Below are 288,358 nucleotides of genomic sequence, written 5' to 3'. Positions count from 1 at the left end.
GTCCTTCTCTCACAGTGCCTCAATGGCTTCGTCTTCACTGCGAGTTCTGCCACCAGAAAATATGCTAATGAGGAACTCATTAGCATAAGTCGCAATCTCATTAGCATATTTTCAGCTGTTTCTTTTTGCTTAAAAAGAAGCAGTGCGGATGGGGGGTTTTGTGCAAAAACCCCTCGCGCAAAAAGTAACAGCAGAAAATATGCTAATGAGATTGTGACTTATGCGAATTAGTCTCTCATTAGCATATTTTCTGCCAGAAGAACTGTGAAGTGAAGTGAAGACGTAGCCAAAGTTACTAACCTTGGGTATGTCTACACTACCCTCCTAGTTCGAACTAGGAGGGTAATGTAGGCATATCGCACTTGCAAATGAAGCCCGGGATTTGAATTTCCCGGGCTTCATTTGCATAAGCAGGGAGCCGCCATTTTTAAAACCCCGCTGGTTCGAACCCCGTGCAGCGCGGCTACACGGGGCACAAACTAGGTAGTTCGAACTAGGAAGCCTAGTTCGAACTACCACTACTCCTCATTTCATGAGGAGTAACAGTAGTTCGAACTAGGAAGCCTAGTTCGAACTACCTAGTTCGTGCCCCGTGTAGCCGCGCTGCACGGGGTTCGAACGAGCGGGATTTTAAAAATGGCGGCTCCCCGCTTATGCAAATGAAGCCCGGGAAATTCAAATCCCGGGCTTCATTTGCAAGTGCGGTATGCCTACATTACCCCGCTAGTTCGAACTAGCAGGGTAGTGTAGACATACCCCTTGATAGGAAGGAAGGAGCTGCTCCCTACAGATGTGAGTATCAGAGATCAGGAAGCTATACGAGCAAGACCTCATTCCTCTGCCTCTTTTTGGATGGCATGATACATACTGCAAGCATGTCAGACAATACCAAAAAACCACTGAGTTACGTAGCTTGGGTTCATGGTCAAATCTCTGCTAATCTCTAAGGTGCCACGGGACTCCTCATTGTTTCTGGAACACAGTCAGCCCTGCAGTAGGAGGACACAATGCTATTGAAGCCATGGAGAAGCACCTGTTCACACTACTGCTTACTTGGCCCTTCATTTTCTCTGACTATTCTCCTTTGAAGAATGGATGTGTTAATTCCAAGGCAATAAACTATCAATCCTATTCACATTGGCACTGTTTACATGATGATTATTTAAATGAGAGTCCCTATATGAGATTAAATCCCCACCGTGCCAGACACGAAACATATCCATAGTATGAGATAGTTCCTGACTCCAATCTAATTAGACATGACAGGAAGAATATATGGAGAAAGGAAGTATCATTACCCTCAGTTTACAGATGGGGCACTTAGTCAGAGAGAGACTAAATATCTTGCCAAAAGTTAGATCAAAGCTTGCATCAGAACTGGGAATTGAGCCAATATCTCATTAGTCTCAGGCCAGGGTCCTAACCACAAGCCCAGCCCTGGGTGGTGGGTGAAAGCCCAGCTGGGGAAGTCAAGCCCCAACCCCACCCTACCCTTGAAGCCAAGCCCCACCCACTGCCAGTTCAATGCTTCTTGGGCATGTGGAGGGCTGGAGCTGCCATGCTGTGGCTCTGGCCCAGTCCTCCTCCGCAGCTAGGGAAAGCCGGGCTGCCATGCCATGGCCCCAGTACTCCCCGGAAGCCAGGAGACAGCCCCAGTTTTCCCTGTGACAGCCTCAGCCTGTGGCAGTTGGGCATGTAGGCAGTTTTGGGAAGGTTGTGTCTTCCTTTGCCTACATAACTGACCGCCATAGGTGTGCGCACGGGGTGTGCCGGGTGTGCCCAGGCACACCCTAATGTCTTGGGCCAGCTAGCGGCTGCTGGAGGAAGAGAGGGATTTGTGATGGAGCACCGCAGACCCTCACTTTAAATTCCGCGCAGCCATCAACAGGGCACTGTGGGGCAGAGAGCGCATGCGCGGCGTGCTCAAACACTGCACAAGAGGTAAGAGGGGAGACGCCAGGGCATGGCATGATGTCACGGCCCAGGACTTTCAAACCAGAAGGAGCTGGGACCTGACTACAAACGCTGGCCGGCCCAAGCCATTTTTGCGCCCCGGGCCCAGCCGCACCTCCCTTTGTGCACCCGGGGGCATCCCCGCCTAGCCTGGCAGCACTGCACGGCCTCCTGAGGCACCTCCCCCCGGCCCAGCAGCACCGTTCAGCCCCCCCCCGAGGCGCCCCAGGGACGCCCCTGCCCGGCCCGTCAGCACCACACGGCCCCTCCTGAGGCGCCCCGGGGATGCCCCTGTCTAGCCTGGCAGCACCGCGCTGCCCCCCCTGAAGCATCCCGGAGGTGCCCCCACCCGGCCCGGCAGCACTGCGCGGCGCCCTGGGGGCACCCGGTTAGGGCCTGGCTGCCTATAGCTTGGACCAGCTCTGACTCCAGCCCCAGGAATCGGAAAGCAGAAGCCGAAGGTAAGGGAGGGAAGGAGAGGGGAGGGGAAGGGGGAAAAATAAAAGGAAGGGGTGAGAGAGGAAGGGGCTTATGCTGAGGGGAAGGGGCAGGTCAGGAGAAGAAAGGGGAAAGCACCAAGGGACAGGGTAGAGGAGAGGCAAATGTCAGGGGGCCAAGTGGAGACAATGAGGAAAAGGGCTGGAGGGGAGGTGTCAGTGAGAGGGGGGACAGGGTAATGCTGGGAAAGGAGAGAGATGGGGCATTGGTGGTTAGAGGGGAGAGAAGGAGGTGCTGGGAGGCTTGAAAGGAGGGGAGGGCATGAGAAAGGTGGGGATGGAGTAAAGCATGTGTGAGGGCACAGGGGCATGAGGGGAACGGGGGCAGAGGGTGGTGAGGGGGTGGGCATCAGAGAAAAAGAGGGCAAAGGGGGTAAGGGCAGTGAGGGAAGGGGGAGGCACCAGGAGGGTGCAGGGGTAAGGGAAGGTGCAGGTGCAGGGATTTCTGGGGTGAAGCAGAAGGGCAGACACCTTCAGGGGAGGAACCCGCACCAGAGAAGAGAAGCAGGGCAGGTGTGAAGAGGGAGGTGTTAGAAGAGGGGATGAGGAGGGGTAGCTCACATGATCAGAGTGGGGCTACTGGAGGAGTGGGTACAGGGGGAGTGAAGGGCTGGTGGAGGGGGGCAAGTCGCAGGAGGGCTAAGGGCAGCAAAAAGGGCAGGAGTCAGGACAGCAGAGGAGGGTGAGGGGTTGGGGGGCAGCAGGCACCAGGGGAGCTGATGGAGCAAGGGGAGGAGACATGGCAGCAGAGGGAAAAGGTAGAGGTTTGAGATATTTATTAATAACTTGGGTGCCACAGTGACACATGCAAACAAGCCACGTGAACTCAGTACTGGTGCACAACACAAAATTCACTCTGCTCATGGGAGAAAACTCTTAGAAGGAACACTTCCCCCAGTCCCTCCGTCCCCGAGTTAATATCACACACATCGGGGTAATGCAACTGCAGGATAGTTGCATGAGAGGAGTTTTGGGGGGGGGAAACTAATCCCTATTGATAGGATGGTGGAAAAAGTCCTTGGGGGGGGGGTCACATGACACCTTTTACTTCTGGACATGTGTCCATCTTGCCAGGAGAGTATTACCTCTAGAGGTGTGGCCAATGGGGATCATTGGGTGTGATTAACAGGGTCAGGGGTGTGGCTAATGGGGGTCAAAGTACATTTTAAAAAAATTCTTTGGGTGCACACCATAATGAAATGTCCTGGGCATGCCTATGCTGACCACCTATGAGCCTAGCCTTCCTCTTGGATGCCTCTGTGTTTAAGGCAGAGCAGTTGGAGTCAAGCAATTTGGGTCCCAGTCCCATCTCTTGCACAGACTTTGTGTGCAACCTTCAGCAAGTCACTTAATTTCCCTATGCCTCAATTCCCATGCTGTAAAATGGGAATAATTAATACTTCCCAGCCTCCCAAGGCTAAAAGTCAGTAATATTTGCAGGTGCTTTGGGATCTTTGAGTGGCAGCTGATGTCTACGTGCAACATACAGTTACTACCCCTTTTGACCCAAGCAACAAGCCAATATTGAGATCTTGTGGGTCCTTTCTGTTAGGAGAAGAAACCGATATCAGGTATTTGGCTGATTAAATCCTGTTTATTTACAAAGAATGTTCATACAATTCTGTTCCCCTGAACACAGCAGGAAGCCATTTCTTTGCTTAAAGTTCTAAGCCAACTATCTCTCAACCTAGAAAGTTTTTTTTTTTTTTTTTTTTTTTTTTTTTTTCTCTCTCTCTCTCTCTCTCTCTCTCTCTCTCCAAAGTTACCAGAGCTTTATATTGCTGTCTACTTCGTTTTTGGATGTACTGCTCAGCCTGCTGCTACTACTAACAGACACATATAGTTCCATCGAACACCACCTAACAAAAACAGTCTGCACACATTGCCGCTTTTGCAGATTCAGACTAACACGGCTACCCCTCTGATACAGGCAGTCCCCGGGTTACGTACAAGATAGGGACTGTAGGTTTCTTCTTAAGTTGAATTTGTATGTAAGTCAGAACTGGTACATATTGTAGGGGAAACTCTAGGCAAACATTTTTCCAGAGCTCAGTTTTATTCTCCCACGCCTCACTTCCCTCAGTCCTTTATTCTCAAGCTGAGGTGTCTGCTGAGAAAAACCACTCCGTGTCTCCCAGGTCTGCTGGGGGGGCACTAGCTTAGCGTCTCCCTGGTCTGCTGGGGGGAAGCAGCTAGTGCGGGGTTGCCTCACCCCGTTTGTAAGTAGGGATCTGATGTAAGTCGGATCCATGTAACCCGGGGACTGCCTGTACTTGACACATAGCTCAGCTTCTGACTCATCTCAGATGAGGCCTTCCGTGTGTTTTGGGAAGTGACTCCTCTTGCATCAGCTAGGGTATTCCCCAAAAAGCTTAACTGCTCTTACACTTATCCCATGTGAAGAGCATGTATCATGCCCACCAGTGAGATTCACTCACCTTCCATCACAGTATTTATTAATTTAGCCATTTGTAAAACAATATGGCTACAGATATTCTGCCCAATGTTTAGCTTTGTTTGACATTGTGGCACATATGACATACACCATGTAAAGTTGAGGGCTTCTGCATCTAGCTAACACATCACATGAATATACAAATAAATACAAAATCCTCATCCTACCTCCACATGGGATGTCAGAATACATGGAATCCCCATAAAACATAGTTTATCTTTGTTGCTTAAGACCATGTTCAAAGGAAGCATGCTCAGGTATAATTAGATTGGGGAGGCTTCATGACATGTTAACTCAAAGGCCTATCAACTAACCAAATAGTCAATGTAAAATGCATCGACTATTTGATTAGTCATTTGCTCAATATTTAACATCCCTACTCTAGGGCCTGTATGCCCAGTTCCTGTTTCCTACACACTCAAGCAAGCTCAGTCTCAGTGTCTACTCTGGAGAAATATGGCAAATGACTGGACTAGATTTCCTAAAAAATGGTTTTTAGCTAGCCTATTTATATTCCCCACTAGGGATGTGAAGTTTTAACTGGTTGACCAGACAGGGCCGAAGCAGTTCCCCCCTCCCGGCTGTAACAGCCCCCTGCCCTTGCTTGCCCTTCTTTAGTCAATTAACTAGCTAAGTAGTATGTTTAACCAGTTAGCCACTTAAATGGGATTTTACATCTTATTGCCCACCTCTAGTAGCAGTGATGTATGATAGAACAACATTAGCTTTACATATATCCTTTTACTCTTTACATATATCCTTTTACAAATTTTATTTGCAATGTTCTTTATACCTTTCATTTAGGATCTTGATTCACTTTAGAATTAGACCCTATGATCTAGGATACCAAAGAAGAGGCAGAAGTTTGAACATTGTTAAATTACACAATTAGATACTCTGTTGTCTTTAGATCTTATATTCTGGAGGAGTACAGGCAGTCCCCAGGTTACGTACAAGATAGGGACTGTAGGTTTGTTCTTAAGTTGAATTTGTATGTAAGTTGGAACTGGTACATATTGTAGGGGAAACTCTAGCAAAACATTTCTCCAGAGCTCAGTTTTATTCTCCCACACCTCACTTCCCTCAGTCCTTTATTCTCAAGCTGAGGTGTCTGCTGAGAAAAGCTGCTCCGCGTCTCCCTGGTCTGTTGGGGAGGGGGCGCTAGCTTCGCGTCTCCCTGGTCTGCTGGGGGGAAGCAGCTAGTGTGGGGTTGCCTCACCCCGTTTGTAAGTAGGGATCCGATGTAAGTCGGATCTATGTAACCCGGGGACTGCCTGTATTAAGTAGCTTAAACATTGGGAAATTAACTGGACATCTTGTGACTAAGTTTACACTAAGGCACCATTTCAGATTTTGGCAGGGAGGGGGCAACCTGTGCATGCCATGATGGATGGGGAGAGAGAGTGAAAACATGGGGGGGTGGGCTGAGGACAGAGGCTTCAGCAGTGTTACTAAGCATGCTCAGTACAAGACAAGCACCAAATGGGAATGGAGGAACCAACACCATCCTCCCTCCCCTCCACATGCATCATCTCTATCCAGGGGCTACTTAGGGTACGTCTAGACTACATGCCTCTGGCGACAGAGGCATGTAGATTAGGCTACCCGACAGAGTAAAATGAAGCGGCGATTTAAATAATCGCCGCTTCATTTAAATTTACAAGGCTGCCGCGTTGAGCCGACAAACAGCTGATCAGCTGTTTGTCGGCTCAGCGTGATAGTCTGGACGCTCCCCTGCCGACATCAAAGGGAGTTGTCGACAACCCAGGTATGCCTCATCCCAGGAGGCATACCTGGGTTGTCGACAACTCCCTTTGATGTCGGCAGGGGAGCGTCCAGACTATCGCGCTGAGCCGACAAACAGCTGATCAGCTGTTTGTCGGCTCAACGTGGCAGCCATGTAAATTTAAATGAAGCGGCGATTATTTAAATCGCCGCTTCATTTTACTCTGTCGGGTAGCCTAATCTACATGCCTCTGTCGCCAGAGGCATGTAGTCTAGATGTACCCTAAGACACTGAAAGATTCTACTCTCTTTGGGGGGGCGGGAGGCAGACAACTTAGCAGTTAGCTGATAGGAGCACTGTATCTAATTCCTATCTAAAAGAAAGAAAATTAAATATTAGACCCACTCAGCTGTAACACTAACATATGCTGACATCTTGTGGCAAGTCTCTTAAGGGACACTGGTTAGCCTTAAAAATAATGTATATTCTTACTTTCTAACTAACTCTGTGGCAAGAGAGACCTTCCCCCTCTCCCCCCATCAGGACTCCTGGGCTCTATCTCAGCTCTGGAAGGGGAGTGGGGTTTTAGTTCATTACAGCAAGGGGGCAGATACATTTCAGTTCTGTGTAAGAACATCAGAATGACCATACTGGATCAGACCAAAAGTCCTCATAGTCTTCAAGGAGAGGTTAAAGCGACTGGGACTTTTCAGTTTAGAAAAGAGGAGACTGAGGAGGGATATGAAAGACATATATAAAATCATGAGTAGTGTGGAGAGGGCGGATAAAGAAAAGTTCTTCATTAGTTCCCATAATAGAAGAACTAGAGGACACCAAATGAAATAAATGAGTAGCAGGTTTAAAACTAATAAAAGAAAGTTCTTCTTCACACAGCGTGTAGTCAGCTTGTGGAACTCCTTGCCAGAGGAGGCTGTGAAGGCTAGGACTATAACAGAGTTTAAAGAAAAGCTAGATAATTTCATGAAGGTTAGGTCCATAAAAGGCTATTAGCCAGGGGATAGAATTGGTGTCCCTGGCCTCTGTTTGTCAGAGGCTGGAGTGGGATGGCAGGAGACAAATCACTTGATCACTGTCTTCGGTCCACCATCTCTGGGGCACCTGGTGCTGGCCACTGTCGGCAGACAAGATACTGGGCTAGATGGACCTTTGGTCTGACCCAGTATGGCCGTTCTTATGTTCTTATGTTCCAACAGTGGCCAGTGCCAGGTGCTTCAGAAGGAACAAACAGAAGAGTCAATCATCATGATCCATCCCATCACCCATTCCCAGCTTCTGGCAAACAGAAGCTCAGGACACCATCCCTGCTCATTCTGGCTAGTATCCATTGATGGACCTATCCTCCTTGAACTTACTTTGTTTTTACTGGAACCCTGTTAGGTAATCTCTCCTCATATGGAAGCTGTTCCTTACCTCTAATAATTTCTGTTGCCCTTTCTGTACCTTTTCCAAATACAATATATCTTTTTAAAAATGGTTTGACCAGATCTGCATACAGTATTCAAGATGTGGGCATACAATGACATTCTGTAGAGGCAATCTGGTATTTTGTCTCATTATCTGTTTCTTTCCTATGACTCCCAAGATTCTGTTAGCTGTTACCACTCAAGAAAGAGATCTTAGAATCCATTGTGGAAAGCTCCCTGAAAACATCTGCTCAATGTGCAATGCAGTCTAAAAACTAAAAAGCTGTTTTATATCTATAGTTAGGATTATATTTTTCATGGCATTACTTTGCACATATCAACACTGAAGTCCATCTGCCTCTGTGCTGCCCAATCACCCAATTTTATGAAATCCTTTTGTAGTTCTTTGCTGTCTGATTTGGATTAGTCCCCGATCACCCCCTCTTCAAGAACATTTGTAAGTTTAACACAGTAATCCAAATGCAAATTCCAGCAGCACCACATTCATTCCTACTCTTCCCCTCTCCCCCAGTCCTTTAAGTGGAGTACCCAACAATGTTTACATGATAATCTAACAATCCTTCAATTGCTTAAATGCCCAGCTTTTTGTTCTTCTGAATCACGCTGCCTTCCTCTTTTTATAACAAACTCCCTGCCCCAAAGGCAAAGCTGCAAGCAGGTCAAACTCTCTAGCATTTAAGAACTGACTCTGGAGGCAGGGCATGCAGCTTTAAGCAGATCTCATGTATGAAATCCAGGGGGATCAAACTTGGGAGGGGAGGCTACTACTCTCCCAAGCCCCACATAAATGGCACACTTGGTCCACACTAGAAGATAAGTTTGAATTAAGATACGGAACTGCATAGCTGGAGTCAAAGTATCCTGACTAGAATTTTGGCACCGTCTACACAGCAGGAGGGTGACAGGAGCACAATCTCCCTTCGACTTCCCTTACTCCTCATAGAAGCAGGACTACCAGCATTTATGGGAGCACCCTCTCAGTTCAAATTAGCGTGTCTTCACTAGACCCACTAATCAAATCCCAGAGGATTGGCTGCGGCAGCTTTGATCTTCTCTGTAGTGTAGACATGGCCATGTCTGAGCAAGGTGAATAGGAATAATCTGGAGTCTTATTTGCAATAGTACCACCAATGTGCTGAACATTTTCCAGCCCGCAGAGACACTGTCCCAAAGTACCCTCAGTGTGAGCCTTTCTGCACATAAAGACAGACAAGAGGTTATGGGAACAACATGTGGAATTTTCCTTACAATCAACAGAACAGTTATTATCTGACCTATGTTACTGTCAGCACGATAGGCTATTAGATGAAAACCCAGCTGCCTACAGTATGAAATAAAAAGCTCGTTTACATGTATTTGAAACAAAAACAAAGGAGCATTTTCAAGTAGCAACTGAACCTCAAGCAATCCTTCCTTGACCCCATCTAGCTCAGTGTCTAAACTCCCTTTGGAGTAGGGCTTTATAGACAGCCAGCTCCCATAGTGCTTTGCAGCAGAGAAAAAATAATAATAAAAGCAATTACTGTCTAGCATCTGGCACAGATGCTGAGACACCCCTCACCCCCACCCTCCTCAGTACACAGTAATGCCTCAGTAGTTTTGCCACGTTTCTGTTAAAACACAAGTGATTTATGACAAGGAGTCTTTAACTCTGGAACACTGCTGGTCTTATTAGCTCCTCCTCTGCATTCCCTCCCTCTCTACAGAGTAAAAAAATAGTTTCCAGTAGGTAACCCTGGATAGAACAGTCACACAGATGCATATATTCTGTAATAAACAGACACAAAGATTACACCTCCAAAAATTAACTGCCCCCTCTTTAGGAGTGCCCGTCCTAGGGATGTAATACTATAGTTGATTAACCGATTAACCGATAAGCAAAAGCTTATAGGTTAACGCTACAGACAACACACATTTCTCCCCCTCCCCGCCAGTAAATTTTTTTTAGCAGGCTGGCCAGCAGCCCGGCTCAGTCCTGGCTTGCAACAGGTCTGGGACCTACCCCTGCTGTGGCTCTGCATTTAAAGCAGTGGTCACCAACCAATAGATCAGGATCTATGGGTAGATCTTGGAGTCTCTGACAGGTGATCTTGACTGGTTTGTCCTAAATGCTATCAAGTGCTGGCACGTGAGCTGCCCCTCCCCCCACTGCTGCGCAACTTCTGCCCTTTGCCTTGAAGCTACCTCCTCCAACCCCTCATAGAATCATAGAATAATAGGACTGGAAGGGACCTCGAGAGGTCATCGAGTCCAGCCCCCCGCCCTCAAGGCAGGACCAAGCTCCGTCTACACCATCCCTGACAGATGTCTATCTAACCTGTTCTTAAATATCTCCAGAGAGGGAGATTCCACCACCTCCCTTGGCAATTTATTCCAATATTTGACCACCCTGACAGTTAGGAATTTTTTCCTAATGTCCAATCTAAACCTCCCCTGCTGCACTTTAAGCCCATTACTCCTTGTCCTGTCCTCAGAAACCAAGAGGAACAAATTTTCTCCTTCCTCCTTGTGACACCCTTTTAGATATTTGAAAACCGCTATCATGTCCCCCCTTAATCTTCTTTTTTCCAAACAAAACAAGCCCAGTTCATGAAGCCTGGCTTCATAGGTCATGTTCTCTAAACCTTTAATCATTCTTGTCGCTCTTCTCTGTACCCTTTCCAATTTCTCCACATCTTTCTTGAAATGTGGCACCCAGAACTGGACACAGTACTCCAGCTGAGGCCTAACTAGTGCAGAGTAGAGCGGCAGAATGACTTCACGAGTTTTGCTTACAACACACCTGTTGATACAACCTAGAATCATATTTGCTTTTTTTGCAACAGCATCACACTGTTGACTCATATTCAACTTGTGGTCCACTATGACCCCTAGATTCCTTTCCGCCATGCTCCTTCCTAGACAGTCGCTTCCCATCTTGTATGTATGGAACTGATTGTTCCTTCCTAAGTGGAGCACTTTGCATTTCTCTTTATTAAACCTCAGCCTGTTTACCTCTGACCATTTCTCTAACTTGCTAAGGTCATTTTGAATTATGTCCCTATCCTCCAAAGAAGTTGCAACCCCACCCAGTTTGGTATCATCTGCAAACTTAATAAGCGTACTCTCTATCCCAATATCTACATCATTGATGAAGATATTGAACAGTACAGGTCCCAAAACAGACCCTTGAGGAACTCCACTTGTTATCCCTTTCCAGCAGGATTTAGCACCGTTAACAACAACTCTCTGACTACGGTTATCCAGCCAATTATGCACCCACCTTATCGTGGCCCTATCTAAGTTATATTTGCCTAGTTTATCAATAAGAATATCATGCGAGACCGTATCAAATGCCTTACTAAAGTCTAGGTATATGACATCCACCGCTTCTCCCTTATCCACAAGGCTCGTTATCCTATCAAAGAAAGCTATCAGATTAGTTTGGCATGACTTGTTCTTCACAAACCCATGCTGGCTATTCCCTATCACTTTATTACCTTCCAAATGTTTGCATATGATTTCCTTAATTACCTGCTCCGTTATCTTCCCTGGGACAGACGTTAAACTGACCGGTCTGTAGTTTCCTGGGTTGTTCTTATTCCCCTTTTTATAGATGGGCACAATATTTGCCCTTTTCCAGTCTTCTGGAATCTCCCCTGTCTGCCATGATTTTTCAAAGATCATAGCTAAAGGCTCAGATACCTCCTCTATCAGCTCCTTGAGTATCCTGGGATGCATTTCATCAGGACCTGGTGACTTGCTGACATCTAACTTTCCTAAGTGATTTTTAACTTCTTCTTTGTGTATCCTATCTTCTAAACTTACCCTCTCTCTGCTTGTATTCACTACGTTAGGCACACCTCCAGACTTCTCGGTGAAGACCGAAACAAAGAAGTCATTGAGCATCTCCACCATTTCCAAGTTCCCTGTTACTGCTTCTTCCTCCTCACTAAGCAGTGGGCCTACCCTGTCCTTGGTCTTCCTCTTGCTTTTAATGTATTTATAAAAGGTCTTCTTGTTTCCCTTTATGCCTATAGCTAGTTTGATCTCATTTTGTGCCTTTGCCTTTCTAATCTTGCCCCTGCATTCCCGTGTTGCTTGCCTATATTCATCCTTTGTTAGTTGTCCTAGTTTCCATTTTTTATAGGACTCCTTTTTTATTTTGAGATCATGCAAGATCTCCTTGTTAAGCCAAGCTGGTCTTTTGCCATATTTTCTATCTTTCCTACACAGCGGAATTGTTTGCTTTTGGGCCCTTAACAACGTCCCTTTGAAATACTTCCAACTCTCCTCAGTTGTTTTTCCCTTCAGTCTTGCTTCCCATGGGACCTTACCTACAAGTTCTCTGAGCTTATCAAAATCTGCCTTCCTGAAATCCATTACCTCAATTGTGCTGGTCTCCCTTCTACCTTTCCTTAAGATCATGAACTCTATTATTTCGTGATCACTGTCCCCTATACTGTCTTCCACTTTCAAGTTCTCAACTAGTTCCTCCCTATTTGTTAAAATCAAATCCAGAACAGCTTCTCCTCTGGTAGCTTTTTCAACCTTCTGAAACAGAAAGTTGTCTCCAATGCAGTCCAGAAACTTATTGGATAGCCTGTGCCTCGCTGTGTTAGTTTCCCAACATATGTCTGGATAGTTGAAGTCCCCCATCACCACCAAATCTTGGGCTTTGGATAGTTTTGTTAATTGTTTAAAAAAGGCCTCATCCACCTCTTCCACCTGGCTAGGTGGCCTGTAGTAGACTCCTAGCATGACATCACCTTCATTTTTTGCCCCTTTTAGCTTAACCCAGAGACTCTCTACACAGCTATCTCCTACGTTCATCTCCACTTCAGTCCAAGTGTGTACATTTTTAATATACAAGGCAACCCCTCCTCCCTTTTTTCCCTGTCTGTCCTTCCTGAGCAAGCCGTACCCTTCCATACCAACATTCCAATCATGCGTCCCATCCCACCAGGTTTCTGTAATACCAATGATATCATAGTTGTATTTATTGGTTAGCAATTCCAGTTCTTCCTGCTTATTACCCATACTTCTCGCATTTGTATATAGGCATCTAAGATACTGATTTGATCTTGCCTCCCTGTTGTGCCCTGACCCTCCTTTCTCCTTGCCATTATAGGCCGTAGTCCCCCCCATTTCCAACCCATCTCCCAGTCCCGCACATTCAGCACTTACCTGTGGGCTTTGCTCACCTGCCCCCGTCGAACCTAGTTTAAAGCCCTCCTCACAAGGTTAGCCAGTCTGTGTCCAAACAAGGCCTTCCCGCTCCTGGAAAGGTGAACTCCATCTCTGGTAGCCTCCTGCTTGCTGTGCAGAATAGGGGAGAAGAGGGGCGCTGATGTCAAGGTGCCCCCTCTTGCACCGTCTATTCTATCTCCACAGAGCAGAGTGAGGGGGCACCACAGGACTTGGGAGGGAGTTTGCTGGCTGCCTTTGGGAGTGGTGCTGGGGCAGGGCAAGGATGAGTCTGCCTTTGTCCCACTGCGCCACCACCCAGGAGCCACCTGAGGTAAACAGGGCCCAGTCAGAGCCCACATCCTGAAACCCTACCCCAGTCATGAACTCCCTTCTGCACCCCAAGCCCCTACCATAGCCTCAAGCACCCCTGCATCCAAACAGCCTCCCAAAGCCTGCACCTAGAAACCCTTCCAGCACCCCAACTGCCTGCCCTACGCTCTGCTCAGAGCCCCTCTCACACTCCAAATCCCTTAACCCAAGACCAGATCCTACACCCCAACCTGCTGCCCCTGCCTGATGAAAGTGAGGGAGGGAGGATGGAGTGAGCAGGGATGGGGTCTCAGAGAAAGGGCACAAAGGAGGCGGGGCAAGGGTATTTGTGTTTGAGGTAGATCTCGGCTTGCACTTACATTCAAAAAGTGATCTTGCGCTTAAAAAGGTTGGAGACCACTGATTTAAAGTGTATTATGAGCTGGGCAGGCAGACAGCCCAGCTCAGTTCCAGCTTGAACTGGGTCCGGGAGCTCAGACCCCTTCCCCCCAGACAAGGACTGCTGCTACCCTGCCCTGCTGTCTCTTTAACAAGGCAACAGCACAGGGTGACCGGCCACAGGTCTGTGAGGGGAGCTGGTTTTAAAACTGGCTCCTCTCACAGACCAGATGCTGCCTCTGATAAAGAGGCAGCAGCACAGAGTGGCAGGGGAGTCCTTGGAAGTGGGGCTGGCACGCACTGGCTGCTGTCCCCGCCTCCAGAGACTATAGACTAGTCAACTAACCAATAAGAATTCATGAGATTACTTGACTATTCAATTAACTGATATTTAACATCCCTAGCCTGTCCCACTCTTCTGAACAAAATGTTTATAATTTTGTCCTCTTCATCTCACAAAAAGGTCCCTAGTCCCTGTATTTCTATGTTATTAAAAGGTGTAGCCCTACTTTTCTTCCAAGACTTCCCTAGTTATAACCTTCACGTGTTGACTGTATTTTTTAGAAATAAGGGATGGGAATCCTTTTCACAGCCCCATCCATACAAAGCTTCACTATCTCACCATATACAAGTCACACTGACTGTATAGCACAGAGAGATGCAGTGGTGTTTGTGTGATTTTCCATACGGATCAGGAGCAAGCCCAAAACAGAAGTAAGTTCTGCTAATTCCATACCCATGACTTAGCTTTCAACACACAGTTGAGCTTTTGGCTCCATCTGCTGACTGAAAGTTCCAAGACAGGTAATAAACAGCTACTGCAAAATGAAGTGGAGAAAGCAACTGAGGATTGTTTTTCTACTCAACTGAACTAAAAATCAAAGCCAGTAACTAAGTTGAAATACAAATAAAAGTATTTGTTCCACTTTGGACACTTCTAACATGTTCAAGATGTTGTGCAATTATTTATCTGATTGAGTTAGACATTTTTTAAAGTAGATTGATTTTTTAAGCACTATGTAAAATTATGAAAATAACCAATCTGTATTTCCAGTGCTCATAACAGCCAGGACTAAATGACAATGTCATAATCAATACTCACAAAGCTGCCACCAGAGGGGCAAAAGAGATGGAGACTTGTATCACTTTCCCTCTAGTTGGTCCATTGCTTACACTCTGAGTGTTATATTTTTGCTTTCTGCTATTAACCTTGACCTTTTCCCCACTGTTCTGTATGCTGCATGTGTCATTCTAGAACCTTAATATTACACGTCCTAATTTTTTGCCCTTTGTAGTATAAATTCCATTGATTTCCTGTTAAAAACAAGTTAGTATTCATGTTCAGAATAAGTAGGATTTTAAGGGTCCAGGCACAAATCTGCATACTATGCACAACCAAGACTCCTGCAGAAGTCAGTGGGGGTATGTCTACACTACAAAGTTAATTTGAACTAACAGACGTTAGTTCGAACTAACTTTGATAGGCGCTACACATACAAACTGCTAGTTCGAACTTAATTCGAACTACCGGAGCGCTTAATTCGAACTAGGTAAACCTCATTCTACGAGGACTAATGCCTAGTTCACATTAAGCAGTTCGAATTAAGGGCTGTGTAGCCACTTAATTCGAATTAGTGGGAGGCTAGCCCTCCCCAGCTTTCCCTGGTGGCCACTCTGGGCACCACCAGGGAAACTCGTCTGCCCCCCTCTTGGCCCCGGAGCCCTTAAAGGGGCACGGGCTGGCTACGGTGCCCATGCCAGATGCAAGCCTGCCAGCACCCAGCCAGCAGACCCTGCACCTGGCATGGCACGAACCAGCTACCCGCTGCCACCCAGCCCTCCGCCTCTTCCCGGGACCAGGCTGACAGCTCCCAGGAGCCTACCTGGGTCCGCAAGAGGCGGGCGCCCACCAGGTCTACTGCGGAGATTGTGGACCTCATCCACGACATCCGCAGTAGGCACAGGAAAGTGGCCGTCTAGGGCAGGATAGCTGCCAGCATGGCCACCCAGGATCAGGTTTGCATGAAAATCAAGGTGGTCCAGTGAGACCCCCGACCCTGAGCCCTGAGCTTACAATGGCCGTCCTGGGTCAGACCAAAGGTCCATCTAGCCCAATAGCCTGTCTGCCGACAGCGGCCAACACTAAGTACTCTGGAGGGGATGGACCGAAACAATGACCAAGTCACTTGTCTCGTGCCATCCATCTCCAGCCTTCCACAAACAGAGGGCAGGGACACCATTTCTACCCCCTGGCTAATAGCACTTCATGGACCCAACCTCCATGACTTTATCTCACTTCTCTTTAAATTCTGTTATAGTTCTAGCCTTCACAGCCTCCTGCAGCAAGGAGTTCACAGGTTGACTATTTGCTTTGTGAAGAAGAACTTTCTCTTATTAGTTTGAAGCCTGCTACCCATTCATTTCATTTGGGCTATGTCTAGACTGCAAGCCGCTTTTTCGTAAGAGAGCACCCAGGCAGTCTGGATGCTCTCTTTCAAAAAACCCCTGTTTGCATTCTAGAACGCCTTTTTTCCAAAGAGCACTTTCGAAAAAAGGCGTTCTTCCTCGTGAAATTAGGTTTACTGCCGTCGAAAGAAAAGCCGCGTTCTTTCAATTTAATTTCGAAAGAACGCGGCTACAGTCTAGACTACTTTTTTCGAAAAAACCCCTGAGTCTGGACACAGCCTTGGTGTCCTCCAGGCCTTCTATTATGCGAACTAATGAAGAACTTTTCTTTATGCACCCTTTCCACACCACTCATGCTTTTATAGACCTCTATCGTATCCCCCCTAGGTCTCCTCTTTTCTAAGCTGAAAAGTCCCAGTCTCTTTAGCCTCTCTTCATATGGGACCTGTTCTAAACCCTTGATCATTTTAGTTGCCCCCCCCACCCTCTCTCTTCCCCTCTCCCACCTCCTTTTCCCAGTCTCCCCGAGTTTTGTTCACTAAAGAGAGTTTCTATTTTTGAACACACATGTCCTTTATTTTGTACATCAGGAAGGGGGGCTAGGGACGGGTAAGTGGAAGGAGGTGAGGGAGGAATGGGGTACGAGCCCCTGATGGGGAGGACTGGGATGGCTCTGCGGGCTCCTCGGGGTGGAAGCTCTCCTGCAGCCCCCCGACTGACCCCCCTCCCTGGATGGCAGCCTGCGGCAAGTGCAGTTGGGCTGATGGCCTAGTGCTGTGATGTGCTGAGCGTGGGCACTCAGGGCACTCCAAGCCAGGACTGCTTTGCTGTCCCTCATCGAGTTAGACAAGCAAGCAGGGAACCCCTGAGAACTGTCTGTCCGGGGTGGGGGTTGGGTCCCTTTAAGCAGAGCCCTCGGCTAGCCTGAGACATTTCTGAGTCCTAACCTGATGCCCTGCCACCACTGCTTCCGGCCATCCTTAACCCTGGTTCAGGGTCCACTCAATGTGGACATGCTAGTTCGAATTAGCAAAATGCTAATTCGAACTAGTTTTAAGGTCTAGATGCACTAGTTCGAATTAGCTTAGTTCGAATTCACTAATTCGAATTAAGTTAGTTCGAATTAGTGCTGTAGTGTAGACATACCCTAGATGTTTTCTGTGTGCAAAGGACAGTGGTTTGGCTTGTTGTTGCCTACACAACATCTTCCTTCACATTTGCACAGCACTGGGCATGCAGTCAGCACTCAAAGAATATATTCAGCTTTTTTTAAAAATTCACGTACCATACATGATGTCGTGGAACCCCCAGCATCAATGGAGCCAGGCAAAGGCTAGGGAGCCCAAGCCCTAGCCAAGAAACCCCCACATCAGCAGGGCCGCATGGTCAGGGAGTTCCAGCCTCAGCTGGGGAACCTCTGGCTGCAGCTGGGCTGCCCCACCCAGGAACTCAGAAGCAGTGGCTGGGATGACCAGGCAGTCAGGCAGCCTCTGCCGGGGATCCTCCAGCTGAATTGCGGCTGGTGGAGGCAGCAATCTGGAATCCCCAGCAGCAGTAGGGCAGCCCTAGCAGCGGAGTGGGCGGGCGGCCCTGGCTGGAGAACTTCCTAGTGGCAGCAGGGCCAGCGATGACTGGGTGGCCCCAGCCAGCAACCCTGGAGAGCACCCTGCGGCAGCAGGACTGGCAAAGTCCAAGTGGTCCCCGCAGGGAACCCTGGGAGATCCTGGGTCAGTGGGTGGGGAGCAGGGTGAGGCAGCCAGCAGGAGAGCACTGATCTTCCCTGGTCCAGCAAACTCCCTGATTCGGGACAGCTCAGGTCCTGAGGGTGCCAGACCAAGGAGGACCAGCCTGTACTGCACAATAAAATGTGCATCTCTACACCATGCTGTCAAACATTTATATGCAGAAAACAAAACTCAGAATTTGGCATCTATAACAGAATTTTGAAAATACTCTGTGCGGGTCCCTTCACATCAATCTAAATTACTTGATACAATTAATTTTTATGATATTACCCATCCTGTTGTGACGATATACACATGGCCTCTTGCTCCCCTCTGCTCCCAACGGCAGGGAGGCTCAGGCTGTAAATACTCTTCCCCCCCCGCTGCTCCTGGGGGTTGGGCAGTACATCCTCTTCCCTCCCTGCTGCTCCAGGGATGATGGGGCACGTGTGCACACATTCCTCCCCTCCCCCTGGTAGGAGGACTCATGGCCAGCCTTCCCTCCTCATAGTGGGGACAGGGCCTCAGTGGAGGGGGTGGAGCTGGGGGCCTGCCTTCCCCTAGAAACTTCTCAAGTCTTCTCAAATGTTCTCTGTGACAGATGGCGTGATGGACACCTCTCCTTTTATAAGAGTATAGTTTTCCATCAGGCCAACAGAAGACAACATTAAGAGGATTCCAGCTACACATAGTCATTTCTGGCTAATATGGGGGAGAAAACACTCTAGTGAATAATTGTGCCTTGCTAGGGGGATAAATTGATTCATTTTATTTATTTATTTTTACATCTTCTATACTTAAAATGTTAGGATGTGATAAGAAAAACTCAAAATACCCATGTGTTTTACTTTGAGAGCTCTTACGCGTAATTTTCTTTGCACTTTTTAAATGACTTTATTTGTAAAACAGTGGTGATCTAAATGTGGCTAAATTGGTCTCTGCTGTAGAGTGGACTATGGCATAAGTTAAGTATGCTTGTGGAATATGTCAAGTGAGCATAAATGCTAAGACACTGAATTGATGGAAGCAAGGAAGAGGTAAAGAAACTTGTCAGTTGTATATTTTTCCTCTATAAGAACCATCTTGAAGAACATTTCTACCACACCTAAGATTCCAGAAAATGAAACAGGAGGATTTTTTTGTTTGTTCTCTTTAAAAAAAACCCCACAAGAATATCCATTATATTAGCACCTGTGAATATTATAAAGATTGTAACAGCATATGGCTGCTATCACTCAAAACTAGGGACACTACAGTTATGACTATTAAAGGAGGAACAATAGAAGCAGAGAGAGAACAACTTCACCAAGGAAAAAAAAAAATCAGACTACCCCTCCCCCAACAAAACCATGGGAGTCAAACTGTATTATGACTTTGTTCCCCTAAGCAACAGAGGAGTGGGGAGGAGAATGAACTTTGATGTTTTCTAGTGTCACTCTAGCTGTTACTACCATCTTGCTGCAGCTCCCTCCCCAGTCTTTTATTGATGTATGGGATGTATCCTCTGCATGGGAGGCTCTCCAACCTCTTGACCAGCTTCTCTTTTAAATAAAAGGAAACAAGATGGGTTAGTTTACTTTCCTTGTTCCCAAACTTGTGTGGCGGTCCTGTCAAAACCATTTATAGCACAAGCTTAGTAACTTAAATATAGCACAGACTGTCTTTTATTAAGGCTTTCAGATCTGCTATTATTCCTAAGTGAATAAATGCATGGTGAAGTCAAACTTTTGTGCTAGACTCTAGGATCAAACTTGCAATACAATGCTTAGTTTTCATAAAATAACATCTGACTGACACACAACTCACTATAAAACATTGATTTATAGGAACGTTAGGTCCTGCTTCTCCTAGACTCTCCATTGTGCCACATGGCTCCATTTATTGGGCAGACTAAGAGGTGAACTATGATTTACTTTTTGAAGGGACTGTCAGTCATGGATTATACATGGCTTTGCTTATATTACTAGGCAATCCTGCACCCCTAAGTGCTATTGACATCTATAAGTGCTATTGACCACACCTTCCAGCATTTTGTCCCTTATCTCCAAACCCAACAATCACCATTATGTATCTTTCTATCAGATATATATTCACCTTATAAGGAAGACTTCATCATCATTCTTACTCATTCACAGCTGACTGATAGTCATCCTAACCCTTTATCCTTAATAATGTACATTGTGAGCCAGAATAAGGTTCTTTAGTCCTGATCACTTCCATAAATAACCAAAATCTTAATGTTGCCTTTGCAAGATCCATGTACAACATTTTTATATGCTTTGTTACTACTTAGTTGTCTTGGTTTATACATTTTTGACTACAGATAGTAGGAAATCTGTCCTGGGCAAACTGAGAAAGGAATTTTTCAAAGAGTGAAGAGCATGGCATTGACTATCACTGGCCTACCTCACCAGAAACTGTATTACAAGGTCCAAGAAGGGAGACTTATTAATCAGCACCATGAAAGCTTAGCAGTGATCATCGCTTGTGCATGTTTAATAGTATGTCCATCAATTTCCAAAAGGCATGAAGGATTTAGAAGCACCAGTTCTGAAGGAAAGTATATCAGAAACCTCCATTGTTCAAGTGGCTATAAACAGATGGAATATATGAATGAATCACTTGGACATAGCTACTAATAAAAGCTCTTGTAAGGTTCAAGTTAGGCTAATCTTTTTTAATGCATTGATAGTTTTAACTGAACATGAACATTTCTTAATACAAGATGTATTTTAATGTAAATAAACATCAAATTATAGAAGGATAACAGTTTTAGAATGGCAAACCAAGATCTGTACACACTGATTGGTGTCTCAATCTCAATACTGATCACATTCTTGAAAACTGTCTATGATCGTCATACATTCAAGAGATTTTTACATACAAAGTATAAGCTAATCCTTGACATATTTAGCAGCAGAACATCCAGTTTATCAAACCTTTATGGTTAGAGGTCTTTTTATAATTGCAAAAAAGGAATAGAAAAATTTTACCATTCTTGATGCTTTCATGATGGGAGCCAGATTTCTTGAAATGACAATCATTAGTGTTCACAGCAAGAGATTCACTCTGATATGTACAACACCAAGTGAGATAAAATGCCAAATACAAAACTGCGTGCAGTTATATAAAAGAGTAATGTTTACTATTAAAATGTGCGTAAGTTACACATTAAACTTTGGCTGAGACCTTCAGTTTAACAGATGTCTACATATAAGCTCTTGTCAAGAAGTTTAACTTAAAGCAGACAGTACGTAATTGGTTGAATGTAGCCTCACCTCTTCACTTCCGAATAGTCACAAGAGATTAGAAAATTCAGAGTCATGATTTACCGTCTTCTGATCCATTATAATTTAAACACCTAAACATAACTAAGTTTAGAAGCGCAAGTCCTCTAAAACATACAGGAGTGGATACTGTTTGCTTTGAGGGTAGGGTGTTCATAGCACATGGTTCAAATGCATCGGCTAGTTGACCCAAGTGATGTGTTACAAGATGGCTTTAGAAAGACAGAATAGTTTTATGAATGATATCAATGCACTCTCTGATTTCATCCTCCTTGATCACAAGAGGGGGTGCCAGCCTGATGATGTCACCATGCGTGGGTTTAGCGAGAAGTCCATTATCACGAAGCCGCAGACACACTTTCCAGGCATCATAGTCTAAAGTTAAAAAAAAAAAAAAAATAGCTACAATATATTAAGTGTCACCATGTTTTTCTGCAGTGTGTGGTACCAAACCATAGCCTCTTTGCTGTCTGTCAGAAATTAGATTACATATACAGTGTTCTTTATCTTAAACAGAGTGCCCACTTATGAACTGCTCCTGAGGTAAATGTTAGCAATGCATATAAGGGACAGTACCATATCCATATTTCGTCTTTAGCACAGATTTTCTGGTATTTGCTGCTGAGAACTTGACACAGAAATCAGAACTATATTTATTCTGAACTATATTGGCTAGATATAAAACAGAGCATCCAAAAGTTCTGTCCTCCACAAAACACATATACCTTACTCTGATGAGAGTAAACCTTTGACTTCTTCCCAATCTCTGTAATTTTTAAGTGCCCAGATACTAAATTCTAAATATAAATCAAGTGGAGAATGTGAGAGGAGGAAGGTTGAGTGGAGTTTACAAATAAGGTGCACACAATATACCTAAATCAGTGCATAATATCTTAAAACTGACAAGATGATAACAGCATTTCTCATCAGCAGTACTTTGCCACAGAAAGCTACAGGACCAGAACCATCAGAACAAATAAATAAGACTATATGACAGAACTACTCTGTATTCTGCAATGTCTTTTAAGCTGCTTTCAAGTGCAATTCAAGGTGTTAATCCCTGGGGACTGATTTTTTTAGTGGTCATTTCTTTCCCTCCCACTATCTTGTTCTACTCATTTGTGATGCTTTATGCTAGCTAGTAGAAAGTTTAGACTTGAGATTAGACGAAGGTTTCTAACCATTAGAGGAGTGAGGTTCTGGAACGGCCTTCCAAGGGAAGTAGTGGGGGCAAAAGATCTATCTGGTTTCAAGATTAAACTAGATGGGTTTATGAAGGGGATGGTTTGATGAGATAACATTATTCTGGTAACTAATTGACCATTCGTTATAAGTGGTAAATAGGTCAATGGAGGGATGATAGGAGTTACTATAGAGAACTTTCTGGGTGTCTGGCTGGTGAGTCTTGCCCACATGCTCAGGGTTTAGCTGATCGCCATATTTGGGGTCAGGAAGGAATTTTCCTCCAGGGTAGATTAGAAGAGGCCCTGGAGGTTTTTCGCCTTCCTCTGTAGCATGGGGTACAGATCACAGCTGGAGGATTCTCTGCATCTTGGGGTCTTCAAAGTATTTGAAGGCTTCAATATCTGAGATATAGGTGAGAGGATTATTCTAGGAGGGGGTGGGTGAGATTCTGTGGCCTGCACTGTGCAGGGGGTCAGACTAGATGATCATAATGGTCCCTTCTGACCTTAAAGTCTATGAGTCTATGTCTTTATTCCAGGACTGACAATTTGAGGGTACAGCAGCAATGCATGCCAATAGAGTATCTTCAACTCTAGAAGCTATTCCCTCTCCGCGTGGTTGGGATGGACATTCTGGGCACAATGCAAAAGACATCTCTATCTGTTCTACCCAATTTTGTCTGGGGAGGGTGTTTATTGACAGTGATAAAAATGTGTGAAGTCTGTTGCCAGCATTGGTTTGATAGGTTAGCATCTGTCATATGTGGGAATTTACAACAGTAGATGTGACTTGAACTAACCAATTTTTTATGCTTGAAATTACACACACTAGAAAGGAAAAGTATGTCTTGTAAAACATTCATTTGGGTGTACACACTTCCTCTAGAGAGTAAGATGAGTTAGCCAGGTTTTGAAATTCAAGGTGCTGTCATTAACTCATCCCACCGTTCCCATAGTATCTGCAAGTCAAGTTAAAACACCAAAGGCTTTGCAACTGGTTAGTTTTCTTACCTTTAGTTTCACGGATAACAATAGCATTTAGTAACCCTTTGCCTCTTACACAGGTTACAATATCTGATGGAGTCTTCATGAGTTCACGTCTTAAGAGATTGCCCATGGCTTCTGCATTTTCATTCAAGGCTTCTTCTTCAATCACCTAAAAAGAAATAGAAGCTGAAGATAATTGAAGGGCTTTTTGGTTGTTTCAGTCTCTCTGCTAATATGCAATACACCATACTGGCATGTATAAACATGAAATATAGCACCCAGTACAGCACTTAGTGTTGGGGTACCAAAAAAACATGTCTACAAGAAAAGTCATGGTGGAGGCTGATCATACAAGCTGACTATTATACATTTGAGGTCTAAACTCTGCCTTCTTTTGCTGGTTATTTTCATTTTTTTAAACTACATAGAAGCAGATGGTCACTCTTCGAAGACAATACTTTAGAAAAAGTTTCATGAGTTTGTGGGTAACTTCCATTAAATAATAATTAAAACATGGATTCCTTGACATGATATTGTAACAGAATCTGTTTTGAACTGAGACAACAGATATCTGATTAAACCAACTATAATCATAGTATGTAGAAGGATGTTAGTCTATCATAAAATAAGAAAAAAATATTTTTGTATCAAAAATGGCATAGCATAAGAGTATGTTGTTTTAATTCCATATAATGTCACTGAAATATTTGATCTTCCACTAGACAAAGCTCATACATAAAATGTTAATCATCCTCAATTTTTTTATATTGGAATATTTAAGAATTTTAAAGCAGTAAAATTAAGAGAGTAGAGGATAAATTTCTAGCAATTATTTCAGCAGGTGTTTTGCAACAGTCAATATATACAAATTATTGCAAGCTATCATAATTTTCCCATTACTATCAAAATCTAGAATTTAAATGGAGAGCATTACTAGACATTCAATTTATTTAGTAAACTTTAAAATCATTATTCTCTATTGTTCATACACATCATCTTTTGCTAAAGTGTACCATTTAAACTAAAGCGATTTTCTCCTCTATCAAATTTAACGTCTCTACATACCTCAAGTGCTGCCATAGCCACTCGACAAGCTAATGGATTTCCTCCATATGTAGATCCATGTTCACCTGGCTTAATGGTCAGCATAATTTCATCATCACACAGTACCGCTGATACCTAAAAATTAGGAATGTCCACCAAGTTATTTGCATATATGTAAATGATCAAAATAATTTTAATCTTCGGTACCTAGAAATTGGTAGTTTTCAGTACGCATAGTATGTAACAAACCTCCACGTCCCTGTATAGATTTCACATCCACAAATCTGTGCACAGAAGAGGCTGTTTAGCAGTCACATGGCACAATATAACTAAGATTGGAAGGGTTAGATTTATATCAGTAAATATTAGTAAGCTTTAATTTCACTGTGCATACACACACTGATGAAACAATATTTTCAGCAATACTTGAAATACCCAGATAGGTAAAGAAAGAAAACCTCAGATTAAGAACTCAGTTTGCTTTAAGGAAATTTACTTGTTTATTTTGACATGATGTTGGTAATTTGAGTTTTAATAGTTATAACACTTTAATTTTATGAATCAATGTCTGTCATTAAAATAATTGTCTAATCCCCCATTGTCTGTTCCCCCTATAATTTCCTGCAACTGTGTAAATTTAAAAATAAAAAGATAAAAACTGAAAAAACTTAAAAACATTGAAATTATTTTAAAAAAATCAAATTCTGCTAAGCTAAGTCTAAATATAACCTACTTAAACACACAGATTCTGTATAACATCTTAGCAGATATGAGAGGCCTTTTGCATTATTTAGCACTGGGGGGATTTTAATATTAAGTATTGTGATTAATAACATTCACAAAGCTCCTGTCAACAATAATGCTCAATTACTAGTTGTCGCTTTCGTACTCAGGAATTTCATCACATTAGAACCATTTAAGCCAGTTCACATGAGCATTCTAGACAACTGAAGCAAGATGAAGACTAATGCTCACTCATAAACCAATCTTTAACACAAGCCATTTTATTGTGTGAGAGAGAATTGTCTTCAGCTTTCCATGTTCATCAGCTCAGCACAGGGGCAGCAATGAAATAGAATGATCGGTAGGTACTCTGACATACCAAGGACTCCTGCCCTTAACATTTGATAGTTACAGTTGTTCCTGCTTGTTAGGATATTGTTCAGTGAGACACAAGTGACATACTGCAGTATTTTGAATGCCAGAACACAATATCTTAGATCATCATAAGACCTAAGATAGTTCAGACCGTTTATATTAATTTGGAAGTCAACACTCCTAAGAACAAGTTTCAGAGATTGACTTGGGAGATAACAATAGTGCTTATTATACTAACAGTTAGACTAGCAACTAACAAATTTGTTTATTTCATTAATTTCACCTGTATTTCTAGCAACTTACTAAGGGTATGTGGTTGAAAGTGCCTCATAATTCTGGAAGTTGTTATTCCTATTTGTACATCGCCCTTCCCAAGAATCTCACACATCAGACCAATTTTACATTCAATGTGTCACATTACAGTCACTCCAATATCAATGGTTAATTTAAACTTAAACAATATTTTGCTACTTACAGGATATAAGCCACCAGAAAGGGCCTTTCCAAGCAGCACCAAGTCAGGTCTCACATTTTCATGGTCAACAGCCAGCATTTTTCCAGTTCTAGCTAAGCCAGTCTGTATTTCATCAGCAATAAACAGAACCTTTAAAAAATTTAATGAGTGACAGTTAACTCAGATACTGAATTAAGATTTAGACATACTGATCTTTCAGAAAGTTAACAAAAAACACAGTGTTCCTTAATACATGAAATACCTTCCAGTACCACTTTTTTCCCCTCCCCAAACTCCTGAAAACCTATTGTTTTCATGATCTACTGATGGTAGTAAGTGGTAGATGGTAGTAAGTGTTCCGCATATCATATAGTCATTTTAACATTATGACTTCTTTGGGGACAGACAAGAATTCTATTCTATTTTTCGCACATTCCACATTATTATAACATTGCATACATCTGAAGTTCTATACAAAAAAGTTTGACAAAGGGTCATATTTTCAAAAGCCCTCATCATTGGCCTAATTCTACTCTCACCGAAATAAATTCAGTGACTACAATGGAAGCAGAAGCAGACTAATGCTGAGCACTTTTTACAGCCCTCAGTAGCTAAGTCTATTGGTCTTGTAAAAAAATAGACTAAATACACTACAATCTTAGGTTGCATCTTAGAATAAAGTAAGCTATAGTCACACTGACAAATGGCAAAGGCCCATTTTTAGACATAATTTCAGTAGCACAGTAGTAAATGAGTTAACTTTACTAATTACAGTTCCAGCATGAACAGGATGCTACTGCTTCTCCAGTATTAGAAAAAGGCTCACCTACAGTGCTTGAATCATGAGAATAAGAATGCCATATACAAAAAGTTTTTAAAAACAAGCAGCTCCAACAATTGAATAAAAGTAGTAATAAGTGAAAAGAAGTAAGTTGCTTAAAAGAAGTGGCCCAGGCATGGGGGAGGAAGAGGGTAGTATTCTATGTAATGTCTTGTTTGAAAATAAGTTCTTTGGTGAATATGAAGGGAACATATGCTCCTTAGGAAGGGGAAGAAGATGACAGCCTAAGAAGAGAGAAGCACTGTCTGGAGGAAATAATTGTATACTGTGTATGAAAGTCTAATTACTGGCATTATATTTGTTCTTGCTTTAAAATAGAGAGATTATGAAGCAGATACTCCATTCTGAAGAAGCTGCACTGTCTGGATTTCAGTACAAAATAGCTGAATAGGGGTAACAAAATAACCACTGTCAGAGAGAAGACACTAACAGAGGCATGTGAAATATAATATTAATTAAGTGCTTTACAGGGGCCTAACATAGTACTAACTAAGCACTATTTTTTTTAACCACACTCCTCTGGAGGAAACCAGAATTTCATGAGCATCCTGATTACAAATAATCTTGTCTGGAAGGCAGGATTTTACAATGGCAGCAGTTGTCTCACTGACGGGATAAAGAGAGAACTCCACTAATTTGAGAGTGCATCTACTTACACCAGTGATTAGCCTATTCTATTACATTTATAGTCATGAGTAGCTTGCACTAGTGCCAGTGTACTTGTCAGCTGCATTATTTGAAACCTGTCCACTGCATAGAGAATTAGGAGGTTTGTCTGTGGCACCAAGAGACTGAACACAGCTTCTGGCTAGCTACTATTATTCTCCAAGTATGTTTGTCTAAGCACAGAATTAATTACAGAAAAGACAAACTAAAATGTTTTACACTTCCATTTAATCTTGAACTACTGTTAATACCATGACACACTAGATTTCACCCAGACACATCATGTTAGAGGTAGCCCATACGTGTAATTCCCATCACTGTGAAATGTAGGAAGTTAATAATTAGATAACGTACCATTGAGAAACAAAAGAACTACATATTAACTACTACTGCTGCCCCAAAATACTGTAATGGCTTGTCATGAAGGATCTGAAAAATGCACTGTAGTTAGTCTCCTTATTTATATTGAAAGAAAACAAATGGTTTAATAATACACAAAGGCCTCACCACTGCATTTTTTACTTAAATGTATCAATTATTTGCCAGGGTCTCATGGGCCAAGATTTTGGAGGTACTCAACTTTGGTAGGATGTATTTTCAAGTATGTAACTAAAATGGATTACTCACATCGTGTTTTGTGCAGAGCTCTCGCACTCCTGTTAGATAACCTTCATCAGGGACAACCACACCTGCTTCACCTTGAATTGGTTCAACCATGAAAGCTGCTATATTTGGATCCTGCAGTGCACGCTATGAAGAACATATGCATTTAAAGGAGGAAAAAGCCCATTTACTTTCCATAAAGAGATTTAATAATGGAAATTCAGGGATTCATCTAAGTAACAGAACTTAAATCTAGCTCCAAATTTCTACCTTAGATAAGCATGTTGGATCACATTAACTTATTCACATGAAAGGCTACACTTTAGATTTCAGTCTGCAATACATAAGCATGCATCACCATATACCTTGAAAAGTTAGTCTGTTTGCATGCATAAAACATCAGAAGCCTTAAAAGCAGTTGGACACTCAGACAGGTGGCTTATCAAATCAATTAAATGTATCAACTTCATTAACCCCTTGTGAGAATTCTTGAAGAAAAAAAAGCAATTGAACAAGAGTAGCCCCCGGATCTCCTTACAAGAATTGAGCCATGCAAGTGCAGTTTTCTTATTCCAGAGCAGGGTCTGCAGACATGTCAATGCACATTCAAGCCTTAATAGTCAAGGAAATTTAGGGCACGTCTACACTACAGGGTAAGAATCGAAGTAAGATACACAAAAAAGTTGAAATAGCTTAATTCAGCTTTTGGTGCTGTTTACATAGCAGGAAGTTAAAGGAAAAATACTTCTCTTCCCTTACTCCTTATGAAATGAGGGTTACAGAAGTCAAAGTAAGAAGTCCACCATTCAAAATTATTTTGAAATAATGGCTTGCTGTGTAGACGTGCACTTTGTTATTTCAAAATAGTGTCAGTTATTCTGAAATAACATGGCTGTGTAGATGTACCCTCAGAGACTAAGCATTCGGAGACAGGTTTTGCTACAGCTTTCCCAGTAAGTTTCCCCCCAAAAGAGTAGAGACAAGGTTAAAACTGGCTAGATTTGTCAACATTTAGGAGACATTTTCTTAAGCAAAGAACTAAAAGATTCCCAATATGAGATGCTGGTATATTGGCCACCCAGAAAGAGATAATCAGAGACAGTCTTAGGGGCCACCGACAGAGCCAGTCGTAGGGGCGGGCCGCATTTCGGACCAAACTCCCGAATCCTCCACCCAGGTTTCCCTGGTTACTCCTCAACCCCCACCCTACCCCATTTTTTTCTGCTTGACAAAATTTTGTCTGGTATTTTTTTTTAAACTATCTGGCAACCCTATAGGCAAGTCGGACTGTCACCCAGGGCCACCAATTGGTTAGGACCAGCCCTGATTGATCGGAGTCTCCCATTAATAAGACAACCAATGTATGTTTATTATCAGGCACATAGGTATGGATTTAAGTCACAGGCCACAGCTCAAAGAACCTTGAAAGCCTGAATGAAGTTGACTGACAGCAAATAAATACAGAAACTTCCACCATGAAGGTTGATATCCTGATCCAATTTTGAATAATCTTATCCTCAAAAGCAACTAAAAATACGGTGAAACCTTTGTTCCTGTAAGAATAAATTGTGTAGAGTCTCAAACCAGTTCTTAAAAAAAACCCACATCTCTATCACACAATCTCCACCTTCTCTACAAGTCATTAGCATATCTGTTGGCACAGAGAGCAAACTAACTTCTCTCCCCGTTAAGTGTTGTCTCTAGAGATCATCATGGCTTAAGTATATGAGAAAGGGAGATGGCAGAGTTTGCACCCCCACGGAGCTTTACTTGTGCTATGGCAACGTGGAAGCTTTCAGTCTCTAAGATTACTAATCCAACACCCTTTTAGCACTGAAATGCACTTATTTATTTGGGGTAACAATCACAGTTTAAGTTTTGAGGTTACATGAGCTTTCAAGCTAAGCAAAGCCAAGCCCAGTCAGTAGCTTGATGATAAACCTCCCAAGAAAACCGAGGCTGTTGCAAGAAGTGGTACTGGCACTTCAGTGAAGTAAAGAACCAGCCCAGAATAGTTTTAGGGGACATTGGCTATTGCAGGTAGCAGAATTATCCCATTGGGTTCTAAAATAAAAACTTGCAAAAAACTCTAACAAGTACAGGCAATCCCTGGGTTACGCGGATCTGACTTATGTCGGATCCGTACTTACGAACGGGACTTTTCTCGCCCCGGAGGACGCGGGCGGCAGGACCACCCAGACGCGCCGCGGTCCCGCCGCCCGCGTCCTCCGGGGCGAGAAAAGCTGCTCCGCGTCTCCCTGGTCTGCTGGGGGGGATCCCCCCAGCAGACCAGGGAGACGCGGAGCAAAGCCGCAGAGGACCCGGGCGGGGGGACCGCGGCACGTCTCGGTCCCGCCGCTCGTGTCTCCCTGGTCTACTGGGGGGGGGGGGGCGCAGCTAGTGCACCCCCCCCCCCCAGCAGACTAGGCTTTTCTCGGGACGTCTGTGGTAGAGCAGCTGGGGCGCTGCTGGTTTGTTAAGGACAAACCTACAGTCCCTATCTTGTACGTAACCGGGGACTGCCTGTACAGAGAACTATATTTTGCAGTCAAACATTTTTTCCAATAATAAGCCATGTTCACTTTCTTTGCATTAATTTAATTTGCATTAATTAATTTACTGTACCTACAAGGAGAAATTAAGAAAACAGAGGAAAATATTGTGAAATACCTCAAGAGCTGGAAGATCGTTGTATGGAATTACTTCAAAGCCTGGCATAAATGGTCCAAACCCATCATAACTAGTTGGATCTGTAGAGCTAGAGACTGCAGCCATTGTTCTACCCCAGAAGTTTCCAGCTAGAAAGAAGGGGAGGGAAAACAGATATTGAACACTTAAAAAGGCATTCAACTGTAGCACTTAGCTGACAGAACTATTAAATTTTCAACTATGAAATTATTAGAATTGTGTAAAGTACATCCGTCAGCATTGGTGATCAGACAGCAACCAGAATGTAAGCTGTTTGATTTTTATTTTTTAAATGAGTTATTTATCAGCTGAGTCACTCTGCTAATTTATGCGTTAAACACACAAAGCCTATTTTTCTCCCCATTGCTATATGAGGCACAAGAAAACAAACAAAAAAACCCAGGCCACATCACCCACCAAAATCACATAAGGAAACAGACTATTCAGGAGAAAATTGTGCCATAACACAAGTACTGGCAAGTAAACAAAATCTGGAAAAGGTTAAAAGATGGTTAATAATCTGAGCTATTACAAATAACTAGCAAATATAAACTGGTTGTCCTTCTGAATATTTTAAGTGGATGGTAGCCTTTAACATGGAAGCATGGTAAGAGACAGGAGTTAAACAGACCACACTGACAATAAACAGAAGTGAAATACTAGTAGTGTCTCTGCCCACATTAAGAGGAACACAGGACAAATTAATTAGTGAAGTGTCAGATTTTTTAAAATAAATGTTAATATTTAAAGGTGTTCAGCAACACAGGTAAAGAATGAAGTTATAAGGTCAAGTTCTTCAGTCTACAGTCTTGTTGTGGCAGGAAAGATCAAGTAAATAATAATCCATTTTTATAAAAATCAGATTTTTGTATTTTTCTTCTAAAAATAAATCCATTTAAATCATGGCAATCTATGGTAAGGCCTAAACTTACTAGAAACTATCCATTTCACTTCTTAGGTATGCTGAATAAATTGAGTCCTCAAATGTTAATGAGTTAAAGAGGATGCTGTTTTTTAAATTACACATAAAATATTGGGAGGAGAACATCGTTTAACTTTTACAGTTAACCTAAGTTTTATAAGTGCCACATATTGCTTTAAAACATATTATCAGTCAGTCTCTACAAAGAAGGAAAGGCTGGCTTTTACAATTTTCCCCTCAACATAAACACTTTACATTTTCTGATGTACGGAACAGTTTTTGCCATAATTACTTGTGGTTTCAATTTAGCCAAGCAGGCCAGACAGAATATTTTCTTCGTCCATGCTAGTTCATTCAAAGTAAAGAAATCAATTAGGATTTGAAAAGAGCAAGAAAACTTGTTTTCCTCTTCTAATCTATAAATCAAAAATCAGGTAGGAGTGGACAAGATCTACTAATTCTAAGAACTTGAAGGACATGGTGCAAGATGTACAAAGGTAATTATGCACTTCATTGCCTAACCTTGCGGGATTTTCAAAAAGCACCAAAGCAAGTGAGAAACCTAATTCCCATTAATTTACTGAGAGTTAGACATCTAACTTGTTTTGGGTCACCCTAGACCAGGACTACTCAACTTTTGAAGCCTCGAGGGCTGCAATGACTCACAGCACATGCCGAGGGCCGCAATTTAAGTGTGGTTGCATTTGCATGCAAATATATATGCAAATAGCTTCGTTCACACTGATGGGCACGAATACAAAGCACTATGGATAGTGCTCTTTAGTTTACTAAAACAGTATTAAAATGTTTTAATAAACCTATTTTTTTATGTACCCAGCACAGGTATAGTTTTATTTAACTAATAAAACACCATTTCAAAATGCTGATGTTAAATATTAGTTGCATTCTGATTTCCATCCAATGCAGATTGAAAGAAAGTCACTTAAAATAAAAAGCGCTTCATTCACCATTTTCTAATGTAATCGTGCTTGTAAAATTAATAATCTGAATAAATGTTAAGGTGTATAATTGCTTAAATAAGTGTACAAATATAATGTATCCTTCTAATTAGAAAAAAGTAGTACAGGCTAAAACTCTCTTAATCAGGATTCTCTAGTCTGGAAACATCCATGGTCCAGCATGTATGTTGCAAGACAAGAGTCCCAGTGGAGGACTAATATTAAGGATCCCTGCGAGACCGGCAGGGCAGTGGGCTGCCTGCAGGGAGCTGACGGCGGGGCCGTCCAGTGCATGGCAGTGGGGCTGCCCAGAGGGGATGGGAGATCCAATGCTGGGAACCCTGGCATGTGTGCAGTTGCTCATGGAGCCCAAGCGTGATGTGCATGGCTGCCCAGGAACCCTCAACACACGGGGCTGCATAGAACCCCAGCACTGGCCTGCCCAGCAGAGCCAGAGCAGCAATGGCTGCCCAGTGGGTCAGCAGGGCAGCGGGGCTAGCAGGAGGTGGTGAGATGGCTGGGAGGCCAGCAGCCAGGCCAGGGGGACCAGTGGCAGGGGTCCAAAAATTATCTCCCCTGGTCCAGCAAAATCCCTCATCCAGGACCAGTCAGGTCCTGACAATGCTGGACCAGGAAGGTCCAACCTGTACCAAACGCAGTGTGAAGAGTATAACTGGTTTCAACATATTTTTAACAGTCATACCAACAAATGAGAATGAACTTTTCTTTATGAAATATGAAACAAGATTAAAATAGATTATTTACATCAAGGTTTCTTTCCTAATGTTTTAAATAGTATTAAAAAAAAAACAGTTTAAAAAACAGTGCACTCTTAAAGGGTGCAAAGGGGCCATAAAAATCAGTGAATCTAGTCAGCTGAGGACCATGAGGGAAATCCCCAGATGCTGTAGTGCTCATAAAGCCAGCCTCTCTTCTGGTCCCCTGCACAAGGAGCACAGACAGAATCACCCCTATGCTGCAACAACACTTGACTGCTGAAAACCCAATAGTACCTCTGGGCTCTTAGAGCAGCCATGTCACTATAGTGAGCCATACATACATGATCTTTGTAAGCTTGGTTACTACAAACTTACTCATCTAGGATCAAAACATCACACAATAAAACAAATTTAAACTGGTACAACATGCCACAGTTTTCCTACTCATCATATCATCCTAATGCTCTGCTCTCAGCTCCCTTATCCAGCACAAAAATCCACCTTAAGTTCTCTGCTCTGATGTTCAAAACCCACAACAGGATTGGCCCTAGCTAGCTGCAGATTGGCTCTACAATCCCTCCTCAAAACATACCTCTCCAAAGAGAGAGATTATTTTTATTTTAGATAATTTACAGATACCGAGTTATTATGGCCATGGAGAACTGTAGAATATTTCCATCATAATGGGAAAATATTTGTTAAACAGCATTATTTAAGTCAAGAGTGAGGAACCTCAGGTCCATGGGCCAGATGTGGACCCCAGCTTGCCTGGATCTGGCCCCCAAACATTGGGAAGCCGAATCTGATGCTCCGGCCCTCCCGCTGCCCCACCACAAGACTGGAGCACACAAAATCTACTAGGTTGCCCCTTCCCCCCCAGGCTCTGGTGTGGGAAGGGAATGTAAGGAGTGTCTTTCTCCTTCTTAGAGGCCATATCAGTGTGAGGAGTTTTTTTGTTTGTATGTTTGCTCTCACTTGTTTGCGGCCCCCAACTGATTTACTGTGGGTCAGTGGATCCCAATCCAACAATTGTTGGTTCCCCATCCCCAATTTAAATACTGCAAATTAAAAATATATTTTAATAAGTTGTTTACAATTTCCATGCCCTCTGGTATATGCACATCTGACTGTCTCTTCAGAGGACAATGTATTACTCAACTCCAGACTTGAAACAGCATTAATAAAACTTACTTGCATTCAATTAGGCTATAAAAGCATAACTACTGATTAGAGCTGGGCGAATAACAGATTTTTCGGTTCACTGGCAATTCTGAAAAAATAAAAAAAATGTTTGTTTTGGGTCAAATAAAACGTTTCCTTCAACCGAAATAAAATGTTTTCTTTAGATTCCAAGAATTTGTCACGCTGGGGTTTTTTTTGGTGGGGATAGGGGGAGGGAAGGATAAACAACATTAAAGGAAATTCTGAAATGAAAAGTAGTTTAGAAATTGCTTTTATTTTTCCTGGCTTTTTAAAGGTTTTTTGACTAAACAACTTGATGAAATATATATAACTCTGCAAAATGTTTGCTACTGAATCCACACTTTTCACCCCAAAAAAGTTGTGCAAAATATTTCACCCATCTCTATTAATGATTTAAGCGTTTATGATTTAATCACTACATGCATCAAATGCCAGAAGTAGTCTTGAAAACTGCAGTAGTATAAATCAGTTTTAAAAACTAAAAGATAAATATATAACAAAATCACTGCCTAACATTTTAACAGTTTTAAAACAGTGTTCCGTGACCAAAGGGAGCCAAAGTTAAGTCATTGTAGCTATATAGAAATGAGTATTTTTAAGTTATGTATGCACTTTTCTGAATTACAAGTAACTTGTCTCTGTTATGCTTATAGAATACATTATGCAATAGAAGGTAACATCAGGAAATTCAAGCTCCCAATATTAACTCAAGGTTCCTATAATAGCCACTACATGATTAAGGCTACAATGCAGATTTATCATAGAAATAGCAACTCCTACCACATCAGGTATGAAAGCCTTACATAGAAGTGGGAACTGCTAAGATGATTAGGCTGCCATTCAGAAGTCTGTGTTTAGCGGCCATTTGAGAAACCTCTAATTTGCTGGCAGCTGCATGAAGATGACAGAGAGACTTTGGAAAGGGTAAGCAGCAAATATGGTTTTCACATTAACATATCTGCAATGATGTCCAAGGCAGTGACGTAGCCTCATAAGAGGCTGACAGCCTCCCAGTGAAAACTACTGCTAACCATGCAGCTGATTTTAGAAAAGTAAGGTGTTAGTGAGAGAGAGTACCATGTTAGTATGTTTCAGCGAAAACAATAAGAAGTCCACTGGTACTATAAAGACTAACAAATATACTGGGGTACTAGAACATAAGCCTTCATGAGTTACAACTCACTTCCTCAGATGCTGAAGAGAAAATAAAGAAAAAAGAAAGATACAAAGAAGGGAGTATGTTATCAGTGATAATTAATCAGTGTATGTATCTTCAATAATACGGAAAGGAAAATGGAAGACTCTCTACCTTCCAGGACCTGAGTTCATAGTTCTTTTGCCCCTGCAATAGATGACATTGCGTCAAAAGTACCTAATGACAAAACGGGGAATTATATTCACTGTTTTGTTGATACAGGCAGTATCAACTTTTGCCAAGAAAACATTATCCTGACCTCTGAATAGAAGGCAAGGAAAAATTAATTTTCAATCCCTGCTTTTAAAAAGTATTTCTATGAACATGTTATCTCTATAAAATGTTTTTTTTAAAAAAACCCTGATAATCAGTTGGTATCTGAGACATTTGCAGATATTAAAGCTTAATCTATTCCACAACAATCTACACTGAACCCATTTCAGAAGGTAGCTGGCCCTCTGACAGGCACCATAAGGGGGAAATGAGACAAATCAGGTTCACTTGTGACTAATTAACTCACTGAGAGGCTGTTAATTAGGAGGGAAGCACCTTGGCATGATAAAAAGAAATCTACACCCAATGCAGGGAGCTAGGAGAACAGGGGCTGCTAGGACAGGAACAGTTCCCAGAGTGCTGGAAAAGAAAGCTCCTATAGAGAATGCTTCTGGGAGAAAAGAGGTTGAGGGGGCTCATTAGCAAAGGGATAATGCTACAGGATGGAAGAGTTTCCAGAAGGGAAGGACTAGCTCTCAGAGAAAGCTGGCTCCCTTGAACCATTTCAACATGCAACAACAGAAGCCCTAGATTAAAGGAATTACAGGCAGTCCCCGGGTTACGTACAAGATAGGGACTATAGGTTTGTTCTTAAGTTGAATTTGTATGTAAGTCGGAACTGGCTTCAGATTCAGCCGCTGCTGCTGAAACTGACCAGGGGCTGACTACAGGAAGCTGGAGGCAGAATTGCTCCGCCCCCAGCTTCCTGGAATCAGCCACTGATCAGTTTCAACAGCGGCTGAATCTCGAGCCTGGGACAGAACAGCTGGGCTGCCAGGTATGTCCCTGCAGGACCAACCCGGCAGCACCCCAGCTGCTCTACCCCAGGGTCCACAACAAAAGCCTGGTCTGCTGGGGGGGGAGGAGCGCACTAGCTGCCCTAACCCTAACCCCTCCGCCTCCCCGGCTTTGCTCCGGGTGTCCCTGGTCTGCAGGGAACCGTCTCCAGCAGACCAGGGACACCGGGAGCAAAGCCGCAGCGGCGGCGGAGTCCCGCGCCTCTGAGGCTTTGCCAGAGCAAAGCCTCAGAGGCGCGGGACCTCTCTGCCTCCCCGGCTTTGCTCCAGGTGTCCCTGATCTGCTGGAGACGGTCCCCAGCAGACCAGGGGCACCCGGAGCAGCTTTTCTCGCCCCAGAGGTCAAGGTGACGGGACCGCTGCGCTCTGGGCGGTCCCGCTGCCTGCGAGCTCCGGGGCGAGAAAGCCCCGTTCATAAGTGCGGATCCGACGTAAGTCAGATCCGCGTAACTCGGGGACTGCCTGTATATGCTGTCCTTGAGGTTCAGTTGCTGTGGAAAACCCTGACCAAAAGAAGGGGAACCCTTCCCAGCTAGTACCAAGGAGCCCTTGACTCTAGAAGAGGATTTGGGTAATGGAGTCCTTGCAGATATGGGCCCTTGAACATAACTGGGGTAGACAGTCTACAGTTGATTTAGCCCCTCTTCCCTCCAGGTAGAGATGCTGAGAAATGTTCTGCCTTTGGGGATGAATAAACAAGATCCCTGAAGGGTACTGTCCAATATATAAGCTTCAGTGGATTTATTAAAACCCTCCTTCGGGGACACAGAGGCACTGAACTGCCAGGGACATTCAGGAATGAACGCCAGTATTAAAACCAAATTCATGAAAGGAAGAGATTGGGATTTAAAAGATACTGTGATATAATGATCATACCCTAGAAGAATATAGTGTTTTAGCCTACACTTGCGGTACTATTATGACGAGGAATCTTCTCTCCCAGAGAATAAGCTCTTGTGATGTTAACTTCACATACCTGCAAAAATAATCTTTGCTTTGTATTTTGGAATTCCTTTCACGGTATATGCCCATTTGCGAGCCAGTTTACAGGCAGTTTCTCCTGCTTCCACGCCTAAAATAAAGAAAGAGTCACATATGTGCAATCTGGCCACTTGTAATTTCTGGTCCTTTATAAGAACAAGTCTCATACATATGGGCAAAACAGAGATGGAAGTAAATACTTTACCTGTGTTCATTGGAAGAACTTTGCTGTAGTTAAACATTTTAGTGATATACTCTTCATACTCCCCAAGTACATCATTGTAGAATGCCCTAGAGGTAAGGGCCAATTTCTCAGCTTGAGATTTCAGAGCTTCTACAACCTTTGGGTGACAGTGGCCTTGATTCACAGCACTGTAAGCACTCAAGAAATCAAAATATTTTCTGCCTTCTACATCCCACACATAAATACCTAGAAAAATTTAGATTAGAACATGAGAAAAACAAGGCCATAGGTAAACAATAATAATACAAGCTACCACTATAAAACAAAATGACCTGGAGTCTAGTATGTATGGTATGCTGGCAATTCCTTAAAACACAAATGCATGGTACATCTAGCCACAGAATGGGTGGCAAAATATTGCAGCACATCACCAGTACCCCAAGCAATTCTCAAGTGCAGAATAGAGTTCCATAACAGAGCTGTTGCTCTGTGAAGTTAGATAGGATCACATGAGTACTCATTTCTGCTCATATCCCACATTCCCCCTTGTTGGAGTCCTGGAAAGACAGGGAGGATCAACCTTGGGAGAGGAGTTAAGAGTAAGAATAATGGGCTTCTGCAATTTACTTGCTTAGAACCAGAGCTGACAGCTTTCATGTAAATTAGCAAAATGTGTTTGGCATGGGTAAGCAAACTGATCACCCCATCATCTTAGCAGAATAACAGCTTAATACAGTGCACAAATAACACTTTTGAACCTATGAACCAGAGAAATCAATATAGGAAGACCTTGAAACAAGATTAAAGAGATGAACAACTTTAAAACAATAACAGTACAGTTGACTTCACAAATGGTACCAGTATATAAACATCATCATATAGATCTAACATACTTCATCATGTTTATTATTAAATTGAGACTCTGTATATCAATATGATAATTGAAGATAACTTAAGGCTGCTGTAAATTCTGTTTCTTAAAGGTGAAGAAAAATGTCCATGCAACATCTTCCTAGCAGTTTTTTGCTCCTCCACATGCCACAACCCAATTAAAAACATCCACTTTCAAACACAAATTGATTCTGTTGCTTCTCCATACATATATTTGACACAGAATCATTTCAAACCCTTTTAGAAATTATGGGAATAATAAAGAACAGCTGAGTGATCAATTTGATCAACCATGAGTATGTATAAAGAGGTTATTGATTTTTTTGTTATTTTTAAATTACAAGTGAGCTGACAAGAGCTATTCTATTTCACTATAGTGTTTAAATACAATGACTATTTATAGTAGTTAGTTTGTCTAGTTTCCTTATTCAGTATCACATGTTGTTACAATGCTATATACTCAAAGCATTCATGGGAAGACAAAAAGAGACTTGTATTCATGTGTTGACAAAAAAGACAGTTATGATAATCTGTGATTAGCTGGAACTAACCTAAAATACTACAAATCTGTTACATAGTTTGAAATCTTAGCCCCTTAATAATTAGAAATCATGAGCAAGAGCTAGAAAATACACCATTGCACATATTTGTTAGACAAAAGGAGTAGAAAAAACATTTAAGGTTCAGGAAACAGCTATAAGGAAACGAGTTTTCACCTTCAGCTAAAGAAACTCTTTACTTAATAAATGAGTCATTCAAATAAGTCACATTCTATCTCAGTTAAGGATGTGAAATTCTAAGCAAGGGTTTTTAAAAAAAATAAAAGACTGAAAGATGTGATTTTCAAAAGTATCTAAGTGAATGGCACACAAACCTCACAGTCACTGGGACTTTTCTCCTAAATCAGTAAAAAAAAAAAAATCCCATCCTAAATACCAGCTAGGCAGTGCCAAATCAACTGCCACTGCAGCTGGTTTGGACTTCACAGCAAGATTCAGTCTAGATTTTAAGCAATTATAATGGAGACTGAAATAACAGATCACATATGTAACTACTGATCAATAAAGGTTTAGATCAAGGGTGTGGAACCTAAGGCCCAGGGGCCGGATGCATCCCCCGGCTTGCCTGGCTCTGGCATGGAGCTTCCCGTTGCATTGGGGAGCCCATATTGGTGAGGGGTGACTTGTTTATTTGTTTCTCACTTGTGTGTAGTACCTGCCTAATTTTTCTATGCATCAATGGCCCCCAACCCAAAAAAGATTCTCCACCCCTGATTTAGATCCTCAGATTGAATCAAATCAATCTGTTTTATTATAAGTCATTAGTTGCACAATCGCTTATGTTAGCAGCAGAGGGACTGTCTACATAAACACTTAGGCTACGTCTACACTGGCATGATTTTCCGAAAATGCTTTTAACGGAAAAGTTTTCCGTTAAAAGCATTTTCGGAAAAGCACGTCTAGATTGGCAGGATGCTTTTCCGCAAAAGCACTTTTTGCGGAAAAGCGTTTGTGGCCAATCTAGACGCGGTTTTCCGCAAAAAAGCCCCGATCGCCTTTTTCACGATCAGGGCTTTTTTGCGGAAAACAGTACTATGCTGTCTACACTGGCCCTTTTGCGCAAAAGTCTTTCAGAAAAAGACTTTTGCCCGAACGGGAGCAACACAGTTTTTCCGGAAAAGCACTGATGATTTTAACATGAGATCGTCAGTGCTTTTCTGGAAATTCAAGCGGCCAGTGTAGACAGCTGGCAAGTTTTTCCGCAAAAGCAGATGATTTTGCAGAAAAACTTGCCAGTCTAGACACAGCCTTAGTTTGTGGCAAGCTGGGGTGTAAATCTACTCTGCATTGTGCACTAACTGCCCATGCGGACTCTGCTGCTACACACTAAGGGTGTGTCTAGACTACAGGGTTTTGTCGACAAAAGTGGACTTTTGTGGACAAAACTATACCTGCGTCTACACTGCTGCTGAGTTCTGTCGACATAACATCGACAGAACTCAGCAGTTTTGTCGACGGCTGTAAACCTCATTCTATGAGGAATAACGCCTTTTGTTGACAGAGTTCTGTCAACAGAAGGCGTTATTGCATCTACACTGTTCTTTGCGTCTACATTGTCATGTCGACAAAGTGGCTTGCTTTGTCAACAGAACTGGCTGTAGTCTATATGCTCTTTGTCGACAGACGCTTTGTCGACAGTATCTGTCGACAAAACTTCTGTCGACAAAAGGCTGTAGTCTAGACATACTCTAAGTTCCATAGAATGATACAATCTACCCCAATTTTAAGGGGCAGTAGCAGGAAACACATGTTCAACTAGTGCATGGCAGTCTAGTGCTGGGTAGATTTACACTTGCTGCAAACTAAGCATTTGTATAGACAAGTAAGTGTTTGTACAGACAAATCGTAGCTTTCATTAGCTATACTGGATGCAAACAAATTATACTCCAACCTTCAACAAGTTTTTAAAATCCTGAACATTCCCTAATAAGTTTTGAAACATCACACTTTCTTATGTAGCATAAAAGGCAAATCAAGATACAGTACCTTTTCCTTTTTCTAAAGCAACAGGTAGGGGATGATAGTTGTGTGCACCATATTTAGCTTCACGTTCAAATATATACTCAGATGACAGAGGTCCCTGGATTTTTTTTTTAGTTGCAACAGATGTAGAAGCACTCACTGAAGCATGAGCACCACGACGCAGAACAGCAATGGCCTGTGTGTGGGCTAGTTTGGAAAACATTCTTGATTTCAGGTATTTTGTTAGAGATCTGGAAAGAGAAAATTAACATTCAGAGCCAACATACTCTACATATGAAGGAAATCATTGTAGGAATTTATGTGCCTATTCCTCTGGGATTATAGTATTTACAATGCTTTTGCAATTCATCTAAGAAAGTTTATACTAGGTATCAAGGAATGCAATACTCACATCAAATACTAGATAAAACAGGTTTTCTGCTTTCATTTACTATAGCTCAGCAGCCTTAATAGAAAGTTAATGTCTATGATGAAGCTTTTGTGCATAGGCAAAGATTTAAAGTACCCCCTTTCAGTGTACTCTGCACCACCCTGGCCCTAACTGTGGGACTGGGACCTTGGTTTCTGTGCCATTCCAAAGCAGTTGACTTGAAATTCTGCAGCAGCTTCAGAGAAATTACGAATTATTGCTTTTTCATGAACATGGAAAACAAAACAATCAGCATAATTTCAACTACACCAATATTTTCATTATATTGTATTAATAATAGCATTTAATAAGATAACAATAGAAAATATATTAGGGCTGTCGATTAATCACTGTAAACACATGCAATTACCTCAAATTGATCATGATTAATCGCACTATTAAATATAAATTGAAATGTATTAAATATTTTGGATGTTTTTCTACATTTTCAAATATATTTATATTTATATCCAGTACAACATAAAAGGTAAAGTGGATGCTATACACTTTACATTTTTATTTTTGATTACAAATATTGTACTGTAAAAATAATAAAAAGACAGTATTTTTCAACTCACCTCATACTAGTACTGTAGTGCAAACACTTTACCATGAATGTATAACAAAAGTACATTTTTGTTACATAACTGCACTCAAAAACAAAACAATATAAAACTTCAGAGCTGACAAGTCCACTCAGTCCTACTTCTTGTTTGGCCAATCACTAAGGCAAACAAGTTTGTTTACATTTACAGAAGATACTACTGCCTGATTCTTATTAACAACGTCACACATTGTCACATGGCATTTTTGTGAACAGGCATTTTTGTGACACCTTTTTAGCCAGCATTGCAAAGGTATTATGTATCAGATATATTAAACAGTCGTATGCCCCTTCATGTTTCAGCCACCATTCCAGAAGACATGCTTCCATGCTGATGATGCTCATTAAGAAGGTAACGTGTTCATTAAATTTATGACAACTCCTTGGAGTAGAATTATGTACTTTTTTACTCTCCTTCTGTAATATACATTGTATTATAGCAGTCTTGGATGTTGACTTAGTAGTACATGTTCATTTTAAGAACATTTTTACTGCAGATTTGACAAAACAGAAAAAAGGCACCAAAGTGGGATTTCTAAAAGTAGCTACGGCACTTGACCCAAGATTTAAGAATCTGAACTAACTTTCAAAATCTCAGAGGGAAGAGACGTGGAACATACTTTCCTCATTGAAGTGTTGCTCTTTTATGACTTCTAAAACTATAGAACTTTTAGAGGGGACTCAGAAGATGAAAACAAGCATCATTCCACTCTACTTTGAACCATTATCAAGCAAAACGAGTCATCAGCATGGACACGTTTCCTCTGGAATGGTGGCTGAAGCATAAAGAGATCTATGAATCTTTAGCAAATTTGGCACATAAATATTTTGTGGCACCAGCTACAAAAGTGCCATGCCAAAAGCTTGTTCTCACTTTCAGGTAACATTATGAAGAAGAAGCAGGCAGCATTAGCTCCTGCAAATTGTAACCAACTTTATTTGTCTGAGCGGCTGGCTGAACAAGTGATTGAACAAGAAGTAGAACAGAGTGGACTTATAGGTGTTAAAGTTTTACATTGTTTTATTTCAGTTTTCTTTACATAATTCTACATTTGTAAGTTCACCTGTCATGATAGAGATGCACTACGATACTTCTATGTGGTGAACTGAAAAATACTATTTCAATGCAAATATTTGTAATAAAAAATATAAAAAGAGAACAATTGATTTTATATTCAGAGGCTATGTCTACACTATGGGGTATCCCGGAAAAACTCCGCCACATCCAGGGAACCTGTCTGCTCTTCTGCTTTTTTTTGCGAAATAGCAAATGCACTTTTTTGGAAGCCCTGTCTTCCTCCTCCCACGAAGAAGAAGGGCTCTTCCAAAAGAGAGGTTTTTTCCTGAAATTTGGCCCAGTGGAGACGGAAAAGCCTCTTCTGAAAAAACTATTGGGGCTTTTTCTGATAAAGCCCCATAGCATAGACATAGCCAGAGTTACAATTGAAATTAATATATTTGAAAATGTAGAAACCATCCAAAATATTTAAATAGATGTTATTATATTATTGTTTAACAGCATAATTAATTGTGTGATTTAACAGCATAATTAATTGTGATTTAATCACAATTATTTTAATCCCACAATTAATTGCTATTAATTTTTAATCGATTGACAGTCCATCTACTATATATTTTAGAGAGTTTGTCTGTTTGTTCAAGAACTCCTCCTAAACAGTAAAAGCTATGACCACCAAATTCAGTATATAACTACCTCTTATCGTAACTTAAAGCTATATGGTGGTTTGGTTTGTGCCAGGAAAATGAGATGTGCCCGGAATGGGATTGCTGCTCATAATATAATACAGAAAAGAGAAAGAAGTACCAGGCACGAGAAAGGGGCTGGCTGGGAATGTCTCCGCTCCCGTTCAGAACTGCCCCAACCACAATCTCCCATTCCCCAGGGCTACGTCTAGACTGGCCCCTAATTCCGGAAAAGTCATGCAAAGCAGGTAAGTCAGAATAGGGAAATCCGCGGGGGATTTAAATATCCCCCGTGGGATTTAAATAAACATGTCCGCCACTTTTTTTCCGGCTTGGGGAAAAGCCGGAAAAAAGCGTCTAGACTGGCGCGATTGTCCGGAATAAAGCCCTTTTCCGGAGGATCTCTTATTCCTACTTTTCAATGAAATGGAAAACAAGACTACTCTGAGAACACAAGAAACCTCTCCTAAAACAGAATGGCTGTGTCTACATTGGCAAGATTTAGTGCAAAAGCAGTTGCTTTTGAGCAAAATCTTGCCACCTGTCTACACTGGCCGCGAGTATTTGTGCAAGAACACTGACGTTCTACTGGATGAAATCAGTGTTTCTTGTGCAAATACTCTGACACTCCCGCTCAGGGATAAGTCCTCTTGTGCAAGTGTTCTTGCACAAGAGGCCAGTGTAGACAGGTAACATCAATTTCTTGCGCAAGAAAGCCCAATGGCTAAAATGGCCATCAGAGCTTTCTTGCGCAAGAGAGCGTCTACACTGGCATGGATGCTTTTCACAAAAGCAAATCTTTTTCGCAAAGGCACATGCCAGTATAGACGCTCTCTTACTCAAATATTCTAACGCAAAAACTCTTGCGTTTAGAGTATTTGCGCTAAATCTTGCCAGTCTAGACAAAGCCAATATGTTTAGAAATACAAGCCACTCCTTTGACAGCTTTTGCAGGGGAGAAGGAGGAACCTTGAGGAGAATGTAATTTTCCATCTTAACAGCATGATTATAAAATTAAATAGATGGAAAGTGTCATTGTGCCAGATAATGAATATGCAGAACATGTTTATGCAAAACAGAACGATCTTTCTAAAATAACAATTAATTCATGTTAGAACCTGAACCTTGTGATGCTAACATTAGACAGAGGATAACAGGACAATGTCAGGGTAGAGTTCACTTATACAACCAGTTTTACAGAAATTTCCAGGGCATTTCTTATGTTTTCTATGCTTTTAGAGGGGACAGATTTTCTGTGTTTTCCAAAAGAGAACATAACCATTGTATAATTTCAACAGGACAGCAGCATGTTACTATTTTTTCATTCAAGTTCTGAAACATCTGAAAAAGAGTACAGCTGAATATTCCTAGATTCACTTTGTGTAGATTCTATCACATAATAACCAGAGAGAAAGAACAGTTAGCATAAAAAATAGGATGTGATTTGGGAAAAAAATCAGGAGTTCGTTATTTAGTTTTGTGGTGTAGGGATGGAAGAGTTTAATCAGTTAACCTAGGGCCCTGGGAGCACGGGCAGCCCCAGCAGCCCAGGAAGCAGTTAACTGTGTATTTTATTGGTTACACAGTTAATATTTTTTTAAAATGTTTACATCTCTACTGCGATGCAGCTATAGTCTCTTATAAACAATAGAAATTAAATACATAGGATAATTTAAGGTATGTAGACACTATACAAGGCAAAGAAGTTTAAGAACTTACCTACTTAAATTCTATGATGAGTGTCTTGGCAAAGTCCAATTAATAATTTCAGACTTCTCTTTTGCAACAAAGTTTAACAGTCTAGTTTTCTACAGCTTTTTCTCACAAGTTGAAGAGAACCAGCACTTACAAATGTCAACTACAGGAGACTAAGATTCTTCTGTTATTGGGTTGGGGAACCACAGGCCCGGGGGCCAGATGCAGCCCGCCAGCTTGCCTGAATCTGGCCCCTGAGACTCAGCATTGGGGAGGCTGTGCTGGCGCTCCAGCTTCCCATCCACCCACCTGTAGGGCAGGAGCACACAAAATCTACTAGCCTGGGCCTCGATAGGCTCTAGTGTGCAAGGGAAACGTGGGAAGTGTCTTTCTCCTTCTCAGTCTGGAGCTTCTCACTTTGCTTCTCACCTGTGTGTAGCCTCTGACTGATTTTTCTGTGGGTCAGCAGCCCCTGACCCAAAAAAGGTTCCCCAGCCCTGTACTATTACTACAAAGTATTGCTGGATAGAACAAAAGAACCAAGCATTATTTTAAGTCAGTAAAACTGGTACAGGAGTCACATTTCATGTTAAAACGAAAGGAAAAACTATGTAGCGCTTTAAAGACTAACAAGATGGTTTAATAGGTGATAAGCTTTCGTGGGCCAGACCCACTTCTTCAGATCATATTCCAGAAGAGAATTGGCATGACTGCCAGTTCTCTTCCAGAATATGACCTGAGGAAGTGGGTCTGGCCCACGAAAGCTTATCACCTATTAAACCATCTTGTTAGTCTTTAAAGCGCTACATAGTTTTTCCTTTTGTTTTAGCAAGATCAGACTAACACAGCTACCTCTCTATTACTATTTCATGTTAAAGTTATAATTAACTATAAAATGGGTAATTAACTTTCTTTTAAAAGTTACAGAATAGAACCTCTCTTTTTTAACAGATTTCCATGTGAAGCTTTCAGCTTCCTCATTTGGGCAAAGTTATCAGAATTAATGTTTAAGATCAATTGAAATTTTTTAAAAATTCTTTCCATTGCACAATAAGCTGCTGAGATATTCTTCCTTTTACATTTGCTATTTTTATTTGATATTACAGATCAGAAACTGCCTGAGTTTGTAGAAAGCCAATAGTTATAAGGCATGAACTGCTCCATTAATTTAATTGGGGCCTAACTCAGATCTCAATGAACAAGGACTGAAACACAAAGATTCTTACTCAGCAGAGTGATTCAATTAACAAAAGCTGCAATTCCCCTTCCAATGTGCATTCATCAACCTGGACCTAAACTCTGAGACACGGGACCCTGGTTTCTGTGCTTTCCAAAGCAACAGACTAAAATTATGAAGTATCTGCAGAGAATTAAGAATTTTTTGCTTTTTAATGAACATGAAGATAAAACAATTACAGCCTCTTCCTGACTTACGAACCAAGCAATTGGTTGTAACTCCGTTTGTTTGTAAGCTGGACCCCATAGAGTTACACGCAACCGCGCCGTTTGCAAGTGCGGACTGCGTTCGTAACTTGGGGTCCGCCATTTATAATAGCTTCGGTCGTAGCTGCGAACAGTCGAAAGTCGACCATTCGCAACTCAGGGACCAACTGTAGTCCACTATTCTCATATATATTGCTATTGAATTCAGTTTCATTCTTTCCCAAGATTTTTTATATTTAACACAACTGCACTGCAGAAGGTGTCATGGGAGGAGCATCAAATTAACCATAAAACTAAAAAGGCTATAGCCTTTAGCCAGTGTTTCTCTAAGCGGGCTATAAGCCCACTTTGAGAAAGCTGCTAACAAACCTCTTCGGTTTACATAAACAAAGATTCTGCAGCCACGGAGCCTCGTGGCTCCCAATGGCTGCAGTTTGCCATTTGCAGCCAAGAAGAGCCACAGGAAGCAGTGGCCCAAGCCATACCTTTACCCATTTGCTAGTACAGCCAATGATAGCCACGAGGCTTCATGGCTACAGAGTCTTTACATGAACAAACTGTAGTGATCCGTTAGCTTAGGCCTTCTTCCTTTTATTTAGGCCTTACTGAGCAAGCAGGGGGCGTGGTCAGGCCACGAGGAAGGGAAGGAAGCGAACTTGGTCATGTAGCCCTGATAGATGACTCCTGCCAACAAGAAAGGTAAAGCTGCTTCCTGTGCTTTGGAAGGAGCTCAGCTGGCAGCCAGCCAGCAGCCCATTGCTTCTATTCCCTCTGGCCAGCGTCTCCTTGCACTGGCAGGAATGCCAATAGGGTGTGGGAGAGAGAGGTGTCAAGGAGGGTAGCTACCACAGAATTTGGCAATTTAAAGGGGCCTCGCTGCTACTGCTACCTCAGTAAAGGCAGCATCTCGAGGCCTGGGCTCTTTAAATCACCACTGGAGCCCTAGGTGGCACAGTATGGGTATCACAGGAAGACTGGCTGAGGAAAACTAGACCCAGCCCTGCACTTTTGCTTGAGGCCCTGCCCCTTCTGAGGGCATGGAACCTGTGTGAGGTTTCACACCCTAGGTAGCACATTCCAACAGGTAGGAGATTTAGCACATTCCTATAAGGAGCAGTTATACCAGTAGCACTTACTGATATACACAATTGTAGGAGCACTTTTCATCCCTTTTTAACCTCCTATAAAAGGTAGTCAGCAGAAACTTATACCAAGTGAGGGCATGGCAAAGGGCAGTGGCTTCAGCAGAGTTACTGAACGTGCTCAATAAACCCTAAGTAGCCAAAATCTGGTTACTACAGTAACTTATGCCTGCCATGGATGTAGGCATTGTCCTCACATGCCCCCCACTCCACCCCACCCCTCTAGTTCACCTCACTCCTGATATAACCAGACCTCTGCTTAAATGAGAAAGGAGAGAAAGAGGCTTCCATGAGGCTGGCATTCAGCTCCAGGATGCTGCTTCCGAGATCTTCATGCCTGTAGCTATCTTCTGTGTATGCTGGGTCACATTACTGGGCAACTGGTTGGTGCCTTTGGGGGCCAGATGTTCGAGGGAAAAGGCAAAACTAGAGTCGTAGGGTGGGAAGTTTGCACAGAACCTGCAGAAGTATTGTCCCTCCCATGAAAGAAACAAATTCCCACACATTTGTAGGAAAAACAAAACAAAACATTACATTCTGGATACCAGTACTTTAACTTTTATAGTACCTTCATTGAAGGGCATCAGATTTATGATGCACTGTGTTCAATATCAAAGGAGTAGCCGTGTTAATGTGAATCTGCAAAAGCGACGAGGAGTCCTGTGGCACCTTATAGACTAACCGAAATGTTGGAGCATAAGCTTTGTGGGCAAAGACCCACTTCATCAGATGCATGTAGTGGAAATTTCCAGAGGCAGGTATAAATATGCAGGCCAGAATCAGTCTAGAGATGACAAGATGGATCCAATCAGGGAGGATGATCCACGAGGATGATCCTCATTCCACGAGGAGTAACGGTAGTTCGAACTAGGAAGCCTAGTTCGAACTACCTAGTTCGTGCCGCGTGTAGCCGCGCAGCACAGGGTTCGAACGAGCGGGGATTTAAAAATGGCGGAGCCCCGCTTATGCAAATGAAGCCCGGGAAATTCAAATCCCGGGCTTCATTTGCAAGTGCGGTATGCCTACATTACCCTCCTAGTTCGAACTAGGAGGGTAGTGTAGACATACCCTGAGTTAGAGTTATTATGGTGCCGTGTATAGTTGCTGTGTTCAATATTATATTGAACTGTACTAAAAATAAAAATCCAATTTTTTTATTTGATGCATATTCTTCTACTGGGATGCACAAGCAACCAAGATCTTTCCTTATTCTCAAACTAGTTCAACAGGTTAATGCATCTTTGTACTTTAAAGGAGCTACAAAAGCACTAGAGGAAGCTCCACACACACTGTTATAGGTTTTCCCCTCTCCTCTCTCTCAAAGATGTTAAATCCACCTCTTAGCAGGCTATGGTAGAAAGATTGGCTGAATCGGCTCAGACAGGGTTCTGTGCATGTGTATGTCTCTAGAAGTTTATTCCATCATAAAAAAACCTCACCTTTGCTTAGAGTTTCATTCCAAAAACTTAAAGCTAAATAAGCTTGAAGTTCATCCTCATTTTTCTGCATCAACTCTAACTTCTTTCCCATACGGAAATAAATGTTGGGTAAGCATGCAATGAGTTTGATTGAAAAAGGGAATGTGAACACAAACGTTAATTCCAGTTGGCACCTTCATGGCTTTACTGACTTAGAAGAACAGATTTTGCATAAGAATAGATTTTGGTCCCTTCTGCTATTTCACACCTGGATAAGGAGAATCTTATTCACTTTCTTCCCCTAATCTCTGTACACTTCAGGGGAAAAAACAAGTAATGTCTGCTTGATCCTTCATTCTACACCAGCCTTTCTTAAACATCAGACCTGAGGGGTGTCACTACAGCAGCCTTGGTTGGACTGTTCTTCTGAAAGATCCCTTAATGGTTCCGGTTTTCAATGAAGTCTTTTTGTTCAAGACTTTGTTCTTTTTGTTTGGTTAATGTTTGTACGCTAATTTTAAAGAGCTGCTAACTTTTTCTTACAGAAAGCTTAAAATAAATGCCTCCCAGACTGCAATAAGAGTTGAGATAGGATCCCCACCCCTGATGTCCGGAGGGCTCGCCTTGATCCTGCACGCAGGCCCTGGCTCTCCACTACAAGGGCCCAAGACTCACAGGACCAATCCAGGCAAGCCAGGGCTTGATCCAGCCTGCAGGCTCTGCCTAGCAGGGAGGAGGAAGACTACCCCTTGCTGGCATCACCCTGTAGCTGCCATTGGGTGAATCATGAGAAATAAGAGCAATGGGGGGGGACAATGCCAGCTGCAGTGCACAGAACTCCAGACCCCACATCCCCACCCTACTCCTGCACTCTCCTTCCCACCCAGACCCCTCACCCCAGTGGGTTGCCAGGTGTCTGGTCTTCTACCGGACAGTCCGGTATTTGCACTATCTGTCCGGTAGAAAAATTCAGAAAATATCGGACATGTGCAATGTCCGGTATTTTGTGAATTTCCGGCAAGGCGCCAGAGGGAAGCCTGGCGGGGGAGAAACTGGGAGGCGGAGCGCAATTGGCTTTGGGAGTCCTGTGGTTGCACGCAAAAGCCGGGTGGGGCAGGGGCGGAGGCGGGGGCCGGGACTCCCAGACACCCCTTCCCGCCCGGCTTTTGAACGGCACCAGAGGCTCCCAGGGCCAATCGCGGCCCGCCTCCCAGCTGGGAGCCTGTTTGCGAGCAGAAGCTGGGAGGGGAAAGTGGCTCCCAGCCCCGCCCCCACCCAGCTTCTGCTGGCAAGTAAAGGGAGCACCTGCTGGGGGCACGGCCGGAAGGACTCCAGCTGCGGCCAGTGGCTGCACTCCCTCCCCTCGCCAGGTCTGATTTTTCTGTGGGCCAGTGTCCCCCAACCAGAAAAAGGTTCCCCAGCCTTTGGGTACATGGTGTACAGGCCATAAGTCCATGGTTTTGGAGAAATACCTATAGCAGGTAGGGCCATACCTACTATATGCCAAACACACAGCTGCATAGGGCATCATGAAATTTGGGGTACCAAATTGCTCCAAATGTCATGGTGCCCATGCAGCTGGGTGCAGCATATTGGGCTCTGGCCCCTTGTTGTGCACAGGGCACACAGACACCCCCCCCCCAAGCTAAGCCCAGCTCCCTCTCACAAAGTATCAGCGATCGGTGCAATCATGACTCAGAGATCTCAAGAGGAGAAGGGGGCAGCCACGCAGCCAGAGAGAAGCAGTGGTTTCCCCTTCAAAGCATCACTTCTCTCCGGCCGACTACATGGCTGCCCTCTGTTCCTCCTGAGTCCTTCCGCCCACGCTAGTACTGCTTGCCGTCACCCGCACCTCCTAACTGTTCCCCTTAGCTTAGGCTGTAGGTGAGCTTCCCTCCCTTGCTTCTACCTAGGGTTGCCAACAGTGTTCCCCCTAATTTATGTCCATATGCAGAATGAATTTTGTTATGTGCACCAATATGAAGATGGTGTGCAACACCATCTCCATGTTGTTGCACATAACAGATATTAATAGCAGACAAATGGAGGCAGTTCATGTTTCAGAGTTGATTGAGGATGCCCACAGACTCACACAAACCTGTTTATACTCTAGTTTGTATTTGAAAGAATTTTCATAAGAACATAAGCTTAGATCCTGCTGCACAATTTTACAACAAGGGGTGCATTTTGCAGCAATAAAATCCTATTTTTTATTATTCAAAGAAACTGGTACTATATGTTTAGCTCTTTAAAAACAATCAATATTTTATTTTCAAATAAGAGATTATCTAGAATTTCTCAATTCTAGGCGTATCTTATCAGTCATTGACACTGCTGTTAAATATTAGCATTTTGTGTTAGCTTTTCAAAACACACATCATATAAAGATATTTACAAATAGAACAGGCAAAGAGATGACTGAAATGCAACTTAATTGCATCAGTCAAAATTATATCTGCTTTAACTACTCAAATGTGACTGGTCCGTGACTGCCAGGCCCCTCAACACACCTCCCTAGTAGTGTAGCCAGTATTACTGAGGGCATGGCTACATTTGGAAAATTTTCAGGATGGCTATTTCAAAAAGTTTCCAAGAATGGACAAGCCCCTAAGTAAAGAGGAGTAGTGAATTTTAGCTGTACATCTTATCTATTAAAAGACTACCTTTTGGCCAGTATGGGTTTCCTCTTTTACTTTTCTTTAAAGAAGGAAAATGTAATCAGAAACACTAAAACTGATTTGAAAGTTGTAGGTTTTTTTAAAAAGTCCTCCTTAGAAACCCAGAAAATGGAGTGGCAACAACCATTTGTGCCCTGCCCTGCACGAGTATAATAATGGAGTGATGCCAGCTCTGCCACATAACGTGATAAGTAATGGCAAGGACTTTTCAAGAAAACCTGTTCTTTTTAGCTAAGATGAAGGGCTGCACATGGGAAAGACATTGAAATCTCTGTATGCACTCAAGATTAAGAGAGAAAGAAAAAGCTATTGCAGTTATGAGGGGAGAGGACAAATATGCTGGAAATTACTCAGAAAAGAGAAAAATCAAAAGAAAACAAGAACTTGGCACGAGCTCTAGGAGGGAGAAAAACTGAGTTATGCCAAGGACACATTAAACATAATTATTGGGCAAATGCACTTGAAGAGAACAGAGAGCAGTCATGGATGAAGATAGAAGAAAGACTGCAGAAAACGTTTAAAGAACTTCACCCAGTTACAAAGAATGCTCATGAAGGAGCATTGCTGGAGTCCTCACACACGAATTCAACTATTGTTCAAAGGCCCATATTAAAGCACCAAAAAAATCCCAAGTTGTAGGTCTATTTCTTTACATGAGAGTTAATATAAATGCAAAGAAATCAGTGAAAATGTTTTGGTTCTATAAAGACTCAGACTATACAAATCAAAGTGATGGGTTACAAGGCACAAGCTTTCAGGAGGAACAGCTACAGATGCTTATGTATTATTTAAATCTCTCCCCAAAAAAGACATTTACTTAACAAAAAATTACATCATCCCTGAATCAGGCTCAGGAACATACCATAATCAAAGTGACCCAATAAGTCTGCTTGTGAGAGCAAACATCCCAATAGTCTCTTCTCTGCCAAGAGTTATCAAAGACAAGCTAAAACTAGGACACTGAAAATGTAAACAGCAGGGGAGGTTAATGCTACACAGTCAAGGATTGGTTATAGTGTCTCTCTAAATGACATTTGGGTTCTCGCCTTCATTCAATTTCTATTAGGCCAGAATGTCAAACACATGGCCCAACTAATGTATTTATGTAATCCACTGAACAGATTCAGAGTATGTAGAATTTATGCTTTGATTTTGCAAGGAAATCAAGTTTTCAGCCTTCATTTTTAAAAAGAAAATCTTCCAAATGTAAGTGATGCCCTGCCTAGTTTACAGACAGCTTCAGACAATGACTCAGAACAGTGGAATTTCCCTCCCCTGACCAATCTCACTGGGACATTAATGCTAAAATTTAGGGGTGACATTTCAATGTCATGAAATGTCAATATTACCTACTGAACGGCTGACCATTTTAGCTATCAGACTTGGGAAGAGCCCGAGCATGAAGCTCACGGAATAAGGTGAGCTAGGACTTGCTGTTGGGAACATGCAGAGGAAGAACTAACTGAGACAGCAAAACAGGGAAGCAAGAAACAGAGGAGGAGGGAAGGAAAAAAAAGAAAGGAAAAAAGAAAGGCAGAAGGGCCCCGGCAGTAAAGGTTTCAGAGCACCCAAGTGAGAGAGGAGCCTGCATCCACCTGGCTGTCAGGGAGACCCGCTCCGAGTCGCGCCTGGACTCGGGTGCTTGGAGGTTTTACCCTGGCCGGGAGGAGAAGGGGGCGATTCCTGGGAAGAGGGGACCAGCCCTGCAGAGGCGACCACAGCAGCACAAACAGCCGCGCTCCTCAGCCAAGCCGAGACTGGCCCTTGCGCATCCTCATGGGACGCGCCCAGCCCCGCGGAGCCGGATGTGCGTGCAGGAGGCGGCGCAGCCCGGGCCCGGCACTGCCACGCGAGCGCGGCGGGGGCTGCTGTCAGGCCACGACTGCCACCGAATCCCCGTGGGCTCCGGGTTCGGCCCCCGGCCAGGCTGCGGCGTGGCCTCCCGCGGGCTGGGACACGTCGGCGCGCCGGGCACTGCCGGCCGGCGCCCCCAGCCCCGCACTCACCCCGCTGCCTGCGCGATGCTGCGTCTTCGCACGGAGCCCAGAAGAAAGAGGCGGAGGCTTCGCACACGGCAACTGTCACAACTCTAGCCCCCAGCACGTCACACCGCCGGTAGGGGCACGCGCCGCCAGCGACACGCCCATTGGCTACCTCGGCCACGCGTCGCCAATCCCTGCCCGACCCAACCGCCCTCCCGCACAGGCTCGCTCCCGATTGGCTACCGGCTTTGGGCTCCTGTGGGTTCTGTCCATTTCCCCGTCTGCTACTGCTCCTCTCACCTTGTAAGTGCTCTGCCGAGCTCGCTGCTCCCTCCCTTTGCCCGGGACTCACCTTTCCCCAGCGCCCCTCCCTCCCAGTCCCAGATTCACTCCACTTCTCCCTAGGCCTTAATTCTGCCCCCTCCCTCTCCCGTGCCCGCTTTTCTTCCTGGGCCTTACTACCCCCCCCCCCAGCTTCCTCTTTCCTGCCTCAGTTCCCTTCCCAGCGCCCCGTTTTCTTCACCGCCCCTCACCACCAATTCCTCTTTCCCAGACCCGCCACCCTACGCAACGTCTCTGTCCTTACATCAGCCTTACACGATGCTGCTTGGCCCCGAACTGGCACACACAGGCTGCTTTGGCGAGTGTGTCTCTTCAACTCAACTGCAGGATGGGCAGCACGTGGTGAGAGAGATTATCAGTGATCCACCCCATGGGATCGGAGACTGGAGAGACTGCACTCCAGATTATTTTCAAATTACTATTTATACATGGCCATCATTCGGCACATAAAAAAATACTATGCCAGCTCCAAGGCTTTTGCAATCTACTTTTAGATGTGATGCAGCTCAGCTCAGTTATCCACTCCTTTCAAATGCATGATTATTTTTTCCATATTATACGCTCTTTAGTCAGTAGACATGAGTGAGAGTTCGTTAATTAGGCCTTGTGTATGGATATTTGGAGTTTTGTGCGCTTGAGGGAATTTTTAGGGTATTTATAGACCCTTTTACATGCGGTTTAAGTGTTTATGTGAATGATTCAGGCAGCTTCAGATAGAAACCGGATCTGGAAAGTTTTGTTCTCAAAGACAACATTTTGAGAACGTTATGAAAAACTGAAAAAGGCCTATTGGAATGGAAGACAAACACCTACACACTTCAGCTATACTGAACTTAAGCTGCTGCTCTCTGTGATTTTTGTCATATTCTACATACTTAGACATCTTCTACACATTTTGCTACTAGTCAGTGTTCATTATTTTACTCAAAACAGAAGTTAGACTTCTAGGAAGGTGTCATAATCAGGAGTGCTGACCAGCACCTGGTGGCTAAGGGTTAACTCAGGTGCCTAGCAAGGTGTCAGGTGGTCAGCCAATAACAATGCAGGTATGACTTGCAAACTGGAAAAGAGGAGTTTTTTTCTCTCTTTTTTGTTTGAGATGCAGAGCAGTTTCTCCCAGTTATTGAGGGATATGGGAGATGCTTCTCTCTCCAAGAACAGACTTCTTAAAATGTGTAAGTAGGGAAAAGTTTAGCTAGTCTGTCAGGATTTATTGTTTCCCTTGTTTGGGGGTTTGGAAATAATGTCTGAGTTGGCTAAGTGGGTTTTTTTTCTCTTTTGTAACTAAGCCTTTAGCCCAGCGACTTTCCCTGAGTATATCAATGGTGGCTCTTTTCATCTAGTCAATTTACTATGCTTGCAACTGTAGTTTTGTTTTGATAATAAAAGTTTGTTTATTTTTTCTAATTAACCATTATTGGTTGATTGTTGTGACCTTAGTTACAAGGGCAGAGTCCATTGTTATCTGTGGATTCCTCCTGGTTTTCCCAATTTCAAGTAAAACAGAGGTTGGGGCAGAGGGAGAATTTTACCTTAGGGATCTCTTCCTTGATTTTCTTGCAATTACTTCGGTGGTGGCAGCGGTCCCCCAAAATCTGGATATTAGGATTTTGTGGGGGGAAATGTTTGTACCAGTGCCTATAGAGGCAAGGTTTTGGAGTGCTCTTGCGGGCCCCCAACTTCTGCATTCTTGTGCCAGAGTGGGGAACAGCCTGGACAGAAGGTAACTACCAGGATTACTCTTCTTTCCATTTTTTTCAAGAAGAGTACATTTGCTTTTCCTTAATCTTTTGCTAATTTTTACCTGTGGTTTTTCAAAAAATATTTCAGTGGTTCAGTAAGTTTGCTATTGAATTCCCTTTCTAACGTGAATTGTGGTATATTTACATGTAGAGTATATTGACTGTAAGCCTTCTTCCACACTGACTGAGTGGTAGATTATTCTCTCTATTATGGAATTAGGCCAGCAGAAGACATTCTTGGAAGATGCTTCCTTTGTGAGGTCAGATGAGGAGAGGCTGAGCCACAGATAGCCCTGAGCACTCCCCATACTATTGCCACTACCCGTGGATGTGAAAGAGACTTTGTTTTCTAGGTCATGGTGAGATGCCACCTCCAAGACCTTGTCCACTAGCAGGAAGGATTGTCAGAAAGAGGAACCAAAATGAAGATTGTGAGGCTCTATATGCCCCACTCTCAGTGCAGTCTTCAGCATAGAGGAAGGAGGGAGAGGGGAAGAACATACCTCTGAACTCTGACTATTCTTTTCTGTTGTAATTGTATCCAGAGACTATGGACAACCAAGTGTAAGAAAAGTCCTCCTGCTATTATAACTTATGTCTGCAGCTAGGGAGAAACCTCAGAACATGTATACTCTCAGAACATGGAGAGATGCCAACTGGTGAAAGTCAATTTTGCTATTGTACTCCAATAATCCAGTGCCAACCATAGCTGAGCCAGAACAATTGGGACCTTAATGAAGAAAAATATTTTACTGTTTTAATAGAAGCATCCCCACTGGTCAAGATTCTTTTTTTCAGATAATGAAAATAAATAATGTGCTGCCGAAATGTAATTGGAGGCCCACCAAAATGTCATCTGACTTTATCACCTCTTTGGCAAGAAATGGTGTCAGTAGAGAAATGGATTCTCTTTGGTTTTTGAGGATGTCACACCATCTCCTCTACCAAAGAGGAAGATATGTAGGGGAGATATGTGGCTTCCTATGGCAGGTGTTAAAGAGTAAAAAAAGGGAGCTGTGTACCGTCACTCCCAGTACTGGCTTTTATATCTCCCAAACTGCCAAGTCCCAAAAGTGTGTCAAAATCCAACATGAATGACACCAGTGTATTCAGGCAGGAAGCTGTGAAAGTCACTCTTTTGGTGTAAATAACACTATAAGTTCAGGCTCATGGTTTTTATTTCTGGTGTACATTTTCAGCAGATAAATATGGAAAATAGGTAACTTTGGGACTAAAATTAGTGATATCTTCATAATGAGGGATAGTTAAGAGGTATTCTTCCTTAGCAAGCTCTCGTCTTGGGCTAAGGAGGAAGGCACTGATAGGGAGGAAGATATAATAGCCACTGGCCTTCAATGACCTTGTGCTTCACTGTGTTAAATTTCATCCATAGACAGCATTTTATAACCAGAAAAATCTTGAAATTCATTGTAGAATTGTGAGGTAAACTTGATAAATGTGCTAATCTTATTCTGAACAGAAAGACTGGGGAAACTGCTGAGAGTAATTACTTTTATCTTCTCATTATCAGAAAAACAAAGTCTAAACAGTGATCTTTTATTGGGGCCTCTTGTTTTTGCCCATAAACTGTCCTTGACAGGTCTGTTGATGTTGGAGAGCAGTACATTTTTCCCTAGAGAAAAAAAGATATACAGAGTTGGCAGTACAGTGAATTTGCATATCTTCCACAACAGAATTCTGCATTTGAAAACATTTCTGAATGTTGTCATAGCCTCTTACTACATTGTTCAAACTTGGCTGTCAGAGAGCACAGGACCATACCCTCAGAGAAACACTTTTCAGTGTACAGTCAGCATTCTGCGGAATGAGCGAGAATATACCACAGGAGACATTATTCTTAATAAATATACATATTTTGAGTTCAGTTCTCCTAATATTTCTTTGCTTTATGTCCTAATGCTGCAAAATGGAGAATGCCCTTGTCTGCCATGGAAATAAATGGGAATTAAGGGCTTTTAGTGCTTCAAGATTAGGCCTTTAGTTGTACATAGTTCATAAGCACATCAGCTGACAAGCACATAAGCAGAAATACTGTGCTAAGTAAAATTCCTACCACAATTCTTGAAGCAGTTATGTTTCAGGGGGCAATGAAAGTAGTTTCTTTCTAGTTTAATCTATGTTCCTAGGTAATTCACTTAAAAAAATAAAGTGACCTGAAAAACAAGGAATGACACATGTACCCTCGTCAATTGTTTACATTTAACAGTTCAAATTCAGCCTCTCAAATTCAGCCTGATATAAGCTTGCACCAGATCTTGCAATCCTTGCACAAGTAAACTCCCAATGAGATCAGTACCTGCAAAATTGGAACTGATGTTTAGACCTTTGGCATTTTATTGCCTCATTAGATATGTTATCTTATCAGCTTATTAGAGTCACACTAAGTATGCCTTTATCCTCGCTAGAACTGCTTCCAACTCACACAACTAAGGTATTGAACTCTACAGTCTATCCAGATTTTGTAGAACGAGACTCTTATTTAACTTAAGCAACATCAGTCTTGCACCAGCCTTTAGATTCTATGCTTCTGAAGGACATTTCTAATTGTTTTGGATTGAGTCGTGCATTTTTCAGACGAAGTGGGAAAATGTGAAAAGGAAAAGAACTGGCACACAAGAACAAGTGCCATATGTTGTGTTCCAAGAAAGTAGAACTTTGAAAAATAAAGTGTGACAGTTAAAACCAACCAAAACTAACTTTAACTTATGGCCTGAATCTTGGAGTGGGTCAAACTATCCTTTGTCATGATACCATACTATCCAGATAATTGACATTATGGGTCTGCCTGCAGTAAAATCCATGTTGAAGCAAAACTCCCAGAAAGACAGTGGGTGCTTGCCAGCAAAAAAGGTTGCAGGCCTAAATAGCTGGTTTAAAAAAAAAAAGATACAAAAAGTAGCAATATCACAATGGGAAAAAGGCATGAGTTTTTGGGGGGAAAGGGTGGTTGTTTTTTTTACTTTTTCGCAATGTAAATCCTGAAATAAGAAAATATATTTTGCTCATATGCTCAAATACAAATATAATATGGAATGTACATATGATTATTTAGTAAATGTATTTTAAAAACTGATATGAATGTTTTAGATCTAAAACCAAGGAAACACAAGCAGGAAATAATTCATAGTTGGAGTCTAGTTGTTTGATATCTGGGTAAGAAAGCCTCACGAGCTATCCACATGTATCCATAACACTTGCGATCTCTGGAATGTAACTTAATTCCTTTCCCAATTTTTTTGTGCAGTATTTATAATCAAAGAACAGAAAATATCCATTTACCATTTTTCCTCTTGTGCACCACCATGTCTTTAATTTTGAAAGTTTGGTTGTGAAGTGTCCGATAAATTACTGTACTTTTTGAAACTTTGTCAGTTACACATTAATAATTTTCCCTGATTTAAAAAACAAGTGAAGTTTAATTTACACAAGCTATTTTAGTTTCTATAAAAGAGTGGTGGGCAAATGGCGGGCAAATGGCAGCCTGAAGGCCACAGGCAGCCCTTTGGGGTTCTGTGTGTGGTCTACAAGACGTTGGCTGTGTCTACACTGCACCCCTTTTCTGGAAAAGGGATGCAGATGAGACAAGTCGGAATTGCAAATGCAGCGGGGGATTTAAATATCCCCCGCTTCATTTGTATAAACATGGCTGCCGCTTTTTTCTGGCTCGGGGCTTTGCTGGAGAAAAGCGCCAGTCTAGACGAGATCTTTCGGAAAATAAAGCCTTTTCCGAAAGGTCCCTTATTCCTGATTTTAAGAGGAATAAGGAACCTTTCGGAAAAGGCTTTATTTTCTGAAAGATCCCGTCTAGACTGGCACTTTTCTCCGGCAAAGCCCCGAGCTGGAAAAAAGTGGCAGCCATGTTTATACAAATGAAGCGGGGGATATTTAAATCCCCCGCTGCATTTGCAATTCCGACTTGTCTCATCTGCATCCCTTTTCCGGAAAAGGGGTGCAGTGTAAACAAAATGGCTGTGTCTACTTTTGCCCATGCACAGGGTTGTCAGATTCTGCTGATTTTTGTCAATGTAGTTTTTTTTCTACTGGTATTACAAAAGTGATATGCTCTTAAAGCAAGGACGTGTGAAGTGTATGCACACAACATTGTGAGAGCTGTGTACTCCCTCTGCATCCAATCAAAATAATACAGTAAACTTCCGATAATCCGGCACCTTTAGGACCCAGGGGGTGCCGGATTATCAGATATGCCGGACTATCAGATGGGGGGGCTATGAGGGGTCTGGAGTGGGGTGGGAGGGGATGCCACCCCAGACCCCTCATAGCCCCCCCTTACAATAGTCTGGCTCTGCCCCAGGCGTCCCTGATTCAGCTGCTGCTGGTCAGTTTCAGCAGCAGCTGAATCGGGGATGCCTGCAATAGAGCAGCTGGGGTGCTGCCAGGTTGGTCCCGCAGCGCCGAGGGGCGGCGCTACGGCACCAACCCAGCAGCACTCCAGCTGCTCTTGGGGATGCCTGGGACAGAGCAGCTGGGGTACTGCCCGGTTGGTCCCGTAGCGCTGCCCCTGAGCTGCGGGACCAACCCGGCAGCACCCCAGCTGCTCCTGGGGACGCCTGGGGCCGAGTAGCTGGAGTGCTGCCGGGTTGGTCCCGCAGCGCCAAAGGATGGCGCTGCGGGACCAACCCGGCAGGACCCCAGCTGCTCAGCCCCAGGGGTCCCCGATTCAGCCGCTGCTGAAACAGATCAGCGGCTGATTCCAGGAAGCCCGGGGCAGAGCTGCTCTGCCTGGGGCTTCCTGGAATCAGCAGCTGATCTGTTTCAGCAGCGGCTGACTTGGGGACACCTGGGGCAGAACAGCTGGGGTCCTGCCGGGTTGGTCCCGCAGTACCGAGGGGCGGCGCTACGAGACCAACCCCGCAGCACCCGAGCTGCTCTGCCCCAGGTGTCCAGATTCAGCCTGTTGGTGAAACTGACGCTGCTGGTCAGTTTCAGCAGCGGCTGAATCCCGACGCCTGGGGCAAAGCAGCTGGAGTGCTGCCGGGTTGGTCCCGCAGCGCTGCCCCTAGGCACTGCGGGACCAACCTGGCAGCACCCCAGCTGCTCTGCCCCAGGGGTCCCCAAGTCAGCCGCTGCTGAAACAGATCAGCGGCTGATTCCAGGAAGCCCGGGGCAGAGCTCTGCTTTGCTCCCCGTCCCCCTGGTCTGCAGACCAGGGGGACGGTGAGCAAAGCGGCGGAACACGCGGGCAGCGGCTGAATCTGGACGCCAATTCCGACTTACATACAGATTCAACTTAAGAACAAACCTACAGTCCCTATCTTGTACGTAACCCGGGGACTGCCTGTATATCAATCTGAGGGAACAAGTTATTCATGCAGTTTCGCTAGAGGAATGATGCTCACTGAAGTCATTGGGTATAAGGAATGTGGAAAGACTACAGAATTAAGCTGCACTAGTGGTAGATGTCTCATTCCATAAAGACAGCCCTCACAAAACAATTTCTATCATGGACTTTGACACAGTGTCCTACAGCAATAAGACACCACAAGCTCAGTCTACTTTAGATGGTTAATTCTTGGTGGTATTTCTTTTTCCGGATTATCTCAGACTCTGTCATGGACCCTATTTAAATATAATTTACATTGGACCAGGATGGGATCCCGGAGTCACATTTGTTAGTACTCTGATCCACAAAAAGTTCCACTGATTTCATTGGTTACAGAGTAAGGTACTGAGTAGTTGCTCTGATCAGGCTCTCATTGAAGTCAGTGGCAAAACTCTCATTGATTTCATTGGGGCAGGATCAAGCTCAATGTGAAGGAATCACAATCTCAAATTTCAAATAAATATAATTTTATTTAATTATTTAAAATTCCTAAAAGATTACATCATTTCAAGAGCGATGAGGAGTCCTATGGCACCTTATAGACTAACAGATTTATTGGAGCAATAGCTTTTGTGGGCAAAGACACACTTCGTTAGATGCATGCATGAAGTGGGTCTTTGCCCGTGAAAGCTTATGCTCCAATAAATGTATTAGTCCATAAGGTGCCACAGGACTCCTCATCGCTTTTGCAGATTCAGACTAACATGGCTACTCCTCTGATACTAGGTCATTGCAGGTGCTCCATTATAGTGATAAGCAATTATAAATATGTGGATTGATAAATCTCAAGGCTTTCTGTTTTTCGAGAGGTTCCACAAATTAAGTGTGTAATTATCAGCAGGATCTGAATGAATGCTTCCATTACAGTGAGCTGGAATGGCAGAGAAACTCCAGCTGTCTATGTAAATATAGTGTGCCTCTGCTTTGCTTAGATGTGTTAGATATTCAGCTGATGGAATAGTGTTTTGCTCATTGTAATCAACTTGGCTGGTGTTGGTTACAAACAGTGTTAGTGCTAATTGCGATGTCTGTAATTATTGTGGGAATACTCAAAAAGAAAGTCTGTACTTAACCTGGCACAAAGGAGAGAGACACTATCAGTGACCAGAGCCCTGGTGGTTAAACTGGGAAGAGTAGGACTCTAAGGGTACGTCTAGACTACATGCCTCTGTCGCCAGAGGCATGTAGATTAGGCTACCCGACAGAGTAAAATGAAGCGGCGATTTAAATAATCGCCGCTTCATTTAAATTTACATGGCTGCCGCGTTGAGCCGACAAACAGCTGATCAGCTGTTTGTCGGCTCAAAGCGGCAGCCATGTAAATTTAAATGAAGCGGCGATTATTTAAATCGCCGCTTCATTTTACTCTGTCGGGTAGCCTAATCTACATGCCTCTGGCGACAGAGGCATGTAGTCTAGACGTACCCTAAGGCTACATCTACACTGCAGGGTTTTTGCGCAAGAAGTCTTGCGGAAGAGTGCTTGTGCAAAAATTTCTCGTGCAAAAGCATGTCCACACCGCAAAGTGCATTGCTTTTGCGATGAACTTTGCGCAAGAAAGTGTCCACACTGCATGGATGCTCTTGCGCACGAAAGCTCTGATGGCCATTTGCAGAATGGCCATCAGAGCACCTGTGTTTTTTCAGATAGGCTCCTGCGCAAGAAACCCTGTGGAGTATACACATATGCCTTTTTGCTCAAGAGCTGTAGCGTAAAAAGGAGTTGTGCCTCGTAGAAGGAGGTATAGCTACACCACAAAAAGCCCTCTCTTCTGTCATTTGACTGTAGATTTTCTTGCTCAAAAACACACTTGAGGTGTGGACGCTCTGCGGGTTTTTGTACAAAAATGTCCAGTTTTGCGCAAAAACCTTATAGTGTAGACGTAGCCATCGTCAGCAAGCTACATGCCCTTCAGGTGTGAGCTCTAAGACTGGTTCAACCTGTTTTTCCCCACTACTTCAATGATAGAGCTAAAAACAGGCTCCGTAAGGAGTCTCTTTTGTTATTTAAATTTACTCCAGTGCATGCTAAAATTTCTTATGAGTGTACTATGCTTTGGGCCAAGAGCTGAAATCACTAAGTTTGGCCCAGAACCAAATCCACCACAAGCCATCAGAAACAGTGAGCGGATGGTGACTCAGAGCCAACATGTGGGTGGCAGAGAGATGCGACCAGTGGTCAACAAAAGTGGTGGCATGATGAGCAGCCAGCAGGGTAGTGATGCAGAGGCCTAATGAGCAGTCAGCAGGTTGGCAGCAGAGAGGTGAGCTGATTGGCCAGCAGGGCAATGGCAAAGAGCAGTGAGCAGGCAGATGGCAAGTGACCAGCGGAATGAGTAAGATGCCTTTTACCAACTGACTCAGGATGGGAGGTAAATTCTGTGGCTACAACTCTGAACTCTGTGTCTGCCCTGACCAAGGGTAGCAACTGCGAGTGAAGTGCAGAGAAGGGTTGGGCTTGTGAAGGGGACATTTACATTGCTGGACTTAAAACCTGAGAGAAAAAGGACATTGACCAACCTACTTGGGTGGGACTTTTACTCATGGTTTTGTTTATGAACTCTGTAGTGTTTTCCCAAATTAATGCCAGGTTGCTTCCCTCCCTTTTTACTCAAAGTTTCTTTTCTGCACTCACACTCTGTGCTTGCAAGTAGGGAAACATTGCCTATCAGAGGTGCCTGGGGGGGGGGGATTTCCCAGGTTATTGGGTGGAGGCTCGAGCCAGTTCTATTTTGGATGGATGAAGAGTAATCCCTACATACTGAACTCAACCCTAGCTGATGCTGGCTCTACCTGGCCGAAGGGTTATATAATAACTTTGCTTGTGCATCCCAAAATTCTCTTTATGTCCTTAGGCGTTTAAGGTACACAAGTATTACAGAATCAGGCAAGTTTCCTTCCATTGAATTTGCAGAATTTTTTCCATTCCATTATTCACTGAAATCAGAATTCTACTTTCTGAGTCTTCTGCAGGACAGTATAACACACATTTTGCTGCAGCATCTGAGTCACTATGTAAAGGCATCACATCATAACATAATGGATACAAGCTGTAGTTCATGGATTAGATTTCTCCTGCTCAAATTCAGATAGAGTTTTCTAACCATCCTCCAAATGACAAATCCCCAAAATCATTGCTGTCTGGACACATTTGGGATAGATGACATGTTAGAAATTCCATTTGAAGTGACTGACCCTTGGAATAGATATCTCTTAGTACAAACCACATTACAAGATAAAACCTGAGCTTTAGTTAATATTTACCCCTCAATTAGTTTGAGGCTGCTTGCTTTTCAAAGATTTTTGGAGATATTGTATCAGCATGTCACTCTAGCATAGGGGTAGGCAATAGACAGACCATGGGACCAAATCCAGACTAAGGATGTTAAAGACTAGTTGACTATCCGATAAGCAATTGCTTTTTGGATAGTCGACTAGCTGCTTCCTTCTGTCCCTTGCTGCCTCTATTAGATAGCGGCAGCAAAGGGAGGAAAGAAGGGGGTACTTCAAAGCTGCAGCACTGCACGGAGCTGACTCCGGGCTCCATGTGGCACTGTCCCTTTGAAACACCAGTGCAGAGCTTGCCCCAGGCTCCATGTGGCAGTGCCCCTTTGAAACACTGCGGCAGTGTTTCAAAGGGGTAGCACCGCACCGAGCCTACGGTCAGCATCCCTAATCCAGACCATCAGACACTTGAATGGACTGTAAAGTCCTATTTATTTGTTTATTTATTTATTATTATTATTACTGTTATTGCAGTGTGAAAAATAATTCTCTGCAACCTTGACCTTGACTCTACCTGACCAAGAAATTTGGACCATGACAAAAAATAATTGACTACCCCTGCTCTAGCATCACTATAAGAAAATATAGTGGATAACTGAAAAATTAAGTAAAATCACTGCATTCTTTTCTATATGCATTGCTGAATGTCTGAACGTATATTAAATGTTTTTATTCCTGCTTTATTGATGCCTGATTTCTGGATCTGTCATAAATGAGACAAAAACTATCATTTTATTCCTGTTCCTTAGTAGTTTATTCTTTAATATACATAAAATTCTCCTTTGCAGAGTGACTAATGTAAAACATGGAATAATAAGCATTTTAAAATGCAGTATTCAATGTATTTTGTTTATAGATAGTTTTATCATAAGGCAAAGTAGTAAAAGTTCCTCTCTGTAAATTTCTAGCATGATCCACACAAACTATCATATTCCCTTCTGGCAGTACATTACTAAAGACATATTGACAAACTGCAGAGTTCAGAGAAAATCAACAATGTGTTCCTATGTGACGGACCGGGCGGGGTCTGGACACAGCTGAGGGCATCCACTCAGGGCGAATTGCTCAAATTCGGGGCTCCTTACAGCCCCCAGACTGGTGACCTTTCCAAACAGGCCACAAACCAGTCCCACAGAGCGCTTCAGCAGCCTGCCTGAAGCCTCACGAGCAAAACCCTTCTGACACCCCAGCAGTATCCATGCCCCAGATGGCCCTGGGCCTCATACACAGGTGCGGGGTTTAGAATCCGATCTCACCTTCCCTGAACAAGTTCTGTCCGGTTCCAAGCAACCAGCTACAGATCCCTGGTCAATTTACCCTCTGGACTTTACCCACAAATCATGCTGAGCCAATCCTTTAGAATCTAACATCTAAAGGTTTATTGCTACGAGAAAGAAAAGCATGAGAGTGAGGTTGTTAAAGGATAATACATTACATGCATCGAATCTCCCAGTTCTCGATGCAGGCTCTAGCAGAGATGTTATAGCTACTGGCTTAGAAGTCCTTGTGGCACATCCTAGGTTAGGATGGGTCCACAGTTCTTTCCGGCTCTTCGATCCCTGCACAGCTGCCTCTGGGATGAAGTGCTGAGCTAAGTACCAAGATGGAGTCGACCACATGGCATATTTATACTTCCTTCCTGGTCTCTTCTTGGCTGCAGCAGGTCACCAGGCCAGCAGTCTATCCCTGTGTTCCCTGCTGGCAGCCCTTAGGTATCAGCCCTCATTCTTGAGGTGTGTCCTTGTCCTATTGAGTGCCATTGTCCCACATAGCCTCGCTAATTAGCATGTCCATAGGCCAAACTTTGCCCAATGCTCAAGCACATTGAGAGACTTCCAGTCTCCATACAGATTACAGATTCCTAACTCCACACACAGACATAATACAGATATATGAAGAGCAGATACAGAATCAGAAGAAAGTAAGCTTTTGTTTGACCCCTCACATGGCCCCCTTTGTACCACTTTTGGGGCAAATACTGCCCCATGGGTGCAGCAGTGACCCGGCTGCTCCCCTCGTAATCCAATAACGTGACATCATATTTACCAAGAATTAATTAAAAGAGCTGAATATGTATTGTCTGACTCAGTTACAACTAAAAGGGGACTTAAATTTACCAATAGCTAAATTATGGTAACACCCAGTGGTGCTGATAGCCTTCACCAGGCCCTGGGCAAGATGGGGAGGAGGGCAGCTCTGCACTTCTGGAGGGGGCACAGCCTCAGGCAGAAAGGGCAGCCAGCCCTGAGAGCCACTCAGAACGGACTGTATGGAGCTCCAGGTTCTTTCTAATGTCTGCAGTTGTACATAGAGAGAGGTTTGAATCAGCTGTGTTCTAGCAAGAATGAATTCTAAGGGTGAGATATGTGTAAGCGAAAATAAAACTTTTTATGCTTTTTTCTGCGTGGAATCATATTCTTTCACTGATATCTACTGCATATTTGAGAGCATTTGTCTGTCTGTGAGTCTGTCTGTTTATTCAAGAATTCTTAAACAGTAAGGCTGCGTCTAGACTGGCAAGTTTTCCACAAAAGCAGCCACTTTTGTGAAAATACTTGCCAGCTGTCTACACTGGCCGCTTGAATTTGCGCAAGAACACTGATGATCTAATGTAAGATTGTCAGTGTTTTTCCGCAAATACTATGCTGCTCCCATTCGGGCAAAAGACCTTTTCCGGAAATGCTTTTGCACAAAAGGGCCAGTATAGCTAGCTGAAAACTGTTTTGCGCAAAAAAGCCCCGATGGTGAAAATGGCGAATGGGGCTTTCTTGCGCAAAACCGCGTCTAGATTAGCATAGACGCTTTTCCACAAAAAGTGCTTTTGCGGAAAAGTGTCCGTGCCAATCTAGACACTCTTTTCCGCAAATGCTTCTAACAGAAAAACTTTTCCGTTAAAAGCATTTGCAGAAAATCATGCCAGTCTAGACGTAGCCTAAGGATGTGTCTAGACTACACCCCTCTGTCAGCAGAGGGATGTAAATGAAGCACTTCGAAAGTGCAAATGAAGCTGGGATTTAAATATCCCATGCTTCATTTGCATAATCTCATAATGGCGCTCTTTCGAAAAAGCGCCCCGTTTTCGAAAGAAACATGTCTAGACTGCGGTTTCAGTTTCAAAATAGCACTTTTTTGAAAAAGCACCATTACGTGATTATGCAAATGAAACACGGGATATTTAAATCCCGGCTTCATTAGCACTTTCGAAGTGCTTCATTTACATCCCTCTGCCGACAGAGGGATGTAGTCTAGACATAGCCTAAGAGCTAGAACCACCAAATTTGATATGCAGCAAGGTAAGGGTTTCATTGTGCCAGGAAAATGGGATGTGCCTGGAATGGGATTGCTTCTCAGAAAACCAGGCAGGGGAAAGGGGTTGGCCTGGGGCATCTCCCCATCCATGACTTCCTGAGCCCCAAGCCTCCCACCCTGCAGGCACCATTGGTGCGGGGGCTGAAGTGCACCCCTCCCATTTAGACAAGAACATTGCTGGCTGTTCCCCTTCATCAGGGAGTGAGAGGAAAGATCACAGTTTGCTGCATTCCTCACTCTGGCTGGGGAGCATAATGTGCAGATGAATTTGAACCTACTCCAGCCAAGGCCTGAAAATTCCTGAATATTGCAAGGACTTTTTTGCATCTGCTGACAAAAGAATGGATAATAGAGACTTATGCCCAGAATAAATGAGTGGATGCAAAATGAAATCATTAGAGTTTCAGATTTTTAGTTCTCCCTCTTGTGATCTTTCCCTTCTCATAGAAAAGCATTTACCCATACTAGGACTTACATGTTGCAATTCGGAGAATCATGTTGCCTGCCTAACTTCTTAGTGCCAAGAAATCTTAGGAATAACAATGGAATCTGTAAAGTCTGAGTTAGGTGCCTAAGTTCCCTATACAATGAATGGGGAGAGAGCGATACCTAAGAATAAAAGCCACAAAAGCCAGCACACTAGGTACTTCTGACCTAAGATAACCAATGGGAGACTATGATTGTTCTCGGGGCACCCAGGACTTTTGAATCACTTTATCCTCTGCCTCCAATGAGAGGATGTCTTTCCTATGGCAGACAGGAATCTTCTCTCTAACACCAGCAATTACGCAAGCACTCTCTTCTGGTCTGAGCCAGGCTCAAATCCTTGAGTCCCTTGAATCATTCAACTGAAGTATCAAGTAGGATATTAAGGACTAGTAGACTATCTGATGGGCAAATACTTATCAGATAGTCGACTAGTTGCTTCCCCCCTCCCCCTTTGCTGCCTCTATCAGATAGAGGCAGCAAGAGGTGAGGAAGAGGAGGGTGCTTCGAAGTGGCAGTGCCTCATGGAACCCAGGTCCTAGGCTCTATTTGGTGCTGCCACTTTGAAATGTCGTGGCAGCATTTCAAAGGGGCAGCACCGCACAGCTGATCCTGAGCTCCATGCAGCGTTGCCGCTTTGAAACACCGCCACAGTGTTTCAAAGGGGCAGCGCTGCCCTATCAACTAATCAAAGTCAATGCAAAAATGCATTGACTATTCAATTAGTGAATTAAACGATACTTAACATCCTTAGTGTCAAGCCCCTGTTACTGGCTACTTATAGAAATTGCAGATTTGCTGCACCCTAAGATGCAGTGTACCACCAGTTTGCCAGTTTTACCTTACACCATTGCTCCTGTAAACAGCACAGCATGTGTTAGCACTTACAATAAAAATGGTTTTAGAAAGAATAATGTAACTAGAAACAAAAAACAAATAGTTATAATACAAAACAAAATCATAAACTTGGTTCAGCACTTTTCAGTAGTTACCTTTCCTAGATAATAGCAGATTTTCCCCCCTCGAAGTTCAGTCTTTTAGAGAACTTCTGGTTTCTCAGGTATCAGGATTCAAGTGTTCAGGACAGCACCGCTGCTCCACAAGGGGTTTTCCTCAGTGAATGGGTACAGAGTGTTTCTTCTCTGTGTTATACTTCAGTTCACAGATAAGGTGAACCCATGTCTTGTTGTAAAGTTTGATTGTTTGTTTGTCATTCAAAGTCTTAGTATTGTGCAATTAAGCCTTGCACAGAGAGCTGCTCAGAGAGTTCAGTGTGACAATTTCCCCTTGCCTGGGCCATCACCAAGACACACAATCTCCTATTATTTAATTTCTATTCTTAAGTCCATGAAGTATACTTTCAGTATACATATATTATTCCTTAAATATAACCCATGCATATATAGCAAATAATAATTTATGAATCTTGACAAGTTACAAGCTTTCTGTAGATATGTTACAGCAGGGGTGGGAAAATACCAGTATGTGAGCCAGATCCAGTCTGCCAGGGCTAGCCCCTGGCAAGTTACCATCATGATATTTATCTGCACCTCCAAGGGTATGGGCAATTGCAGCTCCTGTTGGCCATGTATCATCATTCCCAGCCAATGGGAGCTGCAGGAAGTAATAGCCTGGTCTGTGCCACTTCCCGCAGCTCCCATTGGCCAGGAATGGTGATCTGTTGCCAACAGGAGCTGCAATCACCAGTACATACAGAGATGCAAATACATATAGTGGCAGTGGCCCACCGGGGCTAACCCTGAACCACCTCCATTTTATTGCCCACTGTTGCCATACAGGATGTTAATCCATAACGAGTAACATGTAAGATCTGTGTTTGGTAAAATGAGTTTATTAGGTCTAAAGTGAGAGTTGTTTGCAAAGAACAGGGGACTCTGCCAAGGGACCACTGTGTCACAGACATACAAAGGAGAGAATGCTAAACCCTGTCCTTCTCACAGAGAGTAGCACCTCGGTACACAATGGAGAGGCATGTATCTCTGCTTGTGATCCATGAACCAAGTCCAGGGGAAAATAGGTATGTGCAGTCTGCCTATGCTCAGAGGCTGCCTGATTCTACACAAAATAGGCTGGAAGAGAGAAAGAGGTGCTCCTTCACTGTAAGATTAAACCTGGGGATTTAAAGTATTCTCCTGGTATGTAGGAAGTCACAAGTTCATGTCCCCTTTCTGCTTGAGGAGAAGGGATTTGAGTAGGGATCTGCTTCCCCTCCGATATGTTCCTTAACAATTGGACTGTGGGCTAGTCCAAAGGTGGGCAATAATTTTGATGGGTAAGTGGTAAAGAATGTGGTAAGTGGTCAATGGTTGCACTCCTCTGACATTGATGGAGGAGGTGCAGGGTCTGGGATGGAAGATGGGTGCAGAAGAGAGCTTGGGGTAGCAGACGGGTGCAGGAGAGAGTGTGGAGTGCAGGAGGAAGTTTGGGTGAAGAAGAGGGTTGTGACCTGGGATAGGGGATTAGGGTGCAGAGTCTGGGAGCGAGTATGTGAGCAGGAGACGATTCTGACCTGGAGGAGTATAGGAGTGGGTGCAGGGTCTGGGAGGGGATTGTGACCTGGGGCAGGGAATTGGGGTGATGGAAGGGGATGGGGAGCCCGGTGCAAGCTCTGGCTGGGAATGCTTAGCTTAGACAGCTTCCAGCCAGCAGGACCCTCAGGAAGGATCCCTACCTGCTGTGCCCCTGCACACCACTCAAAGCGGCCGCCTACAGGGGCCATGTGCATCTCTTCCCACCACAGGTCCCTTGTGCGGGAGAGGGGGGCTCTGCACACTGTCCAGTTAGTTTCCTTTGGCTGGAGCTGTGGGTAGCCTCACCCCCAAGATGCGTGGCATGCAGAAAACATATGGCCCTCCCTTTAGCTGGACACTCTGAGCAGCTAATGGGGCACGGCAGGCAGGAAGCCTTCCTGTGGCTCCTGGTGGGCCCCAGGACAGTGGTGGGCCATTATTCAATTACTTAGCTTGTTCCACTCTAGCTAAGTAATTGAATAATTAAATGTTAATAGAGCTAGAGAGAATATGAGTGGGAGAATCTCTCTGTAGTCCAGTAGTAATCACACTCACTTGATAAGGGGAAGACCCCTGTTCAAATTCCATTTCCTCACAAGGCAGAGAGGGACTTGAATTGGTGGTCTCTCATTCTCAGTAAGTACCATACCCATAAGGCTTCAGGTTATAAGGGAGCTTCTCTCCCCACCTCCAGCTATTTTATGTGTACAAATAAAACCTTTAAAATTGGGGGAGGAGAGAGTGGGCTCTCCAGCAGGATCATGTATACTGCTGCACCAGATAGCCCCAGCTGGCGAGGTTCAGAAGCACAGCCCAGGCTGGGCTGGCAATGGAGAGCGTAGCCCCAGTGGGGCCAGCACAGTGGGGAGCACAGCCCTGGCTAGGGCTGGTGCCAAGGAGCCCAGCCTCGGTGGAGCCACTGCAGTGGGGAGCACAGCTCTGGCCAGGGCTTGTGGCAAGGAGCATAGCCCCAGCCAGAGGGCTGGAGGCAGCAGGGCCAGCAGCCAGGAGCATAGTCTTGACTGGGGCTGGTGCGGTGGGAAGCATAGCCTCAGTCGGGGCTAGCATGGTGTGGGGATTGGGGATGCACCCCTGGCCAGGGCTGGTGGTAGGGAGCACAGCCTGAGCTGAGAGCAAGGTCTACAAGTATGGAGCTTTGAGCACCCCGGTCGGGCAAACTCCATGGATCTGGGCCCTCAGGTCCTGAAGGTGCCGGATCAAGGAGATCCAACCTGTAGTTGCTTCAGCCTCTGAGCACATTTAACAGATTAAACCCTGCAGGCAATCTAGGCAGAGGAATGCTTATCATCCCCTGGTTTGTGGATGGCTCTGGGTTTAGACAACAGAGTGCCTGCGTAGAGTGAGACAGCAGCATGCATATTCAGAAGCATAAGTGCCCAGGGAACTTTTACTCAAAAAACCCCTTAGATTCAGTATGAGTATAAATGCCTGCAGTGTTCATAGCAGCTTATCAGGGCACTGTAGATTGCAGTGGTGTTAGGTTAATCTTATGTTAGGTGTCTCAGTACCTTTGTGGATCCAGGCTTAAGGAATCCCGAATTCCTTGTACTCCCAATGACTTCACTTAATAAAATCTGATCTTGATGTTTACTAACCAGAAAAGATTATCATTTTATCTGTTCTCCAGACTTCTGAAATCTAATCAAGAGATCTTCTGCAGCTGCATTTCAGCTCAAATGAAAATACATATACCCAGGGCCAGCTCGAGCCATTCCTGCGTCCTGGGCAGCAGGCACGCAGCGCATGTGTGGCCCACCCCACAGTGTGCTGTGCACCTTACAGCTGCAATCGGGCGCGCGGCACCTGATTGCAGCTCTAAGGAGAGCCAAACAGCTCCTGGGCGCGTGGCGCCCCTTACAGCTGCCATCAGGCACCCCGCATAGGTTGGTGCCCCGAGCAGCTGCCTGGCTAGCCCCCCACTTAATCCAGCCCTGCATATACCTAATCATGTAATAAGAATAAATTCTTAACAGTTTGGTAAATCTCAGGGCTGAGCATTTGGCAGCTGGAAACACTTGGGCTGTGTCTAGACTGGCAAGTTTTTCCGCAAAATCATCTGCTTTTGCGGAAAAATTTGCCAGCTGTCTACATTGGCTGCTTGAATTTCCGCAAAAGCACTGACGATCTCATGTAAGATTGTCAGTGCTTTTGCAGAAATACTGTGGTGCTCCCGTTCGGGCAAAAGTCTTTTTCCGAAAAACTTTTGGGCAAAAGGGCCAGTGTAGACATCAGAGATTTGTTTTCCGCAAAAAAGCCCCGATTGCAAAAATGGCAATCCGGGCTTTTTTGCGGAAAAGCGCATCTAGGTTGGCCACAGACGCTTTTCCGCAAAAAAGTGCTTTTCCGAAAATGCTTTTAACGGAAAACTTTTCCGTTAAAAGCATTTCCAGAAAATCATGCCAGTGTAGACATAGCCTTGTATTTCAGGAGTTGCTGTGGTACTGATATTCCTGGCAAGCTTTGTAACAGCTCTACCAAAATACATTTATGCTAACCTGTAGTACCTTGCTCCTCTAATCCTTGGTATCTTTATAGATTTAGTTAGGGTTGGTCTTGCTTTGGGCAGGGGGCTGGACTTGATGACCTCCTGGGGTCTCTACCAGCCCTAGGCTTCTATGATTCTATAGCACAGTTTGTTAATCTTGCGAAATTATGGGAGATGTAAATAATCATCTTCCTATGATTACTGTAGTTCAAAACTGAAAAGCATACATAAATCCTCATAAATGTTAATTTAATACCCCTGAGGTGAAGGACTATTAAATTAAACTCTTACACCACATGGCCACTTATCTTCCAATGATAAAAAGAAATTAACTATTTCACTCAAGACAGAAAAATTGGTGGTAGGTTATCCTGGATTTCAAATGAAGAAAGAATTTTTGATGCCTTGGAATTTAATGGTAGTTGTGCATGCTCAGTACATCTCAAAATCAGGCTAGTAGCATTTAATTACAATTCTGTTTGCTGGTTTAATAGACTTAATTTCCTTTGAAATGTTAAAAAAATCAACCAAATTGAGATATTGGTAAGTGCAGGGTCATCTTGTTAAAGAAAGGCAAGATTTGCAGAAAATAGAAGCACTTGCTAAGAGACTAGGCCCAGATCCAAGTTAGGATCCTAAATACCTTTGTGGATGTTGGTCCTAGTTACTTCCAAATTATCACATGGCCAACTGATATAATAGGTAAAAATGGCTACCGTAAGCTAACAGCACCAGATCATGATAACTTGCCAATCAAGTTAAATATGATCTTTAATGCTGCAAGTAATCAAAGACAGACATTTAATTTGTTTATAATCCCTATGTAACAGGGTGTACATAACCTGAACTGAAACAGGTGGGGCTAAGATCCTGTGGGTAGAAGTTCCGCCCCGTCACCCAGACTGGGCATGCTCCAAATGCTGAGGCAGTATAAAAGGCAGCAGAGCAGTACAGTCTGGGCTGGTCAGAAAAGGACTAGGACCTCCAGTCAGCGCTGCAACAGCCAGCAATACAGACAGGGGGAGCCTAGATTCCTGGAGTCTGTTGCTACACAGAACTAGCAGAGCCCCAGGGAGAAGCCACTGCTACGTGGGACACTATCTCTGCAGCTCCGGAAGGAAGTGACCCAGGGAGAGTGCAGGAACGGCCTCTCCCACCCAGGTACACTTGGTGTGTTTTGGCCGGATTCCCCACGAAGGGAGTGGTAGATCAACCTTGGGTTGGGACCCAGCAGAGCAGAGTGGGCCTGGGTCTCGCTACTGGGGTACTAACCCCAGTCCTACTGACTCTGGTCCTTAGACCACATTGGCCTGAGATAAGGATTGTTTAGATTCTGGCTATTAGCTCACACTTCCCCGAGACAGGGGTTGCATCTCGACTCTGGCTACTAAACCATATGGCCTTGTGATTAGGGCTACATACAGACTCCAGTTACTGAGTCATATTGCCCTGAGCCAAGGATTGCATAGAGACTCAGGTTGGTAGGCCATATTGCCCTGTGCTGGGGTCACTAATGGACTCTGTGTTCCCCGAGATAGGAGCTATTTATTGACTTTTGGCCAGTGGGCTATACTGCCCTATGAGCAAGCCTGCTTATGGACTCTGGGTCACCCTGAGATGAGGGAAGATTCACGGACTTCTATAGCGATGGCTAGCTACCTCATGGCTGAGCAGGTGGCATCCGTACTCCAGAATATACTCATGCCTGTGACAGGGAGTACATACACCAACAAATCCTAGAACTAACTTTTGAATGTTTACATAATATTTTTTGCTCTTGTGTATAATTGTTTCAAACTGACTTCCTTCCTTCAGTGTAATTTAATGGAAGGAATGAAATGTCCGGAAAGTGATGTCAGTCCAACACCTTTCACAAACATATTATTTGCTGTAGAGGGGGAAAGAAGAATGTTTTAAAGACTTTGGAACAAGTATTGGCTACTAGATGTTAGAATGTAATAATAAAACTGATCTATGTTGACTAGACTGCATTGATAAATCACTAGTATTCATTTTGTAATGTCAGATGCTTTAAGTTTTATAGACCTGACCCTCCCAAATCTGACCTATCCCTTTAATTTGTTATCCTTTACAAACTCCACATATTTTTTGTGTGTACATAAATGTTTTAAGACATGTAAATGTTTTTTAAATAATGCCAGCAGAATCACCTTTATTACCAAACCTGCAACAACGAATAGTATGTTCACTAGCGGGCCAAATATTTTATTTGAACTCATGTTGATTGGGTTTATCACCAGCTGATTAGCAAAAAGGCATAAATCTTGACTATCACTGTGATCCCTCTGTAGTGATATAACGTTTAAGCTCTATGGCAGAGTTTCTCAAACAGGTATCAGAACAAGATCAGAGTTCAACACTGGCTGGACATCAAGAATCGGGCATGAGGGAGTCAGGTAGGATCAAGTTACCAGGTTGTTGGGGGAGGGGTGCCAGGTTTTTTAGTCCTCCATTTTGTTTTCCTCTTCAAGATGGCACCTAGCCTTCTGGTCACCATCTCCTGTCGGGAAGACGGGAAATGGGCTTACATAACCCTAATCTTCCCAGTAACCAGAGGGTTCATAGTCATGTGACCCTAATCTTTCCTATAACCAGAGGGCTCATAAGGGGAGTTTACCTTTCCCTCAGGGCTCTTTGTGTGCATGTCATCAGCACAACCCAGCAGTGCTAGGGCAATGGCTAGCAGGCTGTTTGGCTTTGTAGGCGGTCTGGGGCAGAATCCAGCCTGGTTGCTGACAGCCCTTTGCAGTGCAACAGTCTAGTTTCACAGCTGTAACAACTGCTAGCTCAAGGATTATTTATTTAAGCTAGGAGTCTGCATCAGGGCCAGTCATACACACACGCATACGCACCAGCTTGTCCTCGAGTCTGCACACCGCACACAGTGTCAGGTATAGAAGAAAGAAAGAAGACCAGAAGCAAGAAGACTGTCCACTTAACTGGGTCTTTGCAACTCCATCCCATCTCTGCTTGTTCCTTTCACTCAGCCTGGAGATGTTCACCTACCTCTTTTCTCCAGACATTGAGACAGTGGTGGGACTGTTTAAATCATTCCTGTTTGGAGTTCTGGCCCCATGCCAGGCTTCATTTGTGCAAACGGATCTTATGTTTGCTTTCTAAGTTTAGTATTTTGTTAAATAAACCAGTTATTGCTTTAGCTATTTTTGTTTGGCTTGATTAATGCACGGTACAGTCAGGTGGGACACAGGTTCTACAATAAGCAGGATTCAGTCCTGAACTAAGAGGTGATCAGTGTAGCATACCAGGTCACAGACAGCAATTGACTAGCAAAGTCGAGGACAAACCAGGGCTGGAATGGAAGCTGGAGTTTAGGATCAATTGCAAACAGGGTTGGGATCAGAATGAGCCAGGCCGTCTGTGGTGTTCAGACAGCTCCCCTTCATGGCTTCCTTGTTTAAGTACAGTCATTTCTGGGCAATCTAACATCTTAGCAGACTGATGAGGCATTTAATAGATCAGCTGTTATCATCAAAGGACTTATTAATAAACACCCAATTTTCTTTATTTTCAGTGCTTTTCTGAACAGGCTATAAAACTGGCAGATTGCCAATGTTAGACTTCAGATAGCTTTACTAAATAATGAAGCAAACATTAAAAACACTTTTAGCAATTGTAGTGTGTGCACTGTGAGCTATTCTGCATACACCTTGTAGCTGTATATTAATGAAGCTCTGTACAAGCTGATGTCCATAGGCAAGCTGATAAATATGACCTGAAAGTTGCTAAGTCCTTTAAGCTCTCAGTTGCTGCATCTTAGAGATTCTGAATCTCACAAAAAAAAAAAGTTAGCTGCTTCAAAAATATCTAAACCAAAATATTAGCCAGAGGTATCCCAGAAAAGCTCTGGCACATCCAAAGAACAAATATGCTTTTTCCAAAAATTTCGGAAAAGCAGACACATTTTTTTGGCATCCCTGTAAACCTCATTCTATGAGGAAGAAGGGATTTTCCAAAAGAGGCTTTTTTTCCTGACGTTTGGTCCAGTGTAGACAGGCCAAATATTGTAAAAGCCTCCTTCGGAAGAAAGAAAGATACGCAAATTGCACTTCGCAATTTGCATATCTTTTTCAGATTTTTCTTTGTAGTCTAGACACAGCCTGGGTCAAATTCATCTCTGGCATAGAATCATAGAAATGCAGTAAATGGAGTTACAGAAAGAATGAATTTGGCCCACTGATAGCTATCCTTGAGCCCTATGGGCATTTAACAAGGGGAATAAGCACTGGGCAAGCCTGACACATAAAACTGTACTGGTTATCAGCTGTTCTGCACAGTATATTCAGTACAGCACATCCTTTGGTGTCATCAGCGTTGTTAATGGAAATCTGTCCAGAAGTTACTGCTGAGTATTTCCTTATTTAATTACAACCTGCCCCAACTTGAGCAGGATTTTTTTTTTCACCCAACCTTTGGCAGGGACCAAGTGGCAGTCCCTATTCTGAGAGAGTGGTTCTGCCAAGTGAGAGGGAAGCCCAAGGAGTAATGTAGTACTGGACATGTGTGCGGGTGTCCTAGCTCACAGTCTTGTCTATAAGGGTCTTGAGTTGTTCATGTTTTGGGGCATTCATATATAGTTCCTCTTAGATGACAGGGGAGGGATCATGTGAGGATTACCTATTTTGTTCCTTCCATCTGGGGGATCTAGTATTGGCCACTGTCGGCAGACCGGATACTGGGCTAGATGGACCATTGGTCTGACCCAGTATGGCTGTTCTTATGTTCTCTTGTTCATGTGGTCCTTGAGAGGAAACTCCACAAATAGAAATTTAGTTTCCTATCCTGTGCTCAGAAACACATATGTGGGTAGCATATAGCTTATTATGTGGTATTCCATTTAAAAAGATGTATTTTAAAGGCAGATTCATCCCATTGCTAGTCAGAAATAGGTTTCAGTTTCATTCTTCTAACAGCTTGTAATAGTGAACATGTGTTTCCTTTATGAAAAATACATTATCACTTGCCTTTGAGTTAATATACTTCCATTACAATTCTGGGGCTATTTGAACTGTTTTTGTTTTGAATCTTGGGTCAGCCATCAGACCCTATTCTATATTTGAGATTTTTACAAAATGTTTAAAACTACATTTAATCTAAGATTTCTAATGCATCCTTAATGTTGTTGTGGCCACCTGTAGCATAATTCTATAGGTCATAGAGTTAAATAAAGTAGATTTTAAAAGGGGAATGGTTGACTGTATACCCACAATAACATTTTAGTTTTCTATTATGAAAAGGGTAAACAAGTACCCCATGCCCCCCAGTCAGGCAGGGCTAGATTACATGCATTGGCTTCAGTGGCTGCAGTCCACAGTCCAGGCTAAGCAGGGCTCACAAAAAGATTTAGATTTTGGTGGCCTAAAAATATTTTTGCAGGGCACCTCCCCTTAGCTCAGGTGCTGCAGCTCCAAAAGCCCCTTACTTAATCTAGCCCAGACCTGCATGAGAATGATCTAGAATTAGAATGAAGTGAGTGCAGACGAGTGTGTGTGTTTGCAGGACTCCCTAAAAAGTTATCAGTTTAGTCAGTCTGATCTCTCAGTTGCTCACGCATGAATACTGCTGGCATTATTACTGGGACTGGAAGTCAGTGAAGAACCAGCGTGATGGGAATGAAAGAGACTAATTTCCTCTTACTTAATGGAACAGGTTTTTTTTTCATGTATGACTCTTTTGATTTAAGAGAGATTCAATTTTGGTAGTTTACATTGGGGGGACAACTGTGGTTCACATCCAACATTTATGTCCATCTATGGGTAAAGTCAATTTTTGTATATGCCTGAGATTATTGTAAAACTGCATATTAATAGCAGTCATGCCTTGCTCTAGAGATAATGGATACTCAGTGGAACATTTACACAAGCGATAAAGCCCTATATTGAGAATAACATTATCCAAACAATATAATGGTTGAATGATGGAGCAATTGCTAACAATCTAGTTCTCAGCACCAGGTTGGAATCTCAGCTTTGGTAAAGTGGCCAGTTATCATATTTAGAGCTGACTGACAGAGATTGTTCTCAGGGGCAGCTGACCCATGGTCAAGAGAGAAAATAAAGAGTGTGTCTGCACCACTTTGTACCATTTAGCCAGGCCATCACTTGATGGATTGTGATCAATGATGCATAATCTGCAGTAATGTTGCTCTTCACTGCTACTCATCATTCTTTCAACATTGCTTGGTACATGAGAACTAATATAAAGTTGGGAATGTGTGTGCGTGTGTGTGTTTTTTGTAAAGTAGCACTAAAGCTATGACTCCAGAGCTACTGTCTTTGCTATAAAGATAAGTGATTTCCTGGCTACGATGGAAGGTGGAAAAAGCCATTTGGTCAGCCTTTCTCTCCCTGCTTGGCATATAGAAGACTTAAGTATTAAGATTTTCTGGGAAGCTAGAGCAATTCAGCCAAACAGAGACAAAATATTTTACAAACCCTGATGCCTTAAAAAGGCTCATGAATATCAATGCTGAAAACTCAAGAGGAAACTAGTGTTCAACCAGTCCTTTTATTTTACACACTTTGTCATAATATTTGATTATTAAAATGGAGAACTGATCATATTATCAATCGCAGTGTGGAGGGTGTCTAGACTACAGGGGTTTTTCGAAAAAAGTAGCCTTTTTTCGAAAATTTCACCTGCGTCTAGAGTGCAGCCGCATTCTTTCGTAAGTAAATCGAAAGAACACAGCAGATTTTTCATTAGCGGTAATCCTCATTTTACGAGAAATAATGCCTTTTTTCAAAGGCTTTGAAAAAAGGCGCTATTGAATGCAAACTGTGCTTTTTCGAAAGAGCATCTAGACTCTTTCAAAAAAGTGGCTTGCTTTTTCGAAAAATCTGCTTATAGTCTAGACGCTCTTTCCAAAAAGGCTTGTAGTCTAGACGTACGCATAGTGTGAGCAGGTTTTTGCAAGCTTTTCGGTATGACTCTAATACACCATAGTGTTGACCAGCAGCGTTACTACTATTTTCATCAAGGACCAGATTCTCAAAAATAATAAAACATGTTACTATTTGCTACATGTAATAACATGGGGATTTTTTTGCCACTGAATTATTTAACACAGAATTAAGGTTGCTTAGTGGTATGTTCTCGCATGCAGAATGCTGACTTGAGCAAAACTCAAATTCTGAAAACAGGAAATGCACAATTGAATTATGTATTTCTTCTTCCAACAGTGATCAAATGCACTCCATAAACACACCTACCAGAGGGCAGAGTTAATGTTTTGCATGGGCAGCATTTGTTTATTGTGCATTTCCTGATTTTTTTTCAGAAGTTTGAGTTTTGCTTAACTCAGTATTCTGCAAAGTGACGGCATACAATGCAAGCAAATTAATTCTGCATTAATAGAGTTTCTACCATTGAATGTTCTAGTTTTAACAGGAAATTGTAGTAGAGTGAGAGCCTGGAGAACTGGATCTGCTACAAGATCTGAGATCTGAACCAGTTGCTGTGAACTAAATCAGACTATAAAAGAAGATGCTTAAAAGTTTGTGTCCAGTACATGAATCTGGCAGAGTTGCTGCTAGTGTTGCTAAAGCATAGGCACTCCTTTAGTTATTTATCTAAATACATTCCAGAAGGCTAGTACAGATACACCCCAGTCTAGCATAAGATAAGATGGTTTGACAGAACAATTGATAGGGACGTTGTGTCCAAGATATCAGGAAAAAGGTTGAGGTAATAAATAGATATCATAAAACATACGGTGGCATGTAAGTTGTTTCAGTTGTTTTTCTCAGTCTGTAAATGTGAGGGAACCTCACCTTAGCCCTGTGGCCAAGGGGACAGCAGAAACTCCCAAGGCTGACAGCTGCTCATTCCACAGGGTACTCATGTTAATGTACTTGTGAGAGTCATTAGGACTGGGTGTTGAGGGCAATAAATCAGCCTTTTTCTCTGAACCATGTCTGTAGTCCTTTGCTGGAAGTAACATTGAGGTCTGCTCAATTAGCAGGCTGAACTCTCTGCTACTGCTGATTAACACCAGAACTCCAAGGACAGAATCTCCGAGTTGCTTTTGACAGTATCCTGCAACAACATTCTCCCACTCTTCTACAGAAACCATCAGTTACGATTAAGAGTTAAGAATCTTTTAGGCCATTGTACATAGATGTCCTGCAATTTACACACTGAATCAAATCCACCTATAATCAGATATTACCATGTACTTCTTGCTCTTCTTCAAACTTCTGCAGCCTTGTGATCCAAGAATTGCCCAGAATGATTGGCAACCCTGACAACACATGTTGTTGTTGGTTTTTTTTGTTTTTTTTTTTTTTTACCCATAGTAGGTAAGAATCCTATGCTATCAGTTCCAAACTTATGTACTATGTGTCTTGGAAATGCCATGGTAATCTATCCCAATGTCAGGAAGTAGCCACTTCCTACCCACTCCAACAGCTAATAAAGAAAAAAATCTTTAATACTACCTGGCCTCATTGCCCTACTCCTCCACAGCCATAATCCTTCCCCCCCCCCCCCGCCCACCCTCCACACACAAAGTCCTCTGTCTCCATCTTCACCCCATCTGACATAATTTTGTTTAGAGCTGCTGACTGTTCTGTTGTGTTCCCAGTAAGCACACCCATAAAATAAAAGCATATTATATATCAGACATATTTTATAGTAAGCAACATGGTTTCCTTATTGCATGAGTGTGTAAGTTTGAACTAGAAAGGTCACTGGTGGTAACTTCACAAGGAGAATAACATTGGCACATTTCCTCAAATTATCTTAAGCATAAAGTGGCTGTATACAAACCCTCACTTGTTCTCTTCACTAGGTCATGCATACTGTGTTCCTTTCAGACTGCATAGCTACACAAACTAAGAAATATACGTTGTTAAATATTGTTCTCAATGTGGTTCCCCAAAAGACTTAGTGGGTGCCATGTTCTACTTTGGGGAGGGGGAGGATTGATCTATTGAGACTATTTTGTCCTCTATCACTGTAACAGTTGGATTTCTAGCAATGGGAGCTGTAGATGGGCATTAGGGAAAACTTCCCAACTGTGAGGGTGGTTAAGCACTGGAATAAATTATCTAGGGAGGTTGTCGAATATCCATCATTGGAGATTTTTTTTAAAGATCAGGTTTGACAAACCCCTGTCAAAGGAGGTCTAGATGGTGCTTGGTCCTGCCATGAGCGCAGGGACTTGATGAGCACGAGCAGTTTCTTCCAGTCTTATGATTGCAGGGGAATAGAAACTTTTTGAAAAAATGATCAAAGACCTCAAATTTGGCTCTTTAACCCTATTCTACACTCACCAAGCATAGCAAATGTCAAGAAAACCCATGCAAGTATTGGTTCAGGGATTATGCCTCTAAATTCTAAGTGTGGGAAAGAGAGTGGAAGGAAAGATCTCTGCACACTCCATCTGTGTGAGGTAACCCACTGATCTAAATGTTATGGTCTCAGCTGAAAAAACACCCCAGTGAAATGAAGACAACCTGAAGCAAAATAGCTCTGAGATGTGAATGAGCCACTCCTTGCGTCTCAGTGAGGGTTCCTATCTTTTTCCTGATGTTTTAGAGCATGTGATATACATGAAATATTCCTATTCTCAGCTCCTCAGGAGTTTGACTCTTTCTACCAATGGGCATGCCCCCTTCAGAAATAGGCTCATATAATGGGAGTAGGGCTAAAGTGTAAAACTCCTGCAGACAAGCATAGGCCCTACAGATCTTGCGGCCCACACAGGAGTAGCAAGAGGGGCTCAGATAACCCCAGAGGGGCAAGGGTTCCCAATATCCCAGCACATATAAGGGATTAGGGAACAGATATCAGTGTCTCTTAAACAGGCAAGTGCCCTTCTAAATCTGGATGTACACATGAGAGGGGACAGTGTGGAGCTGACAGATGTCCATGTCCCTTTTTCCACAGTCCTTATGCCACCTACCCCAAATCCCCTTTCCAAGTGACCCACTCCTCCATCCCCCCTAAGCCCAGGGCCTCCCTGACCTGAGTCATACCATCTCTGCCTACCCCTAGCACTCATTCCCATTTATATCCCTCCCTATAATCCACTTCTCCTCACTGCAGCCCCAACCCCGTCTTCCTATTCCCCCACTTTTCTCCTCCCCACCCCCACTAATTCTCCTCCCCTCTCAGGAAGTCTTCATATTTAATTTTTCAAAAGGCTTTGATTACATTTCCCCTAAAATAAAATTGTCACCAGGATTCACTAATGGTCGCAATCTCCAGGCACTCACTCCAAAGTAAAGCTCCCTTTTTTCATAGGTGGGGGCTTCTGATTAACTTCTTAGCAATTTCAAAGAGGTCTATGATTCATTCAGTCATTAACATCTCTCAGTTTAATAGTACTAGGCAGCAAAAGGAATCCAGCTTTGTTTTGGGGGAAAGGCTTGCAGTAACTTGGGAACCTCTTAGTCAAATGACCCCAAATTGACTTGCTAATGATATCCCCTATCTCCACGAAACACCAAATTTCAAAGCAATACAAGTAACTGTTTGGATTTTAGAACACTTTCAAAAGTTGAGTTTCAAAGCATAAAAATGATGGGAATAGAGACCATCTATCTGAAGCAGCTTTTTATTTTGGCTCCTGAGCACTATAAAAACTTCACAGTTTCTTAAGTATCACTATGAGTTTGGGCTCCCTAAAGATTAAATAGGTACCATGCACAACCTTGGACAAAATGTGACCGAAGAAGACCATTTTGACCTGTATCACGTCAATACAGTAGTTAGATCAGTAGCTGAAACTGTTTTTGAAAACATAGTTATTTCTTTCAGGGCTTGTATCTCTGAATCCCCTAGCTCAAATGATCCCAAATTTGGGTCACTAATCCTACCCTGCACCTTTCTGATGCATATCAAATTTCAAAGGAATCTAACTAGTCACATCAATTTTAGAGGACTTAGAAAGATTGACCTTTAAACAAAATTTGTTGTGAAATCTTAACTGTAGTTAGTGGCACTGCTATAACTTTGTAATGTTTAGAGTACCATGTTGAGACCACATTCCTTTTAATTAATACCCTGAAGTAACTGAAACCCAGGTCTCTACACTTTAACTGTTATGTCATTAATCTACTTTACTTCTTAATATACGAGACAACTAACTGCTGTTTAACACGATACACAAGAGAGAGCAGCAGCTGCTTTGGAGATATGTCAGACAATTATAATGATCCCACCTTCTCCCTGTTAGGCCCTGTTTACATTAAAGATATAACTTTTCTGTTCCCTGGCATAGTTTTTTACTGGTTGTAGCTTTAAGCCTAAAGAATCAAACCACCCAGTGATGGGTTTATCTACCATCTAGCTATATCTATATAGATAGAGTAGTTTAAAATACAGTGATTGACATTTGTTTTATAAAAAAATTTATTCTGTGCGAAAAGAGCTGCGAAATCAATTTGCTAGTCCACCCAGTGGCTTGACAAAAGGAAGCATCTATTAATCGCTGAGGTTGAGTGCTTTTCAGATACTTGCTCTGCAGGAATCTGCAAGCTATGCAGGCCATGAAGTTGATTTGCTTAAAAACAGGTATACACTTTACCATCACATTTTACCAGTCTATTTATGAGGCATCATTGGTGGGTATCATAAGAGGCTGGTCCACTGACCTTCTGGTAAAAGAATAAACACAACTCTAGTTGGCCACTAGAGGGTTCATTGGTTATAGAACTGAAAGTGATGGCTTATTTTTAGGATTCTCCCTAGAGACTACCATGGGGTCATGGCGAGGTTACTGTTGCAAAGGATTATCTAGATTTGGACCCTAGGATAAAAAAGTTAAAACAAAAATAATTTCATCTGAGAATTATTAAGAACAATTAAACAAAGTATAATTTTTAAAACTGCTTTATTTAGACAAACACACCTATAGATAGGATTTACTAGCTAAGTTTTTGGTTGGAAAGCCAGTGTGCACTATAAGCATCATGACACTGAAGAGATTTGTTCTTGAACAACATGTTGTAATAATTTGTGCAAACCGCATGAGACAGATTTTTGTGAACCAATTACTTCCTGGAAGTTCAGGGATGGATAAGCCCCCAGCTAAAGTTCTTTTTCATTGTGGTGCTTGTAATGATGAAGATGAAATGTGATTTTTCCTCTCTAACAAATTCTTTACAAAATTAAATTCCTCTGTTATGGAAAAGAGTGCACTGCACACTAGATGCTCTGCACTTTACATATTTTCTACCACAAACACTCCTTTTAAAATAATTTTCTGTGATGTATGTTTTTTACCTCTTTTGCCGTTAATGCTGTGTTGTTAAAAGAATAATTGCAAAAAAAGCTATTTTGATGTGAAGCCTGATCCAAAGCCCATCCAAATCAGTAGGAAAAAAAGGAAGACATGAAGACACTGTTTGTTCATCACCAATAATGGGATGCTTCCTCATGGGTCAGCCAGATTTCTTACACCCTGCCTGACAATTACAGATCTAAAGTTTCAAGTAGCAGTAAGCAGTATTACTTTCCTATTCCCACTAGCAAATTCTCTTCTTTATTTTATTATTAATATACAATCTTTCTATTAAACGGCCATGGGATTTTCAACTTTCACACACCTGTACAAACAAATGGGTGTGCATTGTATTTGTATTGCAAGGGTTGGAAAGGCTTCTGCAAAGTTCTGGAGTGGCTTAGGGGCTAGGGCATTTTCCTAGGAAAGCACAGGGTAGTGGATTCAAGTCTAGCAATCTGGGGAGCAACTGGAGGCTTGAACATCTTGTTGTTCCGGTGAGCTCCTTCAACTTCCACTGGTATCAGGCAGTCCCATTTATAAGCAACCCCTGTTTCAATGAGACCCACTGTGCATGTCTGGCTCCTCTTTAGCTTTTGTGAATCGACAGAAAAAATGCGACAGCAAGGGGATACAACATTTATCGAAATTTTAAATCTTCAAAAGGAAAAACTCACACGGGAACAACTAAGTATTTTCCTGCATAGATGTGAGGAAAGGCAACAACAAGGAAACTTTTCACCCAGAAAAGCTTTGAGAATCATGCCAGCTTGTAAAATGGTAGACTACCACAATAATCAAGCTTTGTCCATTTTAGACAATGCCAACTTCCAAATGTTCACAATCACAGCACAAGATACCCTCATTGTGCAGAGAAGACGAGTGCCTAACCTTTATCAAGCTATCCCAACAAAGATCAATTGAACGGTAGGCATTCCAAAGAGAATTGGAATACATCTGGGCACTAAAGTTATGCTTCAGTACAATACTGGCAAAATTGGCACCATCACCACTATAATCTGGCCCTACTTCCGTTGCAACCAAATTGACGAAACCGATATCCCTAAAATTGAAACTGAATTCAAAGGCAATGTCAGAAAGCATATCGAGCCAATCACATATCAATTTCAAGCTAATTTTGGATATGGCTTGGTGAAGTGGTGAATGCTTCCAATCATCCATGCTTATGCTGTCACCGTCCACAAACTACAAGGAACTACGGTGGACAGAGCAGTTGTAAACCTTGGCTCTCAATACTTTGCTCCAGCTCAGCCATTTGTGGTGCTCAGACAAGTACGTTCTTTAGAAGGTGTAGAGATGGACGAAATGGATCCAAACAAATTAATGAGTGACAATGTTTGTCATAAAGATGCCTCAGAAGAATTACAGTGTCTTTGAAGCCTTCCTCCTTTTCACCAACAAAACAATTGATCAAACACCTCAATTACTTTATTCTTGCCTTACACACAACTGTTTTTCATTACAAGTGTAAATACCTAGTGCAAAAAAAAGTTGTAAAAAAGTCTAGCTCAAAATATATAAGCATATCAAAATGAACGTTGGCATCATTACTTAAAACACACTAGATTTAAGACCAAAAAGACAAAAAAAAACTTTTTAAAAAGACAGTCTTTCTAAAAGCACACCAAAAGACTGAAAATAATAATAAAAAAGTGCACCCAAAAGTAAAAAATGAAGTTTTAAGCTAGCAATTTAGGAGAAAGATTGGGTGGCTCAGTATGATTCAAGCTAGTTGCTGTTAGCCATCCAATCTTTCTCCTATATAGCTAGCTCAAAACTTTATTTTTGACTTTTTGGTGAACTTTTTACATTTTAGTCTTTTGATGTGCTTTTTTAAAGAGACCATCTTTCTAAAGTTTATATTTTTTAAATTAATTTCTTGGGATGCTAGACACTTAGCTTTCCATTTTTGTTCCCAATATCTTCAGAGGGGTACAGTTAATCTGTAACAGGAAAAACTTAAACAACAAATAGTCTTAGTAGCACCTTAAAGACTAAATAGTTACAAGAGGCTGATAAGAACCACTATAGGACTATGTCTACACTCGCGGCTTCTTGCGCGAGTAATATGCAAATGAGGCTAAACGTGGAATATTGCTGAGCCTCATTTGCATACCTAATGAGCCACCATTTTTTTCAGAAGAGGCTCTTGCGCAAGAAGGAGCATCTACACTGCCCCTTCTTGCACAAGAAAAGCCCTCTTGCACAATGCTGTTCTTCCTGAAAAGTAATAGGTGTAACGGCATTGTGCAAGAGGGTTTTCCTTGCGCAAGAAGGGGCAGTGTAGACGCAACTTGCGCAAGAGCCTCTTCTGAAAAAAATGGTGGCTCATTAGGTATGCAAATGAGGCTCAGCAATATTCCACGTTTAGCCTCATTTGCATATTACTCGCGCACGAAGCCGTGAGTGTAGACATAGCCTAGGAGTTCTGACATGATTTTAAAGGTTACAGAAATTGGCCCTTTTATAAGGTTGTTTTACCCACCTGAAACAGGTAACTGATCGCCAGAGGAAAAAAAAACAGGGCTTGGGGACATCTTTAGTTCTCATCAGCATCATTCATATAAAAGTAACAGTAACTGGTATCAGTTTCTGAGTTTTTAGAGTACGAGGTATGCATCATTACAAAGACAAATGTTTTAAAAGGAAACTTCTGGAGAGAAACAGGAAAATTAGTGTTAGGTAAATGTAAAGAGAGCTATCTTTTCCATCCCCAATGCCTATGATTACATTTCAAGTATGCTAACAAAATCCAGTGGTTACTCCCCCTTCCCCCACAATCCTATTTTGGTGAACACGAGAAAAAAATCATAAATTCTTACACTTTAAATTATCATGCAACCACCAGCAATGTACACTTGAACTCCGGCGCCTACTCAGGCAAACATGTAAAACGGCACATGTATGTATAAATATTTGGACCACTTCATGTTCCACCTGTTTGGTTTGTCACCACCCTTCATCTGTGTATATTAGGACCTTTATTTCTGTTTCTCCAAAGATACAGTGCAGCACAAGTGTTAAGTATAAGCTAAGAAATAAATCACATGCCACAAACTACACCTGAATTCAAATGTCTTTACAGAGGCCCGGCTGCTCTGTTCACAGATGCCCATCCATTTAAAGGTTTCATGGTAGGAGTCCGACTGTAGCTCCCACGGAAGCCAATGGCAAAACTCCCATTGGTCTCGATGGGGCCAAGATCGGGCCTAAAATAGGCTGGGGAAGGATGCTTTAAAATACCAAACCGTGGGCTGCTGGCGAACCTGAGCGTAGTATAATGCACGTGTTATGAACGTTCTCGCGTTTCCATACTGGTCCCGGCCGCATGCTCCGGAGCGATCCCGCGGAGCAGCCGCAGAGACAGCAACCCCCGGGCAGCTGCCGCAGGAACGGGCCAGACCGCGTGTGCCCCGCATGTCCCGTTGCGTGCGAGGCGGCTGGTGGCTCCGCCAGGCTCCTTCCAGCTGGGAAGCGGGGCAGACGGGTGGGAGGTGGGGAAGGGGCCGCGGGGGTGGCCCTGCAAGGTCAGTTCCTCTCGCGCTCCTGTTGCACCTCGCAGCCCCCGGCAGCACGGAGTTCACCTGGGCAGAGACGCCACGGGAGGCTGCAAAGCATCAAGTCTCCCCCCCACACACACATGGGCTGAGCCTGGCGGGGCCGCCCCGCCGCCTCCCCCAGCCCCGGACACCTGGCTGGAGCTCGTCGGGCGGGATCTTTAGAGGTGCGGGGTGTAGAAGTGGGTCAGGTAGGCGGGGCCGAGGAAGGGCCCCGCGGCCAGGGGAAGGGGAGCAGCCGCGGGGAAGAGGACACTGGAGGGGTAGGAGGGGAAAGTCTGGAAGGGCAGGGCGCTAGGGCCCGGCGGGCTGGGGCTGCTGCCGCCTGCCCCGCAGGGGGGCCCCGCGGCGCTGGCAGCCGCCTGCCCCACCCCGTCCGCCCCGGGGTTCTGCTTCTTCCACTTGGTCCGTCTGTTCTGGAACCAGATTTTGACCTGGGTCTCGGTCAGGCTGAGCGACAGGGCCAGGTTGAGGCGCTCGCACACCGACAGGTAGCGGGTGGCCCGGAACTTGTTCTCCAGCGCCACCAGCTGCTCGTACGTAAAGGCCGTCCTGGCCCGCCGGGGCTTGGCGCAGCTCGGCTCGGCGCGGCGCCGCCTGCAGGCTCGCGGGGAGCCGGGGTCCTCTCTCTCCTGCGGCTCGGGCGAGCTGGGCAAGTCGGGCGAGCGTGGAGGGGCTGCTGCGGGTCGGCTCGGGTCTGCTCCCGGGGCCGGCTGCTCCCCTTCCCGCGCCGAGCCCTCCAGAGTGGAGGCGGCCTCGCTCTCTCCCTTGGCGTTTGCATCTAAGGGAAAGAAGGGGGCTGGTGAGCGTAACAGCAAGAGACCTGCCCCCGCCACGAACGCGGCCCTCCCAGCGCCTGCCGCTGAGCTCGCCAGCTGCTGTTCCCGACCAAGCGGCTGCGGTCGGCACCTGCTGCCGGCCGGCCCGTGTCTGTTTCACGTTGTGTATTAAACGCCGTTCGGAAAAGACCCCGCCTCTGCCCCCAGACTGAGCCATGTAAGGGGGCTCGCTCTTCTTTCCGACCCGCCTTTAAAACGGGCGCAAACTTGGGGATTTTTTCCTTCCCACCCAAAACATGTTTTAAAAAAATCCTTTTGGGGAATGGTCATTTGTCCTTTAAGAAAAGCCCGCCTGTGTGGCGTGTTCATCCCTTTCTGTGCTCCAAGCGGTGCGAAACTCATTCGTGGGCTTCGGTATGGATTTCTGGCCAATTAAAGAAGTTATTAAAGTCCCTTCTAAAGAGAAGTGAATCCCCTCCCCCTTTCCATCTGCTCTCCCCCGCCGTGCTAATAGAGTTTCAGATTTGTGAGGGGCGGATCGATAGATGTCATCTATTAAAGGTAAGTTTTAATCGAACAATATTAGGATCAGGCAGGGGGAAAGAGGTTTGAAGTTGGTACCTGCAAGCTGTGGGAAGGAGATACGCCGGAGTCAGTAATAGGATATCGATCAATGCGGGAGCTAAGGCATCCTCTTGTGGGGACGATTTGAACAATTACCCAGCCTGGCTGTCCCGGTGCCAATCAGGGCCAGCCAACAAACTGGAGCCGAAACCAATTGCATCTAACTTTTGGTTTCCCATCAGACCTGGGGGCGCTGCAGTATAAGCCGAGCAGGGTCGCGGCTCAAGGAAATCCGCACCTCTTGACCCTCCTTTCCTAGCAGTTTTCCACTTCCCCACACGAGGAGCAGCATTCTGGGGAAGGGGTTAATAAATATCTCTGTGCGCATCACTGACACTGGCTGCGCGAGCCAATTTTGACTTATGCTCATCAGCAGCTTAGTGATGGTCTGTGGGAATCCTGGGCCCGCTCCCATTCTAATTCAGGTGCTCAGATAGCTTAGCATCAACATAACCCAGTCAGACGGCTTATTTTTATCAATAGCTTTTAAACCACACACAAACCGGCCCGGTTGCCTTCGACGTGACCTCTTCCTGCACAACAGCTAACAGATCGCAGCCAAACCCACTAAAACACAACCCTCCTTGCTTTGAATCCGTTTTGCTTTAGGGTGCGCACCCAATTTATGTAACTGGCCCCTTGCAAAGGATAGGACCCCGCTTCTTAATAATTTGTCTGGAAAAAAACCCCCATGCAGACTGAAAGCATTCCTACCATATGCCTCTAGTTTATTCCTGCCGCTCCTTTGATTCGCGGTATCCTTCGCTACTTCAACTCTGCCAAAACTTTTCTCGGGCTCTCCCGAATGCGAGAGGCCGCCCCTGCTCCGTGCAGCCGGCTTGCTTCTCCTGGTAAATTTCTGGGGATCCAGGATGTCTAAGATGGAGAAGGAGATTTTATGATGGCTGGGGGCCACCTTGGCCGCACTGTCCTGACATTCCAGCATTCCCCCCTCAAAGATCCCGAGAGAGTTGTGGTGCCCCAGGATTACTGCAAATGCACAGACACTGAGCTCCCGCTCCTGGCAGCGAGGAGAGACGTGGGTCCTTCGCTCGGTGCGTAGCTTCGGTCCTGCCGGCTGCAGGTGAGATCCCCCGGGGCCGCTGCTGGTGGGAGGATGGAGAGTCCTGAGATGCGCACGCCTGGGCTTTGCGGATGTCCTTAAGTGAAAGCGGCGCCTCTGCTTCGGTCTAGGAGGAGGATTCCGGCTTGGAAAGTGAAAGGGCTGGAAGTGGGGGTGGGGGAAGAGGAGGGGGCTGCACAGCCATTGGCACTTTCTCCGCTTTCCGATCAGCCTGGCTGCCCAAGCCACGTGGAGGGAGCAGCGCAGGCTGATTCCGAGGGGCCTTGGAAAGCGGCGCTAGTGTCATAAAGGGAAAAACCGCCGGTTGGGCAGCGTGTGTGTGTGGTGTGTGAGCGAGACGTGCCTCCCCCCGTAGCGTGTCATGGGAGGGAGGGGGGTTAACTCCTGGAGAGGGTGGGTTAAAATCCCAGCGGAGCGCAGCTGTCTGAGGTGGGGAATCTGCAGCTGCACACTTCACACAGGAATTACAGTCTAGTTTTAACCCAATATTTTGGGCATCGTGGTACCACACAGGTATAACAGGGGCCCTTTCCTGTCAGGCCGCCGGGTGACGACGTGTTCTAACAAAGTGTGCACCTGCCACACGCTCTCAGGAGCAGAAACCCCCCCCCCCCCCACACACACACACAGATCAGACCTGGATTCGCCGTTCTACCCGGGAAAAATCATGGGAATTGTGTTGCTTTCAACACCTCCGAGACCTTCCGATGCGCCATTTCAGACCCACCGCCGCCTTTGCCGGCAAAACTCGCCTCAGCCCCACACATTCAGCCCACAAAAGGGTCTAATAGCAAGGTTCTCCTTCTCCGGGATAGGGGGAGATCGTTTTATTTGGCATTCATTGAAAACCCCACTGAAACACGTTGATTCCAAACATGTATTTTAGTTGACAGTGGGGCACGGGCTGAGACCTCAAGCAGACGTTTCAAGGCAGCACAGTGTCCTTAAAGAGCGCAAGGAATTCAAAGGACTCCTAAGCAATCAGTTCACTAAAAGTCTCTGCTGGTTGGGAACGTGTCATACCCCTTATAGGCGGAACAGGTTGCAGCTGGGACATGACATGGCATCTTTGAAAGGCAAATTAGAAGGGGTTTCAAGGACCATCCCTCCGGAAATAGCACTGGGAGGCTAATGATCTCCCTTCCCCACCCCTTCTGACTGTCAACCTTCTCGATTTTGTTATGGAGCAATAGGTTAGCAATTAATATTGTCTTAGCACCTATGAAGTAGGAAGAGGAGGAGTAACCACCTCATTATAGCTAGCTCTAGGCGTCCTATCCCCAGCTGGTGTTGTAAATGAGCTTTTAGAACAATTCCTTTTAGTATTTCACATTCAAACCTCCAGTTCTCCACCCCTTGCCTGCTGCAGTATTCATCCAGGCTCTAAAACACCTACCAACTTCCCCGCTAAAATCCTCTATAATGCAAGCCATCTGCTAGTTGGGATTTTACCTTCAACACTTAAGGAGGGACTGAACTGAACCTGTTTTACAGCCTCAAATTGAATAAAATACATCACATCTGAAAACAGACTAAAGTAACAGTGGCCCAAGCAGCACTTTTTAAAATTCAAGAAGGTTAATAATTAAACCACAAAGCACAGAGCTTACCTTATTATTATTTAAATGTATATCATCTTTACAGAGCATAGTCTAATTTTCTTGAGCAACAACTTTAAAAAAACAACAACAAATAGTCTTTTGGCATCTTAGAGACTAACAAAAATCATCTCATCAGAAGAAGTGGGTTTTTCCCACGAAAGCTTAGGATACTATACATATATTTTGGTTAGTCTCTAAGGTACCACAGGACTACTAATTTTTTTAATTGTTTTTAAAGTTACAGGCTAACACTGCTACCCCTCTGAGTTTCTTGACCAACTGCACTCAGATGACTTTGGTTGTTCTAGCATTATTTTGGTATTCTTCAGGGAGGCTACATCTACACTGGCATGATTTTCCGGAAACGCTTAAAACGGAACAGTTTTCCGTTATAAGTATTTCTGGAAAAAGCGCGTCTACATTGGCAGGATGCTTTTCCGGAAAAGCACTTTTTCCGGAAAAGCGTCCGTGCCAATGTAGACGTGCTTTTCCGCAAAAAAGCCCCGATCGTCATTTTCGCGATCGGGGCTTTTTTGCGGAAAAGAAATCTGTGCTGTCTACACTGGCCCTTTTCCGGAACAGTTTTCTGGAGAAGGACTTTTGCCCGAACGGGAGCAGCATAGTTTTTCCGGAAAAGCACTGATGATTTTACAGTAGATCATCAGTGCTTTTCCGGAAATTCAAGGGGCCAGTGTAGACAGCTGGCAAGTTATTCCGGAAAAGCAGCTGATTTTCCGGAATAAGTGGCCAGTGTAGACACAGCCTAAAAGATTAGCCCAAATTTATTAAGTTTGACTTCTGGGCACCCGATTCAAAGGTCTGTGTCCTCACTACAGGGAAAAATTGAATGTAGTTTGTTAATGTGGACATACTATCTTGCACTCAGAGCCTCGGGAAGCACTCTGGGGAGCTGCGGGAAGCCTCACGGAGGTCAATACATTCAAATTAGTGGCACCAGAGAGTCCACATGTGCGTAATTTTGGATTTAGAAGTTCAGGAATAGCATTATTCCTCATAAAAAGCAGGACTACAGAGTTCAAATTCCGTGGCCCCCTTATTCCATAATAATGAGGTTGGTAGTGTGGATGCATTGCTTACAAATTTGACCTTGGAGGACTAATTTCAGATTAAGGTCCTAGTGTGGACCAGGCCCAAGAGAATAAAATCCTCTCTCTTTATAAAACTGGTACAGGGCAGAGAAAAGCAATGCATACTTCTCTACATCACTCAGCCAATGTGCTATCACCCTGACCTGACAAGACCACTACTAGGGATGGGAAGGCAGGTCCCCATAACCAGTACAAGCAGCCTTAGAGTAGTATATTTTTAAACTTCACACTACATAAACTGTGGTCTATAAAGTGTCTATAAGGTGGATTTTTTTCTTGCTTTCTAGCATTTGCATTTGACCTCACAAATCAGGATAAACAGTGGAAAAAGGAATATTATTTGTGGATGAAGGATTTGGGGATGGCAGTATTAATGTCTGTATTTGAGAATTATCTTGTTTACATGAATTTTGCACTGTGGTATGACATTGATTCCACCACGCATATTCATGTTGAGCAGTATCTCACATTGCCAATTGTCCCATTGAAATTAATTATTTTAGGGTGCTCAGAGCTTCTGTATGGAAGAGATTGTTGTTACATCTAAGTAAGTAAAACACTAAAATGCAACCAAGGTAATGGAATTAACAGTTGCAGAATCTAATCCTTATTTTCCATTTTGGTATCACAGAACTTCAAATAATTGAATAGAAAGAAAGAGAAAAAAGATGACATGCAGAAATAAAATTACAGAATTATTATGATTATGATAATAATTTATATTATGGCTTCACGCAAATGCCCCAATTAATGTGGCATTCCACTGTGCTGAACACATTACTAGCATAAAAAAGAGACTTTAAGGGCTCCAATCTCAAGGTACAAACAGACAAAAGGTAGGGAAATTAACCTAGTAAAGAATTGATACTGCTCTGTTAGATAATTGGATTGTATTTTTTAAATTGGAATAGAGGAGGGGAGTAGGAAAAGAAAAGAAGGAAAAGAGTAATAGTCATAGCTTATGCATATTATTCTGAGCAACTAAGGTAAATAGATACCAGACCTTTAAATATTTCTCATCAATGTCTGAAATGTGATCCTCTTTAAAACTCAAAATGCTAGTCCAGTAGTGTAACAAAATCCTTAGAAACAATTATGTCATTGCAGATGCTGTGATATGGAACTACTCCTCTGGCCTATTTATGCTTTAACTTAACTTAAAGTACATGTATAAGTCTTTGCAGGATCAGGGCCATAGTTTGGAAGAGAAGATCCAAACCATCTGCTATAAGATAACAAAATATAGCCTTGCCGACATATTTTAATATTGTGACTGTACAGTTGTAAAAGATGCGTTATAGTAATGGCATTCTTTAAGATGTGCATTTTTGAGCTAGCAGACATCTTCACAACTTGTCAATTTAACATACACATGTGTGTGTGCGCGCGCGCGCACACACACACACACACACACACACACACACACACACACACACACACACACACACACACACATCTTAACTGTTTGCCTGAATTTTGTTCCTTTCTCAGCTCAGCCATTAAAATTCAGTCTGAGTGCTGTCTTTAAATTGCTTTGATGCCAGGTGGGTTTCAACCCTGACCTGTCCTGACGGCAAGTGATGGCTGTAACAAGCTGTGGATCAATATTCATAGCGGGTGTCCTGGACTGATAACACTATCCAAGACAATGTTCACTATCAGTGTGGACAGCTGAGATATTGCACCATTAGCAATGTTGTTTTAAATAACCTGATCCATTTCTGGGTCTATTTAATGAATGTCACTGTTTAGATATTATCTGTAGGGAGAAGCTAAAGGCTATTCCACAAGCAGTGATGCAAATCAGTGGTGCTAAAGCTACCCTTTTTTTTTTCAAAAAAGAGTGAACTATAATTCCATCACTTTCTTATATACTATGTGAATTTGTGGCAGGTTATTGATAGTATTAACGACAAAAACTATCTGCCATTGTATCAAAGGGGAAAACAATATTATCAGTAATGCTGGAACACAATTGATAAAATCTTACTCATGATTATAAATAGTGAGGATTAGGCCAATTCTTTGTGTGATAGGCTTGCGGGGTTTTTTTCAGTTGTTTCTATAATAAGGTAATGGGATGCAATATATCAAAAGGTACAAACTTTGTAGGTTATTTTGGCTCAGCCAAAAAGATGTTGCAAAAGTTGAGCTTAAAGAAAAGTTGGTATAACAAATAGGATCTGAGCTGGCAATGGCAATCCATATTTGCAGTAAGTTGTTCTACTGAATTGAGTGCACAGTGCCTCAGAAAATCGGGCCCTATGTGCTCAAGTGAGGCAAAAACAGAAGTCCCAAAAAATTAGATGGCACTTTTGAAAATTGAGGTCCTAATGTGAAGGTGACTGTGTTTTCAAAATCAAAATCCAAGACACCCACTACAATATTTTCAGGGACATGGAATACTTCCACCAAAGCAAACAAAATTCCATTTTAAAAATTAAGTGTGTACCATTGTTACTGCAGGCAGCATCTGACTCAACAGTGACATGTATATGTCTTAGAATGGAGGATTTTTTTCCCCCAGTAACTTTATGTCTGGATCAGTTTATCATGAAACATTGAAGAAGTGTTAATATTTGCTCAGAGCAAAAGAGCAGCTTTCATATGTCTACATACTTTGGAATGTTCTCTTCATTCAAACACTCTTTATCATGCTGAACACTCATTCACCCAACTCTTCGTTATATTGGTAAACAGTGATGCAAATTCTGTTCATTATTGCAATATGTCATAAGCAAACTTTTGGGCTACGTCTACACTGGCCCCTTTTCCGGAAGGGGCATGTTAATTTCAGCTATCGTAGTAGGGAAATCCGCGGGGGATTTAAATATTTAAATATTTAAATATTTAAATATTTAAATTTTAAAAAAGCCGGAAAAGAGCGTCTACACTGGCCCCGATCCTCTGGAAAAAGCGCCCTTTTCCGGAGGCTCTTATTCCTACTTATTCCTATCCCGCGCGGATTTCCCTACTACGATAGCTGAAATTAACATGCCCCTTCCGGAAAAGGGGCCAGTGTAGACGAGCCCTTGTAGTTATATAAAAACCCCCACCATTTTGATGGATGAAATGCAACACTGGGACATTTCATGAAAGTATTCCTGAGCCATCCTATGAAAAACCAGGACTGCTCTATTCAAATTTTAATTTGAGATTAGCTTCCTCAGTTGTTACAAGAAACAAATAACTAAACAAACAAACAACAAAAAACACAACCCATTTTAACCAGATCTGACCAATGGAACAGAATTTCATATGGATTTAAATTATGGGAAATGTTAAAATGTTAAGTTAACCTGTTTTTTCCCCCTGATTTTTATTTGTCCAAATTTTAGGTATAGCTGAAATGTAAGCCTTTAACGGACCATATATACAACTAGATGAGCCTTTGTAACAAAGCAAAAACAAAACAAAACACCGTTTAATTAGTTTGAATTTTTATTTAAAAAAACCCAGATAAATGCCTTCTTAGCATATTTCCTAAAGCAATTAGAAATTCAACATTTTAGGAGAGACTGGATGATGGGTGGCTCATGTCCAAATTTAGTGGGTATGGTTTACAATTTATTAGTATTCTATTCCGGTTCTTATATCACATTCATTCCTATAGTACTAGAGCCCCTTACAGTAGTGCATTAAGCAACATGACGGGCATCTGTCACATGTGGTTTATTCTTTCTGTTATCAATGTAATGGGCTCTCTTGCAGACAATCTCATCCCAGAAGTCCAGGCTTTAGTAGGTATAGATACTGTGTGATTCATCTGCCTTCTTTTCTCTGGAGGCAGTCCCTTCACTAGAGAATTGAGAAACAGAGGTAGGGTAATGTGGAGAAAACTTCGGCAGCTACATAGGTGGGAGAAATAGAGGATGTCAGTTTCCAAGGCTATCAGTCTGGTACCTTCCATGAAAATAATACAAACAAAATAATATTAAGAAGTATTTACACTTTTTTCCTCTTTTGCTCCGCTCCACAACTATTTAAATTACAGGCACAGCACACAGCAGTGCCTGTAGGCAAGGCTGCACAGCCTTTCCACTCTGATGAGTCATTTTCATGAGCCTGTAACTTGCTTGGGCTGCTATTCTGAAGCTTTGATATCAGTACAGGAGTGATTTTTTTTTAATGGAAATTTTGAATAAAAATAGTTTCTATTGAGATCTATGGCAATTTTACCATTAACTTTATTATGATGTGGATCAGGTACTATGTCTGTGAGGGTACGTCTACACTATAACACTATTCCGAAATAACTTAGTCTGCGTCTACAAAGCAGGAAGTTATTTTGAAATAGTGTCAAAATACTGTCAAGCTGGAGGACTTCTTACTCTGATTCCTGTAATCCTCATTGTATGAGGAATAAGGGAAGTCAGAGGAAGAGTGCTCTGTTTTGAAATAAGTGCTGTGTAGACGCTCCCTATTTCGAAATAAGCTACGCAATTGACGTAGTTCGATTTGTGTAGCTTCTTTTGAGTTAAGCCCTGCTGTGTAAACACACCCTAAATGATCTGAAGTGTGACCATACAAGATATTTGTTTACTATGTGTTTGGTCAATGCCTCATGCAAGGGGTGCTCTAACTTTATTGTACTGCAACCCCCTTTTTATAATGAAAATTACTACACAACTCCAGAAAAGGAGTGCGGGGAGAGAAGGTAGTTTGAGTCCCACTGCCCTTGGTGGGAGGAGAGGGACCCAGCTGAAGCCATGGGGGCGAGGGGAGGGGAGGACATGTAACTGGAGTCTCAACCCACAGGACTGCAGGCCTTGGCCTCAGACAGTGAGGTTCAGACTTTGGCTTCAGCCCTGAGCTCCAACAAGTCTAAGCCAGCCCTGGTGACTCCGTTAAAATGGTGTCCTTCCTGACCCACTTTGGGCTTCTGACCCACAGCTAGTTTGAGAACTGCTGCTGTAGATACCACTGTAATAGGACTTGAAAAGGGCTGGATGAAGTGTGCTTGGTGATGATTGCCAAGTGCAAGACCTTAGCAGTGATAGTAATTACTAGTATTTATTGTAAAAGACATAAATGAAGCAGACAGTGACCTGAAGCCATTTGTAGAAGCACAAAGGTGCTGGAACTAGAGTGTGAGGGAGCCGCAGCACCCCCCATCTTCCGCAATGGCTTCCATTATGTAGAGGGTTTACAGTTTGGTTTAATGGCTCTCAGCACCCCCAGTATAAAAATTGTTCCAGGGCCCCTGTGGAGAAGCTTCCTTCAAGACAGTCACCCTGATAATCTATTTCTCTCCTCCCCCCTGCCATCACTAGCAGCAAATTGAAAACCCTGCCTGGCCCTTTAGTCAGCTTATATTTTGCCTTCCCCGGCTCAGATGAACACCAGTAAAAAAACATAAAAAACAGCCAATGGTCCTGCAGCATCTTGGAGTATGTCTAGACTGCGTTGCTCTTACGGGATATCGCAAATATCCCGAAATAGCAATGCCACATCTTTAAAAGCACCAGCTATTTCCCAAAATAGCAGGCACACTATTCTGGCATCCCTGTAACCCTTGTTCCATGAGGGTTAAGAGAGTTATCAGAATAGTGCCTTATTTTGAAATTTCAAAATAAGCTCTTTTGAGTTAGACTCGGAATAAGCTAAGCAATTTGCATAGCACAAATTGACTAGCTTAATCTGGCAGAATGGTGCTGTCTAGATGCACCCTGTGGGTACATTTACACTGTACACTTATTTTGAAATAAGCTATTCCGGAATAGTTATTCCAAAATAGCTTATTTTGAAATAGCACATCTATACTGCAGGGAAGCCTCAAAATTAGTCTGAGGCAGGCTGCTATCTCAATTTAGAGCCCTAAGAGCCACTGGGAAGGAATAACTTAGAATGGCCCTGGTGAGGGGCTATTTCGAAATAGCAGCAGTGGAGAGTCTACACACACCTTATTTCAAAATAGCTAATTCGGAATAAGCATTATTCCTCATAGAATGAGGTTTACAGATTTCGGAATAAGCCGTCTTATTTCAAAATGATTTCAAAATAACGGAATGGCTGTGTAGACAGTCACATTGTTATTTTGAAATAACGCTAGTTATCTCGAAATAACGGTGCAGTGTAGATGCACCCTCAGAGACTAACAAAACATGTTGATAGTAGCATGAGCTTTCATGGGCACAAACCACTTCATCATCTGAAGAAGTGGGTTGTGCCCACAAAAGCTCTTGATACCATCCACATTTTTTGTCAGTCTCTACGGTGCTGCACAGGGCCAGCCCACAACATTTTAGCATCTTAGGCGGGGAGCTCAAATGATGCCTCCATGCCACCTTTTCTCCTGCCTGCCTGTTATGTCTCTTGTGCCCTCCTTCCTCCAGCACAGCACTCCACCATCTCTGTGCATCTAGAGCAGAAGGAATACATATGCACCAGCACCAGACACAATTTTCTACACTCTGAGTCCTAGTGGCGGCCCCCCCCCTCCCAGTCTGGCACCTGAGGCAACTGCCTCAGTTCGCCTCATGGTAAGGCCAGCCCTGGTACTGCAGGACCATTCCTTGCTTTTAAAGTTTTTTTTTTTTCCCCAGTTACAGGCTAACAGAGCTACCCCTGGGAGACCAGTGAAAAACTACATTTCCCAGCGGCCCCTGCGGAAGGAAGCGCTGGGGGGGCGGGGCGTTCCTGCTGACCTTATGCCCCAGCTGGGCGCCCCGAGCAGGGCTATGGCTGAGTGGGCAAAGCAGCTGGCGGGCACCCGGGCAGTGTTGCTAGATATCAGCGGGGTCTTGTATGACGGCGGAGGAGCTGGAGGCGGGGTCCCCATCCCCGGATCGATAGACGCGGTGGAAAAGTAAGTGCCAGCCGCGGCGCTAAGCACACGGCGCCTTCCCGCTCCCGGCCGTGCGCTGCGCCGCCGCCTGCTCCCGCTGCAGCTGGGCGAACCGCAGGTGCCGGGGTCAGGCTGGGGCCATGGCGCATCGCCTGCCTCCGCCTAAGGGCCAAGCTTCGCTCCCCCCAGGGTGCCGCCCCCATTCCTTTTTCCTTCGCTCCCCCCCGACATGTGTCTGGGTGCCATGCTCTGTTCCACTGCCGCCATGGACCACCACACCCCATCCCACCTCCCCGTCCGTGAATCTTGGGTGGCCGCACATCATTCCACATCTCCCCAACTTCACCGTGAATGCTGGGGGTCCTACACCATTCCATAGGTCACATTTCTCTGCCCCCAAGATATTCTGGCTGGGTTGACCATTCCACATTTTGTCAGCCCCCAGTGTATTTGTGTCCTGAGTGCCAGGTGCCATTCGGCATTTCTTCTCCTTTCCCCTAAGCCATATAGGGTTCCTCCCCATTCCATACATATCCCTCCATATATTCTGGGTGCCTTGCAGTATTTCACATGGCCCAACACATATCCTGGGTACCACACATCATTCTATTTTGCCTCTGGATGCCATACATTATTTCACATTTCATTCTGCCCTCCCCCCCTCCCTACAAAACATACCCTGAGCACTAAACACCATTCCACCATCTCCCCTCTTCTCTCCTCTGATGCCTGAACCATGTATCCTGAGTAGAAAACAGCGTTCCACAATCTTGCCTCTCCTCCTCCTCCTCCTGACTCCCAGGCCATGTACCATGAGTACCAAATAGTATTCCACTTCTCTCTCTTGTGTCCTGGCTACAACACTATTTCACATTTATCTTACCCTGGCTGTCATATATACTGGCTGCCACATGCCATTTTGCATTGTTTCCCCACTACCACCCACCTTGCATGCTGAGTGCTATACACCATTCCCATCTGCTATGCATCGTTAGTGCTATACAGTACTCTCCATATGCTCTCCCTTTCCTGCCATTCACCCTTGCATTGCTTCTTCCTCTCCAAACCATTAATCTAGGATGCTATATGTCCATGCATTTTGTCCTCCCTGCTCCTGTTATTCACAATCAGATTGTGTGTTTATTCTGAATTTTTCCAAAGGATCATCAACTGCAGTGCTTTTGGTGCTTCAAAAGTCCGGATTCAGCCACTTGAGAGCCTTAACTACTCACTGCCTTGGGCAGGCCTTTAAAGAATGAATTAGCACGCATCTGCAATAACTTTTCAAAATCTTTTGATATCTGTGCTAGGTATTCTATTTTTCTGTACTTATTTTCAAAATCTAGAGCACTCATTAATGAGAGAACCCTTTTTTCTCATCAGCTCATACAGTGCACTGAGCCACATTTTCCCAGCAACCACAGAGAATATCTGGGAGAATTTGTCTCCAAATAATTAACCTTCCGGGCATAAGCCAACCTTTAAATATTGGTCATTAGGAGGAAGCTTTCTCTGGAGGCTGGTTATTCCATCACTGTTTCTTGTAGGAGTTCTTGAATCATCCCCTGAAGCAGATGGTACTGACCACTGTTGGATTTGATGGATTATTGGTCTGATCCAGTATGACAATTCTTATGTTCCTATGATGTCCATTTGTGCAATAGTCTTTAGTACAAAATTCTTCACAGGCCTGTATGCATATATACCTACCCAGTGAAATACAGAGCAAGGCATCATGCTTGTACAGCATACAGGTGAAAGGAAACTTTGCCCAAGTTCACTGGGTCAAACCCCATCTCTTGCAAAAGGTGCCAAAGGCATGTTCACAGGCAAGAGAAGACAGAAACACAGTTTTTAAGGTCTTATCTGAAAGTCATTCTTGTGCCCCTCACCTTCAACACAGTAAATCAAGTAGAACTAAATACATCTTTAGTGGAATTACTGATTGAATCCAGCTACATTTGGAACCTGTAATTTCAGAGATCCTGATCTTCCAGAAGTGATGCTTAGGCCTCCAAGCTGTCCCCACCTAGTTAGTGGTCTTTGTCCTCTGTTGAGATTTATGTTGTCTGACCTATGAGCCTTTCTAAGGGTCTAATCCAGCAGTTTTCAGACTGAGAGTCAGGGCCCCAAAGTGGTGATTTTAATGGTTGGCATTAGACTTGCTGGGGCACAGGTCTGAAGCCCAAGCCCAGATTTTGCCTGGGACCAAAGCAGAACCCCAAGCCCAAGGTTACAGGTTACTTTGGGCTGCAGCCTTCAGCTTTGGCCACGCCTGCGTAGGACAAGGAGGGTCATGCATTGGCTTTGTCCCCCCTGCCTGGGGTGGCAGGGCTTGGGTGGGCTCAGGCTTCAATCTACCCTCCTGGGATCATGTAGTAACTTCTCTTTTCAGAAAGGGGTCATGGAGCAATGACGTTTGAGAACTGGAATCTGCAGCTCTTTCAAGTGAACGGGAGTCCTTCCATTGACTTCACTGGGCTTTTGACTGAGCTCTTCTTGAGCTCTTCTTGGAGTTCTGTAAGCCCTGAAGCTGTGGCTAGATGGTTTGTCTGCAGAGATGCAGCCTTCTCTCCGACTGCTCTATGTGCTGAAAATGTGGGTATATTTTTAAAGCAAAACTTTAACATTCTTTTCCCAAAAGGATTAGTTCAAAAAGCTTTTCAGGAAGTGCCAGTACACCTGTAGCTATGAGCGCATTATGTTTTGATTTTCAGAGGTGCGGGGCATCAGTAGTTTATAATAGTGGCTCTTAATCTTTCCAGACTACTGCACTCATTTTAGGAGTCTGATTTGTCTTGCATGCCCCCAAGTTTCATCTTACTTAAAAATTACTCACTCATAAGATCAGACATAAAAATACAAATGTCCCACTCAGCATATTATCACTGAAAAATTGTTTACTTTATAAATTTGACCATATATTATAAAATAAATCAATTGGAAAATAAACGTTGCACTTGCATTTCAGTGTATATTATATTGTGCAATATGAACAAGTCATTTTCTGCATGAAATTTTAGTTTGTACTGACTTTGCTGGTGCTTTTTAATAAGCCTGTTGTAAAACTAGACAAATATCTACATGAGTTAATGTATCCCCTGTAAGACCTCTGTGTACCCTCAATGGTGCATGTGTGCCTTTGGTTGAGAACTACTGGTTTACAAAAACATTGTCATGTAGCTCCTCTGAAAACCAGGCCATTCTTGTAACTCCAGCTGCTACTCCTATGTTAGGTAATTACTGAACCATGACCTAGTGACTAGAGCCCTGGACTGGGACTCAGGAGACTTGTGTTCTATTCCCAGTTCTGCTACTGAAGTAGCAGGCCACCTTGAACAATTCACTTAGCCTCCTTCTGGCATAGCTTCCTCATCAGTACAACAGGGATGATTTTGCTTACCTCCTCTGTAAAGTGCTTTGATAGCTCTTTACATGTATAGGTTTCAAAGAGTTATGTATTATTTATAATTACTATTCTGTCATTAAGATGTATAGTGTCTAGCCATAAAGGCTTTTGCTTGATTATGCTACATGTTCCATGGTATTTAAAGGGTCAATTTTTTTCATGCAGCTCAAGTTAGTTGAAAATATATGCAAAAATAAAGTAGACTTTCCAGATTTGAAGTTTGCAGCCTTAAAAGTTGAATAAGACAGGAAAACAAACATGAAACTTTAAGTTTACCTTGACATTTTTTAATGTTTATTTAACCATGAGAGAGTCTATTGAGATTGGAGTTCTGCTTCCTAGAGGTCCTAGCCAAAAAAAACAAACAAACAAAAAACCCATGCCTGAATTGGTAGAGTACTATACCAGACGGATGAACATAGCAGTCAAATGAGTTTATATTTTGCTGCTTTATATTTTTGTTGGTAGAAACCAATTAAGGGAAATTTCAGTCCAAATGGTGAATAAGTAGTTGAAAACAGTGTGTTATAATGGGACAGACTAGACAGCCTTAATAGTAGAACTCATTACATCTGCTATAAATCATGCAAGTCAGTACAGAAATTGTTAAATGTACTGTACTTTCCCTTAATACATACCTATTGTTTAATTAGAGTTTTGGTGCTAGAGCAGCTTAAGACAAATTCACCAGTGACATGCAAGCTTTTTTAAATCAAATTTAGGGTTTGTAGAAGATGTCAGGCAGGGAGCCCTAAAGACTAGTGTTGCCAATTTATACATAGAATAGATAAAGTATGAGCAGCATCAATACTAGTTTCCTCACACTGCCCTGCCAGTGTGTCTTAACTCTGTTCTGAAGGGACCATCACTTGAGACCTGATAGATCTAGTATCTACCCTGGCTCCACTCTGAGGCTGTCATTGGCCCTTGATTGAGACACCAGACAATGGTGCAAATTACGATGGTGGCTTTGTGTTGTGGATATTGGTTCTCTAGAGATGGTCAGGTTATTTTACATCAGATTACAGGAGAGTCATTAATAAACCCGCGACAGGCACTATAACCTGTGACTAGCCCCTGCAAGGAAATTCACAACTAAAGCTATAACACTGCGAATTGATTAAGCACCTTCACTGCTGCATAGGTTGCAGTCTGAATCCCTTTGCACCAATGGGTTCATCTGCATTGTAAGGGCATTTATACCTTAGGAAAAGCAGCCAGCTACTGTGTTAAATGGGCACGTCTCCTGGTGCCTTATCCCGGCATTCTCCTTAGCCAGTGTATTCTGGGCCATACCCCTCAGAAGAGCTGGGGTTAGTATAAGCAGTTGGGGGAAGAGGGCATATTTTAAATTCTTTGGGTTGAAGCAAATGAAGCCCTTCCCACTAGGGGTTCTCTAAACATAAGTCACATACATTACAACACCAAGGCAGCAATGTGAGTTCAAGATAGAAGAGAAAAGAGGAAAATTTAACTTTCATCTGATTCACTCACTTATGTTTGACTGCAAGGAACTAAATCTTGCACTGAATTATCAATTGGGATTGTAAGGTATGAAAATCACTACCGAAGTAATTGACTTGTAATGTTATTTTAAAGCATGATTCATTGACTTCAGTGGGCTTTGTATGCTTTAAAAGTATCAAAACTTGTTCCTCATTCCAGGCCAGAAGGGTGCTAATAGAACCTTTTTGACATACCTTATTTCTTTATGCTTCCACAGAAAATCAAACTCTTCTAGAGAGTCAGTCACTGCTGTGCTAATTGGTTTGATATTCCTACCATTATAATCAAACAGTTATGATTATTTTATAAATGTTGACTGTGTGCACGCTGGCAGTGGCACTGGATGAGACATACAACTAAAGTAACTTTCTTTGCTTCAGCTGGTGTTGAAATACTGTGGCCAGTTTTTGTTCTCACAATTAAAAAAGGATGTTGATAAATTGGAGATGGTTCAGAGAAAGAGCCACAAGAATGATTAAAGGATTAGAAAACATACTTTATAATGATAGACTCAAAAGATCAATCTGTTTATCTTAACAATGTGAGGGTTAATGGATGACTTGATTACACCAGTAAGTATCTGCATAGGGAATACATATTTAACAATGGGGCTTTCAGTTTAGAAGAGAAAGATATCACATAATCCAGGGGTTGGAAGTTGAATCCAGACAAATTCAGATTGGAAATAAGACATACATTCTTACCTCTGAGAGTAATTAACCATTGGAACAATTAACCAAGGGTCATGATGGATTTTCCATCACTGACAATTTTAAAATCAGATTGGATGTTTCCCTGAAAAAATATGCCCTAGGAAATATTTTTGAGGTGTTCTATAACCTATGTTATTCAGGAGGTCAGCCTATATGATGATAATGCTCCCTTTGGGCCTTGGAATCTGTAAAACCTAGGATATTGGCCGGTGCTGGAGTTGCTAGACGGGAACATAGGCATTTCCAGACCTATTATTGGGAAATTCTCTTCCGTAGTTTCCTGAATCAAGGCCATAGTGGGCTGTTATACCTGGACTGTTATAACTGGGTTAATAAGGAGTTTTACAAATCAAGCTGGTTCTATTTTCCTTGTTGCTAGTGTAATGCCTTTATATAAAGAAGAAGGATGGTTTTGTGGTTGGTGACGCTAGTCTGAGACTCAGGAGCGCTAAATTCAATTCCTTGCTCTGCCACAGACTTGCTGTGTGACCATGGCTAATCATTTAATCCTCTCTGTCTCATTCCCACTCGTGAAAGAGGAATAATAGTCTTTCCTTTGTTTTTGTAGACTGCAAGCTGTTTGGGTACAGGGACTGTCTTTTACTATGTGATTGTACAGTATCCTAGTAGTGGGGGCCATGACCTGGGCTGGACCTTGATCTAGGTGCTTCTATCACAATAAATACAGGCAATAACAATCATATAACTACTGCCAGAAAACATCATTTCTTATAAATCTGGGAAAATATTTTATAATGTTTGCACCAAACCTCCCCTGTGTCCATGAAAGTTTGGATTTAAGTTTTTAAATTTCATTTTTATTTTGACTGTTTTTATTTAGACTGTTATTAAACAGTTTTGTTGTTGCATTTACTGAAACTTCCTGTATGTAGGCAACCTAAAATTGTAATTTAACTTGCAGTAATGTCAGAATTATGTTGGCTGAAATCATGTTACAATTCTGGCCTTCGGCACAATGCAAGATGGTAAGAGTTTTTTATTGATATACTGGAAATCCCTAAGCCCTAGTTCTTCATTAGAGATCACTACATTTCAGCAGTTAATTTGGCCTGTATGCTTGTTTGACTCGGGGGGAGGCTGTGCGGAGTCTTCAAAGTGGGTTTTGAGATGCTAACTAACTATAGACCCCTGGATGATCTCTTCTAATAGCCAAACTCATTTGGGTTGGATTTGAAGTGTTATGAAACTGGCAGACAATGTGTAACGTTCACCCTGTGGCATAAGGACTGCAGAAGGCCCCTGGCACAGCAGAGCTGGGGTTGGGTGTGCAGAGGAATCTGTCTCCTTGGCATCATTTGGGGGAAGTGGTATGACAAGTGGATCTGTGTGATTCCATGGAACCAGTGGCTATGACCTCCAGGGTAGGAAGCTCAAGGCTGAAGGAGGCCCTGTGCCCTGTTGGTGAACTGCAGAGTGGCTTCTATATAGTTCCTAATACAAAGCCTGTTTGTTCCAATGTATGTGAGCAATGGAGGGTGAATTTCACCCTGTACTTGCTGGGCCATTCAGTTTCCTACCATGAACATGACTTATAAAGCTTCTGGCTTTTCGTCTAAATCTGTCTATGGACTCCACAATGCCTTTAACACACAGCACTGCGCTGCACTCACAATGGTCATAAGAGCTCCTCTCCATAGAGCTTGAGGGCTTGTGCTTCAAGCAGGCATGAGGCCTCCGAGAACTCCAGATGTGCAACTGCTGGCAGCTTTGCTCTATGGCAGGGCTACTCAACTTTGGAAGCCCTGGGAGCCACAATGATACTCACAGCACATGCCGAGGGCTGCAACTTAAGTGGAGTTGCATGTAGGGTTGCCAGATGGTTTAACCAAAAATACCCACCCTCCCCCCAAAAAAATGCACCAGGGAAAAAATTCTGTTGAGAAGAAAAAAAAGGGGGGGGGGGGAGGAGGAGACCAAAGTTGTTGAGTAAAAAAAAATAAAATACAAAAATAAAAAAAAACCAGCATGGCCCCTTTAAGACATGCCTTTGAGACTTTTTGGCCCTAGCAGGCTGCCAGCAGCCGTCTGCCATCTTTTCTTTCTGTTCTGGCCAGACCGTTCCCCTGCAGAACGAGGTAAGCACCTGGGATTTTCACCTCCTGGCTGGGGAAAAAAATCAGGAAATACTGGACGTTTTAGGTGTCCGGTATTTTCTGAATTTTTTTTTTACCAGACAGGAGGTGAAAATACCGGTCTGTCTGGGTCAGTACCAGACACCTGGCAATCCTAGTTGCATCTACATGCAAATATATATGCCAATTCCATCTCCCAAACGGGGTTGAAAACCCTGTGTTCATCCAATAAGCATCTCTTCTTTGTTGCCATTTTTAATGCTGCTTATTAAAAGAAAATTGTATACCAGTGTTTTGGGTATTTAGCGTGAAGCTTCAGGTTGTGTGTTTCTTGGAGTGATTTTACTCAGAAAAGGTTTCCAAGCCAGAGCACTCCAACCTGCATTGGGCAGGAAGCGGAGTGAGTCAGGCCGGACACAAGAAGCAAAAAAGGACAAGCACCTAGGAGTCCCATCCTGGATTCCCAGCAGGGCTGATGTCCCCACGTGGGAGTCCGTCGCTCTGTGTGGGATGGAGGCAGGGCTGCCCGGCCATGGCGCCCGACCCAAATGTGGCCAGTGTGAGCCATTCAGCTCATCTCAGGCTCTGCCCACAATGCTAAGCAGCCAGCACTTCCCACAACGCTCCGGCTAGAAATGCCAATACTCTGTACCCGTCTGTTCCAGCCATCCCATCAGCTTGCATCTTTCAATGCTCGCCCCCCCCGGGAGACGCCTAACCTTTGTGGAGCGTGTTGCCAGTGGAGGCCATGTTCAAAGGGTCCCACCTGCCGGCCGCGTGTTGAACCCCACGTAAACCCAACCGCACCATGGGCTGCAAACAAATGGGCCGTGGGCCACATGTTGAGTAGTTCTGCTCTATGGGACAGTACTTTAGGACGCTGCTTTTCCCTCTCTGGAGGACTAGTAGAACTAGGTTAACCTCACTCAGGAAGTATGCAAGGATGCCCCTGATTTCTGAGATTCTTCCCACAGAAATGGAAAAATGAGCTAACCAGAATATGCAGCTGCCGAACCCCTCGCCTCTACCTCAAATGGACATTGCTATTTCTTTCTGTCCTTCAGAGTAATACTCAGCACATACACATCTACACACTGCCCACGAATCCTGACCTTTGTAACATCATTATTATATTGATCTTGATCTTTGTGCCTCTTTTGCTAGATCCTCCTTGTTGATTTCATACAGCTCATTGGCAGTTATATACCGAGGAGCAACAAAGAAGTGACAGCCACGGTCATAGAAATCTGGTGCGGTCGGAATACATGCCAAAAAGTGCCAAAGAAAAACATTGTTCATGGCATTCAATATAATTTCTTAAGAATGATTACTTTGTTCAGTAAAGTCCAGAAGCCTTATTTATCTACTTGATAGACAAGAAATTGTTCCAGCTCACATAATTTAAAAGCTTTATTGACTCAGTATCTCATTACCAACTGGTCATTAATATTGTGTTTGGATGATAGTGTAGGTCAGTATGCAGTTTTATGCAAACAGATTGAAACTTACAGCTACTATTTTTTAAAATTGTTTTTTAATAAAAATTTCTAAAGAATCTTACGTTCAAATGCAAATAAATAGAAGCTCTATAAATAATTCAGATTCCTACAATACTTGTTTAGTGTGAGGTAGGCCTAAATAAATCTCTTAGTAAATATGTGTTTTATTCTCTATATGATTTGTAAATATATTTTGGTACATACTTACTGCTGAAAGGATGTCTGTCCTCTCATATAATGCTAGTACTGACATTCTCTTCAAATGCCTTGCTGTACCATCTACTGCAAACAGGCACAGCACTGAAATTCTCATGTAACAGTATATAGTACACGGACAAAACACAATAGCAACATTTTTCTTTGCAGGAGATCTGAGACAGAGGAAGCCATAGTTCCGCTATAACTATGTTCCTAGTTGTAAAGATGTAAATGATACAGTAAGGGTAACCATTCCTTCTTAGTATTTTAACTCTAATGCACCTATCTCTTTTACACTTTGTGATACTGGAGTATTTTAGGATTTAGTACACTCTGAAAGGAAACTGCCAAATCAAGGTAACTCTGATATAAATCTGAAGTAATTTCAACAGTTTTGCTTGCTCCAGTTTTATACTAGTATGAACATTTATATCCCCTTCTACAAAAAATACTTCAATTGACCAAAGCAAACACAGAAACAAATCAACCTAATGCAAAAAGTAATTAAAATAATAAAAACCTAAACAATTAAAAGCAAAAACAAAACTTCAAACCCAAACAGAGCTTTTATTCTGAAAAAGGAGGCGTGCCAGAAACTCCACAGAGACCACTACTCTTGATATTTTGTGGAAAGCACACAGGACAGAGATAGATAGCAGTATAAAATTCTAAGATAGGTAGAATTATAGGATAATTTGGTCTGTTATCTGTATTGCAGAAAAGCTTTTTATGAAGAGATTCTTAAATCAAATTAAAATGTGATTGTTTGTTAGTCTTTTATGTGAAGTGACATACATTTGTAAAAAAAAAAATCCTTATAATAAGGCTTATTACAGGAAAAGTTTCCTCTGTGTAACAAAAATAACTTGTGTAGGCCAGGAGATCATATTTTTAACGAAACCAAAAATACATCAGAGATTTACATGACTCCATCAGAACTAAACTTAACAGGTCCTTTATTCTGTGCCATCATGGTTCTGATTGATTTACACAGCATGAAAATGAGGTTCACTTTTCATGTTGTAAACAGTAAGAGTTGGTCTGTTACAAGACAGAAGGTGGTTAAACATCCATAAAACATGCCCATCCTGAGTTCTGTTGTTTGCATTTACAGCTGTATGCTCATAGCATGCCTATTAGCATATGCATATGAAAAGCCCACAGAAGTTAGACATTTACAACATCCTGTTGTTTGGTCAGTATAGTGCATCTGTTAGCACAACTTTTAATGGGGCTCTTTAAAAGAGCAATGGAAATCTTAGGCATATGGAGGCTGTGGAGCAGCTGGACAGCCATGTTAAAATAAAATGCCTGCAGAGTCTTACAAGGCTAAGATTGTAGAGAAACAAGTAAAATTGCAATCATAAAACAATTTAGCATGTGGGGGGGGGAAGAGGGGAGTAGTAAGTTGATACATGTAGATCAGTTGCAAGTTTACAAAGAGCCATCTGAAACTGCATGTAGGACAAGAAGTAGTAATTCACAGTTTTAGTCTTAAATATCCTCACACAATCTGCGGCAGACATTAAGAGTTTAGAGAGCAAGCTACATCTGAAATGCTTCCAATGGCTGGGATTAGGTTTGTTGAGCGAGACTGTCAGCCAAAGGTGTCTAAGCATGTTCTAGATATTCAATAATGAATTATTCCTTAGTGTTCCATTTGCACTTTTCACTGGTAGAGCTTAAAGCTCTTTACACTCTTTACAAAGGAAGGTATGCATCAGTGTCTAAAAAGTGAGGTGTAGAGAGATGAAGGTATCTGCTCACCGTCACCCAGTGGGTCAGTTGTTGAGTCAGGAACATAGTTTTAGCATTTCAAAAGCAGAAGCGCTACAGACAGAACCTGGCCCGAGAAGGGACTGTTTCAGACCCCGTTCGTGCCGTTTCCCCACTGTGCCTCTGCCTCCTGCAGAGATGATGCTGGGGGGTAACTGGCTTTAAACCAGCTCCCCAGCACCGGCTCCTGCAAGCCCCCCCCCCCTTGCTGCCTTTGATAGAGGCAGCAAGGTGGGGGACGCGGCTAGTCAAGTCACTAATCGACTATCAGATAAACTTATGCTTATTGGGTAGTCGACTAGTCGCTTACATCCCTAGTTTGCAGTGAAGGGAGAGAGCACTCATGTCTCTCCTTTGGAATCTAAATACTAATGTGCTAAATGTCAATTGTTACTTATTATCCAGTGACTAGTATACAAACATCCACCACTGGGTAAATAATGAGGAAAAAAGATTATCACACTGCAGTGGAGTCCCGATTATCTGACTTAAACGGGACCGACAGCTGGTTGGTTTAACAAAAATGTCGGATAATAGGGCTTACCTGTAGTTGATTCGGGTGGCCTGGCCCTTTCCCTCCCTGCAGCCCCCGGGGGTGCGGGCTGGGAGAATGGCCCCGCTCACTGCCTCGTCGCTACGGGCACTGCAAGGAGGGAAGGGGCCAGGCAGGAATGGGGACTGAGCGGCACCAGCAGGAGCAGCAGCAGCAGGGACGTCAGCAGCTAGGGAAGGAGAAATGGGCCAGGTCACATGGCAGGCAGCCGGAGGCAGCGCGGGGTTTTAGTTTTGCTTTCAGGAGCCGGCTATGTCGGATAAAGCAGAATGTCGGATTAGTGAAGGTCGGATAATCCGGACTCTATTGTACTTGTTACTTATTTATATACAATATCACTTTATATTGTATAGCTTTGAACAAATATATAGCAACTAATTAATCCATACAACAGTCCACTGATCAGTACTATTATTTCCCAGTTTACAGATGGGAACTTGAGTCATAGCTCAGTTCACAATTAAAAGATTATATTTTTTCTAACTTCTCACTTTGTAAACTCAATCTGGGACATGAGAATTGAGCTGGGTCCTTGTCTTCCCACATATCACCATTATTATAATTTCCATAAGCCTATTTAGGCCCTGAATTATCCTTGTGCATTGTCGCCAGTGGGGGTGCTAGAGTGTAACTGATTGGAAATCAGTAAACAATTCTGTTGATGAAACCAAAAGGAATAGTCTTGCATGCTCACTGTCTTTGTGTTGGCGCTGCAGGGTTTATAGGATTAAACAACAGTAAAAAATATTTTTTTATTTAGTACAGAAGCCAGGAGATGAGATTCTGTGTATATGCAGGCAGAGGATCTGCTTAATTAGATGGGTAACATTTTTTGTCAGTCACTTTTCAGAGTAGAGTTACAGCTCACCTGTATGGAGAATTATGCAGCTTATGAATGTCAAATATAAAGCTGATAAATACTCCTTGTTATTTCTCATGATATAGATAATGAGCCAGACTCATTCCTTGTATAACTCCACTGAAGTAATGATAAACCAGGCTGCAAATTTGCTTTTTTCATCACAAATATCTATTGAACATTTGAAATTGACATAAAGGGACATTGGAAAGTGAAATAAGGACACGTCTGTAAATTCAGATACAATTCACTGGTTTAGGAGAACATTCAGAAGAATGGGCAGTGGAAAATGATAAATATTCTGTTTAAAACTCTAGGGAATGACTTCCTCAAATTGGGAAGGTTGGCAAGAATGAGAAGGATATAGGTTCTTATGTTAGGCATGTGGTGTCCATCAGAGTCAGTGAAAGGGAGTTTTTCCCATTGATTTCAATGACATTTGTATCAAACTGCTAGTTTAGAGATGAACCTGCCAGAGTTTAAATTAGATTTGACAAAGGAGGGGATTTTAGAGAGGGTCTTACAAAAATGCTACAGCAATCTGCAGTTACTAGTACAATATACTCCATCTCACACTAACGAGAGTGCAGTGTTTGGGGCTACTACTATAGAGTACTACAAAGTACATTTAAATTAGGAGTGACAGGAAAACAGGTGGGGGAGTGGACTTTTTCTCTGTGAGACAAGCCAAATGAATACTGAAGATAACTGTATAGAAGTAAAAATTATTATCACTGTATCTTTATTGTTAGTAATTAAATAGCTGTTTACATCACTGCTCTTTTAAAGGAGTACAGATGGCTGAATGATCCCCTTTACCTGTTTGTTTGAGAGCATTAAAAAGGATTTGCTGAATAAAAAGAAGCAGTCTTTCTTTTGTTTGTTCTTTCTTTCATTTGTTCTTTCTTTCTTTTGCTTATCAACAGATGTTCTTTATTTGCACAGTATATTAAAGATTTGGCCAAGGAAAAGATATATTAGGTTTCTTTGGCTCCTCTATATGATAATTAGTTGCCTCAGAGACAAACAGTTCACTATCAGTATGGTACAAAGGTCAGTATAATATTATCTGATTATATTACCCATGAAAATGTCACACCATATAGTAGTTACTGCAAATAAATGTATGACCAGAGCTATTTGTACTAATTAATAATGGTTGAAACCCAAACATCCAGTTGTTTCTTTGGGATAAGAACCCTAGAGTTAAGAAGCTTACTAATGGAGGCTTGGTCTATACCTAAAATTCAAGCTGAGGTAGCTACATCATTCTGGGACACTGTGGGGCAACCTGCATGTGTGCTGCATGTGGCCCATTTGCAGTTCTAGGTGTAGCCCGTAAGATATTTTGTTTGTTGTTGCCCATACACAAGGTTGCCAGATTCTGCTGGTTTTCATCTGCATAGTTTTTTTTTTCCCTACTGTTATGACTAAAGTGACACACACACAAAGCAAGGGCATGTGAAGTGAGGTGAGTGCTAATTGCGCACAACTTTGTGAGAGCCATGCGCTCCCTCTACATCCAAACAAAGCACTGCTATAGTCCAGTTGGCACACCCTTCATATTCTTGGTACACAAGCACAGTTAACAAAACTACCCTATCCCGGGAGACCATTTTGGTTACGACAATCTTGCGGTCCACTGAGATGAAGGCGGGCCACGCACTAGCTTAGGTTGCCCATTGCTGTTCTGGGAGATGTAGTTAAGCAGCTCTAAGACCCAAGAGATGTAGTTAAGTTGAACTAAGTCCTGGAGTTGACACAACTTGGTCAGCAGAGGAATTCTTCCATCAATCTAATGCCACTTCTTGAGGGGGCGGATTTATTACAATGACAGAAGAGGTCCTTGGTAGCAAGTATCTACTCTACAAGGGCTCAGCTTCAGGGCTGCCGCTGTGCCTTTAGATCGCTTGGTGTGTAGGTCCTTGTTGTCTCAGAGTGCGGCCATCAGCTGGCTTGTGGCTGTTCTCACACTTTTTCCTGAAATGCTTAATTAGCCGTAGGAAAATAAAAGCACATATACATGTCCATTTATGGTTGCTGGCTAGTAAATCTGTTGTGAAATGTGCTATTTACACACATATGAGTATCACTTTTCACAGCAGAAGTACTCCACCCCAGCAAACGAGAACAATTTGAGCCCTGGGTGAAGGGTTGGGGAAGGCAGTGCGGGGTCAGAGATGCCCCACAGCTAGGGGACAGGGCCCAGAGCCTGAAACTGCAGGGCTGAAGCATGGGGTCTCCCACTATGAAATTGGAGCCCAATGCTGGAGACCAAAGCTCTGCAATCAGAGTCTGCTGCCCTGCCACCCCAGGGCTAAATCCCAAAGCCTGAACCCTACTACCTCTGGGAAGATGGGGAACTCACAGGCTGCCTGCTCCTCCAGCTTTATTCCCTACATGCTTAGAGAGGTGGGCAGGTCCCAGCCTGTGCTGGCAGCCCCAGCAACTAACACTAAGATGATGCATCTAGGAGCAACAGCGAGAGGGAGGGATTGCTACTTTGTTCCCGCGCCCCCCGCGACCTGTTTCCAGTCACAGTCCAGGAGTCTGTGGCTGCAAGAAAAGTCCCTGTTGGCTGCCTGTGTAGAGCTCTGTGCAAATACAAAATTTATACGTGCATCTACAAAAATGAGCTGCAGATATCCACACTGACATCCCCAGATGAGGATACCTGTGAATATAAAGCATATATTTGCATATGTGCAGGGTTCTAGATACAAAATTTGTATCCACATCCATATCTGCAACAGTGAGCCGCAGATGTCCACATCTGGATTTGCAGGCCTCTATGCACGCAGCCACATTTGATAAACTAGTATTTCCCATGAGATATTGGTCCTTCCTGCTTCCAATCACGTCATCAGTGTCTTGAGAAAACCCTTCCTGAATTGACACTTTCAGTTTCCTAAATGAAACAGGGAAGTGCAGAGATATGTAGAAATGAAGGGGTGCTGTGCCTTTAGAATCTTTATTTCAATAGTTAACTAATAGAAGCCAAAGCAAAAAATTCTAGTAGTTATTTTTAATTTTTCTCTTGTATGTTTCCCATATATTTTGATACAAAATAATAATGAAACATAGGACATATAAATATGCTTACAAGTAAACAGCATATTGCTGAATCGTAATCTGAAGATCAGCACCCCCTCAGAGGACTGACTGAGGAACCCTAAATAATTTCCTTGCAATCAGTTAATATGTTGTAAACCCTGGGGCTGCTAGTTTTATGCTTTGCATTAACATGATAGAAGACTCTGGAGTAACTAGAAAAATGGTTTGAATTGACATAATGGCCACATAGATTTCTTACAATTTTTTTTTTTTTGCTTCACATTTTGTTTGTGGGATTTTATTAAGAGAATACATGTAAAATGAATAGTTAAATAGGCTTTTCAATAGCAAAATAATCAAGCAGAACACCTTTTGTTATCTGGTAAATTGATGTGCTATAAAATCATATCATGTAGATAGAACAGGAGTTAACCTTACCAGATCAGACCATTTGCTCAGAAAATCTGGCATCCTGCCTGTGACTGAAGCCAATGCATCAGAGAAAAACGTGCCCCTTCTCCCTTCAACCCCAGAAAACAACATACAGTGAGCCCTCGCTACTTCGCGGTTCGACCATCGCGGATTCACGACTTCGCGGACTTTTTTTATATCCGTATCATATCGTGCTTGCCTATTGTCTTTATACTTTCATATCATTCGTCATTACAGATGGCTTTTGTGCAGCATTAAAGAATGATATGGAATTACAATACAGTATAGGCTAATCACAGGGGAAACTTTGTAGGGGGTGGGGGGACCTATCGGTTTCTATTTACAGTACGTAAATATGGTGTCCCTACTTCGCGGATTTTCAGCTATCGCGGTCGGGTTTGGAACCTATCTACCGCGATAAACGAGGGTTCACTGTAGTTCACCTAGCACATAGTACAAAACTGTACAAGTAAGGAGAAGGTTCCTTTCTGACCTCTGTGATAATCATGCTATGCCCTGAAGCATTAGATTAGCTTCCATTTATGCATTATTGCAAATGTCTGGGCCCAATCTCCTCAGTCTTGCTCAGGCAACTGTGCCATTGGCATCAATAGCATTTTTGTCTGAGAAAGCTTTGAAGAATTTGGGCCAATTATTTTCAATGGAAATTTATGCAACCTTTTAAAAATCCAGACATGGGATTGCTTGTATTCTGAGTGTGTTTGTATTTGCTTACATGCTATTTGCTATCATGCATTATGTTGTCTTTAGGTGTTTACTGAGTCCGTGTACTGTTTTGACGGTTTCAGTGACAAGCATGCTTTTATTTACTAGTACAAAGGGACTTTGTTTTCACAGTAACACCAGACAAAATCATTACTTCAACAACCAGAGGAAGGCTAGATGTAAAATGAGCTTTCAGCTACTTTGCTTCTATTTTTACCAAGTGTCAAAGGATTTCACTCTTGTGAGTACATACACAAACTTTCCCTCCCAACTTTTTGTTTGCTCTTTGACAGATGCTTGGGATAGAAATTTTGCCTATTGCGATTTAAGACAGCTGCAGTGGGCTACTATAGACTCTTATCCAGTGGTCCCACATGCTTAAACTTAAGTACATACCAAAGCGCTTTGCTGACTCAGGGCCTTCATTACATAGCATATCCTCACACTGTCAAACTGCAACTTGGGAAGGCAAAGCCTTTAGCAATTGGCTCCTAAGGGTCTGATGCAAAGCCCATTGAGTCAATGAGAGTTTTTCCATTGACTTCAGTGGGTTTTGAATCAACCCCTAAATATGCTACTGTTACTTGGTCATATGCTCATTCTTTTTTTTCTGGTTAGTGATTCTTTCCCAGGACACCAGAGTTTCATTATGCCCTGCCTAGATGATCTTTGGTCCACAAAATATGTTCAAATCACCTCACTCTTGCTGATTTTTCTCTGTCTCAGATGCTATTTTTGCCTTTTCTCTGATCACCTTGTTCTTCCATTTATCCATATCTGTCACCGCTCTCAGGTACAGCTGCACTCATTAGAAATGTCATTCCCTGGTGGCCAAGGTTTCTACTCAATATAGCAAGGCTGGTCTTACACATTTTTGTGCATCACACTCTTGGCCCATCTCATCCTTATAATCTTAAAACTCAATCTAGAATCATAGAATCCTAGAACTGGAAGGGACCTTGAAAGATCATCAAGTCCAGACCTCTGCCGTCATGGCAGGACCAAGCACCTTCTATATCATTCCAGATAGATGTCCGTCTAACCTGCTCTTAAATATCTTTGGTGACAGAGATTCCACAACCTCCCTAGGCAATTTATTCCAGTGTTTAACCACCCTGACCATTAGGAAGTTTTTCCTAATGTCCAACCTAAACTTCCCTTGCTGCAGTTTAAGCCCATTGCTTCTTGTCCTATCCTCTGAGGCCAAGAAGAAGAGTTTTTCACTCTCTTCCTTGTGACACCCTTTTAGATACTTGAAAACCACTATCATGTCCCCTCTCGGTCTTCTCTTTTCCAAACTAAACAAGTCCAATTCCTTCAGCCTTCCCTCATAGCTCATGTTTTCTAGACCTTTAATCAGTTTTCTTGCTCTTCTCTAGACCTTCTCCAACTTTTCCACGTCTTTCTTGAAGGAAATGTGGTGCCCAGGACACAATACTCCAGTTGAGGCCTATGCAGCGCAGAGTAGAGCAGAAGAACGACTTCTTATGTCTTGCTCACAGCAATCCTGTTAATGCATCCCAGAATCATGTTTGCTTTTTTTGCAACTGCATCACACTGTTGACTCATATTTAGCTTGTGGTCCACTATGATCCCTAGATCCCTTCCTAGACAGTCGCTTCCCATCTAGTCTCCTCACTCACTGTCTCACTTGCCCAATTTTCTATCCTGACACCTTTGATTTCCTCTACTCTTTTGAAGCTGATAATTTACAGAGTAACTGAGGAAAGATCACAAAAGAGGATGCAAGAACAGAAGGGAATTGTCTCTGAACTGAAAGAGGGAGAATAATAGGTACGTTTTAGAGAAACAATGAGAAAGGACATAAGAAAAGAAGGAAAATATTATTTAAGGTGGCTCGGTGAACTACTGTAATATGAGAATGTTAGGAAACTAGGGGATTTTTGTAACATCATGAAGAGAAGCTGTTCAAAAGAAGAATGGATAAAATGGTGGGAAACATAGGCCAAATTTTAAAAACATAGGTTGATTAATCCATATTTAAGTATTTAAATGAAATTTGAACATAGGAATGTTTAGCTGAACATGGGTCTGATCCAGTCTGGGAAGTCCTAACGTCCAGCTAGTCGAGCATTCTGTCTCGGATAGAATCATAGAACACTAGAACTGGAAGGGACCTCAAGAAGTCATAAAGTACAGTCCCCTGCCCTCATGGCAGAACCGAGCACCGTCTATCATCCCTGATAGATGTCTGTCTAATCTGCTCTTAAATATGTCCAGTGATGGAGATTCCACAACCTTCCTAGGCAATTTATTCCAGTGTTTAACCACCCTGACAGTTAGGAAAAACTTCCTAATGTCCAACCTAAACTTCCCTTGCTGCAGTTTAAGCCCATTGCTTTTTGTCCTATCATCAAAGATTAAGAGGAATATTTTTTCTCCCTCTTTGTAACACCCTTTTTGGTACTGGAAAGCTGCTGTCATGTCCCCTCTTAGTCTACTATCAGTACCAGATGTTTCCAAGACTGGCAGAAGAACTCTGCAGTAGGCAGAGGTGAGATATTTCTGCCTCCGCATAGATCTCTTCATGCTCTCTAAGCGTACGACTATGCTGCAACACTATTTTGAAATAACAAGCGCTATTCTAAAATAACTTAGTCCGTGTCTACAAAGCAGGCAGTTATTTCGAAATAGTGACAAAATACTGTCAAGCTGAAGGACTTATTACTCTGACGGCTGTAACCCTCATTATACAAGGAATAAGGGGAGTCAGAGGAAGAGTGCTCTATTTCGAAATAAGTGCTGTGTAGACGCTCCCTATTTCGAAGTAAGCTATTTCGAAATAAGCTACGCAATTGACGTAGCTCAATTTGCATAGCTTATTTTGAATTAAGCCTTGCTGCGTAGACGCACCCTAATAGTTAGAGATTGCTATAAACCCTGAAGTATGAAGTTTAATATCCATAATTTTTGTTGTCATTGATTAATTATGGCAACATTGGGTATTCTTGGTATACATATAAATATCCAATCACTTTTGTCAAGTTCTTGTCATAGAAAGTCATTGAGCCCAGTGCTTCTCTAGGTATTCGTGTTCTGTGACAAAAAATGTTTCCTTGTATTGACTTTTAAATTTCTCACCTTTTAATGTAATTGACTGTCCCCTTGATCTTTTGTTAAAGAGACAGGGAGAAAATGGATTCTTCACTCACCTTCTCTGCACTATTCATTATTTTATATACTGTATATACTTGGTGATAAACCGACTTTTTTTGGAAAAAAAATCCTGCTGTGAAGAGCTAGGGGTCAGCTTATGAATGGGTTCTTCCCTCAGTTCAGGAAGCAGTACGGGGTGAAGGGCTTGCTGGCTGCCAGCACGGAGCTTCTTCACTCCCATTGGCTGGGAATAGCGAACAGTAGCCAACTGTGAGCTGAAAGCTTCCGTGCCTGCAACCTGGACATCCCTCAGCCAGTGCTGACGCTGACGAGCTGAGACTGGAAGTCTGTATGCTGGGGTCAATTTATAAATGGGTCAGTGACTTTTTACCATTTTTTCTCTAAGTTTGGGGGGTTGGCTTATAAATGAACGGGCTTATGTTCGAGTGTACTTTTTTTTATCATATCCCCCTTCTAAGGTAAACAATCCCTGGCTTTTCCATCTCTTCTTGTGAACATTTTTCCATGCCCTTGATCACTGAATTTATTTGGAGCTGGAAATATCCAGCCCTTCTGAAAATGAGACTGCTTTTATTTACATGCTAAATAATGAAGCTAAAGGGGAAGATTTCAAAAGCTAAAATGGCACTTGAGTGCCTCTCGCCTGTTGGAAGTTAATAGAATTTAAGCACCTAACTGGTATTTGAGCCTTTGAAAATCTCCCCCCAAACTACCTGACTTTAGGCACCCAGCATTGACAGTTTGGGCTTCCATGTAAATATGATACATTCCTGCACTCTTAGGGTGTGTCTAAACTACATGGCTCCGTCGATCAAGCCATATAGATTAGGCTGACCGACAGAGGGAATCGCAGCTTCATTTAAATTTACATGGCTGCCGCGCTGAGCCGACAAACAGCTGATTAGCTGTTTGTTGGCTCAGCGCACTAGTCTGGACGCTCCCGCGCCGACCTGAAAGCCCTTTATCGACCTCCCTGTTATGCCTTGTAGGATGAGGTTTACCGGGGAGGTCAATAAAGGGCTTTCATGTCGACAGGGGAGCATCCAGACTGCCCCGATCTGCAGACAAACAGCTGATCGGCAGAGCGGGGCAGCCATTTAAATTTAAATGAAGCCATGATTATTTAAATTGCGGCTTCATTTCCCTTTGCCGAACAAACAAATCTACATGGCTCTGTCGACGAAGCCATGAAGTCTAGACGTACCCTTAGTGGGAAGGGACTAACAAGCACAGGAAGGTTTAGCCACCCTATCGTTCTGTAGACAGTGTCCAGTGACAGTGGTGGTGAAGTGAAAAATGAGTTGCAATGAAAAAAACTTTATTAAAATGATAAAACAATAACGTCCTTAAATCTACTCTGTCTCTCTCTGCTTCACTCCAGATCAGGGGTGGGACTGGGAAATAAGCGGCCTGTGGGCCAGACACGGTTCTCCAGGGTTAGCCCCTGACAGGCCACTGACACTTTAACCAGCATGCCCACAGGTACGGCCACTTGCACCTCCCATTGGCCATGGATCGCTGTACTTGGCCAATGGGAACTGTTGGAATTGATGTTTCAGTCTGTGATACTTCCCATTTCCCATTGGCTAGGAATAATGATCTGTGGCCAATCGGAGCTGCAAATATCTGTACCTGTAGGCACGCAGGTAAATAGGCTAAATTTGGCAAACTGCATCTGGCATTTGGGCCACTTGTTGCTCACCTGTGGCCTAGACCCTTGCACAGTTTGCTTCTGCCTGGCTGTCTGCTATGTATTTAAGGAAATAGTATATAGATAGTCACAGGAAAGGCATCTTCCTTCTTTGCAAACATCATTTCTGACTTTTTTTGTCTCATCAAGTTGACACTTTGTATCATTTTTCTGTTTATCTCAGCTTCTCCGAACATTCCTCTGTCACTGATGTATCATCTGCAGATGCCCACTTATAGAGCATTTCTACTGTTGCCTTCCTGTTTATATGTTATCTTTTATAAAGGGAGCTTAGCTGTTAACTTTGGTGGAGTTCTGCTTCTACTTCTTGTATTGCTGTCAGTCCACTACTGGTTACTTAATTTCCATGTTTGAAACCAAAGCGCACATCTCTTAATCTTTCCTGTTTCGCCCTGAATTTGTTTCTGTGCTCTGGCAAATTGATTATTTAGTGCATATCTATTTTTGTTTCTTTCTTCTGCCCATCTATCACAGAATTTCAATAAAGCCGCACTTTGGCAAACTGCACCCCCACGCCAAAGATGATTTTTAGATTTGCAGTATACTTGGGGATCTGCCAATGAGATTCTTCTGCTACACCACGTGTAGTGCCAGCATAGATGATGTTATGCCGTGCATATACCGTTAGCAGAGTGATGAGCAGTGTCCTAACTGTCTGGGAATTCTGGTTTGTCTACTCTCCGCACTCACTATGGATGTAAGTGACTAGTCAACTATCCAAAAAGCCAGAGGAAGCAGCTGTCTATCAATTGGTATGTAAATAACTAGCTAAGAGATAAGGTGCCAGCAGATGGCACTCAAGAATATGTAGTATAGTTTCTGGGTTTTGTGGATCCAATAAACCCGTTGTATTCACTATAAATGGCTTCTTTCTGGACCTCTTAACACTTAAAGTTACTATTCTTTTACCAGAAGCAACACATTCATATACTTGCAATCTTCTGTAAGCCTATATGTAAAAGATTCATTGCCCTTTTGCATTCATTTAATCACACATGATGGTGTGTCAGTGCTGTGTTTCTTTATATATGACTCGAGGATTTACCCCGCGTTGCTCGGGTCCTTAACTCAATTAATTGTTGTTTTTCTTCATTTAAACCATTGCTCTGGCATAGGGCTGGGGGTGATGGGTTCACTATGCAGGCTACCCCAGCAGCTTGGGGCCAGGTGTGACGTGCCTTCTGCATTACCACTGTATCGCCAGCAGGCACAGCTGGGGGAGGGGTGTATGTCCCTTGGCAAGTCAGGTCCAGGTTCATCGGTCCCCCAGCCAGAGTCAGGAATGCAGCAAACTGTGCACTTTCCCCTCGCTCCCTGATGAAAGGGAACAACCAATATTGTTCCTGTACAAATTACAAGGGGAAAGGAAGCTTCAGCCCCACCCACCCTTCCTCAGTGATGCTTGGGGATGGGAGGCTCAAAGCTAGAGCAATTCCAGATGAGGAGGGGGCACCCTGAGCCAGACCCTTTCACCTGCCTAATGAATCTGTCTCTTTTCTATATGGTTTTATGAGAAGCAATCCTATTCCAGGCACGTCACATTTTCCTGGCACAACCAACCACGATCTTGATTTAAGTTATAAGAGGCATACCAAATTTGGTGGTCCTGGCTCTGATCATTTAAGAGGAGTTCTTGAACAAACAGATACATGCACAAACATATGCATTTTCTTAAATATATAGTAGAGGACATCTGGACTGTGCCTTGTCCTACCGTGAGGGCAGGGGACTGTACTGGATGGCCTTTCAGTTCTAGGATTCTATGATTAGGGCTATAAAAGCGGAGCAAAATGCTAAAAACAGCCCAGCAGCTGATGTGGTTTTCCACAATTTTTGGCCATTCATAAACAGGGAATTGTACTTGATTGAACAAGAAGTCTGAGCTCATCCAGAGGAAAATAGTCATGGTTTTACTTACCCAGCCTGGTAGAGCTGCTGACATAGTGCAGCATGTGTTGAATAAATTCATTTCATTATTTGGTCACAAGTGGTTGTCTAATATTCATTTTTCCTCTTGTCTTTTGAAACAGTTATTAAATCATTGACCCATGACTGTCACTTTTTATTTCAATGACACACTGACTATACAGGTAGGTGCCTATCTGTCCTAGTCCCGTTGAACTTGATTTCAGGAAAACACTCTACACCAGATTTGTTACCTTATTTCTGACTGAATTTTCTGGGTGGGTTCTTCTGTCATGCAGCTCCCCAACACAGGCTGCTACCAACTGTGGTAAATGTGATTTTCAGATGCTGTGTTTGAAATAGCATAAATTGTGACAGAGACCAGTGGAGGATGGGATGTCCAAAGTTTTGCCTCATGACAGGTCCTTAACTTGTGAACATGCATCTTTTCTTTATTCTGCTTTTTGCAGAAGAGTGTGAACTTAGAAAGAAATGACAGCTTTGCCTTCATATCTTTCAGCTTTTTTGCCTGCTGGTCTCCCAACCTGTTTGTAGTTGAAAAGTACATTTTGTGTTTTATATGCCCAAAGTCTAACCAAGAAGAGGTTGGCAAGGGCAGTTGGTTAAATCTGCACAAGGTCAGTCAGGATGTCTAATAATTGTCCTAACACTTTACCTGTTATGGAACAATAATGAGAGTTTTTTTCATTATTTTCGGGTGAGTGAACCTGGCAGATGCTGACAGCCAGCAGATGTGTAAAGTTCGAGGTGATTTGTAAGGGACCAGCTCATCTGACGCACAGTAATTGCATTGTGGGACATTGTCACTCAGAGTCTTGTCCTGTTCTGTCAGAATGAGGTAAAGGTCAGTTCAAAGAACTAGTGTAGGATAAGGGACAGCTCTCAACTGAAATTTTAAAAATTGATTTACATACATCCTGTTTACACACATTCACAGTGCAAGCAAAATCAAGAGTGTGCCCCTGACCTATGATTCAGGGATTAGTTGGGAGAAACTGTGAAGAATATTTGTAGTTTCAGACAGGTTTAAAAATTCTTCCTACTGTGTGTATTGAAGGAAAGTATGTCATCCAGCCTCTACCTGTTGGTCTTTAGTTTTTTACTAACCTATTCGTTTTTAGTTTCTTGACCTAGAAATTTCTTTTGCGACTCTGCACTTTATTTCATAATGTTGATTACATTACAGTCAACACTTCCTCCTGTCTATTGCCTTCCATGTCAGTATAAACAATATTTTAAAAATTAATTATGCAGCCTTAAGAACTGTGCAAACTCTTGTTTCATTTCCAGATTGCTTTGAAAGGCCCTTGAGAAAAGTTTTTGCATCAGAAATAGGTTATATAGGTTTGCTGTCTTTGATGTGCCAAGAGGTAAGAACTCAATTTTCCCTGTTAAAATGTCACCCTAAACTCACAAGCAAAGTCTGAGTTCCATGGGTTCCTACACAGAGTTAATTGGCAAAGCAGAAGTGGGACTACAGGCCATGTTGGAAAATGTAATGTGATTTGACAAGGGACCCCCCTCAGTCAAAAAATCACAAGTGAAAAGCAGACTTAGAATGTCCATGTCTATGTGGCAAGTGCAAAAATCTTCACAAAGCTGTTCAGACAGTTCATGGGTACATGTAGTCCAGTTGGTGGTGGGACTTTGCCCACCAAGACTCGGGGGGTTTCCCCCCTCAAAATCAGTGGTGGCCACTGCCTCATTTACACCCACCTAGCATAGTCGCACTTGGGGAATCAGAAACCGCAATAGTTCAGGCGCTCAGGCCTACTGTCAGGCTGAGCAGACAGTCAATAGCCCTGTCCCTCACTCATGGTGGGCAACAATAGTCTAGGAGGTTCAGGTCTAGGTTCAATCTGAGCTTTTAAACAAGCAGTCAGTGAGCCCACATCCTAGTTCAGGACAGGTCAACAAACAGTTTAGGCAGGTTCAGGCCAAGGTTCAGGCTGGACCTTTAAACAAATAGTAAGTCCAAGCCCTAGCTCAGGGTGGAGCAATCAACAGTTGGGGTCTCCTAGCTCTAGCAGAGAGTCGACAAGTGCAGGCGGTTTGCCTAGAGTTGTTGGGGGGACGCTGGTTCACCTGCTCCACAGCGCAGTGCCCTAACAGTGGGCTATCCTTGGCCACTTCCTAACTCTACCTCTGGACATAGCTGGCTCCTGGCTCCATGGCAGGTACTTTGGGTCATTGGGGGCTGGAGTCTGTCAGGTTTGGCAGTTACTCTGGGTCAGAGTCTGTTTGTGGTCCTGGTCAGTCCTCGACTTCCTTTAGCTCTGTAGCATGGTCCTACTTCTGGAAAGGCATCTGGCCTCTCTGGCAGCTGGGCTACAACTGAGCTCCTGGCCCAGCCTTTTGTACTTCCTGTCCTCATCCCTGACTTCCAACAAGATGGTGCCTGGGGCAAGGCTCTGTCAGCAGGGCTCAGGGAGGGGTTCGTTGCCTCAGTGGGCTCCCACTCCGCCTCACTACAATACACAGTAATCGTTAATGATCCTCTGCTTAGTTGTGTATTTTTGATTTTTAATACTTCTAGAGTTGGAGTCAAATATTTGTCACAGCAGTGATACAATTGACATTGCTGGAGCCCTGATCATTTCATTATTTGTATTCTAGTTCTTTATTATTTTTGTTACTGTAATGCTTCAGAGCCTTAATCATAGACCATTGTGTAAGTGCTCTACAAACAGAATAAAACAGTTATATCTGCCCCTGGAAGCTTACAATCTGTGTATCAGACAGGAGACAACCAATGGCTGCAGACCAGTGGTGCCCAAACTTTTCCTATTGTCCCCACCCAACCAGTAATGGAATCTGTCCTTTCCATTATTGTGCAGTTGGCTCAGCAGAGGAGCTCTGGGGCAGAGCTGGGTATGGTGAGAACCGGGGCTAGAGCTGGAGTTGGCCTGAAGGTGGAGAAAGGAGTAAGGGCAGGACTGGGGTGGGAGTGACCTGACCTGGGACAGAGCGGGGCTGGTCAGGAGCATGGAACAGAGTGAAAATATGACTGGGACCGGAACTAGGCAGGGGGTGGAGGTGAGCTGAAACAGCGCAGGGTGGAGTGGAGTTGGGCTGGGGGCAGGGTGAGTCTGGGTACTTCTCCCTCCCAAACAGTAGGGCTGACAGTCACCACTGGCCCCAGGGCAAGATGTGGGAGGGCAGCTCCACACTCTGGAAGGGGCATAGCCTCAAGTGGAAGGGGCGGGGCCTCAGGCAGTGAACCCTTAGCACTGTCCAGACTGTGGTGCGCGCCTACCGCCCCCCCCCCCCAGCCCTCAGAGCAGAGCACCAGCGCTTTGATGGAAATTCAGAGGAGCTTGGGGCTCCAGCTGCAGTTACAGTAGGTGTGGCTGGTAATTCTGGGCCTCTTTGAATTGCTGGGCCCCTGGGGCAATTGCCCTCTTTGCACCCCCATTGGCAGGCCTGCTCTCAAACATTCCTCCATGGCATTCTACGTGGGCATGCCTCACAGTTTGGGGACCATTGCTATAGAAAGATGGAGGAGTATTACCAGTCTTGACTGGAGCTAGTAGTTGCTACAAGTGTGTTGCTGTGTTTTTTATTTTAATAAGGGGAGGATTAGTATGTTTATACCTGCAGGTAATTTTTTAAAATTAATTATTCTTTAGCTGATAAGGTTGGGTTCTTTTCTGAGGAGATTTGTGGCAAATCATTTGATCTTTACTTTTATCTTCCTTTCTACTATCTCCAAACCCCCACGGACTTGCTAACATTAGCAATTACTGGTAACTTTCCCTGTAGCCAATTCTGACAACTTCTGACCATTGATTGCTGAGCCAATTTAATGGCACAGGATTTCTCATTTCTGTTAGCCAGTGCAGGGACATTGGTTTCAAATATAGTAAGTATTGTCTTGCTTTGCATGGCATCTTGTGTTCAACAAATGCAATTGTTCAATTCTTGTTTTGTAACACATCCACAGGTGAAATCCTGACCCTGTATTGACTTCAAGGGACCAGGATTTCACCCCATGTGTGGAATGACTTTACAGTCAAGTTCTTTGTAATTGTCAAAGTTCACAGCTGTGTAAGGGGAAGGAGTAGTGGCACAAGGGTGTGAAAGAAAGACAAATATTTCTATTCAATGTTGATACAGTACATCCAGGAAGATCAGCCCATAGAGGAGAATGTAGACATGAGGCACCCAAACTATGCCTCATCTGAGGTGCTCTGGAAGCATTTCCAAATCCAGATGTTTGATTGGGTGCTTGATTTTCTTCACTAAACATTTTTGGGGAACTATTATTTTCTTTTTCGTAGACATTTTCCAGAAGGGTGAAAAAAATCTATTTTTCTGACCAGCTCTACTGAACTCATTTTATGCAGTTACTTACTTCTGTTGAGATAAACACTAACACTCATTGGCCTGACTTTTGTCTTTCAAGGCAAATACTTTTGTCTTTCATAGTCATCAAAAGATAGGGTTGATATTAGCATTGTTAAATACTTCTGAATGGATCCTGTATGGTCATGAGTTTCAGAAGTGTAAGTGTTTTCCTTATAACATTCCAAAGAGAAGACTTAGAAAATTCAGGAAAAAAAACCCTTTTATTCACCTCCATTGAGCTGAACAATAACTTTTGCTCCATACATTATAGCCTATCAAGTTGCTGTGATTTGCAATAAAATGTGATGGCTTAACATTGTTCTAGAACTCATTTTATTGCCCTTTGAGGAAATAAACAGTAGATTTTTTTTTTTTTAGTTATCACAACGATGTTTCAGCCAATCATGAGCTATGACTTTTTCCAAGGATGTGACAATACTATTTATATTTAAATTGTTTTAACTGTAAAACACTCCCTAAAGTTTTGTTGTGTATATGTAAAATATATTGTTTTGTTTTTTAACTGCACCTGAAACCATGTTTGGAATAACAGATGTGAAATACTGTCATCTAACTGTCACACCAATTGTTCATTGTTCTGAGAAGGTCACATCATAATTCATTAACAATAATTATTCCCTGGGTACACCCTGCACTTCTTCACTCAATTGCTTCATTAACTTGTGAGCGAATCTCACATTCACTGCTCTAATCAATGAAGATATATTTATAATGTACAAGTGAATGCTATTAGTTACAATATATTAACTGCTTAATTTAAAATAGAAAAGCGATCTTTATGAAGGGCAATTAAGCACTAAGTGTAATTGATAATTCACATACCTATGATTAGGAAAGACAAATAATAAGAAAGAAATGAATCATCTGTGTTATTGAAGAAGACATTGCCAGACAGCCTAAATGTGTAGAGGGGACACCCTACATTAAAATCAGATTTCTAAGAATTCTTTCTGATGGAAGATTCTTCACTAGATATATTTTATCTAACTAATGTTGCTGTTTATATCATGCTACTATGAACTTCACTGGGGGAAAGAGTCCCACATTTTGTCCTCTTGAGAGGAGAAACAGATCAGAATGATCCTTTCCTTACAGAAAAAATATTGTTTCTTCTTGCAACATTTTAATAAGAACTTGTAAGATTAGTCTCAAACAATCATACACTGGTGCTTATGGTTAGGCACGTAAATCCATATTTATTCAGTCTTTTTGGCAAGATTTTTTTAAAAGCAACTAATGATGCAATGTGGCTCCATTTCTGGGTGCCCAACTTGAGAGACCTTTCAAGGGCCTGATTTTCAGAAAGTCATCAGGGTTTATCCTCTGAGAATTAGCTGCTTTATGTTATTTTAGGTCAGGCAACAAAAACTTGAGGTACTCGTATTGCTTTTGGAAAAAGCTCATCCTTTATGTCATGTCACAGGGTAGGGTAATGAAATAACTAACTATGACTGTAACAAAGCACAATAATAACAGCTAGATCTGGTATTGCACCTTTCATCTATAGATCTCCGAGTACAATACATATGAGGAAATTGGGAACCACATCAGTGAGTGCTTCTCACCTGTGTGCAGCTCCCAACTGATTTATTTTTTTGTGGATCCAGCCCCCGACCCAAAAAAGGTTCCTCCTACTGCATTATAGGGTTGATCATTGGATTGGGTTCAGTAAGTGGGAAGGTGCACGTTGGAGTTAAAATGCTACTACATGATGATATCATACTAACCTTTGTCATTATGGATATATAAGACCTCAATTGTTGAGTGCAACTGTCTGGACCAAAAGCTAAAAGGTACCAATCTAGGTTTATTTCTAGTTCTGCCACACAGCAGGAAAGTATATATGAACTGCCTGGAGGAGGGCAATTCTGCTTAATCACTGGGACTCTGCTGGTGTAGGTTGCCTGTGAAACGAGCTGAATCAAAATTCTAGGGTGCCCTGGCCAGATTCTTTCTGTTTTGTGCTGACCACTTTCTGGACTGGGTCACTAGGCTCCAGGCCTCATGTACAGTTTGAACTCCCCTGTGGAGAGCTGCCCATCATAAGTGGAACACAGCCTGGAGGGAGCTCAGCTGAAGCTGAAGGTAGACTGCAGTTGTAAGTCCTAAATACTACCCTAGATCTAAAGGTACAACCAGTAAGCCACCTTCTGTGATCCATGGTCATGCCTGGCCCCAGGATGGTCATCTTTAAAATCTTTGCAAACTGTTATTAAGGGTGCATCTACACAGCACCCTTAGCTCAAAATAAGATACACAATTTGTGCCAAGCAAATTGCATATCTTATTTTGATTCTATTTCAGAATAGGCTATTTTGAAATTTGGCAGGTCTACACAGCGTCAAATTTCAAAATAACACACTATTTTGAAACATCCCTTATCCCTCATGGAACAAGGTTATGGGGATGCCGAAATAGCGCGTTCGCTATATTTCACAATAGCGGACATGTTCAGAAGATGCAGGGTAGCTATTTTGGGATACCACTGGTATCTCAAAATAGCCTTGCAGTGTAGAGGTACTCTAAGTGTAGTAACTGAGGGGGATGAGTGTTCATAAATGGGGCTACTGGTCTTTTACATGTGTATTATAATTCTGAGTTTGATTCTGAGCTCCTTGTGGTGGGAGCTTGTCCTAGGATGGGCTTGTAAAGCACAGTTGCTTTTGTTACACTGTGTTAAAAGTAAACAATAATACTTCTGTGTCATTATCCCTGTGCTTAAAATGTATTCCTCCCTTTCCTCCCTACCCTAGGTATACATGGGCTTTGAGGTGGTAAATCTTTCCCTCCTTGCACCTGATTAGCATTTCCACTTGTTTTACACAACAGGATCAAAGCTTCTGGCCTGAAGTTGCGGTTCTGCACCAATGAAACCCAGGCCACTCGAGACAAGTTTGTGAAGAAGCTCCAGCGGTTGGGGTTCAACATTTTGGTGAATGAAGTCACTGCCCCGGCACCAGCAGCCTGTCGCATCCTGAAGGAGCGAAACTTGCGGCCACACCTCCTCATACACGACGGTGGGATTTTGAGGCTAATACAGATTAGCAGCTCAGTATGCGGTAGATTGACAGCCAGTTTGGGTCAGGAGAGATGTCACTTTTACTGAGAAAATTGCAAGGATAAGAACGCCTGGTTGATGTTTTCCTGTCAGGAAAAGCTCTTTAATTCCATTTTCTCCAGCAATGTAGCTGTAAATGTCAGTGATGGGGCCAGATTCAGTTTTCATTTGCCCTGATGCCACCCAGTAGAGCTGTAAGTAGGTGGAATAACTTAGTCGCAGCAGAAAAGCACAGCTATCAAGGCTTTTTCTGTAAGGAACAATGTTTATAACAAGCAATAAAAGGGAGAGCACACAGGCAAATAGAGTAAACAAAAACCTCAGCATCCTGGGTTTGCAGTCTTATCTTCCTAATGGTAGTCTCCCCCTGCTGTGTCCCAAGCAGCCTTTATCTGTGCAAAGGAGAGGGAGGCTGAGCTTCATGTCCCTTCTTCCTCAGGGATTGGGCATTGTGATGTCTTGGCACCTTGTCATGTTGAAATGGTCCCAACTGATCTGCTGGAAGATGGTGAAATTGCATACCGAGGGTGTCTCTGCAGTTCCATTGTGCTGGGGACCTCCTGATCACAAAAAACTGAATTTTGCTCTTGTAGTGTATTATGGGCAAATTCTTTGCTTGCATAGATACATCTAGATACATGTATGCCTGGGCTACCCGGACTTTGTGTACAGGTGCCCACAGATAAGAAGGCACAGTGTGCCAATTTACTCTTCCCCTGAAATAACTGTGCAGGCAGTGAAGTAGGGAATGATGGATCCTTGGCTTTGACTCCCCAAAATTCCACCAATGCCATCACCATACGTACTGGGGTGTCTCAATTTGCTCCTGATGTGGGCCAACCAAAGTTTACTACCCAGTGCCTTCTGGGGCTACTCCTGGTTGGGGCAATATATGCACCATCTTGCTCAGGGAGAAGCCAGAAGACACACTATAGCTCTGGTTTTGCAGAACAGCCGCCTAAATTGGCCCAACGTCTGAATTAGGCTGTCACTGGTGAGCTCATGTTGTGTTATTCTGACACAAAAGAGAGAGATCAGTTTATCAGGACTGCAAAAGCTAGCCCTTTCCAGGAAAGGTGGGGAATAAAATCACAGGACCTTGTAAAATTAAAATGCAAGAGTTTTTGGACTTGGCCTACTCTTTTTTTTTTTTTTTTGTAAAATATGACTAGAATGAATGAATGATGTATCATTTATTAAAACAATATGCTCAGTTTCTGTGGGTGCATAAATCAACAAGGTGACATTGTTTAAGAGAGAGCAGATTCTTCAGCATGTGAAAATCATCTGATGGGATGTATTGGTTATCAATGGAGACTGACTAGAAGCTGGAATCTATGGAGGGTCTTCTAGAGGGAAATGGAAAAAGCAGAATTTCACTCTACCTCCCAAACAGAAGAAAGAACATAACTTAGGAAAACTCCTTTATCAAAATGCTCATCATTGGAGTCCTGTCCTATGCTCTAACTCTGCAATCATGCTGTCCTCTCTTAGAAAGGGGACAGTGGGTTACCATATCCTTATGGTTTCTGAAAAGGATACTCTCAGGGCCTGGTGTGGGAGATCTATTTGACTTCCTTCCTCAGACTCTAGATTGTGGAAAAGGAGGGTGCGATGGGACAAAAAGCATCTCATTTCATTCAACAGTAACCTTTCAGTCAATTAAAGAGAGTTATAAACAGGATCCTAGGGAAACAGAATCTCTCTAGTCCTTCTCAATAAGACATAGGGTTTGATTCAAAGCATAGTGAAATCAGTGAGAGTATTTTTGTTAACATCATGGGCTTTGGATGAGGTCCAGAATCCTCAAGGGAGATGGTAGGCAGTATTTAAGGAAGGGAAGATGTGGAAAGACCCTCAGGGAAATCATAGGATGCAATGGAAATTCCAGGGAAGAGAAAAGGAAGGACACCAGAAAGGTTATTAGGCTGCTAAGTCAGTTTATCTTGACGGTCCCATTTGGAAGGTGTTATTTTGGGGAATGCAGGACTGTGCTGTGTTTTGTTTTACCAATTCAAACTCCTTTCCAAAATGTAACTAAAACGCTGATCTTTAGCTGTGTGTCTGAGTCATTCTAAGAAACTGTTGCATGCCTGCTCTCTCCTATACATGCATCCCTTTATCGAAAAACCAAAGTGCTTGTATATTGTTACATTTTGGGAATCTATAGTACTTCAGTTCTAGGAAGAAATACATCATTGGAGCCTAGAAACTGAGACCTTGCAAGTGGGAAATCATTGTTGTGATACAGGAAAGCTGTTTTTTGCCTTCTTTATGCCTTTGTAATATTGAGGTTTTCTCTACATCAGTGTGAAATTTTGCTAACCTTCTCCCCATGTGCTGTGGGGTTGTTGTGCTCCTTTTGTGCCCCTTCCTGCCTGCGCCCCATTGTGGAGGGAAGGTGCATGAGCTGTAGAATCCACTGCAACTGGTAACCCAAAAGGGATGTGTCAGCCAATGGTCAAGGCAGTGTGTGGAATGTGTGTGTGTGCATGTGTGTTATACACCCGAATCTTCAACTGCTAGAACTCAAGGTTCCTTTGCAGCGGGAGGCCTAGGGAAGGCCGACGGGCGCCCCAAAGTTTTACGTCCATGTCTTTAGCTGCTAGGACCGGGGTCCCTCCGCAGCGGGCAGCCTATGGAAGGCTGACAGGTGCCCCACGGATCTGTCCCCTGTAGGCAACGCGATCCAAATGCCCAGCTCTGCCTGCGTCTGCTCCCTATGACCAGCTGGAGTTCTTTTAAATTGTGTTTGGTTCTGTTACAGCAACTGAAGGAGTCAGGTTAAAGCTTAACCAGTTACAGGTTTATTAAAGAAGCTTATAAATCATATGGTTACAATGGCTATTGCTCTATTTCTTAACTGCTAGCAAATATAGATCTTAAAAATGGTTACAAAGAAAATAAAGATAGAAAATAGAAATAATGGTACCAAGTGACAGCTTATTCTTTAAAGAGCTCTAAGTCTATGTGTACACTTAAGACAAAGAACACATCCAGGTATAATTTTTACCCCCTTCTGTGCCTCTCGACTCCAACATATCAGGCCAGGGCCAGTCCCTCAATTCCTAGGAAAGACGAATACGAGGTGGGCGTCCCCGTGGAACCTCGGGAGGCCAATCACCTAACCCGACCAGCAGATAGATGGTAGATTGTCGCTCAGAGTAAGTGTGCTGCTTATACCCATAGGGGCCCGTATCCTCTTTCTTATCTAAGATGCCAAATTGGGTTGGTCCGTCTTTGTGACGCCAGTTCTTACAAGCAAGTTTCAACTTAATTTACACTTGCAAGAGAGATAACTAAATTGTGACTACTGGATATTCTTTACTGGGCGGGAGATTCCTCCCCCCGGACGAGTGTGTGTTCGTATCAATATAGGTGCCAGCCAAGGCAGTTCTCGCAGCCTCGAGGTCAACAATTGGCGTATCTCTGTTTACAGCCATCCAGGGTCACTGTGAGCTAGCATATCCGGGCCTTCTGTCAAGGCTTCAAAGACTATGCTGATTTTACTGCTCTGTGTGTGTCCTGTATGCTCCAGGCAAGCAAGATGGATGTTACAGGTGGGGGTTCCTGTCTGGCTACAGGATGGCATGTATATATTAACCTGTATTTCATATTTCTGCCTGTCTAGCAATGAATAGAGGAAGGACACAAAACTAGAAGAAAAGTAGCAATCTCCATTGTTTCTTACACAAGATGTGTGATTTGGTTTGGTTTGGTATTTTTCTCTTTAGAGCTGGTCCCCGAATTTGATCAGGTTGATAAAGCAAACCCAAACTGTGTGGTAATTGGAGATGCAGCAGACAATTTCTCCTACAAAAATCTCAATGAAGCTTTCAGAGTTCTGATTGGCCTGGAGAATCCCATTCTCATATCCCTGGGAAGAGGGTGAGTATAGCACTGTTAGTTATTACGCATAGACGTGTATATTTTGCTAGCATTCCTGGTCTGTTTGTACATACCTGTCACTGGACCTCATGAATCCCATTACTCTTCTGCTGACTCTGTGACTGAGCTTTTCAAAGCCAACTGGGGGAAGTAGCTACACAATTCATGGGTGTAAGGAACTGGGGCATAGATGGTCTGGCCTGATGGTCGCACATGGGTTGGACTGCATGTTGGGTATGGTAACTGCTGAGCAGAAGTTGGAAGAATGGCAGGAACCTGGTTCAGTAATCAAGAGTCAAGCTCAGAGACTGGTTTTTAGATGTAGTGCCAGGCTGTAGTCAGGAGGCAAGAGTCAGGGTCAGAGTGAGGTAAGGATCAGAGACCAAAGATCAGGACACAAGGTGAAATCTGGAGTTACAACTGAATTGCTCTCCTACCTCTGTGTGATTGCTTAGACAGCTTCTTGAGGTAATCCCAGGTGTTTAATAGGGCACCTGGCCAATTTGAGAGTTCCACAGTACTGTCATTTTGGCTTCCTTGAATACCCGTGGGCACGTATTCTTCACTATACTCCTTGGTGGCACTGTGGCAGCATCCCCCATCCCAGGTTCTGCATATCTGAGTTCTAGTCCATGGACATGAATCCCCTTCTTTGGGGTGCCAGACTTGGTTTATCAAAGTGGCCTTGATGAAACCTTTTTTACCAGGTCAGGAGCATGGCCCTGGGCAGCAAGTTCCCAAGAGCATTTTTCAGGGGCCATAGCCCTCCCAATCAATTAGGTAATGCAGTCTCCCCCTGTGCAGTTTAGTGTCAAGGGTATTATGATATCCGTTCCTCATGCCCTTGGACCTGGACTGGCAGGGGCAGCTGATGGGAGCAATCTGTAAGGCTTCAGGAAGGATAGATGGAAAACAGGATGTAAGGTATTGAGGGAGCTGTAATTTGAAGGGGAAGAGGTTGATTTGCTGACCGATACGGACGAGTCCAAGGAACTGGTAGTCTAGTTTGAGGGATGGCCTGTCAAACAGAAGTGTTTTTCTGCAAGCCAGGCATTTGACCCACCATGAGAGCTGAGCTTTCCTGGTGTCAGTGATCTGTGTACTGCGTCTAGTCCCTTTTCACATGCATGAGCGCCTTATGCATGCATGAGTGCCTTATGCATATGAAGCCACTATAGACTAAGTTTGGGGAGGATCATCAGTTGGTTCTGAAAGTTGGTAACAAGGTTCCTTATGTCCAAGTGAACAGCAAGTCAACTTTTCACTTTGAGGTTTATAATACTGATCACACCAGAAATCTACTACCTGTAATATGTATTTAAAGGCCATGCTCATATAAACGTCGGCGGATACGTATGGAAACAGTTTGTCCAATTAGGGCTTAAAAGTTGTGATGATGATGCCGGATTTTATCATGTGGGTTGATGGGCCTTTTGTTGACTGCAGTAGCATTCAACTGACAAGTGCTATTTGTACTACCATACAGACAAAGATTTTGTATATATGCACCTCTTCGGAGTGTTGGCAGGTTCAGGGCCTATTCAAATTTACAACACAAATAGATGTCCGTTAATGTTGCAAAAGCAGTATTATGGTGGACATATATTCTGAACCAAGTGATGGAGATGAAAATTCCATTGGCAGGTTCCTGCAAAGCAAGCAGTATGTTTTTACAAGTTCATTAGCTCGGAGCTAAGCTGAAGACTGTAAGGCAAGGGGGCACTTGTCTGACAGGATGGCTGTGAAATCTGATTCAATTGGTGCCCAAAGATATTAGTTATCTACAGACCATCAATTACCAGTGCATGCTTTGGTTCTGAGCAGTTTGAACATCCCTCTACAAATTACGCAGGCGATTCAAATTCTTATGCAACTCTCACATATGTTGTGCATCTGTGTAATTCTGTTGATAGAGTTACTCCCAGTTGACACCCGCATGAAACAGAAATTACACCCACTGTCTGTGTGCTTAAAACGGAAAGAGAACTAGGTGGCAACATTCAGCTTTAAGATCATTCGAATAGTGTAACAAGGAAATCATCAGGCTTATTACAATTTACACAAGCTGAGAATAGAGCCCAGACCTACTCTAAGTGAAATTAATGGGAGTTTTGCCATTGGTTTTGACAGGAAGGAGAACTGTCCCAGAAGAAGAGATGAATGTTCAATCGTGAATTGTCATGAAAAAGATCATGAAATGACATTTTTGCTTTTCCACTTTTTACAAGATACTATATTTAATATAGATTGAAACTCTCTTAACCAGGATTCTGTGGTCTAGCAACCAGACCACGGGTGTTCCAGGGCCAGAGAATCCCAGTGGAGGGATAGTGCCAGGGCTGCAGGAGCCCCACGTGTGGCAGTGGGGCATCCCAGAAGGGATTCAGGAGCCCCATGCGCAGCAGCAGGAGCTCAGTGTGCAGAGGTGGTGGGGCTGCCCAGAGCGGTACTGAGAGTCTGGTGCGCGAAGGCAATGGGGCTTCTGGGTGCTGCAGCAGGAGCCTGGTGTGCGCATGGGTGGTGGAGTTGCTTGGCCCCTCAGCAGGAGCCCGGGGAGCAGAGGCAGCAGGGTTGCCCAGCGCAGCAGCAGGAGCTGGGAGTGACAGCAGGAGCCCGGTGCACAGAGATGGCAGAGCTGCCCAGTAGGGCAGCAGGGGCTGACAGGGCAGTAGAGCCAGATGGGAGGGCTGTGATTGGGCTAGGGCTGGAGGCTGGTGAGCAGAAATGAGTACCTCTGGTCTGGCAAAATCTACATATAACTTTAGCCTGAAAAAACAAAATTTCAGACCCACTGCTGAGTAGAAAAAAAATCCCAGATGAACTTCATGAGCCACAAAGACAAATCTAATGACCACATTTAAAAAAATAACTGGTTTGTAAGTTATTTTTAAAAGTCTTTACTTGATTTTACATTTGTACATGACTTAATTTTTCTTTTTTGCAGAATAGGCAAATTGCAAGCCATCATGGTGCCTCTACACAGCAGGGCTTAACTCAAAATAAGCTATGCAAATTGAGCTACACCAAAATAAGTGATGTGTAGATGCTCCCTATTTCAAAATAGAGCACTCTTCCTCCAACTTCCCTTGTTCCTAGTACAATGAGGGTTACAGGAGTCAGAGTAAGAAGTCCTCCAGCTTGACAATATTTTGACACTATTTTGAAATAATTGCCTGCTGTGTAGACATGGACTAAATTATTTTGGAATAGCGCTAATTATTTTGAAATAGTGTTGCAGTGTAGACATACCCTAAGTATGAGTTGCCAGTATTTATAGGAAGACAAATCAAAGAACAGTGTTCAGTTTTGCCCTCAGCATGGTCAAGTTACCCCAGAGCTTTTAAGCTTATTCGGTACATTTATATTTTTTCTTATTACAATGGTAATTCACATTAGCACAGATCTTTAAAGTTTTCCTGATCAGACTGCAGACAGGTCCCTATATGACAGAAAAAATGTATGATGAGCCGTCAGATAAGATTTTATGCGTTATCCTTCTGCCATTTTCGATTATTCAGCACAGCGTCTCTTTAAAATGGCCACTTGACCTTTGCTAGAACAGCCATTAACCTTCTATAGTCTAGCGTAAACAGCTTAATTTTCTGACAGTGGCATGACAGAAGAAATTACAAAGCCAATTCCCACTCTCAGCCCAAAACAGATGCTAAATGTAAATCACTCCATTTTCAGGAGGAGGGCATTCTGCTTCAGTGACTGTCTGTGACACACTTGCTTTCTAGAGAATGAACCAAAACTTTAGAAGAAATAAGTCAAGTTGCTTCAAGATATTCTGTATTTTTGTTTAATTACTCTAATTCCATATGTGAAGAGTTAGGGCAGTTCATTGAAGCTTTTTACATGGCACTTCAGATCTCTGACCCTATTCCTGACATCCTTTGTGAGTGTATCTCTCGTACAACCTCTCTTTCCAAGGTCTTCAGACCCATCTAGCAGGCTATCTAGCTTAACAGTTTCTATAGCATCCCTTTCTGTAGGCTCCAAATGAAATTTGAGCTCACAGAATTTGAACATAAGATGTATTTAAAAAGAATCTTTAATTAAAAAAATTGATCAGCTTGTTCCTAACTTGAGACAACACAAATAAATAAATGCACATGGGATTCAAAGGCTTAGCACTTTTCATGTCACAGATCTATAATGTAGGGTGATTCCATTTTACATTTAGAAGAACAGCGTTATTTACAATCAGCTGACTACACTATGTACAAAAGTGATGACATTGCTGGTTCTCAATCTTTTTATTTATTTTTCTGTGTATTCTTCTAAGTGAAAAGTTGTAGGGACTTTTCACCCGTATTGAAGAATCCACAGAGAAAATGTGTCAAGAGATATCAACACAACAGATTTAACTTTTCCTGAGCGGCCTCTAAGCTGTACTCCTGCAGGTCAATAATCCACACACTAAGATGGTTTTTCCATTTCCATTATGGTCTATTGAGCCTTTGAGATAAGAAGTTGTCACTACAGCTTCTGGGGCCAAGAATGAACATTAAAAATAAACAAAAAACCCCATCACCACCAACAAAAGCCCTATATTGCACAGCAGACAAAAGGCTCCTTGAGAGCCAGTGGTATTTATCTCTATTTTAGTTTTGCATTAATAATCTGCTCTTTAATTACTCAAAAATAACTATGACTAAATTAGCTTTACAAAAAGCTGTGAACTCCCCAGTAGGACTTCTCCAGCTTGAAGAAAACAGGCTGCCGTATATAAGCCCAAGTACTGTGTCCCAGCTGCTGGAACGGATGGTGCTTCTCCTGTCCAGTCAACACAGTGGATGATTCTATGTGTGTGTATTAAAAAGATCATTCATAACACTTAGGCAGACACCAAGATTTTCAGAGCCACAAGTGATTTTGAGCTCTCAGTGTGAAACACCTGATGATTCAGAGGATAAGTGCTCTGCAGTTTTTGAAAATGAAATCCCTTTAAAACATCCCAATTTAGACACCTAAAACAACTTTGAGGAACTTGGCCATGAATATCAGTCTAAAGTAGGGTTGCCAGGTGTCCGTTTTCGCCTGGACTGTCTGTTATTTGGGTCCCCCCGTCCGGTAAAAAAACCCAGAAAATACTGGACATGTGAAATGTCCAGTTTTTCCTGTTTCCCTTGGATGGAAGCCCAGCAGGGACAATTTTCCCCTGCTGCATCTGGTGGGGTAGGGGAGTGAGGAGCATGGGGACATTTAAAGGCAAGCGCCTTTTTTTTTTTTTAAACAACTTTGGTCTCCCCCTTTTTTTCCTCAACAGAATTTGTTCCCGGTGTTTTGTGGGTTTTTTTTTGGGGGGGGAGGGAAAGGCGGGTTCAGTATTTGTTGTTAAACCATCTGGCAACCATAGTCTATAGTGTTCTCTCCAGATTGCTTCTGGAGTTCCCTCTTAGAACTTCTCAGCTTCTACCCTTTGTTCACAGGACCACTCAAGAATAAAATCCACATACCCTTTCTTATATCCAAGGTGGGCTTAACGGACTCAGTGAGGTTCTCCCTGCAATATTCATTTAAACTTTATGGAAAACTCACAGAAAATGGGGGTGGGGAAAGGTTGTATCGCGAATGCCACTATTGGGCTCTGAGTCTGATTGAGGCCACTGGCTGCTACCGCAATAAAAACAATAATGACAAACTAATATTTGTTAATAGATACATGGCAAATGAATCATTAATATGTTATGTGATCTTTCTCCTTGTATTATTTATGTCTAAGTGTCTTGTGTCTTATACAATATAGTCTCAATATTGTGCAGCTCTTGCCCAAATTAACAGCAAAATTGGTTGATATCATTGAGAGAAGGTGTAGGGCCTGTGTCTTAAAAACTGCAGCCAGGTAGCACCAAAGAATGATGCTAAGCCTGACATAAGCTGGTGTAACTTCACTGAAGTCAGTGCTAATAATTCGGCAAGTAACCTCTTCGTGGACAGATGAACTTCTAAGAGGAAGAAGTCAAGAAAAGAAGCGGGGTGGGAGTGGGGGGAAAGGGCTGTTACACGGGTTGTATTATTTTGAACCAAGCCCTAAGCCAGGTTACGCCAGAACTAATGTCCCTGTTTTCTTCATGTGAGAGCAATGAGTTAGTGATTAGTAATTAGGGAGGAGTAATGCAGCTGTCATCCTCTGTGAGAAACACTAATATGCAGCAGTCGTAACAGTACAAGAAGCAGTATGGGGCCAGATTCAACCCTGGCATTGGATTGTTGAACTTCACTGGAGACTGGAATTGTGCTATATGTGGCAGGTTTGAATGTGGTCTTGGGATCCAATTAGTCTGCCAATAGCAATGCACCACACTCGTGGACGGACTTACCCTACAATTGAGTGTAAATTAAGGGCTGCAGAATGGCTGATTACTTGTATTCTGGGCCTAGCCATACACACAGAATTATAGGCACATAATTAATAAAAATAAAGGGTTTTTTTATGTTCAATTGCCAATATATTTATCATTTCCATTTCTAGACGCTATTATAAAGAAACTGATGGTCTAAAACTTGATGTTGGAGTGTATATGAAGGCATTAGAGGTATTTTATAGCTTGCATTATATTCATTTGCTCTACACCTTGCTCAGAATAACTGATATAAATATGTGCTATCTTCTGTAATTCTTCTTGCTCATTTTGGGAGAGGAAATGGCTATAAATTAATTGCATTACTGTGCATAGGAATGGATGAACTCATTCTGTGTGGCTCTGACCCATAGAATCATAGAACACTAGAAATGGAAGGGACCTCGAGAGGTCATCGAGTCCAGTCCCCTGTGCTCATGGTAGGACCCAGTACCGCCTAGACCATCCCTGATAGATGTCTATCTTATCTGCTCTTAAATATCTCCAGAGATGGAGATTCCACAACCTTCCTAGGCAACTTATTCCAGTGTTTAACCACCCTGACAGTTAGGATGATTTTCCTAATGTCCAACCTAAATCTCCCTTGCTGCAGTTTAAGCCCATTGCTTCTTGTCCTATCCTCAGAGATTAAAGAGAACAGGTTTTTCTCCCTCCTCCTTGTGACACCCTTTTAGAGACCTGAAAACTGCTATCATGTCCCCTCTCAGTATTCTCCTTTCCAAACTAAACAAGCCCAATTCTTTCAGTCTTCCTTCATAGGTCATGTTCTTTAGACCTTTAATCATTCTTGTTGCTCTTCTCTGGACCTTCCCCAATTTCTCCACATCTTTCTTGAAATGTGGTGCCCAGAACTGGACACAGTACTCCAATTGAGACCTAATCAGTGCAGAGTAGAGTGGAAGAATGACTTCTCATATCTTGTTCACCACTCTCCTGTTAATGCATTCCAGAATCATGTTTGCTTTTTTTGCAACAGCATCACACTCATATTTAGCTTGTGGTAAATATGGGGACCCCTACATCTCTTTCTGCAGTACTCCTTCCTAGATAGTCGCTTCCCATTCTGTATGTGTGTGATCGTTCCTTCCTAAATGGAGTACTTTGCATTTGTCCTCATTAAATTTCATCCTATTTACCTCAGACCATTTCTCCAGTTTGTCCAGATCATTTTGAATTATGATCCCAACTTCCAAAGCAGTTGCAACCCCTCCCCGTTTCATATAATCTGCAAACTTAATAAGTGTACTTTTTATGCCGGTATCTAAAGATCTGATAAAGATATTGAACAGAACTGGTTTCAAAACAGACCCCTGCAGAACCCCACTTGTTACGCCCTTCCAGCAGGATTGTGTACCATTAATAACTACTCTCTTGAGAACAGTTTTCCAACCAGTTATGCACTCACCTTACAGTAGCCCAATCTAAGTTGTATTTGCCTAGTTTATTGATAAGAAGATCATGTGAGACTGTATCAAATGTGACTGTATCAAATGTATCAGATACCTCCTCTATCAGCTCCTTGAGTATTCTGAGATGCATTTCATCAGGCCCTGGTGACTTGCAGACATCTAACTTTTCTAAGTGGTTTTTAACTTGTTCTTTTTTCATTTTATTTTCTAAACCAATCCCCTTCCCACTAGCATTCACTGTTAGACATTCCTTCATCATCAGACTTCTTGGTGAAGACTGAAACAAAGAAGTCATTAAGCACCTCTGCCATTTCCAAGTTTCCTGTTACTGTTTCTCCCTCCTCACTGAGCAGTAGGCCTGTCCTGTCCTTGGTCTTCCTCTTGCTTCTAATATATTTATAGGGCTTCTTCTTGTTACCCTTTATGTCTGTAGCTAATTTGAGCTCGTTTTGTGCCTTTGCCTTTCTAATCTTGCCCCTGCATAGTTGTATTGTTTGCTTATACAGGCAGTCCCCGGGTTACGTACAAGATAGGGACTGTAGGTTTGTTCTTAAGTTGAATCTGTATGTAAGTCGGAACTGGCGTCCAGATTCAGCCGCTGCTGAAACTGACCGCCAGTTCTGACTTACATACAGAATCAACTTAAGAACCCCAGGTGTCCCCAAGTCAGCTGCTGCTGAAACTGACCAGCAGCTGATTCCAGGAAGCCCGGGGCAGAGCAACTCTGCCTCGGGCTTCCTGTAGTCAGCGCTGGTCAGTTTCAGCAGCAGCTGACTTGGGGACACCTGGGGCAGAGCAGCTGGGGTGCTGCTGGGTTGCTCCAGTAGCGCCGCTCCTCCTTAAGAGAGAACAATCAACACTCCTGTTACCCAAAATCTCTGTTAGTTTCCTTCATCTACTAATCCATATGTTATGTAAAAGAATCAGTTAGTAATCACATATTGTTTCATACAAGCTATAGAAGTTGTGAAGTTGAGCAAATCCTTTTCTAATCTGTATAATATTATTTCTGTCCTCCTCAGTATGCCTGTGACATTCAAGCTGAGGTGGTTGGAAAGCCAGCAAAAATGTTTTTCCAGTCAGCCTTGGCAGAAATGGAAGTTGAGCCACAGCAGGTAAGATTCCCTGTGCAACATTCATTAGATGTGCTGTGCAGTTATTGTCACCTGAACAAAAAAAAGTATGTTTCCAGGGCACCATTTGGCAATTTTTTCTCAGTCAAAACTTTCATAGAATCCAGTGGAAGGATTGATGGACTATGGATTTCAGGGTTGGGCCCACACTGACAAATGAAAAGTGCTTTGTTCAATGGTCATTCTAAAACGTTACATTATATTTACCTGATACATGTAAAATATATGACATCTTATAACGGATCTCACAAAAAATCTTTAAAATAACAACATCGAGAAAAAAATTCTGGCCCAACACATTGATCTAATTAGAAGAATCGGATCTCGTCTACTAGTGCAAATGTAGTGCAACTTGCTGTATATTTTCTCCCATACATGTTCTTCTCAGTCACTGAGTTGAGGTACTGTAATGCAGGAAATCCACTCCTGAAATATGCCACATCATTTTATCAATATTTTTCCTCTTATGATTATTTGTGCCCTTCCATTATTTCCCTCTTCTTATCACTCTGTATCATGTCCTGTACCATACACTTTTCCCCTCCCTAATTATCACTCCATTCTCCTCTTCCTTTTATTTTTATCTTGATTTTAGTAAGGCTTTTAACATAGTCCCACATGACATTCTCTTATGCTTATTAAAGAAATGTGATGTACATGAAATTACTATAAGGTAGGTGCACTTCTGAGGCTATGTCTAGACTAGGTGGTTTTCCCGGGATACCAGAAAAACTCTGCTGCGTCCAGGGAACATGTCTGCTCTTCCGCTTTTTTTTTTTGGTAAAAGAGCAGACATGGTCTTTCAGAAGCCCTGTCTTCTTCCTCCCACAAGGAAGAAGGGCTCTTCCAAAAGAGGATTTTTTCCTGAAATTTGGCCCAGTGTGGATGGGCCAAATTTCAGAAAAACCTCTTCCAAAAGAACTATAGGAAAAAGGTACGCAAATTGTGGAGTGCATTTTGCATACCTTTTTCTGTTAAATCATAGCCTGGATGAAAGACCTTATTGAAAGAGTAATTACCCCTGGTGTATTGTCAGATTGGTATGGTGTATCTAGTGGGGTCCTGCAGGGATCAGGCCTGGTCCAGTACTGTTCAATATTTTCATTAATGAGTCCGATAGTAATGAGGAGACTATCCGTATAAAATCTGCAGATGACACAAAGGTCAGAGAGATTCCAGGCATTCTGAAGGACAGGATTAGATTTTAAAATGACCTTGACAAATTGGAAAATTGGTCTGAATTCAACATGATGACATTCAATAAAAGGAAAGTACAGAGTACTTCACTTATGAAGGAAAAATCAAATTCACAACTATAAAACGATCAATAATTGGCTAGGTCAGGGGTGGCCAACTCACAGCTCAGAAAAAAACTGCGGCTCCCGCACCTGCAGCTCGTGGCTCTGAAAGGGGCAGCGTGTTTCTGTCTGCACGGGATGCAGGTGCAGACTTCAAAATAGCTGCCTTAAAAGGGAAATGCCTGCTCTGTTCTAAAAAGGGCTGTAGCCTTTTTATTTATTTATTATTTATTTATTTTTGCTTGCCCAAATTCGGCAGCTGGGGTTGTGTGTTTTTGTTTTTGTTTTTTGGCTCAACAACTTTTTTCCCCTTGGCTCTTTGTGCTGTATCTACCACTATTTTGACTCTTTGTCTATAACGGGTTGGCCACCCTGGGTTAGGTGGTAATACTAATGAAAAGGATCTGTGGTTTATAGTGGATCACAAATAGAATATCAGTCAACAATATGATGCAGTTCAGATAAAGCCTAATACTATTTTAAGGCGTATTAACAGGTTTGTTGTATGTAAGACACAGAAAGTAACTGTCCTAGTCTACTAGGCGCTGGGGAGGTCTCTGCTGGAATACTCTGTCCAATTCTGGGCACCACACTTTAGGAAAGATGTGGACAAATGAAGAAAGTCTTTTTGTGGAGACTCTACTTTTGTTCTTTTTTATGTTGTTTCCTTTAACTTAAGTGATAGTTCTTCCTCCTGAAATACTCCAAGATGGTGAAGAAGAGGAAAAGAGGGTGTGGTAAACCTGAAGAAAGTGAATAAAGAAGAGTTATTTTCTCCTTCCCATAAGAACTAGGCGTCAGCAAATGAAAGTAATAGGCATCAGTTTAAAACAAACAAAAATAAGTATTTCTTCATGCAGCTCACAGTCAGCCTGTGGAGCTCCTTGCCAGAGAATGTTGTGAAGGCCAAAACTTTAACAGAGTTCAAAAAAGAGTTAGATAAATGCATGGAGAATAGGTTCCTCAATGGCTATTAGCTAGGATGGGCAGAGATGGTGTCCCTAGCCTGTTTTCCAGAAGCTGGGAATGGGCAATAGGAGTTGAATTATTTAATGATTACTGTTCTGTTTATTCCCTGTGGGGCACCTGTCATCGGCTGCTGTCAGAAGACAGATTATTGGGCTAGATTGAGGGGGAGCAAATTCCATCCCATGGGCCAGATCTGGTCCGCAGGGTTAGTGCCTGGCAGGCCCCCATCTCCATGTTTACCTGTGCCTCTTCAGATATCGGAGGATCAAAGCTCTCATTGGCTGTGAATCACTATTTACAGCCAATGGAAGCAACGGCATCCCGGTCCGCGACACTTTCCGCCACTTGCATTGGCCGCGAACAGCAGTTTGCAGCCACCCAGAGCTACAATCCTCCAATACCTGTGGAGCAGCAGGTAAACCTAGCTGCAGAGGCCCTCCAGGGACTAACTCTGTGGTCTGCTGGTTTTTTATTGCCCATCCCTGGGTTAGATAGACCTTTGGTTTGACCCAGTGTGGTTGTTCTTACATTAAATGCTTCAGTCTCTTGAAGTCATGCTAAGTAGAAGAGTTACACTGTCCTTCATCTTTTTCTTGCTTCTAATGTATTTCAAGAACCAGTTTTTATTGTGTCTCATTGTGCCTTGCTAGGTGTACTTCATTTTTTGCCTTAGCCTTTCAAATTTTGTACTCTTCTTTTTCAGTTCCCTTCCACTCCAGGTTCACAACCAATTCCTCCCTGTTGGTCAGAATCAAGTCTGAAATGACTGTTCTCTTCATTATTTCCTCCAGATTATGTAGCAAAAAGATATTCCCCCCCAATACATTCCAATAATTTATTGGAAATGTTGAGATTTGTTATAGTACTTTTCCAACAGATATCTGGATAGTTGAAGCCCCTCGTTACTACCATGTCTTATGTTTTGGCTACTTCTATTATTTGTTCTAGAAATGCCTCATTCACTTCTTCCTGATTTGGTGGTCTGGAGTAGTCTCCTGCCATGAAGTCACACCTTTCATTTTTTTCCCGGAGACTTTCAACAGGTCTGTCTCTCACCTCCTTCTAGACTTCAGAACATGTGTATAAATCTTAATGTATAATGGAACAGTCCCCTTTTTTAAATCTTGCCCATCCATCCTGAATAAGCAATACTCTTCTGTACCAGTATTCCAGCTAGAAGTCTTATTCCACCATAATGCCAATTAAGTCATAATTTAATTTATGGGCTATAACTTCCAGTTCTGCCTCATACTCCTTGCCTTTGTGTATAGATATCTAAGATGTTGAGCAGATTTCTCCCTTTATATGCCTCTTGTTGCTCCCAGGACCCTATAGTAATCTTCCTCATTTCCCCCTCAACCTTCTGCTAAGTTTATCTTTTATAATACTTACCGGCAGGCTTTTGTTACGTGTTCCCTTTGCCCCTGGTTTAAAGCCTTTCTCACTATGTTGGTGAGTTGGTGGGCAAAGATGCTCTTCCTCTTTTTGTTCAGGTGGACTCCATCTCTTCCCAGCAGAGCATCTTCCCAGAACAGCAGTGGTCGAGGAAGCCAAAGCCCTCACATTGACACTAGCCATGCATTCATCTCCAGCAGTTTGTGACCCTGCCTGGGCCCCTGCCTTCAACCAGGAGAATGGACAAGAGTATAATTGGTATACTTCCTGAGCAAATCAGCAGTGACTACCAAGGGGATTACCTGACAGTATCATTAGTGTTCATGTATCTGAGGAGCATGGGGTAGTGATCAGAGCGCCTTGGCAACCTTACCATAACATCTTGGATATGGGCCTCAGGCAGGCAACACATCTCCCTGGTCACCTGTTACATCAGCAGATCTATGCTGACAACCAGCACCCTACACGCCCTCATTGGGTGTGGTGGACAGTAACCTTCTGTCTGTCTTGGGAGTAGGTAGCTTCTTCTTAGTCACTGGGGTCTGCTCCTCAACTTTCTATTGCCAGTATAGTATACTAGTTCATCACCATCATAGAGAGTGGACTTCTGATGTCCAAGGTGGACAGCAGCCAGTCTCCTCCCCTTAAAACAGCCAGTTCCCTGTCTTCCTCTGGTGTTGCTGTAGACAAGTAACTTTCTCTGTCCCAGATGTTTACATATATGTTGTGTTAAAGAGGTCCTAAGATCCCTACACAGAAAAGGCATCTCTTCCTGCAGCTCTCTTAGCTGCTGCTTAAAGGAGACGAACAGCAGCACCTCTCATACATCATACCAGGTGATTCCCTCTGCCTGCCTGGCTTTCATCAGCAGGGGTGTGAAGGCTGCATTCATATCAAGTCAGGGCCATTGTGTCTAGAGAATGTTTTTATATATTCAGTACTTATGTATTATGTACTTTTACATTCAAGAAGTGTGTATATGTATTAAATAGCTGAGATAAATTATCATAGGACCATAGAGCTGGAAGATACCTTAGAAGGCCATCAAGTCCAGCCCCCTGCCCAAGGCAAGACCAATCCCAATTAAATCAACCTAGCCAGGGCTTTGTCAAGCCAACCCTTAAACACCTCTAGGGATGGAGACTCCACTACTTCCCTAGGTAACCCATTCCAGTGCTTCACTGCCCTCCTAGTGAAATAGTTTTTCCTAATATCCAATCTGGACCTCTCCCACCGCAACTTGAGACCATTGTTCCTTGTTCTGCCATCCATCACTACTGTGAACAGCCTTTCTCCAGCCTCTTTGGAACCTCCCTTCAGGAAGTTGAAGGCTACTATCAATCCACCCTCACTCTTCTCTTGTGCAGACTAAATAGACCCAACTCCCTCAGACTCTCCTCATAGGTCATATGCTCCAGCCCCCAATCATTTTGGTTGCCCTCGGCTGGACCCTCTCCAACGTATCCACATTCTTCCTGTAATTGAGGGCCCAGAAGTGGACACAATACTCTAGATGTGGCCTCACCAGAGCCAAGTAAAGAGGAATAATTACACCTCTGGATTGACTGGCAATGCTCCTCTTAATGCAACCTAATATGCCATTAGCCGCCTTGGCTACAAGGGCACACTGTTGACTCATGTCCAACTTCTCATCCACTGTAATCCCGAGATCCTTTTCTACAGAACTGCTACTTAGCCTTTCAGTCCCCAGCCTGTAACAATGCTTGGGATTCTTCCATCCCAAGTGCAGGACTCTACACGTGTCCTTGTTGAACCTCATCAGATTTCTTGTGGCCCAATCCTCCAATTCGTCTAAATCACTCTGGACTCTATCCCTGTCCTCCAACGTATCTACCTCTCCCCCTAGCTTAGTGTCATCCGCAAACTTGCTGAGGGTGCAATCCATCCCCTCATCCAGGTAATTAATAAAGATGTTGAACAAAACAGGTCCTAGAACCGAACCTTGGGGCACTCTGCTAGAAACCGACTGCCATCCTGACATCGAGCCATTGATCACTACCCGCTAGGCCCAACCTTCCAGCCAACTTTCTATCCATCTTACCATCCATTTATCCAATCCACATTCCCTTAACTTTCTGGCAAGAATATTGTAGGAGACCATATCAAAAGCCTTGCTAAAATCAAGGTATATCACATCCACTGGCTTCCCCATATCCACAGAGCCAGTTATCTCATCATAGAAGCTAATCAGATTGGTCAGGCACGACTTGCCCTTCATGAATCCATGCTGACTATTCTTGATCACCTCCCCCTCTTCTAAGTGCTTCAAAATGGATTCCTTGAGGATCCCCTCCATGATTTTTCCAGGGACTGAGATAAGACTGACCGGCCTATAGTTGCCTGGATCGTCCTTCTTCCCTTTCTTAAAGATGGGCACTACATTTGCCTTTTTTCCAATCATCTGGGATCTCTCCTGATTTTCACGACTTTTCAAAGATAATGGCCAAAGGCTCCTCAATGACATTTGCCAACTCCCTCAGTACCCTCGGATGTATTAAGTCCGGACCCATGGATTTGTGTAAGTTTAGCTTTTCTAAATAGTTCCTAACCTGTTCTTTCCCCACCAAGGGCTGTCCACCTTCGTCCCATATTGTGTCAGCGCATTAGTCTGGGAGCTGACCTTATCCGTGAATACAGAGGCAAAGAAAGCATTAAATACTTCAGCTTTCCCCACATCATCTGTCACTAGGTTACCGCCCTCATTCAGTAAGGGCCCCAGACCCTCTGTGATCACCTTCTTCTTGCTAACATGCCTGTAGAAACCTTTCTTGTTATCCGTCACATCCCTTATATTATAGGCAAAACTGGTAGTGCCACCTATAGTGAAAATTGACACTTTTCACTGCAGAAAAGTAGTATGTATGCAGAAAAATAGATTGTACCCTAATGTATACACACAAAGGGGTGAAATCAAAATTATTTGGGTAGCATTTCCTAACTTGACTTTGCAAGTGTAAAAGTGTGTGTGTGTGTGTGTGTGTGTGTGTGTGTGTGTGTGTGTGTGTACATATAAAATACATTGTTCACAATACAATTGGCTCCTTAATGATCTGTTTTGTTTTTTCTCTCCTTCCTAAATGTGCTATATGTCTATATTTATGACAGCAAAACAAGCAGCAGTTTAATTACTTCTCTCATTATTAAATACTCAATAATAATTTATTCCATTTCTGAAATCCATTTAAGTCAAATCAGCAGTGCCACACAATCATTAAATCATTTTAGATTAATTGTGTTTTATAAAACATATTACAATTTTCTGTTACCTTATTTTAAATGAAAAAATATCTTTTTTTATAATGCTGTCTCACTACAGTAATGCTAAATTGTGGCAAAGTTTAAAATTCTCTGGCTGCTTTAATCAATAAAGTTATCTCCAGTCATTTCCCTTGATAACTGCTTCTGACTTGAGACCCTGACTGCCTTCTTCGGCTGAGATGTTTTCAACCAGCATTTGGAATAGAAGGAACTCCCTAAAGTCCCATTTTAATTTTAATCTTTCCTCAGTGGCCTAGAAATAACAGATTGCTGGTATTACTTTAATAGATTGGAAATGTAAATTTTTAAGAGGTAGTCATACCCTTCTTTACAAGTCAGTGGAATGACAAAGAATAACGCATCTAAAAGTTTATTGAAATACGTAATTCAAATGCTTTAAGGCTGATGTAATTATGGATGATTTTGACAGCTTGATAATAAAACCTAAATAATGTTAAGGGTCCAGCAGTATTATATAATCACAAAAGGTTCTGGCTAGTGCAAATAATCTTGTTTTAATGGGAGTTATGGCAAGTCATACCGGAATGCATAAACTACAGGTTGTTAACAAATTCCTTGTTCTGTTACCTGCAAATCTAGGAATGATGCATAAAACCCAGGGAGTAGCAGAAAGTGCTTACATCTGTATTGGTACTTTCCATATTCATTTGGGAATAGATAACCCCACTAGAAAGTTGACTAGATTTTTTTAATAGGAGTTAGGAGCTTAGCTTCTGTTGATAGATCAGTTCAGATCTGTTTGTTGGACCTTTGGAAAACTATCCCATTGCTTCAACATCTTACCCGCCTTATTCCAGGTCAGAATTCATATTTGATGCTCTTTGCATGTTTGGTTACTCAGCAAGAGGGTCCCAAATATATACATAATTTTAAAATGAATTAGAATCTCATAGCTTAGAGATGATTATCCATCTTAGGGGAAAGAGGAGAAAAAGTAAATACAAAGAAGTTTCTCTTATAAAGGATTTTGATACATTAGTTAAAATTTGTCATATAGACTTCTATTGCTGACTATCCCAATAGATTATGGCTATTAAGCCTATAGAAAAAAATCTGCTTATGCAAAAATACTTTTTTATTCTAGGAGGTTACATTGTATTAAAATTCTATTGAAATTGGCATAGATATTTTGGTGGCACCTTATCCATTTACTTTCTCCATTTCACCGCAAGTACATCATCTGAGATTGTCTTAAATGTATAAAAACACAAAGCTATTATTTTGCTTAGCAGAGATGCTTTGGCTGTCTCTTTCATATTCTTAATCTATAATTTCTTCTCCTTGAAAAGTGTGTATGTGTGCATACATGTGCCCATGTACAAGGTTGGGGATCCTGGTGAACTCCACTATTCACAGAACAGGTACAGCAGCATGAAGCTTCCACACACTGCCCTACCAATGTAGCACTTAGAAAAAAAGAACTAGCAGAATCTTGTTCGGGGAATAAGGCAATATGCTGCATTTTTTGTGAATGCAGAATTCATTTACTCTCCCTAGTTAATAAAATTATCCACCAAACATACACGCGCGCACACATAGAGTTCTACAGATGGGATATAATTATCAGCCTCAGTTGCTCATGTTAGTCCATTGTCCACATGGTCTAGACACAAGGAGGGGAGCCAGGTCATGCAGGCGCACAATGATGCTTTTGGAGGATGACTGTAGAACTGAAAGATCCAATTCTGTAGTTTTGTATCCATCTTTTGATATGTTTTAGTCCATCAGTACTGTCCTGTCTCACTACCCCAAGGCACTATATGACCATGTGTCATCAGTTAATGGCAGATGCAACTTTGATCTTTTTTCTGATGTGGCTTTTGTGTTTCTCTTTTTTGAGTGGATTCTTTTGCAGGGCTTGCCCGCATTGTTCTTTGGCCATCAAGGTGGTACTGGCAGCTAGTCATGAAATGGGGCTGGCTTCAGGACTGATCCAATCTCTCTCTCTCTCTCTCTCTCTCTCTCTCTCTTTCTCACACACACTTTTAAATGAGATTACATACACACACCCCTAACTTTCAACAGAGTTAAGGTGGTACAAACTTTAAAATGGGGTTTCAGTTACAATATGGGGTCACTTTAGTTACAGTATATTAAAATGAGATATAACAACAGATTCTACAAAGGCAGTTCTTAACAGACTACTAACAAATTAATCCAAAAGTGGTTAACACTGTTTCATCCACCAAATCCCATTAATAAAATGTGGGCCTCAATTCATGAGGTTACATAATGTCACATTGGTAGATATAATTCATTAAAAGGGCAATTTCATTCTTCAGCCCTACACCAATGCTTACTAGCATGGACTATGTTTGCGGGTGAGAAGATGGGTTGGTTCACATGACCATTCTGTCTTTGTTCTCTGTGTTCAGACTGCCAACAAGATCACCAGTTGTAGTGGTGATATCTGTGATATGCCTAATGGCCACTAAAAAAACAGTAAGTAGTCCTGTAACAGTTTACGTCCACACTAGGAAATTATTTTGGAATAACTTATTTTGAAATAATAACTCCCAAAATAACTATTTCAAAATAGTGTGTCCACACTACAAGGAAGCCTTGAAATTAGTCCAAGGTGGCCTCCCTTCATGTAGACATGCTACCTTGCCTTAGAGCCCCAGAAAGCACAGGGGAGTAATTACTTCGAATGACTCTGGGGAGTAGTTATTTCAAAATAGCAGCAGTGGAGTATCTCAAAATAAGCATTATTCCTTGTGGAAAGTAGGATTTGTTATTTCAAAATAACCAGCCCCTTATTTTGAAATAATGGGCTTGGTAGTGCGGACGTTCTGCTTGTTATGTGAAATAAGGGGAATTAGACTAGGGCTGTAGAGACCAAAACTGTAGACCAGGGCTTAGAGATTAACAAAAATATATATGTAGCATCATGAGCTTTCATGGGCAAAGCCCACTCATCTGAAGAAGTGGGTTGTGCCCAGGAAATCTCATGATACTACATATATTTTTGTTAATATCTAGGGGTATGTCTACACTACAAAGTTAATTCGAACTAACAGAATAACAGGCAAACCGCTAGTTCGAACTTAATTCGAACTAGCGGAGCACTTAATTCGAACTAGGTTAACCTCATTCTACGAGGACTAACGCCTAGTTCAAATTAAGTAGTTCGAATTAAGGGCTGTGTAGCCACTTAATTTGAACTAGTGGGAGGCTAGCCCTTCCCAGCTTGCCCTGGTGGCCACTCTGGGCACCACCAGGGAAACTCGTCTGCCCCCCTCCCGGCCCCGGAGCCCTTAAATGGGCTTGGTCTGGCTACGGTGCCTGTGCCAGGTGCAAGCCTGCCAGCACCCAGCCAGCAGACCCTGCACCTGGCATGGCACGAACCAGCCACCCGCTGCCACACAGCCTTCTGCCTCTTCCTGGGACCAGGCTGGTGGCTCCCGGGAGCCTGCTCAGGTCCGCAAGAGGCGGGCGCCCACCAGGTCTAGTGCGAAGATCGTGGACCTCATCCAAGACCTCCGCACTAGGCACAGGAAAGTGGCCGTCTAGGGCAGGATAGCTACCAGCCTGACCAGCCAGGATCAGGTTTGCATGAAAATCAGGGTGGTCTTCACCGCCTCCTGCAGCAAGGAGTTCCACAGGTTGACTATTTGCTTTGTGAAGAAGAACTTTCTGTTATTAGTCTGAAGCCTGCTACCCATTCATTTCGTTTGGTGTCCTCTGGCCCTTCTATTATGGGAACTAATAAAGAACTTTTCTTTATGCACCCTCTCCACCCCATTCATGCTTTTATAGACCTCTATCATATCCCCCTTCCATCTCCTCTTTTCTAAGAGTCTCTTTAGCCTCTCTTCATATGGGATCTGTTCCAAACCCCTGATCATTTTAGTTGCCCTCCCCTCTCCCACCCTCTCTCTTCCCCTCTCCCACCTCCTTTTCTCAGTCTCCCCGAGTTTTGTTCAATAAAGAGTTTCTATTTTTGAACATGTGTCCTTTATTTTGTACATCAGGAAGGGGGGCTAGGGAGAGGTAAGTGGAAGGAGGTGAGGGAGGAATGGGGTATGAGCCCCCGATGGGGAGGACTGGGGTGGCTCTGCGGGCTCCTCGGGGTGGAAGCTCTCCTGCAGCCCCCCGATTGGGCCCCCCCCCAGATGGCAGCCTGCGGCAAGTGCAGCCGGGCTGATGGCCGAGTCCTGTGCTATGCTGAGTATGGGCCTTCAGGGCACTCCAAGCCAGGACTGCTTTGCTGTCCCACATCAAGTTAGACAAGCGAGCGGGGAACCCCTGAGAACTGTCTGTCCGGGGTGGGGGTCAGGTCCGTTTAAGCACAGCCCTCGCCTAGCCTGAGGCAGCAGCTCCATGCTCTAAGTCCTAATCTGATGCCCTGCCGGCACTGCTTCCAGCCATCCTTAACCTCGGTTCAGGGGCCACTCAATGTGGACATGCTAGTTCGAAATAGCAAAACGCTAATTCGAACTAGTTTTTAGGTCTAGATGCACTAGTTCCAATTAGCTTAGTTCGAATTAACTAACTCGAATTAAGTTAGTTCGAATTATTGCTGTAGTGTAGACATACCCTGCGGTGCTACAGGATGATTCATTTTTTTTTAAAGTTACAGCCTAACACGGCTACCACTCTGTGTCCATTAGGGAATACTTTGTGGCTGCTGGATGTCATTGAAGCGTCATTTCACCAATCTCCCTGAACCATCCAGCACCCCCTTAAAGTGTAATTTTAGAGAATTTGCTTTCTTTCCAGAAATATATAAAAACTTTCTTTCACTGCTTGCATTTTAGATGTAGAATAATATATATTAGAACTACTTCCAATTTTGTATGCAGCTGGTTAACACCGTCAGTATGTTCTGACTGCCTTAGTATATTTTGTCTTTTTTTTGTAAAAATTTAGTTGATTTAAAAAAAAAATAACTTCCACATGCTAATCAAACAGATTAATCACCTGTATTCCCTCTGCAAAATGTGATCACAGATAGGGATCTTTTAATTCTTACTTTCAGTAGGTGTGTGACCTTTCAGTTCTCTCTCTCCCTCTCTTTCTCTTGCCATATTACAGTCAGAGAGGAAGTTAAACCTAGGTTTGACAGGTAGAGTTTTTTTATTTCCCTTGACAGTGCACCTCTTGACCTCTATCTTCTTGCCAATGATTTTTTAAAATCCTAAATGATTTGGGAATAATTGCTCCTCCTTTAGTGATTATTGCCCTTCACCGATAGTAAATCTATGAAATCCCCAGAGGTTGGAGTACATTTTTGTATGCGTATGCCACAAGCTGGCCTGGATAAGCATCAGTGCTCATATGCAGCTGCACTTTCTGAGCTGACTGTCTTCTTGCATGAAAACTTGCCTGTGTAGAACGTAATACACCACTGGTAAGCAGCCTTCTAAGCTATTCACAACAAGTGCTCAGATCCCTCAGAAACCCATCTCCAAGGAAATCTCTTTTTAGGGTTTTAAAACTGGGGTTTTAAAGACCCATTTCTTTAAGAGTTCGTGTCCTCTTAGGGTATGTCTACACTGCAATTAAACACCCGCGGGTGGCCTGTGCCAACTGAATGAGGCTCATGTTGCCTGAACAAGGGAGCTGCTTATTTGCAATGCAGAAGTTCAGGGTTGAGGGGAAGCCCAGGCTCCATGAGTGGCAGGTATAAGGTATCATAGGCCGGGGGAGGCTGTGACTTCCCAAAGAGCCAGGCATGGCCCTGCCCATGCTCTGCCCCAGACACCTTTCCAGCTTCCCACTCATTGTGGCTCCACTAGTCTGTAGGTTTGAGGGGTGCTGCAGCTTCATCACCTGCCCTCCTGGCATTCCAGGGTGAGGGGGATAGCAGCTGTAGTGGGGTGGCCTCTGGATTCCAGGGGGGTGAGGTGCACAAGAGGTAGGGCCTTGGGCAGAAGAGGCAGGTCTAGAGGCTAGTCTCCCCAGCTAGCAGTTCATGCACTGCCCATGTCCCCGTGATGTCGGAGGGCCCCAGGGCTAGGGTAGCACTCCAGGCGCACCACAATGTCTACCCCACAATTAAACAACCCCATAGCCTGCCTAATGGCCATATAGACATACCCTTACAGTCCCCAAAGCCAAGGCCACGTAGGCCCTTGCTCTTATGAAAGCGAGCTCTGAACTGATTCGGAGGATGGTCAGGCCAGCCATCAGGACCTGCTGACATGCAGGAGACAAGAAACTCATTCATATGATCTTCTTGCAGTCTCTACCGACTCTCCATGGATTCTGCTCCCCTTTTTCTTTCCCATTCAGGGGCCAGGGAGGCACCACTAGCCATAGAGAGCTGCCTGAAGGGAGTAAGAGAAGTTTGATGGCAAGGAGGCTAATTTAGAAGCTATTGAAGCCAATGCTTGTGGGTGAGAAGTGACTGGAGGGAAAGCAAGAGGCTCTATTCCTGCCCTGTTCTCCAGTGGCCTGTGGAGTTGTGTGCATGAGGGCTAATGACCCTCATTGTCAACTGGTAGAATTGTGCCGCTCTGGTGCTAGATAAGAACATAAGAACGGCCATACTGGATCAGACCAAAGGTCCATCTAGCTGGGTATCCTGTCTGCCAACAGTGCCCAATGCTAGGTGCCCCCAGAGGGAGTGAACAGAACAGGAAATCATCAAGCAATCCCTCTCCCATTACTAGCCTCTGACAGAGGTTTGGAACACCATTCCTCCTCATCCTGGCTAATAGTTGTTGATGGATCTAACCTCCATGAATGTATCTAGCTCTTTCTTGAATCCTGTTAAAGTCTAGGTCTTCACAACCTCCTCTGGCAAGGAGTTCCACAGGCCAACCGTGCACTGCGTGAAGAAAAACTTCCTTTTGTTTGTTTTAAACCTGCTACTTATTAATTTCATTTGGTGACCCCTAGATCAGGAAGAAGGTGGCTATTTGGCTGCCTTGCTATTTTCCCAGCTAGCACTCCAGCCCCCGGGGAATCTCCCTTCACTTCACATTGAAACCTCAAGGGAGGCGCTTCTTACTTCCTCACACCAGTCCCCATCTCTCCCTGATGTCTAGCAATTGGAGAGGCTGCAGAAAATGGCCACAGAAGTCATATGAGCTAAAGAAAATGCCCATGCAGTGAGAGTAACAAAGCTCAACCTGCTTAATTTATAACAGGAATTCTCAAACTTTCTCTCACCGTGACCCCCTTTTGACAACAAAAATTACTATACAACCCCAAGAGGAGGGATGGAAGGCTGAGCTCACCTGAATCGTGCTGCTATGGGTGGGAAAGCCAAAGGGCAGGGCAGGATGGGGGCCAAAACTGAAACCCAAGGGCTTCACACCTAAGCAAGGGGCCAGGAGCTTTCCTTCTTGGGTGGAAAACCCTGGATACTTGAGGACTCATTGCTCTAGTGGAGAAAGGCATCACACAGGCCAGTAGCCGGAAGCTGAAGCCAGACAAATTCAAATGAGAAATCAGGCACAAACTTTTAACGGACATTTGCAGTGAAAGTGATTAAACCATTGGAACAGACCACGGGAAATGGGGGATTCTTTGTCTCTTAAGACTGGGTGCCTTTCTGCAAGACATGTATTAGTCAAACATATGTTATTGGGCTCAGTGCAAGAGTAAGGGGGTGAAACTTAATGGCCCGGAATGTACATACAAGAGGTTGGGTTAGTTGATCTGAAGGTCCTGTCTGGCCTTAAGCTCTTTGAAAGAATGGAAGAAACAGAATAGCGCCATGAATGCTATAAATTAAAAACATTAATAGTTACGAGCAGTGTTCCCTCTAATTTTTTCTATCCACATGTGGAGTAAATTTTCTTATGTGCTGGCTGTAGGCGCTGTGGGCATTCTGCTAATCAGCTAGGCAGCACTGAATCTTTCCTGGGTGGCTTCTAGTGTTCCCTATAAGCTGAGTCCTTGGGTGGCCACCCAGGAGAGATTCAGATGCCACCCAGCTGATTAGCTCAAGCTCTCAGCTTACAGAGAACACTGTAAGGTATGGAGATGTGGTGCCAGATCATGTCATCACTTCTGTTCTTAAATTCTGTGATTCTTGGGAAATAGTTTGTTCCTTCCCCAGCATCAGACCAAAACTGAAATGGCAACCACATTTTCTGTAACTTCTTTTTTGTGAGTCTCTACTTGTGCTCTATAGAAACAGCAGCGGGGGGTGGAAGTGAAGGGGTACAACCGTTATAATGTTAGTGTATAGGCAGAGACTTAAATGTGGCCCTCAGTATGGGTACATTTGATGCCCATGCTGCTATGTGGCTGCATCATTTATTAGAAAGATTTGTTACAAGGAACAGGCGAGGAAAGAAGAGGTTTTAGTATTAGCTAGAAGTGGTAACTAGAGTGATGCCTAAAATAGGAAAATTCTTTGTTATTTTCATTAAGCTGTGGCCATCCAGACACACATAAACAAGTCAGAATTCCCCTTAGAATACAGTTACTAGAGAAGCCAACCCCCATTTCTGGCTTACTTACTCCCATGACCTCTCTGACCAAGGCCTATTTATCAGCCCAACACAGATGGGAAAATGCTAGGCTGGCTTTCTATGCATGCTCAATGGAGTCCCCTTAATGCTATTCATGGTAACACCTTTCCATCTGAGGCAATTCTGAGACAGTTGTAAATGTGCTTCTTAACCTACAAAGGCCCATATGTGAGAGACAGGTCTATAAAGAGGGACACAAGAAAACATGCAGGGCTGAGTGCTTAAAATGTGAGCCCAATTTATATAATATAAAAATAAACATTGTGTGTAACCCCAGTGTAACAAGTCTATATTTCTGTTGTTCCAATGTTAGAGTAGTTGATGTAGCAAGTTTATGTGGAAGAGAAGTAAATGTAGGCAAAAATTATTACTCTTCCTAACAACAAGAGAGAGATTTGTGAAGTATAATTATTGTGGCAGCCTTGTAGCACTTTAGGTAAGGTTGCAAGATAAGAAACTAATGTAACCTCAACTAATACGTTTTCAGACACAACTGGTTCTGTCTATAGTAGGTGCAAAGTCATGTTTGAAAGCTGGTAGCTAAAACAGGTCGCTTGAATGTTTTTAAACAAGATTTTTTTTTCAGTCTATGCTAAAATGCACTTTGTAACCCTATAATGTAAACGGCCTTCATTTGTCTTGGGTGCACTCCAGAGTTCATAATTTGGGGCTGAACGTTTCTATGATTGCTCAGAGATTTGTTTTCTTTTTGGAGATGTTGGGGAGGGAGGTAATTGAAATATAGCAGTCAAACATTTTTAAATCCAGGGAAGGGGGAAGGCAGGGTGATGTCAAAGGCTTGTAACTTGTCACTTATGACTTTAGTGCCGGGTTTGGTTTGAAACAAATGGGTTTTGATTTAACAAAGATATCACCATATGAAAGCTGTATGTATTGACCATACACAGTACATATTTTCATTAAGCTTATAGGTGTGCACTAAGACATAAATCCTCTCAACAGAACACAGAGACTTTTCTCCTACCATGTCTTCACTAATCAGAAGATCAACGCTTTCCACGATTGATTTTCTGGATTTTGATTTAGCAAGTCTATTAAAGACTTGCTAAATCAAACTCAGAGGGCACTCCATAGACAGCTGGTACTCCTGCTTCTGTGTTTGCTCCCATTGGCCTCCCACTGTGGGGATGGCGCAGAAACTTGAAACAAGATATGTCGACTCCAGTTATGTAATTAACCCATCTGGAGTTATGTATCTTGATTCAATCTTCCTTTTTAGCGTAAACCTAACCTCAGTAACATTTTGCTTTGCAACTGACTTATACTAGTTTGCTTATAATTCACTTACATAGGCAGTAACTGATTAGGATGCAATCATTGCTACACACATATGGAAGATACTATATATTTTTGTATAACGTCATAGGACTATATTAGGATGCACATCTTTTCACATTTCCATATTTCCCACAGTGTGATTTGAGAATAAACATCCTCAAGTTACATTTTTCATAGATCTGGGAAATAGATTTGCAAACATTTTGATCAGCCTTTATAGTACAGGCAGTCCCCGGGTTACGTACAAGATAGGGACTGTAGGTTTGTTCTTAAGTTGAATTTGTATGCAAGTCGGAACTGGTATATATTGTAGGGGAAACTCTAGCCAAACATTTCTCCAGAGCTCAGTTTTATTCTCCCTCACCTCACTTCCCTCAGTCCTTTATTCTCAAGCTGAGGTGTCTGCTGAGAAAAGCCGCTCCGCGTCTCCCTGGTCTGCTGGGGGGAAGCAGCTAGTGCAGGGTTGCCTCACCCCGTTTGTAAGTAGGGATCTGATGTAAGTCAGATCCATGTAACCCGGGGACTGCCTGTATAACTTCTAAGGAAATGTTTACAACTAAATATTATCTTAACTGCCATCACCATAACATAAAACATCTTGGGTAAGAATGTAGAACTAACTTCATGAATTTCGACATTGTTTTTGTACTATGCCAAATCATTTTTGATTCTTCTGATTTGGTTTCAAACCATGTGGCTGTATACTGATCAGCTGCATAACTCTCAGAGTTGCCGTGTGAGTTATATTCAATGTAAGATGACTTTTAATCAATAGGATGACAATATTATCTTGTTTAATTTGTATGATGGCAGTATTAAACATCAAATCAAGTAGTTTATTATGTCAAGAAAGATGAAGTATGGCAGAAATAAGATTCACTTGACATCAGTTTTGTCTGTATTTCATTGCTGTGACAGGCCATCATGATTGGAGATGATATTGTGAATGATGTAGGAGGTGCCCAGCAGTGCGGTATGAAAGCTCTACAAGTACGGACAGGGAAGTACAGGTCAGTGCACATTATACACCTTACACTCCACACGGCTAATCATGGAAAGGGGATATATAACGGTAGAATATGATTTGCTGTATTTACGTTTGTCCTCCGGTACAGATTGGTGTCGTATTCTTATGACACCTTAATTTAAAAGGGAAGGAGGAATTATGGCACTGCACCCAATGCTGTTTCAGAAGAATGCTGCAAAATGAGCAAGCCAGACCTGATTTTCACAGGTGCCTCTACTGGCTTTCTTCTGGCGGTGGTATAATTTTGCCATCAGCCTGTGCAACTACTTTTTTGTTACAAACCTCTGCCTACACTACTGATAGATCTGTCGGCAAGCATTAGAATTTCCATATGCAAAAAGCCTTTGGACAAAATTGAGTCTGAACAAGTGGAAGCTGGGACCTGGAGATCAGGCTCATAGTAGTTGGTTATTTTTTTAAAAAAAAATCCTTTTTAATACACCGATAACTGATCTTTTTTCGCTTGGGAACAAATGAGTCACCTGCAATATACACAACAGCCCTTGTGTCTTTGTTAAAGTCTGCCCTATGTTTTATTGCTGTAAGTAAACATGTTTGATGGGGAGCATTAATTACTCTACACTTGTTTTTGATATTCCCAAATTACATCATTGTTACTAAAGAGGAGGATGCCCAGTCTGCTTGTTCTGAATTCCACCACAACAGGTGTCACAGAGTGTCGGGGAGTGCAGTGTAGTTTTATACTCACAGTTTAAGCATTAGTAAATACAATCTTAAAATCAGCTATCTATCCATTTGAAAACATCTATGTACATTTTTCTACTATTAGAGTTATTGATCCCATTAATTTTCGTACAGTTTTTTCAAAGGGCCACTTTGAAAATCTACATCTTAATGTCATGCAATCAGTTTAGGGGCTTGTTTCCTGAAAAGACAGATAAATTAGGACTGAAAAGTGCTGAGGATTTCAATGCAGCCTTTTGGGTAACTGAAAATAAAAGTGGGGAATATTGTATTTTCATATGTCAATAAGGTATTTTCTTCTCTGAACTATGATCCCCATAGATTCCAGTTATAGGAGTGTGATCAATTGCTCTGGATAGAAACAAATGTTTTCCTCTGTCCTTGTATATATTTCATATTAACATGTGTGTTTGCTACCATTCAAAATCGTATAATATTATATATGTGTGAAAATAGAGGCATCCCATTCTGAATTGAACTCCTGGTGCTATTCCAATGATGGGCGTAGCAATCGCTAATAAAATCAGATAAAATGTCTGATAGACAAATAGAGACTAGAGAGACTGATTTATTAAGAACAGCAGTTTTATAGTATGTGGAAAATAAAAAGAACATATAGGAATTAAGAAGGACTGAAAAAAACAAATAGTGAATGAAAGCTGATAGGCAAGAAATTTGACAAATAAAACGAGCAAAATTATTCTTCGGTTGATATAAAGAAAAATTCCTAATACAGCTTAAATTCTGATGGTTTGGCATTATTCCTGGATTCCATAATTGCACATACATATATCTTTTTCACACAGCCCATGTGCTACATTCAAATACCTCTAGGTGGCACTATTAGTACATACATATATATATACACACACACACACACACTTTCTCTCTCTTCAGCACTTAATGTGACTATATGATGTCTTTCCATGAAAACAAACAAGACTAATTTTGCGAAACCTCCATACACCGTGAATATTCCACTAGGATGTTATAATGCAGAAGCTGAGTGTCAACACATTACGCTTTCTGGAGATTTCAGCCAGGAAAAGTTTGCAACTCACCAAACTTTATTCTGAGTTTCAGATAACCCCTTTTATGCTTGCGGTCCAGGAGCACCTTTCTCCCATTTGAACCAGGATGTTGCTGGCTGCTCATAATAAAATGGAGGCAGCATCAGGCCGACAAGCTTGTGTTCCTTGGGCTAAAGAGCAAATAAAAGGAATTATGGAGGATAACTGTTCCAGTCATGTTTCCTAACATACTGTGGCAGCGTATATACATCCCATTGCAGATGTGAGTATATTCTGGAGTGCGGACGTCTCCTGCTCGGCCATGAGGTAGCTGGATGTCTCTATAGCCCGTGAATATTCCCTTGTCTCAGGATGACCCAGAGTCCATAAGCAGGGCTGCTCACAGGACAGTATAGCCCACTGGCCAAAAGGCAGTAAATAGCCCCTATGTCCAGGTAGCACAGAGAGTCCATTAGCGACCCCTAGCGCAGGACAATATGGCCTACCTGCCAGAGTATATAAGTGGTCTTGGTCTCAAGGCAGTGTAGTCTAAGGACCAGAGTCAGTAGGCAGCCCTTGGCTCAGGGCAGTATGACTCAGTAGCTGGAGTCTGTACGTAGCCCTAATCACAGGGCAGTGTGGTCTAATAGCCAGAGTCTATAAGCAACCCTTATCTCAGGGCAATGTGGCCAAAGGGTTAGAGTCAGTAGGATTGGGGTTAGTGCCCTGGTAGGGGGACCCCGGCCCACCCTGCTCCATCGGGTCCCGACCCGGGGCCCTATGAGTGGTAGATCGGTCTATCACTCCCTCGGTGGTGAATCCGGCCAAAATACACCGAGTGTACCTGGGTGGGAGAGGCCGTTCCTGCACCCACCCTGGGTCGCTTCCTACCAGTGCTGCAGAGACATTGTCCGATGTAGTGGCTGGGTCTCCCAGTTCCCCAGCAGTGGTTTCTCCCTGGGGTTCCAATATAAGCTACCACCAATTTTTCTGTCTTGAGCGAAATAGTTCATCAATTTCTTTTTATCATAGGAAGACGACAAGTGGCCATGTAGTGCAAGGGATTAATTTAATCATCCTTCTCCTCAGGGGCACTAAATTAAAATTTGATTTGGGTGAGGATTTATGTATGCTTTTCAAAGGGGGAGGTTTGTGCTTTGGTGCACAGATACTATGGTGACTGGTGCCATGTCAGAACTTAGAGAGAAAAATCGGCTTTGGGGGAGGCACAGGAAAGCTGTAGGTGACTCAAAATCCATGGGGTCTTGGGACAATGGTGGAGGCTAAGGACCTTCTGGGTATGTCTGGACTACATACCTCTGCTGACGGAGGCATGTAAATTAGACATACTGACATAGACAATGAAGCGGGTATTTAAATATCCCCCGCTTCATTAGAAAAAAAATGGCCGCCACGTTGTGCTGGCTCAGCTGTTTGTCAGCACGAAGTGACAGTCAAGACGGGGATCGGTCGGCAAGGAAAGCCTTTGCCGACCGATCCTGTAAACTTCGTTGCACGAGGCATAAGGGATCGGTCGGCAAAGGCTTTTCTTGCTGACAGATCCCCGTCTTGGCTGCCGCTTTGTGCCGACAAACAGCTGAGCCGGCACAACGTGGCGGCCATTTTTATTCTAATGAAGCGGGGGATATTTAAATCCCCGCTTCATTGACTATGTCGGTATGTCTAATTTACATGCTTCGGTCGGCAGAGGCAGGTAGTCTAGACATACCCTCTGTGTGGAGTCCTGGCACTTCCAAATCTTTGCATGGGCCTGCAGACTGCTCTTTCAGGAGCTCTGTTCCCATGATGGCTTCAACAGAAGTTGTTCACCGGGGGAGGTTTAGAATGATGAGGGATTACTGTGTAAGAATGATGGCAAAATCAGCATCATCTTACATAAGGGATGGTGTAATGATAAGCAGCTCTCTCTTGGCTCTGCCCTTGCTGAATCTTCACAGCTTAAACCCCTCAGTGTACCTGTGGTGGGACTTTCTGGGGTCTAGGAGACCCATTGTTTCCCCCACTCCTGCACGTTCCATATGCTGAACTCCTGCCCAGTTATCAAACCACACCCAGAGCAGGTCAGGATGTAAAATGTAACGAATTCTAGCTGCCATATTTAGTCATAATTTCTGTTTTCTCGGAAGAAAGTGACGGTGGGAAAGGACATGGGTGATGTCTGGGAGCAATTCTTTTGAGTTGGTGTCAGTCACCATGTTTTCTAAGGTGTAGGAGAAAGGTTTGGTGGTTTGAATGGTTTATTTGTATACACGCACCAAAGTGATGCTGTGATGGGACCGTTATTATCAGCTGTGAATCCACAGGTGAAGGGATGGTCAAACATTTGCCTTGACCTGCCAGTGTCATCCCTCCCCAAAAGTTTTCATTCATCTGCCCACTTGGGGAGGAATAGAGCTGTCTCTCTCTGCTGTGACCTGGAGCATTTCAAGTGGAAGACAGATGCTGCTTTACAGAGTGTACCCAGTCCCATTGTTTTCTGGGATTTCCTATTGACCTTCAGAGATTTCTGCCCGTCTGAAAATGGGCAAGACACTCATAGGGCAGATGGATTATTTGGAGAGAGAACAAAATTTTTGTGATCTGATTAGAGACATAAAAACATAAGAACAGTCATAATGGGTCAGACCAAATGTCCAGCTAGCCCAGTATCCTGTCTTCTGACAGTGGCCAATGCCAGGTGCCCCGGAGGGGAATGACCAAAACAGGTATTCATCAATTGATCCATTCCCTGTTGCCCATTCCAAACTTCTGGGAAACAGAGGCTAGGGACACCATCCCTGCCCATCCTGGCTAAAAGCCGTTGGTGGACCTATCCTCCATGAATTTATCTAGTTCTTTTTTGAATACTTCTGGTATAGTCTTGGCCTTCACAGCCTCCTCTGGCAAAGAGTCCTATAAATTGACTGTGCATTGTATGAAGTAATACTTCCTTTTGTTGTTTTTAACCTAAAAATCTAATATTCCTGTTGTACCTAATCAATGATATAGTTGGAGAGCTAAGTTTTCTGGGATTTTCACTTAAGGCTGGATGTAGAGAAGACTGCCTGCCATCTATAGCACTGAAGCCAGGACATGACCACAGAATTCCATTTTGGGTTGGAGAGAGAAAAAACACATGTTGGTGTCTGGTTTTTCACAGCATGAAAGTCAGATGGTGTATATACTGAATTTGACTCTCCTTCAGCTGTTTATATGAGCATCCGTGTAAAATTTCCATAGCAAAGCCTTCATAGTGAATGTGCATGCAATGTACTGAGGAACTCATATCCTGTGGAGGAAAATGGATATGTGCTAATTCCACTTGCAGCCAGTTGGCATCAACATCAAACCAATATTTCCAAGATAAACCATTGATTCTGCAGCTCTGCTTATTATCCTGATTCATCTTTGTAGTGAGCAAGTTAGAGCAGAGCCAGAAATGTAACCAGAGGCGTTTCAGACTTTCTCTCTGTATAAAGACAAAAGCAGTTTTCGGATGTATCAACATGTCAAATTTGCAGGTGATTCCTGGCGGTGAGGAAGAATTACTGAGTTGCTTTTTTGTTTACAGTGATTGTTTCTAAACAATGGACTCTGGTTGAAATAAATCTAACTACAGGGATTGCTCTGGTTGTGCAGAATATTCACTAACCTCAAGCTTCTATTATGTAAAAGTTTAACTGTTTGGCAAAGGTTTGGGTGAGAATTGCAGTGTAGGAATTTGGCACTGCAATGGAATGAAATGTTCAAACAAGCTACTCTTAAATGGCATCAGTGGCTACAGAGATTGATGTAGTCCACAAACACCCAGCTCATTGGATCATTGTTAGTAGTCTTTAAGGTTCCCTTTAGCATTCCTCCCTATATCCACCAGCCGACTGCTGAGAGATGACTGCAGTAACATTTCCCAAATATGTTATAGAACTAGTCTGTGCAATACACTGGAAACAAAGTAATTTGCACTGCAGCTGATTGAACCTTTGTGAGCTAGAGTGCCACACTGCCCATGGAGCATCAGTCTTACAGTAACTGTTGGTCTCACCATTAGTGGAGGTCCTGAAGCCTTTACAATATTGAGCACCATTTTCAGGAGTTTGTGATCAGGAAATTCAGCTCTATTGCAGGTTGAAATTACCACTCAGTTGTCAAGGGCTTAGCCCCCAGATCAAATTCAGTTTTGTAAAATGAAACAAAAAAATCAGTTGAGCTGGTTTTATTGGTCTCAGAGGGGTAGCCATGTTAGTCTGTGACTACAAAAACTTAAAAGACAACAAGACTGAAGAAGTGGGTTGTGCCCACGAGAGCTCAAGAAACTACTTATATATTTAGTTAATCTCTAAGGTGCTACAGGACCCTTGTTGTTTTTTAAGGTTTGTTAGTTTGTTTTATTAGGTTAGTGTTTCCCCAAATATTTTTTCCCTTCTCAGTTTTCAAACACTTAGCAGTTCTAGAGGCTTTTTAGTGTTCCATATCATCTGAGGTTATTAAAAAAGTGATAAGATAAAGTTTTGTTGATTTGGGGAATAGGAAAATTCAGCTATATATCTGGGAAATACTCATGATGTTACAACATGGATCCCAATTATTGGGGCCAGACTGGGACTCTGGAAATCTGGGTTCCATTCTCAGCTCTGGCCTGTTTAATGATCTTTTGAAAGTCCCTTTCCCTCTCTGTGCCTCAGTTTCCCCATCTGTAAAATGGAGATCACAATACCAGCCTTTCTTGAAAGCACTTTGACATCTGCAGCTGACATGAGCTAGGTATTAAATTACTATAATGAAAACAAAAATGATTCAGCAAACCTTCTAGGTAATTAGATTGCCAGGGAAAAAATTGAGGGCAGATAGTTTGGGAAAAGACAGCTGGAGAAGTTGTTCTTTTAAAGATAATTTTATAACCTAATTTAAAATGGCAGGGTGACTTTTTCTAATCAGATGCCTAATAATAAACCTAAATAATCAAGTGCATGTAAAAAATTGAGGTGTCCAACCATAAAAATTTGGAGCTCTCAAAGCTCATCAAACAAATGCAAACTCCATTGGTCCGGCATCCAATGCTCTGGCACTCCTGATGGTCCGGCACCATCAGGAACCCAGAAGTGTTTTGGCTGCCGGACAATTGGAGCTGCTCTGTGCCCGGCTTCCCTGATTCAGCCACTGCTGAAACTGACCAGCAGCTGAATCAGGGAAGCCAGGGGCAGAGCAGCTGGGGTGCTGCTGGGTTGGTCCGGTAGCGCTGCCCCTCAGCACTGCGGGACCAACCCGGCAGCACCCCAGCTGTTCTGCCCCAGGCGTCCCAGATTCAGCCGCTGTGGCATCCTCCTCCCCGCAACCCACCCCTCATAGCCCCCCCCCCCTTCCGATAGTCCAGCATATTTTATAATCCGGCACCCCCTCGGTCCTAAAGGTGCCGGATTGTCGGAAGTTTACTGTATTGTGATACCTACTACAAAAGCAGTCACATTTTATTGCCCTGCCCCAGGGATGCATGAAACAGACTTAAATTGCTATACACTCACACCCTTGTTCTCTGTGGCTGTGTCTAAACTGCAGGCTTCTTTCGGAAGAAGCTTTTTCGGAAAAGATCTTCTGAAAAAAACTTCTTCCAAAAGAGAACGTCCACACTGCCAAAGCGCATTGAAAAAGCGATCTGCTTTTTCGAAAGATAGCATCCACACTGAATGGATGCTATCTCACATTTAAGCTGTGATTACAATGGACGGAGTGGCCACCAGGGCACTGTGCTTTTTCCTCTTTTCTCTTCTTTCAAAAGAACTCCCTCTTCCCCGTCCAAACATGCAGTAGGCCTGTAGGCCTCCTGGAGGGGCTCCTCTGCCTCTGGGTCAGTGGGCGGCCAGTCTGCCCCACTGTGCAGCATCTTAAAATAGTCTCCCAAGTCTCTAGTCCCACAGTCTGGCCTTGCCCATGACCGGGAAAGGGGATAATCAATCCCACGCCCAGCTGTACTCCAGGTCGGGGCGAGAGGCAAATAGTGTGAGTCATTTTTCTGAAAAAACTCTGTAGTGTAGACATACCCTGTGTCACTGACTTCAGCCAATCACTAGCATACCCTCATTTTATGGGTTGTGATGCAGGACAATGGAACCCACTTACAGGAAACAAGTCTATAGAAAAATTGTATGTACAGTGAAGCAGAGAGAAAATACTAATTCATTACCCACTAAATAATATTTAGTCTTGCATGCAAGGGACTGGACTCAATGAACTCTCGAGATCCTTTCTGATCCTACGAGTCTATGATTTCCAATCTTATTGATATACTTTAAGGCTTCGTAGAAGACCTGTTCCAAACCTTACTGAAATGCATGGAAAGACTCCATGCCTATGTCTGTGCCAGGGAAAAAGGTGTATTTTAACACACAAGCTAAAACATGTTAACATGACATAACAGGAATTCTAGTGGTAGCTGAAACGGAAATGCGTAAGAGGCAGTTTGCTCAGTACTCTCCAAAGTTTATCATGGAAAGCATTCATCCCGCTGCACAATACGCAGTGTAAAAAGAGAGACCTATTACATCCACAAAGAATAACGTATTCCAGGCAACACACTGAGAAACCTCTTCTCCTTATGGATGCTCCTAACTGTTACCATAACATAAACATCTCCCTCTTATTCAAGATTCAGTAATTCAGCCTTATGTGACAATACAGGAAATAGCACTTTTTGGTGAGTGTGGGGGAGGTAGGCTTTTCTAAGTGCTACTCTGGTATTGTAGTAGAAAAATTCCACAGCAGAGTAGTCATGGGAGTTAATCAAACATTACATGGTTTCTCAACTCTTCTCATTTGTAGTGTGCCGAAAATATTCGCTAGCTCAACATTTGACAGCAGTGATGCATGTGATTACCAATAGCTAAATATTTTGTTTCTGTAAAAATGCTAATGAGTGTGTTAAAATGTGCTTCAGAAGTAGCAGCTCTGAAGCAGCTGCACAATTGTGGTTTCACTAGAGATTTCCTCTAAGACCCAAGTTCCTCCTCTCTTTGTTTTTCTCTCTATGTTAAATGTCATCTCTGGTCTGCTTGGTTTATCTGATAATTGAGCAGTGGCTTTCAGTAAAGTCATAGAGAAGGAGAGGTCTGATTTGGATAGTCTGATAAAACCGAAGCATTTGTTTTTTGTTGTTGGTTGGGGTTTTTTAAAGAGCTAAATTCACCACTAGTTTAATTCCATTGAGATAAGCAACTAAAACTTTAATCTTTCTTCTTGGCTTATACACTTCTTATGCATTTGCCTTATGGTTGCATCTATGAGCCCCAGTGTAGTAGGTCTGGTACAAACACACAGAACAAACATATGGCCTCTATGCCAAACAGCTGACAAGCTAAGTAAAGTGCTTGCATTAAAATTCATACAATGTGACCTGAAGTAACAGTGATGGCTAATTTCAGTTGCCAGATAACATGGGACATCTCTTCCAGCTAGTGGACAGATACCACTGTGGACTTATCTAATGAATGGAGTCCCCTATCTGATAACTGGAGTTACTGGATTTGTATCATGTACCTGTATTGTACTTCAGACTCAAATTAAGATCCTAAGCTTTCATCAACATCTCTAACAGAGGACCCTAAAAGGGAGCTTCCGTCTGACCACTCATTAAGAGCTATGTTAAGACAGAAACTATTGGTCTGTTTTACAGACTCTTGTAACCCGGAAGTTCTGATTGGAACCCAATGTTCAAATACAGGAGCTTGAACGAGTCCATCCATTTCCAAATTTGGGGTGCCTGAATTTGAGGAGCTAATGTAGGCACCTACATTTGAAAACTCAGCTCAGTCTTTGAGCCAAAGTGACTTTTATTAGGGATGTAAGTGAATAGTTGAGCTGATGACTCGACTACTCACTTCCTCCCCGCCTCCCCCCCCCCCCGCCTCTGTATCTAAGGCAGTGCGGTGGGGGAACAGGAGTCGGTGCTGGAGGGAGCTGGCTTAAAAGCTGGTTCCCCCCAGCACTGTCTCTGTGGTGCTGCCTATCTCCCCCACCCCCGTGCTGCTGCCTCTGTGAGAGGCAGCAGCGTGGGGGGGGGGGGGGATAGTGGAGGCTGCCGCGAAGTAGCGTCTGCCTGCAGCCAGCCCAGGCCACCGCAAACAGGGGCTGCTGCCAGAGAAGTCTCTGTTCGTGGTGGTCTAGGCTGGCCAGGGGCAGAGGCTGCTCTGCCAGCAGCCCCTTTGTGAGGCAACCTGGGCTAGCCATGGGTAGAGCTGCTGGACCCTGCTTCGTGCTAGTCCGGGACCACTGCAGTTCTGCATTTTAAATGTAGTAAGAGCTGCTTGGTTCTTACTATGCTTACAATGCAGAGCCATAGCGGTCCTGGCTCTGTCCTAGCTTGTCCCAGTCGGAGACCTACCCCCCGCTGCAGCTCTACAGTTTAAACGCCGTAAGAGCCAGGCTGCCTGCATACCCAGGTCCTACTACATTTAAAACTTAAGGGCTGCAGCTGGGGTAGCTCCTAGACCGGTGCAAGCTGGTACAGAGCGCCGGCCCTTATGGACTAATCATGTAGACAATACAAATTGTAGCAACTACACAATTAGTCAATTACCTGCCTCTTAACATCCTTAACAGAGTTCAGGTTGGTTCTGTGTGTGTAAAAGATCCACAGGCAATGATGCTTGGCTAATTTTTCATGCTTACTATGAATGAGTGACTGCCTCCTAGTGCCCCTTGTTGGCCTCTGGGCATCCCTCCCAACAGCCACTTGCCTCACTTTCCCCTCTTGGTTCCGTGGTTCAGTGCAGCTTTGGGAGTCTATTAATAGCCCTTTTTATGGTGCTGATTTGTTACCCAAAATCCCATTACTATAAGAACCCCCCAGCACAGTCCAAATGGTACATTAATCTCAACAGTCCAGTATTCAGTGCAACTCTAGCGTGTCTCACCCCTCCTCAGCTAACTCATATTTGGCTGTGAGGGTCTCTCATTACTCCTTGCCCCAGGCCCTCTAGCTGGCATGCTTCTTTATTCTGTTTCCTTCCCAGCTGTGGTTCCAGTTGCCTGGAGACCACAGTGGGCCTACCCCTCCATCATTCTTGAGCCTTCTCAGAAGCCAGCAGGCATCTTTCTGTGCCACTCAGCCTTCAGCGCTCTCTGCCTGTGACTTGCAGCCTGGGGAAGTGTGATCCTCTGGCCACTTTTAGCTTTAGGCTCCACTGCTCACTAGGGAACTCTCACTGCTTCCCCATTTAGGGCTTCCCGTCCCTAAAACTATCAGCCCAGCTCCACCCTGCTTCTGAGTTCCTGTTCTGGGTTCCTCACAGCTTCTGTCTGGACTCTCATTTGTAACTCCTAGAAACAGTCTTGCCCTCCTCATTTCAGCATGTGAAGGCAAACCTGGACCGGACCATGAGCACTGGGCCCAGTTTCATTTAAGGGACCAGCTGCTCTTTACAGGTGCCAGTAGCCTACCCAGAAATTGAAATTGGGGGGTGTTTGAATTTACAGGATGTATGTGTTGGGGCCAATGAGGGGTGAGACCGTGAGGGTGAAAGTGGGCTGTATGGCACCATAGTTCACAAAACTGGGGGGTGTAGGGAAATCCCTGACAGGTACAAAGAGCCCCTGCTGAAGCGGAGTTGAGTGTGCTGAAGGAGTGGTGACAGGGGAAGGGGGGATGTTTACATTAAATCTGCCTCTCCAGTACCTGGCTTTAATAACACTTCATGAATGTCCTTTCAAAGACTTTACACCCTTATTCAGTCAGCTCAACAGACAGTTCTAAGAAGATTAATAATCAAGTGGTGGGTTGAGTCTGCTGTAACTACCATGAAACTGTGGTCACTTTGGACACCAACACCTCTTTTACTTGGCATGGCAAGAATGACAAATAATTGGGAGAAACGGGGTTTGTGCCTCCCCCCACTTAGCATAATGCGTTTGAGTGGAACTGCAAATAGTCTGCAGCTGACACTCTCTGTTGTGACCCAGGCACATATGTTGCACCATAACAATTACGACGATCGGTCAATGGTTTCCATCCATCGGCAAGCAACTGCATTTGGCTATACCTCAAACCTTGTCCTGGGTGATTTGCCAGAAGGTTATCTAATTTAGAATGTATGGCCAGCACTTTGGAATGAGCTATTCATGATACGCATTGGTGACCGTCATTTATGTCCAAGTCATTTGCTTCCCTAAAATCACAATTGGTTTGCTGATATATACAGCAAAGAACTCCGAGCCCCAGCTGACTAGACATTGTGACACATTACACACATAGTTACACATTATAACTGCTTCCAGATTGTCTCATCTTTAGACATTATTTTCCATTTCATTGATCCTGTGTGCTTTTAAAGGGGTGACAAACTGGGTGCAGTAGTCTTTTTTTAATTGGACCAAGTTCAGTTGATAGGAGAAACGAGTTTTTAAGCTTACAAAGAACTCTTCTATATCTAGTAAGATGTGCCTAATAATCCTTTGAATAGAGGTCCCAGATGGTAGGTGTATTACTGTGCTAAAATTATTCACAGTGCATGCAGTTTATACACTTAATTCTGGACACATAATGTACACGTAAGTGTTATATGCCTATGTTACCTTACCATGACTATATGCATCTTAGGCTATGTCTATACTGCATTCCTCTTTCGAGAGAGGAATGCAAATGCAGCCAAGCGAACTTGCAAATGAAGCACAAATTTACAAATCTCGTGCTTCATTTGCATAATGGCATTTGGGCACTTTTTCGAAATACCCTATTTCAAGGAAAAAAACGCTGTCTAGATGGGATTATTTTGGAAAAAAAACCTCTTCTTGCGAAATAACCCTTACTCCTTAAAAAAGGTTTTGTTTTTTTTCAAAATAACTCTGTCTAGATGGTGGGTTTTTTTCAAAATATGGTATTTCGAAAAAGCGCCCGGATGCCAGTATGCAAATGAAGCACGAGATTTGTAAATCATGCTTCATTTGCAATTTTGCTCAGCTGCATTTGCATTCCTCTCTTGAAAGAGGAATGCAGTGTAGACATACCCTAAATTATCTGAAATCGGACTCTTATGCTAAAAAGTTTTACCTTTTCTCAACTAAACTGAATTGGTTCCATTCATCCCTGGAGTAAGTCCATTCATTTCAAGAGGATGAATTTGGCCCAAGTGTCTTATATGCTCTTTTGATAGTTACAACAAATGTCTTCATGTCACAATCAGGCTTATGTTATTCTTCCCTGGGCAGTTTTCAGTAAAACATTAAATACTGTATGGATAATGAAGACACTTCAGTATTGTCTGATTGGTGTTTCCCCCCTGTGTAATAGCCACCAGTATACATATAAAACACATTGACCAGGAAGTATCAGAGGGGTAGCCATGTTAGTCTGAATCTGCAAAAGCGGTGAGGAGTCCTGTGGCATCTTATAGACTAACAAGTGTTGGAGCATAAGCTTTCGTGGACAAAGACCCACTTTGTGACATGCTTCTGTTAGTCTATAAGGTGCCACAAGACTCCTCGCCACACTGACCAGGAAGGTTCTCTTAAGATACATAACTTCAGCTATGCATTTTGTGTAGCTGGAGTCAGCTTACCTTACAACAAGCCTTGGTGGTGTCCACACAGCGGGAGGCTGACGGGAGCACATGCTCCCACCTACTTACCTTACTCCTCACAAAAGCAGGAGTACTGGACGCCATTGGGGACTGCCCTCAGCATTCTATTTAGGGGTCTATATTAGACCTGCTAAATCAAATGCCAGAAGATCAACCTCCAGAGCATCGATCTTCTGGAAATTATAGACATGCCCAAGAGAGGAATGTATATATGAGAAATGCTATTGCAATTCATGTCACTGCAGTGGTGCAAGTGGGAGTTACTTTAATGTGGAAACAAGGAACCTGGAATAGGGGATGTAAAACAGTTTGATAAGTAATTTGGGCATCTCCCATATTGCGTTTATATATTTCTTTATGTATTTAAAGCAGAGTGTAGACATGTAACACATTTTCCAATGAGGTAACAATGTGTTGTTATGTAGTCTACAGGAAATTACTATGAGGTGCATGCACAACTTATTGAAAAACTGTACCCAATGAATAATTATCAGTGGTGTACTGTCAAACTGGGAAGGAATATCTACTGGGATTTTGACAGGGCCAGTCCTGGGTCCAGTACTATTTTCATTAATAATTTGGATAATGAAGTAGAGAGTGCTTATAAAACTTGCAAATGACATGAAGCTGAGAAGAGTTGCAAACACTTTAGAAGACAGGATTAAAATTGAAAATGACCTTGACAAATTAGAGAATTGAACTGAAATCCCCAAGAAGAAATTCAATAAAGGCAAGTTCAATGTGCTATACTTAGGAAGGAAAAACCAAATGCACAGTTACAAATGGGGAATAACTGGGCAGTGCTACTGGAAAGGTTTGGGGGATTGTAAGGCGTTGCAAGGAGTTAGTGTGATGCAGTTGTAAAAAAGGCTACTATCATTCTGGGACGTATGCAGAGGCGTGTCGTGTGTAAGACACAGTAGGTCATTGTTCCACTCTGCTTAGTACTGAAGAAGCTATGTCCAATCAAGGGTGCCACACTTTAGGAAGACTATAGTAAAATTGGAGAAAACCCAGAGAAGAGCAACAAAAATTATAAATAGTGTTGTAAGGTTAACATGTTGCAGATTTTTAAAGAATGGGTTGGAAAAACACATGAGGGATGATCTAGGTTTACTTGGTCGTGTCTCAGCAAAATGGGCTGGACTTGATGACCTCTTGAGGTCCCTGCCAGCCCTAATCATTTCTATGATTTTATGATTATCCCCTTGTTATAGATGGGGGAACTGAGGCAGAATGACTTGTCCAATGCCACACATTTAGTCAGTGGAGAAAGGTGGTAGGGTCAATATCAAGTGGATAAAACTCGGCGAGAATTTGATGGCATCAGATCTCTTTAAGCCCTCAACTCAGGCTCCACATTGTATAGTGCACTTTGCACGTTGCTGCTGACCTGGTCCTAAAAGAGCCCTCCCTTCCCCCTCGGAAGTTTCCAGTTTATATGTGATGGGATGCATTTCCCACGGTGTGAATTTCCAAAGTGCTTCACGGAGCATAAAGCCGCCAGCAGAAGACTCTGAAGTGCCAGATCAAATTCAGTCTGTTATTTTGGGTTTACAATTGCAGTTGATAGATGGTGGGAGCTTGAAATGTTTCTCTTCACCATGTGAACTCTCAGAATGCTGCGCTGAGCAAAGCAGCTGCAGCCTTCCTTTAAAAGAGGCTGCTATGTGGTGCAGCACTGAAACCTGCTACAAAGTGAAGCTTTGTTTGAACTCTGACAGACATTTGCAGTTGAATAACATTAACTGCTCTGCTCAGCCATTGGCTTCAGGAGGCTGAAATCAGGCCTAAAAATTGAAGAATGTTTAAAGTGTCTGACCCTGAAGTGAAGAATTTTCACTCATAACCCAACCTGGCACCCACCCAAGATTACATCATCTGGAGGGGAAGCTGGAAAAGCTTTCAAAATGATGCTCTCCCTGAAGGAACTCTAAACAGTTGTCAGCTAATCATCATGCAACATATTTGCAATGATTGTGAATCCACTGAAGAGAGAATGACAGAGAAAAGACAGAGACCGAGGATGGAGATGGAAGAAATGTTAGAAAAAGGGGTTGTGGAACATCCTTAATGCTTATTTCAAGGTGAAATGATGTGAACTATCAGCAGTGGATTCAGTTCCTTTGCTCCATTCCAGTTGGGCAAGGAGACCATAAAGCTAAGAATTCCTGTAGCATGTGGGAATCATCAGCAGGTGTGGAGTTAATAACTGGTAATGTGCTCACACATCCTCTAGCATACTGGTGGGAGCATTGTGTGACAGCTGCTATGCTCTGGCGATCTCTGGCCAGCTTTGACAGCCCTCAGATGGTGTTACAAGTCACCACAACTTAAAGCAACCGAGAGCCTGCTCAATGTTTGCCAGAGATCAGAGGAGCACAAAGGTGACTTTTTATTTCTCCTCTTCATCTGTGCCAGGCAGAGCTCTGAAGGGTGCAGCTGGGTATCTAGCTCTAGCTCTTGATTCCAAGGTTTATACAAAACTTTTCTTACTCTTTTCTCTGGTCATTCTTTGTAAATGTCGTCAAATGAATGTAGTATTCAGAAAAGGAGCCAGCCCAGCCACTGGTTTTACTTGCTACTGGCCAGGACCAGATTCAAACCAGCAACCCGAAGGTGAAAAGTTCTGTTTTATTACCAACCCTGGGAGCCAGCCAGGCCCCGGTTGTCTGTTAGAGCATCAGTTCCCAACCGCTGGGGTGTGGCCTGCTGCTGAGCTGCGGACCTCTGGCTGCCAGGCTGCGGTGGCTCTGGGGGCCAGGGCGGGGGTGCACCCCTCTTGCCGCAGTTGTTGGGAGAGTCATGTCCTGCCCCGCCTCTCAGCCTACCAGTGCCAGGCAGGGGCGAGGTCTCCTGGCCATGGAAGAGCACTTCGCTGTGTGGTAGGATGCCTATACAGAGTCAGGGCCATGGTGCAGCTGCTACTGAGCTGGGGCCATGGTGCTATTTTTAGTACCGCGGCCCAGGCATCAGCTCCAGCAGCCATTATGTGGCACGCCCTGGCCACAGCTCCAGTATTGGGGAAGGGCTGAAGCTAGGGCCAGGGCCGCATAGTGGCTGCCCAACTGCTCCTGTGGGGGGCAGCCACCCGCCATTCGGCCCTGCCCCCAAGCAACTGAGCAGCCACTCTACGGCTCTGCTACAGAGTTGGGCGGGACTCAGATTGTTGGTGCATGGTCACACTGGCATGCACCTTAGAGGGAACTATGGTCAGTGGCCCCCGACCCAAAAAAGGTTCCCTACCCTTGCTGTAGGCCTTCTTGATAGAGAGCAAATCTTTCCTTTTGCTTAGGGCCCTCATCTAGAACTTGGGAGGCCTAGGTTCAGGTTTTTGCTCTGTCAAAGACTTTCTGTGTGACCTTAGGCAAGTCACTTAGTCTTTCTGTGTATCAGTTCCCCATCTGTAAAAGGAGGATCACAGCACTTCTCTACTTCCCCAGAGTGTTGTGAGGATAAATACAGAAAAGACTGCAAGCTGCTCAGGTACTGTGGTCATGTGGGATATAGCAATACCTAAGAGAGCTAGGTCATCTGGGAATTAGACTGCTATGCTCTGATATTTGTGTAAAGAGAGTCTAAGCTAGCAGAGTTTCTAACAAAGACTCATTCAAAATCTGTGCTCCAGTAGCTTGCTTTGCTCACTTAAATCTGACTTAACTGTCTCCTGAACCTACTTCTCCAGATTTGGCTAGTCTCATTTTTTGTAACCGTAGCACATAAAGAAGTTAGTGAGCTCTTTCCTCTGAAATCAGCTTGGCAGCTTCAGAATATTCTTTCCAACAGATGCTATTCCAGGAATCTTTTGTGTTTTTCCCCCTAATGTTACTCTTTCTGCTGTCGGGAGCACTGAACAGACTATACTGCATATTGTGGAGCCTTTGAAATGAAGATAGGCCACCTATTTAATTCAAATCTCCACTAGCCATTTTTCCTTACACCTTCTAAATTTTCATTACATATTTACAAGTGTTATTACAGCAGGAATAAAAGCACAGTCCAGAAACCAGATGCTGCGCAGAGCCTGAATATGGCTGAAAGCTGCTCTTTCCTTTTAAACACAAGATAAGAGCAAATTTTGATCAAATGCAGGTTTTCATTGTTGGTCTTTTCAGACAGGCAAATTCTTGTCATATGCCTATCTGCCATTGAAACCAAATGCAACTGAATACTCTTCACTTCGTTGGCCGCCCCCTCTTAGGATTTAACTGGCTGATCATGAGAATGTTCCTGGGGCATATTGACCCCGGGAGATGTCTCAGGGAGTGTGACTGGCCTTGGTTGAGCCACTCATGCTGGCAAATGTGCTATTCTATCAGGAGTGGACTCCAGGTGGCCCATTCCAACAAGGGATGCCAAGAGAATCAGTCAAGTGAGGAAAGGGGCTTTTTGAAGCGTAGACTGCCTGAGAGCCACTACTGAAGTGTGGGAGTGGAAGGGGTGGGCACTCAGGGCAATTGAAAAAGCAGCAGATCAGTGGATGTTGAATGTTGGAGTTGAATAAAAGCCGTCAGTTGTACTTCTGAAGGTGTCTGAGCTTTTCCTCCGGTTTTGCTTCATACGTCTCCCCTTCAGACTTTCGCTTTGAGTTTCTGCTTGCAAGTGTTGAAGAGAGTGTTGAGAAGGGCAGCTGATGTTTATAGACATGGTTCTGGTGGAAAAACTTTACCAAAGGTAGGGCTTGCTGTGTGAACTAGGTGGCTAGAATCAGGGGGAGCGTGATCTCTTTGGCACATGTGTACACTGCAGTACTTACACTGCTCTAGAAATACACGTACCTCTGGAGAGGAGAAACGTAACTGGCTGGCACCACCAGTAGGGCAAGAGGACAAATTTTAGCCAAGAATCCTGAGGCAAAATCCTTCTTAAACAAAATGGGAACAAATACTTTAGCAGAAAGAAAAACTGATATAAATTTAAATGAGCTTAATTAAAGTAGTTTTTCCCATGAACGGCCTTAAGCTGGCAATTACACAGCCTGGGCTAAACAAAATGATTTGTGTTGTTGCAATCTTTTGTTTTTATATAGCAGTTTTCTCTTACAATAGTATCTATTGTATAATAGTATCTAGAAGGTATGTCTACACTAGCCCCCCAGTTCGAACCTGTTATTCCTTGCAGGAGGAATAACAGGTAGTTAGGTTTAGGGATTTAATTCGAAATACCGGGTCCCTGCTGCATGTAGACGTGGGCAGTTAGTCTGGACTTGTAAATTTCAAAAATAGCGACCGGCCGGGAAGATGCAAATCAAGCATGGGATATTTAAATCCCGGGCTTGATTTGCAACTTCGAATGCCTACATTAGCCTCCCTAGTTTGAACTAGGGGGCTAGTGTAGACATACCCTAGGATAGTATCCTATCCTAGTGATAGGATTTTATAGTATATTAATTACTGGGTATAATTTTATGTTCAGAAATAGAGCGCTAGATCCTCAGCTGATGCTAAATAGGTAAAGCTTAATGGTTTTCAGTGGAGCTGATATACACCTGTTACTGCTGCAGTCCATTGGGTGTCTGGAAATAACTAAGCAAGTGTAGAGGGGAAAAAATACTTCTCCTTCCATCTGGAACACATTGCACACATCAGCACAAGCAGATGCATTTGTGAGACTGAACATTCTATTTATCAGTGGATGAGCTGTTGAAAGACTGTATACATCCTAGATAGTTATGACTAAAGTTAGCCTTCCTGGAATGGAAAAGTGGTGACAATTCCAGTTTTCCCAAATCCCCCAGAATTTACTATCTGTTTATCTAATACCCTGAACATGTGTTCCGGTGGCTCAGGATCAACCAGATTTATGTAGGTACAGTTTAGCAATCTAAATACTTCAGAGTTTGTCCGTTGAATCTGTAGGCTGCTCTGGGTATTTTCATTGTCATTGTTCACAAAGGCCGTGGGAACACAGAATGCTGCAGATTGTGCAATGGAAGGACTTGGACTGTAGTTTAAAAAAAAGACTGAATTTTGAGTAACCCAAAATAGCTCCCTTCTGCTTGTTTTTAATAAGACGTGCCATTCCTGTCTGAGCAGCTTTAACTAAAACCCAATAGAACTCTCCCATGGGAAGGGCTTAGGGGAAAGGAAACTCCTAGCATCTCCCCTCTTGCAACCACCTAGTTTCTTTCCCTTGGGGGTATTTGTGTGTGTGTGATATGTACACAGAGGGTCCCCTTTGCAGAGAGATGTAGGGGCTTACTTTATGCCAATAAATAGATTCCTGAATTAGAGAAAGATTCACTGTGATTTCCTTATGGCAACCCACATTTATCACTTGTATTATCTTGCAAAGTCTATCAATCTAAAAACCATTACCAGCAGGGATAGTAGTAGGTTCCTGTATTTACTTGCTGGAAGAAAGGTGACTTCAGCATGCTACACAGTCCACGTTAGCACCCAAAAAAAGGGAAATTGCCGTTAGGCACCAGCATAAAAAAAATAAAATGAGCCAAAATGACAGAGTTGCTGCAGCAGGAGTCCTTTTGCCATCCTCATTGATTGTTAAAGGAAAATGGTTCAGCCCAGCAGTAAAGCATTTCTATGGCTTGTATTTTGTTTTGTTTAATTTTTGTACATTTTTAACTGTTTGCTTGGCATTTCCGAGCTTGTTGTTGATGTATTGTATTTGCCAATCATCTGTATTTAGAAGACACTCCACTCCTTAGAATCATTTTTCTACCATGTCTCTTTTGAAATCCTCATTTAGTCCATTTAAATATTATATCCTTGATTTCTACCTTCCTTGTCTCTATTGATTGTTCGCGCATTTCTAGAGACAATAAGAATATATAATTAAAATAGCTAGAGATTTAAAAACAAACACCAAAATGAAATGCTGACCTCATTAAAATCAGTGGCAAAGCTCCCATTAACTTCATTGGCGTCAGGATTTCAACCCATGTGTTTTGGAAACAGTACAGGCCCCTTTTGTGTCCTGACTTCTAACCTAGTATTGATGGTGTAGTTGTAGTCATGTGGGTTCCAGGATATTAGAGAGACAAGGTGGGTGAGGTAATGTCCTTTATTGGACAAGCTTCTGTGAGTGAGAGAGAGCCTGTTGCTCTCACCCACAGAAGATGGTCCAGTAAAAGATATTGCCTCACCTCTCCAACCTTGTTTCTTTGAACCAGTATTGAAGCAGTTTGGAAGCCAGTTTATAGTCCCTTGTTCTGGGCTATCACGTTGCCCATGCTTGTCAGCCAGATGCCTGCCTGAAGCTCTTTTGCATCCATTTAAGTCATAAAGAGCTTGGCTACTGAAGTCAGCAGGGGCAGGATTGGAAATGAAGCTCAGAATGTTTTGTGGTTTGTCAGTGGATTTGAATGTTTCTTACATTGTGAATTTTGACATTCGACTCACCAGAAGGAGTTGGGCCCTTTTGCGAGACAGAGACAGCATTGCACATGCTGTAAGTATAACTGATTGAGAAAATGTTAGGATGCAAACATAAAATATGATTTTCATGAAGCCTTTGGTGCTGTGTGGTCTGTGCGCCCAATATAGAATGATGATGCATTTTGTGCTATTTTAGCTCCAAATTCAACTGCACACAAACCTCCATTAAAAGCAGGCAAGAGCTGAATTAAGCTCCAAGTGAGTGTTGGGAAATCTAGAGGTCTAATATGTCATTTAATTCATTTAACAAAGTTAGCAAAGACAAAGATACTACATAACCAGTTAACAAGGAAGGGAAAATGTCTGGTGATTAGAACAGTGGATTGGGAGTGACTTCTGGGTTGTGCTCCTAGCTCTGCCACAGACTCACTCTGTGACCTTGGACAAGACACGTCAACAGCCTCATTTGTAGGATGGGAAGAATAATAATCACCTACTTTTGTGAAACAGCTGGAAACTCTTAGTTAACAAACTTTATATGAGCCTAGTCCAATTCCCATTTAAGTCCATGTGAGTGTTGAATCAGGTCCCATAACCATCAAGCATATGTTTACCTTTGCATTTTTTGTTATTTTGCCTTTTAAAATATTGCAGATCCCTGTCATGGGAAGTGGAGATTTTGATAATAAGAGCATGATCTAGAATTCCTTTGGGGTTTAAAAAATGGCTTCAATATACTCAGCATCTTGTCTCTGGAGAATGTTTTTCATCTGATGTAAACAAAGGATTTCTCAGAAGTTGCTTTGAGAGGCTTCTTGGAAAGTGTTTGGAAACACATCGCTGAAGATGCTACATTGTTTGTTGACAGAAGAGAGCGGGAATGCAGTAACCTACTTGCTTTGATAGCAGAAGAGTGTCAGAGCTTGTGCTCCAGCAGTAGTACAAGTTACTTAGCCCAAAAGTGCTGCTTCTGGCACACAGCTGCCATGCTTTTCTGAAATAATAAGGCAGTTTTCAGGGGCTTGTCTCTGCCAGAGCATAGCCTGTTATAAAAAAGACAATTAAGAGGAAGCAATGGGGTGCTCCATAAAATGTTTTAAACTATCCCCACACAGAGTAGCGCAGAGCTCAGTTTCATCCAGACAGATGCTTCCTGGATTAGAATGAACAACTGGACCTGATGTATACGCAATTAAACAGCTTTACTGTTCCCAGTTTCTTCAGTTTACAATACCACCAGGTATTATTCCAATTAACATTGTTCTTGTTTGCTTGTCTCAACTATAAGCCCCACAAGATGGCTTGTAATGTTATGCAGACTCAAACAGGCCTTTATATACAGGCAGTCCCCGGGTTACGTACAAGATAGGGACTGTAGGTTTGTTTTTAAGTTGAATCTGTATGTAAGTCGGAACTGGTGTCCAGATTCAGCCGCTGCTGAAACTGACCGCCAGTTCTGACATACATACAGATTCAACTTAAGAACCCCAAGCGTCCCCAAGTCAGCTGCTGCTGAAACTGATCAGCGGCTGATTCCAGGAAGCCCAGGGCAGAGCAACTCTGCCTCGGGCTTCCTGTAGTCAGCGCTGGTCAGTTTCAGCAGCGGCTGACTTGGGGACGCCTGGGGCAGAGCAGCTGGGGGGCTGCTGGGTTGCTCCAGTAGTGCCGCTCCTCGGCGCTACTGGAGCAACCCAGCAGCCCCCCAGCTGCTCTGTCCCAGGCGTCCTGATTCAGCCGCTGCTGAAACAGACCAGCAGCGGCTGAATCAGGACGCCTGGGGCAGAGCAGCTGGGGTGCTGCTGGGTTGGTCCAGTAGTGCCCAGAGTGGCGCTGCGGGACCAACCGGCAGCGCCCCAGCTGCTCTGCCCCAGGGTCCACAACAAAAGCCTGGTCTGCTGGGGGGGGGGCACACTAGCTGCGGCCCCCCCCCCCCAGCAGACCAGGGACACGGGGAGCAAAGCGGCAGTGGTGTCCCGCACCTCTGAGGCTTTGCCAGAGCAAAGCCTCAGAAGCGCGGGAATCCGCCGCTGCTGCGGCTTCGCTCCCGGTGCCCCGGTCTGCTTGAGACGGTCCCCAGCAGACCAGGGGCACCGGGAGCAGCTTTTCTCGCCCCGGAGGTCGAGGTGGCGGGACCGCTGCCTGCAAGCTCCGGGGCGAGAGAGCCCCGTTCGTAAGTGCGGATCCGACATAAGTCGGATCCGCGTAAGTCGGGGACTGCCTGTAAATGCCCCATGGTTCAGCCTGTGCCTTCAAACTGAGATTGCTCACAAGCCTACTGCAGGATCTGAGGCCTGGGCCCAGAGGTGTGAGTTTGTGTTACCCAGTTTAGCAGAGTTAGGCATGAGCCACAGGATCAGAATCAGGTCAGGACATGCCCTGTGCTGGGACTTTAACTTCGGCCTTCTGCCCTAATCCTTATATTGTATTCTTCCCAGCATCAGAGGATACACAACAACATGCATGCATATGTTGGAGGGCAGAACTGATCTTGCAGTCTGCATTGTTTCTCATTTTTATTATGCTTATTATCAGAGAATGGAAATACACTGCATCTTTTGTCAGTTAAAAAAAAGTGTCAAGTACTTTCAAAACTGACTTACTTTAAATGGTTGTGATCGGGTGGTGAATATCCCTTGGATTCTGAACAGTACTTTTATAAAAGGGAAATGTATTACTAATACTGCAGTCTTTCTGCTGGGTCCTAGAGCCCTCACCTAGTTTAGAGCCCCATTGTGCTAGGCACTTACAAACAGAGTAACTGACAATCCTTACCCCAGAGAACTGAGAGTCTACAAGACAAGGCATGACAGGTGGATGCAACGAAGAAGCTGGAGGGAGAGTGGGGGAATGGATGAGGGATAGGGTAGCAGAACTAACAGGATTCTTTAGAACTGAGTAGTTGAGTGCAGCACATCTCAGGCAGTTAGTACAGTAATCACAGCACATCACTGCCTCGCTGTTGTCAGGTGGAAAAGAGATATCAGGCGTGGCCATTGCAGGCACATTGTTCTGAAAGACCTGTGTGCTGGTTGTGGCATATCAGCTTTGTATCAAAAACTAGCATGTGGGGCAAAGCAAATGAACAAATAATACATTTTGGGCTATTTGAAGCTGTTAGAGCTCAGAAGTTGAAAGTCCATCTATTTGTTGTCTGGAACTCTGATCCCCTCCCTATTTCTGACTCCAGACCTGCCCCCCTGTCCCTCCTTCAGTCTCTTGCCTCTCCTCGCTTCCTGCCAGAGTCTCTTTTAGCTCTCTGCACTCCACGTGGTTGATGCAAACCGCACTGCTGGGCTTTCAGCATCTGACCACTGGGCCTTGCAAATCTGCCATGCCTTTCTGCTAAGCTCCAAGCTATTTTCAGAGTAATTCATTTGTAACTCTTGGGCCTCTTGGAAAAAGGAATCCACTTTCTCACACTCACCAGGGTGTAGATCTCACAGGGGAAGCACACTCAAAGGTGTTTCTGAGCAAAGAAAGCCAAGGGCGAAAGTTTCAATGCAGCAGTGCTAGGCCAATGGCCAGCCGAGTTTTGAAGTGCAGCTGGCCTGACTGGAAGGGGAGGAGAAGGTAGATGGATTTTGGAGAGGGACAGCAGGGCCTTACTTTGAGGCTAGGTAGTGACCTGGAATCCAAACCTACGTTCACAATAGTCCCAACCTGCTATCCAGGGCTCAGATTTTTTTTTTTTCTGGCAAGACCCATGCCACAGCTGGGCAGGCATTATCAGTGATGATGGTGCCCCAGCATAGGTATAAACAAAAAAAATGCCATGCTTGTTTTAGCTCTGAGCTTGCTGAATGTAAAAAGAACAGTCCTTTGAGAGAGAGTCCAAAAGAAATCTGATCCTAGAGCTTTTTTCAAGGGCATTGCGAACAATGGAAACATAAAACAACCTATATACAAAAGTAATTGACAGTGTCCTTTTCACTTCTGCCTGACCTTTTCAGTGGTCTGTAATTTGATTACGTGGCTGTTCCAGGTCTCTCTTTCACAGCCTTGGCAACCTGGGAGATAGAATTGATGTGGCCAGCCAGTTGGAAAGGAAAAGGTAGCAAAAAGTGAAAATGACATTACATGCTGTTGTCTTCCTTAAAAAAAAAAATCTGTCTATTGAGTGTTATTGCTGTCATGTGTCTTCTGACTAACTAGAAAGTGTATGGGTTCCATATTCACTATAATCTCAACCAATTAGGAAATGACTTCGCATCGTATGGAATTTATCTGGGAACAAATGAAGTTGGGAACTACTGTCTTCATAGAAAATTCCTGTGGGATTAATAGGGAATAAATCAATAAGTTACTATGGCAGTTATGCTGCAGGAAGTTGGAGAGATCCTTATAGAAAATGTATAAGAAATATTTCTATATAGATTCCAGTAGAATTTAATCAACCTGGTTTGTTTGTATGGAGATATTCTACAGAGAACAAATCCAGATCCCTGTAGAAAATGTATAGGGAATATGAGAGGTAGAATAAGCTGCTGAATAGGGGTTAGAATGATCTACTGGACAAAATACACAGAATATCCCTCTGCCCCTTTTACCCTTTCTCTGCATCTGCATCAGACACACAAAGTTTTTCTCCCTCTTTTTCTCTTTTTACCTTCCTATTCGTTCTCAGTTCTCTATCTTTTTTTCCTGTACCTGGTTCCTTTTCCTCTTGTTCTCAACTGTCAGCAGAGTATTTAGAATAAGAAGAGGAAATTGATTCTGATCACTCTTCTCTGCAGTAGGGTTCACTCTCAGCCCCTGCAGAGGTGTGAAAATGAGCAGGACCATGACACAGAACAGATTCTAGTAAGTTTCATAGTGCTGCTGACAGTCATTATAGGGGAAACCTAACACACAAGAACATTCTGCAGGCAGTAGGTTGGACAGAATTGTGCTGTAGACTTCAGCCAATATAGTACAGGGATATCTCTTCACCCACCAAGCAGTGTATCCTTGGTGGAAATGACAATGGACAACAGTCAAATAAATCTCAAATGAATTCCTAATGATCGGCACCATGGTGATGGTTCTGTCTCCAAATACGTGATTTTCTCAGGCCTATTTGTTAATCCCTCATGAGCACATATCTGAGTAGCACATTGTCTAGCAAGTAAAAAAAAATCCCTTCTGTACAGTAAAGGAACCCCAGCAAAATTTGACTATTTACTCGAGTAGTGATATGGCCAAATGTGGCCTTTTTATTTGGTCAATTAAAATCACATTGCAACTTAAATATTGCTTCTGTCTGAAAAATACTTGCGGCTACAGGTAACACCTACATTTAATACAACTCTGTGAGACTGATTAAAGGGAAAAAAGATATATTTTCTTTAAGGTTTTCAGCTTGCTTACTTTGTGTACTTGACTGTCCTTTGTTTATACTCGGTTTCACTGTGTCCCCTGAATAGTTAGTTATTTTTCTCTCTCAAGCTTTTGTGGTCCTTTCACACAGCAACAGGAAAGTGAAAAACACTTTTGAAAAATAGCATGGTGTAGTTATGTAATTTTAGGCCTTGATTTAGCAAGGAATTTAAGCATATTCCTAACTTTAAGGGTGTGAGTAGTCCCACTGAAGTTCTGGACTTTAAATAAGCAGTCGCATTCATCTCAGTGGTAGTACAGTACTTTAAGTACTTTTAAAATGACGTTCATGCTTAAGTAACAGAGTACCAGCTAAATTCTCCTATGTGGTGAGATATCAGTGCCAAGAAACTGTGTTGGAGAAGTGTGCTCTATACTGATGCTGCCATGTCTGTTGTCCAGAGAACTGCTAACTCCATATCCAATGTCAGTATGTGCTTTGTTGATGGTAGGGGTTCAGAGAAAGAAATTCAGTGTCAGTACTCTAAAATATGGAACTATTGGTGCAAAAAGAGGCTAAACGTTACCACTTGACGTATCAGTGGAGTCTTGGAGAGAGAATCCTTATTTTAAAAAAAAAAAGAATAGTAGAGGAATAGAATAAGGTTGTGATTTCCTTCTGAAAGCAGCCAGAATTGTGAAAGGGATATCTACAAAGCTGTTGTTGTTTTACAGGTTTCTGCATAATGTAGCTTAAGAGAGTCCAGCATGTCACTGAGTAGTTCAGTGGTCTTAATTTGTGACATCTCACAATGCTCTTTAAAATTATTCTTCCTGCAATATCATTGGAGACTTCCTGAATTAAGTTTAAGCATCTTTGGGTCCATTGCACTAAATGAATGATTAATATATTATTATGGTCCAGGATTGTATGTAGGGATGTTAAATATCGGTTAATTGAATAGTTGATTAACCTCATGGATTCATATTGGTTACTCAACTATTCTGTAATTGCTGGGGATGAGGCTGGCAGCCAGTGTGCTCCAGCCCCACTTCTGAGGAGCCCCTTGCAACTCCATGCTGCTACCTCTGGCGTGGGATGCCAGGCAAGAGCTGGTCCATGAGGGGAACCAATTTAAAAACCAGCTCTCTTCATGGACCAGCTGCCTGTCACCCTGCACTCCTGCCTCTAATACAGAGGCAGCAGCACAGGGTGGCAGCAGCCCCTGTTGCGGGGGATGAGAGGGAGGCTGAGCTCCTGGACTTGGTGCAAGCTAGAACTGAGCCAGGCTCTCTGTCCCACCTGGCTCCTAATGCACTTTAAATGCAAAGCTGCAGTGAGGGTAGATCCTGGACCTGGCACGAGCCAGGGCTGAGCTGGGATGCTGGCCAGCCTGCTAAAAATGTACTGGTCATAGGTGGGGGAAATGTATGTAGACAATAGCATTAACCTATAATCTTTTGCTTATCAGTTAATTGGTTAATCAACTACACTGTTACATCCCTAATTGTATGTAAATGTTCAGGGGGGGGAGATGTGAGACCTGGAAATCTGAAGGAGTAGGGATGTGAATGAGTAGTCGACTAGTCAATTAACTGATAAGGCGCTCTCTCTCGCTCTCACACGCACGTGCCCCCTCTGTCCGCAGCAAGTCTGGGCCTGCTGGCTATTAGAGTGTTTATAGGATTGAGAGAAAAAGCAGGGAGCTGGTGTTGGGGGGAACCCGATGTATCTCACAAGTGAAAGTAAGTTAATTTCTTACAGTTACTGTTGTGTCATAATCCCCCTTGTCTGGGCTCAGGGCAGTGGGTTGGGAGGTTGGTTACAACCAGAGGTGGTCCGTGAGCATAGGCAGTCTCGGCGGTCACCTAGGGCACTGCTGGCCCAAGGCACCCAATGATGATATCACGGGGCGCCCAGGCGCCTGGTGATTACACCACAGCCATTGACAGCCGTGCAGGTGGGGGTGCCAATCACGCCTTCCGCCGGGGGCGCCAGCTGCCGCAGCCGGCCTCTGGCTGCTCCTGGTTACAACAATACCTGACACAAATGTAAGTGTGGGGTTCAGTGGTGGGGACTCAGGGAAGGGGGCTAGGGCTATGTGAAGGAGGTAGAGGAGTCAGAGAAGGGGTTGGGCTGTGTGTAGAGAGGAGTTTATGGTGGGTCTGGGATTGGGTTACCTTACCTGGTTGGTGGACGGGTCCTGTTCGTTGCGAAGGGATCTGTGAGTTGGCTGTGTCGGGGCACTGCTACAGGCAAACAGGCAGTGGTTTCGTGAAGACCCCCCAGTCTGCTGCTCTCTTCCCCGGCTTCTTCCTAAGAGCTGCCGGTAGCAGCACACACCAGGGACTGCACATGCTCCCATTGTCCAGAGAGTGAAGGGCAGCAGGACAAGCACAGACACACCAGGAAACTGGCTGGTAGCGTGCCCATCTCCCCTAAAAGGCGCTCCCACCTGGTCCCTTTCATATCTGCCTGCCTCACATGGCTACCTACTGCTCACTGGGATGTGTGAGGCCACCAGAGCCAGCCTGCAGCAATAGCCCTGGGAGCTGTGGAGTGCCCCAGCCATCTCTTACCAGAGCAGTGCCCCGAGGCGCATCACCTTACTTTCGCCTCTGCTGTATCTACTAAATTACTCTATTACATTAATAACTCATTGAATCAGAAGTAGTACAGACCTTCAGAATGTGACCTTCCCTCAATCACTTGCTTGTCATGGACCCATATAACCATTAGGTGGCATAAAAGACAGGATATTTCACTACTATTGTACTCTTCCTATTAGGAAGCAATGAGTGGTAGTGTTTTGTAGCTATGTAGGTCCCAGGATGTTAGACAAGGTGGATGAGGTAATATCTATTATTGGACCACTAAAAGGTATTACCTCACCCATCTTGTATCTCTAGTGTTTTTCATGAATTCACATTTCTCAGGGGCATTAGAGAAGCAAACGAAAAGCAGGGCAGAGATATGCCTCTGGCCTCGGATTACAGTCACCTCTGTAAGAAAATGAACTGGGTTAGAGACTATTGGAGATTCAAGAGCACATTAGCTCAACAAGGCGGTGTAATTAGAAGCACCCGTTCATAAGAAGTCCACTCAAATTGTTTTTCTTGCTTACATTTTAATATTTATAAATTAGAGAAAATATAGTTCTCCCATCTGTCGCGCACATGCCTGTGTGTGTGCGTGAGCGTGCATGTGCGTGCAGGTATGTTAACTAACTTGAATTGCCACAGTGCTTAAAAGAAGATATAACGTAAGATTCTATGTATGGTCGGTCCTTCCTGGCTCTCGCAGTGAGGTGTGCTTTTTAAAGCAGAACAATATTCAATTTTTTTTGTTTTAGATTACATAATATCTTATTTTATTATAGGGTCCACATTTTCCAAGCTGAGGCTGTTTGAGCTCTTTCATTTTGAGCCCGCCTTCAGAATTTAGAGTCCAGTCCCGTGCTGATCAGCCCCTTAGTAATTTCTCCTGCAGAAGACATATTTTTATGCTGCGGTATTAGGCATAGATGCTAACCTGAAAATCACTCATCTTGGTTAGTTTTTTGTATATATCTAACTATTTATTAATAGTTTGCAGCTCCAAAGATAGTGTGAGCCACTTTATTGGCAACTGTTACATTTTAAAAAAAAAAGTAAATAATTTAACTTTGGCTTCTGGATGTTTTCGGCAGCTGCTCTTTTCAGACTCCCGAGTTGAGATGCCAGTGGAATTGGGAAAGCAACTTTTCCACATTGAGTGTGTTTTCAGTGGATCTGGATAGACAGAGTTTGAAAACTAACGTCACTAGATCTGAGTTATTTTTGTCCCCTAAATTCCAAAGTTTCCAAAACTAGAATCAAATTTAGCAGAAATGTAGTCTATAGGAGCTATTGAGTGCTCTGCACTTTTGAAAATCAGGAAGGTGCCTAAGTCAAAATATAAATGATTATCTGTAGGCTTTTTTTTTTTTTTTAAATCTTGGTCAGATTTATTTTAAATGTAATAACTGCATGACAAATATGTTCCTTTTAGTTTCAGAGGGTTAGTTTGTAACTGAATAAACTTAAAAAAACAACAAATAGTCTTGCAGCATCTAGTCTTTAAGGTGCTGAAATTCTATTTGTTGTTTTTTAAGTCTATTCATGTTTCTTTTAGTAATTGCATTGCCCATGTGAGGAGTATTTAAGCTGCATCCCAGGGCTTGGAATTAATCAATACACTAATACAATTGAGCAGGAGTTTTGTTTGTTTGATTTAATAATTAAAATGAATGAACTGGAATTTTATTCCATTTAGATTTGTCTTCTGCTCTATGTGTGAGTTCAAGGAAAAGCTAGTGTCCCTTGCTTGTTAGTCCAAGAAAAGAACTGCATACATTGGCCCAAATTCCATATTTCTCATGCATTCAAAGCCTGTTTTGACTTTAGAGGGTGTACAAGGATTGTAAGGTTGGGCCCATATATGGTGGTTGAGGGAGGCAGTCTCTGGGCAGGGATGGAATTGGTCATACTGCAATTATACCAGTCATGGGTCTCCTGTGGTTTCAGTAGTCGGCACAAGCTTCCTTAGATGAAAGGGTCTTGGACGAGTACAGTTGGGAAGGTGGCAGGCAGCTTTATTTGATATGAATGTGCAGTCTTGTGGTACAAAGCATACTTTAGTGTTACATGCTTGATCTACACATGAAAACCTCTTAGAAAAGAAGATGAAATTGGAAAGGAGTGCTGGCAAGTCCCATTTGATAGTGTATGGAGAAATTCACTCTCAGATGTTTTAAAACATTACATGTTCAGTCTGAATATTCATATACTCCCAGCTTTGAAGATTTACAAGCCTGAGAATTAATCATTTTGTAATTATTTTATTCCAATTAAATTGGGGGTGAATATCAAATAATCACATTTTTCAATCCTGGAAGGCAAACAAATGGATTTAAAAACACACCCTGGATGGTCTGGATTATTCCTGATATGTGATCTACTGTGATAGGTGCATTTAAAAAGAAGTAAAGAGGTACAGAAAATTATTTCAGAGATTATTCTCCAAGACCTACCAGGTCATAGAGAACAGAACCCAGACATTCATTGTTCCACACACTGAGAACTGACAGGTTATCTCCATTAATGCTAATGGGCCTTTCACTTTTAAACTCTGTAGCAAGAGATGGGAAAAGAGACCCTTTGGTGTGTAGCTCATGCCTCTCATGTCCGAGTTTTTCTGGTTATCCTTCTGTTCCAATTACTAGAACTTAATGTCCTTTTCTTGGTGACCAGTTCTGGATAGATCAGATGATTCTTGATAGCTTTTAACTGTCAGATAGCTGTCAGATCACAGCTTGGATGTAAGCCCTCACTTCTGTTAACATGGGTGCCTAAGATAAGGCATCTGCACCTAATTGCCTGATTTTCAGAGGGGCTAAGACTTCATGGATTAACTTTGGGAGTTACACAAAATTCGAAAATTGAGGCACTTATTTAAGTCACAGAATGTGGACTTAGGTGCCTAACCTTACACAACCAAATTTGAAAATATTGGCCTCATAGATCCAGCCATGTAACTATTATTGACGTTACTGTGAATTACTAATCATATGGAAAACAGAGTTCTTGAGACCTTGGGCTGAGAGCATTGGATGTGACTGTGAGAAATCAACATACCACTTTGTTGCTTTTTGATTTTTCCATTAACATGTTGTCATCTAATACCCAGGCGAGGTCAAGATGTGAAAAAATAATGAAATCGCATTCTCAGAAGCCATGTATATCTTCTACACAAAGCCCACGTGTTGTTTGTTTTCCCAAATTTGTGAAATTTAATTTACACTGACTGTAGCAGCTAGAATAAGAGGGAAAAACTAGGGACCAAATCCTCAGGCAGGTGCGAATTGCTGTAACTCCACTGATGTCAATGGAACTATGCCAGTTTATGCCAGCAAGAGATCTGGTGCTTTTTCTTTAAATCTTGGTTAAGGTTTGTTTATGGAAGTCTCAGTGCCGATAACCTCCTCTAGCACATGTATTTAGCTATCTGCACCTACTCAGCAGGTCTCCTAAGGTCCTGGCAACTTCTATGTTCTTAACAGCGCTTCTGACACTCTTTAAAAAAGAGTCCCAAAAATGCAATTACATTTCCCCCCACAGCCCTGAAGTGAAAAATGTGCACAAATGAATGAATCATTTACACTTGACAAAGCTCCTATCTAGGAAAAGTTATGTAGCTACTCACTGATAAAGTCTTAAAAGATATTCCAGTGCCATATGCTCATCACATCATTACACTTGGCAACTGATCTCGAGGTAGAAAATTGCTCTGCGTAGTCTTTTACAGCAGGCAGCTCTTGCAAACTAAGCTGATATCTATTTAAAGGAGTTGGATTTAAATTAGTCTACGATCAAAAGAAAATGTTCTTTTCTTGTCTCTAGAACTGCCCTTTTAGAGAGATTCAATTTTATAGCACACACTAAATTAATGTCAATTTGTAAGATTTGTAGTTAAGATCTGGGATTTTTTCATTTCATGACCAAATGGGTCTTACTTAAAAGTTTTTTAAAATTGTATGGTGTCTTGCTAAACAAAGGATTTTTATGCAAGGGTCAGTGGATCATGCCTCTGGTACCATTGATTATTTCTATGTTGGTTGATAATATTATAAGTCAGTGTTTCTCAAACTGGTCTGCAGATCCACTCTGAGAAACCTGCTAACTGGGCACTCAGTTTGTTTATTTACCGGCTCCTCAACTACAGAGCCTTGCAGCTCCCATTGGCTTCGGATCACTGTTTGCAGCTAAGAGGAGTCATGGGAAAAGGCGTGGGCTTGATCGCTGTTTCCTGCGGTTCCCCTTGGCTGCAAATGGCAAACTGGAGCCAATGGGAGCTGAAGCAGGTAAATAAACCAGAGCGGCTAGTTAGCAGGTTTGTCAGAGTGGATCCACAGAGGACTTTGAGAAACACTATTATAAGGTTATTAAGTGAGGGCCCTGTTGGATTAATAGAGAGCAGAACTTTTAGTTGTCTGACACACCTGGTGTCAAAGCTAGAAAAGATGGAGGACAGCTGATCTCTTGTCAGAATGGTGGATGTTGGGCTAATGCTTTTTCCTATTATTGACTAGTATAGAAGCTGATTAAAAAAAGAATTTTGAATTTTTGAATTTTGAAAAAAAATAGCAGAAAGGAGAGTGTGAATTTAAAAAAAAAAATCCTTTTTATCCTGACTGGCTCTAGTAGTGGGGATTATGTCAGCAAGTGTAGAGGGACACTGCATCATTACAACTTTTTAACAAACAGAGCTAGTATGTTTATTGAAGAAAGAAAACTAGAGAATAATACTATATGTCCTTTAGAAAGGTCTGGTTGGTATAAAATTGACTGATTTTGGAGGCTTTTAAATACTTGTTTGACAGACTGGACAGCCAACACTTAGGATCTTCTTCATCACCCAGCATTCTTTGAGTGTTATCCAGAAGAGAGAGACAGAATAGTTGCTGACAACTTTCCTGAGGTTTCCTAGAACTGTTGATGCTAGAATGCCAGAGAATAAAGTGCGTGTCCTACATCAAACAGCACTGCTTGGAGCCATGCTCAGAATAGATGCAAAAATGCAATAATCTTTTGTGTCATTAAGAAAATATTATTTGCAATTATATGTATGTAACATCAAAGATATGAAGATCAGAAAGTACTGTAAAAAGGATGCAAATGATACTGAGCTGTCATGGGGCTAAAACAAATATTGGTGAGGATAATATGTTTGTTTATGGGTTTAGATGTGGAAGCAGGATTAACCCTTCTCAGGAGTTCAAGGTGGCAAATGAAAAGCTTACTCTCTAGAGAAGAGTCACCCGGGGTGTTCAGATTGTTGTGCTGGAAGTTATCCTGGGGTCTTTTTAGACCTTTGATTGTAACTTTTGATGCCCTCAGGTACCTGAAGTTTTAGGGAGAGTATTGGTCTGATACTCACCAAGGGCAGGACTGTCTGAGTATGATGACAGTACTAACCTCTGGTCTTTCTTCCTGCCAGCCAGCATCCTGCTATTGGAAGTAGTGCTGGGAAAAGTAGTCCCTGAAGAGAAGCAAATTTGTGATGCTCTCAACAAAAGCTAGACTGGGGATTGAATAGAGAGAAGGAAAATTAGATTTACTGTTAGCAGATAGAGTCCAAAGATCATATTTGGCCTATGATTTAAGAAGGTGCAATTTCATTTACTTCACTGAGTCTATACCCACTTTCCCCAAGGCTGACTTTGGCCCTCCATATTAGGATTGAATGGATACTTCAAATAGTCTGATGCTGCCAGCAATGTGCTCCTCTGCAGAGGGCAATGAGAACAATTCTCTTTCCAGAAAATGATGAACATAACATTCACTTCACTAATTCTTAGAATTTATTCTTCCCAATACAAAGAAACCTGAAAACAGGCCCTATTTTTCCTGACCTCTCTGCAGCATATGATACAGTCTGGTACATGGGTCTACTTGTTAAAATATCAAGAGTCCTTTCACCACGAATTACTGATGCTACCTGCTACTATGAAACAGATGGTTGTGGGGGAGAGAAGTGCTTGGGGGAAAAACAGATGAACAAGTTACCTCTGGGGTCTGTTCTAACCTCAAACTTGTTAAATTTATACATCGGCCTCCAACCTGAACACAGAAGTTCATATATGCAGAGGACATTTACAATGAACTACAGTAGGGGTGAGGAACCTAAGGCCCGGGGGCCAAATGTAGCCCTTGGTTTTCCTGGATCCATACCTCAAGGTTCAGCTCCCTCTCCCCCCCCCCCCCAGTATTGGGGATCCCATACTAGGCTCCAGCCCTACCATCCCACTGTGGGCCTGGAGCACACAGAATCTACTAGGCTGGGCCCCCCCGGGCTCTGATGTGCAAGGGGAATGTAGGGAGTGTCTTTCTCCTTGTCAGTCGGAGGCCACATCAATGTGATCGGTGGAGTTTTTTTTTCTCACTTGTGTGAAGCCCCCCGACTGATTTTTCTGCAGGTCAGCAGCCCCCAACCCAAAAAAGATTCCCCAACCCTGGGCTACATGCTACAACTTTGTCCTAAGTTGGAGAAGACCCTGAGTGACAACGCTGCAAAACTGACCGACTACTTCAAGACACAGCACCTTCAGCCTAGCACCAGCAACACAGCCTCTAGACCTTCCACCTTCACCATGCTAACGTTAAGAGGCAATTAAACTTCATAATGAATGGCTGGAAGCTGAAGCATGAATCACATCCAGTTTACTTAGCATGACCCTTGACCAAACATTAACATGCAAAAGCCCCTCAGGCAAGGTAGCAGTGAAAGTCAGGACACTCAATAACCTTTTCAACTAACTGACAGGTTCTTCATGGGGAGTGGATCCTCCAACTGTAAGGACTCCAGCCCTTGCCATCTCATTCTTAAGAGCAGAATATTGCACACTAGTGTGGACATTGGGACACACCAAACTTCTTGATATGCAGCTCAGCTCAACCATGCGCATCATCACAGGATCTCTTTGACACATCTTCCATGGCTTCCAGTTCTGAGCCACATTGCTCCCCCTTACATCAGAAGACATATTGCAGCTGGCAAGCTGCTTGAGCAGGTATGTGCCTACCCAACCGGACCTTGCTCCATTGTATTGTTAGCTCACCAGCTATATGTCTTTGATTGCAACACCCATTGTTTTCGAGGCTGCCATGCTAGCACATGACAGCGAAGTCTTTGTGTGGCATGAAGAGGGTTGTTCAACATCAGTCGCTCCCTTGTCACAGGCCCTACTGCTCTCCCACCACGTGGTCAGAGGGCCCTTCTAAACTGATTCCAGAATGGCAAAACCTCAGTGCAGCCAGCCTGCACCATTGGAGTCTTCAAGATAATCCAGGCTGCAGCAGAAGTTCAGCTCAGATAGTGGTACACGTTGTCATGGAGTGCCCGCTACACCAGTGGTCCCCAAACTGAGGAGAGCACAGAGATCATTTGGAGGATGCACACAGTGAGGTCCAGGCTAGCCTCCCAGAGGGCAGGAGAGAAATGCTACCCTGCTTTGCTTTGCCCACAGTCCATCTCTGCCCCTAGCTGCAGCTCTGTCCCAGCCAATCCCCAGTCTCAGCTTCCCTCTGCTCCTAGCTCTGCTTTGCCATCATTCCCTCTCCACCCCATACCCATCTCCTTCCTCAGCTCTGACCCAAGCACCACCAACAGACCAAGCTTCGCTCCTGAGTCAACTGTGCAGTAATGGGGGGGGGATCATGGACAGATTCCATTACTGGTAAAGAGGAATGTGACAGAAAATGCTGGGACACCACCACACTAACCAAAATCAGCACTGGGCTCCGAAAGCTTCACTTGGTCTCCAAGAATGCTCTTGCTTGGCTCAGACTCATCTGCTGTGCTGCGGTCTAGTCAAACTTCAGTTCTTTTGGTGGCAGGATTCATGGTGCATTGTTGATACAGCCTCAATCCCAGACATAGTTCCAGATGAGATCGGGTTTCAAGAATGTTTGTTTGCATAGTAGAATAATCCACCTGAGGGGCCAAATCCTGCTGTCTCTGCTGTCTTGAATAGTCCTGTTGAAATGAGACCTCTTGTGTGAGTAAGACAAGCAAGGTTTGGCTCTACATGTATTGAGGAAAGAATAAATGAATGTTCTTTTTTGATCCATGCAATTTGCTATTTATAATCATACAGCAAACCTTTATACTTTAGTTTTCACACAAGCAACAGCTGCTTGCCCAAGAAAAAGGCTCTTTATCATCTGATGAGAGACCGGAAACTTAATCCCAAAACCACTACAAACCCAATCCAATGGAAGTGCTAAAACCAGCCCTTTCTTTTGCCATCAGACCATACAGTAGATCCATTTTAAGTTATCCTGTTTTGGCTTTTATTACTGCATATTCTTATGGTAACAGGGTTACAACATGTAAGCATTCTAGCAGTGCCTGACGGGCTCATCTTTATGCCAAGATCCACTTTTGGTCTGAAAAAAGGGATTTTAGGTCAGGTTAGGCTACTGTTCTGTGACTTCAGAGGACCCAACCTAGTTCCCGTTATATTTTATAGGAGTTTGGCCATTGTCTTTAATGAAGAGTGAAGCAGACCTTGAATGTTTTCTGCTTGCCTGCCTTCTTCAGAGAACATAGCATACCACATTGTCCTGACAGCAATGATGAGGCTCTATAGTGTGATAGATAATCAAGAAAGCCACATGAAGTGGGAATGCTGGCAGCATGATGCTTGTTTCTACCCAAATTTTAGCAAGGTCATTTGCATTTCAGAATTTTGAGAGATTAACACACATTTCCTTAATAATTGTGCCAGACGATCCTCTGACTCGTATGTGAGCTAAGCACTTTGTGATTGCATGCTCAGAATTCATGGAGCATCGGCAACTGTCAGAACTAGAGGGATAAGGCTATATCATAATTACATACTAGGGAATAGACAATCTCTGTGATTCAGCTGCTTGCATATGTTACAAAATCTCACAAGGTTTGTTGTAATGGGCAAGTGGGGATGGAATTACTCAATTTGCTTAACCTTAAGCAAGCTTTTAAAAAGATCACATTGTTTTGATTTTATAAAAACACCCCAAAACATTCTCCAGTTTTGTAAACGAACCCAACAGTCATTGCAGAAGATGAGTTTGTATTATGTTTTAGATGATGGTAATAGCTTTTATGGTGCACGTACCTGAGGAGGATCAGTATATTTCAGTGTTAAGGAGTATGCTTTTTTTTGGTTTAATGTTGTAATACATTTATTTATTGTTCTACGGGTTTAAAAAGATTATCCATGTTTGAGGAAACCCAATTCAGCTAGCCATTTTTGTTTATGCTTATGCAGTTCATCCTTATTCAGCAAAGAAATTAAGCATATGCTTAACTTTAACAGGACTTAAGCACATGTTCAACTTCAGGGGCATGTTTAAGTACTTTGTTGAAATACATAATTTGTTGAACGAGAGCCTACGTACTTATATACAGTATTAAAAGTACAAAAACTTCATTACAGCTCAGCTCCTCAGAGGTATTTTGGTACCTAATGATAATTAATTTCAATAAAAGATAGGTACCTAAATACCTTTGAGGAGCTGAATCTAAATAACCATAACACAAAACAAATCTTTCTGCCCATGATCGAGTCTCAACAGAATCCATCAATAGCACAAAACCCAATCAACCATTAAGAACCCCACTTTAAATAATAATGCCCCACTGTTGAGTACTACAAAGCTCTAGTCCTATTTCTCCAGGAAAGGCCCAAGGAAACAGATGAGCTTTGCAGCAAAGGAATTAGTGAATGTACTTCACCCCTAGTACTGTGCTTCCCTAGAACACAAGGACAGTATATTTTGAATATCTTCTATTACTGCACTCGTAAAAAAATACAAACCCAAAAGGGGCCTCTTTATCTTAAAACACAATTGCATGAAAATTAGCAGCATTTGTGAAGTAGCATCTATGTTATCTTCTTCTTAACACTGTTTTACCTCCCTCATCTCAACATGTAAATCCTATCGCTAAAGGGATTTACTGCCTGGCCCCTCCAGAATGAAGTCTGTGGATTTTAAAGGAATGTATAGCTTACATTTTTCTTGTTAAATCATATCACTTTTAGTCAGATTGTTTTACTCCTTCTTGACCTTTTAATAGGATGTCTGCAGACTTTCTTATTACTGCTCAATATCAGGTGGTACTAGATATAGGCTGAGATATATTTGGGAATTCTCTCTGCATAAATAGGAGGACAATTAGACAGAAATGGAGATGTAGAACACAGGTTCATTATTAAGCAGACACAACCTCTCCCCGTTGATGGTATACTAGGCACTGCTTCCCTATTTCTCTTTTCTCTGAGTGTGAATTCAGTGGTAGGACTCCAAATGAATTCTCACCCCCTCTTGCACTCCAACCCCCAATTTTGTGATCATTCATGGCCCTTTCTATAATTTCCATACTGAGATGTGGCCCTCAAGCCAAAAAGTTTGTCCACCCATATGCTAGATGAAGAAGGCCAGTTATAAAATTGTATCAAAAATGACCACATCTCAAGGAGAACTAATGAGATTGCCTTTATTAAGGACAGCTTCATCCAATATAACAAGACTGTCAATAATGAGATTGCTTTGTGTGACTAGATAAACCACAGAACAGTCTGTGCTGTCATGACACAGTCAGACTGGGCTAAACTAACCTGGGCAGTAACAAGTTGAGAAAGATGGAGGGAAGGGTTCATCTCTGGCCACCTTATTCATATGGTGGTCAGAAGTGGAGAGATGACTCCAATATCTTTTCTGAGAAATAAATGCTAATAAGCTCATGTAAAACTTTTAACGGAAGGGCATGTGGTTATGACTATGGGCATCACTGGGGATAGGAGTGTTTGCAAGATCAGAGTTGTTGCAATAAGTCTGCATTGTATATTACAAGAAGACAAGATGGTAACCAGTTGCATCAATATCTAAGACCATGGGAATTAATGAAACAGTTGGATTTCATGGTCAGGAGAGCCGACAGCCTGCATGGGCCCTTGGCCAGGGTTGTGGGGAGGCCTTGGTCTTGGAAGGGGCAGCCAGCCTTCCTCACCACCTAGAATACAGCGCTCTTCCCCAAGCCCTAAGAGCCACACTTAGGCTGTGTCTAGACTGCAGGGTTTTTTCAAAAAAAGTAGCCTTTTTTCGAAAAAACTTCACCTGCGTCTAGACTACAGCCATGTTATTTCAAAATTAAATCGAAAGAATGTAGCTTTTCTTTTGACAGCGGTACTCCTCATTTCACGAGGAATAACGCCTTTTTTCGAAAGTGCTCTTTTGAAAAAAGGCGCTATGTAATGCAAACTGTGCTTTTTCGAAAGAGAGCATCCAGACTGCCTGGGTGCTCTCTTTCGAAAAAGCGGCTTGCTTTTTCGAAAGTACTGGTTGCAGTCTAGACGCTCTTTTTCAAAAGAGGCTTTTTCTAAAGTATCTTTTGAAAAAGCCTCTTTCGAAAGAGGCTTGCAGTCTAGACGTAGCCTCAGAGTGGCACTCTAGCAGCGATTTAAAGGGCAGAGGGCTCCAGTCGCTGCCACAGTAGAAGCAGTAGTGGCCAGGAACCCAGAGCCCTTTGAATTACTGAGAAACTGCTCCCTTTGCCTCCCCTTCTCTCAGCAGGCCTGTTCGTGGATAAACCTGAACTTAACAGCAGTGTCCAGGGCACAGGTTTCAGGGTAATCCGTGCTACTGCTGTATGCACTTTTGCGTGGTCTGTTCCAAGAATGGCTGCAGTGTGTCCAAAGTCGAGAATTTTTATGGCAGGAAGCCTTTAGTTAAGGCTGGTTTAAAGTGCCATCTCATTTGCTGGTTTAGTGGCTTTCATGACGCCTCCGAACCTAACCACAAGCTCTTCCTGAATTCATGCTCCTTCCTCACTCACCAAGTATCTCTTTGAACATTCATTACTACTACTCTAGTTCTCACAGTTAAGAGTGGTTCTGGTTTGTACAAAGTCTGGAAAGGAGTTGCACTGTCCCTTTGCTGCTATAGTCTGTTTTTCCTGGGGAAGCTGCATTGTTGAGTTTCTTCTGACCGTGTGCTCAGAAGCAACTCAGTAATGCTCAACAGGCCCTGTAGCTTTTTATTGAAATACTTTATATGTGTAAAGTGCACACTGTTTGACTCTACTGCAGGCGTGTATCTTTTGTAGGAGCAGTCTGAGGTCTCCACCAGTAACACACACACCTTTCTCCTACCCCACTTCCCATACACACACCTAGAAAGGAGAGAAAGATTTGCATTGTGCCTTAAAGATGTGCAAACAAAGGTAGTCTCAAGTTCTGACCCTTCTCCTGAAGTTGCCTTGCTCCCAGCTCTGAATTGACTCCAGCAATGGTTAGTTTGGCTTTAAAAAGTTTGATTAAACTAGGACACTTCCTTTCAGTGCTGCAAAGATTGTTACCCCTGGTTGGAATTATACACAGTACAGACAATAGCTGCATGGCCTTCAGTGCTTTGCTAATTCACGTCAGTCCTGACCTTCATTACCTCTCCTTTACTCTTCTGATCAGAGCCATACTTAACTCTGATTTATCTGTCAAATGCTTAGTGCCTTGTCCCTGTGGTTAGTGGCCAGAATACCTGATATTTGCTGTGCATGACAATCTAAATGCAGTGCCGGCTAATGAGTTTCCTCCTCTGTAGGATGGAATCTGGTGCAAACATGCATTTTTAATCATGCATCAGTTGATTCAGGAATATTACCATTCCTCCTCTTTTCACTGAGCCACTGTATTTTGAGCAAATGAAGGAAGTCGGCATTCCTGTATCAAAATCAGAGATGTACGGCATGAGAGTTACAGTCTAAAACAAATTGCAGCTTATTTTTAAGAGCATCTGAAAATCTTACCTGGTTATGCCATTTGAAATAGTATCTTTTCAACTTCAATAGAAAATACTGACTAAATGCTACAGGCCTTAGAGAAAACATCAGTTTTTCTTTTTAACAATGTGACCCTAAGCAACTATTAAATCTCCTTCTGATTCCTAATATGTAAGCAACACATCTTTTTGGTTTAATTAGAATATGATTATAATCCATACAATTCAGTTAGGATAATTCTACTTATAAACCTAATACAATGAAAAGATCAATCAGTCATTAGCTCATTAAGCATACTCTAATTAACATTTGCAAAAAGTTTTAATTGCATGAATGTCCTTTATATAGGCCTTCATAGGTGATAGCATAGTCTCAACCCTCTCACTGTCTTTATGCCATTTTCTCATAAATCAGGTTATTACTATTGCACTGTAAGAGTCACTAGTTCATGATCAGTTAAACGCAGTCATTAAAGGTTGGTTCATAAAACACCTTCACATGCAGCCTATAAAAATATGATGTGGTAATAGGGACAGTAGAATACAGCTAAGTAGCTAACATTTACAGCTGTTTGAGACAGAAGCCTGCAAAATAATAAAAATAATCATATTAATAAATAGTTTGCAATCATAGAACATTTTATCTGAGGAACTCAGATCTACTGTATATTTGAGAGAGTGTGTGTGTGTTTGTTTGTCCATCTGTGAGTCTGTTTGTTTAAGAACTCCTCCTAAAGGGTAAGAGCTAGAACCACCAAATTCAGTACACAGCTTCTTCTTATCATAACTTAATGGAGAAGGGTTTGGTTGTGCCAGCACAATGGAATATGCCTGGAATCTGATTGTTTCTCAAAAATGCAAAGGGAGGAGTCTGCTAACAGGCACAGTTATACTTTCAGAATGACCACAAGATGCTCTGGTAAGAAGGTAGCTAGCTGGGGGCGGGGTTCTGGATGTTGCCAGCCACTGTAAAGTTCCTGTGCTGGTGAGCCATCAGCTGGGCAGCATGCCCCAGCCTCCCTTACCCTGGTCAGCCCCAGGGAGCTGCCACCCAGCCAGCATAGCCCCCCGCCACCTCAGTTATTCCCAGTGAGCTGCTGCCCAGGTAGCATGGCCCTGGCCAGCTCTGGGCATTGACCAGCCTCCTGAACCCCACACCCTTTGTCCTGAGCCCCCACACACCTTCCAACACTAACTCCTGCAGCCCTCATGCCTTAAGCCCCTCTTTACCCCCTATCCCTGACTTCTACACCCCGCACATCCCTAACTTCCTGCCCTGAGGGCCCCCCCCCCACACACACATCACCAAGGCCCTGCCCTGACTCCTGCACCCCCACATCTCCAGCCTCTTTCCCCAAGCCCCTCCTCCCCTCCTGGACTGAACCCCCACTTCTCCAAGCCCATGTCTTGAGCTCCTCCTTAAGGAGCCAAACATCACTGGGTAAATGTGCTAGTTATTTTATAAAGATAATAATAATTAATTAGTAATACTTAACTCTTGTGTCACATTTCTCAGCAGTAGAGCTCAAAATGCTTTCCAAAGGAGGGTCACTATCATTATCCCCATTTTACTGATGGAGAAACTGAGGCCCAAGACGGAAAGAGTTTTGCCAGGGTCATTCAGCAGACCAAAGCTAAAAGGAAATTCCAGAGTTGCCAGTATTTCCCTGATATCTCGTTTCCCATTCTCCATTCCTCCTTGGTGTGACGCATTAACACCCACTGGGACAGCATTGGTCTTTGTCTTCCTTTAATGATTGGTCCAAATAACAGATGGCTGAGTCTGCTACAGCTAGGGGACTTAATCCTTTAGTTCAAACAGTAGGAGTTCATTAGAGTCTTGGGTTTAAATTGCATCTCAAGACTAAGAGGGGTTGATTACACTGTCATTTGCAAATGGGCAACCCAGTCGTCAGCAGGGTGCTGCTTGTTCCAGCTGCCTGGAACCAGTCTATGGAGTAGCCAATGAAAAGAAAATACAAGGAGCATAATTTATTACTGCAATTGCGCTTGCAGTCACAAAAACTGTACATACCAAAGTTATCGGAACTTGCATGACTGTTGATAGCATCATATGTACACTATTGTTCTACACCAGTTCTAAAAATCTCCCCCAAGTGATATGCATAATTTCTCCCTTCACGTCAGTGGCAGACCAGACAGCAAAGTAGTACCGTTGGTTTTGTTGCAGAAGGCTTTCCTTTTTAGCATTATATTAAAAGCTCCAAATGGTTTTTTTAAATTGTTTGTCTACAAATAACAATTATTAATCCTTTATACACAGGAACTGAGTAAAGATGCTTTCCCCCTCCCTATGCAAAATCTGCACCCTTCCCTAAACAGACAGAATTATACTCTCTTTTCCATATGTGAACTGCATAATTCACTGTAATTTCATTATCTTTGTGCACTCAGAGGTAAGCCACATGGCTCATCTGTAAGTGGAGAAGATAAGAGGCTATACCAGCATGAATTTTTCCTAATAAGATTACACTATGATAATAGGCTAGTAGAATAATTTAGCTCTTAATAATTTTGTTCTCTCTTGCTTTCAGATGATCAAGGGCAACATGCATTATAGTTGCAGAGGCATTTTTTAATTATGCAGTAGTGAGAGTATTTTTTGTATCGTGGCCTTAATTATTCAAAGGGGTAACACTTGCTCAGAGTAACCATTCTCAAAACAGGAGTGGGTGTGAGTGTAGGCGCACATACAAAGGGTATGTCTATACTGCGGTTAGACTCCCAAGGCTGGCCTCTGCCAGCTGACTCAGGCTTGCAGGGCTACAGAGTTTAACCACAGTATAGACTTCTGGAACCCTCCCACCTCACAGGGTTCTAAGGCCCGGCCAGCCAACGTGCTGGTGGAGGATGAGGGTTCCTACCACTTCACACCCATGCAGAGATCCCAAGAGCACAGCCTGATGGCTTGGGCCACAAGTTCAGACCAAGATTTGGTTTTTAAAGATCAATTCAGGTCACTAGATTAAGAGTTAAATGCTCACACTTACCCTCAGGAACAGGGTATTTCTGGCCTGTGGTTGTGAGGACTTGTCTCCCTCTGGCATTAATTCCCGTAGAGGAGCGCTTTGGTTTAACAAGCTCATTCGTCGGCTGCTTTTCTGGAATCCATTCAAGACTGACCTTTTATGGAGGAACTGGCTTTTTATTCAGAATTTACAAGGTTTTTATTCGTACAGCTAAATGAGAGCCCAGAGGTCTTAAAAACCCAAATTAGATCCAAACCTGAAAACCACTCTGGCTGCACACATGCCCATGCTTTTTAACAAATTAGGGGTCCTCTGCTAGATGTGATTTCAGTTCTGTCTGTCATCTTGGTCTTTCTTTAGCCCCTGGTGCTTTTGCATTGGAAAGAAATGTTACAGAGAAAAAGGATGTAGCTTCACTTTTATCAATGGCCTAAAATATGATTAAGTGAGTTTTCTGTGGTGTTATAAGGCTCCCTTGTGCAAGGCTCCCTTCTCCTCCACATGTTGTGTCTCTGAAGTGAATAAGGTACAATTCAGGGTGAGCAAAGGGGTTAGAATCTGGCCTTTCTCTATTGTTCTGCCACTGTAAATGTTAATTTGTACAGGGTACTACAAGAATCCTTCACTTTTGGGACAGGAAGCTTGATCCCAGTGTGATCCAAATGGTAACATTTCAGTGCATTCACACACACGTACCCGCGTACTAGGGATGACCAGATGTCCTGATTCTTATAGGGGCAGGCCTGATATTTGGGGTCTTGTTTTTTATAGGTGCCCATTAGCCTCTACCCCCATCCTAATATTTTACACATGCTAACATGTGTTACCCTACCACACACTGAATTGTGTTAGGTGATATGGCTCCCCAGTGGTGGGTAGGGCTCTATGTGTGTATATATTTAAATATTCAGTCCAGATACAGTAACGTGTGGTGAAATATGTGTCCTGAACGTGTTTCTTGGTGGGTGTTGGAATGCTAAAGATTTTCCTTGAAATCAGGGGGAGTGTTGGATTATAAAAAGGATACAGGATTTGTCATTAGCAGTAAAACATTGTCTGAGGATTCTGAGATTGGATTTGGAGATTGTGCTGCTTCTGGCAATGTTGCAGAAAGTGCGTTTCCCCTCAGGCGTTCTAGTATTGGTATTGTCCAACAAGCCCACTGAGGGCCATTTAAACACCAAGTCCGAAGTTGGGGAGGGGGAGAACCTGTTTTGGAATTATCAGCCCCTCCCTCTCCTTCACAAACAAAGCAGATGTTTCCAGAGCGTGAAATCTATTTTGCTTTCACATGTGAAGAATTCAAAAGTGGCTCAGCAGATTTTCCCCATAAAATTCAACTTTGGGCTTTGAACAAACACAACAATTTCCATCCCAAAGGAGAAACTCCTGAGAAAACAATGAGTGCCTCAGGCTCTGAGCTGAGCAAAGGCTGCCTGCCTCTGCCTGAACTCCATAGTAACCATGCCAGTGATCACCTCTTTCAGTCTTCTGTGAGCCACTCCCTGGAAAGCAAGAGTTTTAATTGAAGCCAGATTACTAGTCATGGGCTTTTTAACTGCTGCTACAATGTCCAACTAGCCAATATCTAGGTTAATTTATGTGTCGATAAAAGAAAACATTTTTACGGGGTAGCCAAATGTTGTTGGAAAAGACAAAAATGAATAGGCCTTCTCTTAGTCCTGATTAAACTGGCAGCTGGAAGATATTGATCAACATGTTCTCAGCAAACTGTCTGTAATTCATTCAGTAAACAAGTTATGCACTGCAGGGTTACATTAACCCCTTGACCACCTGGGAACACTTGAGACTCAGTTCCATGGATTATACTTTATACCAGGGGTGGAGAGTGGGGAACCTATGGACTGAGGGCTGGATGCGGCCTCCAGCTTGCCTGGATCTGGCCCCTGAGGCGCCCTTTCCAGCCCGCTCCTGCACTCTCTCTCCCTCTCAGATCCCACACCCCAAGCCTGCTTCCCAGGAGCCCCCTCCCACACACTGAGCCCCTCATTTTTAGCCTCAGCTCAGAGCCATGGGAGTCCCACAAAGTCTACTCGCCTGGGTCTCCCTAGGCTTCGGTATGTGAGGAGAATGTGTGGAGTGTCTCTCTCCTTCTTAGGGGCCACATCAGTGAGGGATTTATTTATTGGTTTATTTATTTTGCTTCTCATTTTTGTGCAACCCCAAACTGATTTTTCTGTGGACCCAAAAAATGTTCTCCATCCCGGATTCTATGCTGTATTAAATACTGCTGTATCATAAAGGATCTGCTTATAAGTGGCACACTACTAGGTATGCCAGTTTTCCTGTCTGCAAAAGGGAATAATACAGAAAAGGAAGTATGATCCAGGCAGGAGCCTGGGTTCAATTCTCGGCTCTGTGGCAGATTCTCTGTGACCTTAGGTAGTTCACTTAGCCTCTTTGTGCCTCAGTTGCCTTTTCTGTAAAATGGGTGACTAGCACTGCTCTTTTTCACAGGACTAATACCTTCAAGACTGTGTGGTGCTCACTTCTATGGTGATGGTGGCCATATAAATACAGTTAGTAGCTACTCTCTTCAGTGAGAGTAATTAAATTAAAGGGATAGTACGAAAACTTATTTAGTATGCTTTCTGGTACTTTGAAGTAAATAAATTTCCAGTTTCTAGGCAGAACATAGCATATTGGAATCTCTTTCTGCCCAAGTAGGTCAACGATCCCAGGAAATGACCACACTTCCAGCTGCATAAGCAGCTAATAAAAGTTAGATTTGAAACAGATCAGGCTGCTTTTCATGTAATAATAATAAAAAGGCTACATTTAGAAAGTCATCCTGTATACAGTAGTTTAGCCATGACTGATTTTAAAGCCTATTTAAAGCACTGCAGCTAAACTATGAGCAATTCTTTAGCTAGGCTTGCAAATGTCACATGTGCAGGGCTTTGCCTAATAAATTTAAAAATTAATCACTTGGAGAGTAAATGCAAACTTTTTAATATAAGTCCGTATTTAGTACTTGTAGATCAAAGAAAATACCAAACTAGCTCCAATCCTCTCCGTATGATCCCACGCAAATAAGGCAGGAAAACTTCCAAGTGAATGGCTAGAGAGACAAGGTGGGTGAATCTTTCATTGGGGATAATGCCTTTTTAATGGGGAACAGCTGTTCTCTCAGAACTGGCAGGGAGGAGGGTTAGTTTCAGATTGAAGTAAGAGTACTCTGCCTTAGGACTGGTCCATATCTAAAAATTAGGTTTACCTAGCTACACTGCTCAGGCCTGTGAAACATTTCATGCCCACAGTGTGACATAGTTAGGTCACCCTTACCCGCACAGTAGATGCAGAGGTTGACTGAAGAATTTTTCCATCAGCCTTGCTTCTACCTCTCAAGGAGGTGGCTTTATTATGGCAAAGGAAGAGTACCTTTCCACACTGTGATGTCTAGACTACAGTGCTACAGAATTCTCCTGTTGATCTAGTTGATTCTACAGTTGGCTTTAGATCAAACAAAGTTTAAGTGTAGACCAGGCCTTGGAGTTATGACCAACTTCTGCCTGAGCAGTCTGTCGCTGTCCCTGTCCAGCCTAAGTCTCAAACAGATTACCTCCCACTTCCCTCTACCCAAAATAGTCAGCAAGATTCCCGGAGCAAATCTCCCAAACTTTTTCTGCGCTTCTGCATATGATGTGACAAGCTCTTCACATATTGCACTGTGTAATCATGAACTAACTTATAGGTAGCTTTTGTGTGAGAGAAATCTAGGGCCTCATGCAAAGCCCATTGGAGTCAAAGGAAAGCCTTTCATTGAGTCCAGTGGGCTTTGGCTCAGGCCCTGGTTTTGCTAAGGCAGGGGTGGGGAACCTTTTTTGGGTCGGGGCCAATGACACACAGAAAAATCAACTGGGGACGACACAAGTAAGAAGCAAAAAAACCAAACAAACCACACACACAAAACAACCCTCGCTGATGTGGGCCCCAGATGAGGAGAAAGTCACACCAGAGCATAGGGGGCACAGGCTAGTGGATTTTGTGTGCTCCAGCTTTGTGGGGAGCCAGTGGGAGGGGGGAGGGCTGGATCCCAGAGCCTCAGGGGCTGAATCCATCCCCCAGGCCTTAGTTTCCCTATCCCTGTGCTAGTGTTTAAGAATTCTGCCTGTCATACATTACTGTGGGTGTTTTTCACACACTTTTCCTTTTGTCATGTACATTCTCTGGACAGATGGTTGGTGTGAAGCATCCTAATGTGCCAGTCCCACCTGTTTTATCATGTTCTACTGCTTCAAGTAATAAACTATAAAGCAATTTCTAGGCAGCCGAAAGGAGGAGGTTGCACAGCTCTTTTGACATCCCAGTTCAGGTGTTTTATTATGCTCACCAAACACATGTTCCATATTAGAGACCATGCATTCTTAATGCAAACGGGGCCAAGGGGTTTCCAAACAAAACAAATTGCTCTGAATTAGTCTTGCCTTAAATACAGACAAGGTCCTTGCATGTAGTGAAACTCTTGTTGCTGTTGCTGGGTTTTGTTTGTTTTTGTCTTCAATACCCAGGGTAGCATTGAGCAGGACTAAATATACTTGCTACTTTCCTCAGCCTTTGAAGAAGTATGGCATGGAGTTGACCTGCATCAACTCCACTAAGCAGGAGAACAGCACTCTGGAAGGGGCCCTGGTTTATGAGCCAAGTTGTTTGTAAGCAATATATCATTTGCTTTTCAAGCCAGTCTTCAAAGGGTTGTGGTTTTGTGTCTGTCTGTCTGGAAAGGATATTTTTACATTGCTGGACTTCCTGCCAGGGTGATAACTTTGGCATTTTAGCCTTTTCACAGAGTAGCGAGGAGGGGCTGGGTGAATCAAGGGACCAGTAATAGAAAAATTTGAATAATAATTATATCACTTGGTGCTCTAGCATCTCTCATGCAAGGATCTCAAACAGCTGTACAAGCAGGAGAGTGAAATTTCCTCTTTACAGAAGAGCTATGCACTATAGTCCCATTTAAGCCTTTGAACTATGCAGAAAGAGGTGCTTAGCCCTTCTGACCTCCCTCTGGTGGGCTACATTTCACCCATTAATGAAGGAACACTCACAACATCTGCATGAGTTAGTGTCAGCTCTGGCTCTCATTCTTCCTTCTTCTCATGGCTAACTGGCTTTCCCCATGGTCTGATTAGATCATAACACGTGTATCATATGTGTTATATCCATCAGGACATTTTCACACACCTGTATTTGTTTTTGTTTGCACACATGCACACCACTGCAGGCTGACTCGTGTATTAGTTGTTAGTAGAATGCAGGTTGTTCCCTGTCCTGCACATCCCAGCCTCTCGCAGTTCATACAACTAGCTTTGGCACATGCATTCACATATGTTTTCATCACCACATGATGACTCATCGAGTTAAGACTAACACGAGTGCAGCCAAAATTGGGGGAGCAGCATTGCAGAAGGTGTTGCCCCCAGTGAATGGTCCAGGAGAGATTCTGTTTCCTGTTCTGCAGTCTCTCACTCACAAGAGGCCAAAACCCTCCCTTCCTGGGGAGTTTTCAGTACTACAGGGACTTACAATATGTCTAATCCTATATTGATAGAAGTTCATCTAGGAAAGTACAACTTCTGGTGTTACAGTGCAGTAAGCAATTTGTTACATTTCTAGAGTATGTGTGCTTTCTCCTCCCTGTCACTGAGACAGCATCTTTCCTCCCAGTAACCCTATTGTGTTTTTCATCAGTAGCAAACAGGATAGTATCAGCGTCCCCATTTTACAGATGGAGAAATTGAGGCATGAAGCAGCAAAATGACTTGTCCAATGCCATCCAGAAAGCCAGTGGCAAAGCTAGAATCAGAACCAAGACTTTTTGATCCTACTAGGCTGCACTACCTTCCCTCTCACTGCTTTTTGGGTACCACCAGTTATTGTCTGTGATCCTTTGGGTGGCAAAGGTTCATCATAATCCTAGGTACATGTATTTACATATGTTGGTCTTCTCAGGAACCTGAGAGACTTTTATTAAATTGTTGTAAGGATAGTCACTATAGTAATCATCGTCCCTGGGTAAAGAGGTTGACTTCCTCTTTTTCCTCCCATTATCTTTATTTCTTGAAATGTTCCTTTGAAGTTTCATTACACAATAGCTGACTTTCAGCCCATATTTGTATTTCCCTTCCTGACAATTCCATGTGATCAACTGTTGTCAGAGGAAGTCCATTTGGAGGCTAATTAACCTCTTTTCCAAAATAAACTATTCCTCAGTAAAGAGGATTAATTTATTTTCTGCCTTGCATTTGAGATATAAGGAGACATGACTTCCATATTTCTCTCAACATTAATTCTGCCCTACATCAAATATGAAATATTGCTAGATCAAAGCTTGTCTGCAACATGTAGGTTGAATTTATCCCTGTTTTATAGAACAGGAAATAGAGGCACATAAAAGTGAAGTGTTTCATCAAAGGTGACAGAGTTAGGATTGTAACTCAGGCCATGTCACTACTGCAGTGTCCTCTTCCAACAGGACTACATATGAACAAGGTATCTTTTAGTTTACACCAGCAGGTTCATATTAGGCCGATAGAGCACAACCTTTTGGTGCATGATGTAATTCACACCCATCGGGTATGACTACGCTACAGAGTTTTGTCCAAAAAACAGCTGTTTTTCCGACAAAACTTGAGGAACGTCCACACTGCAATTGAGTTCTTCCACAAGAAAATCGAAAGAACGAAGGGGTTTTTCCGGTATTGGTAATCCTTATTGTATGAGAAAGAAGTCTTTTGCAAAAGAGCTCTCTGGCAAAAAGGCGTGTGTGGACGGGGAAGAGGGAGTTCTTTCAGAAGAACTCAAGTGACAAAGCCCTGGCTGGGTTGATTTAGTTGGGATTGGTCCTGCCTAGAGCAGGGGGCTGGACTTGATGACCTTCTGAGGTCTCTTCCAGCTCTATGGTTCTATGATTCTAAGTGCCCTCGTGGCCATTCTGTCCATAGCAATCACAGCGTACATGCGAGAGAGCATCCATTCAGTCTGGACGCTCTCTTTTGAAAAAGTAGATCGCTTTTTCGATGCACTTTTGCAGTGTGGACACTCTCTTTTGGAAGAATATTTTTCAGAAGATCTCTTCTGAAAGAAGCTTGTAGTCTAGACATAGCCGTACACTACATAATAAACCCTCCTCAGTGTTGTTATTGCCTGTGCTCAGCATCAGACAACATTGTTTTTCAGCTCCAAGGCACTAACTCCAATCCATGTTCACTCTGGCCCTGATCCTATAAGCTGCTGAACATCTGCAGGGTGCTGAGCTCTGGGTGCTCAATAGCTGGCAGCGCCAGGCCCTAACTTGGTAGTGGCCAAACACTTTGGCTTTGTCTACACTATAAGATTTGCCGCAAGAGCCTATGCAAATGAAGCATGGATTAGCATTTTCCCACAGTTCATTTGCATACTCTCTTTTGGTCCGTTTTTGTACTGAGGGTTTTTGCGCAAAAACAGCCAGAGTGGCCATGGCCCTTTTGCGCAAAAAACCCTTTTTCTGCAAAATCCTTATGCCTGTCCCAGAGAGGCATAAGGATCTTGCAGAAAAAAGGGTTTTTGCGCACAACGGCTACAGCCACACTGCCTGTTTTTGCGCAAAAACGCCTAGTGCAAAAAGGATTGAAAGAGTATGCAAATGAAGCACGGGAAAATGCTAATCCACGCTTCATTTGCATAGGCTCTTGCGGCAAAAGTCATAGTGTAGCTGTAGCCTTTACTCTCTATTGATCATTGAGTTTGGTGGAGTCAGTCCATTTCCTCTGGATATGCGCCTCACTCTCGAAAACCACGGCTTTGCTGGCCAGGTTCAGAGGCCAATACTGCCATTCCCCATGCTCAGTGATGTGTTCCACAAACAGTAGTCAAGATATTTTAAATAGAGTTTTCTTAATGGTTAGCTTTTAGTTGAAGGGTTAATCTATTTTATTTGAAAGCCATTTCAACAATAATGAGGAATCCTTTGGCAACTTAAAGACTAACAGATTTATTTGGGCAAAAGCTTTCCTGGGTAAAAACCACTTTGTCAGATGCATGACTAGAGCAGCCTGCATAGAGCAGCCCCATCCCACTTTATAGCCAGTGGCAATATTCTTCATCCCCAGAGGCCAGCCAAGTTACTTAAGTAGACCACTGGAGTCATGCTTCTAAGCATGCCATTCATAACAACCAGACCTGCAGTTTTGAACATTACAAGGCAATGAATCAGGAGGGTCTATTTCATGTTAAACTGAGATTTGGTATCCTGCAAGTTCACTCTAAGCCGGTTCTGTTGCCTTTTTTTTTTCCATATTTGGTAGATCATTTGGACAGTCAAATGAATTCGTACATTAATAGGCGGATTGGTGGGGATTATTATATGCTGCAGCCTGATTGGTGTGAGATCATTTTTCTCTGACTTTTAATTTGTAAGAGCCTGCCAGAGGCCCTACATTGTACAGTTATTTATTCATAACATCTTCTCAGCTTTGATGGAGAATCTATTCTGGTAGTTCATGGAATTGGAGATCTGGAATGTTTCTTCTGCTACTGGGTGGCTTCATTGATAGTGAAAGAAACCCAACACTACTGAGGGTAGAAGGTGAATTATAGCAAATGATTCTGTTAGATAATAAATAGGCAGCAACATCTGTTACAGAAGTCAGTGCATTATTTCTGTTTGCTGTACTCTTTTGTAACGTAATTGACCCTACTGATCTCCACTCTGCCTTGGGCAACACATGTTTCATAGCAATTATGAGAAAGCAGCTTTGTCTTTCTTTATATATTGTGCCTGGTTTCCCTCCGTTCTCTTTCTGCAGACTCTGTGCAGCTGACGTAAGGACAGAGAACAGGGCTACTGGAAATATAGCCCAGATGATGGTGGGGAAGGAGGGAACTGCTGAATAATTTATTTTAACTGGAAAGATTTGTAATGCTTGAATATTAGCAGAAGTGAAAACACAATGTTAACTCTTTACAAGGTAGTCATTTGTTGTAATTCATTATGAAGGTAATGAAAGCAGTGGTTTCTTTGAGCAGCTAGCAGATACCCATTATCAGCAAAAGTGACCATCTTACAGGATAATAATCCTAATACTTCACAGCAATAGTCTACACTACTACTGAGCTATAACAATGATGTCTAAGTGGGACAAAGGTAAATTTTGGCCTAAAGCAACATAGATAAAAATATATTGTACTTATGTGGCATTTTCCATTAATAAATCCCAAAGCACTTTACAAAGTCATTTGACACTCTGTGAAACTGAGGGTATGTCCATACTTGCACTTGGTTGACAAAACATTTGTCATTCTCGGGTGCTTAAATCCTCCATCCCAATGAACAACAAAGTTTTGCCACAGCAAATGAAAGTGTGAGTGTGCTCTCCTACCGACAAAGTGAAACCCCCTCATAGAGGGTGGAAATATTTTGTGTGCAAAAGTGCCAACAAACAGCATTCACACATGCTGACTTTTAGCAACAGGGCTGTGTTGACACATCCTTGTTGCTAAAAGCTGCATAGTGTAGACATACCCTGAGTTATAGAATACATGGTTTGTACATGTTCACCCAGTCAGTCAGTGGCAGAGCAAGAAGGAAAAAACACTTCATCTGGTTCTAAGTTTAGAGCATGGCGGGCAAAATACACAGTCCCTGAATTATTATTGCTATTTCTTTTTATTGCATTGGTTCTTACGGGCCCCAACCAAAATTGTAGGCATTATATGTAAGAGACAGTTTTTGCCTGAAAAACTTATATATGAACTAACAAAGGGTGGGCGAATAGAGTCATCAATTGTCCCTATTTTACTGAGGGGGACCTGAAATCCTCACCCTGTCGAAGCAGTGCTAAAACTCTCAGTGCTTTTCAATAGACAAGGAGTTCATCCAGAGAGATTAAGTGACTTGCCTAAAGTCACACAGGAAATATGTGAGAGACTAACTTTTGTTTCCCTGGATTTGTTTCTGTCTATATGTTAAAACCTGAGGATCCCACAGATTCTCCTTGCTCATACCATCTTCTGAAGGCCACATGTCACAGCAGAACTCTTTCTTGTCTTCTGACTGGATGGGTCTCCACTGGAACTCACCGTAACTAGATCCTCAAGCTGTTAGAGTAGATTTTGGTCAAAGCCATGAGGGGCTACCTTCACTGCAGGGCTGAGCATGTTCCGGCATCAGTTCCCCCAGCCCATGTCGGACTGGGGTATGGCAACTTCTTTTAAAAGCAGACTGTTAACTGGATAGAGTGTCCCCTAATGGTTTCCAGTAACGGTCTCCTTGTCCAGCCAGTCCCAGTTTCTTCCCCTACCCCAGCTCCATGTGTAGGTGCAATATTTCCCCCACAACTGGTTCCCACTCACTCCCACAAACCCTCCCTCATTTCCCTCAATGGTTCCCATTCCCTGTCTTCTTACCTAATCAGTCCCAGCCTGGTTCCCAGTCTGTCTGCTTGCCCAGCCAGTCACCACTATCCTCCCCCACCAACTTCCCATCCTAGGCTCCTTGACCAATCACTCCCAGTCTCTTCCCACAGCTTCCAGAGTCCCAGTAAAATTACTCGCCCCCCCCCACCCGTCCCCACACATTCCAATCCCAGTTTCACTAGGCTCTTTCTCCCAGTCTTCTCCTTTCCCTCCCTGATCTGGCGCTTGTCCCCTCAGCTTTCAAATCAGACGATTTGCATCTGTATGCTGCCTGGGCGTTTGTCTGGGTGGAGGTCATTGATAGTACAGGAGAAACAGGCTGAGTTCTAGTGCCCAGCTCTAGCCTGTCCCATAATAACCAGTACAGGGAAAATCCACTTTACCCCCTAGAGCGGAGCCATGTGGATGTTCAGTTTGGTCAGCTCTAAGAGCAGTGAGGGGACAGAGCCTGCTAAATGAAAACAGAATCTTTGGAAATGTTAGCTGATATACTCTATGTCCCTATTGAGCATGTGAAAATTGAGATATTTTAAAGGCTTGTGATTAGGCTGAATTTGGGTGGATTTTCCTGGGAACACCAAAATACATTCCAGAAACAGAGGAATATCCAGGCCAAAGCCTGGGGTCTTCTTAAAGGTTACCAGGATTTTTTAATATACGGGCAACAGAACATATTTCTTCCTAGCCTGGAAAATTTCTGCATGGTTAGATTTTGGCAAAGTTATAAGAGTCGTAAATAGGACCCTATAAAGGGAAGCATCTGGCAACTTTAACAGTAGACAGTTCAGCCTGTCACACCTAGGAAAATCTGTTGTATTGGAAAATCTGTTGTTTTGCAAGAAACCAGACATCAAAAAGAAAATGAGAGTTTTGTCTTGGGAGATGAAAATAGTCATCAAATTGTGCCAGAAACAAATAAACAAAAAACAACAGTTTACAGGATCCACATCAGCTAAAGTCAGATAGCTTTATGGAAATCATGAAGTTAATGATCACAGTAATATTAATACTTCTGTACATAAATGAATAGCAAGAAACTACAGCAAAAGTTAATTATAGAGATGGGAACCAGCAGGAAAGACAAACTAGAGTCATTGGGTCAAATCCGTCTGTGGCATACTCGATTGACTGCAAAGGCAATAAACCAGGAATAAATGTGTTCTATTGAGATGAATTGTCTTCCTCTTTTATATATTGTTTAAAAGGAAAATAACTCAATGTGAAATCTATTCATATAGAACGAAACAGCCCTGCATAATTAACATATGTGCTCTCTGTGCGTGCCTATGTGGGTAATCATTACAGTGTTTCCAGAATCTTATTTACAACAGTCCAATATCCGTTGGAGAATAAATTCCTTGTTTATTTTATATATATGTTTATATATACTAACAATATAATGTAGCAGTTATTGTATTACTTGTACCTTATTACTTGTTTCTCTATTCCATTTCTTTGGATTAAATAACTACATTCCAGATTTTTAAATCCGTGATACTTGCATGCCAAAATATTATTAGTTCACTTTTCTTGGTGATATGGTTCTACAAACCAAGTAAGAAAATGAAGGGTCACTACTGGATGGTTTTGATCCAAATTCTGTCCATGTTAATGCCTCGAAGATGCAGACAGCAATCGTAACATTATGACTCTATATATGAACAGGTAGGGTCTGATCCTGCAGTCCCTCCTGAGCCAAATCCTCAATTCCTTTCACTCTCTATAATTCTTGCTTAAACAAAATATAATCAACAAAGGGAGGAAACTGAGTTGTAGGAGCAATCACGGAGTAAAACCTGAATAAGGGCTTCAGTATTTGGCCCGTTGTCTGTAACCTGAGCCAGGAATACAGGACCAAACTCTTAGGTGTCTCAAAATGTAGCAACTCACTGTAGAATGCCTTAGTGCTCCTGGGGGTTGGTGAGAATATTCTACTTTGTGCTTCTAGCTCTGGTTAAGTGGCTACTGCAAATATTTTGCATTCCTAGTAATATAAACAAAAAAGCTTATTTAATAGTAGAGTAACACTAAAAAAAAAAAAAGTGTTAATCTTAACAGAGATTAGTCATTTGCACATTTCCAGCGGTGTTTAGGAGTGGTTTTCCCAATCATTTTGTTCTCTGTATTCCCCATATGTTGGTTAGCTTTCAAGGATCACATACAGTGATTTTGCTACTAAGTATATTGTGTTAATTTTTTGTAAATGATTATCTAAGTAATAGTGAAATCTAGGTTGCAACCAGGAAAAAAATACTAAAAAGTCAGTAGAAAGGGGGTGCCTTCTGTATGTAGTAAAAGAGAGGTAGAAGTGACCCCTGATAATGTGACTGAATGATCTTCAAGAGAAACTCTGATGAGTAGTACTAAACAGAAATTGGATCTTCATGATTTGAAGTCTTGATGCAATAATGCATGTGAAATATGAGTGTATATATACATACACCAAATGGGCGCGCTCAGTTCATTCTTACCACCTTCACAACACTACAGACAAGTTCAAAGACACATTAAAATGTTAGAAACATAAAAATAGCACCTTCCGTTTATCTTTTCCCCATAAGCAAGAGCCTGGGATCTATCCTGCTTGCTGAATTGATTTGTGTTAGGTAGGAAAGTCAGTGGGATATGTGCTCTGAAGTAACGTATACACTTGAAAATCCCACTTAGCAAAAAGACAGAAAGGTGATCGTTGTGTCATAAGTACTCCTCTTACTGACAGCCAGGTTTTACTTCTGGTAGTGCTGCTGAACTAAGCAAAGTGAGCTGCATTCAGCCCTGATTTATGCATTATCACCAGAATTGTCAGCTGAAGTCTGTTTGCAGAATCTTTGCTCCTGGTGATGATGCAGAAAACAGACTGATTTTCCATCACTCCAAAAACAGTCAGCTTCTGATACTTAGCCTGATTCTGCTTGATTTGGAAATCTTGGAAAGAGGAAACACGGAAACCCTCCACAGGTTCCAGAAATTTTCTCCTATAGATGGTGCTGCCTACAACACAGGTTAAAAAAGCCCCATTACTATGGTATATTTGTTCAGCCTTCCTCTCTGAATACTACTCTGACATGTTTTAATCGAGCCTGGGTAACTCCAAGGTTTCCATCTGTTTCTTATTTATTGAAGAGTAGTATTACTGTAGGGAACATAAATATCATCAATAATGTTTTGGGAAACACAGAATTCAGGCAGCTTTGATTAATATGTTAAAACACTGAAAATACTGAACTCAGAATCATACAAAAGTAGGGTTGGAAGAGACCTCAGGAGTTCATCTAGTCCAATTCTCTGCTCAAAGCAGGGCCAACCCTAACTAAATCATCCCAGCCAGAGCTTTGTCAAGCCAGGACTTAAAAACCTCTAAGGATGGAGATTCCACCACTTCCCTCGGTAACCCATTCCAGTGCTTCACCACCCTCCCAGTAAAATAGTATTTCCTAATATCCAACCTAGACTCCCCCCCCAACCCCACTACAACGTGAGACTATTGCTCTTTGTTCTGTCATCTGCCATCACTGAGAATGTGTGCAAAGTCAGGAACCAGCCAGTCCAGTCTGATAGAATTTGGCCAGATCCTCAGTGGATATAAATCAGCTACCTTGGCTGGTGTAAATTGATATATTATTATTTATTTGTATTGCTGTAGCACCTACACATCAGAGCCCTCGTCTTGGACTAGAACCCAGTTGTATTAGGTTTTGTGCAAATGTAGGACAATGAGATGGTCTCACCCAAAAGATCTGACAGTCATAGCTGTCTCCCTTCAATTGGTGTAAATCAGCGTAGCTACACATATTTATATCAATCCAGGATCTGGCCAATCGTTTTAAATTGTAGTGTGTGCTGAGGGAGATGAGGTTACTAAAGGGAACATGAACTAATGAATCTGGAATGGCATTTCGAATCTGTTTCTGATCTTGATGTGTGAGATCATGCAAAATTTGCATACTTAAAAATAATAAAGCAGCCACTATGTCAAGGGTGATAAGCCTAAGGTCTGGAAAAAGTCATAGCAAGAGGCAGGCCACAAAGTGCCCTATGACCTAGAAAAGCTAGTCTACTGCGGAAGCACCAATATGCAATCTGAGGAACAGCCAGGAGAGGGAGGACTTAGTCAAACAGCTCTTCGCTTCCTGCACTCCGCTGCTTCTCTTTCTTGGGATCACCAAGCCCTCTCCCAACAGCCTCTCACCAAATGAAAGTTAAACCAGGTGCTGGGAAGACAAATAGGCTCAACTCTTCTAAGCCAGTTGCTTTTGTTCATAGAATCTGTCGTACCTCGGTGTTCTTGTACCTCGGTTGGGAGCAATGGGCCACCTCCTCTACCACCATAGTGTTGTGGTGAGCTTCCTCTTCCCTGACTGGCACTGTTTTGTAGAAAGGTCTCTTTTCTTCCTCAATTACCATAACCTCATGATGGCCTCCTTCTTTCACCATTCAAGTGTTCTTTGGGGAGATGTCACTAAGACCGGTTTGTTGTGGGGTTTCTTTTCTTCCTTACTCAGGAGTCTGAGGGTCCTCCTTCCTTCTCTCTCAGTGCTGTAATGTTGCAAGCCTTCTTGCCCACGTTGCTGTGTTTTCTGTGAGGTCTCCTTCCTTCCCTCTTATCACTGTTGTATCGCAAAGCCTGCTTTAACTGTTCCCCTCTTCACAAGCACATTACTCCTCTTGTATGCACTCTCCTTCTTCCTCTTCCCATTGCTGTTGTTTATTATGGTCTTCTTTTTCAAGGGACCTCTTCCCCCATCTCTCTGGCTGATCAGTGTCCTTCAGGCCTCTCTCTTACTCAGGGCTGACCTTACCATAAGGCAAACTGAGGCAGCCGCCTCAGGTGCTAGACTGTGGGGTGGGAGAGGGGTGCCACTAGGACCTAGAGTGTAGAAAATTGTCTCTGCTGCTGGTGGAGCAAAGAGGTAAGTGGGCGTCATTTGAGCTCCCCGCTTCAGGTGCCAAAATGTTGTGGGCCAGCCCTGCTTTTCCTGGACTGCTGTTCTTACTCTTCCCCACAGAATATTTATTATTTATACAGAAGAGGGGTTGGTTTTTTTTTACAGGTACCTCAGTTTTAATGCAGTTTGTATGTCGTTCAGTTTTGTATATTGTTCATAGTTCTGTGTTCTTTAAACAAATACATTCTTACAAAAACATTTGTAAAGGATTATATTATTAACTGCTCTTGTAGGAATGTAGCAGTGGGTGGCATAATAATATTAATATAACAACATACAAGAATCACTTCCCACACTGTTGAAATGCAGCCAGCTCTGGTGCTGGCTAATGGTTCACAGCAACACATTTAGGATTGAAAATGAAAAAAAGATAACTTTATCCAGTTGCTCTGCAGAGGGAATATAATTAAATAAGCAAGCATTAAATAATCATTTCATTAGTTGTTTGCATAGTACTTTTCATCTAAAAGCTCCAAAAGCATTTTACAAGCTTTTCATTTAAGGTCACTTCACCCCTCACTAAAATGCAGCTACCTCTGAGGTAGAATACATTGAGTTTTTCCAATATTGCATAACAATCTACAGTTGTTTAGGTTGTGAGGCAGAATACTTCATTTATTCAAAACTACAGGGATTATAATATTATCATACCTATAAATCCTAATTGTTAACTATATTATCAGTCATTCCCTTTATCCATCCAGTGGATTTCCTAAATTCACTCACTTCTAAGCACAACCTACCTCTGTCTACCCCCTGAAAGTGACATTTTTTCCCTTGTTGAATTACATGTACAATACGCACCTTGTGCTGTGAGTAAATGATCTTTTGAAAAAACATTACCCATCTGAGCAAGTATTTGCTTATAATTAGGCACTATAGTGAATATAAGCACTTAAAAGTGTCTCCAACCACTGTACTGTGCCATAACTGTATCCTGTTTCCTTTATTCTTATTTGGGAAGATGGAAATTAAATCCAATGTGAAGTGGATTTTGTTCTACTTCCCTGAGCTAATAAAAGGAAGGAGAAATAGAGAAAAGTCCTTTACTGAAAAGTTTTAAAACCATTTCAAAATGTGCCAGGGCTAAATGTCAGTCTTTAGTGGTACAGAGCTTACCAGAAAATGCAGCTCTAGTGACCCCGCCAGTACATGTGCAGAAGGGGCAGGTATGTAGAAGTAAGTCAGTTTTTAAAAAGAGAAAAATGTATTGAAGACTGCATTCTGACTTTTTGAAAAATGAATCCCCATTACATTTTGGGAGTTTGCCTGTTAACTTGCAAGAAGCATTCAGATGTACGTTGTCTTTCAAAGACTGATCATGTTACACGCTTGAGCTTTGCCATAGTAGCAGAGGAAGAGAGAGTACAAAGGTTATGGAAAACAAAACATTAATTTTCTTGACCAGCTGTGTTACAAGCAAAGTGCAGCTTATTTATAACCATGGCATACTGTTCATAAATCAAGCCTGCTCTCCAGCAATGCATTTAATGAGAACTATTAAATGATTTCATGATGTACTCATCATTACCATCTGATAAAAAACAGAACTCCCTCCAAGGATCTGTACTTTAAATTGCAGCTTTATATATTTGTGGAAGGAAGTGGAGAGGAAACAAACTTCTGAATAGTGTCAAGTATATTCAAAGGTCTGTAAACAGTACACTATGTAGAGGAGAAGTGATAGTCCTGCTAGAATAGGCTTGAATTTTCTCAGCTTTCAGTGAGAATGATGGGTCAGTAAAATAATAGATATTTGGGTTTATATAATCCCTTTCATAATCAGAATGCCTGATTCTTATCTGACTTTCAACTGTATATATCAGGGCGGACTATGCTGAGGTCAGTGTAGTTATACTGGTATAAGAGAGACTGGAATCAAGCCCAAGGTATACAAAAGAAGCTGAAAAGTTGAAAGGGGTCCACTCATGAGCTATGCACATTGTTTATGCTTGAAAAACAGGAAGCATATGCTATTTATGTATGTGAATTAAAGTCAAAGGCACAGATTCTTATCTCAGATGCACTGATGGAAATTCAAAGGAGCTCCACTGACTTCATCATCACTGAAGTCAAGGGATTTCTTTCAGATTTACACTGGCACAGTGATACTGAAATCTGGCCATGAGTTCACATGTGTTGCCTATCCTGTACGCACAAGCACAAACTACATGAACTAATGGGACTGTGTGGTCAGGAATACAGTCCCTTCCCCAATGAAGAATGTAACAGTTTGCCAATCTCTATGGCTTATACTGCAGTTCAACTTTTAATAGCGTAATGTGGTTCAGTAATGAAATAGTTTAGTGAGTCCATAGTCATTTGGATTTCTGCCAGCTTTCCAAATAAGATAAGTCATTGGTAGTTGCTGCACAGAATTCTGCAAGAATCCCCTTGTCAAGGACATATTGAAGCAAGGAAACCATTGGGGCAGCTAATTTATGTGAGAGTTTTGTACTAAATCAGTGGTAAGGTCACTGTTACTCAGAGGCTTACCCCTGCGTAAGGGCTTAATTGCGAATCAGAGATGGAATTTACCAATTTTCGTTACTGAACACTTTCCATTTCTGTCAATAAAACTGGAGAAGTTCACGTTTTATAACCGAGATGTTTATTTTACCCATAGTTGTGGGAATCTGTAGAACTCTGTCATTTCTCATTATGCCATAATTGGTGGCTGTTATTTAGTTCCAGTTCTGCACGTCTGAACATGGGATGTGGGGAGGGTAGTTCTTTTTTTGGAAAGTGGTCCAGACTCTTGATGTATCCATGTTTTCAGCTGTGCTGGCCTTAATGATGTTCCTGCATGTTTACACCAAAGTAATTGGTGTCATTATCTGTTCTTGTGATTCTGCAACCCTCTCCAGTTTGGAAGTTCTCTTGCATGTAACGGCTCCAGTGACTTGCTCTACTGTTTTGAATTGGTCCATTATTCTCAGTTTCTCAAGCCTGTATTTGTCAATGGTAACTTAAGGGAATCAGCAGCTTGAGCTTGTCTGCAAGGTTGTGAGCCACTTTGAATTGTCTGATTTCATGTTCCCAGGCCAAATGTTTTCAGTTAAAGTTTTTTTTTCTTCTTCTTCTTCTTTCAGATAGCATAGGCCTAGTGTATAGGCGGTGGGCATTTCATCCTTGTAACGCACGCGATAATTAACCTTACAGATGTTGTTGACTGTCTTCAGCAAGCATTTATTGCATATGGGTTACAAGGAAGCTACTGTAATTAAATGTTTAATTTATTTCTTCTTAGGTATTTGTTTATAAGGCTCCTATCACATGGTTTGTTGGTTTCTCTGTTCCTTCTGTTTACAGAAAAGCGTGAATTTACAGCTGGAGGGAGTTTGTTTGTTTCATTATAACCATCATTCATGGGGAAAGATGTTATGGAAAAGGCATGTTTTCTGTTTGAACACCTTCAGGCTTGGGTGTAGTCTGTTTTCTTCCAGCAAATAGTGACATAGTCTGGATCCCACAACAGAGAATGCTCTTCCCCTAGTGCCTGATAATGTAACCCCGTGATTCTCCAACTACATCATCCTTGTAGAATTGGACTGGCTAGAAAAGTTGTGGTGATTTCTGAAGTAGGCAAGTCCCAAATGAGTTCTTCTCAAGATGTCAGAGTAAACACTCCTCAGTGTGCATGGGATAGTTCACACTGCTCAGAATTATTGTTTCAGAATGTTTGTCTGATGACAAGAATGTGTCAGTTTACATATGATGATTATGTTTTCTGTTCATTTCCTCTGGGGCACCTGGCATTGGCCACTGTCAGAACACAGGACACTGGGATAGATGGACCTTTGGTTTTACATTCTAAAACAGGGGTGGGGAACCTTTTTTTTGAGTAGGGGGCCACTGACCCAAAGAAAAATCAGTTGGGGACTGCGCACAAATGACGTATCATGGCCCCTGACTGATGTAGCCACTGATTGAGAAGGAGAAATACATTCCCCTCATACACCAGAGCCTACAGGGGCCCAGACTAGTAGATTGTGTGTGCTCCAGCCCTCCCATAGGATGGTGGGGGGGTGGAGCATCATTGTGGGCTCCCCAATGCTCAGGGTCCTTGAGTCTTTGGGGTTGGGTTCAGGTAAGCCGGGGGCTGCATCCAGCCCTTAGGCCTTGGGTTCCCTACCCCTGTTCTAAAAGGTAAGGGAAAAAAATTAATGACAGTTTAAATTCTCATGCACAAGTCCATACATGCACAAGGAAATTCTACTGCTGCAGGAACTCAGTTTTATGATCATCAGAGTTGAAGGCTGCAGAGAGATCTAGTACTATCAGCATAGGGGTTTATTTGCTATCCAAGTTCAAAATGTGTAGCGTAACAGTAACAGCAAGCCCATTTTTGTGTTATGGGCTCCTTTAACACCTGCTTGTGCATGATCCAAGATGGTGGAAGAGGGTAGATGCTGGTAGCGCACGGAAGCTATTGCTTTGTTGATGTCTTTGGAAATTGGGGAGATCTTTGGGTCGGTGATGTGGCATTAAGTGTAGCATTTTTCAGGATTGGTTGATCCACTCTCTTTTTAGAGAAGATGACTAGCTTGCCTCCTTTGAAGATGGTATTAATGTTATTTGTCGTTTTGGGAATTAGGTTTTGTTTGCAAATCTTCACCAACCAAAAGGGCTAGGACTCATCCCATAGGGCATGAGGGGCATTCTTCAGAGGTTTTATGCTTTTTCTCTGGGATGCTATTTCAAATTCCATCAACCCAGGTGAGAGGTTAAATGGGTGTTTCTGACATTGGTGTGATTATCTCTTTCTGAGCAAAGCCTCCTTTGATTTTGTCTGAAATAGGATGGGAAATCTTTCAACTGGCAAGACTTGCTCATATATTCATGTATGAGTTCATTTCAAGTCAATTAGCCAATTTACAGAAGAGTTCTGCTCCTTCTGTTTGGGTGATGCAATTGTGTGTGAGAAGAAAATTCCCTTATGACTGCATCCCTTATGACTGCAGCCTGTGTTGACTGCAGCTGTAGCAGTGTTACTTGTGTGCCCTAGGGCACTCCAGTCCCATGCTTTCATGGTTCAGTCTCCATAGTTTGTCTAAGAAACATGGTGAGGTGCCAGAGTATATGGGTGAAGAGAGGACCTGGTAATTGCTTCATCAATGGTTTGGGTCTGCAGCTGCTTCTAGTGTTTTATAAGCTTATCAATGCCTGTGTCTGGCAGAGAGTGACTTTTCCCACCAAGGTCTTCTGGAAGATTTCCAAACTTTGGGAGTCAAGTGATTTGATTGGCTCAGTGACATGGTGAGGAAATGATGCTCTTCCTAGAGGAATGGTTATTATTAAAATTATGGCAGCTCTTAGGATCCACAATCCAGGACCAGAGCCCATTCTATGAAGTGTCACCTGTCTTGGAGAATTCACATTCTAGAAATATGACTGGAGGCAATAGGCAGATGAAACAGGCTAAAGGTGGAATGCTGGGAAGACAAGGTAAGAGAAAGTGAGCATCTATTCCTGCTACCTGCCTAGTTATCAGCAGCTGGCTGCATTGTGGCAGAAGTGAGTGTAGTATGTTTTCTTTGCTTCTGGGCTCTTTTTCCACAGTTGATGATAAGGACCAGTGTGGAAATAACCTGTTTCTTTGCCGTTTGCTCTGCTTATTGATATGGGATTAAAGCAGGGAATAGAACACACAGAAAAAATCAGAATAAGGAAAGAAAACTGGTTGGACTTGGTCATAAATAAAATCTCCCCAGCTTTTACTGAACTGCTTGTGAAATGCACCCTCCCCCCTAAAAAAAACCCAACAACCACAAAACAAACCTAACTGAATATAAAGTATATAATTGCTTGTGGCTGTCATCACTCCTGGGTATCATATTCTACTCAACCTGCATGGATTGAAAATGCTTTTCATGATAACAATGCCATTGTAGTTTCGGGTCTGTCAGCACTTCCATTATAACCCCCAATTTTCATAGCAATGATTTAGCCTCTCTCTTCCCCATCCCCAGTGCTCTGGGCAGAAATAAAAATGTGCTCTCAGCCAGGTCCAGATTAAGATATGATGAGACCCTAAACCATGTTAAGTTTAAGAGTCCCCATAGATTACCCAAAAAAGTGTATTATTTTAACAGAAAGGACAATGAGAATAGAAATTATAACGTTTTATATTTGCAAATATACTGGTACTTAGGTGAGGATGCTAATAAAAACGTTCTTTTAATTTATAGGCCCCCCCATGATTTGAGGCCCTAACCTGTAGTTTACTTATCTTGTGCATAAATCCAACACTGCAAATCAGCCCAGGAGTCTAGACAACACTTATTCTTAAAGCATTAAAATCTATCAGCTTATTTACCAAAAGAAGAAGAAAAAAGAATTTTGAACACCTAAAAGTAGTTCTGAAAGGAGGCCACAGTCCTAACCTTAATCACACAAAAAGTATAGCGCAGGCGGGAGCAATAAAGTCTTCTCTCATCAGCTGTGACCTGTAGGACTGCCCTTAGGAAGGAAAAGGTAGCACAGCATCCGTACCAAAATGGTCTCTGATGATACTGCCACTAAGGATGGCTAATTGGGCACCTCTGTCTACATGGCACTACACTGAGATTATCTAAAACCAAAGAGTCAATCTAGTGATCAAGCAGTAAGAGCCTGTTAATCCATGTACCATTCCATTGCTATCAGTTTTAAAGAAACATTACTGGTAGGTTTTTACACTCAGATATTTACATTTCTATGGTCCAATGGGGAGCATTCTCTAGATTCTACAAATCTTTATTTAGGGCAGGATTTTGTTTTTGCTTAGTCACAAGAATGATTTTATGTACCACTGAAACAAAGTCCATGGCAAAACACAGTAAATCTCAGTAGTACACAGCAAGGATATATAGAGGACGTGAGATTAAAAAGATTTCCAGCTAAAATGGGAGATGTGAGGTAGGAAGAATGAAACTATGCAAATTGTAATGTGGCCCTGCACTTGCAAAAGGTGCTGCAGGATAGTCAATTACCACCCAAGATCAGGCTATTAGTTTTGTATCGAATCTGTAAGGATTCATATACAGCTTCATGGTTCCCCCAATACAGTATTGAATTATTGCTGTAGCATTAATTTATGGCTTGTAATAATTTTCTAATAACTAGCAAATAATAATTTTCACAAGGGTACAGTTAGCTTGATTCACGCTGTTGTTCATCATGACAAGGTGACATGAAGTTACGACAGCCCCTGTCTACATTGGTTACTGACCCTGTTAATTGCCTTTAATCTGCAATGTCAACATTTAATGCAGCCTAACTTGCAAATGAAGACAAGCCTTTAGAGAGGAGAGTGTCCTCTACTGATTTTACCAAACCATATCACCCTCCCACTGGATTATCTTCATTGGACACTATTAAACAAGTTTTGTAGAATGCTAAATTAAAAGAAAGGGAGCTGAAACATTGTAATATATTCAGAGCACTTCAAGGGTCTGATTAAAACACACACAAGCCAAGAAATTAGGAATTCTGTTTGAAGTCAGTTTTCCAATAACACAGCCATGGCAAAATATTGCAGACGTCCCCAAACAGTGGGAATCCTAAGGGTACAGACCGTGTCATAATTTTTATGCACAAACATGAGTTAATATTGTTTCAGTCTGAACTTTGTTTTCTTGCATTATCTCGCTTCTGTGACACTGCCAGTCCTTTAATATTCTCTGAACAGTGTGTGGTAGTTTTGATAGCATAGAATGTTGTCGTTTGAAATGATTGTTGATGCAGTATAAAATACTACCCTGATAATATTAGCCATGGAGATGACAGTGATGCAGGCAGAGTTGGTGGAGGGGCTATAGGTATTTATAATATGGGTGGAAAGCATAAATGTTAAGTTGTGGCGGAGGTAGCATCAAAGAAATAGCATTTCTAATGGCTTTACCCTCCCAGATTCAGGGTCAGAGGGCAACAGGGTGAGGATCCAAGTGCCACAGGAATCAATAGGAGTTTTTTTTATTGATTTTGCTGACTTTGGAGCCAGGATGGATGGTGATGGTATCCTTAGCCTATATTTGCCAGAAGCTGGGAATGGGTGATGGAATGGATCCCTGACGATTACCTGTTCTGTTCATTCTTTCTGGGGCACCTGGCAGTGGCCATTGTTGAAAGACAGATTTCCGGGATAGATGGATCTTTTGACTGTCCTAGTATGGTTGTTCTTATGTTCTTCTGACCTAGGTGGGTAAAAATTCAAGGTTGGTAGTTTCTATGGCAGTGGTGGGTAACCTGCAGCCGGTAGGCCATGTGCAGCTCATAGGGTTCTATATGTGTCCCGACAGACATTTTGTTTATTGTTGCCCCCATGCACAATTGCCAGAATCTGTTAGTTTCCATTCTTGGGAGTTTTTTTCCCTTACTGGTATTACTAAAGTGACACACACAAGTAAAGCAAGTGCTTGTGAGGTGAGGTGCGTGCATATTGCATACAACATTGACTATAAGAGCCAAGCACATCCAATCAAAGTGCTGCTACAGTTTAGTCGGCACACCCTGCAAATTCGAGGTATGTAAGCATAATTAGCACAACTACCCTATCCTGGGAGACCGTCTTGGTTGCAACAGGCTTGCGATCCACTGAGATGCAGGAAGGGATGTAAGCGACTAGTCAACTACCCCATAAGCCTAGGCTTATTCACTATTCAACTAACTAGTCGCTTCCCCCCACTTGCTGCCTCTGTATTAGAGGCAGCAAGTGGGGGAGCAGGAGCCGCCAGGCTCTTTACTACATTTAAAAAGGAGAGCTTCATCAAAGCCCCTTATCAACTAACTGAGTACCGTATTTTCCGGCGTATAAGGCGACTGGGCGTATAAGACGACCCCCTAATTTTCCAGTTAAAACATAGGTTTTGGCCTATACTCGCCGTATAAGACTACCCCCCCTTCCGAGGCATACAAAGCATACAAAGCCTGCTCGGATTGGCAAAGGTTGTAATAGCCTGCCTCTCTGACTCAGCCAATCCGAGCAGGCTTTGTATGCATTAATAGATGACACCGCTTGCCGTGATTGGCTCAGCATGGTACATACAGTATCAGCACAGGGACGTTCTGTATGTAGCCGAAGCTACAGTACTGTATTAGGGCACATCCAGTGGGCTAAAAGGTAATAATAGGGACATTCTGTATGTAACCGAAGCTACAGTATGTTTATACCCGGCGTATAAGACGACCCCCGATTTTTGGGGAATGTTTTTTGTATAAAAAGTCGTCTTATACGCCGGAAAATACGGTAGTTGATGGAAATTCCATTGACTATTCAATTAGCTTCCTAACCCCTATTTAACATCCATAATGCAGGAGGGCCGCTCATGCTGCCTTCTCACAACCTAGGTTGCCCATTGCTGTTAGATGGTCCTCATAGTAAATGTGGGAGACAATCATAGATAAGTGATAGCTAAAATCAAGAAAATTCATGAGTTATTCAGAAACCAGATTACACTTATAAAGCCACCTGTCTCGTGTATTGAAGAAGTGGGGGTTTTTTTATTTAGTGTTTTTCTTGTTGTTGCTTGTTTCTTGCTTATGTTTTAAAGACCAGATTATGCCACCCTGGGTGTCTGCCATCCGAGTCTTTCCCCCATATGTAATCCTGATCAGTCATGTGTGTCCATCCAGGTTGTAGAGGTCCTACGTGCCCCTTGCACAATTCTTACTTCTCTTCCTCTCTACCCTGCTTCCCATGATCCTAATGCATTGTCCTAAACAGATTATAACAATATAAATGCTAAGCATCTGAAGCATCTGCCATCAGCCTGTCCTGAGTCTCTGCACAGCATTCCTAATGAGCTTCACTTCCACTCTCATTAGTTCTTTGTAGTCCTGAAGTGCTGTTCCTTCAACACTCTCAATAAAGTTAGCTCAGCTGTTGGCTTTTGTGCTTGCTCTTTCACCCAATGACTCTCACTGTGTCTCAGTCACTCACCCAGCCCACGAACTCTGTGACTTTGGTCACAGCCCTGGCAGAATCAGAAGCCACGATGTCATAAGATTGACACGGCTTCTTAGACATCATCCATTTGTATGAAACGAGATACTGCATATTCCCTTGGGGGAGGGGAAGTTACTGGTTTCAACTATCTTGTCGATTTGGGTGATCAGTGAAGGAAAGTAAGACCCAGTAAGTAACTACTGGCTGTGATAACTAGTGGGGTTAGAAGAGAGATGGGGATGTTGTACTCTAATTTGCGGTCTCTTTATATGGGTGGGAATTTATCTAGATTGGCCTTGTCATGCTGATAAAAATATGTGGGGAGTACTGGGGCTGACTCCCTTCCTTCTGGGCAAGTGCCTTTTGGTCTCCTCTATCTGAACTAATCAGCTCATTATCAGAAGAACTCCAGACCCATCAATCAGGTAATATGTTCTCCCCAGTTGGTCTATAAAGTTCATCAGTTGCTAAGATCAGCCATCTTAATTTGTAAAGATTGGTTTGGGAACTTATGCCAATGATCACCTGTTTGGGTTGTGAAAATACAGCTGCAGCCTTCCCCATGTTCCCTATAATGAAGGGTTTACTGAATACACAGAAGTAGAGCAAGGGGGAAGCTGTGAGAGCATGTTAATACAATCATAGAACACTAGAACTGGAAGGGACCTCGAGAGATCATCGAGTCCAGTCCCCTGCCCTAACAGCAGTACCCAGTACCATCTAGACCATCCCTGACAGATGTCTATCTAATCTGCTCTTAAATATCTCCAGAGATGGAAATTCTACAACCTACATAGGCAATGTGTTTCAGTGTTTCAACACCCTGACACTTACGTTTTTCCTAATGTCCAACCTAAACCTCCCTTCCTGCAGTTTAAGCTCATTGCTTCTTGTCCTATCCTCAGAGACCAAGAAGAACAATTTGTCTCCCTCCTCCTTGTGACACCCTTTTAGATATCTCAAGACCGCTATCATGTCCCCTTTCAGTCTTCTCTTTCCAAACTAAACAAGCCTAATTCTTTCAGTTGTCCTTCATAGGTCATGTTCTCTAGACCTTTAATCATTCTTGTTGCTCTTCTCTGGACCTTCCCCAATTTCTCCACATCTTTCTTGAAATGTGGTGCCCTGAACTGGACACAGTACTCCAACTGAGGCCTAATCAGCGCAGAATAGAGCAGAAGAATGAGTTCTCGTGTCTTGCTCACCACATTCCTGTTAATGCATCCCAGAATCATGTTTGCTTTTTTTGCAACAGCATCACACTGTTGACTCATATTTAGCTTGTGGTCCACTGTGACCACTAGATCCCTTTCTGCAGTACTCCTTCCTAAACAGTCGCTTCCCATTCTGTATATGTGAAAATGATTGTTCCTTCCTAAGTGGAGTACTTTTCATTTGTCCTTATTAAACTTCATCCTATTTACCTCAGACCATTCTCCGGTTTGAATTATGACCCTATCCTCCAAAGCAATTGCAACCTCCCCCAGCTTCGTATCATCTGCAAACTTAATAAGCGTACTCTCTATGCCAATATCTAAATCGGTGATGAAGACATTGAACAGAACCAGTCCCAAAATAGACCCCTATGGAACTTCACTTATACCCTTCCAGCAGGATTGTGAACCATTAATAACTACTCTCTTAGAATGGTTATCCAGCCAGTTATGCACCCATCTTACAGTAGCCCCATCTAGGTTGTATTTGCCTACTTTATTGATACGAGACCGTATCAAATGCCTTACTAAAGTCTAGGTATACCACGTCCACCACTTCTCCCTTGTCCACAAGACTCATTATCCTATCAAAGAAAGCTATCAGATTGGTTTGACATGATTTGTTCTTTACAAATCCATGCTGGCTGTTACCTATCACCTTATTATCTTCCAGATGTTTGCAGATGAATTCCTTAATTACTTGCTCCATTATCTTTCCTGACATAGAAGTTAAACAGACTGTTCTGTGGTTTCCCTGGGTTGTTCTCATTTCCCTTTTTATAGATAGGCACTATATTTGCCCTTTTCCAGTCTTCTGGAATCTCTCCTGTCTTCCATGATTTTCCAAAGATGATAGCTAAAGATTCAGATAGCTCCTCTATCAGCTCCTTGAGTATTCTAGGATGCATTTCATCAGGCCCTGGTGACTTGCAGATTTCTAACTTTTCTAAGTGATTTTAACTTGTTCTTATTTTATCTTCTAAACCTACCCCATTCCCACTAGCATTTACTATGTTAGACATTCCTTCATCAGACTTCCTTGGTGAAGACCGAAACAAAGACATCATTAAGCACGTCTGCCATTTCCAAGTTTCCTGTTACTATTTCTCCCTCCTCACTGAGCAGTGGGCCTACCCTGTGCTCAGTCTTCCTCTTGCTTCTAATATATTTATAGAAAGTTTTCTTGTTACCCTTTAGGTCTGTAGCTAGTTTGAGCTCGTTTTGTGTCTTTGCCTGTCTAATCTTGCCCCTACATAGCTGTATTGTTTGATTATATTCATCCTTTGTAATTTCACCTAGTTTCCACTTTTGATATGATTCTTTTTTCATTTTTAGATCATGCAAGATCTGGTTAAGCCAAAGCAGTCTTTTACCATACCTTCTGTCTTTCCTACACAGCGGAATAGCTTGCTTTTGGGCCCTTACTGAAGTCCTTTGAAAAACTGCCAACTCTCTTCAATTGTTTTTCCCCTTAGTCTTACATAAGAACATAAGAACGGCCGTACTGGGTCAGACCAAAGGTCCATCTAGCCCAGCATCCTGTCTACCGACAGTGGCCAACACCAGGTGCCCCAGAGAGGGTGGACCAAAGACAACGATCAAGCGATTTGTCTCCTGCCATCCCTCTCCAGCCTCTGACAGACAGAGGCCAAGGACACCATTTTATCCCCTGGCTAATAGCCTTTTATGGACCTAACCTCCGTGAAATTATCTAGCTTCTCGTTAAACTCTATTATAGTCCTAGCCTTCACAGCCTCCTCTGGCAAGGAGTTCCACAGGTTGACTACACGCTGTGTGAAGAAGAACTTTCGCTTATTAGTTTTAAACCTGCTCCCCATTAATTTCATTGGGTGTCCTCTAGTTCTTCTATAATGGGAACTAATAAATAACTTTTCTTTATCGGCCCTCTCCACACCACTCATGATTTTATATACCTCTATCATATCCCCCCTCAGTCTCCTCTTTTCTAAACTGAAAAGTCCCAGTCGCTTTAACCTCTTCTCATATGGGACCCATTCCAAACTCCTAATCAGTTTAGTTGCCCTTTTCTGAACCCTTTCCAAGGCCAAAATATCTTTTTTGAGGTGAGGAGACCACATCTGTACACAGTATTCAAGATGTGGGTGTACCATAGTTTTATACAGGGGCAGTAAGATATTCTGGGTCTTATTTTCTATCCCTTTCCTAATAATTCCTAGCATCCTATTTGACCGCCGCTGCACACTGTGTGGAAGTTTTCAGAGAACTGTCCACGATAACTCCAAGATCCCTTTCCTGATTTGTCGTAGCCAAATTAGCCCCCATCATACTGTATGTATAGTTGGGGTTATTTTTCCCAATGTGCATTACTTTACACTTATCCACATTAAATTTCATTTGCCATTTTGTTGCCCAATCACTCAGTTTGGTGAGATCTTTTTGGAGTCCCTCACAGTCTGCTTCTGTCTTGACTATCCTAAACAGTTTGGTATCATCCGCAAACTTTACTACCTCACTGCTTACCCCTTTCTCCAGATCATTTATGAATAAGTTGAAAAGGATTGGTCCCAGGACTGACCCTTGGGGTACACCACTAGTTACCCCTCTCCAATCTGAAAATTTACCATTTATTCCTACCCTTTGTTTCCTGTCTTTTAACCAGTTCTCAATCCAAGAAAGGACCTTCCCTCTTATCCCATAGCCATGTAATTTACACAAGAGCCTTTGGTGAGGGACCTTGTCAAAGGCTTTCTGAAAATCTAAGTATACTATATCTACTGGATCCCCCTTGTCTGCATGTTTGTTAACCCCTTCAAAGAACTCTAACAGATTAGTAAGACAGGATTTCCCTTTACAGAAACCATGTTAACTTTTGTCCAACAAATTATGTTCATCTACATGCTTCACAATTTTATTCTTTTCTATTGTTTCGACTAATTTGCCCGATACTGAAGTTAGACTTACCGGTCTGTAATTGCCAGGATCACCTCTACAGCCCTTTTTAAATATTGGTGTCACGTTGGCTACCTTCCAGTCATTAGGTACGGAAGCCGATTTAAAGGCTAGGTTACAAACCACAGATAATAGCTCAGCAGTTTCCCATTTGAGTTCTTTTAGAACCCTTGGATGAATACCATCTGGTCCCAGAGATTTGTTAACATTAAGTTTTTCTATTTGTTCCAAAACCTCCTCTAATGACACTTCAATCCGGGACAGTTCCTCAGATTCATCACCCACAAAGGACGGTGCAGATTCAGGAATCTCCCCAACGTCCTCAGCCATGAAGACTGAAGCAAAGAAATCATTTAGTTTTTCTGCAATGGCTTTATCGTCCTTGATTGCTCCTTTTATAGCTCAATCATCTAGGGGACCCACAGGTTTTTTAGCAGGCTTCCTGCTTCTAATGTACTTAAAAAACATTTTGTTATTTCTTTTTGAGTTTTTGGCTAGGTGTTCCTCAAAATCTTTTCTTGTTTTTCTTATTACATTTTTACACTTGATTTGACAGTGTTTATGTTCTTTTCTATTTATCTCACTAGGTTTGGACTTCCACTTCTTAAAAGATACCTTTTTGTCCCTCACTGCTTCTTTTACATGGTGGTTAAGCTACGGTGACTCTTTTTTAGGTCTCTTGCTATGTTTTTTAATTTGGGGTATACATTTAAGTTGGGCCTCTGTTATAGTGTCTTTAAAAAGTTTCCATGCAGCTTTCAGGGATTTGGCTCTAGTCACTGTGCCTTTTAATTTCTGTTTAACTAACCTCTTCATTTTTGTGTAATTCCCCTTTTTGAAATTAAATGCCAGGGTGCTGGACTGCTGAGGTGTTCTTCCCACCACAGGAATGTTGAATGTTATTATATTATGGTCACTATTCCCAAGCGGTCCTGTAACTGTTATATCCTGGACCTGATCCTGCGCTCCACTCAGGACTAAATCGAGAATTGCCTCTCCCCTTGTGGGTTCTTGCACCAGCTGCTCCAAGAAGCAGTCATTTAAGCCATTGAGAAATTATATCTCTGAGGTGACATGTATCCAGTCAATATGGGTGTAATTAAAATCCCCCATTATTACAGAGTTCTTTATTTTGGTAGCCTCTCTAATGTCCCTTAGCATTTCAATGTCAGTATCGCTGTCCTGGTCAGGTGGTCGGTAATATATCCCTACCTCTAATTTCTTATTATTGGAGCATGGAATTACTATCCATAGCGATTCTATTGAACATGTTGATTCACTTAATATTTTTATTTAGTTTGATTCTACATTATCTTTCACATACAGTGCCACTCCGCCACCCAGCCGGCCTGCTCTATCCTTTCTATATATTTTATATCCCGGTATGATTGTGTCCCACAGATTTTCCTCATTCCACCAGGTTTCAGTGATGCCTATTATGTCAGTCTCTTCGTTGAAGATGAGGTACTCTAGTTCACTCATCTTATTAGTCAGACTCCTAGCATTTGCGTACAAGCACTTTAAAAATTTGCCACTGCTTATTTGTCTGCCCTTCCCTGATGCATTGGATTCCTTTGTATGTGGTTGTTTGTCTGCTCTGGCCCATGGTTTGCCCTCTCCCCTCCTCTCTTTCTGACTACAGCTTAGAGAATCCCTATCAATGGATTCTCCTCTAAGAGAAGTCTCCCTCCGATTTACGTGCATCTCCGCACCAGTCGGCTTTCCCCCATCTCTTAGTTTAAAAACTGCTCTACGGCCTTTTTAATGTTTAGTGCCAGCAGTCTGGTTCCACCTTGGTTTAGGTGGAGCCCATCCTTCCTGTATAGGCTCCCCCTTTCCCAAAAGTGTCCCCAGTTCCTAATAAATCTAAACCCCTCTTCCCTACACCATCGTCTCATCCAAGCATTGAGACTCTGAAGCTCTGCCTGCCTACCTGGCCCTGTGCGTGGAACTGGAAGCATTTCCGAGAATGCCACCATAGAGGTCCTGGATTTCAGTCTCTTTCCTAGCAGCCTAAATTTGGCCTCCAGGACATCTCTCCTACCCTTCCCTGTGTCATTGGTACCTACATGTACCACGACCACCGGCTCCTCCCCAGCACTACACATAAGTCTGTCTAGATGCCTCGAGAGATCCGCAACCTTCGCACCAGGCAGGCAAGTGACCATACGGTTCTCCCGGTCATCACAAACCCAACTATATATGTTTCTAACGATCGAATCACCCACTACTAACACCTGCCTCTTCCTAACTGGCATTCCCTCCCCCTCGGAGGTATCCTCAGTGCGAGAGGATACCACAACATCCTCTGGGAGGAGGGTCCCAACTACGGAATGGTTTCCCTCTGCTCCCATTGAATGCTCTGTTTCCTTGAGACTTTCATCCTCCTTAACAGCACTGGGGCTCTCAGACTGGAGGTGGGACAGTACTACAGTATCCTGGAAAGTCTCATCAACATAGCTCTCTACCTCCCTTAGCTCCTCCAGCTCAGCCACTCTGGCCTCCAAAGCCCGAACTCGGTCTCTGAGGGTCAGAAGCTCCTTGCAACAGGTACACACATACGCCACCCGCCCACAGGGCAGGTAATCATACATGTTACACTCGACACAATAAACAGGATAGCCCCCACTCTGCTGCTGGGCTTCTGTCTCCATTTTTCTAATGAATAAGTTTAAGTATAAACTGGGATTCTTTTTAAATCTCTGGAATATAGAATAATCTAAGAGTTATGTTTTAAAGAAGGTCAGAAGTCACTAGTGCCCTCTAAACTCCCTCTCCAAACTCTTCTGTTAGCTGTTCCTGGTCGCGCTCTCCCTGGTCGCTGAGTCACAGGCTTCTATAGCTCTGGTAGCCCCTCCCCCTGCCTGAGGCTCAGCCAATTAACAGAGGCTTCTAGATTTCAAACCTTTTAGAAGCTCCTTCAAACAAAGCAAACAAACAAACCAAACAGACAAACACAAGCTCAGCACACTGCAAATAACTCCCCCACACACAAACACACACTCCAGACAGCCACTTACCACAAGGGTCCCGTTTTTACTCCTCTTTTACCTGGAGAACTCCCTCTCCAAACTCTCCTGTTAGCTGTTCCTACTCTTGCTTCCCATGGGAACTTACCTACCAGCTCTCTGAGCTTATCAAAATCTGCCTTCCTGAAATCCATTGTCTCTATTTTGCTGTTCTCCCTTCTACCATTCCTTAGAATCATGAACTCTACGATTTCATGATCACTTTTATCCAATCTGCCTTTCACTTTCAAATTCTCAACCAGCTCCTCCTTATTTGTTAAAATCAAATCTAGAACAGCTTCCCCTCTAGTAGCTTTTTCAACCGTCTGAAATAAAAAGCTGTGTTCAATGTAATCCAGAAACTTATTGGATAGTCTGTGCCCTGCTGTGTTAGTTTCCCAATGTATGTCTGGATAGTTGAAGTCCCCCATCACCACCAAATCCTGCACTTTGGAAAATTTTGTTAGTTGTTTAAAAAAAAAGCCTCATCCACTTCTTCCACTTGGTAGGTGGTCTGTAGTAGACCCCTAGCATGACATCACTCTTGTTTTTCAGCCATTTTAAACTAACTGAGAGACTCTCAACACGTCTGTCTCCTACGGCCTTCTCCACCTCAGTCCAAGTGTATACATATTTAATATATAAGGCAACACCTGCTCCCTTTCTTCCCTGCCTATCCTTCTTGATTAAGGTGTACCAATATTCTATACCAATATTCAGGGCTCGACAAACTGGCAAAATCCACTTGCCAGCCCCGCACCACGCATGCGCGCACCGCCGGTGAACGGGGCAACCAGCTGAAATCTACTCATCACGGGCGAGTAGATAAACAGATTTGTCAATCCCTGCCAGTATTCCAGTCGTGTGCATTATCCCACCAAGTCTCTGTGATACCAACGATGTCATAATTGTACTTGTTTATGTTCATAACCTTTTCAGTGGTGGTTTCTTGTCTAATTAAACAAAGGAAAAAAATTAACACAGAGTGAGACATATGAGCATCCACTGAGCCTTGCCTATCCACCTAAAGTCTCAACTAAAGAGACCACTTTTGAGCCTGTGAAGCTAGCTTAGTCTCCACACCCATTCACTTTTTAATGGTTTTCTGTTTAGTCTGCCAATAAGGGTGCCAGTGATTCTGATGGGTTTCATGTTCACTGAGATCTGGACAGAGATCCTCTCCGCATTTCATGTGTTCCCTGCCATCTAAGCAGATAATGACTGGGCCTAAATTAGAACTGTTGACCAAAAGGTAAAGGTTCTGTACCTCGTGCCAATCAGTGAACTGTCCAGTTCCTTGAAATGTCTAGCCCTTGATATTTTGCCTTACAGCACTTGAGCCACAGTGGCTCTTGCAATACACAGTCCACAGGATGAATAAGACAACACTGAACCAGAGTTTACCAGTGTAAATAGATTGGAATTCAGGACATATCTGCCCAGCAGTTTTGTGCCTACAACAAACTGCAAGGGCAAATAATTGCTGATGAAAACTGAACTCCCTCTTTGTGTCTGAGCCCCAGCAGGAAATCAGCCCCTTAAAAGTACAGAGATATTTTTAAGTGTACACAGTGGCATTAAGTTGCTTTACCAAATTTCTATCATATTTGAGCATCTTGATTTAAAACTGAACTCCATCTTAAATGGTATTTGGGTTTGGGTTTGAGTTCCACGTAAGAGAAACTATGGGAAAAGGTGCTGAGAGAGAGAGGAAAGGAGGAAAACTCTGACAATATAATTGTAGAATCTATACTGTATACAGATTCTCTGCTTGCATCAGCCTAGCATTGATTTTGCTGTTGTTTTTTAATTGAAACAATCTTGCGACAGAAAAAAGGGTAGTCAAATATAGGAAAGCAGACCCCCCCCCCCCCCCCACTGCAGTCTAGAAGCTGAAAAAATTTTATATTCTCTTGCTGGCTAGAGGATTATTTTCAGATAGAGAGAGTCTTAGTTTTACCACAATTTTGTTCGTGACTGTAAAGTAAGACTTCAGAATTTCTTTAAATAGCAGAGGGTCATGTGGGTAGTTGCTGCTAGATGTGTGGGTTTGAAGATTTGCACAGTGTGTGGGTATTTGCCTCTCTACATTTTTGGAAGCTGAATCAATATTTTGTTAAGTTTCATAGCAGAAGTAGACTTAAGAGATCAGCATTTTTCCTTCACATTAAGATCCCTCAGTTTATACTAGATTTGAGTTAGGCCTCACCCATGACTGACGTACAAAAACCTTTCAGATTTGATTATACAAGAAACTGGGCTAATAAGGGAAACATTGTAATTTGTAGGAAATTAGGGTTTGGACTTTGAGAGGATGGGTTCCAGATTTTGTAGAATGGAAATGTAAGCTTCTTTGACTGATTTTAGTGAGAGGTGAGGGTCATCATGGAGGCAGCTGAAGACTTTGTAAAAGCTTTAAAATCTTAAGAAGTGGTTGTCAATGGAGAATTACCATCAAGTAGAGGTGTTTTTGTTGGTGTCCACAGGGATCAAGGCCTGATGGTATTGAAAATGTTCATCAGTGATCATAGACTCATAGAAATGGAGGGCTGGAAGGAACCTCAAAAGGTCATCTGGTCCAGCTAGTGCCCTGAGGACCATCACACCCTTCAATATTTTTTACTCAACACTAAACAACCTGAAAGGGGGAGAGAGGGTTCCAAAGAGGTTGGAGAAAGGCTGTTCTCAGTAGTGACAGATGAGGCATTGGTTTGAAGTTGCAGTGGGGGGAGGTCTAGATTTGATATTAGGAAAAACTGTTTCACTAGGCGGGTGGTGAGGCACAGGAATGGGTTACCTAGGGAGGTGGTGGAATCTCCATCCCAAGAGGATTTTAAGTCCTGGTTTGACAAAGCCCTGGCTTTGGGATGATTTAGTTGTGATTTGGTCCTGCTTTGAGCAGGGGGTTGGATTCAATGACCTCCTACGGTCTCTTCCAACCCTATAATTCTATAAACATGCTCCATTTTTTAACTTTCCCTGACAGGTCAGGTTTTCTAATCCTTTTATAATTTTTGTTACTCTCCTCTGGACACTTTCCAGTTTGTCCACATCTTTCCCAAAGTATGATAACCAGAACTAGACATGCTTTTTCAGCTCTGGCCTCATTAGTGCCTAATAGAACAGGACAGTTACCTCCAGATCTGACATAGCATACACCTGTTAATGCAGGCCAAAATGATATTAGTCTTTTTTTTGCAACTGCCTCACATTGCTAAGTCATATGCAATTTGTGATTCACTATACCCCAGATCCCATTTTGTAATTGTGCATTTCATTTTTTTCTCCCTAAGGGTGGTGGTACATTCCACTTGTTTTTAATTATTATTATATGAATTATTATGCACTGCTCCTGTCCCCAGATGGGGATCAGACAGGAGTAAGGGAGGCTGGCGTTCAGCACCCCCACTATTAAAAGTATTCCAGCACCACTGCCATTGGGCCCACTTTGGACCACTATGAGACTGCATGCAGATGTAGAGATCTCTGTGTGTGGATCAGTCTGCAGGACTGGGACCTAAATAAGAACTTAAGTGACTACTGTAGGTTTGAGGAAAAGAAAAGAAATGCCTTAGGTTAGCCCAAAAATGTATTTTAGAAAATAATAAATGTACTTGCCCTTGAATAGCAGTTGGACCTTGCTGCAGATGATTTTTTTATTATTTCTTTGCTTATGGCAAGAAGTTGAAGCAATAGTTTGTAATGTTCCCACAGAATATCTGAGTTTGGCACAGGTGGGTTGCTGCAGGAATCATCTTCTATGTTTCTTACCAGTAGATTTCATTGTGATCAATAGAAACTGTTATCAAGAGATTCATTAAGACATTGAAGTAGAGTATTGGAGAACAAGGTCATCACAAGTGCCTTAATTAGATGCCCATCCTAATCTTTGCACAGTAAGGTCACTGTAGTTGAAAAGCATGCACGAAGAGGGGAGAGTGTCTGTACTTGTGTAAATTCAGACTCCTTTTGTTACCATGAGCTCAACTCTACAAGATTCAGAAAAGAAAAGTATAACTCATATATTTTTAAACCTCTAAAATTGACCCAGTTTTTCTCCATATCGAAACCTCATGAAACCTTTAAAGTCCAATATTTCTGAATTTTCTAGAGCTGCAAGCAAATGCAGTGAGTCTCACTAGAAAGCTAGAGTTGACTGAGGACTCCATTTTCCACTGGTATAAGCCTCCTATTTGGACTGGTAGAGATGGCTCAGTGGTTTGCACTGCTGGTTTGTAAAGTTACCAGAGACCATTAGCAAAATTATAGATCATACCTATCTGACCAGAGACACAAGATAGAAATACACACTTCATGTATGTACAGTTCGGGGTCATTTAAGACAGGTGTCAATAAAAACAAATCCCGTATGAAAAGTGTGTCGGATACATTCAACAATAAAATAGCTAGTCTAGTGGCAAATGGAGATTATCCTGCTGTGGTATAACAAACTGAGAGTTTTAAGCAATGCATAATGTCCTGCAGTGATATTGGATCTTTGTAGACATGCCCTGCACTTTAGCCCCATATTGCATAGTTATTAAACTAAAAAATACTCAGCAGTAAAAATCTTATAGGAGGCTATCACCACGTAGGTATGCAATGGGTGCACCAACAAATATTCATGAACATTGATTGCATCCCCAAAATCTGCATATCTGTGTCAAAACTGGGTAATTGCAGGCCAAACTGCTAATTTCACTGGATAAATATACAGGCAGTCCCCGGGTTACGTACAAGATAGGGACTGTAGGTTTGTTCTTAAGTTGAATTTGTATGTAAGTCGGAACTGGTACATATTGTAGGGGAAACTCTAGCCAAACATTTTTTTTAGTTTTGGATAGCATAGGGAAAGGTTAACTCCCCTCTAATGTTTGTTTTGCTGTCTGTTCCCCTGTTCAGAAGATTTCACATCTATTTCTGTCCCTGTGACAAACTCAGGACTAAAGGAGTAACTCATCAAATACCAAACAGCTCTGCACCATGCTTTGAGCTAATAGCTTTATTTCCACACACCACCCAGGGTTCTAGGAGGAGGGTCCTTTTTTTGCTAACACAATGAGGCCAGCACTTTGTTTGTTTTGGTGGAGTCTTTGTTTGCCCAGGGAGCCCAGCATGTATAGGGGGAGGAGGGGAGGAGAGGCTGCTTTTGTCTGCTGTTCCGCAGCCTGTTGCTCAGGGGAGGGGGCAGCCTGTTGCTGGCAGGAGGGGGAGGGGGGAGGCGTGCAGGATGCGAGGCCGCGGGGGGGGGGGGCAGCGGGCATGGGGAGGCACTTTTCCTCTGCCCGGCAGCTCTGCGGGATCCCTGTCCCTGTGGCCAGCTGCTGCAGGCAGAGGCCAGTTGGAGCCGGCCGAAGAGGAGGAGGAGGTGGATTCTAGGACCCAGGTGAGCGAGCCCCGGGGACGCTGCTGCGCTCCGGGAGCCCGGCATGTATAGAGGGGAGGAGGGGCAGAGAGGCTGCTTTTGTCTGTTCGGCAGCCTGTTGCTCAGAGGAGGGGGCAGCCTGTTGCTGGCAGGGGGGTGGGGGGGGGCAGCGGGCGTGGGGAGGCACTTTTCCTCTGCCCGGCAGCTCTGCGGGACCCCAGTCAGAGCCGGCCCGAGGAGGAGGAGGATCCTAGGACCCAGGTGAGCGAGCCCCGGGAATGCTGCTGCGCATGTGCGGGAGTTGCCTCACCCCGTTCGTATCTAGGGATCCGACGTAAGTCGGATCCACGTAAGTCGGGGACTGCCTGTATTAATCTCCTGCTTGCCTGTAAAAAATGGAAGTGTCAAAGGCACTTTTTCAAGTATTCCCGTTGCACCCACCTATTGTGAATTAATTCTTTCCATCCAGCTTCTACCACCAAATGCGATTTATATTTGGAAATTATCATATAGTTATAAGCAGGTCTGGATAAAGGTTCTTCTTCTGTACCATTAGTGAAGATGATAATTTATGGTGGGAAGCAATAGGCAATTAACTCAAGCCTCTTACATTGCTGAGTGTTAATGTACTGTGCTGTAAGTTAAAATGTTTCATTTAACTTTTCTTTTAATGAGGTTGAGGTCTGTTTCTTTATGATCTAATAAGTCCTTTACACATAAGGACTCAAGTGTTTTTTTTTTTAATTTAAATATCAAACTAGCATTTAAAGCTACTGTTTAATCATAGAGCAGGAAGAACAAAACACCACAGATTTCTCTTTGCCAGTCTTGCAGATACCTTTCATGTGTTAGTTTTCCACTTTGTAACTAAGCCTAGCCACCATAGGAATCCAAGAAAGGATTCAGCAAAGTGTGTTGATGGTGCTGTTTCACTCCAATTATAAAGCTATCCTCTGAAACTTGCTATTTGTAGTGCCGTAGGTAATAAAGCTTTACATAAAAAGGATATTGTTAAATATGCTATACAAATTCATGCCATTCTGTAGCAGCATCTGCACTGTGACTATGAACAGCGCAATGAGACTTAGACTTGCCTAAAAACTACACCTCACTCAAAGTAAATGAGAAGGTAGGTAAGAAGTCCCCACAAATCAGGCCCAGCCAAAGAGTTTGCGGGGCCCAAGGTGGCACGCTGTGGTTGGCTGCACCACTCGACTAGGCGGCTCCCAGCCAGGGCAGCAAGCAAGCGGCCGGGCGAGCAGGTGCTGGAGAGCACAAGGCCCTAAAGGCCCATGACCCAAGACAGCCGACTTGTTCGCCTTGCACTAAGGTTGGGCCTGACTCAGATAAAAGCAGAACTTACAAACTCAAGAGGGTGAGCCAGTCTGATGTTCTCGTTTTTTCCACACACCCCAGCCCATGAAATATAAAACTTCTTAATTTATTTAATATTTTAGAAAACAAGGCATTTAGAAACTTTGGTCAGATCCCATGAGATTCTGAGCATAAACTCACAAGCGCTATGTGGGAAGAGCCAGAGGGTGTAAAATAACCTGCTGAACTGCGGTGACTAGTTTTTTTTAGGATCTTAATTAGCAATGCAAGTGTACACTCTGGCATCCACACACACTCACTCACTCACTCACTCAGACACCTAGGAGCCATCATTCACCTGCACTGGAAAAAAGTCACACCATCCATCATATTGAATTTGGTGAAAACATGCTAAAAAGAACCATTCCGCATCTGAGTCACCAGTTTGATTTATAGCTATTGTGTGTATGTTATGGGTCAGTTGTAGGAGCTATAAAGATCCCCATTGGAAACCCTTTTAGTCTCACAAAGATAGTAGCTCTATGAGGATATGAGACTAAAAAGACTACTACTGTTTATATTAGAGTCAGGCCTACAGTTGCATTCAGGGACCGGGACCCTGATGTGCCAGATTCAGTATAAGCAAGTACTAAAACGATAGTCCTAAAGAGCATAACATTTCAAATGCCCAGGTCGGGTGTCTAAATAGCTCTGTTACCAGTTATCTACTATAAACTACCACTGAAGTAATGATCTTGTGTGACATAGTGTAACATATGGGAGCAGTTTGGAAGGGTTATTATTTGTTATTAACTATGTTATTTATGGAAATCCCTAAGGGCCAGCCAAGAACTTTGTGTTAGGCGCTGTACACCTAACAGAATAGCACACAGTCTCTGCCCTGAAGAGCTTACAGTCTAGATCACTTGGAATTGAATATAATCATCCTGAATATCTTTTAAGATCTCTCACCTCTCTAACCTCTATATGCTTGCAATTCTTTCATGTACAACATACTGTGTGTGAAATCCCCTTGACCTTATTGAGGCCAGGATTTCAGTGAAACTCCCATTGACTTCAGTGGAACTGGGATTTCAGACTGAATCTGCCAGGACTGCGCATATGATGTAGATCACAATAGGAAAGGATATGCTAATAACCTCTGTTACCAGAAGCTCTAACTCCAGGCTGAAAGGGCAATTATGTCTTTGAATATTCTAATGGTCTGAGCAGAGGGCTCAGAGCCAGGAATGCTTGCATTCTAATCAGGTGAGCTGACAGACTCACCAGGCCCCTGGGCAAGGTGGGGGAGGAGGGCACAGCTACGCACTCCTGGAAGGGGTGAGGCCTCAGACAGAAGGCAGCTGCTCCACCAGACTGTGCCCCTCTCCCCCAGCTCCTGGGGCTCTGCAGCGTGGCACACAGGGCTCCAGCAGCGATTTAGAGGGTCCAGGGCTCCAGTGACTGCTGCAGAAGTGGTGGTGGCTAGGAAGCCCAGGCCCTAGGGCAACTGTTGCCTTTACCACCTGCCCTCTACGCTGATTCTAATCCTCGTACGCTGACACTAAATGCCTGGGCATGTCCAGACTAGGAAAACAGGTTAACAGCATGTTCGCGAACATTCATTCAGTAATGTGTTTTTTAAACACCAGTGTGCACAGGGTTTGACATCTTTGAAAATATGTTAGCTAGAAGTTATCAACCTAGACTTGCTATGTCGGGGTCAGGCGGGAAGAGAGCCAGGTAGTGATTCAAAGAGCCGTAACTTATCGTCCTGTTTCTCTGCTGCACTGGGCAGCTCTTGGCTCATTTCCTTCTAGGTTTGTTGAGAACTTGAGACCCTTGGATGAAGTAGGCTACCTGAATGCAGTGTTTTCAGGCAAAGTGCTCTCTCAGGTTCACTCTTTTGTAGGCATTGACAGAGGAGCACAGTTTTTCATCTGTCTCTGTGGAGTAGATGATCCTAAGATCTCTAGTCCTGATTTCTGAACTCGCCTTCCCCATCCATAAGCTGCTTAATGAAGTGCTGAATAGAATAGGCTTAGTTTATATCGGGCTTAGGAGCTTGCTGTCCAAACAAGCTCTCTCTGTGGTAGCTCAGAGACTGCAGGCGCACAACACAAGGCTAGCTTCATTACCTACTCAGCTGCCAGACAGGCCTGTTTTTCTCATCACAGACACAGAACAGAAAACACAGCTGCTCATTGGGTGTGTCGGACAGAGAAGCAGAAGCAGTCTGAAGAACAGCACGTTGGGTTGCTACCTTTGGGAATGCACGCAAGAGGACATTCTGATGGAGCACACAAGGGCTTTTCCCTACCCTGGATTTTATAACATCAGGTGGGGTAGAATGACAAGAATTGGCAGTAGTCCCTGGAAAAGAAGTACTGGCCCAAAGAAATAAGGAGGTGGGGAAAACATACTGGACCATTCCAAACAACGGAACTTGAGTTTTATTAGAAAATAAGAACAGGCAAATGCAAGCATAAAAAATGGTGTAGGTGTATTTATATACACACACATTGCAGTAGCATATTAAGGTAAGCAATGTCAGGGCCCCGTTGCATTAGGCAGTATATAACTGTATAGAAAATGACAGTCTCTGACCCAAAGAGCTTGCACCTTCTAATCCAAGAGGCACTGTACGCATACATTAGGTTGGGGTGCTGGAACAGGGCCCCATCACTTTAAAAAGGTCTGGGGGAGAAGAGGCAAAAGGTCTGGGGGAGAAGAGGTGTGGAAGCAAGGCTTGGGGAGAGAAGAAGCAAAGAGCGGAGGGCAATGGGGGATCCAGCAGTGCGAGAGCCAGGCCATGATGTGGGCACTGGTATCTGTCCCCTCCCACACTTCTAGGAAATTTCATCTGCTCCTGCATTGGACAATATAGATTTGAGAAGTAGGTTTGTGAAACTGTTTCATGGGAATCTTGACAATCACAGTTCATGTTTATTGGTAATTATCTCGTTTTTTTTTAAAGCAAAAGTTTTACCTGCCTGGTGCTATAGAAATCAAAGCTGGAGCCCGTGATACATTAGCAGCAGGCATTGTGAGTCTGGTTTCCTGAACTGCTCAATAAACAGATTGATATTTACAGTAGTTACAATGACACGGATGCTTTAGAAGTGGCAGCAATCCCTGATTTACATCAGTGAGCTATATACATCCTCCAAAAACAACAAGTAGTCCTGTGGCACCTTAAAGACTAACAAAATTATATAGTATCATGAGCTTTCATGGGTAAAATCCACTTCCTCAGATGATGAAGTTGGGTTTGCCCATGAAAGCTCATGATACTATATATTTTATTAGTCTCTAAGATGCCACAGGACTACTAGTTGTTTTTAAAGTTACAGGATAACACAGCTACTCCCCCCCCCCCCCGAGACTTTTATATATTTTCTAGTTACTCTGAGCCATTCCTGAAGTGCTAAGCAGTACATCAGCTCAAAGCTAGACTGTGGGTTTGCACCAGTTAGTTTGAAAGCATATTGCCCTTCATTTTGCAAGTAACTTGAACGTCCCTAAGTGCATAAAACGGCTGGGTTGCTATGGGTATGTCACTTCAGAATGAAACTCTTCAATTTTTTGTTTTGAAGCAGTTTCATTTTGAACATTTTTTTGTAGTATCTATTCTAATATACAATTTTTAAAAGTCAGAATCCAGATAATGTTCTGATTAATGTGAAAGTAAAACATTATCAGAATTTTCCTTAATGGAGTATTTAAATTGTTGAGTTTCATTTCGATTTTACATAAAGCCAGATTTTTAAATCCTAAAATCCTCACTGAAAGGAAATTGTCATCCTCTGGCCAGCTCTCACTAGAACCTGGAACCAGAAACCTACTCATGAGATGTTCTGGACTTTGGGAATAAGTTTATTTTTTAATGAGTTGTCTGTGGACTCTACAGCTCATTTTTCTTTTCATGAACGATTTTCTTGTTTATTTAATAGGCAATGACATTGCTCCTACCCCATCACCAGTGAACCAAATCACATTTTATTGTGGAGATGTAAGTATGTGTAAATGTATCTCTTAAACAGAGCACTGAATACAGTTTGGCTATGGAGAGGATGAGTCTTACTATTAAAATTATTGACAGGGATTGAGAGAGGTCAGACAAAATGCCAGCAAGAAAGAAAAAAGTCTTCACTTAACCTATCATTCCTGTTCATGAGGTCAAGGGGCTTTGTGTGATCTACATTCCTGCAAAATCGGCATGTCTGGGCTAAGGGATTCCAAAAGCTGCTTTAATTTTCCAACTTAGAAACAGTTAACTTTTTTAGCCTTTCATCTGAAAAAGGGGGTTTTAAGGTGATAAAGTGCAGGTTACTAGCCATGAATAGCGCATGAATAGTGCATTGCTTCACTTGAGATAGGATATTGATTTCACAGCTGTCTTTCTTCTTTAGTTTTAGTTTCCTGGAAGTCTCACTGCATTTCGGATAACCACATCTTGCATAGCTGATCACATTATTAGTGGTATAAAATTTATAGGAGTTACATCTAAGATTAAATTGGCCCAATATGTTTATAATTAAAGATAATATCACAAATCCTAAATAAATAAATATTTCCCCCACTGCTTGAAAAAGACCTTTCCTCCCCAACATTCAGGATAACAGGCATTTTGTAGTTAAATTTCTTTGCAGTGCTTTGCTAATGCAAAAGTCAGCATTAATTTCATTTTATTATATTGTGAACATGTCTAATGTATTAGAAGGATGACGTGAAGTGTTCTCCTAGGCAGGGCTTTTCAAAGGTGTCTAAGGAGTGAGATGCCAAAATTCCAGTGAATTTCAATAAGATTTGAGTGCCTAATGCCCTTAGGCAAATCCCAGTCTCAGAAGCTAATCTTTTCCTTGCAGTATGTTAGTGAGTCCATAATTGGTTCTGGCAGTAATTGTGTGTAAGATGCATGTTTGTGTACATGCATATTTATGTTCATGCACACAAATCCTGTCTTGGGGTCTTTAAAATGAGTTATTAATTAATTGAATAAGGTTACATGGCAAAGGCACACAGGCAATGGACAGTCTCCGGATGCTTGCAAATTCCTTCTTATACCTGTGAATTTGGCAAAGCTGTGGCAGTTCTTTCTCAGATTTTTTCTCAACAAAGAGTGTGTGTGACTTTTGAGTGGGAGGGAGGAGACTTTGTTTTTATTGAAAACATCTGTGCACCCTAATTTAAGACATGTAGCTGTTCTGATTACACAGTTCACCTCTACTTAGCATGGGAACCATTTTAGGTACACAAACATCCATGGCAAGTGTTCATACCAGAGGCCGCATTTTTGCTCTATGCTTCCAAAGTATAACAGCATGGACTGAATAAAAAAACCCCAAAAAACCCAAGTGACACAGCAGAGAAGACACAAAAAGGATTTACAACCAATAGAAAAGCAATGTTCTACTTCAGAATGCAGGGAACTGTTCTTCCGAGAGGAAATAACAGACCCACGGAGGTCATTAGAGAGATTGAAAGGGTCCATTAAATGATATAATAGCTTTCACGTTTGATTGTAGCCAGGCATAGATTTCACCATTCCTATTTGAAATGTAAGTTCAGAAATATTGCTCCAAGTGTCTGGCAGTAACCCTCCTGTCAACAACCAAGATCAAACAAAGTAGCATTCTCTGTAATTTAGACTCTGCCAAGCCCACTTCACAAGCAGTGCATACCAGCAACTGCATACCAATAGAGAAGATTCCAAATTCCTCCTAATGAGTAAAGGAATCCTAGCAAAACCTCACAGCGATGCCTTTCACTTGCACTTCCAGTGCATGAGTCCTCTGACATCTGACGTTTGGAGCGTGTCATGCAAGCAAGCATATTTGGAATATCTCATTTGGAGTCTAGTATGTTCTGTGGGACGCCTGAACTTGGATTATGTTCAGAGCAGCATCCTGTCCAAGATACACAAAATTGTATACATACTATATAGTTCAGTAACCTTAGGCCAATGCTCTATAACCTCTTATGACCAAATGCAGACTCGGTGTAAACAAGTGCAACTCCTAAAGGCTTGTGCGGTTGTACCCTCTTCCCTTAGGTGCTTCAGTAGAATTACCCTGATGTACAAGAGCTGATGATGATAATAATAATAATTAATAATTAATTATACCTAACTCTTGCAGACTATCTTTTATCAGTGGCTCACAAAATAATTTAGTATTATTACACACAATATGAGTGACCGTTTGTCAAGGTCACCCAGCAGGCTCCTGGAAGAGCTAGGAATAGACCCCATATGCCCTCAAGTCCCAGTCCAGTGCTCTGACTGACAGGCCACACTTGGAATTTGACCCTTGGCCTATTTTAAGCCTGATATATCTTAAATTATCATCAAGGCAACAGGTGTGAATCCCCAAGCGACATGCCAGAGTATTTACTTCTGCAATTTCCCCTTCAGTTAGCTCCCAAACTTGACTTTTGGGCAGCACGGCTTCTACACAGTATGTGAAAACTAGGCAGCTTCTTATGCAGACATCACAGTTCAAAACGTCACATTTTCCAGCAGTCCCGTACCAGCTCGGTGCTGTTTTAAGTACACAGCAAAACAGTGGTACCTGCTGGGTAACTATTCACAGATACTGATTTTTGAATGGCTTCCACTTAAGTTCCCTCTATGCTGCATGGCTGTGCAGCAGCCTGTTAAACACTGCCCAGGTGCTCAGGGCTGCAGTGGGAACATATGTCTCTCCTCTAGCCCTGGAGCTTCTCCCTGCCAGCCCCAGCCCAGACCTGGACCTGCCACAGCCGGGGGTGTGGTGCCCAGCCCCAACTCAGACCAGCCACAGCTGAGAAAGAGGCCCCCAGCCCTGGAGCTACCATGGTGGGGAGAGGTGCCTCTCCCATCCAGCCCCAGTTCTGCTATGATGAGAGAGAGTTGGGGGAAGTCCTCTCTCCCTGCTGTAGCCCCGGGGCTGCCTATACCACAAACTCGACATCTCCAGCCCCACCCCAGAGCTCACACCCCCAGCAGGAGCTCCCAGCCCTGAGCCTCTCTTCCCCAGCCACATCCCAGCACCCATACTCCCAGCAGGAGCCCTCACATCCCAAACCTCCAACCCCTCTGCCCCAGCCCTGAGCCCCCTCCTACACTCTGAACCCCTCAGCTCCACCCCCAGCACATGAATTTTGTTGTGTGCACCAATAGGGAGGGAATTTTGACTACCACTGTGCAACATTCTTCACATTGCGTTTCTGGTTTGACCAAGTGAAGGTGCACACTCCCAGAGTAAATTTTTAGATACAAAAAGGGGAGGGGGGAGGAATCTCCCTGTGGGACTAATTTCACACATCTCCTGCTGGGGATACCCCTGCATGAAGGAGCCCCAAGCAGATGGAGCTGGCATTGCTTTAAGGGGCATGGCAGAGTGCAGAGGGACTCAGAGAGGACAGGAAGGAAGCAGCCATTAATAATTGGCACCAATTAGAGTAGCCCCCAGGTCTGTGCAGATGAACCCATTCTCCAATGCAGAGCCCCATTGACTTCTGAGGGGCTCTGTGAAGGAGCAGGAGTCTGTCTACATGGTGCTTTTCGTAGCACCAGGTCTTAGTGAACAGGTTTTGTGGGGTTGTTCTGTGCACAGAGAGAATTGTGGGTCAAGGCATGGAGGTGGGAATGAGAGAAGAAAACAAAGGGTGCATGATGGATACTGTCATTGGCACAGTGAGGAGGTTCAGGGCAGCCTACCAATTGTGAACTGGGCTGGTGGTCTCAGTGGGATGTACGACACCATGCCACTACCACTGGAACTGGCACCACGTTGCTGCTGCCTGGTGGGCAGCCTCAACAGAAAGGCCACAGACCAAATGGCCATGGCAACTGTCCAGCTTTCTCACCCTTGGCTGTGATCCCTACAAGTCTGATGCACATTGGTGGGCATGCGTTGAGAAGCTTTCTTTACTACTGTCCATGCTGTACCCCTGCCTAGACCATGTAAAGAGAGGGTGTCAGTCTGGAAAACTCTTAATCTGGCACCCTCACATGCGCTACATTTCCTGAAAGAAAAGTAAATGAGGGGTGACATTTCCTTATGTCATCCACTTCCTTAGAACGGTATTTGTAGACTGTTTGGTACAATAATTACAGAAACCCAGAACATAGTAAAAATGGGACTACTCAAGGAATAAGTTATTTCCAGCATGAAGGGGAGGAGGAATCTGTCCCTAAGTATTTTTAGCCAGCTCTGTGCTTACAGCATTATTTTGTGTTCAGAGTTTGGAAGTGCACAGATGGGAAATGCGTTATCCATGCTTTTCAGCTGCAAAATCGCATTTTGTAGTGTGCTGTCTACAGGGCAGCTTTTGGGCAACATGCTACAGATCTCTTCTGCAAGCTGCCAAACATTTATCAAGCAGATGAAACACTGATAGTGTGGTTCTCACAGGGCTACATAATTATATGATGCAGTTAAATTCGTTGTCTGCAAATGTGCAGCCACAAAAATTCACCCAGCCGAGGGCTGAACTTTCAGAATGAATTAGCACAGGTTGAGGCAGAATTTCTGAATATCTATTTAAGATACTGGAAAAACTCCCAATAACTTCAGAGGGCCTAGGATCCGGACCTAAAAGTGAGTAGTCCCTCATTTAATTAGTTGTCATATTGGAATGAAAGGAACTACTCGCAGAGGAAGAGACTGTTCAACATGAATCCGGGTGGCAGAATATGGCCCTGAGGATCTGATACCACACCCACTTTAGTCACTAGGTTTTGCCTACACTGCAAAACAGACCTGGCTCAGATGATTTGGGCACACACAGTTGGCACTTGAGGCTAAAAATAGAAGCATAGACATTCCCACTGAGGCTGAAGACCCTCCTCCTCCCATTGGATTTCAAACCCCAGACCCCAGCCAGAACCTGAGGGTATGTCTACACTACCCCACTAGTTCAAACTAGCGGGGTAATGTAGGCATACTGCACTTGCAAATGAAGCCCGGAATTTGAATTTCCCGGGCTTCATTTGCAAGTGCGGTATGCCTACATTACCCTCCTAGTTCGAACTAGGAGGGTAGTGTAGACATACCCTGAATGTCTACATTGCATGAGCAGTGGTTATGCTAGGTGGGGAAAGGCATTGCCTTCCCAAACCACCAGCCTGGCCCCACCCATACTCCACCGCCAGAATACCTACTGGGAGCGGAGTGGCTGGGGCCGTGTGCCACCTACCCGCCCAGTGATGCTAGGGGGCAGGGCCTGGGCAGAAGGGGTGGGGCTGGGACAGAGTTGGGGGCTTGCTTCCCCCAGCCCTACCTTCACCCACCTACAGTACTATTGTTAGCCCATATTAGGAGTCCTGCAGGTCTTTTTACAGTGTAGGTGTTGCCAGTCAGTGTCTTACTGTTGTCTTGAATGGGCATTAGCACAGGCCCTTAGTGGCCTGAGATGAGAGTTGTTATTCAATGTCTTGTTTCCTGCTCTCTGTGTCTGAGTTCTCATTGCTAGGCGAGGATGTACCAACTCCTTTGGTTTGCAGCATCGGATTGAGCAGCCTTCATTGAGACTGTTAAGATGGGAGCAGGAAGTTGCCCAAGAAAATTCATAGGATTTCAAATTTGATTTATTGTGCCTACCAGCTTTCTTTTCTTTTCACTTGTCCTTATTCTTTGTAAGAGACCAGCTTACTCTGCTTTAGAAATGGAAGCATTCACCCACTGGTGAATTTTACAGAGATCAAAGAGGCAGGAGACCTGCTGTAATATTTATAACACATTGAAGCTACCATACCTACAGAGCTCTTTTCATCCAAGGGTATCTAAAGCACTTTATGAACATTAATTAACTGGAATTTATCCCATATCTGAGACATTCACTTTCTCTGTGGTTTTGAGCAAGTCACTTCACCTTTCTGACTGTTTACGGCCTCTCAGGAATGTTATCTGAATGAATTAAAGTGCATAAAGTGCTTTGAAGACAAAAACCCTGTATAGGTGCTTATGGCATTTTTGCCATAATTGTATTATGTTTATTTAAGCCTTACAACACCCATTATGAGAATGCTAAGGTTTTTATGATACCTGTTTCACAGGGAGTAAACTGAGCCACAAAGTGGTGAAGTTACTGGTCAGAAATCAAATGGCGATTCAGCAGTAAAGCCAGAAATGGAACCTGAGTCCTGACTTCCAAGTGTCCTGCTCTAACTACTCCTTCCTTTCCTGTGTTAACATTGCCCATCTTCTTGCTAATGCCTGCAAAATTGCCTTGTGTTTTTATGTCTCTTGGAAGATTTTCAGAAACGGTCTCCACCAATATGAATTTTTGGGTTTATCTTGCTTACCTGTGCTCTGTTGACCTCTTTTATTCCAAATAAGACCTTCTTGATTCTCCTCCTCCCCGCGCCTGCAAACAGTTTCTTTGCCTCCTTTTTTACAGCCTTTCTAGCCTTGGAGACCATTATCACAGTCTCCTCTCCCTTTTTCTGTGTTCGTGTTATTCCTAAATGAAAGCTCCATGCTTCAAATGCACTCCATTTAAAGGGGACAGTTGTGCCAGCAGCAGTCTGTGCATACAAATGGGGAGCCGCTACAGCAGCATGTCCTCTGTAAGGGCATTCTGCATTGTGAGAGAAACCTCTGAAGGATTCCTATCGCTTTCATAGCTGTCAGCTTCCTTTCTCCTCATTCTGCACACCAGATGGAAAAATCAGGCTCCTTCTTTTGAGCCTTTCGGAGTCTGGAGCATGGGAAGATGAAGTGGCTCTCCAATGTAGTAGGAAGCAGAGAGGGAAGGAGAACAGCGACTAAACTGGAACAGAGAGTCATCTTTTGGCTGAGAGGAACTCTAATATGCAGTGGGCAGGGCACGAGGAAGCCATACATTCTAACTTGGCACCAAGTTGCTACAGTATATTATATTGTGAGTTAGCCTTGTGAGCTTGTTTTTTGTTTACTTCAGATTGCTGTGAAATGCTTGCACTTTCCCCGTTCTAGAGGGACTTGGTCTGCTAAATTGACACTCAAAGATCTTTTAATAATACAGGGCTTAAAATTTCATGTAGCTGGAACATGAGTAGGATTCTCTTAGCAATTACATAAACTGCTTTTAATTTCAAGTCCTAGATGTTCATCATCAAGGAACTGGAAAGAACCAAATCAAGCAGTCTTTAAAACCTGGCATCCCAGACCTGCATGTCTACCCTCTCCCCACAGCCCGAGAGAAAACAAAGAGGCAATAACGATAGCATTCTAACCTAACTGCTGGGCTGCCTGTCAATGAGGAATCAGGCTGCGAGTTTGTATATAATCAAAAGTGCACACATCCATGTCTCACCACTCTGTGCTGCATCCTGGTGAATAGATGGAGCACTGACATAGAATACTGCTCTCTCTAGTATTTGGATTCAGAGCAAAGGATTTCAGAATCCCTCTGCCCCCTTTCTGCCTACAAAGTTAAAACAAAGGGAGGTGTGATGTGAAATTGTGTTTGGATACCAAAACATACCTACTCAGTTCTAGTTTTGGGCCTACCAGCGTTGACCTCGTCCTTTTTAAACAAATATTATCTCTAGAGTTTTCTGTATCAGGACACCCCCTCTAGTGTCACCAAGCAACCAGCTGGCTCTAAAGCAAACAAACGACCACATCTGACGAAGTGGGTCTTTGCCCATGAAAACTTATGCTCCAATAAATCTGTTAATCTATAAGGTGCCACAGGACTCCTCGTTGCTTTTGCAGATTCAGACTAACACGGCTACCTCTCTGATAAATGACCACAGTGTTTCAGTTTAACTTGTTTAACATGCCCATGTTTAAAAAGTGAACTTATTCACCTCAGGAAATGTGTTCTAACAAGACAGGAAAGCAGAGATCTAGATTACTAGTTCTTAATATTGCTTTCATTTTTTATTTACAGGGGAAAATACTTCACTAACTCCCAAGTCTGTGTATTTTCCTATATTTTGATGGTTTGTTAGTCTCTTTTTCTGCTCTATTAAAATGTAGCTTTGTCACATGGCATGGAACAATTAAGAGGCAAATCCACAGATTTCTCCTAGATGTTAGCAAACAGTCTGGCTGTTAATTTTACCTGTTTATGGATTCTTGCATATAAAATTAGATGCAATTAAACAAAATTACGCTGAGCGTTGTGGTGAGAGGTAAGATAAGTGAGATGGAGTTTGCTAGAGATATGTGAAACAGAAAACTTCTTGAATAAACTTGTTTGCTGTTGCTCTTGCAAGTGCATTTACCAGAAACAGAGGGTGCAGCAGTGAGGTAGTTTTCAGTACCACATAAATAGAGGATGCCATTATAGAATCATAGAATACTAGAACTGGAAGAGACCTCGAAAGATCATCAGTCCCCTGCCCTCACAGCAGGACCAAGCACCATCTAGATCACCCCTGATAGATGTCTTTCCAACCTTCTCTTAAATATCTCCAGTGATGAACATGAGAACATAACATAAGAACCATACTGGGTCAGACCAAAGGTCCATCTAGCCCAGTATCCTGTCTTCTGACAGTGGCCAATGCCAGATGCCCCAAAGGGAGTGAACAGAACAAGGAATCTTCAAGCAATCCCGCTCCTGTCACCCATTCCCAGCAAATGGTTAGGGACACCATTCCTACTCATCCTAGCTAATAGCCATTGATGGACCTAATCTCCATGAATGATTTCTGTCTTCTAACCAGTTATCAGTCCAGGAAAGGACCTCCCCTCTCTTATCCCATGACAACTTACTTTACTTAAGAGCCTTTGGTGAGGGACCTTGTCAAAGGCTTTCTGGAAAGCTAACTATACTATATCTCTAGGGGTATGTCTACACTACCACCCTAGTTTGAACTAGTGTGGTAATGTAGGCAACCGGAGTTGCAAATGAAGCCCGGGATTTGAATTTCCCGGGCTTCATTTGCATAAAGCCGTGTGCCGCCATTTTTAAATGTCCGCTAGTGCGGACTCCGTGTCACGCGGCTACACACGGCACGGACTAGGTAGTTTGGACTAGGCTTCCTAGTCCGAACTACCGTTACTCCTCGTGAAACGGTGAAACGAGGAGTAACAGTGGTTCGGAATAGGATGCCTAGTCCGAACTACCTAGTCCGTGCCACGTGTAGCCGCGCAGCACGGAGTCTGCACTAGCAGACATTTAAAAATGTCGGCGCCCAGCTTTATGCAAATGAAGCCTAGGAAATTCAAATCCCGGGCTTCATTTGCAACTCCGGTTGCCTACATTACCACCCTAGTTCGAACTAGGGTGGTAGTGTAGACATACCCTAGGTAATTTATTCCAGTGTTTAAACACCCTGACAGTTAGGAAGTTTTTCCTAATGTGCAACCTAAACCTCTCTTGCTGCAGTTTAAGCCCATGGCTTATTGTCATATCATCAGAGGCCAAGGAGAACAATTTTTCTCCCTCACCCTTGTAACACCCTTTTAGATAATGGAAACTTACTATAATGTCCCCTCTCAGTCTTCCCATTTCTAAACTAAACAAGCCCAATTCTTTCAGTCTTCCCTCATAGCTCATGTTCTATAGACCTTTAATCATTTTTGTTGCTCTTCTCTGGACCTTCTCCAGTTTTTCCACATCTTTCTTGGAAATGTGGTACCCAGAACTGGACACAATACTCCAACTGAGGCCCAATGAGTACAGAGTACAGTAGAAGAATGACTTCTTGTGTCTTGTTTACCACACTCCTGTTAATGCATCCCAGAATCATGTTTGGTTTTTGTTTTGTTTTTGTATTTTTGCAGCAGTGTCACACTGTTGACTCATATTTAGCTTGTGGTCCATTATAACCCCTAAATCCCTTTCTGCAGTACTCCTTCCTAGACAATCACGTCCCATTCTGTATGTGTGAAAATGATTGTTCCTTCCTAAGTGGAGTACTTTGCATTTGTCCTCATTAAACTTCATCATATTTACCTCAGACCATTTCTCCAGTTTGTCCAGATCATTTTGAATTATGACCCTATCCTCCAAAGCACTTGCAACCCCTCCCAGCTTGGTATCATCTGCAAACTTAATAATCATACTCTCTATGCCATCATCTAAATTGTTGTTGAAGATATTGAACAGAACCAGTCTCAAAACAGACCCCTGCAGAACCCCACTTGTTATGCCCTTCCAGCATGACTGGGAACCTTTAATAACTACTCTCTGAGAACGGTTATCCAGCTAGTTATGCACCCATCTTACAGGAGCCCCATCTAGGTTGTATTTCCCTCGTGTATTGATAAGAAGGTCATGCAAAACCATATCAAATGCTTTCCTAAAGTGTAGGTATACCACTATCACCACTTCTCCCTTATCCACAAGGCTTGATATCCTATCAAAGAAAGCTAACAGATTTTTTTGACATGATTTGTTCTTTACAAATCCATGCTGGCTGTTACCTATCACACTGCTTTCTTCCAGATGTTTGCAAATGAATTCCTTAATTACCTGCTCCATTATCTTTCCTGGTATAGGAATTAAACTGACTGGTCTGTGGTTTCCTGGGTTGTTCTTATTTCCCTTTTTATAGATGGGCACTATATTTGCCCTTTTGCAGTCTTTTCTTCCTCTCCTGACTTCCATGATTTTTCAAAGATGATAGTTAAAGGCTCGGATACCTCCTCTATCAGCTCCTTTAATATTCTAAGATGCATTTCATCAGGCCCTGGTGACTCGAAGACATCTAGCTTTTCTAAGTAATTATGACAGTCCTTATTGTTAGGTCCTTTTTGTGGAATGGTTTCATAATCTCTAATTAAAAAAATCTTGCCTAAGTAGTAACAGAGAAGAAAATAACACACATAATAATTAGAGCCAGACCCAAGCTTTTTCTTGGTCATTATTTATACTAGAAGAGTTACCTGGCATTGCTTGGGTCCTTAACTCAAAAATTTTGTTTTTCTTCATTTAAATCATTGTTTTGGGGTGTGGCTGTGGCTGAGGGGTTCCTTATGCAGGCTGCCCCGAGAGAGAGGACAATCCCAGACCTTTCTCACTATAGCACCTTGGTTAAGGAACCTGCTGGGCTGTAGGCTGGAAGCCAGCCAGGTAAGGTCTCCCACCCAGAGCCTGCCTCTGGTACCTCAACCCTCTGCCTCCCTATCTCATGTAACCCAAACATTCTGCACCCCTGCCCCAGCCTCCTTACATCTTCCCAAATACTGCATCCCCTCGTACATACCTCCTCAGGTCATATCCCCCTCTCAGACCTTGCACCCCAATCCACTATCTCTGGCCACAGCCCAGATCCCTGCACCCCCTCCTGCACTCCTGCTCCAGTTTACAATCCCCTATCAAACCCTGCAGTTGGCAGTTCTCTCTAGGTGCTGTGTACCCCTGGCAGGGCAGGGGTGGGAGGCAAAGACTTCGTGCACTTCCCCGTCCCCAGGCCAATCAGGGTCTTTGGTCAGCGGAGCACGTGAAGTCTCCTGGCCCTGCCCCAAGTCTGTCCCTTCCAGGATGTCCCGCAACCACTTCTGAAATTCATTAAGTGCCCCCCTCTTCAGAAATTATTGCCCACCCCTGTTCTACAGTATAACCATCCTTCTTATCAGACCCCTCCATTTTATGAGATACAGTTTAATTTCAGGCACATCCCATTGTTCTGGCACAACTAAACCCTTACCTTTCTTTAAGGTAGGATAAGAGGAAGCTGTATACTGATTGTGGTGGTCCTAACTCTTACCTAACTCTTACCATTCTTGAATAAACAGAATCATAGGCGGACAGATGGAAACACAGACAGACAGATGCACAAATTCTCTTTTTATATATATAGAGAGAGAGACAGAGAGAGAGACAGACAGATAGACGATTAGATTATGGCAGAGCCTAGGGGGTGTCACTTGAAATTGAGAGTCCCCTTGTGGTAGACAGTGTGCATTCACATAATAGCAGACAGCTCCCTGTCCCAAGCACACAGTCGGATATGACAAGACATGACAAACTGAGGCACTGTGTGATTCAGTGACTTGCCCATGTTCACACAGGAATTTTATGGTGGAGTCAGGAATTAAATCCAAGTCTCCTGAGTCCCAGTCTGGAGTTTTAGCCACCAGGCGTCCTTCCTGTCTTCAGAGGGAGTTGTCATCAGTCTGAACCTGGGGTTTGATTGCCACTCAGATCTGGCAATGGAGCTCCCCAAAGCTTGGAGGTGCTTAGATTTGGAGTTTTGGTCCTAGCCCATTACAGAGCTAATGGCAAGCTACACGGCTCACAGTCAGATCCAAACCTCTTTAAAGGTGGGTGATCAGCTCTGTGGTTTTGATTCTGGTTCATCTCAAATTGTCGTGTCAGGGTAAGAGACTGTACCGAGATTTACTAACTATGCATCGACATGCTGTCAGTCATAGTGATTTATTTGGATTTGCAGTGCTGAACTAATTAAATTACCCATGTTAGACTAAAAAAAGATTTCTCTTGTAGCACTAAGTAAAATTATTGCCTCTGTCTAAGGAGACTAGCAAAGGTTAACAGTACCTGTTTACACTGCTAATAAAGAAAATCCTGTTAAACTATGTCTGATGCCATTACAGGTTCAGTAAGAGTCCCTGAAGAACACATTGCCAGAGAAATGGTTTTAGACTTTTTAATCTAATTTTATGGAGGGAGGGGAGACTCGGGAGTGTATCCTGTTTAATTAGCAAGTAAGTGGAAACTGTGCTGTGACACACAGAAATTTCCTTATAAAAACACAAGGAGATTGTGTGGAATGATATTTAGCTCTCTTACAGGCTGCTGTATTGCAGAAAAGGTCAACAATGGGAGAACATGTATTGTTACAGATTAGGTTTGCCAAATGACTTCAGCATTGTACATTGGAATGCAAGGTCATTTGTCTTGTTCAAATTGACATCTGCACCTTTCTTTGGCCCCGCATGCTGTTTTTCTTCACACCCCTATTTTTAAAGGAACTGTGCTGGAAGCTCATTTTAATCAATCATGTGTTTAGTTGGTTACCATGTGCTCCTGTTCTCTGAAGTTGAGTTTCTACGGGTCTAGTTCAGGTTGATCTAAATAATCTATCTATTTTAATCCCGGTGACCATGGCAATTCATGTCAACTGTCCCCGTTTACACTCTGATGTATTAAGCCTTTTATGTTTTATCCACATAATGCTTCAGCTGTTCCCATTTTGTTCTCTGTGTATTTGTTAAAACATAACACAAAGAAAGTAGGGTACGTCTACACTACAGCGCTAGTTCGAACTAACTTAGTTCGAATTAGTTAGTTCGAACTAAGCTAGTTCGAACTAACGCATCTAGAACTAAAAACTAGTTCTGCTAATTCGAACTAGCAAGTCCACATTGAGTGGACTCTGAACAGGGCTTAGGATGGCCGGAAGCAGTGCTGGCAGGGCATCAGAGGAGGACAGCGTGGAGATGCTGTCTCAGGCTAGCCGAGGGCTGTGCTTAAAGGGTCCCGACCCCCACCCCGGACAGACAGTTCTCAGGGGTGCCCCGCTTACAAACCAGTCCTGGCTTGGAGTGCCCGAAGTACCCACACTGGGCACATCACACCACTCGGCCATCAGCCCGGCTGCACTTGCCGCAGGCTGCCATCTGGGGAGAGGGGACAATCGGGGGGCTGCAGGAGAGCTTCCACCCCCAGAACCCGCAGAGCCAGCCCAGTCCTCCCCATCGGGGGCTCGTGCCCCATTCCTCCCTCACCTCCTTCCACTTACCCTTCCCTAGCCCCCCTTCTTATTGATGTACAAAATAAAGGACACATGTGTTCAAAAATAGAAACTCTGTTTATTTAACAAAACTCGGGGAAACTGGGAAAAGGAGGTGGGAGAGGGGAAGAGAGAGGCTGGGAGAGGGGAGGGGGAAAACTGGGAGGAGGGAGCTGAAAGGGGGAAGCAAGGGAAAGGAGGGGGTGGGGAAACTGAAGGATCAGGGGTGGGGGTCTCGCCGGGCCGACCGCCTCCCAGTACAGCGAGGGAGGGGGCCTCGGCGTCCCCGGGGCGATGGGGTGGAGGGTGCGGAGGTTGAGGTGGGGGGTGTGGACATTGAGGAAGAGGTTGTGGGGGTTGAGGAGGGAGAGGTGGGAGGGGGAGCAGGAGTGGGAGGAGGGACAGCAGTTGGGGGGACAGCTGGTGCAGGATCAGCACGGGGCACCATGCTCTGCAGCAGGAGCTGCAGGTTGGTGCTCAGCCCTCGGACCTCAGACAGCAGCTCGTGGCGGACCTGCAGGTCTTCCCGCATCCAGGCCTGCAGTGTGCGGTGCACCGCTCGCAGGGCCCCAAGGTGCTGGTCCCGGTACTCCTGCTCCGTGCTGGCAGTCCGGAGCAGGCCGCGGGTGCGGGAGCATGTCCCAGGCGGGGTGGTGCGCCCTGCACGAGCAGCTGGTGCAGCTGTAGAGAAAGAAGAGAAGGGGTCAGTTCTCCCTGGGGACGCAGAGGATGATGCCCAGCCCCCTCCCCAACTCCGCAACGTGAGGGTGACCATGTCCTGCACCGTCACAGCCGCTGTGCTTGTACAGAGGCCATGGTCAGGATGTCTGGCTCTCCCCGGGACTGGAAGCTGCCCCAAGACCGCACCCATGTCCCTGTGCCATGTATAGTGTGGCCGGGGCGGTGGGGGGAAAGGGGAGATGTCCCCTGCCTCCGTGTAGAGGGGACATGTGAAGGGAAATCATCCTGCTGGGTCCTGCCCCGGGGTCGGGAGCATGTCACGTCTCTTTGCACAAGCATGTGCCTATTGGGCAATGGCCCCTGGGTGTCACGCAGCTGGAGCCACCTGCCCAAGGGTGGCATGGCACGTGCTCGCACGTGTACAGGTGTCTGCGTGATCCGTGGAAGGCATGGCCCACGCGCGCGGTCCCTGGTCTCCCTCCCACCTCCCCCCCCGAACTACTTAATTCAAACTACTTACCCGGTACGGTCTCCCTGGACGACCCTGCCGACTCCGGTGCTGGGACATCCTGCGGTGGCCCCTCCGGTGTGCCCGGGTCAGGGCCCTCCAGTCCCGGCTCGCTGTCCCCCAGGCTGGCACGGACCGCCCTGCCCCCCAAGAGTCGGTTGAGGGCAGAGAAGTAGGGGCAGGTGGCAGCCCCTGCTGTGGCGCCACCCCTGGTGGCCCTGGCGTACGCCTGGCGCAGCTTTTTAATTTTAATGCGCACCTGCTCCTGGGTGCGCCTGTGTCCCCTGGTGGCCATGGCGGCTGCTATGCGGCCATAGACGGCCGCATTCCTCCTCCTAGTGCGGAGATCATGGACGTTGGGGGCCTGCCCCCAAACCTCAATGAGGTCCATGACCTCCGCACTAGTCCAGGAGGCCGCGCGCCGTCTACGGCCCCTGGCTGGCCCCTGGGTGCTGGGGGACTGGGCAGGGGACATGTCACTCCCACTGGCTGCCTGGCTCATGGTGGGGCCACTGCTTCGGGGCAGAGACTCCTGGCAGGGCTGGCTGTCTCAAGTGCCGTCTGGCCAGAGTCTACCCCTTTAAGGGCCCGGGGCTGGGGGAGAGGAGAAGAGTTTTCCTGGTTGTGCCCAGAGAGGCCACCAGGGGGAACCTGGGAAGGGCTAGCCTCCCACTAGTTCGAACTAAAGGGCTACACAGCCCTTAGTTCGAACTAGCTAGTTCGAACTAGGCGTTAGTCCTCGTAAAATGAGGTTTACCTAGTTCGAACTAAGCGCTCCCCTAGTTCGATTCAAATTCGAACTAGCGGAGCGCTAGTGTAGCACCTATTAAAGTTAGTTCGAACTAACGTCCGTTAGTTCGAACTAACTTTGTAGTGTAGACATACCCGTAGTTAAGAAAGACATCCCAAACGGCAAACAAGTTTCTCTATTGCAGAGATGCATGATCACCTTGTATTCAGTTTGAAGTAACCCACTTGTACTTACACAGGGGTTTTCCTATTAACTTCTCAATCTATCTGCATGATCTAATAAGAACATTCTGGTTAACAACATGGTAAGACTTGTGGTCCTTTCTGTGTTTAGGGTTTGACACCCAGAAAAACCGGACACCCACTTGGAACTACAAATACAAAGGTACAAATTGGCAGATCCTACAGTAATAGTGATCAAGAATGATCTTGGGGAGTGGAAGAAGTGTTCCTTGCATATGAACAGTCCTATTATCATTGCTTAAAAATCCTCTTAAAGGTATCCTCATATTTATATAGCTGTATTCATTTCAGAGAATCCCATAGTACAGTGTGTACCAGGGTGCACAATAGCCTCTTAGCAGGACAGATCCAGCCCACCTAGGGCTTTGATCTGGCCCACGAGGCAGTTCCAGGCCCTGCCCCCTAGCCTGTTGCCTGGGAGCTGGAGACATGTGAGACCTTTTAACTGCTTCTATTTAAAATACTTGCGTCTTCCCCACGCCCTGCCTCACAGCCCCGGGGAAGACACGAGCCCTTTTAATAGAAGCAGTTGAAAGGGCTTGTGTCTCTGCCTCCCTAGCAATGCGCTAGCGGCGCCAGAGCTATGAGCCCTTTTAACTGCTTCTATTTAAAAGGGCTTGTGCCTTCCCCACCCCTGTCAGGCAAAGTGTTTCCTGGCAGCCACAGGAAACACGAGAACCCTTTAAACAGAAACAGTTAAAAGGCTCCCAGCTCCCGGCACCGCTAGCATGTTGTTAGGGAGCTGGAGATGCCAGAGCCCTTTTAACTGCTTCTATTTAAAGGGCTCACATCTGCTGGGTGACTGCGTTGCCTGACAGCCACCTGGCAGGCACAAGCCCTTTAAACAGAAATAATTGAAAGGGCTCGTAGCTCTCGGTCCCACTGGCCTGTTGCCTGTGGGTATGTCTACACTACAAAGTTAATTCGAACTAACAGACGTTAGTTCGAACTAACTTTCATAGGCGCTACACTAGCGCTCCGCTAGTTCGAACTTAATTCGAACTAGCGGAGCGCTTAGTTCGAACTAGGTAAACCTCATTGCACGAGGACTAAGCCTAGTTCAAACTAGCTAGTTTGAATTAAGGGGTGTGTAGCTCCTTAATTTGAACTAGTGGGAGGCTAGCCCTCCCCAGGTTTCCCTGGTGGCCACTCTGGCAAACACCAGGGAAACTCCATTGCCCCCCTCCCGGCCCCAGACCTCTTAAAGGGGCACGGGCTGGCTACGGTGCCCGTGCCAGGTGCAAGCCTGCCAGCACCCAGCCAGCAGACCCTGCACCTGGCACGGATCGAGCCAGCCACCCGATGCCCCCCAGCCCTCCCCCTCTTCCTGGGACCAGGCTGGCGGCTCCCGGGAGCTTGCCCAGGACCGCAAGAGGCAGGCACCCACCTGGTCCAGTGCGGACATCGTGGACCTCGTCCACGACCTCCACACTAGGCACAGGAAAGTGGCCGTCTAGGGTAGGAGAGCTTCCAGCCTGGCCACGCAGGAGCTGAAAATCAAGGTGGTCTACTGAGACCCCCGACCCTGAGCCCTGAGCTTACAATGGCCGTACTGGGTCAGACCAAAGGTCCATCTAGCCCAGTAGCCTGTCTGCCGACAGTGGCCAACACTAGGGACCCTGGAGGGGATGGATCAAAGACAGTGACCAAGCCATTTGTCTCATGCCATCCCTCTCCAGCCTTCCACAAACTTTGGCCAGGGACACCACTCCTACCCCCTGGCTAATACCACTCCATGGACCCAACCTCCATGACTTGATCTCACTTCTCTTTAAACTCTGTTCTAGTTGTAGCCTTCACAGCCTCCTGCAGCAAGGAGTTCCACAGGTTGACTCTTTGCTTTGGGAAGAAGAACTTTCTCTTACTAGATTGAAGCCTGCTACCCATTCCTTTCCTTTGGTGTCCTCTAGTCCTTCTATTATGGGAACTAATGAGGAACTTTTCTTTATGCACCCTCTCCACCCCACTCATGCTTTTAGAGACCTCTATCCTATCCCCCCTCCGTCTCCTCTTTTCTAAGCTGAAAAGTCCCAGTCTCTGTAGCCTCTCTTCATATGGGACCTGTTCCAAACCCCTGATCATTTTAGTTGCCCTCCCCTCTCCCACCCTCTCTCTTCCCCTCTCCCACCTCCTTTTCCCAGTTTCCCCCAGTTTTGTTCAAGAAAGATAGATTCCATTTTGGAAGACACGTTTTCTTTATTTTGTACATCAAGAAGAGGGGCTAGGTAAGGGTAAGTGGAAGGAGGTGAGGGAGGAATGGGGTACGAGCCCCCAATGGGGAGGACTGGGGTGGCTCTGTGGGCTTCTGGGGGGTGGAAGCTCTCCTGTAGCCCCCCAATTGCCGCCTCTCCCCAGATGGCAGCCTGCGGCAAGTGCAGCCGGTCTGATGGCCGAGTGCTGTGATGTGCCGAGTGTGGGTACTCCGGGCACTCCAAGCCACTTATTCGGAATGGAAGTGGCCTTAATTTGATTTAGTTCAGTTCACTTCCAAAGTGATGTAGGGTCACATTTCAAAGGTATCTAAGTAGCTAAAGAAGTAGGAAGTCAGTTAGACATAAGCTCGTATGTAAGGCCTAGATTTAGAAAGGCACCTAGGCATCTACAGAGGCAGGTAGTCACGTAATGGGATTTTCACAAGTGCCTGAGTGGACTCAGCACGTAACTCCCATTAAAATTCAGTGGGAGTCAGGCACCTGATTCACAGAGGTGCTTTTGTACATTCCATAAGGTGCCTGCAGGGGGCGCCGAACCATTGCTAAGGGGGTGCAGGGCCAAGGGCAACCCCCATACTGCAGGATCCAGCCATGCTCCGTCCTGCTCTGCCCCCAGTCTACTCCTTCCCTGAAGCCTCATCCCTGCTGTGCCCTGTCCTGCCTCCATTGCACCCCTTCTCCCAAGAGACATGAGTTAAAGAATTACGGGGGGTCCTGGTGTGGGGTGGCAGCGGGGGTCAGGCCCCTGCACTCACCGTGGTGGTGGAAGCCATGGGGAATGGAGCGATGCAGCAGCCTGTTCCACTCTGCTGCCATCTCCCAACGGAGTCGCTCCTCCTCTCCCTCAAGCGATGTTCCGGGCTTGGCACAGACTGAAGCTGGGGCTGGGCTCTCCACGTCCCACCGCCGCAGTGAAGCAGAGTAACCCGGCTCAGAGAAGGGCAGAAGAGTAAAGAAGGCTGCTGTGTCGCTCTTTTTCCCGTGGCTCCCATCACCTGGCACCTGCTGCTACCCCATTCCAGCCCCACCCCAGGTAATTCCTCAGGCCTGCAGATAACATGGGGGACTGTCCTGTCCATAGGATGATTGAGGCAGCCGTCGCAGGTCCCCCCAAAGTGCAGAGTCTGGGGCAGTTGCCCCACATCATTCTATGGACGGGACAGCTCCGGGTGCCTATCTGCTTCTTTTGGCACTTAAATACTCCCTACATCATTTTGAAAATGGAACTTGGGCAGCTAAATCACAGACACACTTTTGAAAATGTTGCACTTACTACTTTTTTTTTTTTTAGTACAATTGTTTAAGATTCCAGTGGGACAGAAAACTACAATGGCCAATATTAAAGTAGGGAAAAAGCCATCATGGTACGATTGGGTTTTGAGATCTACAAGGCAGCCTGCAAGCTGGAGAAAATGGCCACACGAAGCCGCTTGTGTGTTGGTGGCAACAGTCATAAAACTTTCCCATTTTACAGTTAGCAGAAAGGGACAGAGCTGGACTGCTTGCTCAAGCTTCCTCATTCTGCTTCACTAGGGAGTAATGGTGCAATAATAAAAATATAAATGACGTAATGAAGTATGCATTTCCCTCCACCATGCAGTAGCTTCAAAAGTGCACTGAAAAAAAACAAGCAATGTCAAACCAGATGGAATTAAATAAACCCTCAGAACCTGTTGTTGTTTTTCCTAATTGTTGTTATTTATTGCTTGTACTGGACGCCCCCTAGTTACACACCTGGATCCTTTTGTGCCAGGTGCTGTATAAACACAGAGCACAAAATAACCCCAACCCACAGAAATTATTACTTATTTCTATTATCAAAGACCTTGGCACCTGAGTCATGGGCCAAGACCCTATTGTGCTAGTTGATGTACAAACACAGCAAAGCCTATAAGCACGTGCTTAACATCAAGCACCTGCTTATGTCCCATTGACTTTGGTGGGAATTTCTCATTAATAAGGGTTCTGTATCATCTATCTGTCTTTTATTGTATACAGTACAAGTAACATATTGCAAAGATCTCTCCTTACCAGTGTTTGCATTGTACAGAAAGCCAATTGCCACCCTGAGTTCATATCTAGAGCAGGTAGCAAATAGTTTATTTCAACCACTTCCTAGCCAACAGCACAACATTTTGTTGTTAGAGTATTTGAGATGTAACTTCCCATTAGTGGTTTTCTAGCATTGCTAATGGCACGAGACTGATTGTGTAGGTAACTTTAGCTGGCTGAGGCATCCAGCCTCACCTTGAAATTCTTCATAATTGGAGAGGTCACCTATGGAATGATTTTCAATCTTCTTTGGAGGTACTGCAGTGTATTTGTACACTAGGGCCATCTGTAAATTGGTTAACCCCGAACAATTGCAGATCTGCATTTAGTATTATTGCCTTCCTCTAACACACACACACACACACACACACACACACACACACACTCACTCACTCACTCTCTTCTATAGTGTAGAGCACCTTACATTACCGATAGATTGCTGGATCATAAGATTGCCTTTCTTGTAAGTATGTATTTACAGATCAGAAAATGCAGTTTACTTGAAAAATTCTTGCAAAAGTTTTTTTTCTTTTTCTGAACAATTCTTACATACCTATATGTTTTTCTGTGAAAGTGAAAAAAGGAACGTATTTTAGTGTGGAAAGGGGAAAGAGGTCAGGTTTTTATGCTCTGGATACCTGTTCAGGATGCAAATGAACTTTCTGTACAGTTCATTGCATCATGTGAAGGCCTCTGCTTGCATCATGTGAAATGAAACATATATTTCACTTCACATGATAGAAATATCTTTCCTTGGACAAAACTCCCACTGAAGTCAGTGGGTAAGGATAGCAGGATAGAACTGAAGTGTTCATTGAATTTTTGCTCATTTTATATTTTGGGGGGATTTTTGCCTGTTTTATTCTGTTGTTCCTTGTGTGGCCTGGATACATATTTGGGTGAGGAAAACCTAATAAATGAAGCTGGCAGCAGCAGCATCACTGTTATTATTGCACTGTGACACTGTAACAAAGCAGAACTAGGAGACTGACGCATTGAGTCATGCACCAGTGTTCTACATTTTAGATCAGATATTTCTGTTACAGTTGACACCAAAATACAATCTGCTTCATTTGGCCATTTCCTTTGCTTTGCAGGCGGCTGGGTAGATCTCACACACTAAGCCAAATAGCAAACTAAAAATATTTTCCCATAGCTGCATCTTGGCCTTTGTAACCTTCTGACAAATGAAATCGCGGCCAGGACGGGCTACTGAAAGAGGCTTTACCCAGCTCCTTTGTAAGGAAAGGAGAAACTGAGAATTTATGAAAAATGAACAGCAAGGAAAGAGCGCTCTAGTTCAAAAAGTAAAAAACCACTTTGGTACTTGTACACACCAAATTCTGCAAATTATAAATAATAATCTCCATGGCTACGAGACATTGATAGGAATGCATCTTCTCCTATTGAGCTGGTGTCAGGGCTGTTTGCCACTGTGGCACTCTGAGGCTACATCTACACTGCAAGCTTTTGCTGGCAGAGAGTATGCTAATGAAGCGCTCATTAGCATTTGTCGAGCTGTCATTTGCATATCTTTGCTGATGCTTTTTGCACAAGAGGGTTTTGTGCAAAAACTAGCAGTGTAGATGGGTCCATTTTGCACAGAGTCCCCCCCCCCTTTTGTGCAAGATCCTGTATACCTCCTTTTTTGAGGCATAAGGGATCTTCTGCAAAAGGGGTTGTTGTTTTTTTTTTGTGCAGAAAACGGACCTGTCTACATTGCTTGTTTTTGCGCAAAAATCTCTTGCACAAAAAACATTGGCACAGATATGCAAATGACAGCATGACAAATGCTAATGAGCGCTTCATTAGCATACTCTCTGCCACCAAAAGCCTGCAGTGTAGACATAGCCTAAGTGCAGAAAGTGAGGGCCCACAAGAGAGCTTAAAAACCTTGCCTCAACAGACACTGGTTGCCACAACTTCCCAGAGTCACAGATTCCCTGGCTCTGAGAAATAAACAAACAAACAAGCTGCCACCATTAAGTGATTTTTTTTTTAATCCCTAAAACTGGGGGTGAACACTTGAACCCATCCTCAAGGGTACCCCAAGTTCTTTTGCCTCAAAAGAGCTTGAAAAAAGAAGAGGAAAACAAGCTGCAGTCTCTGGTAGCTGACTCTTCAGTCAGAGGCATGCAGATACACACAGACCGACAGACCTTCCAGGACACAAGAATCAAATCATCACCTTAAAAAAAGTGATTTTTATTACAAAACAAAAGATAACACATACTTGGTTGGTAGAAGTTACGGAGCAACTAAGGAAAACAAATTAAAACACAGAGAAAAGTCTCTGGGCACAACGTGAGGTAACAAATGAGGAGGAGAGGCATCAATTCACACAGCACAGTTCAAACCAAACCACAAAATAGAGAAAAATTACCCTGAATGCGACTAGATTCACTTTTCCTTTTACTTACTTCCAATTTTCTCTTCGTTCAGTCCACTCCCATGCCCCATATTCCTTGGAGACATAGTAGTTCTGCCTGGATTTAAGTCATTCTGTTTCTTTCAACTCTTGGTTATCTCTCCCAAATAAAGAAAGCAGGCAAGGAATCTATAGCCAATTCAAATTTCAACACTCTCTTATGATTGGTTTTCCGGCCCGTTTGCCAACACCTTTGCTAACTACCTGAGTTTAACCCCTTAGTCACCGGGTGCTGGTCAGCACTCCTGTCCATTAGAGATGGTAATCCTCAATAAATAAAATCTTGCCCTTTACAGAAGAAAATAGGGAACTGAGAGGGAAGAGAGCTGGACAAATAAGCTCTCAAGGATCTCAGAAGGAAACCATTAAGAATAAAATCCATGTATTTTTTGATTCACAGCTCAGCCCAACAGGTATAATGTTGACACAGTCCCTCAGGGTAAAGCCTTAGTCCCCCGCTAACTGAAGTTATGTAGAGCCCACTCATTTTTCTAGGCCAAGAATTAATTCTTTTTTTCCGTAATAGTAAGCTGAAATGCTCATAAAGTTTTATAAAATCACAGGCCTGCAATGAAACGTGTACTAAAACTCATCTAAAAGCTCTTGCCAATATGGATAAAATACTCTGTAAGATACAATACATTCATGATAACACACAGCTAAGGTCTGTAGTGAGATGGGAAATAGAGAGGAAAAAGAATATAAAGGCCAAACATCGGGGAAATGATCAAGCTCAGGGAAACCAACAGCACATACAATAATTAGATTTGCCCCTGGCTCTGCTACTGGCCATTGACTGACTTTGGGCAAGTCACTTTGCCTCTTGGGGACACTGTTTCCTCATCTGTAAAAGGGGATGATGGTACTGGCCTTGTTTGTAAAGTCTCTAAGAGCTGCATCTCTGGTGTCATCTTCAGCCAAAGAGAAGAGAGATGTATCTTTCACATAGGATTTCAAGAGCATCTCATGAGATTAATTATGAGCAGAGAGGGAGTGGAGTTAATGCAGATGACAATGGATGCACAGAGAAAGATCCACCTTGCAAGACTCAATAAGTAAGAGTTTGGGGACAGTGTAGCATTTCTTCTCAGAGAAAGAATTGTGTGACTATAGGGGAATGATGACCAGTGTTCCCTCTAAGATTTTCCCTCTTTGGGTAGGTTGAAATTTTTTTTGAGGAGAGGGGGCGGGTTGAAATTTCTTTTGTGCAACACCAATATTGAGGGGGTGTGTGGATGTGCATGTACCAGTACAAACAAAAACCACAGATATATCTTTTAAATAGTCCATTGGTGTGGAAGAAAATATATTAAAGCAAGGGATAATTAACAAGGGGCAATGCTTGTGATTATTTCATATGAAATCAAATAAAAGGAAAATTAACACTACCCTTGCCTGAAGAAATGGGTTGTGCCCATGAAAGCTCATGATACTCTTTATATATTTTGTTAGTCTAGGGTGCTACAGAACCATTGTTGTTTAAGTTTTTTTTAGTTGCAGACTAACACGGCTACCCCTCTGAGACCTGAGAGTACATGTACCATCATCCTTTCTAACAGACAGATGCATGTTTCAAATATCTTGCAAATAAGATTTCATTCTACAAAGGAGCTGGCATCACACCTAGTACTTCCTGCTTCTGACTCATAAGAGCCAGAACTCTACCAGATAGCAAAGATCTGGCCTTAATGCAATACAGTTTACCATGTATTAATTAGTAACATGGGATTTTTTTAAAAAATCAATAAGATCAGCATTTTAGATATCTGCAGCACTCAAAACAATTCAGTTAAAATAATCTTTTTCTTTCTTACCTTAAGCCATTAATACAGGGATAGGCAATAATTTTTGATGGGAGGGCCACTCCAAAAATTTGGTAAGTGGTCAAGGGCTGCACTTTTCCATTATATTAATGGAGGAGGTGCAGGGGTCTGGGATGGAGGTTGGGTGCAGGAGGGAGCTTGGGGTATGAGATTGAGGTATGGGATCTAGGAGGGAGTTTGGGTGAAGTAGACTTGGGGCAACGGACTATGGTGAGGAGGGGGTACAATGGTATGGTGAGGAGGGGGCCTGGGAGAGGGTTGTGACCTGGGGTAGGCGTGCAGGAGCAGGTGAAGGGATTTGGGCTGTGACCAGGGATAGCAGATTAGGGTGCAAGGTCTGAGAGGGGGTTGTGACCTGAGGAGTGGTGTAGGAGGGGATGCAGTGTCTGGGAAGGTGTATGCTGACTGGAGCAGGGATGCATAGGGTAGGAAGGCAGAAGAGGGGGGCAGATGGTTGGGGACGAGAGAGATTGGGGTACCAGAGGCAGGCTCTGGCTGGGAGACCTCACGTGGCTCCCAGCCAGCAGCCCAGCAGGTTCCTTAGCCAGGGTCCCTGCCTTCCAGCCCCTGTACATGCTCAGGGTAGCTGCAGGAGCCATGTTTATTGCTCTGAACCAGGGGTGGCCAACATGCGGCTCTTCAGAAGTTCCTACGCAGCTCCTCACACAGGTCCCAAATCCAGGGCTAGAGCTACAGATGCCAATGATCCAGTGGGCCAGAGGGTGCTCACTGTTCAACCCCCAGCTCTGCCTACGTGCCGTCCCCCTCCATCCTTTCTCCCCTAGGATCCTGCCACTTCCCACCCTCTCCACTAAGGCTGTCACACCCATGCTCCCTCCTCCAGTGTCTCCCACTGAGAAAGAGCTGATCACAGTGGGCGGGAGGAAAAGGAGAAGGAGGCACTGACCACTAGGGCTGCCAGTGGGCGGGATGTGCTGAGAGTGGTGTTGGGAGATGATCAGGGCTGGTGACCTAGGACTGTTGCTCTTTGGCAATGTGCATTGGGAAATTCTGGCTTCTTCTCAGGTTTAGGTTGGCCACCCCTGCTCTAAACTGAGTGCTGTAAGCCCTGGGGATGAAGGAGGAGGGGCCCGTCACATGCTATCTGTTCTGCAAATAGGCAGCTGCTATTGACTAGAAACTGGCCAATGGGAGTTACTGGGGGCGGGAGCAGTCTGAGAAGCCTTTGCCCTTCCCCCAGGCTCTCAGCATTTGCAGAAGCACATGGCTCTGCACCCGGCTTTCCTGAGTGCCTAGCTGGTACTATTTGGCATCCAGGAGGTGGGCGGGCTAACCCCCCATAGTGCCGAGCTGGTGTGGGGCAGGCAGGGAGCCGGTTGAGGCTCTACTGGCCTTATTTGGCCTGCAGATCATCTTTTGACCAGCTGTGGAGTAGAGGCTGGAACCAGCTTCTCCATTTATAGTAGGCAGCAGCTGCTACTTCTGCTCTTCCAAGATGGCAAGTGCCCCACCTCCCCTTTCACCAGCAGATCAGCTGAGCTGTACTCCCTGCCTTCATGGGCAGCTCTGAACCTCTGCATGGGGCTCAGAAAAAGACTGCGCACCCATGCAGGCACACAGCTTACAGGGGACCTTGTTGACGACTCCTTTCTGTGCCTTACTATTCCTCTCCATCCTTTGCCTGTTTAGAATATAAGTTCTTCAGGGCATAAACTGTCTCCCACTGTGTTTGTACAATGTCTCGAATAATGCATTCTCATTATGTTTGGGGCCTGTAGGCCCCACCATAATAGAAATTATTCTAGTAATAACAGTAAAACATATTCAATAGAAGGACATTTAAAAAAAATAATAGCTGCACCGTGATAAACATGTGAGAAGGAACACAGCTCACTTTTTGGTGCTGTGAAAAAGCTTGTGAATGCTCTCCAAGCTCTGAGAACAACAGATTTTTCAGTGTGCTCACAATTCTCATTACTCAAAAAATTAAAGTTGTTGCCAGTCAACCTAAAAACAGTTTTCCCCCAAAACATTCAGTGAATCAAAAAGTAAAACAAAATATTTTTGGTCAAAGAGAACATTTCATTCAAACCTTTGTTACGTTTTAATTAAAAACATAAAAGGAAAGGACATTTGGAAAGTAAACATCATTTAGAATAGAAAAATCTAAATGTTTTGTTTCAAAAATGTCAAAACAAGTATTTTGATGTTTTAGAAGAGGATTTTTTAGTCAAAACAATTGGGTGAATTTAGCTCAAAACTGCAAAATGTTTTGGTGTCGCCAAATCTGCATTTTTCACTGAAAAAAGTTTTGGTTGAAAACCTTCTCCCATCTCTACATTAAATATGACATTAGATGGACTGAATGTGCCATTATCTGTGTCTAGAGTCACTCAGAAGCATCCTTGGTAATTATTACAATTAAGTGGTTTGGCATATATCAGAGATATGATTGAGTAGATTCTGCTAGAGTTCTAATGACAGATAAGTGTCCTCCAACAAATATCCCAAACTGAGGGTGTGCCAGTCGCAACATTGTAAAGATTTCATGGGAATACTTCCCAGACTAATGGATAATTACACTGGAACAAAAATTAATCATTTGTCCTTCTCTTCATGTAATTGCGGAAAATCTCAAGGCTACGTCTACACTGGCGCGTTCTCACGCAAAAACTCTTTTGCAGATTTCTTTTGCGAAAACTCTTCCAGAAGAGAGCGTCTTCACTGGCATGTGCTTTTGCGCAAGAGAGGTGCTTTTGCGGAAGAGCATCTATGCCAGTGTAGACGCTCTCTTGCGCAAGAAAGCTCTGATGGCCATTTTAACCATAGGGCTTTCTTGCGCAAGAAATTCATGTTGCCTGTCTATACTGGCCTCTTCCGCAAGAACAGTTGCACAACAGGGCTTATTCCTGAGCGGGAGCGTCAGAGTTCTGGTGCAAGAAGCCCTGATTTCATACATTAGAACATCAGTTTACTTGCGCAAGAACACGCGGCCAGTGTAGACAGGCAGCAAGTTTTTGCGCAAGAGCGTCCGCTTTTGCGCAAGATCGTGCCAGTGTAGACACAGCCCAATTCATTTTCACATGTCTGTTCATGGAATGTTCACTATCATTTTTCCTAGTGTCAACCTACTCTCTCCTCTGCAGGCCTTGTGACGAGCAACACCCGGAAGTGAAGGCAGATGGTTACGTGAACAACCTCGCAGAAGCAGTGGACATTATTGTGAAACAATTGCACAAGTGATTGTGTGGCAGAAGATACCGAGTTAAAGGCACGAAGAAGTTCGACTTAAAGTCTAGGCACCGGTTACCTCTTCCCCTGTTCAATTCATTTCCCTTTCTTCACCTAATATCTACACAGATGCAAGTAGCCACAGGCAAACAGTATTGCTACTAGTCTGTCGATAACTGTGTTTTTCAAAGCTTCTCATTTTAGGTATTAAAATGAAATACCTTAATGATAGAAACATTAAACCTAACAGGTGCTCATTACTTCTGTGAATCATCTGACTTTTCTAGCATCCGTGCATCCTCTTTAGTGCCGTGCAGCAGGAAAAACAGATAAAATTAGCTGGCACAAGTGGGTCTTGAACTACTTGGGCCAGATCTATCCCTACCTAGGGAGCAGAACATTGTCCCAGCCTGGAGGAATCCCCAGGCAGCATAGGTCAGGCTCAAAGCTGCTCCCTTCTGCGCCAAACTGTGTGTGTAAGATACACGCACACACACCAGTCCCAAGTTCAAGTTTTGGGGGACACCCCCTCTCCATATAATGGTACCCTTGATTTCCACCTGACTGGGTGTAACCATCTGCTAAGAGTAGCATCTTGCTGAAAATTTCCCAGCCTAGGGAGTGGGTGGCTTTGGAGCTGGTCAGGGCAACAGTCAGGGCCTGTTCTTGGTGGGATTTTCAGAAATGCTCAGTATTGGCTTAACTCTGCACCAAGTGAGGTCAAAGTACAAGGTCTAGGGGCCACTTAAGACCCACTTCACATGCCTGTCCCCCATCTGAACTTTCACAATCTAGTCACATTATTTTAGTCATCAACGGCTAAGAATAACCTCTTCTGCTTAAACGTTATTTTATGGCTGCTGGATGCCAGGCTTAATGATCTGGTGTTCGGTTCCCAGATTTAAAAACCCAAGTAATGACTTTGCCCTGTACTGCTATTGCTTGGAAATACTACTTGTAACAGGAAGAAGGTGGTGAAATCATCTGTGAATTAAATAGCATGCTGCTGCCTGCATTACTGCTTTATATGTTGCCCTTGTGGTTTTCAGCCATTACTAACCACTGAAGCAAATTAAATGTTATGAACAACCCAGGACCAATCCTGCAAGGTGCCCAGCAGCCTCAGCCAGGTGGCTTTCCTTCATCTGAGCTGGTGCATCTTTGCCAGGCCAGGGTCAGCGTGACATCTCTCTGGGGCTCACTGCCCCTGACGTTATCATGGAAATGGCAAGGGCATTTCCCCATGTCTGGCAGTTTATTCAGGTTTCGTGTTCCCATTTCCCCCTTTTATGCCTTTGTCAGACCTTTACTTGCACTTCCCTACATATTGACAATTGTCTGGCGCTGCAGTGAGTTTGATTCTGGAGATAAGTACAGTTATTACAAATGGAGGAATAACGTGATTGACATGCTGTCTTCATTAGAGCACTGATTTACTGAATTAATAAAGCCAAGTACTGTGATTCTGACTCCTGCTGTTTTCAGCCCACCCCTCGTCCTTTATGCACCTACAGCAATTTCTTAGGGATTCAGGAACATGTGTTTCTAAGAATAGAATTACAGGAGGGATAATGTGTCATGCATTCCCAAGTACCTGTGCCTGCTAACATAAGTTCATTAAAGGGCCACACACCCCTTATCGTATAGGTGATTTACAACTGATGCCAATGGTAGTCCAAACTGGATGCAGGAGTGCTATTATTATAGAGATAGTATGGGGAAAATGCTGAAAAATGCAGCAAAACAAGACTCCCTTTAGCAAAGGTGAGGATTGGAAACACACATCAGCAGAAGTCTTGAAGCATCAAAGTTCCTATATATAGGTAGCTCAAGGAAAATAAGAAAATGAACAGCTGCTTTGCTACCTATCAAACTGAGTGGAAAGGGCTGCCAAAAAGAGCAAACTAAAAGAAAATATAAGATTTTCCTCCTAGCATTTCAGCTGTTATAGGTGACAACAGTGTTGTCTTTGGCCACACCCCATTGCGGCTACGTCTACACTGGCATGATTTTCCGGAAATGCTTTTAACGGAAAAGTTTTCCGTTAAAAGCATTTTCGGAAAAGCGCGTCTAGATTGGCAAGACGCTTTTCCGCAAAAGCACTTTTTGCAGAAAAGTGTCTGTGGCCAATCTAGATGCGCTTTTTTGCGCAAAAAAGACCCGATCGCCATTTTCGCCATCGGGGCTTTTTTGCAGAAAACAACTCTCTGCTGCCTACACTGGCCCTTTTGCGCAAAAATTTTTCGGAAAAAGACTTTTGCCCGAACAGGAGCAGCATAGTATTTCCGTAAAAGCACTGACAATCTTACATGAGATCGTCAGTGCTTTTGCAGAAATTCAAGCAGCCAGTGTAGACAGCTGGCAAGTTTTTCTACAAAAGCAGATGATTTTTGCAGAAAAACTTGCCAGTCTAGACACAGCCTGATTGTTTCCATTCATAATCTTTCATGGGGAGTGTGGTTGGGTCCCCGGCAGCTGTGCAGCCTAGTAGCTGGGTCGCTGAATAAGTGGGGGGGGGGAGATGCAGGCCCCTATCTCTCTATGTTTCTGGCACTCTTCCTTTACTCCTCATGAAATGAGGGTTGCAGGAGTTGGAGTAAGAAGTCCTTCAGCTCAACATTAATTCGAAATAAAGGCTTGTAGTGTAGATGCGCACAATGTTATTTCAAAATAATGTGAGTTACTCTGAAATAATGCTACTGTGTAGACAGACCCTTAAGTTTGGGGTGTGGCCCTGAGTCCAGATTCCCCTCAGTTGGGACTTCCCAATAGGTTTCCCCTCCCCTCGTCTATGTGGTGAAGGCTTACTTTACCCCCTGGCTGCTGAGCAGACAGGCTCTGGTTCAGGCCCTTGAACTGCTGAACCAGGCACCTGACTCCTCTCTAGTTAGCTACGCACTGATCCAGGTTCCTTTCTTTTCTCCTCCCTTCAGGCCTGGCATTGGCTGCTGGTAAAGTGGGGTGGGGCTAAAAGTATTCTTTAACCCCTGGAATGGTAGGTCCTCCTGTCTCCACTCTCTCACAGGGATATTTTGTAAGGGCTCAAAGCATATACTATGGGAGGGAATGTGGCTTAGTGGACAGAACACAGGCCTGCACTGGGCCTCAGGAGAGCATTTTACAAAGGCAGGAAACATTAACCATGCTGTACAGGTGTGGAAACAGTTACAGAAAGGTTTAGTGATTTACTTGAGGTCACACTAAGTCTGGATCAAATCTCAAAATAGAACCCAGGGCTCTGTCATCTAGCACAGCTGTGCTAACCACAAGGCCACACTGTCTCTCTCATGTCTACCTACATTGGTTCTAACAGTGCCTTCTCCTTTTATTTCTTTTGACAGTATTTTACCTTTAAAGTCTCCCCAAGATCATTTCGTAGGGAAAAATTTAGGGGTGGAGAAGAATCAATGAGATTTTTGAGGTTTGTTTCTTTTGCTGAGGGACTTGCAACTTTGTGTTAACTTGACAAGCCCTGAGAAGTAGGTGGGATTTTTTCTACCAATCCTTACCAGACAGACCACTTAGGTAAAATGAGTAAATTCAAGGAAAAGCAATGAAGGAAATTGAGTTAAAAAAAAAGCCCAATAGGATTTTAAAAAATGCACACAAATTAGTGTTGGCATTTTGACTAGTAAAGCCTGGTTCCAATAAAGCATTTCCTCTTAGCCTAGATCCACACCATGTTTCAAACTCAAGCTTATAATTAGGGGAAAAGAGAAAATGTTGGGGTCAAAGAGTTAAAGGGAAAATGCCCTAAGTTAGGAACAGATGGTTTGTAGTATGGGCTTTCCTGTCTGTTGCTGGTGATGTGCAAGGAGGTAAAAGACCTGCTGCAGAGAGATGTCTGCCATCAGGAGAGTAGAAGGTCTGTAGAAAGCTCTGACTACTAAAAGATAATGGTAATTGAGAAGTTAATTCAACTGCTGTGATCATGGCATAATAAACTGGCCTCGTTACCAGATGATCCAGTCCTGTTAGGGGGCCAGAGAAGAAATGTACTGTGGTATGTCTGCTAGTTAAACAAATTGTATGGCCCATGTAGTATGCAAACTTTTCCGTTCCTTAGAGTGGGGGTACACAGAGTTGGCTGGGAGGGAAAATTCCATTCTCCTCTAGATAAAGTGGTACTGGCCACATTAATATGCTTCCTCCAAAAAGGTACTTATGAGAGCAGTTTACGTGAGATCAAATGGAGCTGGAGGTGAAAGTCAGGAGATTCTTGTCTTCCCTACATGTTCAGATAGTACCTCCCAACAGCCAGTGGCAGGCATGGCCTCATGCACAGATCTATTATAAAGCATCTTTGGAGTTTGTCTTTTCCATATGTAAAAGATCACTCCCTTAGGAACTCAACTGATGGGCCCGTGAACTGCCCCTTTTAAAAAGCTGCAGCCACCAAATAGCCAGAGACCCTAATCAAGCTGACACATCTGTTAGTCTTTAAGGTGCCACAGGACTCCTTGTTTTTGCAGACATGGCTACCCCTCAGATCCTAATCAGTTTGTCAGTCTTCCAGCTGTGAATGAGTGGGTGTAGTCAACGAAAGGAGCCTTTAGGTGCATAAGAGGCTCTATTCAGGAAGTTGTGGGCCTTTTTATGAGGTAGGGAGTGTTTAGTACTGGGAGAAAAACAGGGCTGTTCTGCTACCCTATGGCAAATTCCTTACCAGGCCTATTATTTACAGATCCTCCTTATAGTGGAAGATGAGATGAGATTTTTGTGGTGCTATCATTATCTAGATGATTGCAGCATAATTTCCCAAGGGTAATGGTGAAGCCTCATTGCTTGGAACATTTAAAACTAGCCTGGACAAACCACTAGTAAATCTGCTCCTTGGTATGTTTTGCAGAGCTCTATGGGAAAGGACAGTCTGATGTAACAGGTCTGTTCCAGCTCCAATTTCTAGAAACTCCTCTTATAATGCACACTAGGAATAGCAGGAAGTTTTAGCCCTCTGTTCACACAGTAGAGCAATGTTCTCTGGAGTTCTTATAGGAGCCGTACTAATGGGGAAAAAAAACATTTGTAAGCACTAATGCACCAGCAAAGAATCTAGTGGTGGGTGGGGAGGCTTTAGACAGCAATGGGTGAAGCATGGTGGTTTTAAAGTGGTGGGGCCTGGACTCTGGAGAAATAGAGGGTTAGGAATCGGGTCATCCCTTTGAGAGCTAATCTGACCTCTCCCATAGGCTCTGTGTGACTGTGGCTAAGTCCCTTCACCTTTCTCTCTTCTCCATACAAATGGATCAGAGCGGTGGCTGAGTTAGTCTGTAACAAGAAAAACTTAAAAAGCAACAAATAGACTAGTAGCACCTTAAAGACTAACAAAACATGTTAACGGCTGCATCTAGATTGGCATGAATTTCTGGAAATGCTTTTAACGGAAAAGTTTTCCGTTAAAAGCATTTTTTGAACAGACCGTCTAGATTGGCAAGGACGCTTTTCTGCAAAAGCACTTTTTGAGGAAAAGCGTCCGTGCCCATCTAGATGCGCTTTTCCTCAAAAAAGCCCCGATCGCCATTTTCGTGATCGGGGCTTTTTTGCGGAAAACAAATCTGAGCTGTCTACACTGGCCCTTTTGCGCCAAAGCTTTGCGCAAAAGGGACTTTTGCCTGAATGGGAGCAGAATAGTATTTCCGCAAGAAACACTGATTTCTTACAGTAGGAAGTCAGTGTTCTTGTGGAAATTCAAGCCGCCAGTGTAGACAGCTGGCAAGTTTTAATGTAAGATTCAGTGTTCTTGCGCAAATACTATGCTGCTCCCGCTTGGGAAAAAGCCCTCTTGTGCAAATGCTTTTGCGCAAGAGGGCCAGTGTAGACAGCTAAAAACTGTTTTGTGCAACAAAGCCCCGATGGCGAAAATGCTTTCTGTTAAAAGCATTTGCGGAAAATCATGCCAGTCTAGACATAGCCCTGGTGTTTTACCCATGCTGACTTATAAATGGAAGTGGTTTGAGTAAATACAACTTATAGTTAACATACTGGGCCACAACCTTTTCTCAACACAAATCCCAGTACCTATTGTGAATGTCCAGGCCCTCCTTTGCCCTATTGGAGAAGGGGATAAACCACAGAAGAATAAGTAAATCTGGTTAGACACTCTGGAGAGCCACCAAACAGTACAGTGTTAGACACCTACATATTCAGACACAATAGCATGAAATTGCTATTATAGGGCCAGGGGATACATGGGGTTGTGACTAATATAATCACACGCAAATCAGTTCAGCTCAACACGTTGGCAAAACCAGTCAATGCTCTTGTTGCCTTCCTAGTCCTTTTCTTGTTCATTTTTACTTAGGAGCAGTGGCTCTAATGGCCAGAGAATTGCTTTAAAGCTTTATCATGTGAACAACCAGTAACAGGGTATAAATGGTGCTAAAGTTTCACTTTAAGATAATTACTTTCACTTCCTCATGACCTTCAGCCTGGGGATAGGGCTACTTTGTAAAGTGGGTGGTAGCACTCCGGCCATGATCTAAAGCAGAGATCCCCAACCTTTTGAGGTTGTCGGGCGCCAGGGGGCGTGGCTGTTCGCCCACCGGGCGCCAGGGGGTGGGGACACTTGCGCGCCCGGGGGCGCCCCCCATAGCCGCATGCCCGGGGCCAGGGGCCCCCCATAGCCACGCGCCCGGGGCCAGGGCCCCCCCATAGCCACGGGGCCGGGGCCCCCCTATAGCCGCGTGCCCAGGGCCGCCGCTACCGCCCCCCCCCGCAAGCGCTGCGTGCCCGGGGCTGGCGTTTCCTCCCCCCGCAAGCGCCGCGTGCCCGGGGCCGGGGCCAGCGCTTCACCCCCTCCCCCCGCAAGCGCCGCGTGCCCGGGGCCGGCGCTTCCCTCCCCCCGCAAGCGCCGCACGCCCGGGGCCGACGCTCCCCGCAAGCGCCGTGCCATGTGCCCGGGGCCAGGCCAGCCCCGAGCACCTGGCGGGCGCATGCAAATGCCCCCGTGGGCGCCATGGCGCCCGCAGGCACCGTGTTGGGGACCACGGATCTAAAGGAATGTCTTAGATTCAGTCTCCTTGCATTTAGAAGCCTTTCATCAAAATCTTATTCAGGCTTTGGGGAGAGCTGCTACAGGTTGAACCTCCCTGGTCCAGTGCCCTCAGGATCGGAGTGGTCCTGAACAAGGGAATTTGCTGGACCATAAGTGGTCAGGCATCCGGGCTCTCCTCCTGGCAGTTACCCCGGGAGAATCCAGAGACCTGATCTCCTATGGCTCTGCCTGGGTCTGCTGTCCCCAGCCTGCTCGCTGGGCTCTGCTCCCTGTCCCCAGCTGAGTGCATGGCAGCAGCTGCTCTGGAGGTTCCCCAGCCCTGCATGTGGTGGCGGTGGCAGCAGCTGCTTCCTGGGTGCCCCAGTCCCACACATAGTGGCAGCTGCTCTCGGGGCTCTCTACCCCCAGGTCACTGCCCTTGCTGGCTGCCGCTAACCAAACCGGTTCCACTCCCAGCCGCTCTCAGCCTCTGTGCCTGGGTTATCTGATCTAGCAACATCTGTGGTCCTGCTGACTACGGATCAGGGAGTCCCAGACGAGAGAGGTTTAACCTGTACTAATTTTCTGGAGTGTGAGGTTCAACTTGTACTAATTTTCTGGTAATTAATTTTACCCTAAAGAAAAAAGAGCTGTGCAACACAGACCAATCCAGAGCATGATTGGAAGTGGAGCACACAAAGTATCTCTCTTTCATCTGATTTTGCAGCTGCATTAATCATCTCCTTTATCTCCTCAGGAAGGCACAGTACTACTTTATAAATAAAACTTGTCAATCATCTTAGTTTCCTTTGGAGTATCAATTTCTATGCTCACCTCCAAATCGCTTGGACACGAAACACACACATCACGCCCTAACCACACTAGCTACCTGAACCCTCTGACCCTTGTCTGTTTGATAAATTTCCCCACAGGAGATCTACTGAAGATAGCACAGTGCATGTTGCAGTAAATGTCATGGTAAGGGCACTCCACGTCAAACATCTCGCTCTGCCACCCAGCTGAATCTACACAGCAAATATGACTGCTGAGAAGTGCTAAGTTGAATTTACTAATTTATTGTTGAAATGGAGCCAGCATCCCCTCCCTAGATCTCTGTAGCATTACGAACTTTATTTAAATCAGTCGCACACTGACCCAGGCCACTACAATGTTCAAGTCCTGCTCCATGTTATTTAATATCCCAGCTGATGGTAGAATGCCTCATCCTCTAACACCTGGTCAGTATCAAAATACAAAAGGCAAGGAGGGGCAGGTTGCTTGAATTCCTGCTCAGCTTAATTCTCTCTTTCGTTTTAGAGGTTCCTATGAGCATTTCTTAAGGGAAATTCACAGGGCTGCTTTTCAGAGAAGCAGAGCACAGGCAGTTACCACTGACTTCCTTTGGAGTGGTGGGGGCTCAGCAATTCTGAAGATGAGGACCCCCTAGGGCAAGATAGTTTCACTAACAAAGACAGCAGTTATTTAAAATGCTGAAACTCATGCCAGCTTGCCCCATATCTCATCTACATATGGTAAGAAAAACTGACCCTACTCTTCTCAGAAGTCTCTGATCCGATGGGCTTATAGGCATAAAAACCAACTTCCTTAACATCAGTAACTATTTAAAAAAAAAAAAAAAAACCCAACCCTTCGCTTCACACAAGCTCTTACAATTCCAATTCTTCCTGAACTTTCATGTGATTACAATAGAAACTTCATAACCGCTCCTAAGCAGCTTTAGAGAAAGGACAGGTCATCTAATCATACCAAACTGCGTCACTCAGTGCCTCAGAACTTCCTCCTGACTCAGCCTTCACTCAATTGGTTCCTGCTTTGTTAGGACGTATGGCTGCAATTATAAGGGATTAGCTTGTCACACCCAAAAAATATCCCTTAGCCTTGATTTAGGCCAGTGAATTTAAACAGGCAAATCCTAAATTCCCTTTGCTTTTTATCATAAGAATGAGCTTATGGTACCAATGTAGTTTGTGTTCTAATGAGCTTCAAGTTTCCTGAGTGACCTAGGACAAGTGACTTAAACATTCCCTGCCTCGGTTTCCTAATTTGTTAAACGGGAATAATAAAAATTACTTGACAAGGAGTTGGTGAGGCAGTGTTTGTAAATAACTTAAAGACCCTTGGTTATAAATGTAAAGTATATTATTTGTGTAATGTCAGAACCTAGGCAGTTGGTGTGCTGTGACCCTTTCTTATTCCACTTGTCATACTAGGCCATTTCAGGCCTGTCTCTTTGTACATCCTCTAATATTGCATATTATGTGCATTACTCATTACAGTAGTACACATTTTAACAAGCAATCTCATTGTAACATTCTCAAATGTGGTGTCAAACAACACTATGTTAAAGTACACTAGCAGGATCTATATGGATCAGCTAATGCACAATACATTAGAAATCACAACCCATCATCCACATGGCTACTCCTTGTAGACAGGCCCTTCAATACCAGTTATTTTTTCCAATTTTCATTGGACGAACATCTCTTTTTATTGGAAGAGTTTTACTGGTGTTCAAAAATCAAAAGCCTTGAGCACAATCTGTTACTTTGTGCTCCCTGTTAGCTGTGTCCGCCTGTCTGTCATCCTCAGTCAAAAATTGTAAGCTCTTTGGGGCAGGGATCATCTGTTCATTATGTGTTTGTGCAACATATACCACAACATGGCTTCAATCCTTGACTGGAGTTTCTAAGAGCCAGTGCAATTGTAATACCAATAATTAATGAAATATCTGCAAAGAAATTACACATAACTCACTCAGAGTTTATTAGAACTATGTTTCATTTATATTTCCTAGGCTTTTACATGCATTCAGCCACTGATCAGGTTGCATAACATATAAATAGTAAGCAGAGCTCATTTCATAGTATTTAGACTATC

General features: G+C 43.3%; 3 protein-coding genes and 1 long non-coding RNA gene across 8 annotated transcripts; 2 read left to right on the top strand and 2 right to left on the bottom strand.

Moving 5' to 3' along the window:
• Nucleotides 1-20,745: 20,745 nt before the first annotated feature.
• Nucleotides 20,746-54,841, bottom strand: OAT (ornithine aminotransferase). The gene is made up of 10 exons (XM_075935304.2): nt 54,702-54,841; nt 41,606-41,832; nt 38,190-38,414; nt 37,980-38,075; nt 30,918-31,045; nt 28,272-28,394; nt 26,159-26,287; nt 24,607-24,720; nt 23,566-23,710; nt 20,746-21,745 (listed from the first exon to the last, which is right to left on the bottom strand). Exons 2-10 carry the CDS (start codon nt 41,802-41,804, stop codon nt 21,585-21,587), a joined length of 1,320 nt encoding a protein of 439 aa, XP_075791419.1. The 5' UTR covers nt 41,805-41,832; nt 54,702-54,841; the 3' UTR covers nt 20,746-21,584.
• On the top strand, nt 54,826-58,641 carry LOC142830437 (uncharacterized). 2 transcript variants are annotated; one of them, XR_016350183.1, is made up of 2 exons: nt 54,826-54,980; nt 57,115-58,641. It is a non-coding gene; the product is annotated as an uncharacterized LOC142830437 (long non-coding RNA). The 2 variants fall into 2 exon arrangements; XR_016350184.1 differs by having other exon boundaries at nt 55,231-58,641.
• A 30,153-nt stretch (nt 58,642-88,794) lies between these two features.
• NKX1-2 (NK1 homeobox 2) lies at nt 88,795-92,956 on the bottom strand. Its single transcript, XM_075935303.2, has 2 exons — nt 92,203-92,956; nt 88,795-90,866 (listed from the first exon to the last, which is right to left on the bottom strand). Exons 1-2 carry the CDS (start codon nt 92,432-92,434, stop codon nt 90,247-90,249), a joined length of 852 nt encoding a protein of 283 aa, XP_075791418.2. The 5' UTR covers nt 92,435-92,956; the 3' UTR covers nt 88,795-90,246.
• Nucleotides 92,957-101,891: 8,935 nt separating this feature from the next.
• LHPP (phospholysine phosphohistidine inorganic pyrophosphate phosphatase) lies at nt 101,892-279,950 on the top strand. 4 transcript variants are annotated; one of them, XR_012905670.2, is made up of 9 exons: nt 101,892-102,090; nt 132,860-133,047; nt 136,823-136,976; nt 143,455-143,518; nt 145,776-145,868; nt 163,498-163,589; nt 250,925-250,983; nt 266,871-266,921; nt 278,403-279,950. XR_012905670.2 is itself a non-coding variant. In XM_075935301.2 (8 exons), exons 1-7 carry the CDS (start codon nt 101,933-101,935, stop codon nt 266,875-266,877), a joined length of 756 nt encoding a protein of 251 aa, XP_075791416.2. In that variant the 5' UTR covers nt 101,892-101,932; the 3' UTR covers nt 266,878-266,921; nt 278,403-279,950. The 4 variants fall into 4 exon arrangements, 2 of the variants coding, with proteins under 2 accessions (XP_075791416.2, XP_075791415.2); XM_075935301.2 differs by lacking the exon at nt 250,925-250,983; XR_012905669.2 differs by lacking the exon at nt 266,871-266,921 and having other exon boundaries at nt 101,893-102,090.
• Nucleotides 279,951-288,358: the final 8,408 nt, after the last annotated feature.

Source organism: Pelodiscus sinensis, chromosome 8 (genome assembly GCF_052426305.1).
Source record: "Pelodiscus sinensis isolate ZL-2025 chromosome 8, ASM5242630v1, whole genome shotgun sequence".
In the NCBI taxonomy this organism is placed as follows: Eukaryota; Metazoa; Chordata; order Testudines; family Trionychidae; genus Pelodiscus; species Pelodiscus sinensis.
This window is presented reverse-complemented; position numbering and strand designations above follow the sequence as displayed.

Excerpts from the sequence above, each read along its gene's own strand:
- OAT (XM_075935304.2), bottom strand. The coding sequence starts at position 41,804 with ATGTTTTCCAAACTAGCCCACACACAGGCCATTGCTGTTCTGCGTCGT. Across the intron at positions 38,415-41,605 it reads TGCTTTAGAAAAAGGAAAAG|GTATTTATGTGTGGGATGTA; the intron begins GTACTGTATCTT and ends AAATTTTTCTAG. Across the intron at positions 23,711-24,606 it reads TGGCTATGGCAGCACTTGAG|GTGATTGAAGAAGAAGCCTT; the intron begins GTATGTAGAGAC and ends ATTTCTTTTTAG.
- NKX1-2 (XM_075935303.2), bottom strand. The coding sequence starts at position 92,434 with ATGCTGGAATGTCAGGACAGTGCGGCCAAGGTGGCCCCCAGCCATCAT. Across the intron at positions 90,867-92,202 it reads GAATAAACTAGAGGCATATG|ATGCAAACGCCAAGGGAGAG; the intron begins GTAGGAATGCTT and ends TCTTTCCCTTAG.
- LHPP (XM_075935300.2), top strand. The coding sequence starts at position 101,933 with ATGCCCCAGCTGGGCGCCCCGAGCAGGGCTATGGCTGAGTGGGCAAAG. Across the intron at positions 102,091-132,859 it reads TCGATAGACGCGGTGGAAAA|GATCAAAGCTTCTGGCCTGA; the intron begins GTAAGTGCCAGC and ends TTTACACAACAG. Across the intron at positions 145,869-163,497 it reads TGGAAGTTGAGCCACAGCAG|GCCATCATGATTGGAGATGA; the intron begins GTAAGATTCCCT and ends TTGCTGTGACAG.